General features: G+C 43.4%; 1 protein-coding gene across 1 annotated transcript; it reads left to right on the top strand.

Annotated features, from left to right (window-relative positions):
* Positions 1 to 138,344: 138,344 nt before the first annotated feature.
* On the top strand, positions 138,345 to 283,394 carry LOC124606080 (basic proline-rich protein-like). Its single transcript, XM_047138045.1, has 4 exons — positions 138,345 to 138,447; positions 190,427 to 190,593; positions 229,660 to 229,797; positions 283,197 to 283,394. Exons 1-4 carry the CDS (start codon positions 138,345 to 138,347, stop codon positions 283,392 to 283,394), a joined length of 606 nt encoding a protein of 201 aa, XP_046994001.1.
* Positions 283,395 to 288,358: the final 4,964 nt, after the last annotated feature.

Below are 288,358 nucleotides of genomic sequence, written 5' to 3'. Positions count from 1 at the left end.
ATTCTGCCGATCCATCTTCCGGGGAATGAGGTTCAAATGATGTGTCACTTGGCGACAAGAATGTGTAGGGATTTCGTCATGATGCGAGAACATACACATTATTGTAGCCAAAGGAACCTCTTTCAGTAGTACTGGAAGAAGAAAATTTAGGTAATGGGACTCCATACGACGATAAGGTATCACAACAAGTATAAGTAACTGATTGTATCTCATGCAACAAATTTGCAGATAAATGTTCCCTTTTTTTTAAATATTGGCTTTCGGAACGTTCCGATACAGCCATCTCAATAAGGAAATATTATATTGCAGTTTGTTTCGATAATTCACGTTAAATATTAGTTCAAGTCGTACCGTGTTACAGAGCTTTTAAGAGTTCTTGAAAATTTGTCTTAAAATGTCATATAGGGTTTCATTGGACTATCGATATGAGATACGAGTGTTATTAACGCCGTCACGGTTGATAGTGGCTTCATCAGTAAACGGTGTTAATAGTATTACTCGGCATTTCGTAATTACACTACATCAAAATTCAAATCGTCTACCTTCGTCTTCTTCTCGAAGGTGTTAATCGGCAGTAAATGTTACGGACAGAGGCCATGCTTACGTAATGTTCACCATATTCGTGTATATGGAACACCCATGTGGTTCTTGACGGACTACATTCAACGAAATGAATATTGTCTGTTATTCCATTTAAACTCTGTTTATTTAAAATATATGAAATACACTGATCGTCCAGAACATTATGACCACCGACCTACTATCGATATGAACCCGTCCAAGCGATAGCAGCGCCACCTGGCGAGGAATAACTTCTAGTGAGACACACGAACAATACATACACTATTAGTGAACGTGCTGTCCGTGTTTTGAATGGAAAAGAGGTGTCATCTATTTGAGGTTGATGGAGGGCAGATTCTGAAGGCCGGGGAACCTGGCACGAGCCATTCAAAAACTGCATGACTTGTCGGGTGTCCGAAAAATATTGTGGCGGGTGTCTTCAACAATGCCGAAATCAAGGTGAAACCACTCCCAGACGACGTGGGATTGGGTGGCCACCCCTCGTTACAGATGTCGGACGTCGTAGGCTGTGTGGACTGATAAAGCAGGACAGGTGGCGAACAGTGGCGCAACTATCATTAGACATAATGTTGGGCAGAGTATAGCTGTGGCTGAACACACAGTGCACCAAACACTGTTATCAGTGGACCTCCGCAGTCGACAACCCATGCATGTGCCAAAGTGAACTCCACGGTATTGACAACTGCGACTGATATGAACATGTGACCATCGGCACTGGACGTTGGCGTAGTGGCGGAGCGTTGCATGGTCCGATGAATCCCGAATCATGCTGACAGGCGGGCGCGAATCCATCATTTTCCGGGAGAACAGCTCCTTGATACGTGTGCTACAGGGGGGAGACAAACTGGCAGCGGCTCCATCCTGCTCTGGGGAACATTCACATGGGTCCAGCGGAGCTCATGATATGCATCATGACGGCAAAGGAGTATCGTAAGCTGCTTGCAGACCACGTACACTCCTTCATGACGATCATGTTTCCCGAAGGCAGTGGCCTTGTTGAAAAAGGCTCCCCCCATGTCAGAAGGTCAGGGATGTTATGACATGGTTCGACGAGCACACTGGCGAGTTCCAATTGATGTGCTGTCTCCCTCCCCCACCCCAACTCGCCAGATCTGAACCCAGTCGAACACGTCTGGGATATGACTAAATGTGGCGTCCGAGCTCATCGCCACGCTCCCCAGAATTTACAGGAATTAGGTTACCTGTATGTACAGATGTGGTGCCGTCTCCCTCCAGTGAACTAACAAGGTCTCGTTGCTTCCACGCTTAAACCTGTCGCTGCAGTTATCTATGCCAATGGTGGTCATACCAGATATTAGGTAGGTGGTCGTAATGTTCTGGCTGATCAGTGTATGACTGTGGTCTGTGCACCAGACTCATGCAGTATAGTGAAACAAAAAAGGAACACTCTTAGGTTTGGTACTTTGCGACTGGGAAATCGTCTGCTGTATTTTCTACAAGCATCAAAAATGGTTCAAAAGGCTCTGAGCACTATGGGACTTAACATCTGAGGTCATCAGTCCCCTACACTTAGAACTACTTAAACTTAACCAACCTAAGGAAATCACACACATCCATGCCCGAGGCAGGATTCGAACCTGCGACCGTAGCAGCAGCGCGGTTCCGGACTGAAGCGCCTAGAACCGCTCGGTTACACCGGCCGGCTTAAAAGCATCAGGATAGTTTCCAATACTAAACTCGTACACAAGTACCATATCAGCACACTCAGAGTTTGTAAACGCGTACAGAATGCTTCAACGATAAAGTATAATTGGGCAACAAATCATAATCACAGTTGCAAACATTAAATCACAACATCAACTTCGAAACAAAATTGACTATCGATAAACATATCCACAGCTACTAGAGAACCAACACACGAAATGAAAACGTGTCTGTTGCCAGTGGTATTTCTGCGACCCATAAGAATGGGACACTCATTATGTAGAATGTTTTATTGGAATTAGTCTTCACTGAAGCGAGATAAGTCATGGTATAGCGACATGCATATATACAGATCGCGTACATTAGGTGTAAAAGAGCAATGCGTTGGTGAAGCCGTCATTTGAACTCCGTGATTGATCTGCAAATGTTTTCGACATGATTATGACCTTACGACAGGAATTAACAGACTCTGAACACAGAATGGCAGTTGGAGCTAGGCGCATTCCGTTTCGGACGTAGTTAGGGAAGTCAATATTCTGGGATCCAGTATATGAAGAATATGCCGAGAATAACAAATTTTAGGTATTACCTCTCACCACGGACAACGCAGTGGTCGACGGCCTTCATTTAACGACCGAGGGCAGCGCCTTTGTGTAGAGTTGTCAGTGCTAGCAGACAAGCAACACTGCATGAAATAACAGCATACATCAGTGTGGGACGTACGACGACAGTATTTGTTAGGAAAGTGCGGCGAAATCTAGTATTATTTGGCTACGTCTGCAGACGACCGATGCGAGCGCCTTTGCTTACACCACTACATCGCCTGCAGCGCCGTACTCGTCTTGTAACCATATCGGTCGGACCTTAGACGACTGGAAAATCGTGGCTTGGTCGGATGAGTTCCGATTTCAGTTGGTAAGAGCTGGTGTTAACGTTGAAGTGTGACGCTGGCCCCACGAAGCCATGGATCGAAGTTGTCAACAAGGCACTGTGTAAGCTGGTGATTACTCCATAATGGTATGGGCTGTGTTTATTCAAGTGTGGAGCCGACCCCACGAAGCCATGACCGAAGTTGTCAACAAGGCATTATGTAAGCTGTTACTGGCCCCATAATGATGTGGGTTGTGTTTAATTGGAATGGACTGGGTCCTCCGGTCTAACTGAATCGATCACTGAATGGCTGCTTGGAGACAGTTTGGAGCCATTCATGGACTTCTTGTTCCCAAATAAAGATGGAAATTTTATGGGTGGCAATGCGCCATGTCACGGAACCAAACTCTCTCACGATTGGTTTGAAGAACATTCTGGGCAGTTGGAGCGTATAATTTGGTCACCCAGATCGCACGACAAGAATTCCATCGAACTTTTATGGGATATAATCGAGAGGTCAGTAAGTGCATAGAATCCTACACAGGCAATACTTTCGTAATTAAGAATGGATGGAGAGGCAGCGCGGCTCAATATGTCTGTAGGGGACTTCCACGTCACTTGGAGTTACTGCTCTATGCTGGCAGAAGGAGGTCCGACACGATATTAGAAGGTACTCCGGTATCCCATGTCTTTTGTCGCCTCAGTCTATAATATTACTCCTTGAAAAATGTGGTATTCCACCTTAGGCACCCTGCATAATGCAAGCACTGAATAGTACGGAAGTGTTAGATTTACTTGTTGACAATATAATTATCGTGTTGTTCATAAGAGCATCAACATTGCGTTTTCCTTCAATAGACTCTCAACGCAATATTTTCACGTACAATCTCTCTTGTTTTCTCCCAGATATAAAACCATTTCAACTTCCAGTTTCTAACGTCCAGCTCTAGCAAACAACAATACACAACGTTTCAACGCTCCAGTTTAATACATTCGTATATATACCACTAACAGAACCATACAGACGTAACATTTTGAGCTGCATGCACAATCTATTGTGCTGTAATTTCAGTTACGTACGAAAGTTTATTACGAAGTATGTTTCATTCACTTCTAAAAATGCAAACAAAAGTGAGGGAAGTACGTTCGTAATGTACAGTACTGCATTTGTATGATGACAAGTAATTTCGGATCATCAGTATTATATGGAGCTGTTCACAGGTGCACTACCATTCACAATGTTCAGTGGGTACAAACTTTCGGTGATCAGACATGTCGCCATCGTCAGGCGCGCGAGCCCCTACACGCCCACACAACCAACACAAAAGGTCTACTGCCATCTCTGTAAATTGGTTAGTTTTTACTAAGTGAGGTCTCGCAGGATGTTGGTACTGCAATATTTGCGTTTGAACATTAATACGCGCTCATCTGGAGATTGATTGGATCGAAAGTTGAACGAAGAGTAGTGGTTGAGGGGCAGAGGAAAAAAGTGCCTTGTCAAGAGCCAAAGGGTAAAAACACATTGGCTAACGAGGTATCACGAAAAGTTTTAACAGAATACCTGAGGGACATGAACTAAATAACAACTGAGACAACCAACACCGATTGCGTCCAGAGCCCTTTTTCCAATCCCGCCTGTGCGTGGACTGGCCGAATTTCCGTCATAGTTGGAATCCGCCACATGCAGGACTAGGGGGCTAGGGAGAGTGGGGGTCAATGTACCGATACGGACATGCACCGGATATGACGTAGGATAAGTTAGTTTGAAGGACTTAGTTTAGGAAAATTAAGTTAGGGAATTGAAGCGATTAAACATCTTGGCCTGCCCAGTGCCAGGGGCATGCTCTTCGGGTTTAGCTCGATGAGCAAGGCTATTAAAGTAGGTTTATATCTTACTGGCACAGATGTGACGCTGCAGGCGATAGCAACTAGTTATAAGAAATATATATAAGCCGTAGGTATTTGTCATTAAATGCCCATTGTTTGTAATTCCAACTGTAGCTCACATGAAAATTGTATTTAGCTGCAACATACGACGGCAGTTCAATAAGTAATGCAACACATTTTTTTTCTCGGCCAATTTTGGTTGAAAAAACCGGAAAGTTCTTGTGGAATATTTTCAAACATTCTCGCTTCGTCTCGTATAGTTTCATTGACTTCCGACCGGTGGCAGCGCTGTACGGAGCTGTAAAAATGGCGTCTGTAACGGCACACATGTGACGCTGCAGGCGATAGGAACTAGTTATAAGAAATAGATATAAGCCGTAGGTATTTGTCATTAAATGCCCATTGTTTGTCATTCCAACTGTAGCTCACGTGAAAATTGTATTTAGCTGCAACATACAAGTAATTATATCAGTTGTATAATTATTATGACCCACTGATCAGATAAGGAAGTGGGTTAATATTGTATAATTATTAAGGTTTGTAATAAAGAATTTTAAAAAAAGGGTAGAAAACCTCTGCGACAGTTGGGTCGGGTTGTAAGAGCAATAGCGGTTTTATTGCTGCCTGCGTCAGGTCTTGCAAGGGCAGCCTTTGTTAGCAGTGGGTATCATGCAGGCAGATCCCTTGACGTTGTGGTGCGGGGTTACTCTGCGGCTGCAGCCGTGTATCGGTGTTGGCTACACGGTCAGCATCAGCATATCTGTAACAGCTGGATTCATCATCATTTAGTGTCCGATAGACCATACATTGGATTCACGACGTAGGATAGTGTTGGCGGTTTTTTGTGCGTTAGTGTGCGAGCTTGTCGGCTTCCTTGCAGTAGCCTGGTGGTCGGCTTTGATAGCAGCTGGCATATCCAATGTTGCTGATTTGCAGGGGCTTGCCGATGTTGTCACTTGTGCGTGTATCTTAGCTCGCCATAGGTGGTTATGCCCTAGCTGGCAGTGTCTTCGGCCTCTTACGCTTCCACCTATGGTTGTGGTCGACCTCCTGGTGGCGCACGTCCAGCTTATATCCCCTTCACCTGCCGTCCGCTCAGTACACGGTCCACGCCCGATGATGCGCGATGGCGGCCAATGAGGCTGTTAATGTCGGTATCTGCGGTCGGCGATACCCAGCAGGGCTCCCCAGCTGCTGTAGCGCGGTTGTTGGTGGTAGGCACGCCGTCTGCTTGGCTTCCATCTCGTTGTATTCACTGACTTCTTAAATAGGCACAGTGCTGGTTCCCACGCTTACTGAGACTGTAGTTGCAGTCACAGTTAACGAGATAGTCCCTGGTGCGTTATTTCGTTTGCCTCTTAAATGACGCTGTCCCGTTATTTTCACGTCCGTTGTAAAAATTCTGGTGCTTTCGTGTTCTATTATATAAGTCTTGGATAAACAGTGCTCTCCAGGAGCCACTTGTCAGGATCAAGTTTTAGTGTGTGCCGCTACTGTTCTCGGCATTTTCGGTCGTGCTTAATATTTGTCCAACATACGGGGTTACTCAGATGCCATTACTGACTTCGCTTTATGCTACCCGCAATGTTATGTATGGTTTATAAAGACTACGCGCGAGATTTTCCTACTCTCTTGCTTGCTACGCTCAAGCTATTAGTCCTACAGAAAAAATGAACAGGACCTTTTTGTAGTAAATTTAACGTGGTTAAATTTTGTAGTGAAATGCATTTTCGGTGGACGGCATGGATTTTTGAGTTATTCAAGAAAAACCTACAAAAGTGGCTGCCAAACGCATCTCCACCTCCCCCCCCCCCCCCCCCCCCCACACACACACACTTATCGCTCAACAGTCAAGATTTCTTGTATGTTCTTCGTGGCACTTACTCCTAATACTATACAGTTTCTGATTGTACGAACGATTTCCGAAATTCGACGTTTTTGGTCTCTATGATTGAGTTATTACGCCACCAGAATAATGGGCAACGTTAACATTATCGATTTAAACGTGCCGCCGACGGTGATGATAGAGAAACGACTTTTGTAAACGTTATGCAAAAACAAGTTACGCTGAAAATTCCAACCAAGCTTAACCTTTACTAGCACAGAAATTCCGTAATCTGGACGCCTGACGAATAAAACGATGTCATTGTTTATTTTATGGTGTTAAAATACACAAAATTATGAGGTAAAATTCACAAAAACGTCAATTTTACAATTTGAAAGTGCTCGGCTAAGCCAGTGGCATAATAAGGCCTGTCAAGGAAAAAAATTGTTCAAATGGCTCTAAGCACTGTGGGACTTAACAGATGTGGTCATGTCCCCTAAACTTAGAACTACTTAAGCCTAACTAACCAAAGGACATCACACACATCCATGCCCGAGGCAGGAATCGAACCTGGGACCGTAGCAGATTAAAACGCCTAGAACCCCTCAACCACCAAGGCCGGCTCCTGTCAATGAAGATCTAAATAGGTCGAATATGGGAAGTAATGCGTGTAGTTACGAATTTTGGTACGGTGACAGTACGGAGTGCCATGAACAACGTCCTAGAAATCTTAGCCGGTTTGGGCTGAGTGTTAGAGCAGGTGTGCAGCTGAATGGCATAGACTGTGTCTTGAAGAAATGCTGTAAGACTGACATAAAGAAAAGTGAAAACGGCGTAATTATTCGATAAGTAGGGAAACAGATTATCATAACTGCCCTATGAACAAGTTCCAAATGATGACTTAACACGCACTACGTGTCGCTACAGCAAGTGGTATGTGGTGTATGTTAAAGTTTGTTTAGACTGTAAATAGGTTACGTAATGAGAATCTGAGAGTAAGAGGCTAGAAGAAGCTAACTAGCGATGGCGGAAGTAATAAAGATCATGGGCTTGTAGATGCAAAAAAGTCGGTTCTAAAAAAGGAAAGTATATTAACATCAAATATAAATGCACCTCTTAGAAAGTCGTTTCTGGAAGCACTGGTCCGTAGTATAGCCTTAACTGGAGTGAAAGGTGGGCAACCAACCGTACAGACAGAAAGGGAAACAGAAGCTCTAGAATAATGTTGAAAATTGGATGGATACGTGAGATACAAGGGCGATGCCCCCCCACCCCCCACCCCCCCACCCCCGCACCCCAAGAGTTGAAACTAAATTAAATTCAAATGGTAGCTTTTAAAATCTACGCCAAAGTTAAGCACATGAATTTAGAGTCTTACGCAATGGATTTAGTCATTTAACTTAGTGTTACCCAAGACGCCTTGCTTTGTGTGCCCTTACCTGTACCAGTGACTTGCGCTCCGCCTCCTGTTCGAATTGTGGGCGGCAAATTTTGGCAGGGCTTCCCAATCCGCTACAACAGCACGCCCTTCGCGTTTCCCTTTGGGCACTGTCTGCTTTGCTCTCATTGCTACTATTGCTCATAATTCAGGAGCAGATCCAAACAGTTTGTGCGTCTTCACGTGACGCCACCGAGAAGTGCTTCTCTGCAGCGCCCGAGTCTTCACACAGGGCGGCGCAGTGGAAGACGCAAACAAAACACTTCTGCCGGGCTATGCAGCTGAGTGTTTGCAGTTTTACACTCCAGAAATTTTTGCTACAGTTAGATCTCTGATGCTGATCGCTTCTTGTCTTTCTGCGTCAACTGCAACAGCAGAAAGACCTTTCTCGACCATCAAACTCATTAAGTATGGGTTGAGAAACCGTTGTGGGCAAAACAGCTTAACAGGGTTTGCTTTGTTGTATGTTCATTAAGAGACATCATTATTAACAATGAAAAAATCATAGAGAGTTATACTGAGAACGGCGGAAGTAATAGAAAATATATGTTTCCTTAATTACAGATAATATTTAATATAATGACAGATGTTCCTTTGTGATGTAAAGAGATTGAGTAATATCAGATGTTAATATGCATGAAGCATGCCAAATATACACTACGTCTAGAGAAGTAAAACTAAAAATATAAACACGTTTGCTTTTTTGCAGAAACAACTTCTTTGCCGGATTTTAACCACACGGTATATCAAAGAAACACAATACTACATTCAAAACTATAGTTTTATGTACCTGTAAGTAATCTTTGAGCTACTGTAACCGCGTAACATCGTTCTCACTGTTTACATTGTGCTTCTTTGGAGGTATTAGTCTCAAACACATTGTCATTGTAACAATTAATATGGATATTGCATTTTTATTCCACTACGTTTGTTTACAAACGAGTATCATTGTGAGCTGTATTGAAAATAAAAATCGGAAAAAGCTATTTGAGTATCTGTTCAAGACTTCACAATCATTATTTTCAATACACACACACACATATACCAAACTGGCAAAAATATAACTTTCAACAAATTAAGAACTACTGCTTTAAAAGTATTTTATTCTAATTTCAGTTTATTTGATTTTAATTTGCTTATCAACTCTGTGTTAACAAAAGGCTTATGAGCTTGTTGCTGTGTGTTAACAATTATATAAATGAAGTTACCGAGGAAAAGGTAGTAAATGCTACACATTTCAAGAAATTTAGAAATTTTTGTCTAAAATAAAACACATTTTTGCAATTGTTTGATACTTTTATGTATCAAAACAGCTTAAAATAGTAGTTTTTCCTTTATTTTCAGTGAAGGACGCCCCCTCTCCCCCCCCCCCCCCCCCCCCCCACACACACCAAAACTTCATTAATCCTCCCCAGGCGGGGTAACTAACGAAAAGATACTGAATCGAATTGTAGAGAAAAGAAATTTACGGCACAACTTCAAGTGGTTCAAATGGCTTTAAGCATTATGAGACATAACATCTGAGGTCGTCAGTGCCCTAGACTTATAACTACTTAAACCTAACTAATCTATGGGCACCACACACGTCCATGCCAAAGGCAGGATTCGAACCTGCGACCGAAGCAGCAGTACAGTTCCAGACTGAAGCGCCTACAACCGCTCGGCCACAGCTGCCGGCACACAACTTGAGTAGGTTAATATGGTATATCCTGAGGGTACCAAGGAATCGTCATGGAGATAACTGGGTAAGGGGGGAGGGAATTTAAAATGGAAATAATAAGGGATACCAATGTCTGAATAGAGTAGGCAGAATCAGACGGATGTAGGTTGCAGTAGTTATGCAATGATGAAGAGGCTTGCGTATAAAGGTTAGTATGGAAAGCCATAGGAAACCAGCCACTGGACTGAAGACCACAACAACAGTATAACCAGGAAATGTATTCGTAAAATCTGCGAATACGGAATTATCACAGCTACATAGTTTACAGGAAGCAAATGAAAATCTGTCCCGCACGCGGGACTCGAACCCGGATTTCGCGCTGTACACGAACTGTCACGTCAACCGCTTCAGCTACCCGTGCCCGCTTCACGGGCAGACCCATACTTCGATGTCCCAATGTCCGTGTAGCGTGTTCGGATAGACGAAGCAGTTAAGGTGAGCACTCGTGTAAAACGGGAAATCCTGGTTCGACTACCGGTCCGGCACAAATCTTCATTTTCTTTCGTAAATTGTATTACTTTGGTAGTCCAATGCTCGGAATTTTTCCTAATACATTTCCTGATTTAATACGGCTATAAATCGTCTGCAGTTTTTTCATTGCATCGAACTTTTCAGACACTACCAAATACAGACACTGAGCTAATGTACCATAGTATGGATAGTTTTCTAAATTCACTATTGTAATGCCTTTTTAAATGAGCGCTTCTTTCCTGTACGATCAAGAATAGCTTCAGTTAAGTTCCTAGCAGGTAGTTTTTCAAATTTATACCAACTCAGAACGCTTCCATTTATCATCATACAGAGTGTAATGGGGTTTATTGACGGAAGTTTGAGGTATCCGCACGGGGCGTTATGGATGCCGCTAAAACAATGGCTTTTGTTTCAGCCAGGTAGTTTGTTTAATGAAAGTGTATTCGATTTTAGCACACGGGCTTTAAAGCGGCCGTATACAGAAAACGGCATCAACTCGCTTTTACCCTGTTATTAGCCCATTGTGCTCCAATTTGCGATGGCGAGTGCATTGTCAACAGCTTCATTCGGTTCAGGTAACGCGCTAACTTCCATAAAATGGTTATTGACTGATGTCAGATGGATTCCCCGTGTCACAATTGCTGACGCCGTAAATAAATCGCTGAAATTTTTCTGACACTTCATGCACGACTGTTGTAATATAATTCTGCACCCGAAGGGAATGGGAATTGACTACGTATCGATTTCTGCTGAAATAACCTGTCGTATATTTTTTACAAAGTCTCCGTCACAGTGGACATTATAAATTTAATGTGTTGCAACAGTTTCGTGCTATTTCTACTATCCGGTCGCAGTGTTTGTTTTAATAACGTTGCTGTGCCTTTTTATTCTGCTTCTATAGCAATGGTAAGTACCCATACAATAACAGTAACAATAACAATAATAATAATAATAATATCTGTAGTAAAGTGAGGAAGCAAAATGGGACTCAAAATCTAAAGTAGCCCTAAAACCCGTACAACCCGATTAATATTATATAGATGACATGACACACTATGCAGGAAATCAGAAACCGTAGATAACGACACAAAACACATTCATTATAATACTAACCTCTGTGTTAAGGAACTGTGTCACTGCTTACGATGGTATAGGTGAAACACAACAATAAACTAGAAAATTAACAATATTTGATGATCAGAGTGCCAGATCTCACAATTGTCGGAGAACAACAATGTATCTCCTTTTGTACGTAACTTCCTTGTATCCCAAAAATTGAGAAAATATTCTGATACTACTACATTATGCTGCTCACCTCATCACTACAAAATCATTGAGATAAATTAAAAGGCAAGTAGTTCATTAAGAACGTTCGAAGTGTCATACAAGGAAACTGATTAATTCTAAGTGCCAATATGAAAGATTTAGTTTCAAGGGCCGTAAATATTGAGGCATTACGTTTTGTTTGTGATAATGCAACGATAGAAATACGGCAGTAAAGTCTTAACCAGGCGAACTGTGATCGAAAAAAATTTCTCATATATTAAAAATTTTTACAAGTTATTAACAAAATTAAATTCAAGAAAGAAATCTCTCAGTATTTACTCCTGTTTCTGACAACTCCATTCTCAGGAGCATATTTTGCAAAGTTCACAGTAAAACTTCGTATGATGTTGCAGAAAAAATGGCAACAGTGTCAGAACATCTGATAACACGATTGGTTTTTCGTATGAAGTACGACGTGGCATACATCAGCCGTGGTTGGTTATTTGAGTACATTGACTCTTTTCCTTTCTTCTGTTTCAAAGGAAGAATTTTTAAAAGATATTTGAGATGGACGAGTATGAGACACTTTAATCGTACTGTATTTGAGATCTTATCTACCTGCTGTGACAACAATGCTTCAGCAGTACCTTTAAAATCATATAAGTCAGTCGTAAGCACTGCAATTACATGGAATGGGTTCATAGCTTCATCTGATTTGGTGGGTATCCTAAGGAGTTAACGTGGAACTGTTTTTCTCTGGAAAAAATTTATTTTCAGTTTCGGCCACCAGGTGCAAATCTGGCACTGTGAATGGAAGAGATTTTTCCTGGTGTTATGAATTAGGGACGGGATGTATACAGAAAAGGTCAAACAAGTGAGAAAGTCATAATGTTGATTTTATTATTAACCGCTGCTTACAAATGGTTCAAATGGCTCTTAAGTACTATGGGACTTAACATCTGAGGTCATCAGTCTCCTAGACTTAGAGCTACGTAAACCTACCTAACCTAAGGACTTCACACACAACCATGACCGAGGGAAAATTCGAACCTGCGCCCCCACCAGCCTCATGTTTCCGGACTGAAGCGCCTAGAACCGCTCGGTCACAACGATCGGCCACTGCTTACGCAGTCTGTTCAAATATTCTGTTCAATATGAGCGCCGGAGACGTTGATGAGATGCTGCGTCCATAAAACAGTTGCGTGCGTGTGTGTGTGTGTGTGTGTGTGTGTGTGTGTGTGTGTGTGTGTGTTTAGGATAATTTAGGTTAAGTAGTGTGACTGACGACCTTAGCAGTTAAGTCCCATAAGATTTCACACACATTTGAACATTTTTGATTACTGTACACTGGCCTTCTAATAAGGACGAGACCGAATGTGTCCCTCGTAAACACGTTATTTTAGATATCGTGTGATCTTGGAGGCCACACATCTGGAAACCTCTGGAGATAACACGTTCGTGGAAGGCTGCATTAAGCATATCTTGCAATGGGCAACCTACACAAGATGCTGCTCAGATGTGTGTGAATTCCTAAGGGACCAAACTGCCGAGGTCACCGGTCCCTAGACTTACACGCTACTTAAACTAATTTATGCTAAGAACAACACACACATCCATTCCCGATGGAGGACTCGAACCTCCGGCGGGTGTGTGTGTGTGTTTGAGGTTTACGGGCGCTAAACAGCGAGGTTCTCCGGCGGGAGGGGCCGTGCAATCAGTGACATGGCGCCTCTAACCGCGCGGCCACTCCTCGTGGCAAATGCACTCGTTGCACTGTCAACCTCAGGAAATGGGGCTTCAACAGCCTTGATGGAATTTGCCAGTTTGGTGACCAACAGAACCAAGAGCATCGGGCAGTCTGCAGGAGCCCTCCAACTACTTGTACTACTAGTGACCGTACAGCACCTAACAAAACAGCAGTCAAAACCACCGAATACTGTGTTCTCCACAGAATATGAGGAGAGTTGTCCTTTCGTTTATTAGTTCATTTTTTTTTTTAATTTTCACTTTTTTTCTTGTCTGTATTTAATATGTTCTTGATGTACATGTAAATCCTTGTATTTTTGTTGTTATTACTTTCTGTCTTTACTTTAGGGAATTTTCTATGAAATATTACTTTGTATCTAATTAATCTCTGTATCTTATTAATACTCTGCCAGTATTGTAATAATTTCAGCTCCTCGACACGTAAAATAAAATACACTGTTCAAAAGAGTTAAGGGAATGCGTGTATCGACGTCCGGTATGTTAAATCTTTTTTGAAACGGGCTTTACCTGTGGTCTTATTGCGTGGCTTGAGATCTTTTCTTTGAGTGTATGCAACATTTAAAACCATTCGCCATCAGTTGGCTGCGTTATGCATTACAGTCTCAGATGACGCCTTAAATGAAAGTGAGTACCGGTGTCCTAGCGTTTCTTGTGAACGACGTAGATGTCAGTTGTCATTTGTGGACGTTGTATTCAACCAACCCTATCCAGTCCTATTTTTAATGCACAATAAGTTGCAAAGGTGGTTTGTTTTATTCAGAAAGGATGTGTTGATGCAGATGCCAGTGACATTCCATGTGCCATCCACAACTTTTGGTCACGCTAAAGTGAGACATGTCAGTATACAAGGCAAGTTGGGCAAGGTCGCCTACACATTATAAACCCCCGTAAAGGCCGATATCTGGCCGTGTCTGCGCTGCGGTGTCGTACGGATACCGCCAGAGCGCTATGAAACAATCTCAGAAGGGCCACTGTAACCTCTGTGTCCGATCAGACTATAATGAACACGTTTCGATAGAGGACCTTACGACCCAGACGTCCAATTGGAGTACACTGCTTGACGTTACAACATCTTGTAACTTGCCTTCATTTTTGCCACTCCCATTTCAACTTCGTCCTTGGCAAATCGTGTTATTGACAGACGAGTCCAGATATTCTCTGACACAAAGTGATGGCCGTGTTCGTGTGTGGAGACACGTGGCGAGAGGTACCTGCCAAATGTTGTCCAAGAAATTAACAGATTTCCAAGGTTCCGTGGTGATGTGGGAAGCCTTTAGTGTTAATAGCCGCCGGCCGCTGTGGCCGAGCGGTTCTAGGCGCTTCAGTCCGGAACCGCGCTGCTGCTACGTTCGCAGTTCGAACCCTGCCTCGGGCATGGATGTGTGTGATGTCCTTAGGTTAATTAGGTTTAAGTAGTTCTAAGTCTAGGGGATTGATGACCTCACAAGTTAAGTCCCACAATGCTTGGAGCCAATTGAACCATTTGTTAATAGCCATAGTGATTTTGTCATTGTACATGGTTGTCTTACCGCCAGATATTACAACGAACAGATCCTGTTGGACTATGTGGTGGCTGCTGCATTGCTGCATACTGTGGTGGCCCTGCACTGTTTCTTATGCCAGGGCCCATGTGGCGGGCGTCGGCAGGGACCCCCTTGCGAAGCCTGGACATTGAGGTAACGGAATGGCCAGCGGTGAGTCCCTAGCTAAACTCTATCGTTCGTACGTGGGACATGCCAGACGGACGTATTCGTGGTCGTCCTGTTCCACCACAGATTTGCTAAGAACTCTCGTTGGCTCTCATTGAAAATTGGGGGCTGATACCACAGGGTGACTTCCGCAGACTTCTCCGGAACTTGCCTCATACGTGGCAGGCAGTGATAAATTGTCACGGAGCTCTCATAGTCCAATGAAAAACATCCATGATGATGGGATGAATTGTTGTTTCCATCATATTTTCGACACTTGTCGAATATTTCAGTTCATTTTATATAAAGAATCGAGGATGCTTTGTCGTGTACTTAATTTGTGAAATATAAAGGTATAATTTGGTAACATACTCAATCCTCATTTATCATTGCTCAACGGACTATGTTCTTTTGAGCAGTGTAAATTATTCTGATCACATGTCTTGCAAATCCTGCAATTTTCATTCTAATTTCTTCTGATATTGTCCTATCGCGCCATTATACGCCGAAGAGCCAAAGAAACTGGTACGCCTGCCTAATATCATGTAGGGCCCCCGCTAGCACGCAGAAGTGACGGAACACGGCGTGGCGTGGACTCGACTAACGTCTAAAGTAGTGCTGGAGGGAACTGACCCTATGAATCCTGCAGGGCTGTTCATAAATCCGTAACAGTACATGGGGGTGGAGATGTCTTCTGAACAGCACGTTGCAAAGCTTCCTAGATACGCTCAGTAATGTTCATGTTTGGGGAGTTTGGTGGCCAGTGGAAGTGTTTAAACTCAGAAGAGTGTTCCCGGAGCCACTCTGCAACAATTCTGGATTTGTGTGGTGTTGCATTGTCCTGATGGACTTTCCCAAGTCCGTCAGAATGGACAAATGACATGAATGGATACAGGTGACCAGACAGGATGGTTACATACGTGTCACAAGTCAGAGTCGTATCTAGACATACCAGGGTCCAACATCACTCCAGATGTCACAAATTACAGAGCCTCCACCAGCTAGAACAGTCCGCTGCTCACTTGCAGGGTCCATAGATTCGTGAGGTTGTCTCCATACCCGTACACGTACATCCACTCAATACAATTTCAAACGTGAATTGTCCGACCAGGCAACATGTTTTCAGTCATCAACAGTCCAATGTCGGTGTTAAGGGGCCCAGGCGAGGCGTAAAGCATTGTGTCGTGGAGTCATCAAGTGTGCACGATTGGCCCTTCGGCTCCGAAACCCATATCGACGGTGTTTCGTTGAATTGTTTGTGCGCTGACACATGACGATTGCCCAGCAACGAAATCTGCAGCAATTTGCAAAAGGGATGCACTTCCGTCACGTTGAACGATTCTCTTCGCTCGTCGTTGGTCCCGTTGCGATGTCGAAAGATTTGATGTTTTACCGGATTCTTGATATTCACGATACACTCGTGAAGTGGTCATACGGGACCTCGGGGATGCTGTGTCCCATCGATGGCGCACCGACTACATCACCACATTCATACTCACTTAAATCTTGACAACTTGTCACTGTAGCAGCAGTAACCGATCTAACAATTGCGCCAGCCACTTGTTGTCTTGTATAGGTGATGCCGACCGCAGCGCCATATTCTGCCTGTTTACGTACAACTGTATTTTAATACGCATGCCTATACCAGTTTCTTTGGTGCTTCAGTGCCGGCCGCGGTGGTCTAGCGGTTCTAGGCGCTCAGTCCGGAACCGCGGGACTGCTACGGTCGCAGGTTCGAATCCTGCCTCGGCCATGGATGTGTGTGATGTCCTTAGGTTAGTTAGGTTTAAGTAGTTCTAAGTTCTAGGGGACTGATGACCACAGATGTTAAGTCCCATAGTGCTCAGAGCCATTTGAACCATTTGGTGCTTCAGTGTTGTTCTTTCCTGGGTCTTTACATCGTCATACCCTTACAAACACCACAGAACTACTAGTGGCAACAACATGGCGCATTACTTCTCTAAAGCATTTCCGTTGGCTTATCGAACCAAATCACGAGTGCTTTTGTTCTGTTTTTTCTGCAACAGGGAGTCCTCACTGGCACTGTTCGACGCCTTTGTGGTAGAGTGCGTAAGCCGAAAAGGTTTACATCGATTTCTTAGCATTTGTAAGCCAGTTAGTAAGGAGGAGGAAGAGAGATATCGACTGTCTTATATGACTCCCCCTCCGGAAACGTATTGACAAAAGCGAGGAAAATATAATCTCTAACTGTTTTGAGACACACGTGGTTGTACAGCCGTTTAGAACCGACACCGGCGGCCAATCTCGGCTTGTAGCTGCAGCGGCTATCGGGCTGCGCGTTTGTCGAGCGCGTGTTATCTGGCGGCGGGTTTCAAATTTCATCCGCGGCTCGTTTGGCGGTGGTAGCGGTCTCGAGATACCCGCCAGCCTGCCTTATGAATATGTATGGCGCGTCGCGCACGCGATAAACACCGGGGCCAGCGCCGGCTGATTACAGGTGCGAGGGGCAGAAACTGGGCGTGTGGTGCGGGTAGGGGGGGGGGGGGGGGGGGGGGGGGGAGGGACTGTACTTAACGACAGCCGCTTCTGGAGGGGGGGGGGGCGGGGGGGGGGGGACACTGCCAGGAAGAAAACTAGCCCTGACAGGTACACAACAACTTCTGCTCGCAGCGCGTGACGTGACGTCTAACGACAATCGTTTGCTCACGATCAGCCTGTCCTACATCCACTCTCGAGTTTTCTCGTCTGATGTTGAAGCACGTGAAATCTCGAATTCTGAGGCTACTTCAAAAGCCTCTGTATAGATCTTGTGATTGTTGGTGTTAACCTGGTGGTGGCGTGTAAGTGTGTGGTATAACCCTTATGATGAATTTCTATAGTTAATAGCGACATGACACTTCACATTGCTTTCTGCTTCCATGCGACTCCTACTTTGTTGAAACAAGTTTGAGCATGTTGTGGTTTGTGGAGCCCCAGCACATCACTCACGTCACATAAGAAGAAAAAGTCAAGGTAGCCATTTTATTGAATTTTTGTGCGAAATTTGCATAAGATAAGTGATCGTACAATTAATAGTGTCGTATATGAACTGTTATAGGTCAGAACGGGACAAGGAGAGAGTACTGATTGTCATGTACTTGATGAGCGGCCAACTGATTCCGAGAGTGGAGATGAAAAGAAACTGTTATTGTTAGTAATCGCGACACATCATCAGTACAGGGAGTAGATGAAAACGAGGAAGATGAAGCCAGTGATAGTTGATAGCTGGGAAAAGATGGAACATGTACATGGAGAAAAGAATTTCCAAGATGTAACGTTAGAACAAGGTCGCACAATATTATTACCCATCTTCCAGGCTTCGTTGATGATACTAACAATGTGTTACACCATTAGAGTGTTTCAGTCTCTTTATACTATTGAACAATTTGCATATAAGCGCACGGAGTATCAGAAAGAGGTATTCAAAAGTAAACGTCTAAAACCTATAAGCGAGAAAAGATGAAAGTGGGCGCCTGTCTTTAACATGAATCTAGAATGCAAGTAGATTCAATTTGTAAGACCTTTGGGATCTGATGCAACTGAGATTAAGATTTTTGGGGCTACTATGTCCCTCCAAAGATTCAGATTACTCTTGTGCTATCCTAGTTTTGACGATCACGATAATCGACTAACTAGGAAATAAGTAGAAACATTGGCTCCAGTTAGAGACGTTCTGGAATGTTTATACATGTTTATACATGTCGTGTGACGACGGCCTGCCGGCCGGAGTGGCCGTGCGGTTCTGGGCGCTACAGTCTAGAGCCGAGCGACCGCTACGGTCGCAGGTTCGAATCCTGCCTCGGGCATGGTTGTGTGTAATGTCCTTAGGTTAGTTAGGTTTAATTAGTTCAAAGTGCTAGGCGACTGATGACCTCAGAAGTTAAGTCGCATAGTGCTCAGAGCCATTTGAACCATTTGACGACGGCCTCCCGTCGGGTAGACCGTTCGCCTGGTGCAAGTCTTTCGAGTTGATGCCACTTCGGCGACTTGCTCGTCGATAGGGGTGAAGTGATAATGATTAGTACAACACAACACCAAGTCCCTGAGCGGAGAAAATCTCCGACCCAGCCAGGAATCGAACCCGGGCCCTTGGGACTGACAGTGTGTCGCGCTGACCACTCAGCTACCGCGTCCGGACACTCTTGTCTGTCAATGAATATTTTACATAAGATGACAAATTATAAGGGTATGACTTAGTATTTGTAACTGTTAAGTCACTAATAATAAATAACATTCCATTTTTATGTTACAATATTCAAAATATGTGTAAAAAAAAGAAACTGGATGGGATGTACTACATCCCACACACCTCTAGCGTTAAAATTCCAGGCCGCACCACTGATAGGTTAAAGGTGTCTTGGGTCGTCGGTCCTCTAATTTACAACCTACATCGTCAATTATTTTTTGAATGTATTCCGATCTGTCTTACACAGTTTTTATCATATGTACCTCTCTCTATTACAATGTCCCATCATCCTGGCTCTACGTCTTGCCAATATTTTCCATCTACACTGGTGTCCAAAATTAAAGCAACAAATCGCTATTTTCTTGTCCTGTGTCTAATTCACTTTATAATCATACAAACTGTCAACAGATGCCCATACGATCGTGTTCTGCAGGGAAGATGGCATTTCGGTCAACGGAAAACCACAACGATGACGTCAGGGTACGGAGTAGTATTTTCCCCGTAGCCTCACGTCCAGTATCGCCGTGTACCACAATCACAAACATTGCAGTATGGCACAGAGAAGACGCCTACCAGACTCTCTGCGGTGGATGGTCATATGAAGAATGGAAGCAGAACAGTCGTAAACTCATGTAGTCCCATGGCTTAACGTGAATCGTTCTGTTGTTTCTCGGATGTGGCGACAGTTTACAGAGACCGAAACTGTATGACGAAGACCAGGTCAGGCCCGACCACGTGTGACATTACAAAGAGAGGACTGCTATTTGGCTGTTAGGGCACGACGGTAGCGCCTTAGTACTGCGCAGCAACTGGTATCTCTACTCGCAGCGTCCACTTGACGTGTATCGAGGCGAACGGCGTAGAGAAGGCTTCTGCAGAGTGGCCTTTACTGTCGGAGACCTGCAGTATGTGTGCCTCTGTTGCGTCTTCAAAGAAGGAAACGTCTGGAGTAGAGTCGTCAACATGCCAGCTGGACAGTCTAACAGTGGACCAACGTTCTTTTCACTGATGCGTTCCAATTTGGTCTGGCGGGTGGTTCTAGAGGGATTCGCATCAGAAGGGAATGTGGAACACTATTTCGCGAGCCGAACATTGTGGAAAGAGACCGATGTCGAGGAGGATCGCTGATGGTGTGAAAAGGGATTATGTTGATCGCTCGAACATCTCTCCATGAAATTGTACGGATGAGTCAGAAAGGTTTAACTGCTGTCAGGTATCGTGATGAGGTCTTGGGACCTCATGTACGGTTGTTGCGAGACGCTGTGCCCGCAGAATTCCTACTGATGGATGATAATGCTCGACCTCATAGAGCACGAGTGGCTGGTGTTTTCTTGGAAAAATAAGATACCGCATTCATGGCGTGGCCTGCACGCTCTCCTGATTTGAATCCCATAGAGCATGTCTAGGATGCACTAGGGAGCGGGTTGTACCACATCAGCAACCACCAACCACTCTGTATGACTTTCGAGCAGCTCAGGAGGATGAATGGGCGTTGTTGCCTCAATGTGACATTGATGACGTTGTTCACAGCATGCTCCGTCGTTGACAGGCCTGTATTGCTACCAGAGGAGGTCAGACTCCATAGTGAGCACATTAATCAGTTATCGGAATGTGTGTGCAAATCTTTTAAGTTGGAAAAAACGAAGAACATTTTCGTGTACTGTTATGGACGTTGCAGTTGTTTATGTGGTGTATTATTTACGTTCTTTCGACTTTGCTATCGCTTCTTTATAGAGTTTTGTGGCAAAATAAACGCAGCCTTGCAAAATTTCCGTTTGTTGCTTCAATTGTGGACACAGTGTATTTATATACTTGCTGATTCTGTGGAGTAACTCCATATTTCTTATCTTATCAATCAATCTAATTTCAGCATCCCGCTATAGCACTCCGACCAAATGCTCCAATTCTCTTCCTTCCGCTCAGGCATCACTTTCGTGGTTTCGTCAATACTGTATCCATACACACCGTTTCGTTCTATGCAAATCGGAACCGTGTACCACTGTCTCTCGCAACAGCTCATAAACCATTCTAATTTAATGCGGTAAACAAGAAAAAGGGATGAATGTTTCACTACTGTGCATCATCCTTCGAATGATTTGTATTAATACCGTGTTAATCACTGGTTTCAGCTTGCAGTACTCATTCTAATCTCCTACAGGTGACACCATTCGAACTTTATGTTTTAACTGGTAAGTATGTGACGCCTCTCCATAGGGCGCTGTCGTTGGAGGTGAGTGGAAGAGCGTGGCACAATCCTGACCCAACAGTCTGATATCGTCGATGTTGTGCTTGCATTCGTGCCGAATATGTTTTTTCGGCAGATTGTCGCTCTCACAGTGCCTGCTACTGACCCAACCAATTCTCCTGGAAAACTCATTAATAAATCGCGCGGACGTTGATCACCGATTTTCGTTATGGAAAACACGCTGTTGGTGTGCTACGAGTAACTGCTTTGGAGCCATGTAGAGCCTAAGTATAACGAGACAGACTGTCGCCGGTGAGAAGGCTGTTAACTATGCATGGAATACGTTACGCACATCACATAAATATTTAACCGCAAACAGCTGCTGATCACCTGTCCAGCGTTGGTGCTATAATCGTTTCCTTCAGGCAGTTACGCAGGTGTCAGTTTTTTTTCCTTCGATTTTTTCTATGGTTTTGATGTGCAGGGTCAGTTGAACTTTCTCTCAACTAAGTGAAATTTGAAATAACACCCGTTCCTTCAGTATTTGCTTTAATCACGTTCCGAAATCCCTCTGCTGAGGGCGTATGACAACACGTCCATAGATGACATCTCAGTTGCAAGGAGAAAGATATCAGCTTACATAGATAGACATGACACAATGACAGTTACCTTAAGTTTTTACATTTTATACAGTTTTATGTTTTGTCTTGTATTGTATGAAGTTAGTATCGTCTTATTACAACCAAATTAATCAATCTGGTTTACGTTTTAGTGAAGATGAATGTCTTAGACAGTACTGATAACCAAACAACCGAGGAGTTAAACGGTACCGTCAAATTTTAAATTGCTATGTATTTAAACAATTTATTGACATTTTAGCCCGTGTAATAAATATCCCGGTAACCCAGTTGTACGTCATTTAGAACCACCATTCTATTGTCCGACCCTGGTAGCTGAGTGATGCCGGCACGGTAGCTCAGCGTGTTCAGTCAGAGAGCTGCGTGCTCTCTGTAATAAATATAACTGAGTCAAGGAATCAACGAAAACCTTGCATGGGTGTCTTGTGACGTCCGCCCAGACCAAACACAATGAACTATACAGAACAAAAAAAAGTGGTCAGCACGACGGAGTGTCATGCCTAGCGTCGCATTCGGGAGGACGACGGGTCAATCCCGCGTCCGGCCATCCTGATTTAGGTTTTCCGTGATTTCCCTACATCGCTCCAGGCAAATGCCGGGATGGTTCCTTTCAAAGGGCACGGCCGATTTCCTTCCCCGTCCTTCCCTAATCCGATGAGATCGATGACCCCGCTGTCTGGTCTCCTTCCTCGAAACAACCAACCAACCAACCAACCATGCCTAGCGGCCCGTGTTCGATTCCCGGCTGGGTCGGAGATTTTCTCCGCTCAGGGACTGGGAGTTATGTTGCCCATATTATCATCATTTCATCCCCATCGACACGCAAGTCGCCGAAGTGGCGTCAACTCGAAAGACTTGCACCAGGCGAACGGTCTATCCGACGGGAGGCCCCAGCCACACGACATTTTACCATTCTATTTAAATGGTATTGCCAAATTTTCGACGTAATTTCATTCAGATCTCTGAGATTAATATATTTGTCAATTTTAAAAACACGGGATATCGGATGCCGATGGTACCAACGGTCCTGCAGTTTTGGTAACATGGAACGAATACAGGGATCGAACAAAAATGGGGCAGCACCAGTAACACATCGTATTACCGTGCCTAATAGGGTGTAGGAAACCAGCTGCATTCAAAACAGCTCCCAAATATCTCGGAATGGATAAATACACTTCTATACGCTTTTCAAGGGCATTTTCTAACATTTTGGCTGCAAAATGGTGGCGAGTTCAGGTAAATAATGTTGATGTGGGTAACGACTGCGTACCGTTCTCTCCAAAGAAGACCACAAGCGCTCAATAATATTGAGGCCACATAGCCATTTTGAGTAACTTGAAGGTGGAGGGTTTAGAAAGGAAAGGAAACGATAGGAATTAATGATAGTTGCATCGTGACTTTATGCGGAATCAGCGACGACGGGTGAAATGCGTGCCGGGGCAGTTACATTAACCCCTGTTCTACCGAGACACATTTTTTATCGCAAATATGTGAACTATCTCGGCACCGTCTTCGGCTGCCCCACACTCACACCTAGCTCCACCTACCCTCAGTCCTTTTCCATGTCTTCCACACGCGCTAATTTTAGACCCGCTCTGGAGGTCGAACGTAAATGAGCATCATCTCTGAATGCTGTGGATTCATTGCTCATCGAATCGAATCAATTATATGAATGTTTGGTGTCTATTCCTTCTTCTTCATACATGTCACTACGCGCCACGGAATCATATAATACAGTGACTGGTCCCTCGCCAGATACACGAATGGAATACAGCAGAAAATAGCTAATACTGGTGATGAGTATTCTCTAGCATGCACTGTGCAGTGGTTGGGCGGAGTGTGATCGAGGCGCCTTTGCCGCCGCGCAGCAGCAGACCCAGAGCTCGGTCGCTGCCTCCTCCTTGCGGCTGTCCAGTCACCGTGCTGTGCAGACACTCTTCCCTTCGGCCAGCCGTCTGCGGCAGTCCGTGGCCGCATTAATTACCCAGCATAGTTTCTGGCGGCCGGTCTGGCAGCTGTCGACGGCGCCTCCTCTGGACTCAGCCTTTCAGCAGCCCAGAAGCTCCGACAGCAGCCTTAGACCTGTCAGCCGGGGCCTGCTCCACCACTGCCGTCAGTCCGTCCGAGGCCCCACTACTTGGCCAACATTAATTACAGCTGCGACGTCTCTCGCAACTAATCGTTCGTCTCCGTCTGCAGACCCGTCAAGCAGTGAGCTCTGCTCTTGACTTAGAGTTTCCATAAATGTTCCCTGTCTAGATAGCATAAATTGTCTTTATTAATTACATGTTTTGACATAACCATTTTCAGACACTAATAGAACACACCAAGTGGATCACGGTGTCAGAGCCTAGAATCTTCCATATATGAGGTGAACCAACAGAAAAATAGAATCTTGCACCAGAACTTTAATTATCAAGTTATAAGAAATGTGTAGTATTGGACATACACTGTGAAGTCACAGTAATGTGACCATTTCTCTAAAGCCTTAATAACGGGCTTTTCCAGTGCGGACTCTAGTACAGCGCGCTACGGAATTTGAATCACCGCCAGACGTCATGGACGTCGAAGACCCCTAGAGGTCTCTGCACCATCGTGCCATAAGCTGTGGCGGCGCGCGTCTCCTGGCCCGCATTTAGAGTGAGGGCGCCACAGTGGAACACGTGGCTGCAGCGGCCAATAGCGGCGTCCACGATAGAGTACTTAAGCGCCTGCCTGTCGCTTAGCCTGCTAGTCTAACCCTGTGTACGTCTCAGGACATATCGCCTCGCCTTAGACAGGGTATTTACTTTTGTGTTTTGTTTACGAGTGGACGTGGTTGTCTAGTTAAGTTTTCTTGGCTCTGTTGTTTTGTTCTTGTTGTTGTCGTAAGGTCCTTCATTGGTCATGTCCGTCCTCTCCCGTTGTGTTGTTCGCGGGCCGCTCCGTGGGTCCCGCCGCGTTTTCCGTCACTTCAACCCCGCGACTGTTTTAAATCCCTCATTCGCCCTATCCTTTGCTACGCCCACCCTGCCTGGATCTCCGCTCCCCCTATCTTTTGCAAATCCCTTCAGATCCTAGAACGCCATGCTCTTCGCCTCGCCTATCGCATCCATCTCCCCTCCCCCACGCGCATCCTGTATGACCTTATTCCGTTCCCCCACCTCCTCCTTTTCCTCGAACGGATACAGATCCTCTACACCTCCCGTAAACTCGATCCTTCTCACCCGCTGGTCTCTCCCATCCTCTCCCGCCCCCGTCCGCTGCCGCACCTGTATTTCCACGTCCCACCTGCTCTCCATCTCTCCACTCTCCACACCCTCTTCCAGGTGGCTTCCGCCAGCTCCCCCTCCCTGATGATGCCCTCCTCCCCTCCATCTACCCCTCCTACCAACTTTGATCCTCCCTCCCTCTTCTTGTGTTTGTTCCTTTGGGCACCCTCTCTCCCTCCTCTTCCCCTTCCCACCCTCTTCCCTTTCTCCTCACTCCTCCCCCGGGCTTCCCCCTACCCCTCCTCCTCCCATCTCCTCCGCCATTGACACCTTTACTCTCCCCTCTCACTCCCCCTCCCCCCCTCTTCCCCTCTTGGCAGGTCCCCGGACTCGCACACGCTACATGGACATTCTCGCGCCGGAGATCATCGCCATCGGTTTCTCGTGTGTGTGCCATCGTGTTTGTGTTTGTGTTTAGTGTTCGCCGTCACGCTCCTACCTTCACCATGCCGTCGAAGTCGTCAGTGTTTGTGCGCCCTGGCAACGTGTTTCAGTGTGTATTTCCTCGAGTGTGAACCGCTCCGTGTTTTTTGTATTCTGTGTCTACTGTTTTTTGCCCATCAATATGTTCAGTCTATTATGTGTCTTCTTTGTGTTTTCTCATTGTCCACTCTGAGGCTGAAGAGCAGCGTAGGATGCTGCTGCCAGCCTACCTGATGTACAGGTATTAAAATAACAATAAAGGGAAAAAAAACGCGACTGGTGACTGTGCCGGTCGCCGTTACAACACGGACCACTGCAAGACGCGCAGGAAAAGAGTACCGATAGGGTGGGAGAGCTACGTCGTCTCCAGTGCTGTGACTAGTGCTAGGTTTGTTAGTTGAGAATCCACAGTGTGCACAGCCTAATCGAGATGATTCCACGGATTTTCGATTAGGTTTAAATCTGGGGAGTTTTGTGACCAGGGGAGCACTGAGAAACATGCACGTAATCTGAGAGCCGTGTGACGCGTTGCATTGTTCTGCTGGTAGATACCATCGGGCATGTAGGTGTGGACATGGCCCTCAAGTATAGATACATATTTTTCTTCATCCATTGTGCCTTCCAGAATGACGAGATCACCCAGGGAATCACACGAAAACGCTACCGAGACCACAACACTCCCTCTTTCCGACCTGGACCCTTCCGACGATCGCAACATGGCGTTTCTTTCAGACGTTTCATGCCTTACACGGTAATGGTGATCTGTCCAGTAGAGCATATAACGTGCTTCATCAGGAAAGGCCACCAGTTACCATTCAGTGGGCGTCCGGTTGTGATACTGGAGTGCAAATTCCGGCGTTTGTCGCTGATGAACAGGAGTTAGTGTGGATCATCAATCATGCGCATGCTGCAGAGGCCCATATGCATCAACGTCCACCAGTTGTTGCGGAGACATAGATGGTAGCCCATTGCTTCAACTGGGTGGTTAGCTGCTCAACAGTTGCATGCCTATTCACTCGTACACATTTCTGCAGCCGTAGTTCACCCCTGTAGCACAATTGCCCCTGCACCAGGTTTTGATAACGCCATTTCGCCATGCACGTTGTATTTTCACCACGGCGGCACATGAACAGTTCACAGACTTAGACGTTGCATTAATACTTTCACCCTTGATCCGAAAGCCAACGATCATGAGCTTTTATAAATCAGATAAACCGCTCTGTTTCAAGCATTACGAGAATGACTGGACTGTTTTCCGCGTCCCCAAGACACACTTTTTATGCCTTTCACTATTAAAGCTGCGACCTGCCGCCTGTGAGTGAATATTGCTATTTGACGTCGAATGTAGTCGATGATCACATTAATGTGATTGGACAGTGTATTATTTGTTACCGCGTCCACGTCCTATGAGTTCTGTGGATCTCGGAGCCGGCTATTAATATCCAGGATGAGGGGGCTTAGTTCTGCATGGAAATGATGAGTCAGTCTTCCTGTAATTCTCTTAATTACTCTGTAATCGGCCGTACTTTTCTGACCTACGGTGAGCGTTTTTCCCTCAATAGCAGGTTGTTTCCAACACCTTTTCAAAAATCCTGGCACGACAGACTTCTTTTTGGAGAAGTTCTAGTAGAGGCTGCAGTGAATCTCTACTCTTCACGCGTCACAAGGTGAAGTGAAAAGCCTGGACGTAGGAGCATGGGCACTGAACATATAAAGCGTGAGAAGAGGCTGCAATGCACTATGCACGTGAAGTGTACACCTCTGGAGCAGCAGCTCCAAGCGTACGTGTTTGGAAATGCGGTCTGGAGCAAGTAGCCCAACTAAAGAGTACACACAGGATATTCATACTGCGAAGAATCGAAGGAGAGCGTAAAGTCGTCGTTTATTTATACGAAAAATTTCTGAGATGTCAATGCTCTTATTGATTACGTAACTGGCTGAGTACCTGGCGTTGCCAGGGCATGTATTTATTTCAGTTCTAATAATCCACCTCCTCCACACCCCTCCCTCTGTCCATTCCTCCTATTCCTCTCTGTCCAACTACTACTCCCTGCTCTTGATCTATCTCCTCCTCCCCCTTTCTCTGTGCACCTCCTCTTTCCTTTCTACATCCATCTTATCATCTTTCCTCTCCATATTCATGTTCTCCTCCACCCTCTCTCTGCCATCTCCTCCTCCCCTTTCTCTGAGTCGTAAAATGATATAATTTTCTAGCTATATTCAGCGGTATGTGTGGGTACTGTCTGCTGAATATGTAGCGAATTGAGTAAGAAGTAAAGAATTAATATATTTAAGCATTATGCTTCATGCTGCACTTTTACTGCATCAACAATGAAAATGTTGTAAGCTATGAAGGTTTTTTCCTCTCATAATTTTGTGGCGCTTGTAAGCGAGAAAATTTTCATAATGGTTTGAAATTATTTGTCAAGTGTGATGCAATTCGCTAAGTGCTCTCGTTCTCAAACACTGGATATCGCGCATAGTATTTATGCATTATGCAACGTGTGCATTATGCAACAAATAGAGTGGAGGCAGGAATTAAACACAATGAAACTGCATAAGCATTACATTCCTTTCTTTGAATCATATCACGTAGCACATATCAACTAATAAAACCATTTTGACAGATATCATAAGTTCAAAAGTTAAAGAGTAAACAGCTTTTTCAAATAGTAAATATTTGCCCCTAATTCCCGTAACGTTTCCCAATCGGTATGTATCTTCTGCTGCGTACTTTCTATTCCTTATGTTTCAACAACTCGTTACCAAATTTAGTCGTCAGTTCAGCGGGTTAGTAATAACAAATCTAAACGTCTTGCATTGTGATGGGTTTTGTTCTATTTGTTTAAAGTTGTTGTGGTGGTGTGTACGTGTTATTGCAAAACGTATGAAAATGTAGCAACAAGAATAACAGGATTATTTAAAAGAAATAAATACTGTCTGGTAATTCTTGTTTATGTACTGCTGAGACCGACTATAATGAATTATTTTGTCATACCTTCTCACTATAAATAAATATTGAAATGTTATTTCATTAATTCAGTAAGTTACATTAAAATGTATGCACCAAATAGTTAATATATCACCCCATACCCTCCTCCCATAACAACGCTGATGTCGTAAATATTTTTTTTGATCACTAATAAATTACTCTGAGAAAAATTAATATTACGCACCAGCCACAAAAATTATTTCATTCACGTGAAGTCTAAGGTTGTTCTACTGAATGTTATTTTCTCTTTTAGAACAGAAAAATAATAAATTCCTATGGGTTCTTGTCCTCGGAGTCCAAATATTTTAATATCGATCGAAAGAATTAACGTCTGATTATTTCTGCAGTTTGAAATTGCCGGTCCATACGCTGACGTTTTGGCGGCGGACAGTCTGAAATGGGTATTCTTACCAAGGCAATTTTTCGTAGAAAATCAATAACATCAACCTTTCCCTTTATGCTGGATTAAATGTCAAAATCCTACACCGTTCTGACTGTTCACAATATCAGTATTATTCACCAGTTGCCAATAATTCAGTATCGCCGCACCAGGCGCTAATGGCCGCTTTTGTGTTTGCTGCGGACACAAAACTTAAAACATTCATAGTAGGTTACCTCGTTATAAATAAAATTCCGTACACTAGAATTCCGTTTACAAAATTTCATGTTACATTTTAGATTTCTTGCAACACACACAACACGACTATTTTTTACAATATTTAAAAGAACAGACCTCGGCTTAATCTTTTATTTACACACAATACATATCCAACATATTCTTTTAGGGGTATTCTCAGTTGTTATATCATTATTCTTTGTAGAAAACTGTTTATAAAAATAATAATACATGTTGTTATTGAAATTATTTACATTTCACAATATTTCACACATTTTCTTTTATCATTTTTCACATATAGGCTTGAAAGTCATTCCTGGAAAAATGTTCATCACTTCATAAATCTACAGCACTGTCGCATACACTGTTGACACAAAATATTGGCGTTGACATTACAGCATGATGTGGCAATTTTTCACTCATTTCAGTGTTTATGATGTCTTGTACCGTGAGCTATGTGTCGTACAATCTTTTTCTTGGTACATTCAGCGGCAGAGGAAGATACTGTCTGCGAAATGTTGCGGATATAGTTAGAAGTGAAGCAGTAAGAAATTTAAACGTCATGCCTGATGCTAAAATGAACGGCGAAAATATTGTAAGCGACAAACCCTTTTCCTTTCATCATTTTGCTCGGTGAGTCAGCAAGAAAAAGTTTCGTAAAGGTTTGAAATTATGTGTAAAGTTTGTTGCAGTTTCCTAAATGCTCTCTTATTCAAATAATGGATGAATAAAATCTGTGCAGTCATGCGTCGTGGCTTACACTTTTTATACGTGGGGGGTTCTTACCGTCAAGGCTATTATTTCCAGAAAGCGATACATGTACCAACGTTGGTTGAAGTCGGTCCATTAATTTCGGAGGAGATGTGGAACGTACATAGGCGCATACAATCATCCACTTTTATAATATTTGTGGATATAGTCTTTTGGGATCGGATCTTGATGGAATAATGTTACATGGCATATCTCCCATGAAAATTCATCTACTATTTTTTAAGACTTTGTCAGGCACACAGACAAGAAAATTTTAGTAAAACTTTAAATTACGATATCTTTATCTTCCGTGATCCGAGGTGGATGAAATAAAGCATTTACTTTGCTCGAAGCTATACTGAAGTTACGAATGGAAATCCCATAGAAATTTACTTAGCAGTTTCGTAGATCAACTTTGCCAAAGACAAAGAGACATACAACTGTTTTACAGTTCTATTATTAGTATACATTGTTGTTTTCTCAAGTATCAATCACGGAATTGTGTTATTACTGTATCCACATGTAGGCTCAGTTCACAGTTTTGTGTTACGACCTCTCTTTCCACATATTCTTACATAAATTTGCGTTTATACGGCACTTTGAACATAAGGAAGCAGTTATTTTTGTAAATATTAGACAGTTAAGAGAAGGGCATGACGACGACGACGAAAAGCCAGAGGACTTGGATTCCATCCTGGTTGGGAAGAAGCAACGAGGGCAGAAACACATGAAGAGTAGAAATGGAAAAGTTTCTAAGTGGGAGATCTCACTTTTGCTAGTATAATCAAAATACTATGTTTCCCTTTTTATACAAAAGTTATTTTTATAAAAAATGGAGAAGATATTCTGATTCCACATAATTATGTTGCGCACCTCATCACTGCAAAAAGTAATGGGAGCAATTAGGAAATAATTAATTTATTAGGGACGTTCTAACTGTCATATCAGGAAACTGATTCTAGGCACCACTAAGCAAGCTGTTGTTTCAAATGCCATTAATACAGAGGCACTGCGTGTTATGACAAAAGAAGTACAGAAACACAGCAATAATATTTTAACTCATAGAACTATAGTCTTTAAATACCATTTCTCATTTGTTTTAAATTTTTCACGAGAGAATAACGATTAAAGTTAAGGAAAAATCTCACCCTTTTTTTCTTTCTTTTGATCTTGCGATCAAATGTTGCGACCTTTACCATGAAACACTCTGTGCTGTTGAGGAAAAAATGCTAACATCGTCGAAAAGTCTTTCTATTCTTGCAGCTAATAAACATGGCTCGCCTTTGAGTTTAAGTACAGCGCGGCATACATCTACTATGGTCGTTCCTCTATCAAATACATTGACATTTTTCAGTTCCTCTGTTTTAGAGCAAGAATTTTTGATAGCTATTTGAGATGAGTGTTTGATCATACAGCATTTGAAACTCCTTAAACTCAAATAATCAGTTGTCATGCACTGGAATTACATGGAATGGGTTTACGCTCAACAACTTGTGTACATCTTGCGGAACAAACCTCTGGTTGTCCTTTATACCTTCCTGTATAGATGCAAAATCTCTGTCACAGCTCAGAAAGCTGCGCCCACACACCAAAAACTTGGGCGTTGTGGCGTCAAACCATAGCGGCTAAATGGATGAGACCTCGTTACATGTCACTAGAAAATTCAAAGGAAAACAGTGCTTGGCACTACAAAGACTATGAATCGTCTAGTAATGAATATTTGAAACATTTTCTCCATTATCTGACACTTGAAACAAGACTAGGGACATTCAACGGAGTACCGAGAACACAGCAGCTCTGAAAAGGCATTTTGTGAAAAAATGGCACTTACAACGTTTACCATTACCATTACCATTCTTAATTTAATTCCTATTTGTGAAGGACCTAAGTACCAAAGATTGGCAAGAATTTCGGAATTTTGGGAATAGACGCGGCATATTTTGACAAGCTGCTGTAAACACGCAGGAAGGATTTGCGACAAGTGATACAGTAATGTGGGAGACAGTTTCACATAGTTGGAAGTAAGAATTGAATCACATGTTTATATATTAGATGACCGGACTATCGCCGACTATTGGTAGTTCCTCCTCCTTGGCATGCCGAAATAAAACAAAAGACACAATCAAATGTAACGTGAATTTTCGTGAATTAAGATGCTACGTATACAAATCGAGAATCACACACATAAAATTACAGTCAATTACTCAGAAACAAATGACCGGCGAGGTACGTCATTATGATACATCAGGCCATGAGGATTATGCAGTCGCCTTTTCTCGCTATACGCCTGGATTAGGGCGCCGAAGCCCTGTTTGTAGCATTTCAATTCCAAAAGCGAACAGTATAAAGGAAGATTGTCGCATCAGCAGTAAATAGAAAGGAAATTTTTCCAAAGTTACCGTAAAGGATGACTTTGCACTGAATGGAACAAGTTCTTTTTTCAATGACGAGTTATACAGAAACCTACTGTACAATCATTTGCAACAGGTCATTAACTTTCAGCAGCCTGTGAACATTGCACCACCCTATCAGTCTCGGATTTCACTAAAAAGTTTTTGAAGAACGCGGGCTTGAACGTGCCTGTGTGACCTCCAAGTCACCTGAAATCAGCTCTTTTGGAAAAATCTGTTGAAAGCCTGTCCTGTAATTAACTTTGAACTGGGAGTTCATATTAGATTAATATCCTTAATACCAAATCTGACCTACAAGTAAGTGAACACAATCTGACTGAGGTGATTAAAATTTAGGAGCGGCAAGGACTTTCGCATGGCGCAACTATATAAAAGCGGGGTTAACCAGAGTTTACCAAGCCAAAACTGAAATTTTACTCCTCATTGCAGATATGCATCTGCTAATTGCGTATGAAAATAAATAGTAACTTACGGAGACAATATGTATAAGTATTTTTTTTTTTTTTTTGCTGCCGTTGTCTTGAGATGTTTACTAACCTGGAAAACTCACAGATTGTGTAGTAGCGGAATTATCTCGATGAGTCTGTCTCTGCTGGCACACGTCTCGTGTTCCACAGTGACACAGACTTAATTTATAACTGAAACTGCATACAGGGTGCCTCTCCTGTGGGTCGTCAGGTGGATTTTCGGCAGATATGTGCAATTTCGTTGTTTTAACGCGCAGCTGGATTCAGCCCACATAAATCCGGCTTCTGACAACACCCAACGTCGACGAAAATCGTCAGTTTGATTCCCATTAGAAACAACAAAATTTGTAAATCAGAATTTGATCGTCCTTTCGATACAGTGGTTCCATTTCCGTCTAATGCATTATTCGTACTTACTACGAAAGGACCATATGGTTGAAATATTTTTTATTTTATTGATTAATACTAATTAAATTACTATTTTGACAGATTAATGTGTTGAATTTAGAATTCATTTATGTAGATTTTTTTCTACAAATAGTATTGATACTTTATGATTTATTTATGTTTATTTTGAATTTTCTTTTATTAGTTATTTGTGTTTTAATTAGTGTTGCTTTTTTAACTTTATTAGAGCGTAAGGTTTTAGGTTACATTCAAATTTGAAGGGTCCAAATAAAGTAGGTTTTGTCGGAATTCCTCAACCCTCTAGTGATGCTATCAAGTTAATTTGTAAGGAGCAGCCAATTCCTATTATATCTCATTATTTACTTTATTACTTTTCTCCTGTTTTTAATTTAATAATTCCGTTGGCTGTTTGAGTGATTTTCCCTTACTTAACATATACACTCCTGGAAATGGAAAAAAGAACACATTGACACCGGTGTGTCAGACCCACCATACTTGCTCCGGACACTGCGAGAGGGCTGTACAAGCAATGATCACACGCACGGCACAGCGGACACACCAGGAACCGCGGTGTTGGCCGTCGAATGGCGCTAGCTGCGCAGCATTTGTGCACCGCCGCCGTCAGTGTCAGCCAGTTTGCCGTGGCATACGGAGCTCCATCGCAGTCTTTAACACTGGTAGCATGCCGCGACAGCGTGGACGTGAACCGTATGTGCAGTTGACGGACTTTGAGCGAGGGCGTATAGTGGGCATGCGGGAGGCCGGGTGGACGTACCGCCGAATTGCTCAACACGTGGGGCGTGAGTTCTCCACAGTACATCGATGTTGTCGCCAGTGGTCGGCGGAAGGTGCACGTGCCCGTCGACCTGGGACCGGACCGCAGCGACGCACGGATCCACGCCAAGACCGTAGGATCCTACGCAGTGCCGTAGGGGACCGCACCGCCACTTCCCAGCAAATTAGGGACACTGTTGCTCCTGGGGTATCGGCGAGGACCATTCGCAACCGTCTCCATGAAGCTGGGCTACGGTCCCACACACCGTTAGGCCGTCTTCCGCTCACGCCGCAACATCGTGCAGCCCGCCTCCAGTGGTGTCGCGACAGGCGTGAATGGAGGGACGAATGGAGACGTGTCGTCTTCAGCGATGAGAGTTGCTTCTGCCTTGGTGCCAATGATGGTCGTATGCGTGTTTGGCGCCGTGCAGGTGAGCGCCACAATCAGGACTGCATACGACCGAGGCACACAGGGCCAACACCCGGCATCATGGTGTGGGGAGCGATCTCCTACACTGGCCGTACACCACTGGTGATCGTCGAGGGGACACTGAATAGTGCACGGTACATCCAAACCGTCATCGAACCCATCGTTGTACCATTCCTAGAGCGGCAAGGGAACTTGCTGTTCCAACAGGACAATCCACGTCCGCATGTATCCCGTGCCACCCAACGTGCTCTAGAAGGTGTAAGTCAACTACCCTGGCCAGCAAGATCTCCGGATCTGTCCCCCATTGAACATGTTTGGGACTGGATGAAGCGTCGTCTCACGCGGTCTGCACGTCCAGCACGAACGCTGGTCCAACTGAGGCGCCAGGTGGAAATGGCATGGCAAGCCGTTCCACAGGACTACATCCAGCATCTCTACGATCGTCTCCATGGGAGAATAGCAGCCTGCATTGCTGCGAAAGGTGGATATACACTGTACTAGTGCCGACATTGTGCATGCTCTGTTGCCTGTGTCTATGTGTCTGTGGTTCTGTCAGTGTGATCATGTGATGTATCTGACCCCAGGAATGTGTCAATAAAGTTTCCCCTGCCTGGGACAATGAATTCACGGTGTTCTTATTTCAATTTCCAGGAGTGTATGTGTTCTTTTTCTTATGGATTTTAGTTTTTTTTTATGCTGTACTAGATTAGGTGTTTATACTGTTATAATTGCTGGTTGGTCTTCTAATTCAAATTATTCTTTACTAGGTTCTCTTCGTTCTGTTGCTCAAACAATTTCATACGAAGTTAGTATGGCTTTAATTATTGTAATTGGTAGTTTTAACATGTTTGATTTTATAAATTACCAGCTTTATTGTTGATTTATTATTATTTCTTTTCCTTTAGCTTTAGCTTGTTTTGCTTCTCTATATATATTAAAAAGAGACACAAAAACTAGAATAACCAACCGTACACCAGCAGGAACAAAGCAGCGCCGCTGCATGGCGCTAGCAGTCACCGCGGGTCATGGCGGTTGCCGCTGGAGTACTGGCTATTTCTCGTCTTTTACTGCTGCTGTTAACACCCATCGATGTAACGAATATCGCACTACAATAATGTAGGACCGTTCTGTCGAACAGACACGGACAATTTCATCGTCATTGTTGTTGTTTGTTGTTGTGGTCTTCAGTCCTGAGACTGGTTTGATGGTGATTTCCCTAAATCGCTCCAGGCAAATGCCGGGATGGTTCCTTTCAAAGGGCACGGCCGACTTCCTTCCCCATCCGCCCCTAATCCGGTGAGACCGATGACCTCGCTGTCTGGTCTCCTCCCCCAAAAACCAACCAAACAACTGGTTTGATGCATCTCTCCATGCTACTCTACCCTATGCAAGCCTCTTCATCTCCCAGTACCTACTGCAACCTACATCCTTCTGAATCTGCTTAGTGTATTCATCTCTTGATCTCCCTCTACGATTTTAACCCTCCACGCTTCCCTCCAATACCAAATTGGTGATCCCCTGATGCCTCAGAACATGTCCTACCAACCGATCCCTTCTTGTGCCACAAACTGCTCCCCAATTCTATTCAATACCTCCTCATTAATTATGTGATCTACCCATTTAATCTTCAGCATTCTTCTGTAGCACCACATTTCGAAAGCTTCTATTCTCTTCTTGTCCAAACTATTTATCGTCCATGTTTCACTTCCATACATGGCTACACTCCATACAAATACTTTCAGAAACGTCTTCCTGAGACTTAAATCTATACTCGATGTTAACAAATTTCTCTTCTTCAGAAACGCTTTCCTTGCCATTGACAGTCTACATTTTATATCTTCTCTACTTCGACCATCGTCAGTTATTTTGCTCCCGAAGTAGCAAAACTCCTGTACTACTTTAAGTGTCTCATTTCCTAATCTAATTCCCTCAGCATCACTCGATTTTATTCGACTACATTCCATTATCCTCGTTTTGCTTTTGTTGATTTTTATCTTATATCCTCCTTTCAGGACACAGTCCATCCCGTTCAACTGCTCTTCCAAGTTCTTTGCTGTCTCTGACAGAATTACAATGTCATCGGCGAACCTCAAAGTTTTTATTTCTTCTCCATGGATTTTAATACCTACTCGGAATTTTTCTTTTGTTTCCTTTACTGCTCGCTCAGTATACAGATCGAATAACATCGGGGAGACGCTACAACCCTGTCTCACTCTCTTCCCAACCACTGCTTCACTTTCATACCCCTCGACTCTTATAACTGCCATCTGGTTCCTGTACAAATTGTAAATTGCCTTTCGCTTCCTGTATTTTACCCCTGCCACCTTTAGAATTTGAAAGAGAGTATTCCAGTCAACACTGTCAAAACCTTTCTCTAAGTCTACAAATGCTAGAAATGTAGGTTTGCCTTTCCTTAATCTTTCTTCTAAGATAAGTCGTAGGGTCAGTATTGCCTCACGTGTTGCAGTATTTCTACGGAATCCGAACTGATCTTCCCGAGGCCGGCTTCTACCAGTTTTTCCATTCGTCTGTAAAGAATTCGTGTTAGTATTTTGCAGCTATGATTTATTAAACTTACAGTTCGGTAATTTTCACATCTGTCAACACCTGCTTTCTTTGGGATTGGAATTAGTATATTCTTCTTGAAGTCTGAGGGTATTTCGCCTGTCTCATACATCTTGCCCACCAGATGGAAGAGTTTTGTCAGGACTGGCTCTCCCAAGGCTGTCAGTAGTTCTAATGGAATGTTGTCTAGTCCCGGGGCCTTGTTTAGACTCAGGTCTTTCAGTGCTCTGTCAAATTCTTCCCGCAGTATCATATCTCCCACTTCATCTTCATCTAGATCCTCCTCCATTTCCATAATATTATCCTCAAGTACATCGCCCTTGTATAGACCCTCTATATATCATCGTCATAATCGTTGTATTTGTAACGCGAGACAAACCGACGGTTCCCACCGACATTAGGCATGAAAGACATGATGAGCAGCATTTGTTGGGCTGACTAAGCTGCAAGCTGCAAAAACGAAATTGAAATTATCTGCCGAAATATCAGAGAAAATGCGCCTGACGACTCTTATGAGAGACGCACTCTATATAGTCTCTACTTAAGGCAGGAACCTCACACCAGCTTTGAAAACATCTAGCATACGTGAGATACATTTCGAAATTGTAGTTCTGAAGTGAACACATCTAGAAGTATGAAGCACGTGGGAAGATTCAGTAAACAAGAACCACGGAGGAGGATAAGAAATTCATAAGATTTGTATAGTGGGGGGCGTTACTGAATGGAACAGTATAAAAAATGGATCAAATGGGTCTGAGCACTATGGGACTTAACATCTATGGTCATCAGTCCCCTAGAACTTAGAACTACTTAAACCGAACTAACCTAAGGATATCACACAACACCCAGTCATCTCGAGACAGAGAAAATCCCTGACCCCGCCGGGAATCGAACCCGGGAACCCGGGCGCGGGAAGCGAGAACGCTACCGCACAACCACGAGCTGCGGACTGGAACAGTATAAAAATTTCATTTTATTTTTCACTTGACGTTCGTCATTGCCTTCTGCCTGGCGGCTAGCTGCAGCGTATCAGTCACGTAGCACAGAACCGGACAGAACCACTTAGAAACTCACGTGTTGCTGACGAGGTAACATTGCCGAACTGGGCGTCTGCAACTTGGCAGTCCAGTAGGGAGGGATGGAGGCGGTCACGTGGGGGTGGAACAGCGGCCAACCGCCGGGATTGGATAGGCCGTCCGCTCTCTTCTTCTGGCAGCTTCCGACCAGACCAGACACTCTCTTCTCTCCTGCTCTCTTGGACACTCGCCCCTTCAGTTTCGGCGGCTTCTCTAGGCCTGCCTTTCTTTCTTACTGTATTAAATAACCATGCTCTTACAACATGTTTGACTTCTTCAAGTCAACGGGTGTCCATTGTTTTCCTTTCCTCCCCAATCCTGACACTGTAACAGATTCAAGCTACACTCAGTATTCATGTACAGGATAATACACTTCATGTGTAAAAGTAGTTTAGCGGATCATTGGTTTTAAATTTCGACCAGATAAAATGGACAATAGATAATCTCAGCACATTATCATCAGTTCCTGAAACATTGCCTTACGAGTGGATGAGAATTGAGATAAGTCAGTTGGAGCCTTGGATGAAAAAATTAAAAATTGATACAGATCGTCACGTGCTCTAATGGCGTTGAAAAACAAAGATTTAACATTTTCCACGTCAAATACGACTCTGAAATGTGTCGCGGACAGAAAACTAATTCTGCGTTATCTAAAAGGTGACTTAATTTACACTACTGGCTATTAAAATTGCTACACCAAGAAGAAATGCAAATGATAAACAGGTATTCATTGGACAAATATATTAAACTAGAACTGACATGTGATTACATTTTCACGCAATTTGGGTGCATAGATCCTGAGAAATCAGTACTCAGCTTAACCACCTCTGGCCGTAATAACGGCCTTGATACGCCTGGGCATTGACTCAAACAGAGCTTGGATGGCGTGTACAGGTACAGCTGCCCATGCAGCTTCAACACGATACCACAGTTCATCAAGAGTAGTGACTGGCGTATTGTGACGAGCCAATTGCTCGGCTACCATTGACCAGACGTTTTCAGTTGGTGAGGCATCTGGAGAATGTGCTGGCCAGGGCAGCAGTCGAACATTTTCTGTATCCAGAAAGGCCCGCAAAGGACCCGCAACATGCGGTCGTGCATTATCCTGCTGAAATGTGGGGTTTCGCAGGGATCGAATGAAGGGTAGAGCCACGGGTCGTAACACATGTGAAATGTAACGTCCACTGTTCAAAGTGCCGTCAATACGAACGAGAGGTGACGGAGACGTGTAACCAGTGGCACCCCATGCCACCACACCGGGTGATAAGCCAGTTTGTCGATGACGAATACACGCTTCCAATGTGCGTTCACCGCGATTTCGCCAAACACGGATGCAACCATCATGATGTTGTAAACAGAACCTGGATTCATTCGAAAAAATCTCATTTTGCCATTCGTGCACCCAGGTTCGTCGTTGAGTACACCATCGCAGGCGCTCCTGTCAACAATGCAGCGTCAAGGGTAACCGCAGCCATGGTCTCTAAGCTGATAATCCATGCTGCTGCAAACGTTGTCGAACTGTTCGTGATGATGGTTGTTGTCTTGCAAACGTCCCCACCTGTTGACTCAGGGATCGAGACGTGGCTGCACGATCCGCTACAGCCATGCGTATAAGATGCCTGTCATCTCGACTGCTAGTGATACGAGGCCGTTGGGATGCAGCACGGCATTCCGTATTACCCTCCTGAACCCACCGATTCCATATTCTGTTAACAGTCATTGGATCCCGACCAACTCAATACGATAAACGGCAATCGCGATAGGCTACAATGCGACCTTTATCGAAGTCGGAAACGTGATGGTACGCATTTCCCCTCCCGACACGAGGCATCACAACAACGTTTCACCAGGCAACGCCGGTCAACTGCTGTTTGTGTATGAGAAATCGGTTGGAAAGTTTCCTCCTGTCAGCACGTTGTAGCTGTCGCCACCGGCGTCAACCTTGTGTGAATGCTCCGAAAAGCTAATCATTTGCATATCACAGCATCTTCTTCCTGTCGGTTAAATTTCGTGGTGTAGCAATTTTAATGTCCAGTAGTGTACAATCAGGTAAATACAGCGCAAGTGTGTAAAGGCAGCAACAATCTCACCGTAACCTAGAATGAAGTTGGTTTATTGTTCCCATTCCACAATTGCAAGACAAAGGGCCTATACAGCCAGGGAAATCGGTGCGTCCAGTTGCCACAGTAGCAGGAAAAGGAAGTACTTTTTCGGTTCTGGCCACGAGGCTATCCAAAACGAATTATGCCGCCTAGTGGTCCTACTGGTCCACTATAGACAAAGTTGGTTAGACCCGTCAAGACAGTCAAGATATGCCTTTCAGTTTCCACGCAGAGATGTATTGTGCTAGCAGACAGGTATGTGGCACAAATCTTCGAGGCTGACAAGTAACTGGCGCACGAATACGCGGCTATAAAGTGTTCGTGCCAAAGCAGACGCCTTTCATTATGTTCGCCTTGAACAAATTTCTGAACAATTTTTGCGACATGACAATGCCGTTGAAAGATAATGATGTTTCCGGAACGGTAGAGATCTATCGTATATTCTGTGACAAGACCCTGTCAAACCAGATAGGTGTTTGTAATGCAACTACTCACGTGGCGCTGTGAAGCGAAAGAAAACGTGATTGTAGTTGCTCAAAATTATACTTATCTTGAAAGACACGAAGCCTTTTCTTGTTAGTAAAGATGATTTCAAACGACGTCAAAAACAGTAAGGGAGAATACTCGGAAAATGCCATCAACTGTCAAGTGCCTTTGAAGCACATACTGGCGCTGAAAACAACCAAGATCGGTAAGAAAGCACAGCCCTCAATGGTTAGAGCCGAGACTACGTCTAAGTGGAGATTTTTATCTCGTGTACTACATACAACGTTGTTCCAGATACCGGCTCGAGCGTAATTTGCTTGGAGACTGCTCCTCTGAGCTTAATAACTTCATAAAATACTCGCAGACCCTATAATCGTCCGCGTGGTGGCAGTATTTATGGTGAAATATCTCCTTAGTCCTTTATTATCATATCTGACTACCGCTTACCACGGGAGCTTGCGTGACCCTCTTAAGAATTTCAAATCCTAAATTAGCATTTCTTAGACGGCGCGGTCTCGACGATCAAGAGTGCGCTGCAATTTTGACAGTTCCTGGCCCAGAAAAACGTGGCAGACAAACGACCGCAACATTTCATTCAGATCTTGCCGTGTAGCCCGATTATTTCAGTTTAATCGTTCGAAACGCATCGCTGCGGCGTTCCAGAACTGTTTATTCAACTGATTACCACTTACTTCAAGGGCCACAATTTACTATTTTGTCTAAATGGAGTTCTTTGCGATTTACGATTCTGGGCACCATTTCTATATTTGAGATGCGGTAAATGTCAAGTTTGTAATACTTCTGTGTAGTCTTTAGTTAAGATATTGTAGAAATATGTACAACGAAATGATTGAGCCTGTAGATTTTCTGAAGGCGACTTTGCTATTGAAATTGAAACCGATCACACAATTGAAAATATGCGATATGGGTTGAGAAATAAATAATTTTATGACTTCGAATCATTTTTCTTAGACGTTACAGAGAAATATGTGACACTACTAAACAGGTAGCGCGTGGCTCCGTAATTAAAACGTGGTAATATCGGTCCCTCCGTAAGACAGGAGAAATAAAATAAACATCTTCATCAACAGATGCTAGACAAGTTACCGGTGAAATTACTATTTATGCCAAGTGAGATCTTTACCAGTGAGTAATGCAAGTACCATTTTTCAGTGGAAAACTATCATTATGACCGAAAACTGTGGCTCTAGAGGATATTAATTAAGGTTCTCATATTGTCTCTGCAGTCACTTCTTCAGATTTTTTTACTTCAATTTTCACTTATCTCTACTATATTGATCCCATTCGTCTCTTCTCATACGCCCAGAACTAGGTTTTGGGTCACCACTCTCTTTTATTTTCCGGTTTTTCTTAAAAAACGTTAATCATATGTTCTTTACAGTCTATTAGTTTATTCTTTCTCCTTCCTACTTAATTGAGGTATAATGGTAATGGAGTGTACTCCAATTAAATCAGGTGATGCTGAGGGAATTAGATTAGGAAATGACAAAGTCAAAGGATGGAAATTTATACCTATTATGGATGATGAACATTGCGACTGTGATGAACAAGTATTTCAAAATTAACTGCAACTACCCTCTTTTTGTGATTTTTTTTTTTTTTTTGGTACCATGATCGATTTCAAGTCTCCTTAACTTAATAATCATTCGTGGCATTGTGGGTGTCGTGTAGCTCTGGCAACACAGGAAAAAAAAAAAACGAAACAAATAAGCACTAAATGTGGTGAAGTATTACAAATTATTTAAATTATAGGATCGACTTGAAGGCATTATTTACAGTTACTAGCAGCCATGGATCTAATCCTACTGCAGTTATTCCTCTGGAAATTTATATTTTTCAAGTACATTAAAATCTCAGCACTGCACAAACTCTTACACAGGCATCGACTCGCACGCGCCTCACAAGATATGAGCAAACAAAAGGGTTATAACTAAAGTTAATGTTTGACGATTAACTATACTCATTGTACTGATTGTTCACATCCTGTCATGTACGTGAGAGTTCGCCCACCCGGCTAGCCGCGCGTTCTCACACTTTGCTTCCCGAGCGGAAAGGCGTGCCGGTCCCCGGCACGAATCCGCCCGCCGGGTTAGTATGGAGGTCCGGTGTGCCGGCCAGCCTGTGGATGGTTGTTCCATCTGCCTCGACGAATCCGGGCTGGCTCCCCTTATTCCGCCTCAGCTACACTATGTGGACAATTGCTGCGCAAACACTGTCTCCGTGTACACGTACACCATAATTACCCTACCACGCAAACGAAGTGTGTCCGTCGTTCCTAGGTCCCCAGTACAATACACACAAGCGTGAGAGATAGTGGCTGCGGCAGAGTTTGTGTAATGCTGTAGCTTTAAGGTAAATGGAAAGTATAAGTTACAACGTTATTAGAACCAAGCCATGGGTGCTAATAACTGTAAGTAATAGCCTAAAGTCGGCCTTATAGTGTAAATAATGCCTCATACCTCGCTAGTGTCTGTACATGTTCCAGTATTTTTTCCTCTTTTTTCACAACTACACGACAGTCGCAATGCTACAAACAACCATTAAAAGTGTATACCATCTGATGATGAATTTCTAGGCGACTTGAAACCGATCATGGTTTGATAAAAGCAGAACTTTCTCAACATGTAACTGGTTGCATTTATTTCGGAAACCCTTTAGACAGTAAAAGTATTACATGCACAAATAGCAAAACTCTTCTACTACTATCTATTCCTTACCTAATTCTCTCAGAATAGTCTGATTTAAATCGACTACATTATTCTCGCTTCTTACTAGAAGTAGGAAGACGACCAGTAGAGCATAAAGAAATGCGCAATGACAACAGCAAGAAAAGATTTTCTCAAAATCTGAGATACATTAGCATCTATCATGATTTTGAGACTTAGGAAGTCTTTCGCGAAACTTCCTTTTCTGGGGCATAGCCATGGAAATTAGTGAAACACGAGTGGTAAACAGGGCAGACAAACTGGGAACAGAGGCGTTTATAATGTGGTGCGACAGAAGAAGTTGCTAATGATGCAGTCCTGAGTCGAACTGACGAGAAAAGTAATTTATGGTACAATGCGAGTGAAAGGTGGGCGCGGTCGATAGGACACGTTTAGATGCATCCACCTGTATTCAGTTTGGTAATGGAGGCAATTAAGTGTGGAGCGGTAAGGGGGAAGGGGTATATTAGATCGTAGAGGGAGATAAAGGCATGACTGCATTAAGCAGGTTCAAACGGATGCAACAGTTGCGCAGGAACCAGCTTTGAGAGTTGGGTCAAACCTGTCTTAGGAATGATGACAACGACAACAAGCTTTCTTGGAGCTATGTCGTGTCGATCTCACATGATAACTTATTTATTGTGACACGCTTTATAGCCAAATCCCCTGCTACAGAACAATTTACTCAGAATTTCCTTGCTAGCTTTGACGTCCAGTTCCGTGCAGGGGAAGTTTAGAAAGTTTTGCTAAGTATCCGTTGTTTATTTTACACTATTATAGCTTGCTTTTCCTCTGAGTGCAGTACGTTTTCATGAATTTCCTCTGCATTCGTCTTTAAGTCGCTTTCAGTAGCACTGTTTTTCAGACAAAAACATTTATTTCTGTGGTCTCTTCTCTTCCTTTGCAAAACTGCAGCTTTTCGATTCTGAGTGTCGCTTTTCGTTTTATACCATCATCGCCCTTTCTTTGAGTTATCATTTTCGTTTTATTAGTGTTTCTTTAAATAACACTATATGAGTTCGCTGCCAGTACTCCCATGTAGCTGTTTACATTCTTTTCTGAATCTGCAGCCAAAACGTGGTCATCATCAAATAGTCTGTAAGGTACTGTTTCTCCGTTTATTTCAGTTGTCATTGCCTTCTCTTTTCTTAATTCACATACTTCAGAACGTAAAGCTCTTAAAAAAATCAAGAGAATACTAATAATTTATAGAATAGTTATGCTATCCTTTTTCGGCTGGGTAAACGGCAACATTATTTTACCAGACGTCCGAGGTTTATTTTCCAAAACACGGCGTTCTTGTACTTTAAGAAAGAAAGTGTACTGTAGGGAAGACTCACTCATTTATAGCGTTTCTACTGTATACTTTAACTTGGTGAACGGTTGCCCTTCCTGACACCACCGTCATTTGTTAACTTGAGGGACATTTGCCTAAACGACTACAGAAAACCACCTAAAATTCACTCACAGTCTGGAAAAAGTACGAGATCTACGGTCGTTAAACCAACGCGGGGACTGTGTCCGGCTCGTGCACATGTCCCTGAAGTGAAAGCTGGCGCAGTGCGCATCAAGCTGTGAGGTCTTACACGGACGCCTACTTTATGAAATATCAGTTATTGTACTTGAGTGATTTGTTAGATAAGAGTGTACCACGAGAAATGAGTTCACTGTAAAGTATAAAGTTTGTTAGAAGACATTTATACAGCATAAACTACACTAGAAATGTTTATCTGCCGTAACCGGTTTTCGGATTTATAATCCATCACCAGGGGGATCTTACGCAGAGAATTGTATGTTCACCGATTTCTACAAAATGATAACTGTATATAATCCGATAGTACCGTAAGTCTACTTACATTAGTACCTCTACATCAGTGAAATGGGTGTCAGTTGATACGATAGGGTATTAAATCTGTCTTATCTCATATTCTACAGATTGTCATGTATGTTATTGCTGTCAGATCTTAGGCAGTGACAGTTCTTGATCACGTTTGACATAATTTTCATATAGTGTGAACATGGAAATAACAGGTCACAGAGTCCACATTACCCGTATTTTGTTATTTATAAAATCATATTTATATATTTGAGAGGTGTGCAGTCATGTATGTAAATTACAAATTTTCGACAATTCATACATGAAGATAGAATATATAAACGATATGAAATTTAAAAATAATCCAACGTATCATGTCAACTTGTACACTTTTACCTGGAGGATATTGGAGCAAAATTATTTGTTTAAAACCTTGTCACATTCTTTATATACATCTTATTCCGTAACTGTTTCTTCATTAAGAACGTTGTCTGGTTCTTTTGTCATATGGATGTTTATTTCAGTGTGGTTCTAGGCGCTGCAGTCTGGAACCGCAAGACCGCTACGGTCGCAGGTTCGAATCCTGCCTCGGGCATGGATGTGTGTGATGTCCTTAGGTTAGTTAGGTTTAACTAGTTGTAAGTTCTAGGGGACTAATGACCTCAGAAGTTGAGTCCCATAGTGCTCAGAGCCATTTTCTTTTTTGTTTATTTCAGTTTCTCCTAGAATATTTAATAATCTGCTCTTTTTCTGCAAATAGAAAATTGTAATTTTTTTCTTAATGTAGCACTCTAGTATAAAACTGAACAAGTGAAAAATGCATACGAATATATTAAGCTTCAAGGAACAACGTGAAACACTATATTAAACACAACTAAAATGGAGAAACACGAGTATAATGTCGCAAATCACAATATTCTCTTCATGTAGCTAAAAGAAGATACGTCTACAATCACTGTAATCGATCTCTAACTTAGGTCACGTGTTAGCAGAATCATTTATGTCTTTTATGAAGAAAACCATTGTTTGACTTTGAATTCGTCTCTAACAACTCTGAAGATTTAATATCCTGCTTTTGAAATTGCGTAGTCCTGCTTCATTCTGAAGCTACAGAACAGTGTAGCTACTGGCAGTGTACAAAACATGTGGTAATGGATTACATCATTTTTCATTTCAAAAAACTTAAATTTAAACTGTTTTCGAGGCATTGGAAGCATTGATTCATTAATAGAATGTAAAAATTGTTGTCGGTCGCAAAATAAAGAAATGTATCTAAAAATAAGTGCAAATTGGTGTAAATACAACTTTTACTGTGAGGGGGCAACAAGAGCCAAAATATGAAGTGATGGGTCTTAAAATTAAAAAAAAAAAAAAAAAAAAAAAAAAGAAAAGGATACTGACCAGTTGCGAATAGTACTGGCACACGGAGCGTCTGTACAAACTTATGTATGATAACAAATGACAAAATGAGTACTTTTTCGTGTGATATAGTCCCAAATACACAATTTTTCGAATGATTCTAGACCAACGGGGAATACACTATGGTTTCTGATGAATGAGTTTGGAAATATCAAAACCGTGACATAAATCATTGTATCTTTTGACTGCATTGTCTTAGAAGCTTCAGTTCCTTACAGCGCCTAGAAGACTTAGGCCTTAGTATGAGACTTAATTTAAACTAGGTACGTTGACATGTTCGTGAGATAAAAGGTTTTTAACAGTCGGACAGACAGACAAACAAAGTGATTCCTTAACGGTTTCGTTTTTACCGGCTGATATCCGGAACCCTAAAAAAGAAAGAGGTAAACATCAAACAAGAAGCGGGAATTGGTGTGAATGTACGTTTTACTCACAGGGGAAGTCAAGAAAAGTTAACCACAATGTGAGCTGATTGATTATGGAGTGTCACATGTTTTTCTTCCGTGCTGGCAAAAGCTATGTTTAGAAACTGCAATAGACAGCTGCAGTTATCAATAAAAATCCGTTGCAAGCTTCGTGGAATAAGCAAACTCATTAGTCCGAATGCCATCGAGTGGCGGTTTCATCCTGTTTTTCCTCATACAAAGCGGCACAGAGAGATGTTTCCTCTAAAAACAGCACCAGACTGCCGGTAATTTGCTGCAAATTCTATATCGGCATGGTGATGGAGTGCTCAGTCGCGTGTTTATAAAATTGTGTTCTTTGTTATTTGTACTCACTAGAGACGCATACCGCCGTTCGGTTCAAATTATTCGCAAATCTTCGTGGACCACTAATACTGACGAGACGTGTAAACCAGTTTAGTTGAAGTGTCCGCAAACCCTCGTGCACGAATGGATGTGGAAGGAATAGCAAATATGTGTACGAGAGCTTTTATTGACGTAAATATAGCTCCAAAAAAATTAAAGAACTGAGGTTTGAAATCATTTACACTGTAGCTTGAAGAAAATTGTGAACTTATCACCGAGTGGGGTGGTGCAGTTGAAAGACTCGTATTCAGAAGGACGATCGTTCAATTTCCCGCCCGTCCACACAGATTTAAATTTTCCGTCATTTCCCTAAATTGCTAAAGGGAGGTTTAGCCACCGATTTCCTGTTCCACTGTTACCCTATTCGAGCTTGTGCTCCATCTACCATAAAAACCTCGTGGTCGATGGGACGACGTTAAAATCTCGAACGATGGGGAATGTGGCAGTCTTAAAAGAAGCCAATGAGTTGATGTGCTGCAGCACTATGTACGATAAATTCCACTGGAGACGATGGTTTCTGTTCCATCTGCTAGGAATACGGTGATGATTCCTGTTGACAACCTGTCCACGCCGTGTTGTAGAGCGGCCTGAAGATGGATCATTGTGTCACCGAAATCGGCTGCAATAAAACTAATACACACAGTTGATGATCTTACTGCTGATACACTTAAATGTAATAGCTGCCGTCCCCTCATCCATTAGAAAATGGATGTATGGAGAAACCAGTGATGTTGAGAGACACACGGTATACTCGTACTGCAAGCTTTGCTTTTGCGATGTTATCCGAAGATAGGGATATAGCACGAAGTCCAAACCATCATCAGCCTCGACGTCATTAGAGAAGGAGCTTAAGAACGGGGAAGGAATTACCTGGGCAACTGTCTTTAAAGAAACCGCAGAAAACCTAAATCGGTTTTACCACACGTGTTCCTGTCGAAAGACGCACCAGTGACTAACAGACCATGTCACTTTACTTGATTTGCGGCTTTAAACAAGCCACAAACCTCTTAATTGCTTTGTACACTTTGATGGACACGGAAACGTAATTCGTAAGTTAAACCGTACAAACCTTTCTGTTGAGGGTTTTAATAGCCCGGGCTTGGTGGCAGCTGTAACGTAACACTTACCCCATACTTCGTGTCACAGTAGTACGCATAATATGTAAAACATAGGTGGCAGTCGAATGAAAACGTGACAGATGGAAAAAAGTGAGTTAGATGTTCATTATTTCAAAAGTGGTGGCGGTAAATATTAATACATTTATCCCACTGTGAGACAAGATGGTCAATTCCTTCACGGAAAAGTGTTTGTGCTTCTCTACGAAAACATGAATGTACCCACGCATACACCTCTTCGTTCGATGCAAACCGACGGCCACGAATTTCTCTCTTCGGGGCTCCAAAAACATGCAGATCGCATGGGGAAAGATCGGGACTGCATGGAGGACGTGTTTTTGCCACCTGTTTCGTTTTCATTTGACTGCACCTTATAATTCGCGTTTGCTACATGATCTCCTCAGAAAGAGAATCCTACATTCCATAATTCACGAAACGCCGAACTGTTCTCACGACGTGATACTTGTGGCACATACAAAGAGAAAAAAAAGAAGCTCCTATGTTCATCACGAAGATAGAATTGGTGTATGTAAAATTTATAATTTTTTTTCTGTGTGTTGCGCAATATCCGAACTGATATATGACATCGATTTCTCTTACAATTGTGTGCATAAAGCTTTCTGAAGTACACGGCTACTATGAAGTGGGATTTCGTGTTGTCACAAAATATTTTGTTTTGAACACTTTCTCCCAAAGTCCTTCAGCGTTGCATAATATTGATAAGCAGTCGGCACCACCACCTCAGGATTACACCTAGGTCATACATTATTTGTTGTATTTATTCTTTCTCTGTAGTGTGAGCGTCCTAAATCCCGTTCCATTACTAAGGAAGAAATCCCCTGGTTTTTCCTTGAAGTGCTATCAACCTTCTAGTATTCTCTGTATTCCTGGTCTTACTGAGTCTGCGTAGAACATCTTTTCCTTTAATTTCACATAATTTTCAGGATCCTTCTATAACACCATATTGCAGCCCTCCGAGCCTCATATTATCCGATTTCCCCACATCATGCGTTTTATTTCCATCATGTTGTGCTGGAGCCGTTCATTAGCAGAAATTTCTTTCTCAAGTTGTAGCGCAAATTCTATAAATTTAATTTAATAAAAATGCTCTCTTTTTTCCTATGAGGGTCTTCTTTTTGTGTTGTCCTGCTAACATCACGTGTTACATTGCTTTCAAGGTGATAGAATTGCTTCTTCGTTCTGTGCGTGATACCAAATGTGTGTAAATTTGGCACCGTACCTACGTCTTCCCCTTCTTAATACTCCGTTATTTTATGGTTTGTTCTCAATCTATGTTCTATCCTCTGTAGAAAGTTCATCCGTTCGACAAGTCCAGTTATTTTTCCCTCAATTTCACAGAAGTATCTTATCAGTGACATCTCTTTACCCTGGATTAAAATATCACTTCTGAAATTATCTTTTGTTTCCAACGTTACTTGTTCGTTATTTAGGTTGAACAGTGGAGGTGAAAGGCTACATTGGTACCATACGCCTTTTTTAATCCGAGCATTTCTGTCTCTTTTCGTATTGTTCTCCATTGGTTCATGAACATGTTGTTAACTACTCAACATCACTACGAACTTTTTTGCGACGTAGTCCGTGGACTCCCGAGTTTTCGATCAGTGCCTCCGTCAACGTAGATTATAGGGGATTTTCTCCGAATTCGACCCGGGAAGTAAACCGATAACATTTTATCCATCAACTCTATAATTCACATCCATGTGCTTGGCAGAATGTTCACAGAACCACTTTCAGACTTTCTCGGCCGTTCCAGTGGCTGGCTCTGAGCACTATGGGACTCAACTGCTGAGGTCATTAGTCCCCTAGAACTTAGAACTAGTTAAACCTAACTAACCTAAGGACATCACAAACATCCATGCCCGAGGCAGGATTCGAACCTGCGACCGTAGCGGTCCTGCGGTTCCAGACTGCAGCGCCTTTAACCGCACGGCCACTTCGGCCGGCGCCGTTCCAGTCTCGCCTAGCAAATGGGAAAATCTTTCCACGTGAATCATGATTTGTCTTATATTATCACGATGTTCATTTTTCCACACGTAGGTGGAGAAGAAAGGTGGTGACAAATTCTGTGAAAAGATCTTACCGAAACGAAAAACGCCTTCATTTTAACGACTGGCACGACAGTTGGCGTGCCATAGCGCTATTTTTCTGTAATGTAAAACAAGTTGCCCTTCTTTGAACTTTTTCGATATCCTCCGTCAATCCTATCTAGTAAGATACTGCGAAGCAATAGTCTAGCAGAGGAGGGCTAAGCCTAGCAAAAGCAGTCTCTTTAGTACATTAGTTGCATTTTCTAACTGTTCCGACAATGAAACGCAGTGTGTGTTTCTGTTTTCCAGTAATGGCACCAGTTTAACACGTTAGTGATTGTAATCCCTTGGTATTTACTTGAATCAACAGCCTTAGATTTGTGATTTTTGCTCCGAACGAAATTTAACGTATTCCTTCTCTTAGTCATGTGCTTGACCTCACACTTTTCATTATTTAGAGTGAATTGTCACTTTCCGCACTACACAGAATCTTGTATACATCATTTTTCAGTTCGTATAGAACTTCTAATTTTGCTGGGGTTTTAATGAAGGTGCTCGGACTGATCTTCTGTTCACGTGACCTACAGCAGCTGCCAAACGACCCATTGTCCAAGATGTGGGTTTGGTAACTTCTACGTCTAATTTTGATTTGACATTTACCTTGTGGTTTGCAAACTGCTTCAACCATTCATAGATGGTCATTGTTAGATGGTGTCGAAGTGTGTCTATTGTGCTATTGTCTACCGCTTTGTCCTGTGCCGAGAGTGCTAACAATGTAGTTTCGATAATCTTGATATGCTCACCACCTAGCGAATCGATAAATTTTAACCTGGGAAGAAAAGTGGAAGAAGATTAGCCCGACTGCCGCACTCACTGGCGTGCCAGTTTCCATCTGTGAAAAATGCGCCAAATAATTCTTTCATTCTTTAATGTTTGTGTCTTTCATATCTGTTCTTTCATTCTAGCAACCCATATATACGTTAACAATCCTGAACTGATGATATGTCCGTTTCTGGAATGGTTTCATTGTAGCGTGAGAATCTGAACTCAGCAAATGTATCAGTTCATTTTCCATTATTTTTGTGTAAAGCGGTTGGAAACTAAATACGTGTAAGAGAGAGCCTGACGTTCAAACATGGGAACTCTATAAGTATTTTTAATTTGTCTGTAGCACTCGGGCTCTACAAACCGTATATTTAGTTTCATAGTCAGTTGATTATATGGATAATGCCTAATTTATTGTTTAGTAATTGATAATAATAACAATAATAATAATAATAATAATAATGTTAATTTACAAGCCTACGAAGTCACAAGCAAAACTTTCGTCGGTACATTATAAGCAATATTGAGTGCAAAGACAGTGGCAGCTTTTCAAAATAATTCGTGTATTCAGTTTATTTCGTGCTACGTACCAGCAAAGAAACTTCGCTAAATATTCGTAAAAATACTCAAACTTTTGAAACTGTCTGGTGGCCGGTGACTGCGTTTCATTCGCGGTGAATTCTCTGTTAACTCAGTCCAACTGTTCACCCGTCCCTAATAGGTTACATACGTGAACTGTAAGGCATCCGTAACCAGTAGCTGCAAGCATGCTTATGGGAAATGACACTAGTGATGGCTCAGCGACACAAGGCTGGTTTTTGGGACTAGTTTCTAGATTGAAATGTGCAAGTGGCAGGCAGCGCTGGGAGCGAGCGAAGTTGGGACAGAGTTGGTCAGGCTCTGGACGGACTTGCCAGTTAGGCCTGCATTCAGCGGCTGGTCGGGCCGCCGTCTGCTGCTAATCTCCGCCTCGGGGAACATCAAAGGCCGGCACAGAAGCCGCCGTAAGAGTTGACCAGGTCAGAGGGCGGCGGATAATGCAGTCGCGTCGGGACCGCCTCACGGCAGAAGGAGCGTCCCGGTACTGGGGGGAGGAGGGGGGGGGGGTGGTGGACACCTACTTGCTGAAAGACCTGTATGGTGACAAAAAGCAGTGACTAATCCCATAATCAGTGTTAACTAAGCCCCGAAATCTTCAAGCTATGTGAAAGTAGAGTTCTTATGCCCTAGAAAATAACCGCTGTCTGACCCGAAAAGTTTAGTTTACACACACACACACACACACACACACACACACACACACATACACACACACAAACACGTATCAGTGGAGAACACCCTCACGAATTCCCGTGAACAACTCTCCAGATGCTACAACAGAAACCAATTTTTAACAAATCCCTCAGAGAAACATATATGTGCTCTTCATTTCAGAAACAGGGAGGCTAGTGCCAAATCGAAGATAATATGTTCAGGTGTCGAACTGGAACACTGAGAGACCCAAAAATATCAAGGAGTGAGACTTGATAGATCCCTTACTTTCCAGAAGCACTGCATGCGCTGCAAGTCAAAAGTTTCCACCAGGAGCAGTCTTCTACAGAAGCTTGTCGTATCAGAGTGGGGTAGTCAACCTGAAACTCTACGAACCTGTGCAATGGCACTATGCTGTTCTGAGATCTGGTATGTCTTTCCTGTTTGAAGCAAATGGACATAGCTTTCAATGATACTTTCTGAATTGTAACAGCTTGACTGAAAAGCACTCCAGTACAATGGCTTTACCACCTCGCAGGAATAGCACTAGCTCCTGTTCGGAGAGAAATATCTGCGAATTAGGAAAGAAAGAAAGTGAAGCAGGAGCGAATGCATTCTCTGTATGGGCACCAACTCCATCTGCATCGATTGAAGTCAAGGAGGAGTTTCCAGAGAACATCAACGGCACTTAGAACCACTGCTGAGAAAGCTGGGTTACTATCAAATATCTACCTTCCCCTGGCTGGAACAGAGTTTCAGGAACTCTACATCCCGGATGTGATGATAAGTGGACGACTTGAAAGTCCTTGAACAGAATGAGATCCGGAGTTTGCAGGTCAAATGCTAATTTGGCAAAATGGGTCTGCACTCATAAAATCGTTGTGACTGTGGAGAAGACTAGACTGTTCATCATATGCTTCAATGTCGACTATGTCCAGCCTCCTGCATAGAAGATGAACTTCAACAAGGTATAGGAAATTCGTTTGAAGTGTCCGCGTTTTAGACAAAATGATATAGTCATAACTGTTTATAACATATATGCTTCTAACACGAGAGTAAACAAAGAGGCAAACTGGTTCTACATAACTGATATATGAATACTGCGAATAATGATTCTGTAGTGATCCAAAATTGAATAAGTGTTAGCTTTCTGCTTGTAGCATACAGCTGTGCAATGAATATGTCTCCTCACTTTCGTAATTTTCGAGTTGGAGTACGAAACATCATTACACCATCAGATCCAAGATGTAGTGCATGAATATCATTTTTACGTAACATCACAGCAGCAAGTGAGTTACTCTGCACGATGCTTGTAGCATACAGCTGTGCAATGAATATATCTCCTCACTTTCGTAATTGTCGAGTTGGAGTACGAAACATCATTACACCATCAGATCCAAAATGTAATGCATGAATATCATTTTTACGTAACATCACAGCAGCAAGTGAGTTACTCTGCACGATATCTGATAAACAGCAGTCGGTGAAATAACACCGTCGACATACCTTACCAGCACCTGGAACCTAATAGAATGCGAAGAAGAACTACTTACCACTAATGTCTCGTGAGTGCTACTCAGTATGTGACTAGCGATGCATCAAAATGTTTATGTATCATGAGGTGAACCCACAACAATACCAAGATGACTGCCGAACAACATGGCACGTTCTTGTGTCTTAATAACGCAGTATGATAAGGTGCATATTGAAATAAATCCAAAACAAGCAGACTGATAAACCATTCTACTATTACTGGACACAAGGCATGACTTAACAAGCCCGCATGGGTGGATAAGTTCAAGTATCTTTAAACGTAGCTCTGAAGACTGGAGAACAGACATGGAGCTAATATGTCGCTTAGAGAACTCTCATAACGCGTTCATAAAATTTAAGAAAATTGTCACAAGCACGGACTCAGATCTAATCCTTAGAGTTTGACTTGTAAGATGTTACATCTCATCTGTACTTCTATATGAGTCTGAAGAATGAACACTAAATAAGTCAAGGCGATAGAGACCTTTGAAATGTGAATTTATCACGGAATGCTTCAAATACTGTTGAAAGCAAGAGTAACTAACAAAGAAGTTTTGGGAAGAATACAAAAATATCGAGAAATATTGACATTGATTAAAGGGACATTGTACATGACATTCGTTGAAATTTGGTATTTTCTTTTCTACTTCATAGTGTACTTTGTACTTTCTTGAACATTTTGATATATAATACATTAAAATCAGACAATTGTGAGACCTTCCAATAATATTTTGAATGTTGACGCGTGACTGTCATATTTTACGGCTACATATATACTGACACAGTTGAGCAGTCATATCTTGGAAACTACATAGTCTAGAAGGCTGGTTTGTTGCTGATACTAGTTTTCGTTGAAAGTAGTGTGATTATCGGCTACTTTTGTAGTAAGCTAACTTCTATTGCTTTTTTCACACTTTCTTTCATCGAATATCAACCGATGAAAAGCCATGTCATGCTATGTGTCCACACCCACCAAACAATTGGTGTAAATATAGGCAAGCTGAATTTTCTGGCACCCAGCATGAATTTACACATAAACATTTTCTTTTGGCAGTAATGGAGGCACTCATACCTATTTAGAGAGATTTGGCAAATCCTGAGCTACTGGAGAAGTGTTTACATGGGAAGACCCAGAATGTGAATGAGCCCTTCAACAATGTTGTGTGGTGCCGTGTGCCTAAAACTGTATTTGTTGGCCTTATGACTCTAAAGTTAGCAGTGTCTGATGCTGTAATAACTTTTAATGGTGGAAACTATGGAAGACGTAAGGTTCTGGAGGAGTTAGAGGTAAGATTTGGACAGAACACCGCTAAAGGACTGTGGGAACTGGATGAGCTTCGTGTACATGAAGCAGAGTTAGCTTCTCAGCAAATGAAAAAAGAAGCAAGAACGAAAAGGAGGAGGCAAGCACTGAGCTGTTGTGACAGTGAAGAAGACACAGACTATGGGCCAGGGCAATTCTAGTGCATAAAAGACGCAGGAATGTAAGTCTGTATGAGAATTTCTAATAAAAAAGTTTTAAATCTCATTATCTCTGAACTACATTGTTGCAATAAATGACCCGTTTCCTAAAAAAGTACTGATGGTAGAGACACGAAAATTTCACATGCGAAGTATGAGATTCAACACATATGGAACCAAAATAATTAAAATATTGAGTGTTCGAAAAAAGATAACATATACAATGTTAGTAATAATTGTAGTTCAGTGTATCTAGAAAGGTGCATTCAATAATTATGGAAAATTGTAAGTTGGTGTCTTACAAATTTTTCAAGATAATGGGTCACAAATTTCGATAATTTCAGTGGCGGCGTAGAGCATACAACGTCCCCTCAAAAAAAGAAAAACTGCATGTCTAGGACATATTATGCAGAATACCAAAAATATGCTTCCACAATTGATAATGGCATGGAAGGTTGATGGAAAAAAGAAGAAACGCTTGAAGAGGAATACCACATGACGCACTTTTGTTCTGTGAACCACAGTATTTAACAGTTAGTAATCCTGTCCGCAGGTTTATGTTACAAGGGCGTGCTGAAAAGTAATGCCTCAGAATTTTTTGTTGAAACCACTTAATGCTCTTGAAACGAAACAGATGTTATTAACGTTGTACATTCTTATTCTTCATGCTTACATATTTATTTCTCAACATAGTCAACGTGGCGACGAACACGTTTCTCCCGACAAGAGACCAGTTTGTTGATACCGTCACTGTAGATTGTTTGACTTTGTTGACGGAGCCAGAAGCTCACCTCTACTTGCTCCGCTTCATTTCTATCAAAATGAAGTCCACGAAGGTGTTCTTTAACTTTTGGAAACAGTTAAAAATCGGATGGGGCCGAGTGGGGATTATATGAAGAGCGGTCAATAAGAGTGAACCTAAGGCACTGAATTGTTGCAGGTTTTGTAGCGATCGTGAGTGGTCTGGCATTGTCATGGTGAATGAGAGTGTGCTCCATATGTGGACGAACTTTTCGAATTCTAAACTCGATTACATCGGGCTGTTGCTCGCGCACCGATGCAGTTACCTCACACACTACCGTGTTACACGCTACAGATCGGAGCCATCGAGTGGTAGTGGGCTGCAAATATGTAGATATGAAGAATATAGATGTACAATTTTAATAACGTGCGTTTTATTGAAACAACTTTAAGAGTTTTCACGTAAGGAATTCAGAAACACTACTTTTCAGCACGTCCTTGTAACATAAACCGGCGGACAGGAGTACGAACTATTAAATACTGCGGTTCACAGAATAAAAATGCGTCATGTGGTCGCCAAAATCCATTAATGGATAAGTAGATAAAGAAAAAAAACATGGTTAATAATAGGAGCTAAAAGTAAAAGATTCAGATTCACGACAAGGAATCTGAAAGTCGTGTTCTCATCTTACGGTTTCGAACAAACCAAAAACTATCTTATACTTAACAACTTTGAATTTACAGCGCGACGAAAGGAAAAGATAACGTACGGCGCTATAATTAGATTTCATACAGCCAAGTACGAGCAGACTATGAGTTTCCATGTTACTATGCGTAAACACACAGTTGCTTTCCTGCTCCGAAGTAATCGTGACCAAGCGATGCCAGTATAACCTCACCATTTCTGCTAAGCTGCACCACAGCTAGCAAATTGAAACGATCTCACATAGTTTTGTATTCGTTCTACGAACTTCACAACGACATGGAACGCCAGTAAAGAGAGGCTGTCCTCCTCCAACAGTAGAGATTTCGTGCAAACACAGCACCAAAACCTAGCATCCGACGGAACCCGGTACAGAACATGGAGTACAATGGAAAACACTTTTTGAGACAAGAACTACCACACGGCCTGCAACCCAATAAATACTCTAATTGGTCGGAAACAACTCCCCAAAGATGTAAAATTGCTTCATTTACCCTATAAAGAGGTTGCTAAAGTGATATATCGATCAATCGAAATTGGTTATAGCAGTCTCGCGTAAGGTGTGGCGAAGATAAATGTCACAATGTGCTAAAATCACTGAGCGAAATACTAAACTGGAGAGACTACTACATACAGCAAAATGACGCGTGACGTCAGAATCGCCATGTTAAAACGGGCAAGGTGTCAAATTTTTGTGCTACACAGAAAAAATACAATGACCATGTATGAACACTATACGACGTTGTATGTGTTTAGTTTATAGTTCATTGTTAGCTATTGACTTGTAGCTGGTAACCCTTCTCTTCAAGATCAATTTCGCAACTATTCTGCTACGTTTATGTTCGTAATCTCCGTACTGCAGCTCGCTAAAGATGCTCATAAGTTATGCTTCTCAAGATCTTATCCCTGTGCAAGAGAATTTTTGCTTTCACTTTTTGCATTTTATTTCCTTGATGACGAAACTATGTATTGAAACAAAATGACCAAAACACTGATATGAAAAATTTCTTATTAAAGTTATCAGATATGTGGCGAACTGTCATACTATAACACATGTTATAAAAACTGCTCCTCTCTCTCTACACTTGACGAGAAAAAATGTTCTGTACAAATTATTTGGCAACAATACCGCTGAATCATTACTTTGTTGCTCATTTCAGCTGCTAACGGAGGAAAAATCTTTAGCATTAATATGAAACACTTAACAGGGTGTTATGTTAACAATTTACACACATTAATTTAGGAAAAGGAAGGAGATGGTCAGATTAGTAATACAAACGTCTAATTTTAACTTCAATTTGTTCTTTTGTTTCATTCAATATACATTCACATATTATAAACTGACAAATGTAATTAGCTTGGCGAACCTTTGCCTAATGCCATAACAGTTACACTGTGCAGCAACTGACGCTTTTTGTGTATGCCTTCAATCTAATTTGAAGGTACACAGTTGCATAACGTCTTATTACGGGTGACTCGTCCATGTCTTCACAGTCAGTGATAGAGATTATTGTATGCACTTTGCCAAATACTTTGGCATGTTCACCAAAGAAACAACAAACAGAATTATTAAGCCTGTTTTGAAAATGGTTGGTGTTTATGATAAATGTCGTCAGAGCAGAACGAAAGCATTTTTCGGTATGCTGCACTATATTAAACACTACTGCATAAGAGTGAGGCAAACAACCTCTGTCAACCATCTTAGCGGAGGCAGCTGGATTTGACATAGGAGTCTTGCGTTGTGTGTGATCATCTGAGCCCATTAAGGGACAGTAATAAGTTCTTTGCTCTCAATAACGTTTTAATAACCTTTCTCATAATATACCCAGATATATATAATAAATAATATTCTCCTCCTATGCGTTGCGTAATATTGAACCAGGAGCCCCATAGTAACTGGTATCTTCACTATCATAAACGAACTTATCGCTTTGCATCTTATGGCACAAGAATTCATAACACTGAAAGAGCCCACTTTTTCAATATCATCTACGTTACTCTGGTCACTTGCAGTAACATTGCTCTTGAGCACACTAGAACCGTAGTGTGGTGGGATTATGGTTCGAACCATACATAAATCTGATGCAAGGAAAAATGAATTCCAGATGATCTTGTGAGAGTTTGTATGTTAAAAACAGTATCACGAAATAGAAACAGAAACTGCTGGGAGAGGCTTCTAATACCATGCATGCACATCAAAAATCCCAACACTAATATTTTTCGTGGATGTGCTAACACACACACCATCAATTCCTTAATGTTTGAAGAAAGTTTTCTGTGCGACAAGAAATTCAGTCCAAAAATTTACATTTTCAGCTCCCAATGGTTGTTTAAACCCCTTAACATGAACATGCCAAGTTTTTTACACATCGAACAGTTTATCAATAATTCTGATGAATTCTACAGTGGCAGAGGTGTCCTAAAATTCTGGGTGCTGTGCATTTTCTAGGCATTCAATGGCGTCAGCAACATTGGAGCCCATTGTCGGGGCTACTAAAGAGACATTTATTTTCTTACTATAGAAATTCTAATATGAACCAGAAAGAGAACTAACAAATTTTAAAGATTCATGCTCTTGCAGATAATATAGCTCCAAAGTCCCACTTCATATCCCCAGCTTCACAGCTAATAATTTTCTTTTGAGTTAAAATATTCAGAGTTAATTTCAGCATACAGCACGGATCAACTGTCATTGGCAGGATACTTGAAGTAAGGGGCAAAGTTTTTCAGATTCAGTGAGCATCCAAAATTCTTCAGTGTCTGAATGTTGACAGCAGCACCATCACATGTCACTGTTCTCAAAAGAACTCCAACAGAAAACAGTTTCATTTATTGCATCTGATGACAGTTTATTCACAAGCTGATTCCTGACATACTGTCAAAAATAAGAGAACACTCTTTAAGACGTCGTTTGTTAATTATATTATGTTTTGTGTAGTTGAAAATCTCTTGTAGATAGCCAGGTTCACAAGTTAATGCTGATACCCAACTACGAAGAATACTGAGATGGGGCAAAAGAAACATAGAGCGTACAAATCTATGAGCACTAGGGTAACAGAAAAGCAGAGTGAGTGAAAATACGGAGCCGCGCTGCTGCTACGGTCGCAGGTTCGAATCCTGCCTCGGGCATGGATGTGTGTGATGTCCTTAGGTTAGTTAGGTTTAAGTAGTTCAAAGTTCTAGGGGACTGATGACCACAGCAATTGAGTCCCATAGTGCTCAGAGCCATTTGAACTATTTTTTTTTTTTTTTTTTTTGAGGGAAAATATTTTGGTTAGTCACCTGGATTGCTTCTTTGCACCACTGTTTTTCAACTGAGTAACAATAAAATCTGAAGGAAAACCACTAAAATGATGTTCCTGAAGAATGCTTTCCCGATTGTCATTTATGCAGTTTCTTTTGTCCTGGACTTTAATCAATTCTCGTATTTTCCACCTTTTTTCTTTTCACACCGCTTAAGCTTCATCTGCACACGTCTCACTTTTTTCCTAAGGGTCGCAATATTGTGAGAGGCATCAGTCTGAACACTTCCATCACACTTCTCTTTTGCCATCGGATTCACATAACGTATTTGTCATTTGGGTCTCATTCATTTCCTGAAACAAAATTAAAAGAATCCATTAGCAAAATTGTGATCTACTATAAATACAGACAGATACATTAACGGCAATGGGTATCCTTGTTGCTAGTTAAATACATGGTTTTACTTTAGAAAATGGTGGTTTATTCCAAACAATCTGCCTTCTCCGGTTGATCTTCACTTACAAATGGCTCGGAAAACTGAGTAAACTTGGTACAGCGTCATCCTTCAGGAACTGTGTATCAGTTGTTTTTTGTAAAATGAGCGCTGCAAATGACACTACGTTTCGGTGGAGTTCAGTATTCCCTTCATACTGCGTTCACCCATTTCCTTAAAAGTTCTGAACGCAAGTGAGCAAAACTGAAAAGATTTTAGATATCTTTGTACAGTATTTGAATTTTTCGAACTGTTTTCTTTGCCGTATATTAAAGCATATGTAATTTGCAGATACAACTGAATACCACTACCTGTCGTCCATCGATTACTGCAAGCGTATGTAACACAACTCTTGACCATGTTTGTTAAAAAAGGGAGACGGAATCACTTTAAAGCCACAAAGAGGCAACTTACAATATGGCGAGTCTGCCGAAGACCGTCACGGTTTTCTAGGCAAAGGCATCTTACAGCTCACTGACTAAAACTGAAATATAGGTGGCGATGAAAGGGTTCACGTTCGAATGCTACAATGGCCTCTTGCCTACATGTCGGTGCTTATGAACCCGCATCGGACTGGCCTTGCGTTACATATACACTGCAGCAACGCTCTCAAACGAAACTTTTTGATCGGCCCATGTGTAATGGGAAGAAGTCAAAAGTGCCGAATGAACAGGTAACTTCCACAGCACCGTTGTGAATTTTGAGGACTTGGGCTGTTATCGTACGTATTCGTTACTGAGAAACGAGTACTCCACGAGGCGCGGATTGCAGTTTTGTTACTGCCTGAAACGTCTCGTTACTCGCCTGTCTAAGAAGACATACGTGCGTGCCGAATCCGTGGTTTCCGTCTTCCACCAACTTTTTTTTTCTCAACTGAACAAGTCGTTAGTTAAATGGAGTACAGAATACATATAGTCACTCGCCATTTTTTCCCGCGTGCACTTCGTGTCCGACTTGGACGGAGTTGTCAGTATTCGTAATCCTCCAGTTATTTCGTTTTATACGCTACGGTTTCCTCCGTAAAATAAATCACCTGCTTTGGTTAACAGGGATACGGCAAGCGGCCGTCCGGTGACCGTATGTGGGCGTGCCTTGCCTTTGCAGAAATGGCCGCCGTGTACCTGTGCGTCTGCCTGCAATGACCTACGAGGGGCTGCGCCGTGTCGATTTGGAATTTATTTTGATATGACAACGAGTTCCGTTCTTGCAACTTCAGTTGTTACCACGTAGCCGACATATTCGTCTTAATGAGCAACTGTACTGATATTTAAAATAATTCTCATTTCTTTTTCAGTCTCTGTTGCACATTTTTAAAATTAAATGACTTGTTTCGATCACTGTGGATCATCTTCAGATACAAAACAAAGTAAATCTAAATATGTACCATCTAATCAACACATATTCTAAAAGTAACTCAGAAACGAGTCCCGGTGCGATCAAGGGAGTTATATGGTGTAGTAGCTCTCTACCCCTCATCCATGAACAAGCCCCCCCCCCCCCCCATTTTTACCTGGAGATCGTGCTTTTGAAGCAGTAAGGGATAGGAAATTACGCCCTCTAGAGCTTTCTATAACAATCCAGAACATTCAAGAGTAATCGATAATATTACAGGACATTCGAGAGTATTCGAGAGAGTTCTTCAACATTCCAGAATGTTCTGGAATATTCCGCAAGAATCCGGGATGTTCTGAAATAGTTTGGAACGTTCAGGAAGATTCTAGAATGTTCGGCAACATCCCGGAACATCCCAAATCATTGTGAAACATTCCAGAACACTCTAGAATGTTGTGGAATGCTCTAGAACATTGCGGACCATTCGAAGCCTTTTTGGTATGCTATGGAATTCGCCACTGGTGACGCTATCCGTTGATATGGATATATAAAGCAAGCATCGTATTGGATTCGAACGTCGGTTTCTTATCAGTGACGAAGGGAGGAATCGAAAAAGTAGTGCAGTGAGTGAATAAAAACAGTCAAGTGTGAGTAGTCAAAGTGATACAGTAGCTGAATATAAATCGAAAATAATGTGTGAAAAGTATGTAACTGTACTTATGTATTTATAAGTAAAAAGTTGATTTGATTTATATTTTACAACAATGCCGAAACGTAAAACATGAGTAGTAGTAATCCATACATGTGTGTGTGTGTGTGTGTGTGTGTGTGTGTGTGTGTGTGTGTGTTTTTCTCACGTCTCTTCCCAAATCACTTGACCTATTTCAGCCAAACTTGATATACATATGACAAATGCTGTGGGGGTAAGAACCACCTACAGTACTTATGAAATGGGAGGAACGGGGCTGAAAAAGAAGCTTAGCCCGTGACACGTAAACCCTCACACTTGATCCATGGAATATCTGAGAGTGAGAGCGCTTATCGACTTACATAATTTCAAACCTTTACAAGAAATTTTCTCGCTGACAACTCCTGCAAAATAGTGAAAGGAAAAATGTTCATCACTAACTACTTTTTCGCTGTTCATGCAGTAAAAGTACCGCAAGAGATATGGCATTTTAATTTATTACGTCTTTACTACCAACTGTGTGCGCGACATAATTTATAGACAGTATGCACATATACCACTGAATGTAAGTGCAAAATTATATTATTTTCATGTATGTTATTCAGGAGATATGGCGTCATAGACAATGAGAGCCTTGAAAAACTGCCGCATCATGCGTGACGTTTAAATTTATTACTTCCCTGTTACTAACGTTTTCGCAATAAATTTTGCAGATAGTGTCCACATACGCTGCTGTATGTACCTACAATATTATATCGTTCTACGACACATAGTTGCGGAAATATAACGTCACAAACAGTGAGATGTATTAAAAACTGCCTCATTGTGTATGTCGTTTAAATTTATTACTTTTTTGCCACAATTCCATTCGCTGAAAATTTTGTAGACAATATCCACATATGCCGCTGAATGTTGCTATAAAATTATGTCACTGTACACCACATAGTTCACGAGATATGACATCATAAACATTAAGGAGAAAACCAGACGCTGCGTGGCAAAGGTGTGGATGCACAACTGTAAATAAATACCCGAGCAACGTCGGGTTTCTTCGCTGGTATTTTACAATAAGTAAAAAAAAGAATTGTACATAAATGTAGTATTTACCTAAGTAGTGGCTTCAGCAACCCGTCTTCTTTATTCGGAACTTCATATCATAGAACTGTATATTACAGTTTCGGCCAGTATTTTAAACAGGTACCTGGTAGAGGTCGTGTGGGGAGGATGGGAAAAGGGGAAAAGTAGAGGGGAGGGGGAGGGTGAAATTGCAGTGAGGGTGATCGGGAGAGGAGAAATGAAGCAGTGAGGAGGAGTACATCGCTGCCCTTGTATACTCCTATATGTTTGTCGTTTTATCTTCTCTCCCAAAAACATTTACAGATTTGAGAAACTGTATTTCTCTAGCTATTGGTACCTAAAATATTTTTCAAGGAGTCTGAAATTCTGCTACGTACATCAGGACGAGACCAGCCATAACTACATAAGATTTCATTTAGGCCTCTTTCCTCTCTTTAAGGAGAGAGGCTACAGAAACAACATCCACGACTGAATGAAAATCTGTTGAACAAATACTGTAAAAGATTAAATACGAAATGATGTCGATTAACATGGTGCAGAGAAGAAAACCTAATTACCAGCCTCATAAAAATCATGTTAGAAGTATAAAACCATGGTAACATAATCAACATCCACATTAAGAAGTGTTATCAGTGGAAGGAACTGCAGCAAATTCAACCAAATTTAAATGGTACAGATGGCGAGGTACAGGAAAGAAAGGCTACATCAACGAGCCGTTTCCGTGAGTGAGTGATGGTGTCGATATTTCTTAACAGGTTACGTCACAACTAAGATACTAGGAATGTGACACTTGCTCCTGTGTTTTATCATCAATGAAAACGCCTGATCCCACTGGTCCTTTTACCGAAAAATGCCACTATAATACGATGGACAGTCATAAGATTTTATCACTTCGAAAAAAATAAGTTTACACAACTTTTTTAAATTAGTGTGCGGTCCTGGTGAACACTGAAACGCTCGCAGCACAGTAACATAAAACGACGCTAGACGAGCGAAGACAAAGTGGCACAGACAGTCTAAATTTAATCGGAAGGACCGCATGCTATCAATACAATCAGTAAGAATTGGTAATGTCGTGCTGTTGTCATAAATGCTTCCTATGAATATGAAAATATTAAATTCACTTTATGTAAATTTTGACAAGGATCAAAGAGTTTCTTGTTAGGTGTCATGATCGAATTTGCTTCAATAATAAAGTAGAAATTATATCATTCGCGAAAATGCCACACACCATAAGGTGGCGTGTGGGCCAGGGACGTAAATATCTCTGTTTTGCTCGTAGGAGCCTTGTATTTGCTATGACACTCTACACATTATGACGCTGACAACGTTACGATCGAAGACGCCCAAGTTGCTTTATTTGTTGTGCGTGTATGACGTCATAACTGTTGACTATTTCAAATCGTCGGAACGTCGAAGGCTCCGTTTAAGGCTATGACAGGCGCGACGGCGTTTCAAATCCACTTTAAATGGCTGCAGGTCGCAATCGATAGTGCAATTGATAAATCGATTACCATACCTTATACTGTCACCTGGAGATAATGATGTCATTTCCGCTCGCTCTGTAAGTATATGGAGTGCAAAGGCTCATTCGTAACGACCAGGATGACGCCACATTCTTTGAATTCCGGAAGCATTCGACACAGTTACGCAATGTCGTTTAGTAACCAAAATACGAACTTACCGAGTCACGGACCAGATTTGAAACTAATTCAGGGCTTCCTAGCAAATAAAAGTAAACTCGTCTCTTAACGAAGCGAAATCGACAGAATTTAAAAAAAAATCGAAGATACACCAAGGGAATGTTCTAGAACTGTCACCGTTCCCGATACATATAAATGAAAATGTCGGAGGCTCTGTGAGACAGTTTGCAGAACATTCTGTTGTCTGTAAAAGTTTTCAAGCCCAGAAGAGTGTTGTTGTTGTTGTTGTTGTTGTTGTCTTCAGTCCTGAGACTGGTTTGATGCAGCTCTCCATGCTACTCTATCCTGTGCAAGCTTCTTCATCTCCCAGTACTTACTGCAACCTACATCCTTCTGAATCTGCTTAGTGTATTTATCTCTTGGTCTCCCTCTACGATTTTTACCCTCCATCAGGTTAGAGCTCATATCGACAGTTACACTTCCCTCGAACTTGCTTGGAACTGAATAGCAAAGGGGACGGATGGATAAAGGAATAATATAAGTACCCACTTCCATCCTCGTCAAGGTGGTTTGCGGAATACAAACGTAGATGTACGAGCGGTGTCTTAAAGCACTAAGTATCACCCTAAAAAAACTGATACAGAGTTCGTGTTGATTTGTTGTCGTTAATTCTTTTCTAAGTAGTCACCTTCGAGATTTATACATTTTTCACAGCATTTCGTGACGTCCGAAAGTCTTGACTATAGAATTCTACAGATTTTGCGTTAAACCGCTCTTACATTTCACTGACGATGTCATTTGAGTTGTCCAATCGGCGATCATGCAACGGATTCTTCATTTTCGGGAACAAGAAAAGACACTTGGTGGAAGATTGGAAAAGTAAGGGGGATGCTGCAAGATTTCAAAACGACATGCTCTCGTTTTGTCAATTGCAGTTCACCATAAGTTTATTTTAATCGAGGTTGACAATGAAATTATGAGATCTGAAATATGAAAACTGAGAATGTTTGAGAATATCTTCTTGGATAGCAAGGAAAGTAACCAACAAAACGTGCCAAACTAATGTTCCATGAAGTGAACAAACATAAAATAAACTTAAAAAAACACTTGTTCGAATCTAATGAATCTGCTGCAGTTTTTTTTGTTTGTGAAACTTAGCGTCTGATGAAATCAGTACATTTTTTGCATTACTTCCTTGCTTTCTATTTTTAATGTTCACCGGCATAACTAAAGTTGTGACAAATGTGCTTCGACAGTTGCATTTTTTGGATTGGTTGCAACAAACGTAACCCAGGAGCAGGATCCGACAATTTGAACTTGGGAAATCTGCCAAAACAACTCTAAAATTGGCTGGTAGAACCGAATTTTAACCGCATAGGACTGAACGAAGGCAGTCCTCTTCAGTTTGTCCCGACATTGTGCTCTCAGGCCAACTGGACTGCAAATTCGTAGTTCTATGACTGCGTTTGGCGCTGTGTTGCAGCCCACAAAGTGGAGAGGACGTCTAGGAATAGGCATAATTTCCCGTGAACAGCGTGACAACCAAAAACATCCAAGACATATAACGACTCCCACGGCCACAGTCTTTTCCGTGGAGCTCAACACTGCTCAATCTACAATTCCGTACAGTCGCCGATAATCATTGCTAGAAATGTGTAAGAAGATTGTAATGAATAAAAAGCATGAACCTAGATTATAGGAGGAGCAGATATCCCTACTTGCCCCCTTCCCCCCCCCCCCCCCCCCCCCACCCGCCTCACCATCCTCTATGACAGATTGCGCAGTTTATCTTTGAGTCGTGTGCTGTGGTACTGTGGCGCGCGGACTTACTGTACGTGCGTAACAGGACTGCAGTCATGAAACCCCATCCAATCCTAAATTAATGTGTCAACTCCTTGAGACTACATCTCGTAGATGCAGCCTGTTCTTTCCACTCTGGGTTGCAACCCCTGTTAACAATAGTCGGGATAGCGGTTGTCGATGCAAAAACCGATTTTTAGTTACACCGGTTCTTTTCGTCTCCAGTTTAATCTCAGGATTAAAATCGCTCAAATTAACCGGTTTTTTAATAATCCTTACCGGTTTTCTTATTGCTGATACTTACAGGAAAAAAATGGCTTTCGAACAAAGGCTGAAGAATTCTAATAAAGGTTAAGGTGTAGGAGATCACGAGCGATATGGGGTTGAGGCTGCGGAAGAAATCAGTCCCATTGTCTCCAGAAAAGATTGCGAAGATGAAGCTGACCGGCGCGGTGACAGCGAAAGCAAAAGGTCGCAAGTCGATGGCTTCCCTGCATCGTCACTTTTGGATGGTACAAATTTTTCACTCTGATGCAACAACAAAATTAAAGATTCTGTTATTATACCGGGTTTATAGCACGTCCATAAAATTATAGATATAACAGTAAAATTTACCTTCTCTTCCAAGGAAATTGTGGATTTTCTCTCTGTATATGATGTGCGTCTCCCCCTTTTTAATCTTTTAATGGAGCATAGTACGTCACTGCTACTGCACTTTATGAAATTCTTCCAATCTAGGGATGGTCCATTCTGCAATACAACTGATGTCCGAGAACGATGACGAGACACTGCCCCATGAAACAGGTGGGTGGTTGATTTGGGGGAGAGGACCAAACAGCGAGGTAATCGGTCGCATAGGGGTTAGGCAGGGATGGAGAAAGAAGTCGACTGTGCCCTTTCAGAGGAACCATCCCGGCATTTGCCTGAAGCGATTTAGGGAAATCACGGACAACCTAAATCAGCATGGCCGGACGCGGGTTTGAACCGTCGTCCTCCCGAATGCGTGTGCAGAGTACTAGCAACTGCGCGACGTCGCTCTGTATGGACCAGGAGGATTATGTCTCGCACAGCATACGTACATGTGTACTGTCTTAACAGGTCACACTACACAGCAGCAGGTACATTATTGTCTGTGCAATGCTGTACTTATTCTTATACCATGTGTGTATTACTAGTGTGCGCAGCTCGTGGTCTTGCCGTAGCGTTCTCGCTTCCCGCGCGCGGGGTCCCGGGTTCGATTCCCAGCGAGGTCAGGGATTTTCTCTGCCTCATGGTGATTGGGTGTTGTGTGTTCTTCATAATCATTTCATCATCATTGACTCGCAAGTCGCCGAAGTGGCGTCAACTAAAAAGGACTTGCAATACGGCGGCCGAACTTCCCCGCATGGGGCCTCCCGGCCAACAATGCCATACCATCGTTTCATTTCATTTATATTGCTAGTTTATAACTGAAGGCGTTGTTCTGAAAATAGTGCTGATCGCTTTTTTCCAATTTCCGTTTCAGAGCAATGGAAATTTTACGCAGGGACGTACCTTTTTTTTTTTAAAGAAATATTTCAAATCCAACAATTATAGCTCTGGTGATATGGCAAATTGATGCGCCGATTTTTTACCCGGTTATTAGTAAAAAATATGAAAAAGCAGTTTATACCCGATACCAAAGCAGTACCGAAAAATATCGGTTATTCTTAAGTAAAATACCCGTATCGCTATAAACCGGTTGGTTTTTCGCATCCCTGAACAATAGTCGGGAGCTACCGCCGGGACGCGCCGCCGCTGCTGAGGCGGCCGATTGATCGCGCCCAAGGTCGCGGCTCGCGGAACAATGCGTCCCCCAACAATGCGTGCTGCTCATCAACACCTCCCCTCCCCTAGTCGCCCCGCCCCAGCTTCTACGCGCTCTCTAATTTTACCGCGCGGGCCCGATATGCATTGCGGAACCGCTTGGGGCGACGCGCCTCCTGGTAACACCGCCAAAAAAAGCTGTGGACTCACAGCCGCGGTGCTACTGCTGCTGCCGCCTAATCGCTACGTAGGCCTCGTTCAAAAGTACGCCTATTTTCTTTTAAAGGGTACCAAGGACGTCCTTGCAGAAAGCGCCTCTTTCCTGTTCTCTGCTCTCTCCCTCAAGCGAAGGTTAAAAAAACAAAAGCATATAACTTGGCAGAACTTAGTGTAGACCTGCCCACGGTGCCAGCACCGTCGCTTTAAGCTTGAGCCGATTTACGTTCACACGCTTTTTGTGGTTGATCCACTGCAGGCCACGAAGCAATATGTAGGCCTACTCATTTCTTAATATTTTGTTTTAAAATGGCTCTCAGACTATGAGACTTAACATCTAAAGTCATCAGTCCCCTAGAGTTAGAACTACGTAAACCTAACTAACGTAAGGACATCACACACATTCATGCCCGAGGCAGGATTCGAACCTGCGACCGTAGCAGCCGCGTGGTTCCGGAATGAAGCGCCTAGAACCGCTCAGCCACAGCGGCCGGAAGTATTTTGTTTTACTTCCATATAAAATGTGAAGGTAACGTCCAATACAGTTTCATTTCCCTAATTTAAGCATTATCTTATCTCTTACGAACAGTAAATCACAAAATCTAATAAAGTTTTTTGATCATTACCTACTGTCGATTCTTGCTGATTAGTTCTTCGATAAATCGAATTTCTCCTTAAATAAAATCTTCAATAAATCGAGTTTGTCGATAAATCGTACATGTTGCCCCTTCAGAAAACCTGAGTAAATCGAAAAACTCCTTTGTATTTTGTTCCACTCGGTAAATCGAAGCCACTGTCACGACGGAGTGAGCTGTAGACACTTTACAGGTTGTTCGAAAATTCTCGTTACAAACTTGTCGGACCCGTAGAGGGGATTGAGTACATAGTATTCTGAACACCGAGCCAATGTCCATTCGTTTGGAAACACATTTACTGGGTAGGTTTCCAACAGAATGATCATAGTGGGAAGTGCTTAAGCCTGATTGGCTAATGACGTTTGACCTGGCTCTCTAACCTGATTCGGGCCACATTCAAATATCTGTCAATGTTAAAGCAACACGGCTGAGTACACGTTTTCGTGGTAGTAGAAGAGCTTCTCGCCGCCATTATCAAGATCGTTATGCACAACATCCGATTCCACCGTTTACCCTTTTCGTCACAATTACGCAACGGCTTCGAGAAAGGGGTACCTTCACCGTCAGCAGGAACGATCTTGATGCTGCAACGCATAGCCGAATTGGAAGAGGATGACTGCATCATGCTGAAGAGACCTGTCAATTTGTACAACTGTGCATGCAATGGATGTTGCTGAGCTACCCAAGCACGACTCACAGCTTCCCAGGCTGTGGCTAAGCCATGTCTCCGCAATATCCTTTCTTTCAGGAGTGCTAGTTCTGCTGTGGCTAAGCCATGTCTCCGCAATATCCTTTCTTTCAGGAGTGCTAGTTCTGAAAGTTTCGCAGAAAAGCTTCTGTAAAGTTTGGAAGGTTGGAGACGAGGTACTGGCGGAAGTAAACCTGTGAGGACGGGCGTGGGGTCGTGCTTGGGTAGCTCAGTTCGTAGAGCACTTGCCCGCGAAAGGCAAAGGTCCCGAGTTCGAGTCTCGGTTCGGCACACAGTTTCAATCTGCCAGGAAGTTTCATATCAGCGCACAATCCGCTGCAGAGTGAAAATCTCATTACTGTCTGGTGTGTTGTGGATGACCAACAACTACATCCGTACCATCTCCAGCACTCCGTACCACCTCTAACACTCACAGACCAAAGAATGAGGCTCGAACTGTGTGAGAAAGATATGATAGACGGCAAATGATGTCAGCCAATCCGACGTAAGCGCCTCTACCCTGTTGCAAACCTACCTGATGACAATGAGGTCCCATACTCCGAAGAGCGTGAGCGGACGATGCGGGAGACCAGCACCGCTGACTAGGTAAGGTCCTAGCGGAGGTGGTTTCCCATTGTCTTCCTCCGACACCCATTCATCTCAAGGCCGGTAAAATCCCTTACCCCGCCGGGAATCGAACCCGGGACCCCATGTGCGGGAACCGAGAATGCTACAGTAAGACCACGAGCTGCGGACAAACCTACCTAGAAAATATGTATTCAAACGGTTGCAGCACGGAAGGGGCACATTTCCGGACATGGGCTCCTTTTCAAAATAATGTATTCTTTCCCCTCTACAGGTCCTAGAAGTCTGTGACGGGAATTTTCAATATCCCGTGTAATTAGAAGTCAGTGGCTAGCTAACACTCGGTAATTCGAATTGCTTCTTTAGTTGTTCTGATAATTCTTTCGTCATTCAACGATTAACGACGCATCTTTGCTGTCTCAACAGTGCATAACTTACCACAGTACGTAAATGAGGTGCAAAATTATCTGGAAATAGATGTAAGCGTTCGACTTTCGTAGAAAAGAAGAGGATTATTGAGTTCATGGAAATTGGTTCCGAAAGAGTGTAAAGAAAGGTCTCGGAATTTCGTCATACATGTTGTCGACAATTCTTAAGCAGAAAAAACAAGATTTTTCATAAGCATCATAAGGAGGGAGCAACGGGACCCAATGTGATGAGTATTCGCCTCTTGAAAAATAATTACTGAAATGGCTTGGGCAGTGTGGGCGATGTTACAGCCTGTTAGTCGAGCGTAGTGCGTTCACCGAAAGTGAGGAATGGCTCGCTAACCACCAAAAAGACACAGCTTTGTTTTTACGAAGATTTATACCGAAAAACGTGAGCGTTGGTAACACAATTTGTTCAGCATAGAAAAATGAAAGAGAGTGAAGTTTTCTTTATGAGTTCCCGGAAATTTGAGTGTGCCGTTCGTTTGAATAATTAAACTAAAATAAAAATAATAAAATTGGTAACAAATAAACTTTGAGCTCTATATGTTACTTTCTGTTTCCCTTTGTAAAGGTACGCGTATGTTACTAAAACTGCAGTACCACTTTTCACATGTCCTCTTACTTGGACTTTTTCCTGATTCCACCTTGATCTCTCAAAGTCGCATTAAAACAAACTCTCGATTAATTCCACCATGATCATCAAAGTTGCGTGAAAACGAACTGTGGTTATTCTAATTTTTGTTAGCTTACTTGAAATTCGGACTATCGAAAGTAGACTGTAGTTAGGTCATGGGCAGGGCAACTCAAGTAAAATTCTATCCACTCTTATTTCGCGAAAGGTTCAAGTTAACGAAACAGGATTTTGGGCAAGGTACACGTAATTTTGTTGAATTGTTGATAGTCCTAATTCTTGTATCCACCGAGATACTGAAGCAAGTATGTTCTTTTGCAGTGGAACTATATAACATTTTTAGAAAAGTTTCGAATCTAATAGTTTCCCTGACATCGTTGTAGCTTTAGACATCGTTGTAGCTTTAGGGTTCATGTGCTTGCCGCTGGCGATCTTCTTGGTCTAGCTAAGTCGGTCGCTCGTTCATAGCCCAATGTAAGTAAAGCGAGGTGGCGATAACGCAACAACTAAAGGCATTACGCTTTCTCCGTGTTAACAGGTGCTCCACAGTTTCAAGTGTGCGTCGTGATTTTTTGTTGATGGTGCAACACCTCCTATACCAAACGCGCGTACGGTTTCCGCATTGCACCATTGGCCTCCAAGGTCATCACCCCGATGTTGTGGGATTTTACTCTTTTTTATTTTGTTTGTGTGGGTTTGTGAAAGACTGTGTCTATATATCTCCGTTATCAACAAATGTATTTCTAGTTTCATAATATTTCGTCTGCTCTTCTCTGTTCTTCCATAATTCTTCCGGCATACTCATTTTCGATTGAATGCTCTCTATCTAAGACTCTTCTTCAGAATCTGAATTGATCAGATCTTTAGAATTAATTTCGTGTCTATTTTTCACTTATCTAAAGAAATCTACCACCACGATTGAGGTTTAGATTACTAAAACCTCGTAAAATTTACGATTCCAGTAGGGTTAAAAGCAGGACAGCTTTTACTTAATTTCGTATGTAACATACCACTGCAACTCTAATAATAGTAATTAACTAATGCATTAACTATGCATTATGTCTTTCTTTGAATAAAACATGGAGTAGTAAACTTTACAATGGTTCAGTTTCAATGTAACATTTTCTCACATCTAGTATTCTTCGGTTAAAATATATACATGTTTCGAAAACAGTCCAGTGTGAGTCTATGGTCTCCTCATACAAGACCTTGTGGCTGGAGTTTCTGGAGCGGAAGATGCACGATCCGGACCATATTAACGAATTCAGTATGGGATTGTGGCAGCGAGTTTCCGTTAGTTGTGCAGGTATGAAGGATCAGTTTGGGCACTCCCCAAAACACGCCGCCTGTGACGTGGCAGCGAGCCGTGGAATTTGAATTAACCTTTTGCGGTGAGACAGATAAAGGTTTTGTGCCCTCGTGGCAGCGCATCGGTACACCGCAGTTATCCGCCCCTGTTATTTAGGCCGAGTGGCGTGCACAGCGCTCTGCCTGTGTTTATTACCTGTGCTGACGTCACAGCTCCGTTTGCCATCGCGGTTAACTCCAATTGTTTAATTACTCGTATTTACAACTTTTACGCATTGTAATTAACAAAGTTAAAGTTAGTTTTTCTGTGTTAAAACTGTATCGTGTTACAGTACCACGGTCCGCAGAGCGAATTGAGGCAGGATAGGGCTTCACGACCAATCGACATCGTGTCATTAGAGTTGAAAATCTAATTCTTCATGTACCTTTACATATACAAGTCAAATTGCGTTATATATGTGTGTGTGTGTGTATAGGGGGGGGGGGGGACGGAGGAGGTTGTAACCTCCCCCCTCACTTACCGACCTTAATGACAGTGAAAAATGAAACCGCGTGTACCTAATGGGAGTTTTGGAAAAGCAATCGTCACCGAAGTTAACCTGTCGGTAAAGAGGGAGGAAAGGGTTACATCTAAATGAAAGGAAATGTGCTAATGAAACTGGTGGAAATTAATTTTGAAAAGGGGTAAAGTTAATAAAGAAAGTAAATGTGCAGCCGTTACATTAACAATTAACTAGCGGTAATTAGGTATTTGAGATTTGGGGAAATCACGGTCGCCAGTCCTAAGGACAATTACTATAGTAACTGAAAAAGAAAAATTATTACACATATAATTAGCACTAGAAGCGTGGCAACTGAAGGTTGACACGTGTAGTGTGAAAACTGAAAGTTTGTCAGAAGTAATAAATTTCGCTACACCCTGACTTAATTTAGCAAAAGAATTAATAAAACCGGAAAATCGAAAGTTAATTTAGTGACTGAAGTTAATAGTGAGCTTTCTTTCTGAAGCACATCGAAATTCAGTAAAATACAGTTAGTCTTGGACTACCTCAACAATCGTTTCAAAAGCTACTTGAATCTACGCAATTTAGAAATAAGAGATTTAACTTTGAACTTGAATTAAATGATTCTGAACAATTAACAATAGTAAAATTTAGTACGTACCAAGCTGAGCTGCAGTCACAGGTAAGCTAAAATACGATAACAAAACTCGCACTCTTAATTTGTGCTTGTGTAATCTGAATATTGAAACCAGCTATGAATACCTTTGAGATTAAAGCAGTGAAATGATGTTACTTTAATGCTGGCGTCTGAATTTCAACGACACTCGGGTTCATTCCGGAAAAGGAAGGGACCCTGCTTGGTAATGCAATTGGGACAATGAGCAACAAAGGTTCATGCTAAGTTGCTGTAATTTTGCGAGGCAAATGGAACAAGATTAAAAGCTGAGGTCTGCCATACAGTTCTAAAACTTTACGTGCTTCCAGTCTTCCTTGTTGGTTGATTGAAGGTTCGAAGCCGTCGATCGAGGAGGTGGCGACAGTCACTCATTGCCGGCCGTCGCTGTTGCAGAAGCTGGATGTTGGCGCGCCTTCTTCTCGACACGGTCACCAGGCGAAACGGGCTCTTGATGTGCGCCAGCTAATGCTTCCCGTCCGCGACACCATGTCAGAAAGTATCATCGCGAGTCGAGCGCAATTACATGCTGCCAAACCCCGAAAGCGCGGCAACTCGCGGGAGCGTCACACAACACCTGCTCCACTCGCTACTCCCGCCAGACTCTCTCTTCCCCGCCCGCGCTCCACGCGGCAGAGTTAACACTACCAAAGATCCTACACACTTTGATTCTTCACACGACCCATCGATGTAATCGTTCGATAGCAGTTTTCCCTAGGCAAGACCCAGCGTAAAAATACAAATAATATTTACGAAACAAACCAATTATACATCGACATGAGTGCATAAATATATATATACAAACAGTAAAACAATTACAATATATAAAGAGACAGAAATGTCATATCTTGAGGTAACAAAACAAGGAAAAAATAATAGTACAATAGATGGAAATAGGAGGATATGCATTTCCGGCGTTACAAGGTTACTCATTGCATCACTGTCACTTCTTCTATTTTCTATAACAGTTGTGACTGGAAGAACGGTGGTTGGTAAGACTGCTTGTCAGCTCGAATCTCTGTAATTTTACCTTTGCAGTGTTTTAGCGTCATTGTAGACAAGAAATACACGACGCTCACGTCTACCACAGTAGTACAAGTATATATGACAACTAGCTCCGCAGTGATGAAGAGATTGAAGAAACGTATGACGCGAGAAGAGAAATTATTCAGATAGTTAAAGGAGACGAAAATTTAACAGTCATGGAGGATTGGAATTCAATAGTAGGGAAAGGAAGAGAAGGAAAAGTAGCAGGCGAATATGGACTGGGGGTAAGAAATGAAAGAGAAAGCCGCCTGGTAAAATTTTGTGCAGATCATAACTTAATCATAGCTAACACTTGGTTAAAGAAGCATGAAAGAAGGTTGTATACATGGAAGAGGCCTAGAGGTTCAAATGGCTCTGAGCACTATGGGACTTAACTTCTGAGGTCATCAGTCCCCTAGAAATTAGAACTACTTAAACCTAAGTAACCTAAGGACATCACACACATCCATGCCCGAGACAGGATTCGAATCTGCGACCGTAGCGGTGGCGCGGTTCCAGACTGTAGCGCCTAGAACCGCTCGGCCACCCCAGCCGGCAGGTCTAGAGGCATTGGAAGATTTTCATAATTAATATTCTCGTCATGTCCAATTAACGCTAAACAAGAAAATAATATACAGCAGATAAAATAAAACATAAATATTGACAGCAGAATCCTTTCACATCAGCTGTCCGGGAAGAAAAGCAACTCCACATTCCGTACTCGCGAGTACAAAGGATGCCGACAGCGGCACAAGAGCCAACAGCGGCACAAGAGCCGACAGCGGCTCGCCTCGCCAGTATTGTTGCGCCCGCGTGTGCGGCACGCTTGATCTCACTCGCCCTTATGACGGCGTTTCCAGAACGTCCGTTTCACTGAATTCTTTAGGAAAAACTCACTCCCGAGTAATCTCAAGGAGTCCCTTAATACTATCACAGTGGATAACTCAACACTGTCCATCATCACACGCATGTACTAGCCTGAAACTTAAAACAGCGTCTAAGTACATCGGCAATGACTAGTAAATCACATATTTATGAAATCTTACAGCTATTTACAAAATCATATTTACATTCCTTAATCTACTGTGACTCAGCTGAAAACTTAAACTAGCAGCTTGGATTTTTCAGTTGATTAGATCATGATTAAATTGATTAAAATTAAATTGATTAATCAAAATTAATTACTTATTAATTACAACTTCTTTAATGACCTTGGTCAGTCAAAAGCATGGCAATCTAGCAAATCGTTAAATCTTACACTCTATTTTACATACTGTATAAATTACCCATTGTGTGGTATTAATCGATCCTAGGTTGGTACAATTTCAAGTCTACAATATTCCGTAAGCATTTGTGTGAGGCATACCAATGACTTTATATGGTCCATTATAAACAAACTTAAATTTAGAGTTTTCATGGTCTATCTCGCTCGATTTCTCATGAGCTTTTACAAGTACTAAGTCTCCGATTGCAAACTTAGCAAAACGCGCTTTAGCGTCATGACGACGTATGCGAGCATCGGCTTTTAGCTTCATTACTTCTCGCAAACGATCTTTTTTCACACCAATACTAATGTTAATCCGTGGAGGGAATTTGATTATCTCTTCCAATTCACTTTCTACACTTTTGTCAATGCCGAAATTCCTCATGTTATGGCAGTTCAAACTCATTCCTACGTCAATGTCATCCGGCCAGTTAACAATGTGTATAGGCTGGTATTGCCTATGCACACCGTCTCCTGCCTCGTCAAAACCAACTACCATTGTTTTATCTAGTGACATACATGTCAAAGTTTTGCTTTCGCAGTTAATCACTGCACGGTACTTTAATAGCCAATCTAACCCGATAATTACTTCCGTAGTTAAGTCTGGCACGACGACAAACTCTTGTTCAAATCGTGCCCCACATATCTCGAAGTTGACAAAAATCTGTTTTGTGACCGGTTTACTGGCCTTCCCAGTAGCACCGATAATTTTCACTCCTGTTACTGGCATAACTACGATGCCAGGTCTGTCTTTCAGTAACTCAAATATTTTCCCAGATACAGCACTCAATTCTGCACCGGTGTCAATCAACACGTTTAGTTGTAGGTCGTGCATATTAACAGACACTACTATCTGTCTACACTTGTCCTCGACTGTTTCTTTATTTTCCCACAGTAAATCCTCGTCTATATCTAGGTCATTCCAGAAAAAACCATCCGGCTTTGATCCTAAATCCGGTTTATCTGGCGGCTTTTTCAGTCTCTGTTCACATACAGTTTTAATTTCAACACGTTTGTCCTGAGGCTTAGTCTCTAGCTTCGCCTCCAATACCGAAACCTTTTCCTGTAACTCGTCAACTAGTGAGTGTTGCTTTGCTATCAATTCACTAATTGTCACCTTCGTTGATTCCACTTTGGTCAGATTGATCTCATCTGCCAATCTACCTGGAGGAATGTGCCCAGTAGCATCTGAAATTACTTCCTCTGGATCTGCGCAACCCACACTGCTATCGTCTGACTGTATAATGTCAGCTCTAACCTCATACACACTGTAATCTATGTGCTTTTCTACCAATCGTGTCCGGCTATCACTAAAATTTTCGTAATCTTTCTCCTTAATACTCTCGCAATGTTTAAACTGGAGGTTTGCGTCGGATGGGTCGGCTACTTCTACCACTATAACTTTCGGTAAAGTCTGCCGGTTAGGGCCAGAACTTTCCGTTACTACTTCAACATCTAACTCCTGCGGGACGAAACACGACGAATATTGCTCGTGCTCCCCATTAACATCAACTATTTCTGGTAAAGTCTGCCGGTTAGGGCCAGAACTTTCCATCACTTCACAAATACTATCTTCCTGTGGGACGAGACGCGGCAAATCCTGCCCGCGCTCCCTATAAACACTCCTCCCGTACAGGCCCCTATAATCTCTTAGTTCGTCGTATAAGCGACCGAACTGCCTTAACCAGACCTCATCCCTCTCTGCATCCCCTCGCTCGATGACGGACGTTTTATCCGACATCTGATCTTCTCTCAACAATTGCGAATCATTCTTAAACTCAATCTCCAGTTCCGCTGTGGGTATTACAGCTGCCACTTTATGATCGATTTCCGGAACACTACTTAAATTGTTCTCACTGACAGCGAATGTATTTTCTACTGCCGTGTATACAGCTGATCTACTACTTGTGGGCGCACTCTTTTCTCTTAACACTGGCACACTCTCCCGCCGTTGATTATTCCATACGGAATTTTCATAATGACGATACCTGGGTTTTCTCCTGTTATTGGGCCGCCAAAATTTCTCCACGCCCGCTCGGCCCCTCACCGGCGCGGCTAATGGTTTCCCTGTCTCGTCCCAGCAGATACGCTCCCCGGATGCTGCTGAGGCGGCTGATCACACCCTCTGGCGTTATTACTATTCTGTGAAGCCCGTATCACGTTAGTATGATACTGGTTTCTGTCATTCCTGTTATCATTTGCATTGTACCGATTGTTATTACGGCCCGAACCATTATTGTTATTGCTGCGGTATGCATTATTCCCATGGTTATCGTTGTTATGGTTGGGGTGGTACCCGTTGTTGTTACCACGGCCTCTACCACTGTCGCGATTATTGCGCCAATTGTCCTCGTCCTCAACTCTTTCCAGGAAATCATTGATTGTCCTGTAATTGCTTCCTACGTAGCGTTTTGTATCATCTGGAAGCTTCTTGTAGAGTTCCCAGACTATTTCGGATTCCGTGCGGCGATCACGCAAATATTCCAACTTGCGGATCCAGCCCTCACAAAACTCCCTCATCGAACCGCGCGAATTCGCATCGAAAGGCCTCGATACGACAAATTCGCGCCAGACACTTTGCTGTTTTTGCTCTGACCAGTATTCAGCCAGAAACAAATTTTTAAACTCGTCAAAAGTCAGGTTCGTAATGTTGAGGTTTAAGCCCCAACGCTTGGCATCACCAGCCAGCACATCAATAACCGCATTAATTTTTCTCTCATTAGTCCATGATCTGGGTAAAACTCTTTCACAATTCTTAATGAAATCCGTCGCGTGTATACCGCCTTTTTTCAAGGGGTCGAACCGCTCCTCTTTCGTCAACAATTCCGAACTATGTGCACAGATTGGCACATAGCTCTGTTTTTCATCAAGTTTCTTTTGTAATTCCGACACTCTCGTAATTACTTGGCAAGTGGTTGTCGCAAGCGTTTCCACTTCCCTCTTTTTCTCTTCGCAGGTATTAGCCTGCTCCCTCACTTTAGTGTCTACTTCGGACACTAAAGCCTTTAAAGTTTCCACATTCTGTTGATCCTCTGTTTTCACTAATTGAATTTGTTCCGTCACCTTATTCTCGATGATCGGAGCAACTGCTTCTCCTACACTTTTCTCGATTCTGCTAATTTCGGAATCAAAACGAGTATTTATGCTCGCAATTTCCGCCTGAACGAATATCACTTCCTGTTTAAGATTACCGATTTCGGTATTAATTACAACAATATCTTCTTTGATTTTATCAACTTTTGTATTAACAACTCCAACATTGTTGTTAACAACATTAATAGCTTTGTTCTGATTGTCTAGCTTTCGTTCAATCTTTTCAGACTGAGCTTCTTGCTTGGCAGACAGAGCTATAATTTCTGCCGATTGACTCTTGATTTCATTAATCAAAACATTCAATAAATCAGTTAAATTCCCGGAGACTACCGGTTTTACTTCCGTAGCTGGTTCCTCTATACATGTTCCCCCGTATTCATCATCAAGGGGTACAGATTTGATTTTCGCTTCCGATTCCGAAACATTTTCTAATGTTTGGAATTCCATTTCTGCTCTTTGTTGCGTTTCGGCGGTCGCGTCTTTCATGCTACCCGCCTGCCCCTGAACAATGGGAACCGCCGTGCGCGTTTCCCACTGTTCGACCGATTGTTCCGTATCCAAGTCTACCAAATTTTGGTAATTGTTGCCTTCACTCATTTTAATAATTTTCAATATAAATGACAAATCTCAAATATAATTAGGATTACTCCCACTACTTATTCTCGCTGACGTAACGGCCTGTACGTAACCAGTACTTTGTTACGATATTTGCACAATGCAAACTTCGTGTCCAGAACAACCTCAAAATTGAAGATTGTCCTGTCACGGTCGCCACGTGTAACCTCCCCCCTCACTTACCGACCTTAATGACAGTGAAAAATGAAACCGCGTGTACCTAATGGGAGTTTTGGAAAAGCAATCGTCACCGAAGTTAACCTGTCGGTAAAGAGGGAGGAAAGGGTTACATCTAAATGAAAGGAAATGTGCTAATGAAACTGGTGGAAATTAATTTTGAAAAGGGGTAAAGTTAATAAAGAAAGTAAATGTGCAGCCGTTACATTAACAATTAACTAGCGGTAATTAGGTATTTGAGATTTGGGGAAATCACGGTCGCCAGTCCTAAGGACAATTACTATAGTAACTGAAAAAGAAAAATTATTACACATATAATTAGCACTAGAAGCGTGGCAACTGAAGGTTGACACGTGTAGTGTGAAAACTGAAAGTTTGTCAGAAGTAATAAATTTCGCTACACCCTGACTTAATTTAGCAAAAGAATTAATAAAACCGGAAAATCGAAAGTTAATTTAGTGACTGAAGTTAATAGTGAGCTTTCTTTCTGAAGCACATCGAAATTCAGTAAAATACAGTTAGTCTTGGACTACCTCAACAATCGTTTCAAAAGCTACTTGAATCTACGCAATTTAGAAATAAGAGATTTAACTTTGAACTTGAATTAAATGATTCTGAACAATTAACAATAGTAAAATTTAGTACGTACCAAGCTGAGCTGCAGTCACAGGTAAGCTAAAATACGATAACAAAACTCGCACTCTTAATTTGTGCTTGTGTAATCTGAATATTGAAACCAGCTATGAATACCTTTGAGATTAAAGCAGTGAAATGATGTTACTTTAATGCTGGCGTCTGAATTTCAACGACACTCGGGTTCATTCCGGAAAAGGAAGGGACCCTGCTTGGTAATGCAATTGGGACAATGAGCAACAAAGGTTCATGCTAAGTTGCTGTAATTTTGCGAGGCAAATGGAACAAGATTAAAAGCTGAGGTCTGCCATACAGTTCTAAAACTTTACGTGCTTCCAGTCTTCCTTGTTGGTTGATTGAAGGTTCGAAGCCGTCGATCGAGGAGGTGGCGACAGTCACTCATTGCCGGCCGTCGCTGTTGCAGAAGCTGGATGTTGGCGCGCCTTCTTCTCGACACGGTCACCAGGCGAAACGGGCTCTTGATGTGCGCCAGCTAATGCTTCCCGTCCGCGACACCATGTCAGAAAGTATCATCGCGAGTCGAGCGCAATTACATGCTGCCAAACCCCGAAAGCGCGGCAACTCGCGGGAGCGTCACACAACACCTGCTCCACTCGCTACTCCCGCCAGACTCTCTCTTCCCCGCCCGCGCTCCACGCGGCAGAGTTAACACTACCAAAGATCCTACACACTTTGATTCTTCACACGACCCATCGATGTAATCGTTCGATAGCAGTTTTCCCTAGGCAAGACCCAGCGTAAAAATACAAATAATATTTACGAAACAAACCAATTATACATCGACATGAGTGCATAAATATATATATACAAACAGTAAAACAATTACAATATATAAAGAGACAGAAATGTCATATCTTGAGGTAACAAAACAAGGAAAAAATAATAGTACAATAGATGGAAATAGGAGGATATGCATTTCCGGCGTTACAAGGTTACTCATTGCATCACTGTCACTTCTTCTATTTTCTATAACAGTTGTGACTGGAAGAACGGTGGTTGGTAAGACTGCTTGTCAGCTCGAATCTCTGTAATTTTACCTTTGCAGTGTTTTAGCGTCATTGTAGACAAGAAATACACGACGCTCACGTCTACCACAGTAGTACAAGTATATATGACAACTAGCTCCGCAGTGATGAAGAGATTTAAGAAACGTATGACGCGAGAAGAGAAATTATTCAGATAGTTAAAGGAGACGAAAATTTAACAGTCATGGAGGATTGGAATTCAATAGCAGGGAAAGGAAGAGAAGGAAAAGTAGCAGGCGAATATGGACTGGGGGTAAGAAATGAAAGAGAAAGCCGCCTGGTAAAATTTTGTGCAGATCATAACTTAATCATAGCTAACACTTGGTTAAAGAAGCATGAAAGAAGGTTGTATACATGGAAGAGGCCTAGAGGTTCAAATGGCTCTGAGCACTATGGGACTTAACTTCTGAGGTCATCAGTCCCCTAGAAATTAGAACTACTTAAACCTAAGTAACCTAAGGACATCACACACATCCATACCCGAGACAGGATTCGAATCTGCGACCGTAGCGGTGGCGCGGTTCCAGACTGTAGCGCCTAGAACCGCTCGGCCACCCCAGCCGGCAGGTCTAGAGGCATTGGAAGATTTCATATAAATAATAAAATTGTAAGATAGAGATTTAGGAACATAGTTTTAAATTGCAAGACATTACCAGGGGCATAGATAGCAAAGGACCTGGAAGAGCAGTTGAACGCAATGACAGTGTCTTGAAAGGAGGATATAAGATGAACATCAACAAAAGCAAATCGAGGATAATGGAATGTAGTCGAATTAAATCAGATGATGCTGAGGGAATTAAATTAGTAAATGAGACACTTAAGGTAGTAGATGAGTTTTGCTATCTGGGGAGCAAAATAACTGATGATGGTCGAAGTAGAGAGAATATAAAATGTAAACTGGCTCTTGCAAGGAAAGGGTTTCAAAATGGTTCAAATGGCTCTGAGCACTATGGGACTCAACTGCTGAGGTCATTAGTCCCCTAGAACTTAGAACTAGTTAAACCTAACTAACCTAAGGACATCACAAACATCCATGCCCGAGGCAGGATTCGAACCTGCGACCGTAGCGGTCTTGCGGTTCCAGACTGCAGCGCCTTTAACCGCACGGCCACTTCGGCCGGCGAAAGGGTTTCTGAAGAAGAAAAATTTGTTAACATGACCTATAGATTTAAGTGCCAGGAAGTCGTTTTCTGAAAGTATTTGTATGGAGTGTGGCCATGTATGGAAGCGAAACATGGATGATATATAGTTTAGACAAGCACAGAATAGAAGCTTTCGAAATGTGGTGCTACAGAAGAATGCTGAAGATTAGATGGGTAGATCACGTAACTAATGAGTTGGTGCTGAACAGAATAGGGGAGAAGAGGAATTTGTGGCACAACGTGACTAAAAGAAGGGATCGGTTGGTAGGGCATGTTCTGAGACATCAAGGGATGGCCAATTTAATATTGGAGGAAAGCGTGGAGGGCAAAAACCGTAGAGGGAGACCAAGATGAATACACTAAGCAGATTCAGAAGGATGTAGGTTGCAGTAGTTACTCGGAGATAAAGAAGCTCGCATAGAGTAGAGTAGCATGGAGAGCTGCATCAAACCAGTCTCCGGACTGAAGACCACAACAACAACAGTATTTTTGCACAACGTACGTAGAAGTAAGTAATATACATTGGTGTTTGTTTCATTTTAATTTATTCGCTTCCTTCCCTGATGGAACTGGCGGAATAATTTTCGAACTGCACTGTGGTTCGTTTGGGCCAAAAGTTATAGGTTCTGCTGTGGTGACACTCTTTATTTTATTTAAATTTGCGTTTGGGTATAATCTTCTGTTTTAAGTTTTTATTTTGTTTCTTGGTTTGATTTCCGTGGGAAGAACGTGGTGAACTCCGGCGTATGTCTTAAAACTGAGGGAAAATTTCCTAAAAATCTTAGTTGGGGTTGATTTCGACTAGTCATCTGGGTCTTTTAGGTTCTTCAGTATATCTTGTTCATCATTCCCTCGAAGGCACAAGATGCAGGATATGTCATTTTAAGGGGGGTTGGACGTCAAACGGGCCGACGTGGAGCAGGAAAGGCACCACAGGACATTTTATTTTCTTCTGACTATACTTTTACAAATAAATTCATAAAACTTTGTCGGCATGACCAGGAAGGATTCAGGATTCACACTCATAGCAGTGGAAGTGCAAAAACATAACAAAAAATTATTTTATTAGATATGAAATTTCATCATTTTTTCACTTACTGTTGGTTGCATTTGTTGCTATAGGTACATTTTTCTTTACAAGTAAGAGAGATTCTTTGATGAATTTTGCACAGCACACAAACCATACTTACAGGTGTATGAAACTCTAGAATTTTCCAAATCTATTAAAAACTGTGGTAAAAATTGAGATAAATAAGTACAAAATTTAATTTTTTTATAAACATAAAGTTTAAAACGTAACAACTCATTCATTTCTTCATAAATTAATTAGATTCTAGAGTTTCAGACACCTGTAAGTATGGTTTATATGCTGTGCAAAATTCATCGAATGGTTTTCTTTACTTATGAAGAAAAGTGTACCTATAGCAACAAATGCAGCCAATACTAAGTGAAAAAATGATGAAATTTCACATGTAAAGAAATTATTTTGTTATGTTTTTGAACTCCCGCTGCTACGGGTGCGAATCCTGAATCCTTCCTGGTCAAGCCGACAAAGTTTTATGAATCTACTTGTAAAGGTATAGACAGTGGAAATTAAAATGTCCTGTGGTGCCTCTCCTGCTCGAAGTCGGTCCGTTTGACGTCCTACCCCCCCCCCCCCCCTCCCCCCTTAATCGCTCTTGTTATGGCATGTGGCATGTGGTTAGTTATATTTTTATTTATTTATTGCCAAATTATAGACCTGTTACCTGATGTTTAAAACAGGTCGTACATCTTACAATTTTCGTTTTTCAACTTTTTACAGTTTTCTTTCCTTTTGTTTTATCTACAAAATTTACAAAGAATGATTCAAAATAACAATAATTTGAGGTTGAAATATAAATAAAATTTTGTTGTTTTTAAGAAGAATATAAAAAGAAGATAGGATAGATGAGAGATTTGTTAGTACCATCACCGAGTGTGACTGACGGTGAATACCTCGGAATGGTTTCATAGCCGTTGACCGCCAGTCACACACACACACACACACACACACACACACACACACACACACACACACAAAAGTGGTTATTAGTAGAGAAATGTTTCTTATCCTATTTGTTACTAATCCTATGTATTAACTACATTAGGTGCGCATCCATGTACAGCATTTGGTGTTTTCTTGGCTAGATTGCCAGCAGTTTGCTTATTTACTGTCACATCTCAGCTTCCTCCTCCTGTTCCTCCTCATTCTCACTATTTTCGCTGTCGCTGTGGGTATCGCTGTCCATCCTCTGGAGGTTTCTGTTACGCTGCACATAGGCATGTCTGTGATGTCGTGTCCGCATATACTCCTCATGAGTTGTTTGTGAAATACTGTTGGTCAGTGCGTTTAATTGTGGCCATTGTTCTTCGTCTCTTATTGCTGTGTATATATCTATGTCTGTATCTGTGTAATCTAAGTGTAGTGTATGTCTATTGTTCGCGTATTGCCCGCAGAAAAAGACAGTGTGTTCTGGGGAACCTTCTTCCCCGCATGTGCATGTAGGTGTCTGCCTCAGACTCACGCGGTTTAAGTGCGTGGGATAAGGTCCGTGCCCGGTTAAGAAATGTACCATACCGCGGCTGGGATCGATATGTCTCATTCTCAACCGCTCCCTTATGTCAGGGAGGAAGTTGTGCAGTCTACGTCCCTTATCACTTACATCCCACTCACCTTGCCATGTATCCAAACGCCAACTTTTAAGGTGACGTATCGTCTCTATGGGCACACCGGTCACTGTGTGTACCTTATCTAGTCTCCTCACCTTTAACCAGTACCTTGCAGCTCTGTATTTGATCGTGATATCTATGGGGCATATTCCGAGCACCACACACAGTGCATCTGCTGAGGTGGTACCGAAGGCTCCAGATAGCCTAAGTAGGACACTTCTCTGCCCTCGTCTGACGGATGCTTTGTTGGTGACCACGTTCAGTCTATGTGCCCACATGCTAGCTGCATAGCTGAGTACTGATTCGAAGAGCGCACAGTTGTATGTACGTATGACTGGTAGAGGTCGTCTGTACTGTTTTGAATTTTGCCTCACCAGTTTGTGGAGTATTTTTTCTGCTTTATCTGTTGTTAGCCTTATGTGTTCATGGAAATTCAATTTTTCATCTATGTGTACCCCAAGATAGCGCGTAATGCGTGCTCGTTTGATGTTTGTGTCCCCAATTTTAACCGAAGGATTCCTTTGGAGTGATCCTTTCAGTAAAGTGTATGTTGTTTTGTTTTCGGCTACCCTGAGTTTGTTGTTGTGACACCACTGAGTAATTGTTTGTAGTAATCCACTGGCTTTCTCTTCTAACTGGGCTCTGTTGTTTGCAGTGACTACAACTAATAGGTCATCTGCGTAGGCGACAATTCCGTCTGACCTGTCATCCCCATCCAGAAGTTGTAGGAGGGGTTCGACTGTTATGTCCCAGAAGATGGGGCCGCAGATCGACCCTTGAGGACAGCCTTTGGTAATTCTTTTAATTACTTTCCGGCTGTCCATCTGCCATTCGACTACTCGGTCTTTACAGTAGTCCAGAAAACTGTTGTACAGTGATTGCGGTACCTCCAGATGTCTTAGCCTCTGAAACAGTGCTGGCCACCAAAGATTATCAAATGCTCCGGCAATGTCAATCATTATTGCCATGGCGTATTTCTGTTTTATGGTGTTAACTATGTGCAGGGCCTGGTTGATGGCATCATCTATTGATCTGCCCGCTCTGAAGCCGAACTGGTGTTGGCTCATGCCCCTGAGAGCTCTGTGTGTTTGCAGGCGCTTACACAGTAGCTTCTCCTGAATCTTTGCTAGGGTGTTTATTAGGCATATTGGCCTGTAAGTCTTTGGATCTGAAGGATCCCTGTCCGCTGATTTCTTAATAATGGCTGCTTTGGAGGTTTTCCATACTGTAGGTACCCTGCCCAGCCGTAAGGCATCGTTCAGTAACGTTGTTAGGAACGGGGTGATCTGCGGTGCTAGTTTTTTCAGTGTTTCCGAGTGGATACCATCTGGTCCAGGTGCTTTTTTGTTTTTGAGCTCTGAGATTGCTAGCGCAACCTCTTCTTGCGCAAAAGGACAGGTGACAGTTGCAGTGTTGTATGGTGTGTGTAGGTTTCCTCTTAGTGTTGCATGATATTGTGTGTCTGTATCGATAACGTCGTCAGGGAGCAGTTTATACAGCAGAAACTCCGCTGTATTCCTCCATCCCCTCGTCATCGTGCCGTCATTCTGCCTTAGCGTTCCCAGAACTAGTGGGGTTTTTATCTTCTCTGTCAGTATTTTGTATGGTTCCCCCCATATACACTCCTGGAAATTGAAATAAGAACACCGTGAATTCATTGTCCCAGGAAGGGGAAACTTTATTGACACATTCCTGGGGTCAGATACATCACATGATCACACTGACAGAACCACAGGCACATAGACACAGGCAACAGAGCATGCACAATGTCGGCACTAGTACAGTGTATATCCACCTTTCGCAGCAATGCAGGCTGCTATTCTCCCATGGAGACGATCGTAGAGATGCTGGATGTAGTCCTGTGGAACGGCTTGCCATGCCATTTCCACCTGGCGCCTCAGTTGGACCAGCGTTCGTGCTGGACGTGCAGACCGCGTGAGACGACGCTTCATCCAGTCCCAAACATGCTCAATGGGGGACAGATCCGGAGATCTTGCTGGCCAGGGTAGTTGACTTACACCTTCTAGAGCACGTTGGGTGGCACGGGATACATGCGGACGTGCATTGTCCTGTTGGAACAGCAAGTTCCCTTGCCGGTCTAGGAATGGTAGAACGATGGGTTCGATGACGGTTTGGATGTACCGTGCACTATTCAGTGTCCCCTCGACGATCACCAGTGGTGTAGGGCCAGTGTAGGAGATCGCTCCCCACACCATGATGCCGGGTGTTGGTCCTGTGTGCCTCGGTCGTATGCAGTCCTGATTGTGGCGCTCACCTGCACGGCGCCAAACACGCATACGACCATCATCGGCACCAAGGCAGAAGCGACACTCATCGCTGAAGACGACACGTCTCCATTCGTCCCTCCATTCACGCCTGTCGCGACACCACTGGAGGCGGGCTGCACGATGTTGGGGCGTGAGCGGAAGACGGCCTAACGGTGTGCGGGACCGTAGCCCAGCTTCATGGAGACGGTTGCGAATGGTCCTCGTCGATACCCCAGGAGCAACAGTGTCCCTAATTTGCTGGGAAGTGGCGGTGCGGTCCCCTACGGCACTGCGTAGGATCCTACGGTCTTGGCGTGCATCCGTGCGTCGCTGCGGTCCGGTCCCAGGTCGACGGGCACGTGCACCTTCCGCCGACCACTGGCGACAACATCGATGTACTGTGGAGACCTCACGCTCCACGTGTTGAGCAATTCGGCGGTACGTCCACCCGGCCTCCCGCATGCCCACTATATGCCCTCGCTCAAAGTCCGTCAACTGCACATACGGTTCACGTCCACGCTGTCGCGGCATGCTACCAGTGTTAAAGACTGCGATGGAGCTCCGTATGCCACCAAACTGGCTGACACTGACGGCGGCGGTGCACAAATCCTGCGCAGCTAGCGCCATTCGACGGCCAACACCGCGGTTCCTGGTGTGTCCGCTGTGCCGTGCGTGTGATCATTGCTTGTACAGCCCTCTCGCAGTGTCCGGAGCAAGTATGGTGGGTCTGACACACCGGTGTCGATGTGTTCTTTTTTCCATTTCCAGGAGTGTATTTTGCTCTGTTTGTGTTGTTACAAATAGCTCCCATTGTTGTCTACGCGTGTTGTATAGGGTCTGTCTGTACAAGTCTTGTGCATGCCTATATGCTTCAAGTCTTATTCGTCGGTCCCTATCTGCTATCGCCCTTTGATATAATTTTCGTTTGCGTCTTGCGTCTTGTTTGAATCTCGTAAGTTCGTTGGTCCATGGTACTGGTGAGCAATTTGTGTTCTTTGCTGTCGGTATCGATGTGTTTTGTGCATGTTGTATCACCTGTGTTAACTTGTGTGCTCTATAATCGATACTTCCATTGATGTTTTGTAGATCGTGTCGTTGTATAATTTCCTTTAATTTGTTCCAGTCTGCTTTGTGCAACAGCAAGTGTCTGATGTGTGATTTGGTCATTGTGTTCTGAGTGTGAGTTAGTGTGTGTGTTATGACATTATGATCACTACTGGTTATGTTGTCGTGTACAGTCCAGTTTGTTACGTATGCCATTGCTGCATTATTTGCTAGCGTGAAATTGATATTACTGCTCGTACCATCGAACCCTGCATATGTTGGTATAGGTCCTTCCGTATTCATTACATGTAGTTGTGTTTCTTGTATTAGATCGGTGATTATGCGTCCTCTGTCATCTGTTCTGTCTGAGTTCCAGAGGGTCGATCTGGAATTAATGTCAGCACTTATCACTAATTTTTTGCCTCTGGCATACATTACTAGGTCTCTGATGTAGTCTGCATACGGCTGTATTTGATGGCTGTATTGGGCGTACATGGATGCAATAACCCATGTGCCGATCCCGTTAGTTATCTCTATGGTAACCAAGTGTTGATTGCATAACTGTGTTACCTTAACTATGTTATAAGTTCTATTTAGAATTACTATTGCAGCCTTACAGTCATTGCTGCCTGTTATTGTGGTAGCATGTTTTGGTAGACATATCAGTTGCCCGTTTCTGTTATAGGGTTCTTGTAAGCACATGATGTCTGCCTGCAGGTCTAGTGCTATTTTAGGGATTTCCGCGCTGACTGTCGTACTGTTTTTTGTATTATGTTGTAAGATATTCATTTTTTGGCTATGTGTTCTGGGTGTTTTACGTGTACAAAACATTTACTGCCAGTCTGTGAGTAATCAAAATATGTTCGTCCGTGTGCTCTTACATGATCTATATATATTTTGTCCAAGTCGAAAGATTCTGACCTGCGCAGGCAGACCTGGAGCATGAGATCGAGCAGCGGCTCTGCTGATGTAGGAAAATTTTCTGTCTTTAGGATGATTCTGTCTGTTTGCTCAGTTACTGGAAAACAGAGAGAATCTCCCTTTGGATGGCACAATCTAAGTAGCAGCCGCTGCGCTGTCTGCAGTATCTCTTTTTTCTCTAGCCTACTTAAAAGCAAGTTAAGTTCTAAATTATCATAATTAGGTGCAGCTGGCTTGCTGTTGGTGCTGGTTTCTGTTGCGGTCTCTGAGGTGGTACTGGACGGATTGTGGCTTGGTGTTGGCCGCTGATTGGGGGACATTTTAAGACCTCTTTGGGATGTCACGCGGTTACTTTTCGTTTTGTCACACGCCTCTTCAATGCTGTTTGCCTTCACACGTTTTTCACTGATGTTGGTGGTGCTTGCTGGCGTGGTGTCGGCGATGGTGGTGATTTGTATGGGACTGACTGTATATGTTATGTTGTCTTTGTTTGTGTTTGGAGTGGAGGTTGTTGCTAGACGCACGTTGACATCGTTGCAAATGTCACATGTCTCTCCCTCAGATTTGTCCTCATCTAATTGGTCTACTTTTATAAGTCTGGGTCCAATAGTTTTGAGTTTGGTATTGGTCTGTATCCTGAGTGTTTCGATGTGTTTTGATTCAGGGACTGCATGCCTGTCTGTTCCTTGTTCCTTTTTCCCGGGGTGAAGAGTGCCTCCCGAGACAAATTTGACTGGTTTGATGTACTGTTCACATTTAAGTGTGTCGTAGGGTTTTCTATGTGATGATGATTCTGGTTTGTGTTCATCCTGTGTATGTGTGGTGTGATGTACTTCGTCTGGGAGAAATTGTGAGGGAGTATGTCGGTTTTGTTTGTACATTTTCTTGTGCACAATATATGTAAGTTCATCTTCCAACTCATCCATCCTCTGCATCAATGTTATTTGGAAGTTTATCCAGTGGTGTAACTGTCTTTTAATTTGCTTTGCCACCTCGTAGTGGATGGAACCACAGATTGTCATGTCATCTATATATTCTATCGTATTAATGCAGCTATCCTGTAACGTCGTTGAGTGTGTTAGGGGCTGGATGGGTTCATTATCGACGTAATTCTCCGGCAGAAGATTCATTTGTCTTCTCCAGGAAATTGCTCTTTGGTAGTTTCTCTGTAATGTTGACGGTGATTTGTATTTATGTGTTTTGGGTGATTGGCTTTGGGCGTTCGTGTTTCTTGCGTGTGTGCTGATTTTAGCTGCCATAGTCTATACTGTCCAGGAGCCGGTCATGCAGCTGTTTATAGGTCTGACAATCACCTCCTTTTGTTTTATTGCAGACGCGGCCTCTGTATTTGCAGGGGATACAGACGCAAACCGCGGACCTGCACTCACTGCGCTTGTGTCCTTGGTTGCCGCACTTGGCACACGTGACGTCGGCTTTTCTGCAGGTTTTAGTCGTATGTCCTAGGTCGCAACACTTAAAACACTTGTTTACTACTGTATAGTCTTTCACAGAAAGTGCTTCGAAGTCTATGTAGACTCTCTGTCTTCTTGTAAGGACTCTGTACAGGTGTGGGCTGACCTCCAGTATCTGGTGACTGAAACCCCTTCCCCTAGGCCCTGTTTTGAATCTTATTTTGACCTCTGTCGAAGTCTTCTTTCGTGGTGTCACCGCTTAGATTCTGCTCATAAAGGCTTTCTAGAAACTCTTCGTCGGTAAGTGTATCTGGCACGTGATATACTGCCACGAGTGGCTTGCGTTTTCGCGGTCCTTCACAGACAATGGTGTGCAGGTCTTTCGTCTTTTCTATTATTTTTCGACAGTCCTCCTGTGTTTCCGTTTCTACTATAACTGCAGTCTGCGTGGTTCTGATTGATTTTATATGTATATTCTCTTTCCTGGGATTTATATTCTTGGTGATGGTCTGTCGGACAGCTTTGGCGTCTTGATTTTCTGTCGATTTGATATAGAGGGTTGTGGCCTGTTTTGTTTTAGCCTGTTCTATTCTTCGAGCCTCTTTGGTTTTGGGCTCTATAGTTAAGGCGGCAGCATATGTCAGTGTCTGTGCTTGTGTCTGTGCTTGTTGTGTGACTTTATTAGTTAGTTCGCTTATTTGTTGCTGCAAGTCTTGGTTCGCTACACTCAATTCCCTATTTTCGTTCTCTAATTTCTCAGCCTTCTCTTGCAAAGTTTGTATTTGTAGGTCTTTGACTGGATTCGAGGCTCTCTGTAGTTCTAGTCTTAGTCGCCTATTTTCATCGTTTAGGCAGGACAGATTAGCTTCAAGGCTAGTAATTTCGAAAGCCAAGGGAAACACTTTGTCTCTAATGACGGTTAACAGGGCAGATGAAACATGCTTAGCTTTTAACTCTGCTCCTATTTCACTCAATATTTTGTCTATGGCTGCTATCTTTTGACTGGGGGACATGGGCACAAGTTGTTCCTCCGTGTGTTCCATACCTGGAGTGACGTTGATGGCTCTAGCTAGCGTCTTACCCCATGCTTTCCTTCTTCTTCCGTCGGCCTCTGGTGTGGTGGTGTCGCTGCTTCGTCGGCTGGAATCCGGGGCCGAAGGTAGGCAGGCGGTTGTTTACCAACAGCAGGGAGCTCAGCTGGTGGCCACTACTGCTGAGGTCGACGGCGGGGTGCGGGGCAGCCGGTGGCCGCTGCCGACGCGTCGGATTCCGCTGCGGCTGGCGAGGTGTCGCAGCGCGCGGTGCGGAGTGCTGACACTCGAGAACCGACGCGGCTGACTGGCGAAACCCACACGCGCTCGGCCAGCGGGAGAGCGACGGCCTCTCCGTTGACGCGTTTGACACGACGAACGCACTAAAGCAGTTTAATCACTCTCTCTGTTTTATTTACAGTATTTAAAGAGTAAAAGAGAACGGACTGTGTAAGATAACACTCCCGGTACACGATAATTAAAAATCAGTGTTCACAATCAAATTTTTACCGAGAAAATCTGCATCTGAATGCGGAGCCACATCACACTGCAACCTACTCGGCCGCCATCTTGGTGAGATGGTTACTTATATCCTGGAAAATTTGATCTGATAGGCAGCTGTTTGAATAATTCCGTTGTTTTTGTTTCCAGTGATGGTTTTCATACCCTAAAGTTTGCTGACTATCTTATAGGTCTTCGTTTTAGTGGCTCTACATTGGCTAATTGATAGAAAACTCTCCTACTGGAAGTGGCTCTTGATCTGGCAGCTATTATTAGTATCCTTCTTTCAGTACTGAAGATCGCAAGTGTATGTGCCATTGATGTCATCCAAAAAGGTGCAGCGTATTGCACAACTGGTTTAATAAAACTACAACATTTGTAAATGAGAGTAAGTGTAGATTCATTTGCGGCGTCTAATTTTACTTTGACGGAGATTTAATTGTCTTTATCATTGTAGGAACGTACGATTTCGAAACTTTAACACTCAATCGTGGTGCAAAACGCCTCTCTTTTGGTATCTACCACTGGAGTTGAACAACTTCATGATGCCTTTGCGCTTACTAAACGATCCTGTGACGAAACTCACTGTTCTTCTTTCGATTCTAGTTTCCCTTTCTGTCCTATCTGGTATGGGTCCCAGAGCGACGAGCAACATTCAAGTATCGGACGAACTGCACTTTCTAAGGATTCTTCCAGTTAATGTCAGTGTGGCAGCTGAATGACCTTTCACTTGTCTTATGTAGATGATTCTTGAGTCCACAGCCTCGATATATTTTGCAAACGGATAAATTTTACCTTAAGGGCTGTGCGATTTTCAAACTGATTTTCTATTGGCCATTCTCGACTTTTTAGCCATTATCAAACAAAATTCAGATAACCTTTATGTAAAAACTTACACCCATTGTATTTCCTTTTCACACGCAGACTCGTGAGGAAATACCATGTGAAAAAATATGACGTTGTTGCATGAAATTATGTGGATTATCAATGCTCAAACTAGTGTTTCTAAGCGGTTGAACGAGTGGGATAGTGGATTCGTTTTCCGTTTCATCTGTTGCTACGTGCTACACAGAGGTTATCTCAATCTTACTTCATAATGACTGAAAGTCTAAATTCACCTAAAGGAAATAAACAGATCTTTCTGCTGTTTATGTGCAATATATTGCACTTGCTTATGCTGATTTTCTACTACCAGTACCTGCAAAAACGACCATCAACTGCCCGTCTTCTTGTATTTCGCATTAATTTTGTAGCTGTGCTACTTTTCTATAGACAACAGTATCACCGGTGAGAAGCCTCTAGATCTTTAATGTATAATGTGAATAGTAATTTGTCTGTAGCTGCCCCTAATGGAAGGAGACATGCACTGTAATATTTGCGGCTCCAGTTCAGCTGGACAAGAATATGGAGGAAACCGGCCGTAACCTTGGTGATATCAGCAGCCAAGATTGGTCTGATTAGCGTGATGTGATGTTGGGGAACAACGACAAAAAAGAAAATCTAAATCAGAACGTCCAGGTGGTAATTTGATCCTTTTCCAGCCAACTTTGTGTCCAATGTCTTAAATTCAGCACCATCTTGTTCAATGTTGAATTTGGATTTGATATCAGCTGACCGCTTTTCAGTATAACGAAAATTGCACGAAACTCCTATGAATGGGATGGGAAGACGAGCATAATCGGGCGGACACTAAAGGTATTTTGATTGCTGTGAAATATTTCGCGGTATGTATTTACAACTGGACGTAAAAAAAATGTTCTTTCCGAAACTATACAATTGAAAAAGAGAGGCAGTGGTCTAAGTATTTATTTCCCCAGGGGCCTGCCTCACCGCAGGCACTGACGAACCCAACAAAGCATATGAAATTTGATATAATTTTTGTATCACGGCCGTGAGGTGAAACCGTGACTTCATTACTGCACCGAGGGGAGGAAGAAGATCTTTACTTCGGAATGACGTCGCCAAGCCGGCGGCCGTGCGTCACAACTTTGGCATGAAAGACTAATTTTCTCGGGCGAGGTACTCGTGCGAGATGGTATTGAAGCTGCTTTAGAAATGTTTGCTTTTACACAAACTGAGCAATGCCGTCTAGGTTTGATTGCCGTTTTGAATTTGTTCACACACCGTTTCTGTCATCTTAAATGTCGCTACCGAACGCTACTGGCTCCTCATGTTTCAATATGTGTCAAAAGAAGTGAACAAGATAAAAACACAGCGACGACAGAAACGTGGTGTGTAATGCATAGGCTGTTTCACAGAGACTGCCCGCATACACGCCGATACCAGTTTTCGATGAGCGTCGAGTTAGACTTGTTTGACCATAACGCGCGTCATAAGAAACTGATTCTTCAGCATCCATTAACCGTATCGAGTAGCTTGGGCGTGGTATTAGAATGTTTTCCATCTTTGGCTGTCCGGATACACTTCTCCACTCTCGACTTGTTGTCATTTCACTTCCTTCCGGACCCTGTCTTCCTACGCTGAACTAGGGGTCTCATGTCTTCAAATTCCTTTTCCAAGTCATTTTCTGACTATTCTTGTTTGATTTGTGCCCTTCTTAGACCAAACCATTTCGACTTTGATGTTCTTATGCTTTCGCATAATATTTGCATCGTCTGTGTTTCTTAACTGATCTTTCAAACCCACAACTTATCTTTTCTAGTTTCTTGGAGCATTGACCTTAGGAACGTCATTTCTGGGGCCTGGTGTGTACCACTGCCTCTACTGTTGATAGTACACAAAAGGACGTAATAACTAGTTGCTGGCAAAAATATGCCTGATAAAGAGTTTTCTTGGCCTTTAAGGGGATTTTGTTGTCACGTAGGAAAATAAATTTTTTTGGAAAAGGGGGAGGACAGTGACCTCATTTTTTGAAAACTATTACTGATTCCCATGAAAACATGGTGTCTCAAGTTCCGATAATTCCATAACTCTAAAAAAATTCAAATGTCTTCCGCAGGCCGTTCAGAAGGTACATTGAGATGCGCATTGGATAAAATGGGCGCTCGTTTGAACACCCCTCTTACAGAACAACCTCCCACCAGAACAACTATCTGATCACAGGCGTTTATGTACAGTGTGTTGCATCCATCCCTAAACTTCAAACGTTTCTAGCTCCCTTTATATTTTTAATTTTCTTTTTTTATATATAGTCATAAGTATTCTGACTGGTTTGATGAGACCAGCCACGAATTCCTCTCCTGTGTCAGACTCATCTCAGAGTAGCCGTTCCAACCTACGTCCTCAACTGTTTACTAGATGTATTCCAATCTCTGTCTACAATTTTTCCCCTCTCTAGCCCCCTCTAGTACCACGGAGGCTATTTCCGGTTGCCTTGCCGGCCGGAGTGGCCGTGCGGTTCTAGGCGCTATAGTCTGGAGCCGAGCGACCGCTACGGTCGCAGGTTCGAATCCTGCTTCGGGCATGGATGTGTGTGATGTCCTTAGGTTAGTTAGGTTTAATTAGTTCTAAGCTCTAGGCGACTGATGACCTCAGAAGTTAAGTCGCATAGTGCTCAGAGCCATTTTGAACCGGATGCCTTAATAGATGTCTTACCATCCTGTCCCTTCATCTTCTTAGTGTTTTCCATATATTCCTTTCATAGCCAATTCTGCGGAGAACTTCCTCATTCCTTACTTTGTCAACCAGTTAGCTTTCAACATTCGTCTGTAGCACCACACCTCAAACGTTTCGATTCTCTTCTGTTCCGGTTTCCCTACAGTCCATGTTCCAGTACCATCCAATGCTGTGCTAAAATGTACATTCTCAGAAATTTCTTCCTCAAATTAAGACCTATGTCTGATACTAGTAGACTTTTCTTGGGCAAGAATGCCCTTCTTCCCAGAGGTAGTCTGCTTTTTTATGTCCTCCTTACTCCGCCCGTCATGGGTTACTTTACTGCCTAGGTAGTAGAATTCCTTGTCTCCATCTACTTCGTCCCCATCAATCCTGATGTCAAGTTTCTTACTGTTTTCACTTCTGCTACTTATCACTACTTCCGTCTTTTTTCGATTTACTCTCAATTCATAATCTGTACTAATTCTTCTAGCTCCCAAACTAAAACAAACATATTTGTTTTGAACTGATTTTCTCATGGCGTAAATATTTCAGCTAGATAGACAAAATAATGTTCAGTTTAAAATATTGTAGCTCTCTGCTGCCATTATCGAAAAAAAAATAAGTTTGTCCACAGCTCCGCTATAATCGTAACATTTCGAGCTAGTACCTACATAAATACCCACTACAGATAATGAAGCGGCGACACCTTTGTGTGAAGTCAGGATAGCTGTTGGGAGTCTGTCAAGCGTCAACAACGTTTGTAAAACATTATTAGAGCTCAAGTACTTATTCTCAGTGTTTACAAGTCATCGTTCTCCAACCAGCCTTGGTTGTTGCTCATTCAGCTGCGTGTCGCATTCTAACTGACGTCCGTTGAGTCGGCTCCTCGGTTGCGCACCCACGAGAGGATGTCAGCTATCCTGGCGCCACAGCAGACTGCCGACGAGCAGTCGCGGCCATTGCCCAGGACGAAGGGGTTTCGAGTTGGCTGCTGGAGTGTACTCGGTCTCACTCCGAATTCTACGTTGATCCTACATGAGCCATCCGCTATGTGCCTGGTGTCGGTAATCGTGTGGTCGGTTAATCTCCTCCCTACCCCTGGTACATTTTAGCACTCGCAATACCTGTGTGTATTCCAAGAATGTAGACGCGAAAAAGCCCCGTTCCTGGCACCCTTGATGAAGTTCAGTTGTGGCAGCACACCTGTGATGTGGTGTTGTCGGAAGACAGTCAATGCCTCCATCAGTAGATGTTAGCCATTATGAGGTGAAGGGTATCGTCTCAAGGACATCTTCAGATAGTTGAGAGACTGTGCTAGACATAATTCACTACAGTATTGTACTCGCAAAATCGAGTGGTATTACCGTGAATACCATCAGTCCAATTGATCTACTTATGACAAGAGTTGGAGAGCTGGGGTATTTAAAGTGAAGTAGTAGAGAGTTAGTGTGGTGCTATGATATGAGACTCTCTTTGTAATTACCACAAATTCCTTCCTTATTTTGCTATATTCACTTACAAGACTGTCAACTTCTGTGTCAGTTCCTTAGTATGTGCTCTTGTGAGGGAGATAGATGTTCTTGCAACACGTCTTACGAGCTAACCAATACGCTTGTATTGCTTCCTTTGTTTTTTCTGTCAAAGTATCCATTCTGCTGAATGCATATCCTCAGACAACAGAAAATGTCGTAATATGTCGACGACCTAACCCACTTGCTACATACTGGCTCACTGCCTGCTACTGTCTGACTTGTTTTTGCAGTGCCAGTGTGAATGAGTTTTAATAAATGTTTTGTAATTTCTGCGACTTGCTCTTCTCTGCTGTAACAGTATTCTTCTCAGCCGTTACTTTGTAAGTTACAGATAAAAACACGTTATCTAAAACATCATGTATTAACCTTGCCAGCTGACTGCCATAATGGCTGTTCTGTGTGGCTGATTTAAGGTCAGACTGGCCAACATCGCACAAAAATAAAACTACTGCAGTGAAATCTTATCGGATTATCAGCCGAGTGGCGTTGTCGTCTTGTCGAAACATTTCAATGGCTTCCGTATCTGTCATCTTCGCCTGAAGATGATGGATACGGAGTCCATTGAAACGTTGCGACAAGGCGGTGACGCCACTCTGGTGATAACCGGTAAGATTTCATAGCTGAAATACGCCGAGAAAGCCCGAAATCACACATAAAACTGCTACAGTTTATTAGTACTAAGTTACACAAATTATTGGCCCTAATGTAAGGTTTACCCGTGGTCTAAGGACAGTCTGCCTTCGGCAGGGCAACAGAGCGGACGCGTACGTGTTGACTTCGTGCGGCGCGCGAGCTCGCCTTGTTTACTTTGACGGCCGTTGCTTAAGTGCCGGCTTACCTTGTACGATCCATGGCGAACCGTTACCGTAAATCAACACTCCGATTTACTTTCTGCAACGATTATGCCCGACCCAAAGCACTTGAGGTGGAGCGTTTTCTGCGAGAAGAAGTGAAGATCCCGGCGACCGATATTATAGGCATACATTTGTCCATTGTGAGCAGCACGGTCTATGTGAAAATCATTAACGACGCGGCGTGCGAACGCATACTACGTGAGACCAAACAGGGGCTCCGCTTCTGTCACGCTGATGGCAATGTGGGAGAGGTAACCGTCGACCACGCAGGCTTAGGTATGCGAACGATACGCATTTTCGAATTGCCATTCGAACTTCCAGCTGAGGAAGTCGTCGCGGCACTACGCCCATACGGCGCAGTCCACGGCCACACTGCGGAGAAGTGGACACAGTTTCGGACGTATCCTGTCCTAAACGGGGTCCGACAGGTCACCATTGATCTCCGAAGCCACGTCCCGTCTTACTTACAGATCGGCGGATGCCGTGCCATAATTATATACGATGGCCAGCCTCGGACCTGTTCCGGGTGCGGCAAAGAAGGCCACCTTAGATCCGAATGCCTACAACGGCGTATTACGCAACTTCCAGCTGCCGAAAAACCACCCACGTCGCAACCTACAGTGCTACCGGTGACCTATGCCGCTGCTCTGGCTTCTCCTACCACTTTGCAACGTCGCCCGGTCACCACAAACGACGCCACCAACGAGCCCGACCAGACACTGACGGAGAGCGCCTCGGACGACCCGCCGCCTCGGCCGGCCATTGACGCCGCTCCGAAGATGTCGACGCAACCAGACGCTGACCCTGATCTCGGAAACACGATGGAGATCGACTCGCTCATCGTTCCTACAGCGGCCTTTCTGCCAGAACGACGTGACTCCCTTCCGTCGTCGGACACGGAGGGTCGCACAAGGAAACAACGTTCCCCGAAACGTCGCAAGCGAAGACGTCGCACCGTTTCCGGCCAAGAGGAGACGTTACAAGTCGAGGAGGACGTACCCGTCGACCAGCACGAAGCCTCAGAACCCGCTACTGCTGACGAAGACGTCATGAGCGCGGAGACATCTATCGGTGTGCCTGCGCCCCGTGCTGACGCTGAACTAAATCATGAACGTCTCACAGGCGACACGACACCACGCACAATTACAACATCTTCTGAAGACAAAATGGACGATACACCAGTTTCCACTTCCACGGCGTGGCACGAGGAGGAGGTCACGGAGCAGGAGCCGTTACGGGACCCTGCGCCGTCACGGCCGCACCACTAATCATACTCTCCCCAGACTCCCCTGCGGCCCAGCGGGATAACGTTCCGCTGCGACGCCCACACCCTTGCGCGGACGGCGGAGTGGACCAGCCACCAGCAATCCGACACCAGGCCTACCGGATAGCAACCATCAACACCAACAACATCCGTTCCAGGGTGAAAATCCGCCTTATGCAGGAGATGTTCTGGGCTTCGGATATTGATTTCGCCCTTCTGCAGGAAGTTCACTTGGCTAGTCTCCCGGATATTAATGGCTATACCGCCCACGCCTCTGCGAGTGATCCTATGGGCCGCGGGGTGGCCATCTACGTCCGCCACGGGATTTCTGTGACCGATGTCGCCTTCCTTCCATCAGCTAGGGGCATGGCACTCACTGCCATGGGGACACGCATCATTAATGTCTACGCTCCCTCAGGCACCGAACGACGGCGTGAAAGAGCCCAGTTTTATTCCGAGGAAATCGCTCCCCTGTTTTTAGGGCGTTATGACCATTGCCTACTAGGAGGTGACTTTAACAGCGTTCTGCATCCTAAAGATCAGATTCCCCACTATACTACATGCCAGGAGCTACGTATAGTGGTGCGAGACCTCCTGCTTCACGATACCTGGGAAGTACAACACGGCGACCTTTCTGGCCATACCTTTCTTACAAGTCATTCCGCAAGCCGACTAGACAGGATATATGTCTCACAAACTCTTAGATCTGCGATACGGGGCGCCGAACGCTGGCCGCTGGCCTTTTCCGACCATTGCGCTTACATCTGTACGGTCCTCCTTCCGCCGCAATCAGTATGGCGCAGCCGTGCGCCATGGAAACTCAATACCTCACACTTGCATGACCAGGCGTGTCGCCAACAAGTCACTGACACGTGGACAGCCTGCGAACGACGCCTTCCCCGCTACCGCTCGACATTGACATGGTGGTTGGACTGCGCCAAGCCGGCGATCCGGAGGACACTGATGAGATACGGGAAGGACATGGCCGACTGGCATCGCACCACTGTTGACTTCTATTACGCGATTCTCCGAGATCTGGATGCTCAACCGCCAACCCCGGACAACCAGTTGGAACGGCAAAGAACTAAGGCGAAGATAATTGCGCTGGCACGCCGGAAATTGCAAGGGGTCGTGATACGGACGCGGCGCCACAATCACGCGGATTTAGAAATTCCATCCATGCATGATATAGTGTCCGACAACCGAAGGCGTCGTCGGCAGATCATCAGCACGTTGACAACGCCTCATGGAACGCAGGTGACCACTCAGAATGACATCGTCCGCGCATTCGTCGAGCACTACCGTCGTACTTATAGTGATGACGACTCTGAAACTGCAGCAGACGACTCCATCTTGAATTACGTCACGCGCACCCTCCCCCACACGGAGGCGGATGCTTTGACAGTGGCGGTCACGCTAGACGAAGTCAACAACGCAATCGCCAAAGGTGCAGTCAACAGATCGCCCGGCATTGACGGCTTACCGATTGAGTTTTACCGTACCTTTCGGGACCTCATGGCCCCACGGTGGACGACTATGTATCAAGAACTGATAACATCTGACCAAGCAATCCCACCCGCCTTTGCTGAGGGCATCATTATACCAGTCCACAAACCAGCCCGTGGTTCGATGGTCACGAGTTACAGACCGCTCACCCTCCTCAATGCCGATTACAAGATTTTCGCGCGCTTACTGGCAATGCGGCTCCGAACTACACTCCCTCATATCCTCTCGCCAGAACAAACGACGCCTGGCGGACAGATTAACATACAGACTGCCACAGGGGAATGCCGCGACTTAATTGCGATAGCGGCGGCCTGCAGGCTCCGGGCAGCGGTCGTCGCTATAGACTTCGACAGCGCCTTCGATAAAGTGCGTCATCGTTTCCTGTTTTCGGTGGCAGCCCGAATGGGCATCCCCCCTCCGTTTCTCGACGTCATCCGGCGTCTTTACGACAGTGCCGTTTCACGTGTCCAAGTCAATGGACGTATAGCAGGGCCGGTACCTATCTGCCGTTCGATACGGCAGGGGTGCCCCCTCTCTACCCTCCTGTATGCTATTGCCCTTGAGCCCCTTATTGGGGGCTTGACGACCAAGCTTTCTGGCCTCACCCTACGCCAACACACTTTTCGCTGTCGGGCATATGCTGATGACCTCCTCCTCCTCATTCGCTCCGGCTCTGAGATTCGGGATGACCTCGACTTGATTACCCGTTATGGGGCTGCCGCTGGCAGTGCCATGAATGTCGCCAAATCTTCTACAATGCACATTGGACGAGGCCTCCAGGAGGGTGAAGTGGCACCACTGCCGCTTGTGCGGACTTTCCGGTACCTGGGCATTACCTTTACCCCCACGGTCACACGCACGGCGGCAACGAATTTCCGTCGCCTGTTACACGTCATCCGCAACGACGTCCGCCAGAACCTCTTGCGCCGCCAGGACACACTTCAAAGGGTTGCGTTTATTAAACTTTATGTGGCATCAAAATTGGTTCACATCGCGCAAGTTCTCCCTCTGCCAACTGCAATTGGGCGCAACCTTCAGGCGGCTTTTGGCTATTACCTCATGGCTGGTTCAATGTTTAAAGTCCGTTATGAGACACTTACCCTGCCCACACGGTATGGTGGCGTCGGGCTCGTCAATGTTCGTATGCGATCTGCAGCCTTGTACATGAGTACCATGAGAAAACAGTGGATGGGCCAGGGTACATCTCTAACACGCAGCTTGCTTGAGGTCCTCCTACCAGCTTCCACCTCACCACCAGTGTCTGTCGGCCATATCGTGCCTCATTTGTCCCATCTTTCGACCTTTTTCGTCGACTACAGTTATATACATACCAGTCTCCCAGATACACGCCCTCCTAGGACTAAGGATTTTTACAGCCTGTTGCTGCGCTGTGTTCCCCGGAATGTGATGGAGACCAAACACCCCTCCATCCAGTGGCCCATAGTACGGACTACCGTCCACCAGCCCTTCCTCCCTACGAACGTCCGGGCGCTGTGGTATCACATAGTCAACAGGAAATTTGCCACGAAGCAGCGCCTGCACAACATTGGCTTGTCAGAATCCCCTCTTTGTCTCCTTTGCCAGCAACTGGACATTGATGAACACCGTCTGACATGCGCCTCATCGCAAGATGTATGGCGCTTCGTGCAGCAAATCATTGCCTGCTATCTCCGGGTGCCACCAGACACAGTCGAGCCTCGAATGTTTCTATACCCGGAGGACCGACATTTTCCCGCCGCCAAATGTCATGCTATTACGTGGGTCAAAGGGTGGGCGGTCGCTTATCTCTTTAATGAGGGACCTAAATCCCGCCTCGACTTCTGGACCTATTTACGAACAGCCCATGCAGCTCTCGAAAACACGCCACGTTACCGAACATTATTTGCTAACTATCTTCGAGCGGTCCTTGTTAGACCTCCACTGAGTTGGGGGGTGCCTGGCACAGAGGGCACCCTCCCCTCCTCCCCCGGCGGTGTCTGAGTTTCAACTGCCTACGATCTATTCTACTTCTGACCTCCGCGGATGGGAGAGCGCGTCGCAGATTGCGCGGATTTTATTTCTTTTTGCTTTTCCTTTTTCCTTTCTTTTTCTTTACCTAGAATTTATATTTCTTTATCTTTCGCATATGTGTTCCCATAATTTCATGCTATTAGTGAATATTACAAAAACACATGCAAATAAATAAATAACAACGCCTTCCACTACTGTTGATTCCTGTTTCTCCCACTTCCCTAAGCACCACAGGCTCGGTGGTGGTGCGGGGGACACTGTGGCCAGGCCTCAGGTTTCGACCCCTGCCCACTTTGCCCCCCGAGCCCCCACCGGTCCACTAATCTTAAAAAAAAAAAAAAAAAAAAAAAAAGTGGTCAGCGTGATTCATTTAAAAAAAAAAAAAAAGGGGTAGCGTCTTTGATTCATAATCAAAACGTCTTCGGTCCCGGGTTCGATCCCCGCCACTGCCTCAATTTTGGTAAATGATCAGCATTGGCGGCCGAAGAGTTCCGGCATAAGAAGTCAGCCTCATTCTGCCAACAGCCTTGTCAAAGAGGGTGGAGGAGCGGATAGAGGTTCAGGGCACTCTCTTGTCCTAGGGTTGGGAAATTGCCCCTAAGGGCGGAAGAATCAGCAATGATCAACGACATGAGGATGCAGAAGGCAATGGAAACCACTGCATTAAAGACACGTAACGTGTATCCACAGGACATGTGGCCTGTAATTGAAGAAGTGTCATGATGATCTCTCCATTGAGAAAAGATTCTGGAATAGTCCCCCATTCGGATCTCCGGGAGGGGACTGCCAAGGGGGAGGTTACCATGAGAAAAAGAGTGAATAATCAACGAAAGGATAACGTTCTACGAGTCGGGGCGTGGAATGTAAGAAGCTTGAACGTGGTAGGGAAACTAGAAAATCTGAAAAGGGAAATGCAAAGGCTCAATCTAGACATAGTAGGGGTAAGTGAAGTGAAGTGGAAAGAAGACAAGGATTTCTGGTCAGATGAGTATCGGATAATATCAACAGCAGCAGAAAATGGTATAATAGGTGTAGGATTCGTTATGAATAGGAAGGTAGGGCACAGGGTGTGTTACTGTGAACAGTTCAGTGACTGGGTTATTCTAATCAGAATCGACAGCAGACCAACACCGACAACGATAGTTCAGGTATACATGACGACGTCGCAAGCTGAAGATGAACAGATAGAGAGTGTGTACGAGGATATTGAAAGGGTAATGCAGTATGTAAAGGGGGACGAAAATCTAATAGTCATGGGTGACTGGAATGCAGTTGTAGGGGAAGGAGTAGAAAAAAAGGTTACAGAAGAGTATGGGCTTGGGACAAGGAATGCAAGAGGAGAATGACTAATTGAGTTCTGTAACAAGTTTAAGCTAGTAATAGCGAATACCCTGTTCAAGAATCACAAGAGGAGGAGGTATACTTGGAAAAGCCCGGGAGATACGGGAAGATTTCAATTAGATTACATCATGGTTAGACAGAGATTCCGAAATCAGATACTGGATTGTAAGACGTACCCAGGAGCAGATATAGACTGAGATCACAATATAGTAGTGATGAAGAGTAGGCTGAAGTCCAAGACATTAGTCAGGAAGAAACAATACGCAAAGAAGTGGGATACGGAAGTACTAAGGAATGACGAAATACGTTTTAAGTTCTCTAACGCTATAGATACAGCAATAAGGAATAGCGCAGTAGGCAGTACAGTAGAAGAGGAATGGACATTTCTAAAAAGGGCCATCACAGAAGTTGGGAAGGAAAATATAGGTACAAAGAAGGTAGCTGCGAAGAAACCATGGGTAACAGAAGAAATACTTCAGTTGATTGATGAAAGGAGGAAGTACAAACATGTTCCGGGAAAATCAGGAATACAGAAATACAAGTCGCTGAGGAATGAAATAAATAGGAAGTGCAGGGAAGCTAAGACCAAATGGCTGCAGGAAAAATGTGAAGACATCGAAAAAGATATGATTGTCGGAAGGACAGACTCAGCATACAGGAAAGTGAAAACAACCTTTGGTGACATTAAAAGCAACGGTGGTAACATTAAGAGTGCAACGGGAATTCCACTGTTAAATGCAGAGGAGAGAGCAGATAGGTCGAAAGAATACATTGAAAGCCTCTATGTGGGTGAAGATTTGTCTGATGTGATAGAAGAAGAAACAGGAGTCGATTTAGAAGAGATAGGGGATCCAGTATTAGAATCAGAATTTAAAAGAGCTTTGGAGGGCTTACGGTCAAATAAGGCAGAAGGGATAGATAACATTCCATCACAATTTCTAAAATCGTTGGGGGAAGTGGCAACAAAACGACTATTCACGTTGGTGTGTAGAATATATGAGTCTGGCGATATACCATCTGACTTTCGGAAAAGCATCACCCACACAATTCCGAAGAGCTAACAAGTGCGAGAATTATCGAACAATCAGCTTAACAGCTCATGCATCGAAGCTGCTTACTAGAATAATATACAGAAGAATGGAAAAGAAAATTGAGAATGCGCTAGGTGACGATCAGTTTGGCTTTAGGAAAAGTAAAGGGACGAGAGAGGCAATTCTGACGTTACGGCTAATAATGGAAGCAAGAGTAAAGAAAAATCAAGACACTTTCATGGGATTTGTCGACCTGGAAAAAGCGTTCGACAATATAAAATGGTGCAAGCTGTTCGAGATTCTGAAAAAAGTAGGGGTAAGCTATAGGGAGAGACGGGTCATATACAATATGTACAACAACCAAGAGGGAATAATAAGAGTGGACGATCAAGAACGAAGTGCTCGTATTAAGAAGGGTGTAAGACAATACTGTAGCCTTTCGCCCCTACTCTTCAATCTGTACATCGAGGAAGCAATGATGGAAATAAAAGAAAGGTTCAGGAGTGGAATTAAAATACAAGGTGAAAGGATATCAATGATACGATTCGCTGATGACATTGCTATCCTGAGTGAAAGTGAAGAAGAATTAAATGATCTGCTGAACGGAATGAACAGTCTAATGAGTACACCGTATGGTTTGAGAGTAAATCGGAGAAACACGAAGGTAATGAGAAGTAGTAGAAATGAGAACAGCGAGAAACTTAACATCAGGATTGATGGTCACGAAGTCATTGAAGTTAAGGAATTCTGCTACCTAGGCAGTAAAATAACCAATGACGGACGGAGCAAGGAGGACATCAAAAGCAGACTCGCTATGGCAAAAAAGGCATTTCTGGCCAAGAGAAGTCTACTAATATCAAATACCGGCCTTAATTTGAGGAAGAAATTTCTGAGGATGTACGTCTGGAGTACAGCATTGTATGGTAGCGAAACATGGACTGTGGGAAAACCGGAACAGAAGAGAATCGAAGCATTTGAGATGTGGTGCTATAGACGAATGTTGAAAATTAGGTGGACTGATAAGGTAAGGAATGAGGAGGTTCTACGCAGAATCGGAGATGAAAGGAATAAGTGGAAAACACTGATATGGAGAAGGGACAGGATGATAGGACATCTGCTAAGACATGAGGGAATGACTTTCATGGTACTAGAGGGAGCTGTAGAGGGCAAAAACTGTAGAGGAAGACAGAGACTGGAATACGTCAAGCAAATAATTGAGGACGTAGGTTGCAAGTGCTACTCTGAAATGAAGAGGTTAGCACAGGAAAGGAATTCGTGGTGGGCCGCATCAAATCGGTCAGTAGACTGATGACCAAAAAAAAAAAAAAAAATGTAAATCTTATGTTTAAAAAATGCATGAACGACTGCAATAGACCTTTTAGCTCTCTTCACATTTCCTGTTAATGACTTCTTCTGATATTTCTTGGTGTAATGTTATTAGACCAGCACTCTACACTATGTGAATGACAAATCCGTCTGTCGCACTTACTCTTCTGTGTTAGACTTGGCTTTTGATTCTTTCGCAGAAACTAAAATCAAACACAATAAAGTCTGGCGACATTTCGGGGCGATCGTTGCGGCCGACCCCTCTGTAGGCCATGTTTGATACAGTTATGTTACCTGATGAATGCACGGTACGGCATTGGTAGAATACGGTCAGGTTCGTGGCCAGAGAATGCTCCTCCGATATCAGTGGTAACTAAATTGACATAAAAACTCCATATGCGAGTCTCTTAAAACTATTTGCTGATATGGTAAGATGTCAGGCCTAATGAACAGTCGGCTACCCACACCACACACTTACAGAGAAGCAAACCTGAAAGTGTGATCATACAGTGCTATGTGAATTTTCGTCGCACTAGCGATGTGAAACATCGATATTGTTTATGTAATAAATTCTATTACTTAACGGTAAACATACTGTTAACAGGTTCTTCCATTAGTAGAACAACAGCACAGTTTGAGACTTTAAAACGCCGCCTTCTGCAAAACACCATGATTTTTTCTTCTTTGTGGTTTCCTTACACGCGTTCGCACACACACACACACACACACACACACACCCACACACACACACACACACACACACACACACAGAGTTCCTCCGACGCAGAAACTCGCACCAAACACACAAAATTCGCACCACAGTGCGCAAAAAAAAAAAAAAAAAAAACGCGGAACAAGTAAGAAGCAACAGCAACACACCATGCGACATGCGTTTTTCAGAAATCTCTTTGTTTTGTCTTAAAACCAGGTTAGAGCCAAATGAAAAAGTGTGAAAAACAGTGTACATAATTACAACCCACGAAGAAACACGGTAAGTATGCACCCTACTGCGGAAAACCTAAGTTCAGAACATATAATATTGTTACTCTCGGGAAAAGAGTGCAATACATATTTTTTGAACAAAGCACACAGATTTTTACGACTACTTTGCAGCTGATGCTGTCAAGCCACAAAACGCATAACAACAAGCCAAAGCATAAAATCCAATATTTAAAATTAATACAGTTTCAAGCGAGCGATCGCCAAAACGAAAATGCTCATATTATAGTTTTTAGGCTCAGACAGAAAAATACCACAAATTTCGTATAATATTTTATATAAATAAAACGAGAGCTACTGCAGACGACACGGGTGTCAAAACATGTTTGGGGAGACAAGCATAAAAGAGAAGCAGTCTGTTTTCCGGAAGCTGAAGTTTTATAAATTAAATTTAATATACAAAACAATGAAACAATAACAGGACCTTCCCATCCCTGCTAGATTATTACCATTGCTTCATATTTAAGCGTGAAAACCAAAAAAATTGGTTCTTTTTCATCAGTATATTTAAAATCGATTTTCGTCGTGCTATCAACAGGTACTAATCATTCTGTAATATACAAGTACTGATATAACAAAACTCTTTTCACCCTCAAAAAACACTAAGAATGTAATTCATTGCCGACATGAAATTCATTCGCTGACATCACCTGCATGAAGCCTCTGCATTCATGCATACATCCCACGATGACATAAAGTGCATCAGACATCAGTTCGTAATTGCAACACATGTGGAAATAGTTGATATCTTTGTCGTAGGACTGTGTCCTACCTACCAAAGAACTGTTTGTACTTCACCCACAAATTCTTTAAAGGCACGCTATATGACACCTCTGAACTCAGGTCTGCAACAGTGTCAAAAATGGTTCAAATGGCTCTGAGCACTATGCGACTTAATTTCTGAGGTCATCAGTCACCTAGAACTTAGAACTAATGAAACCTAAGTAACCTAAGGACCCTACACACTTCCATGCCCGAGGCAGGATTCGAACCTGCGACCGTAGCGGTCGCTCGGTTCCAGACTGTAGCGCCTAGAACCGCACGGCCACTCCGGCCGGCGCAACAGTGTCATCGCAATTGTTGAAAAGATCTCTTTTTTTATTTTTTGAGTCATGGATCTTCTGACCGCTTTGATGCCGCCAGCCACGAATTCCTTTCCTGTACCAACCTCTTCATCTCATAGTAGGACTTGTAACTTACGTCTCCAATTATTTGCCAGATGTATTCCAGTCTCTGTCTTCCTCTGCATTTCTTAAACTCTAAAACTCCTTTTTATTCTATACAGCTCCCTTTAATATCACGGAGGTTATTCCTTGATGTTTTAACGGATGTCCTATCATACTATTCCTTCTTCTTGTCAGTGCTCTCCGTCTATTCCTTTCCTTGTAGATTCTACGGCGAACCTCCACATTCATGACGTTATCAGTCCACCAGGCTTTCAACATTCTTCTGCAGCATCACATTTCAAATGCTTCGATTCTCCACTCATCCGGTCTAGTAAATGATAACGAATAAAGTTCTCCCCTCATAGACACCTTAAAAAACAAACATCACAGGGCGGGATAGCATTATTATTAGAAACACATTCAGTTTTAAATATTCGTATTACCGCAAACAATGAGCTGAATCTGAAAACCCGTTTCACTGAGATTATTGTTTCTATTTTACTCACCTCTTACAAATTCAGGCCACCGGGACCGCAGCTGTACATATCTTCTACAAGCATCTGTGCCTTCACACCTTCTACAATTTGGACGAACATTTACATATGCTCCTTAACTCCATGTTTCGCAGATAACAGCTTCGTGAAAGTTTTATCATTACACCTGCTACCTGGTTGTATAAAACTAAGGCAGTAAATAAAACGCAACAACATCTTTTGTGAACACGGAAGTAAATCTCGAAGACAGCAGGAGAAATTGCCCTGCCCAACTTCTGACGGTCGACCACTTCCTTTCCTCCACAGTGCTGTTCCAGTGCCGAACTACGTTCTTCACTGCCTTGTTAGTGTCTCTCCACAGAACTTGAAGTCGTTGTCGAAATGACCACCAACTTCTTGTTGTTTTGAAACACTTGTGCTCACACTAACAACGTGCCACAATTTTATGTGATCAACAAGAGCACTAGTGCAAAAGACCCATGACAGCAGTCACGCAATGTCACGTACGTCGGTAAAGTGTAAAGAGCGCTACAGATAAAAAGTCACATGTTCAACACAGACAATTGTATACATTCATCGAACACAAGCCACATAAGCGAATTGTATTTGAGGACCACTATCGTCTCTGACGTACAGGAAAGCCTGTCTGCATTGCAACACATGTTTCCACAGACTCCCGACAGAATTGCAGTCATTCAGTGACAAACAGGATTTTCCAGTTTCAAGTTACAGTCTTTTCTCTTGGCGAAGTCCTATTGCCTTTAGGAATTCGTATGATCCGTTTGAGTTCGATTGATATTATCGCAGCTTATTAAAACGAATTAAAGAAGTGTTGGTAGTCTGATAGCAACTTTGAATTGTTACCTTATCCACCTTCCCGATTAGGATGTCGCATAGTTTTCGTTAAAGAAATTCAAGCGAAAATACAAAAATCTAAAAACAGGCTATATCCTTCTATTTTCCAATTACTGCTCATTGTCAGCAATCCTAAGTTATCTTATACAAGCACAGTAGGTTATTTGATGGAGTTGCAGCCATGCCACAGAAGAAAAATATTTTCTTCTCTGTTCTAACGACGATAACTGATTGACTGCTCTGCCATGTACGATTCTCTTCATACTTGATAGCATTTTAAGCTCAATCACATCTTTTTTTTTAAAGCAGCGTGGCACAATTTAAAAAAAACCGAGCGCTACTATCTACAAAGTATTATTGGCTTTCAAATATATTCGCCCGTAGGTAAATGTGTAGCGTAGTAGGCTTTTAATCGGAAAGTCGTTGGTCTGAAACTTGCTAAGAGCTTTTTTTTTTTTTACTTCTATTTCATTCGATACTTGTTAACATATGGACTAGTTAATTAAGAAATGTCGAACTATATTTTCTATAAAATTATTTTTCACACAGAAATGCGCAAGCCTTTTTGTTAAATAAAGAAAATTATTTCTATCAATAAGGGAAAGCTGGCCAAAGTGGCCACTCTAAGATTGTTTCTCTCTGACGTCATATCATAGATAAGCATATGAAATGTCAAAATATGCGTAAAATGCATACATTCTGTAACAATAAAACAGTTGTATTCAAATTCTAATTTGGTAGTAGAAAAGTGAACTTGAGTGAATGTCTGCAAAGTGGCCACTTTGCCCATTAGGCAGAGTAAAGTGACCAGACACAGAGAAAAGGAAAAACTAGACTCAGATGAAGTGGAGTCTGGTTTTCTAGGGCTTAATGTTTTGATGTCTATTCCTGAAGTTACAGCAAATCCTTGCCTTACATCTTTTTCTGGATGTGGTAGATTATTCCGCTCATCAAGCTGAAATGACATGGCTTACGTCAGTTACTGATATCTCCATTCCAAATCAAAAATATGGTTGACGAGTACTTTCTCTTGCTTTTGGTCGAATAAGCATATGAAGTTCCCAAAAACCCTCTTGCTTAGAGTGCATCAACGGTTTTTAAACTCGTATTCTGAGTGTATTTCTTGAGACGATGAATAATTTGGCTGCTGTAGCAAACGACGTCTTTTCTCCCGCACATCAACCAGCACCTGTTGCATAGCTTGGGAACGCGTTATTGTTGTAGTGATTTTTAAACAATTTTATGCCATCTTAATACACATCTGTAATAAGAGAATATTGAGTTTCACCAAGTTGTGAACACACTAACGCATTATTATACTTTTATTTTATGAATACTCTTGTCTTTTTTTTCAGTTCCGTTGTCTTGAAACGAAGTACAAACATTACAAAATATATGTCCACTGTGCCTGACTGCACGCCATTATTATGTAGTCTGACTATGGAATTAGATAACCTAGGCAATTCGTAAACACGTGATTTCGAACACCAGAATATAAAGTTTTACCATCATTATTGCAATTTAAAAGAAAACCTCTCTCTACGAACAGGCCTCGGACAGCCCAACGGTACTGACCGACCGCCATGTCATCCCCAGTCCATAGGCGCCACTGGATACAGATGTGGAGGGCCACGTGGTCAGCAGACTGCTCTACAGGCTGTAATCAGCTTTCGTCACCAGAGCTGCTACTTCTCAATCACGTAGCTCCTAAATTGGCCTCAAAAGGGCTGAGTGGATCCCGCTAACCAGCATCGCTCGGTAGGCCAAGCGCGTAACTTCGGTGATCCGACGGGAACCGGTGTTACCACTGTGCAAGGCCATTTGCATTGTTGCCGTTAACTAATGGTTCTAATGGCTCTGAGCACTATGGGACTTAACTTCTGACGTCATCAGTCCCCTAGAACTTAGAACTGCTTAAACCTAACTAACCTAAGGACAGCACGCACATCAGTGCCCGAGGCAGGATTCGAAACTGCGACCGTAGTGCTCGCGCGGTTCCAGACTGTAGCCCCCAGAAACGCTCGGCCACTCCGGCCGTGCCGTTAACTATCGTGATATATATGCTACTGTGCGTACTCAACGGAGTAATTTTTAATACATGCAGATGAATTTTGTAACTTACCTTACAATTAGGCGGAGAAAACACGAAACAGAGCGCGAAACAATCGCCACGAAACCCTCTCAAAAACCAAAGAAGTCTCTCTCAATATTTTAAGCGTTCTCCACTAGGCTGCAATAATATCCAAGAGAAAAAATCAAATTCGACACTCAATCTGCCCTTACCTTACTCTATTTGTCCTTACCCTGCACCTCCGCAAACTATATGAATTATTTTATTATATATTTAATGTTTCCCATTTTCGTACGGAATTTTAGCTTATTGTAAATAGTCGCATTTTCTTGCAAAAAATTTTTATTTTTAATATTTGTTAATTAACATTTTCGTTTGTTAACCAATATGTAATTTAAAATAAAGATAAAAAAGGTATTCGCGTGATTCGAAACAGTGAGTTTACGATTTCAAGCCAATTACGCTACACATTCAAGAAACAGCAAACATACTTACGAACAAATAAAGGATCTTCTCATTATCAAATTTGACTTTTTTAAATTTAGAATTACGTCGTATTGCTTTAGGAAACTGAGCCTAGGCACTGACCTTCGATCCTATAACTAAGAAGAAAATCGAAGGGGCCAGTCCACCATAAGACCCACTTGCAGTACAAATTATTTGACGTGACGGTAGATACGTTACACTTGGCCTAGAGAAAAATTCTTAGTCCATTGTGATTGGCTGTTTCTCACAGAGAGGAACTACAAGTCAACAAATGAAATCGCAGAACCCTTATTGGAGACATTGCTCTAACATTTTGAGGGTACTACAAAAAGGACTATGAGTAAGTACACACTTCGCAAGTCACAGTATACGTACTGTGATGGATATCGCAACCCACCACTATCAGTAAAAGTGAAAATGAATGTCAACGGCCGTTCAAACGCAGCTGTGCGTGCTTATCCGAGTATTGTTCTGTTTCTTATGATCTGAGTTTTAAAGGAAGCAGATGTCAAAAGTAGGTTTTAGCTGTTCATGTTAAATCATTTTCTTTGTAGTGAACGCTTCAATGACCAAAGTAAATGATATCATGTCATTTTTAACCTATACTATAGAAAAAACGAACTGTAAGAACATTGCCAATTAGTGCACTAATGTACGTAACATAACAGATTATTAAACAGTTTGAGATACTCCACAGCCTCGAGATGTAACATAGTACGCTTAGCCGATATTAGAAAAAGTCCGTATTCTGAGCCATTATCAAACACAGATCGTCAATCTATTAAAAGTGTACTTTAGCACACTTTTCACTACATTTAACACATAATATTTTGAAGTTATTATTTCTTTTGTGTCTTGTAAACGCTTGCAACTTAAGGGTATTAGGACGTCAGACGGGCCGACTTGGAGCAGGAGAGGCACGACAGGACATTTTATTTTCTACTGCCTATACATTTACAAACAAATTCATAAAACTTATTCAGCATGACCAGGAAGGATTCGGGATTCCCACTCATAGCAGTGGAAGTTCAAAAACATAATAAAATAATTTTTTTTTTGCATGTGAAATTTCATCATTTTTTCGCTTACTATTGGCTGCATTTGTTGCTATAGGTACATTTTTCTTCACAAGTAAGAGAGATTCTTTGATGAATTTTGCACAGCACACAAACCATACTTACAGGTGTATGAAACTCTAGGATTTTCCAAATCTATTAAAAACTGTGGTAAAAATTGAGATAATTAACTACAAAATCTGATTTTTTCTAAACATGAAGTTTAAAACGTAACAGCTCATTCATTTTTTCATAAATTAAATAGATTAAGGAGTTTCAGACACCTGTAAGTACGGTTTGCATGCTGCGCAAAATTCATCGAACAGTCTTTCTTACTTACGAAGAAAAGTGTACCTATAGCAACAAATGCAGCCAATAGTAAGTGAAAAAATAATGAAATTTCACATGTAAAAAAACTTATTTTGTTATGTTTTTGAACTTCCGCTGCTACGAGTGTGATCCTGAATCCTTCCTGGTCATGCTGACAAAATTTTATGAATTTACTGTAAAGGTATAGACAGTGGAAATTAAAATGTCCTGTGGTGCCTCTCCTGCTCCAAGTCGGCCCGTTTGAAGCCCTACTCCCCTTAACTTGGATCGTGCCCGTGTGCCACTGTGGGGATATGGGACTTCACTTCAGCAAGAAGAGGAATTATTACATCAGTCCTCCTCCGAATTCGAGAATATTTTGTTAAGTCTCACCTACATAGGGAAAAACCACCATCGCAACAATTTAGGACAAATAAGAGCTCGCACGAAAAAATTCAGTTGTTAATTGTTCCCACGAACTATACGAGAGTGGAACGGTTGCCAATCAAATTCGATTGCGGAGTTATCATGTAGATGTAGAATCCAAATTGGCCAGACAGAATGGACGACCTGTCTCCTCGCACAATGCAGTCTCGATAATCTTACGCTAGCGAGATCTCCTCAAACACCGCTAACTCGCCCTTGCTCTTTAGTTATTGCTCTATCGGAACACCAAATTACAATTACTGTAAGTTAATATACATGGGGAAACATGAGTTTGGCCTAAGCTCCGATAGCGTACTTTTCTTGTGCGCAGTTTTTATTAGTGTGCGATGTGGCTGTAGCACCGCACAGGTATCACCTAAACTGACAAGAAAAGGCACAAAACCGCACAAGAGTGTTCACTGTGACGAATCTTCTAATCTTCTCATTATAGCTCAAACTCTTTATTCGGTCGTAAGCGTATGTTAATATATTAAGTGACTAATCACAATTCAGGTTTCAAAAGGCTCGCTCTACTTAGATTGTTCTTTATACGTTCAGTGAGCACATAATTACCTTTTTCAACAACTGAATGTCACTTACTGCGTTCTCCTTAAGGGAAACCAAGGGTTATGATTCTGTCAGCATAGTATTCTATTTTTACGGAATACACCGTTCGACTTGTGTTTGCTTGATTTCCTACCAGCATGGGCATTCATTTTTCCAATTTTCCATTAGCAATGGAAAAAAAATTATATGTGTTTGTAATGTAATATCGAAAAAATTTCATTTCTATGTATCCATGAAAACACCTTTGAAATTATGAAATATACGTACAAAGAAATATACAAAATGTACAAATGTATACGTACAGATGAAGTACAAATTAACAAACATAGTGTGCAAAATACAAACTCTCCATAACTTTATTTTACTCACAACTCGATTATAAATAATATTTCTAGTTACATGTTCAGGAGCTACGATGAATAACTTCTTGGGTGATTCCACCATTGAGCAAGTGACATAAAGTTGTCCATGAGAAAAACGTGAGGTTAGATTGCTTTCCATGTATTGGTTCACTGACGATAAATTGGCTAGCTCCTCTCGTTAGCAAAAAATCCATTGCACAAAAGAAATGTATTTGAATTTTGTGGCCGATTCAGACATTTACATTTTACATATGTCCGTTAAGCGACTGGGAATACTAGCTGCAGCTTTGTAGCACTTTTATTCATTTATATAATTCATCGTCAACAATCGAGTTGTGCATAACAGACATATAACATTACAAGGAGGAAGATGGGTATCACCCTCTATTGCATCTATCTATAGCCGGGAATCACACTCTATCGGAGCTATCGTTAGCTCAGAAAGGAGCGAGATATGCAGCTATAAAACTCTTTTATAGCCCACAGTAGTAAAATTTATGGGAGGCAGCAACAGTGTTTTCAAATGCTGATTGAAGCTCTTCCCCCTCAACAATTCCTACAATGCCGTAGTGGAATTCGAAATGAGTAGTTTATCACAAAAATGTAATTAGCTAACACGTAGCCACATAAATAATCTTTTAATTGACCTGTTGGACACCACAACTTTTTTTGTTAATATGATCTACGAGTCATGCATCTGATTAAACACATACCTATCAACGTCATCTGGTGGCCGTGGTGGTATAGCGGATGGAGCACTGGACTCCAGTCCAAGAGGTTCCGGGTTCAGTATTCGATAGGGGCGGGGATTTTTCCTCCTCCCGGTCCCTCTAGGATGGTTCCAGCTGCAGTCAACGTGCTATCAAAATTACTCAGGACCTCGACCGGGAGTAAAAGGCGGCCAGGGGTAGACCCGTTATCCTCCCTCTCCCAGTGCAAAGGCGAAGAAACGCTGCTCCGTACCTGAAGTCAGCCAGTTACGACAGTCACGGGCTTGCGACACTAACTTTAACTGTGTCAACAAATAATGACAGCTAAACTGCAACACTTTCTTACTGTCTTGCATGTGTGAGGGAACCTATTGAAAACAGCAGCACTTCGGGTCTTTACAAAGCGTTCTTAATAATTGTGTGTGTTGTAGCCAAAGTTAACTATAGAATAACCTTTCTTTTAACCATTTTTATCTTTAAAGTACACTTTACGAACTGGCCCTCTTCGATTTTTTTCGTATTTATATATGTGATATGATGACACTGTAATTCTGGCAGAGACAGCAAAGGACTTGGAAGAGCAGTTGAACGGAATGGACAGTGTATTGAAAGGAGGATATAAGATGAACATCAACAAAAGCAAAACGAGGATAATGGAATGTAGTCGAATTAAATCGGGTGATGCTGAGGGAATTAGATTAGGAAATGAGACACTTACTGTAGTAAAGGAGTTTTGCTATTTGGGAAGCAAGGTAACTGATGGTAGTCGAAGTAGAGAAGATATAAAATGTAGACTGCCAATGGCAAGGAAAGCGTTTCTGAAGAAGAGAAATTTGTTAACATTGAGTATAGATTTAAGTGTCAGGAAGTCGTTTCTGAAAGTATTTGTATGGAGCGTAGCCATGTATGGAAGTGAAACATGGACGATAAATAGTTTAGACAAGAAAAGAATAGAAGCTTTCGAAATGTGGTGCTACAGAAGAATGCTGAAGATTAGATGGGTATATCACATAACTAATGAGGAGGTATTGAATAGAATTGGGGAGAAGAGGAGTTTGTGGCACAACTTGACTAGAAGAAGGGATCGGTTGGTAGGACATGTTCTGAGGCATCAAGGGATCACCAATTTAGTACTGGGAGATGAAGAAGCTTGCACAGGATAGGGTAGCATGGAAAGCTGCATCAAACCAGTCTCAGGACTGAAGACCACAACAACAACAACATGAAGTACAACGAGCGCAAAGTAAGTTGACACTCAACGCTGTGTAGGATGGCAGCGACTGTAAATGGGAAATGCCTTTACGGTGGCTCCCACCACCCAACGCGCCGATGGTGAACTTCGTTTGCGCATATAGTAGCTGCCCGTGAATCATTTTCCTGAAGTCCCACGACATAATTATAAAAACTAAAATACAATAAGTAAAAAAAAGCAACTCGAAAATATCGCTCTTGGACATTAAAGAATTTCTGGCCGCTTTTGCATACTAGTATTTCTAAAATATTAACATAACCGTCGGTAGCTGACTGCGTGGCATAAAAACCATGTATTCGTAAATAACTGGTTCGAACGTCCCTGAAAGGAACTTCTTTTTTACTGTTATATAAATGACGTATTTGTTAACAAATAGTTATGTTGAGCTCCTTGCCACGGTTCGTGCGGCTCCCCCCTGTCGGAGGTTCGAGCCCTCCCTCGGGCATGGGTGTATGTGTTGCCCTTAGCGTAAGTTGGTTTAAGTTAGATTAAGTAGTGTGTAAGCCTAGGGACCGAAGACCTCCGCAGCTTGGTCGAAAGGATTTCCTCAAATGTGAGACAAAATAAATTTTTATTTGCTTGTAGGGACTGAACAGCATTATTGATGAATACAATTTTTTTTGATTTAACACTGAAGAATTTGGGCATTCTTCACATATTTTTAATTTATTTCCACACGTCATACAATTAAAAATCAAGGTAAGTCATTATTACAAAAAATTATGGTAGAATATTTAGTAACTGAAATTCCCATTTGTTAATAAATATGGAATCGAAACAACAGTAAAGTTAGTATCAGCGAGATTCGAACCAATCATGATACGAATAAAAAAAATTTTACGTAATGCGTTCTACGATGCCGTTGACTACATTAAAGAAATATTAACTACCGAGCAACGCCAGGAGTTCTAATCTTGGCCGGATGGGGTGGCCGAGCGGTTCTAGGCGCTACAGTCTGGAACCGCGCGACCGCTATGGTCGCAGGTTCGAATCCTGCCTCGGGCATGGATGTGTGTGATGTCCTTAGGTCAGTTAGGTTTAAGTAGTTTTAAGTTCTAGGGGATTGCTGACCTCACAAGATAAGTCCCATTGTCCTCAGAGCCATCGAGCGAGGTGGCGCAGTGGTTACACACTGGACTCGCATTCGGAAGGACGACGGTTCAATCCCGCGTCCGGCCATCCTGATTTAGGTTTTCCGTGATTTCCCTAAATCACTCCAGGCAAATGCCGGGATGGTTCCTCTGAAAGGGCACGGCCGACTTCCTTCCCCATCCTTCCCTAATCCGATGAGACCGATGACTACGCTGTCTGGTCTCCTTCCCCAAACCAACCAACCAACCTCAGAGCCATTTAAACAATTTCTTATCTTTAAAGGCTACTGTTTCGAATATTTTTGATAATTGCATCGTGCTGCCTTGGAAAATTAACGTCCGGCCAAACTCAGAGTGCCATAAGTTTGTAGTAGATTGGAGAAGGCCAGTCCTTAAGAGGCACTTACTGGATTATCGCCTTTTATTAAAAAATCATTCTGGAAGGTATATCCTCATAATTAACCATACCTGTCTTTATTTCGAAACTTCGACCAAGTTGCTAACTTGTTTTATCTAGCATCGTCGGTCTTCCATTTCCTTTCAGAAAATCGAGTTGTCATTTAGAGTAAACAGTAAACAGCTTTAATTTTACGTCAGTATTTTCTGTGAATAATTATCCTGTCGAAAATATTTGACCAAAAAGGTTAGTTTCAATAAAAGCTCGGCTTACAAGTGACTGCGAAAGCAAAGGTGGATGCTTGACGCTTGTAGGGAGATGGAAGCGTCAGGTTCAAACGTTGCTCAAGCCTCTCGCGACATCTGACGCCACTCGATCCCATGACAGGACGAGTTTCTGTGAGATGTCCAATTCACCTTCCACGCATGTGTAACTTGGCGCTCTCTGGAAGGTTCCAGGCGCCACCATCAGACTAATAAAAGCGGAATACCGAGCTAGCCGGATGACGATGGCGGAGACAGCTAACTGAAATTTTATGCGAAATGGCGGCTTTACAAGATTTACCGAGATTTTACTGAAGCATGCCACAGCGAAAGACTCCGAGGACTCAAGAACATTATTTATAGCAAAATAGCTCTTCATAAACTTTCTCTCTTTGTAAAATCATTGTTTTTCGTACCGAATTACTTTAGCATCCTAAATATTACACTACTCTTAACTTCCTTCGTGTAACTGATAAAACCGTATTTCGAAATTTATTGGTTCAAATGGCTCTGAGCACTATGGGACTTAACATCTATGGTCATCAGTCCCCTAGAACTTAGAACTACTTAATCCTAACTAACGTAAGTACATCACACACCACCCAGTCATCACGAGGCAGAGAAAATCCCTGACCCCCCCGGGAATCGAACCCGGGAACCCGGGCGTGGGAAGCGAGAACGCTACCGCACGACCACGAGCTGCGGACTTCGAAATTTCTTATTTGACTTTAAGCACTGTATTTGTGTATGGTTTTGTCATTACTATAATGTCATAGGTGATCACTGTTTAAACCCCAGCCAAACTAATTACAGTCCAGACAGAAAATACATAGTGACACATGATAAAGGATAGTAGGCCTTTAATCGAGACATTAGACGTGACATGAAATCGGTAACACCACTGGACGAGATTCAGTCTTTCTTTCTGAAGGAGTTCTACAAGAGTTCAGTGGTGTAAAGTGGCACACGCGAGCCACTATTCTTAACGAGGAAAATGCACTTAAAAATCACGATAAAAAGATGTAAATAGAGTCCCTGATTACTTTGCTATCCTCTGTGAAGGACGGGAACAATATATGATGTATTGAATTGAATGGACAGTCTACTGAGCAGAGAAAACTGATTTTGAAAAAGCCACAAAAGACGGAAGTATTAAAACCAGTAGAAATGAGACTAGCGATGAAATTGGGGTCACGTAGGAGAAGAAGTAAAGGAATTCTGCTACCTTGGAAGCAAGACAGCACATAACAGACGAAGCAAAGAGGTCATAAGCTGCACACTAGCACAAGTAAGGAGAGTAATATTAGTTGGCATATTTGACGAAGATTGAACATGAAACTCTTTAACTTAGAAAGAAATTTCTCGGAATATACACCTGCATCACAACATTGTATGGAAGTGAATCGTGGCCCGTGGGAAAAGAGGAGAATGAGAGAGTCGACGTGTTTGAAACGTAATGACGCAGAGGGATGATGTAATTTAACTGGAATCTTTTTTTTTTTTTTTGGTCATCAGTCTACTGACTGGTTTGATGCCGCCCGCCACGAATTCCTTTCCTCTGCTAACCTCTTCATCTCAGATTAGCACTTGCAACCTACGTCCTCAATTATTTGCTTTACGTATTCCAATCTCTGTCTTCCTCTACAGTTTTTGCCCTCTACAGCTCCCTCTAGTACCATGGAAGTCATTCCCTCATGTCTTAGCATATGTCCTATCATCCTGTCTCTTCTCCTTATCAGTGTTTTCTCCTCTCCGATACTGCGTAGAACCTCCTCATTCCTTATTATCAGTCCACCTAATTTTCAACATTCGTCTATAGCACCACCTCTCAAATGCTTCGATTCTCTTCTGTTCCGGTTTTCCCACAGTCCATGTTTCACTGCCATTCAATGCTGTACTCCATTGTACATCCTCAGAAATTTCTTCCTCAAATTAAGGCCGGTATTTGATATTAGTAGACTTCTCTTGGCCAGAAATGCCTTTTTTGCCATAGCGAGTCTGCTTTTGATGTCCTCCTTGCTCCGTCCGACATTAGTTATTTTACTGCCTAGGTAGCAGACTTCCTTAACTTCATTGACTTCGTGACCATCAATCCTGATGTTAAGTTCGCTGTTCTCATTTCTGCTACTTCTCATTATTTCGTCTTTCTCCGATTTACTCTCAAACCATACTGTGTAATCATTAGACTGTTCATTCCGTTCAACAGACCATTTAATTCTTCTTCACTTTCACTCAGGATAGCAATGTCATCAGCGAATCGTATCATTGATATCCTTGTATTCACCTTGTATTTTAATTCCGCTCCTGAACCTTTCTTTTATTTCCATCATTGCTTCCTCGATGTACAGATTGAAGAGTAGGGGCGAAAGGCCCCAGCCTTGTCTTACAGCCTTCTTAATACGAGCACTTCGTTCTTGATCGTCCACTCTTATTACTCCTCCTTGGTTGTTGTACATATTGTGTATGTCCCGTCTCTCCCTATAGCTTACCCCTACTTTTTTCAGAATCTCGAACAGCTTGCACCATTTTATATTGTCGAACGCTTTTTCCAGGTCTACAAATCCTATGAAAGTGTCTTGATTTTTCTTTAGCCTTGCTTCCATTATTAGCCGTCACGTCAGATTTGCCTCTCTCGTCCCGTTACTTTTCCTGAGGCCAAACTGATCGTCACCTAGCGCATTCTCAATTTTCTTTTCCATTCTTCTGTATATTATTCTTGTAAGCAGCTTCGATGCATGAGCTGTTAAGCTGATTGTGCGATAATTCTCGCACTTGTCAGCTCTTGCCGTCTTCGGAACTGTGTGGATGATGCTTTTCCGAAATTCAGATGGTATATCGCCAGACTCATACATTCTACACACGAACGTGAATAGTCGTTTTGTTGCCACTTCCCCCAATGATTTTAGAAATTCTGATGGAATGTTATCTATCCCTTCTGCCTTATTTGACCGTAAGTCCTCCAAAGCTCTTTTAAATTCCGATTCTAATACTGGATCCCCTATCTCTTCTAAATCGACTCATGTTTCTTCTTCTATCACATCAGACAAATCTTCACCCTCATAGAGGCTTTCAATGTATTCTTTCCACCTATCTGCACTCTCCTCTGCATTTAACAGTGGAATTCCCGTTGCACTCTTAATGTTACCACCGTTGCTTTTAATGTCACCAAAGGCTGTTTTCACTTTCCTGTATGCTGAGTCTGTCCTTCCGACAGTCATATCGTTTTCGATGTCTTCACATTTTTCCTGCAGCCATTTCGTCTTAGCTTCCCTGCACTTCCTATTTATTTCATTCCTCAGAGACTTGTATTTCCGTATTCCTGATTTTCCCGGAACATGTTTGTACTTCCTCCTTTCATCAACCAACTGAAGTATTTCTTCTGTTACCCATGGTTTCTTCGCAGCTACCTCCATGGGACCTATGTTTTCCTTCCCAACTTCTGTGATGGCCCTTTTTAGAGACGTCCATTCCTCTTCAACTGTACTGCCTACTGCGCTAGTCCTTATTGCTGTATCTATACAATTAGAGAACTTAAAACGTATCTCGTCATTCCTTAGTACTTCCGTATCCCACTTCTTTGCGTATTGATTTTCCTGACTAATGTCTTCAGCCTACTCTTCATCACTACTATATTGTGATCTGAGTCTATATCTGCTCCTGGGTACGCCTTACAATCCAGTATCTGATTTCGGAATCTCTGTCTGACCATGATGTAATCTAATTAAAATCTTCCCGTATCTCGCTGCCTTTTCCAAGTATACCTCCTCCTCTTGTGATTCTTGAACAGGGTATTCGCTATTACTAGCTGAAACTTGTTACAGAACTCAATCAGTCTTTCTCCTCTTTCATTCCTTGTCCCAAGCCCATATTCTTTTGTAACCTTTTCTTCTACTCCTTCCCCTACAACTGCATTCCAGTCGCCTATGACAATTAGATTTTCGTCCCCCCTTTACATACTGCATTACCCTTTCAATATCCTCATACACTTTCTCTATCTGTTCATCTTCAGCTTGCGACGTCGGCATGTATACCTGAACTATCGTTGCCGGTGTTGGTCTGCTGTCGATTCTGATTAGAATAACCCGGTCACTGAACTGTTCACAGTAACACACCCTGTGCCCTACCTTCCTATTCATAACGAATCCTACACCTGTTATACCATTTTCTGCTGCTGTTGATATTACCCGATACTCATCTGACCAGAAATCCTTGTCTTCCTTCCAGTTGATTTGACTGACCCCTACTATATCTAGATTGAGCCTTTGCATTTCCCTTTTCAGATTGTCTAGTTTCCCTACCACGTTCAAGCTTCTGACGTTCCACGTTCCGACTCGTAGAACGTTATCCTTTCGCTGATTATTCAATCTTTTCCTCATCGTAACCTCCCCCTTGGCAGTCCCCTCCCGGGGATCCGAATGGGGGACTATTCCGGAATCTTTTGCCAATGGAGAGATCATCATGACACTTCTTCAAATACAGGCCACATGTCCTGTGGATACACGTTACGTGTCTTTAATGCAGTGGTTTCCATTGCCTTCTGCATCCTCATGTCGTTGATCATTTCTGATTCTTCCGCCCTTAGGGGTAATTTCCCACCCCTAGGACAAGAGAGTGCCCTGAACCTCTATCCGCTCCTCCACCCTCTTTGACAAGGCTGTTGGCAGAATGAGGCTGACTTCGTATGCCGGAAGTCTTCGGCCGCGAGTGCTGATCATTTATCAAAATTTAGGGAGTGGCGGGAATCGAACCCGGGACCGATGACGTTTTGATTATGAATCAAAGACGCTACCCCTAGACCACGGGACTTATAAGTTAGAATACAAGCAGTTTCTCGGAAGAATAGGCGAGAAAAACTAATAATAGGAAAAAACTAACAAGAAATAGGTACAGGGTAATAGAACATATTCGACAACATTGGAAAGTAAATTCTGTGATAGTAACGGTGACAGAAAGGAGGTACAAATTGTAAGGAAAGGAGATTCGAATGTGTACAACACATATTTGGACGTTGGGTACAGGTGCTAGTCTCAGATGAAGAGATAGTCGCAGATGAGGAAATCTGTTAGAAAACTGATCCGATTTGAGTTGTAGTACTCCATGACACAAGCCTAGCGTCTTAACTCAATCCACTGCGTTTCGCGACGTATGTTATACTTATCATGCGTGAGCTGTTATTGTCTAATAGAACTAGATGTACAGCGACAATACAGGAAATTTCAAAGATAATTATAACATTTCACAAGACTATAAAATCTTTCTTAAGTTCCTACATTCATTCATGTAGAAGGTAATCTCACCAAAGGATTAGATAGTTTTTATTTGCGATTGAACCATTCCATTTTACATACATGTACTTGCATCGTTGAGGTTACTTTTATATAATTATATAAGAGACACTCAAACGAAAACGAGATACACCACAAGCGGCTATTCAAAATGATCTAGACACTTTCAGCATATAGTAAAAAATGATTGCATTGAGGTAAATCATTATATGATTATATGTATGAAAGCAGCTGCACCATCATTTTCTTTTGTCTTAGCAATGCCCAGCAACGTGGCTGTCAGACCAGCGAAAAAGGCAGCTTGCCGTGTCGCAGTTGCAAGAAGACACTAATATAATTTCATTTTTCAACAGGATAATACTCCAATGGACTTCCACAACGATGTTCATGAGTTCTTTGCAACTGAGCAACTACAACGACGATTCGATCGTGCATCAACTGGCTATCTCCAGTTCCTGGCAGTGTCCTCACGTTCTCCGGACCTGGCACAGTGTTATTTTTACCCGCAGAGAGGTACTGTTTTCGTACCTCCACTTCCTCAAAACATCGATGACTTACAAGGAAGTATCAAAATAGCAGTGACTGACATCGATGTGGACACTACAGAGCTAGTGCGGGCCGTTGTGGCTAAAGAGTGTAGGAGTACCCTATGACTAGCGGTTGGCCGGCCGGAGTGGCCGAGCGGTTAAAGGCGATACTGTCTGGAACCGCACGACCCCCAACGTCGCAGGTTCGAATCCTGCCTCGGGCATAGATGTGTGTGGTGTCCTTAGGTTAGTTTGGTTTAAGTAGTTCTAAGTTCTAGGGGACTTATGACCACAGCAGTTGAGTCCCATAGTGCTCAGAGCCATTTGAACCATTTTGAACTAGCGGTTCGTACATTGAACATAGCACGAAAAACTTCTTGAGTTGCAGTGCCCATACATATTTTCATATAGTACCTAACCTCAATACAAAAAGTTTTGTACGATCACTTGAAAGTGTATAGATCATTTTGAATAACCTTGTATAACGAGCATGGTGCGGGCGTTGGTAACGCAGGGAAATGTGTGTATAGATATGCCCACTACTGGGAGCGTACGTTCACTGGTGTGCCGATTCATGTAAACTGAAGGTAGAGGAGAGAGAAAGGAAACGGAAGGAACTAATGAGATCAGTTGCATCGAGAATTTATGCGGAATCAGCAGCGATGAGTGATAATGCGTGCCAGATCGGGACTGGAACCCGGGGTTTCCTGCTTACTAGGCAGTTGCGCCATCCGGACATAGCGTTTAACGCAAATGCGCGGACTATCTCGGCATAGCTCCCAGTCGACTCACATTCCCACCTAGCGCCACATATACGCATTCCCAGCCCACGTCATATCATTAGTCCCTTCCTTTACCTTTCCTTTCTTCACCTTCGGCCTTCAGTTTACATGAGCGGTGTAACAGATGGGTTCATATAAGCTGTGCCATTTGTGTGTTACACCTTTCGACTTCAGGTCAGCGAGTCGTGTGTGCTTCACCATGCAGGCGGGGAAAGAGGAACAGCAAGGTGTAGTACGGTTTTTCACCGCAGGAGTGTCAGGAAGTGAAATTCATGCCCGACGGTCTGATGTGTAAGGCGAACACAGTACCTTACTGCTACATGTGTTTGCGCAGAATAATCGGTTTCGAGAATGTCGGTTGTAATAATTGGAAGACATCAGTCGGTAGAGACAGTCTCATCGCGTCATTACTGCTTGTTGATGCCACAGTGCCGGTTGGGCCGCCGTGCCGGCCGGGGTGGCCGAGCGGTTCTAGGCGCTACAGTCTGGAACCGCGTGACCACTACGGTCGCAGGTTCGAATCCTGCCTCGGGCATGGATGTATGTGATGTCCTTAGGTTAGTTAGGTGTAAGTAGTTCTAAGTTATAGGGGACTGATGACCTCAGAAGTTAAGTCCCATAGTGCTCAGAGCCATTTAAACCATTTTTGATGCCGCCGTCAGAAATGGCCGACAGCGGAAGGTGGAAAACATTCGGCTCATGTTGGGAATCAGTCACGGTACCGCTCGCGCCACCATGACAGAGAATCTGAAGATCCGGAAAAATCTGCATCCAGTGCGTTCCCCACAGCATGACGGGGGAGCAGAAGCTTATCAGATTCTCAACACCACTGCAGCACCTGGAACTGTACCACTATGAAGAATATCGTGTCCTGTCCCACCCTGTCGTGGGAGACGAAACATGGGATCATTCATCATTCTGAACCGGACAGCAAGCGCCAGAGGCGACAATGGAAGCATATGGTTCCACCCGCACCACAAAAATCCAAAGTCGTGCGCACCAGCTCCGGGAAAGGCATTATATCCATTTTCTTTGACTGAAAGGGCCTGTTGCTCACTGACTTTCTGGAACACGGCGCCACAATTAACGCATAGTGGTGCGTGGACACTTTGTAAAAATTGAAGTGCACCATCAAGTCCAAACGTTCAGAAATGTTGATGGACGGCATCAGTCTGTTGCAGGATAGTGACCGATCACATGTTGCCGAAGTTGTTTCGATTGCAATGCTGAAGTTTCGCTGGAAAGCCCATACTCAACCTGATCTCTCCCCATGCGATTGCCATCTTTGTGAAGCCCCAAGGAAAGGCAGTTGTAGCCGTCCATTCGCTTCGGACGTATCCCAAGTCATGGTTGAGCAGGCCTCCACATATTTCCGTGATGGCACTGGCCGTCTTCTCTCACAGTGGGATAGACACATTAATAGTTACGACGATTACTTACGAAATAATAACCTGTTTATTTTTTTCCATCTGTCTTCTTTTTCATTTGAGTGTCCCATCGATCCAGAATCAACGTTTTCATTTACGTTTCACCAGCGTGCCCTCCACGGAACGTGAGACATGACAAACATTCATAAGTTAGTCAAACTCGTCCCTCAGTTTTGCTTCGCATGTCACCCAAAATTGTCAGAAGAGAGGCACCAGCACTCACAAAGAAAATTATACACCGTTAGATCAACCGAAACTGGAGACCAGTGGTGAAATACGGGAAGTGTGAAGAAGGCCATGGTGGTACAGCGTGCAACGCCACACTCTCGACGAAAATCACGTCGCACAACTGTGACTGAATAGCTCTTGTTGAAAACTGAGAACGCAAGGCACATTTTGTTGCTGTGTTATCGCCATCTCAACTCGACGCATACTGGATGATAAACTAGTGAGTTAGCTATCTGCGACAAGCGTGGCCTCTTATGGCAATCACGTGAACCGACAACTTACAATCAACCCCAAAACGTAAGCGTCCGGATGGGGGACAAGAAAAAAAAATGGTTCAAATGGCTCTGAGCACTATGGGACTTAACATCTGAGGTCATCAGTTCCCAAGAACTTAGAACTACTTAAACCAAACTAACCTAAGGACATCACACGCATCCATGCCCGAGGCAGGATTCGAACCTGCGACCGTAGCGGTCTCGCGGTTGCAGACTGAAGCGCCTAGAACCGCTCGGCCACACCGGCCAGTTGGGGGACAAGAGGGGCGTTTTATTCATAGACGAATTCATACCAATTCCAAGCAATGATTGCGACTCCAGTAAACTATAGATTTAACACTGCCGAGCGCTATGGAAATATTGTGACTTCAGCAATCGTGTATACCTTAAGATTTTTGGTTGATAGATATTCACGGAAAATTAAATGGATTACTTGATACGGTAGCGGTTTCGTGGCGTTGTACTGTCCACAATCTAACAACTCCTTGTCAAACTCTATGGTGTGCGACACTGTGCTACATGCAGTCACAGAGCTATGGATTCGGTACTTCACAGTAATGTGACGAACTGAAGAGAGAAGTACAGGACAATTTGAAGGTGTTAGTGGGACACTTTTTTGTTTTGAGTCATCAGTCTTCTGATTGGTTTGACGCGGCTCGAAACAAATTCCTCACTTGTGCCAAACGCTTCAACTCAGAATAGCATTTGCAACCTATTTCCTCAATTATCATATTTGCTGGATGTATTCCAACTCTGCCTTCCTCTACTGTTTTTGCCTTCTGCAGCTCGCTCTAGTGCTATGGAAGTCATTCCCTAATGTCTTAACAGATGTCCTATCATCCTGTCCCTTCTCCTTGTCTGTGTTTACCACATATTCCTTTCCTCTCCGATTCTGCGTAGAACCTCCTCATTTCTTACTTTATCAGTACCACCGTATCTCAAGTGCTTAGATTCTTTTCTGTTCCGGCTTCCCCACGGTCGATTTTTCACTGTCACATAATGTTGTGCCCCAAATGCATATTCTCAGAAATTTCTTCCTCAGATTAAGGCCTATGTTTGATACTTTGATACTAGTAGATACATCTTAGCCAGGGATGCCCATTTTGCCAGTTCTAGTCTACTTTGGATGTCCTCCTTCCTCCGTCCGTCATTGGTTATTTTTCTGCCTAAGTAGTATCCTTTCGCCGGCTGGGTGGCCGAGCGGTTCTAGGCGCTACAGTCTGGAACCGCGCGACCACTATGGTCGCAGGTTCGAATCCTGCCTCGGGCATGGATGTGTGTGACGTCCTTAGGTTAGTTAGGTTTAAGTAGTTCTAAGTTCTAGGGGACTGATGACGTCAGAATTTAAGTCCCATAGTGCTCAGAGCCATTTGAACCATTTAGTATTTTTTCAATTTGATTTTTAATTCCACTCCTCTACCTTTCTTTCATTTCCACCATTGCATCTTCGATGTAAAGATTGAAAAATAGGGACGAAAAAATTCATCTCTGTCATACACCCTTTTGAATCCTAGCATTTCGTTCTTGGTCGTCCACTCGTGTTATTCGTTCTTTGCTCTTGTAGTTATTGTATATTACCCGTCTCCTTATAGCTTACCCCTATCTTTCTCAGAATTTCTAACATCTTGCATCATTTGATATTGTCGAACACTTTTTCCAGGTCGACAAATCCTATGAACGTGTCCTAATTTTTCTTCAGTCTTGCTTCCATTGTCAACCTCAACGTCAGAATTGCTTCTCTGGTGCCTTTACCTTTCCTAAAGCCAAACTGATCGTCATCACATCCTCAATTTTCTTTTCCAATTTTATGTATGTTATTCTTGTCCGCAACTGTAATGCGTAAGCTGTTAATGTGATTGTGCGATAATTCTCGCACTTGGCGGTACCACATACACAAGGTATAAAAGGTCACTGCATTGGCGGAGCTATCTTTTTTTGTGTTTATTCCCTTTTTTCCCACTTCGAGGAACGTTAATGCGGAATTATTTGTTGGTTACTTTTCTTGATATTTAACAGGATTTTCTAATTTTTTTTGTTTTCTTTGAATTTCATTTTTTATGTTTCCATTGGCAATCTAACACTACTGAAAAATGAACATCTTTGTGAATATTTCCTAGCTATATTTTAACTCGTTGGATATCATGAATTTAATCGTATAAGAATTTAACTTCAAGATAGCTGAATCGATATATAGCAACGATATTCATCCTGACAAAATGCGTTTTGCATACGCTACTGAAATATGCACACTGATTAGGTATTAAACTGTCCTACCTGATAAGATCTAAGTGAATAACTATCAATCGTTAGACATAGAACAAGTTTTTTATACATCCTGTCAATGTTATTTCTTGGTGCAAGACACGTTTTCCAACGTATCCGAATCTGCTATATAGGGTACTGTACAGTTTTACCATCTGCCCCTCCTGGAAAAAATTCTGGTTCAAATGGCTCTGAGTACTATGGGACTTCTGAGATCATCAGTCCCCTAGACTTAGAACTACTTAAACCTAAATAACCTAAGGACATCATGCACATTCATGCCCGAGGCAGGAACGTAGCGTTCGCTCGGTTCCAGACTGTTGCGCCTAGAACCGCTCGGCCACTCCGGCTGGATGGAAAAATTTCTGCGGATGCCCACGGCCCCAAGGTAAACTTTTAGTTTCTGTGCGTAAGTCACCCCAAGTCTCTATCTTCACTCATGAATAAGATATTGTCTTGTGAAATCGGATGAAACCTTTGGAACACCCTGTACGGTGGTAGGCCGATAAAGGTCATGAAAGATGACAAGGTGAGTACAATTCAGTATTTATGAGGAGGACATTTAGTATTCTGAACTCGAAGCAATAAACTATGATTGCCCTTAGTTTAAAATTATCTGCAAACTGTAGCTTACAGCGCAGTGCTCTCAAATTTGAGAACACAATCTTCTTGACGCAGCGGCATGAAGTCGGAAAAATTCTTAACAGATATTCTAGGAATTATTAATAGATACGCCACTCCACGAAGCTCCTTGAAGCTTGAAAGCAAATGCATAGTTCTCAGTATCTGTAGGTAGGAATGGAGGCTTGATCGCACTCCCAGCAGCAGTCTACTCGATCATGGGAACAAGTCTTGCGGTTACCGGCGCGGTCTGTCGTGTCAAAAAGTTCGCCACTGAAAGTCAATATTTGGAGACGGCAGCAATATGAAAACGAGAATGACCTGCCGTAATAAAGTATTCGCGTGGCTCTGCTCGAACGGCACAGTACGCTATCGACCAGTCAGACTACATGTCATGAAAAATAATTGTTATCGGCATCAGATGGAATCGTGACCCACACAATTCCATACGTGTGACAAAAGACTATCTCGGAGCCGCAAATATTGCTTTCAACACGAACACGTCGGTCATCGCCACCGAGATAAAAGCGAGAGACATCAATAAAGAATACCCAGTTTGTAGTGCGCATGGCTAAACAACCATCGCACTCGACTCGGTTGTACACAGCAGCGGTCCCGTTACTGCAGTCGCACAGTGAACCATAACGTCCCTATTGGCACAAACAAAACAGTGAGCAGAGTGCAGTATTGTGTGCTCATTGGTAGCCTGGGCCCTCTAGACAGACCTTTTCTGCCCAAAGAGGCAGGTTGTACACAAACTGTAGTCAAGTGTGACACAGCTGGAAGTAGTGTGCAAAGCTGGAACTACCGAAAAGCAGTCGACAACCAGCGAGCAGACAAATCAAACCGAAGGTGGTTCCGCCATACTATCGACATATACATCTATGTGGAATTATCTACTCCAGAAGTCACCATAAGATGCATAACGGAGGATACCTGTACCACTGTTAGCCATACAATTGCAAATGTAGCCGCACTGGGTAGCCGCGTGGTCTCAAGCGCCTTGCCACGGTTTGAGCGGCTCCCTCCGTCGGAGGTTCGAGTCCTTCCTCGGGCATGAGTGTGTGTCCAAAATGGTTCAAATGGCTCTGAGCACTATGGGACTTAACATCTGAGGTCATCAGTCCTCTAGAACTTTGAACTACTTAAACCTAACTAACTTAAGGACACCACTCACATCCATGCCCGTGGGAGAATTCGAACCTGTGACCATAGCGGTCGCGTGGCTCCAGACTGAAGCGCCTAGAACCACTCGGCCACATTGGCCGGCATGAGTGTGTGTGTGTTGTCCTTAGCGTAAGTTAGTTTAAGTTAGATTAACTAGTGTGTAAGCCTACGGACCAATGCCCTCAACATTTTAGTCCCATAGTAACTTACAACCACCATCTGCAAATGGAGGGGCGGCGAAACGACTATCTATGAGCTTCCTTGCGAGTCCTGTTTTTTCTCATCTTGTCTTCGCAGTCAGTATGTTGCATCTACGTCAGTGGCAGCAGGATTATTCTGCACTATGCCTCAGATGCCGGTTACTATTCTACAGTGTTTCGCCAAAAGAACGTGGTCTTCCGTTCAAAGAATCCCATTTGATTTCACGCATCAGTTCCTTAAAAGTCGCTACTGACAACAAAGCTAGCAACACCCGTCTGAAATGCTTCGGTATCTACCTTTAATCCCGCCTGATAGGGATCCAAAAAGCTCCCGTAGTATTCAAGAAAAGGTCGCACATATATTCTGTACGTGGTCTCCTTAATAAGTAAACTAAATCTTTTCTAGAACTCTCTCAATAAATCTGAGTCGACTACTCTCCTTCTCTACAACCTACGTGAAGGGCTCGTTCCAGTTCGTGTTGCTTTGTATTTTAGCAGTCAGTTTGTACTTGTGGTACGAGCAGGTTAGAACCACGCAGAGTCGAGTCTCAGTTTCCCCAGGTTCTCAGCCAGTCTCCATGAAACGCAGAACACTCATATTAAGGTGTTCAGATTGACCAAATTACGTCCCCAGCTTACGCATTACCTATAGTATATATTCATTACAGTGTACAACCGTTAATTCACAAGGGGTTGAGTAGGTCAAGCCCAGGGTGTGTTTTGCTCCAAATGAAACTTGGCTAGTTGCAAACACTGGCGTCTCAAACCACTGTCGGTAAGAGTGCACCAAGGGGTGCAATATTGACGGACGCTACACAACACAAATACCGCGACGCGCAAGTCAGCAACTCCGTTAGAAGGGCGCTGCCCGCGCGCGGAGCCAGTCCGCAGGCGGCCAAGGCCGAAAGCCGACTTATCACTAACAAGGGAACCTCCCCATCGCACCCCCCTCAGATTTAGTTATAAGTTGGCACAGTGGATAGGTCTTGAAAAACTGAACACATATCAATCGAGAAAACAGGAAGAAGTTGTGTGGAACTATGAAAAAAATGAACAAAATATACAAACTGTGTAGTCCATGTGCAAGATAGGCAACATCAAGGATAATGTGAGCTCAGGAGCGCCGTGGTCCCCTGGTTAGCGTGAGCAGCTGCGGAACGAGAGGTCCTTGGTTCAAGTCTTCCCGCGAGTGAAAAGTTTACTTTCTGTATTTTCGCAAAGTTATGATCTGTCGGTTCGTTCATTGACGTCTCTGTTCACTGTAATAAGTTTAGTGTCTGTGTTTTGCGACCGCACCGCAAAACCGTGCGATTAGTGGACGAAAGGACGTGCCTCTCCAATGGGAACCGAAAACATTTGATCGCAACCGATTCCTCCACAGGAAAACATGTCTGATATATTCTATACGACACGGGTGACGGCATGTGCGTCACATGACAGGAATATGTTGTAGACCCACCTAAATTGTACACGTTGCGAATGGGTGAAAATATTCTTCTACCTTGCCCGATTTAGGTTTTCTTGTGGATGTGATAATGACTCCCAAAAAAGTGATGAAAACATAAGAGTTTGTCAAATAAACTGAAAATAAAAATTTAAACTTTTCACTCGAGGGAAGGCTTAAACCAAGGATCTCTCGTTCCCCGGCTGCTCACACTAACCATGGGACCACGGCGCTCCTGAGCTCACGTTAACCTTGATGTTACCTATCTTGCGCATGGACTACTCAGTTTGTATATTTTGCTTATTTTTTTCATAGTTCCACACGACTTCTTCCTGTTTTCTCGAGTGATGTGTGTTCAGTTTTTCAAGGCCTATTTACTGTGCCAACTTATATCTAAATCTGAGGGGGGTGCGATGGGGAGGTTCCCTTGTAAGCCATCCGGACACTGTGGTCACCGTAACTGCACAGACTGCTCTAGCACGACTCCCTCAGACCCCAATTCTCAACTTATCCATGCACTACTGACGTAGTACCTCTTCCCATTATTCGCTTTACTCGCAGCGTTTCACCGATTCTCGTAGGAGTTCAAGCGTGTTGTGCATCTGCACTGAAGGGATCCTTGCCCATCCTCGTCTTAATTATATACGTGGCTAATTTAATTTCAACTGTTTCCTTAATACCACAATCCCACTGTGTGGGATGAACGGTACCAAGGGCACGTTCAGCGATAACAGATTTACTCGACTGTTGCAAGCGTGTCAGACCCAATATACTCTGTGCACCGGTCCTCAACGTTTCTAATGGTCTGATCAATGTGTGTCACAGCTACATGGGGTACACAAGCCTTGCACAAACCTAGAACATCGTTATTGTATGTAAGGCTATTCGAACAATACTAGACGTCTGTGGAGGTTGCCATTAAACCTAGTTATATTTTTATCGGAACAGTAGGTAGCTTTATCAATGATGATTATGAGAAAGAGGACGAAAATGACTTATTTACTTATTTATTTATTGAGTTTATGGTACCCTACGAGTTAAAGCTACACTACTGGCCATTAAAATTGCTACACCAAGAAGAAATGCAGATGATAAACGGGTATTCATTGGACAAATATATTATACTAGAACTGACATGTGATTGCATTTTCACGCAATTTGGGTACATAGATCGTGGGAACAAGTCTTGCGGTTACCGGGAAATCAGTACCCAGAACAACCACCTCTGGCTGTAATAACGGCCTTGATACGCCTGGGCATTGAATCAAACAGAGCTTGGATGGTGTCTGCAGGTACAGCTGCCCATGCAGCTTCAACACGATACCACAGTTCATCTGGAGTAGTGACTGGCGTATTGTGACGAGCCAGTTGCTCGGCCACCATTGACCAGACGTTTTCAATTGGTGAAAGATCTGTAGAATGTGCTGGCCAGGGCAGCAGTCGAACATTTTCTGTATCCAGAAAGGCCCGTACAGGACCCGCGACATGCAGTCGTGCATTATCCTGCTGAAATGTACTGTTTCGCATGGATCGAAGGGTAGAGCCACGGGTCGCAACGCATCTGAAATGTAACGTCCACTGTTCAAAGTGCCGTCAATGACAACAAGAGGTGACCGAGACGTGTAACGAATGACACCCCGTACCATCACGCCGGGTGATACGCCAGTATGGCGATGACGAATGCACACTTCCAATGTGCGTTAACCGTGATGTCGCTAAACATGGATGCGACTATCATGATGCTGTAAACAGAACCCGGATTCATTCGAAGAAGTGACGTTTTGCCATTCGTGTAGCCAGGTTCGTCATTGAGTACACCATCGCAGGCGCTCCTGTCTGTGATGCAGCGTCAAGGGTAACCGCAGCCATATTCTCCTAGCTGATAGTTCATGCTGCTGCAAACGTCGTCGAACTGTTCGTGCAGATGGTCGTTGTCTTGCAAACGTCCCCATCTGTTGACTCAGGAATCGAGACGTGGCTGCACGATCCGTTACAGCCATGCGGATAAGATGCCTGTCATCTCGACTGCTAGTGATCCGAGGCCCTTGGGATCCAGCACGGCGTTCCGTATTACCCTCCTGAACCCACCGATTCCATATTCTGCTAACAGTCATTGGATCTCGAGCAACGCGAGCAGCAATGTCGCGATACGATAAACCGCAATCGCGATAGGCTACAATCCGACCTTTATCAAAGTCGGAGACGTGATGGTACGCATTTCCCCTCCTTACACGAGGCATCACAAGAAAGTTTCACCAGGCAACGCCGGTCAACTGCTGTTTGTGTATGAGAAATCGGTTGGAAACTTTCCTCATGTCAGCTCGTTGTAGGTGTCGCCACCGGCGCCAACCTTGTGTGAAAGCTCTGAAAAGCTAATCATTTGCACATCACAGCAGTTTCCTGTCTGTTAAATTTCGCGTCTGTAGCGCGTCATCCTCGTGGCGTAGCAGTTTTAATGGCCAGTAGTGTACTTAGTCGTGAAACCAGTCAGTACATAGTTCATTGAATTCTGATTAGAAAATTTATAGACAAAATAAATTAACGAATTAATAGAAATTGGAAACGTTTTAGAAGGTGCGTGAATAAATAATACATCACAAATAAAAGTTCTCAACTATTTGAGAACTTCTGTACGCAACAGGAATAGTATACCACAGGAAACCGTTTCATCTTGGCTTTTGAAACTTGGAATTCATCAATCAGTCTTTCTCTTCCGCCTATTCAAAATGAAACCTGCTGATGTGTGCACAACCTTTCTGTACAGTGCAGCGTAGCTCAAGTATAGGACACCACACGACCGATTTGCCTGACCCTGACACACCTCATCAATCTTACCTACGAAATGAGGAATACAGTTTAACCAGGATTCCAAACGTCGTATCGTTGCTGGTGAATCTTCGCATCATTGGGAGCTAAAAACAGACTGTAATGTTTCGTCGTCCGACCGGGATTCGATCTCGAGAACTTTCGGATTCTAGGCACATGCTTTACTATTGGCCAACCAGGCCGGACGAGGAAGTGGGGGGTAGCTATTCGATATTTGTTGTGGGTAAATCAGTAGTCTCACGATGGAAAGAGATGCGATTGCTGGACCTTTCACGATACTCGGTCGTTCATTTGAACGACGCGCCGTAGAAATTAATCTCACGGTGGCTGTCTGTCTGTCCACAGCAGAGCTCTTCGCATCCCTCGCCGACTGCTGTCGCCTGTGCCACGAAAATATGGCCGCCCCCACCGCCCCCACTCCGCTGGCCACCGTCCCCGCAGACAAAATAACCTGCCGCCTCTTTGTGGCACCTGTCCCACCGCAGACTCCAGTACCCCGTAGGCCAGAGAGAGTGTTCCCACCTGTTACTCCAGTTGATAGCCAACGGACAGTAGCTAAGTACTTATTATCATCTCCCACAATATCTGCCTTTCTGGCTCTTCTTGCCATGTTTCTTTATATTTCGCCAATATTTTGCTCTCTTTCTCAAGCGACATATCTAAATAATATAACGAATGTAACCCAGACATTTTAATGCCACATAGCTCGATGTTAGAAGTTATTTTTTTATGATTACTGTGAGGCCAACATAAGCCATCGTGACACGGAAAAACAGCAAATGGTCAGAGTGAGTAATGTTGTACACAATCTCACTTGCATTATTCAACGACAAGTTAAGGTTCAAGTGTCAAGTAACACGCAACGAAAAAATTTCCAATATTATTAACATTTTCAAAACCGTAAATGTTAGGTAACAGGCTACGGAGCGCTCTGAAAAGAAGAAATGACGACCCTTTTCAATAACCAGGTGTCTACATCAACAAATAGGTGAGTACACTGTGAAACGTCCCCTTTGAACAATTTATACAAGACTGTGCTTAAACTGACACACAATATTTTGTTAGCGCAATGCAATCTGACTTTCAAAATTCCCTACAAAAGAATGGCCCTGACTAACATTAAACTATACCTTTCACAAATCACTTACCTCACAAAAATCTTCGCTGCTCAAGCTACTGCAATACAGCGAGCGCCACTACTGCCAGCTAAATAAAAGATTCAAACTATGGAAGGCACTAACTACTGATAGGGATAGTTAGCAAATGAAAGATATTAATAGATAACAAACAATGTATTTACCTTGATATCATCGAACTCCGCCATCTCTCTCCCCACATCCACCACTGCTGGCGGCTCACCTCCAACTGCGCAACGCTACGCGCTGTTCACAGCCAGCTGCCTAACACGACAATGGCGAGTATTACAACAATGCAAAGCAGCCACAGACTGCACACAGCACAGCCAGTGATTTTCATACAGAGGTGGCGTTACCATAAAAAACCCTAAACAGCCTACTTACATAGAGAAAACATAAACAGCCTACTTACATAGCCCCCATGCTCCCCACAAAAAATTTTACAAATTGGATTGGGCAGTGGCCAATACAGATTTGCAAAAATTTTTCATAATTACAATAACAAAGAAATCAAATGCACACACTTATTGATACAATGTTGGTCAAAAGCTCAAATTTTCTCACAGTCCATAAAGACAGTCCTGATCGTTCATTACGGTAAAATAGTGGTGTTTTTCTCAAAGTCTGAGCAGTAGAAGAAAATGCACACGGAAGTAGTGGATTTCCATGCAGTCTTGAAGAAGTAGTGTTGTCCTTCCAATGAAAAGACAGTGCTGACTCTCGACATGCAGACAGGTAATGGGCCACAACAGAGCAAACCCACAGTGGAGTCAGTCGAAATTTTGAAGAGTATTGGTAGGTAGGTCATCACAGAGCAGACCCACTGTAGTCCTGGTAGAGATTACGGTATTGGTGGGCCACCAGAGGTGCAGACCCACTGCAGTCCTTGTAGAAATAATGGCATGGTGGGTCATCATAGATGCAGACCCACAGTAGTCCTTGTAGAGATAATGGTACTGGTGGGTCATCAAAGATGCAGACCCACTGTAGTCCTAGGAGAGATAGCCAGCAGCCATCTGTTGTGACTGTGCAGGTGCACAATCACCGTTGAAGAGTCTTGCGGATAAAATAGCAAGTCCATAAACCACCACTTGTGCACTGACAAAAAAAAAATTTTGAAATGTCCTTAGAACCAGCAATGCTGTTATCCAGTCCCTTGCTGAATTAGTAACACACGTGCAAACACTAACAGTCCCTACTTCTCACATATTGTCCATATACTATGACCAACAGAAACGTGTGCCGTGAAATGTAACTAACAAGTTAATAATAAGATGAACTGGTGTCAATTACAATTTTATAACATGAGAATACAATTACAAAGGTACAAAATACATCCTTAAAGAACATAACAATACAGATAACATTTGTAGTAACAAACTTTACAAAAGAATCGAACTAACATATACATCAGTGGAATTATGACATGAGTACATACATAAAAGATCACAATAACTTTTGAAACATCAACTTCACACATGAGCATTAGACAGAAAAGAATTAATAATGTCTAACTTCTTTACAAAGTAAATAACATATTATTAATGCCAATTATATTCGAGGATAACAGTATTCCTCATCATAGTGAATGCAGCTTAATATTAAAAGAAGAAAAAATTCTATGAAACTACACAGAGACAGGAAGAAAACAAATACACAAGGGTACACAAACACATAGTGGGATAACACCAATAGGGAAAGGACAGGGTTTGTTTACTGCAGTATTTTGCATGGAGATCTCCCTTTGTTCATCATTATTCCCAAAAAGTCCTATCTAAGCCTGCTTTCTGTATTCTGTTCATATTTCTTTCAAAATAATTATTTCTGATTGTACAATACTCATTTGGGCCCAAATCTGTTACATATAACTTCGCAACACATTCTTTACCTACTCTCCATAGTCAGTTTCTCATATAGTCTACCCCTCTTAAGCTAACTTAAATCTACTGAGCTCAGATGCTAAACTAAGGGACGAGGCAATGCAGCAGCACATAAAACAATTAATATAAACAGCAATGAAAAAAATGGAAAATCGCAAAGCAAGCTACAGTAAATCTAAATTACAAGCAATTCAACATTACAACTAATATGAGGCAATGCACAGCAAAAAAAATAAATCTGGCTTAGCAGAGTAACACAAATTAAAGTTCAGTAGCACTATACCTGGCAAACAGCAGCTTATATCTACACATGCCATAGCTCAAGCAGAAAAAATAGTACACTAAAGATAACAATGCAGATAAGGGAAATGTATATTCACATCTTAATGTCTAAGTAATTAAAGTGGTGCACCACAACAACTGATTGTAAAAAGAAATATTACCATGTACTTGAAAATTATGTGTTACTGTTACTAGTTCCTTCTTATTGTTCTTTCCTTTCAAAGTGCTCCTTTTTTAAAGAATGTGGATCATAAAATAATTATTTAATAGATCTGTTGACAGAAAGTGTTCACATTAGCAAATGCATTTCATTTTATAAAAGCAATGCTGCAACACAGCGGGAAACCAGATGTCAAATGAAATAAGCAATTACGCAAACCAAAGCATAAAAACATCATTCAATAGTCATGTGGCATTTCGTAAGTCAGTAGCTCTCAACTCTCATAGAAAGACACTTGTCATAATCAGGTGTGCAGATGTACGAATATTTCCCATCAATTCATAAGCATTGCAGTAATTAGCACAAAGTACGAGTAATCATATGTTTTCAGGTAATGAGCGTGTAATATTTGCGATGCTTTCTACAAAGGAATGTCAATAGCAAGGTTAATGGAAGTAATGAGGGTGTCGCATTTGCAATATTTTCTCTAAAGGAATGTCAATGGCGAGGATAAAGGCCTGCCTTTTTTCCTTCTTTTTTTTTTTTTTTCTACCTGTGCTTCCGGAAAGGCACACCCTAATGGCTTGTTCTCCAGGTGTTTGACACAGCTGCGTGCCCACAACGCATTACGTGCAGGTGGTCACTTAACTTTCTTACGGAAATATTTATGACACCAGTTTCCGCTACAGTGACAGTCTCACATAAAAATATTTCACAGGTCAAGAATTAGCGTTGCAAATCTGTAGAAAGAAAATCCTAAAAATATGTGTCCAAATAAAATATTCGTCAGTATTGTGATACAGTCACGCATATACACACACATTTCATTACTCTTAAAGTACGTTTCTTGGTTTCCAACATCCTTTTCATAAATCAGAGTCCCTAAACACTACTCATTATTCCTTACCTCATTATACATATACATATTCGTCGACACTTCTTCAATATTTCATCATGAGAAATACGTAGCATAATAAACATTCCTCAACAACATAATACACATCGTCGTCGTAATAATAACATCATAACACTTCAGTCAAATCTCAAAATCGTCGTAACTTCCTCCAATAATTTCTAAGCCTAAAAAAATTCTCTGCTCATGTCAAAAGTGTCAGCTGCCTCAAACGTACTTTAAAAATCATGAATCCATACCAAATATATCATTCAAAGCTCTCATAGTATCACAATGATTCCAAAAAAATATGAACAGTTTACAAAGTACAGACAAAATACAGTTTCATAAGTGTGAAGTTATCCAACTGTGTAATTACGTAAACATCTGTCACTGATATAGTAAAATAAATGTTTGTCTCTCTCAGTTAAATGATCAGATAGCTGTGTAATTTGTGTGTTAGAGAAATATGGTACCGATGTGTAAAGTTGTATAAGCAAATACCATATTAGCTAGGGTTCCTTGTGCTTGCCAAACACATGGTACACAAAGTAGGCGTGTACCCCCCTGAGGATTAATGTAATTATACCCTCAGATGTTACAGATTACACCAATGGAATGAAATATATCACGGAAAACTTTCTTTGTAATTCAAAAATCTTTAAAAATAAATGTTTTAAGTATAAAATTGATCACTCAAATACGTGTACTGTAGCGCTAAATGTGCGTCTTGCTGTAAGATAATTCTGTGGAAGTGTCGTAGTTATCGTCCTCCGAAAGCTAAGTTCTGCTGAAGTCAATGTACTTACCTCATGATAAACAAAAGTGAAATGCGTTGCGTATAGATATCGTAGTTATTATGCTTATTGGCGTGATGAAGAAAGTACTGTACAGTAACGTATTGTTGTGCCACGAAAAAGGCTGTCTCATTGTTGCTATACCACAAAAGTTACTACTAAAACATGTTTTTCTTTCCAGAATAAAACAGAAAACTGTGCAGCTATAAAACAGATACACCGCAAAAACCACATTGTAAATTGTCACTCATTAGTAGCGTCGTGATAAAACCGTGTAGTTGTCACATAAACTAACCACTGTGCCGTCTGGTATCTCACTGAAAGTACTTTAAACCCAGAATGTATTTTCAAGTAAACCAAAATGTTGCATTAAAATCTCATTAGCAGTACCAGTATAGGTTCCAAGTAAGTAAGCCTTATAGTCGTTACGTAATCGTGCAACAAACAAGCAAGAATGTACACACACAATAACACTGTGACGTCTGTTCACTATAACAATGCATTCGTCATTTCTGTTTAAATAAGTTCTCTTGGTTCTTGATTGGATATTTCACTTCAAACATTGTTACATGTTAACAGATTCTAAATCTGACAAAGCATACTAGAAATGTGAAGTGAAAAGTTTTATGGCAAAGACAAAGTTAAAAAGCAGATTATCTTTCAATAATCGGTTTTACATGTGAAATGTGGTACAATCTTTTACTCTTCAAAGTACTCAGAATTTCAGCTTGAACGCAATTATCATGCAGTATACGTCCTAAAGAATACTGGAATTTTTCACAAGGTTAGCGTCTATGTTATTTTTCTCTGAGCCAGCCAGCGCACGTGGGTGCCTACGGAGCGAGTCATTGTCTGTCTCTTTGTTGGCGCGCGTTGTTATTGGGATTAGGAGACCTAACTTCTACAAATTCGCCTTGCCGAGAGGGCCCAGCTCTGTTAGAATCCCGCCAGTTCTGATGAAATTCACGTCTGTCGTTTTGTCGGTAGTTTACATAGTTTCTTGTTTATCGGTCATGTGGTGGAGAATTTCGCCCTGAGTCGTAACTGCGCGCTGGACCGTTGCGTCTAAAGTTATTCTGTCTCCCCTGATAATATTTATTTTGGTTCCCATATTGTCTGTTTCTCTGATTGTCTCTGTGATAGTCATTACCACGGAGAGGTGATCTTTCCCTGTAGTTATTACTACTCTGCCAATGGTTGTCATACGGGTGGTGTCTGTTTTGGTCACGATTTGTGTTGTGAGAATAGCCTTGTCGTGTCCAGTTATTACTTCTTTCATCGCGGATTTGCGACGGATGTGACCTGTAATTGTTGTGTTCCTGGTTTCGTGTTCCGCGATTGTCAGTGTCAATTTCTAATTCTTGTAAGAGTCCCTGAAATGCTTCAATGTCGTCTTTGCAACGTCCTGCCAAAATAATATGTCGTAAATGTTCAGGCAGTTTGATTAAGCAAATGCGGATGAGTTCTGAGGGGCTGTATGGGTTTGAAAGATACTGATTCTTATGTAACATGTCTTCAAAATATTTGACAAGACTGGAAAATTCACATTGTTCGAAATGTTTCATCATTATGATGCTATGTTTTACTCGGTCTTGTGTGGCTTGAGACCAATATGCTGAGAGGAAGGCATGATAAAATTCTCCTTCACTGCGACAATCGTGAATGACCGATCGCATTCTTACAGCTGGTTCATTCTCTAAGTAGCCACACATAAATTCTAATCTGTGTTCTAACGACCAGTTGGGAGGAAAACAATGAGAGAATTGATGGAGCCATGCTTGTGGATGAATGTCGTTGCCTGAATTCTTAAATGTTTTGAATTTACGTGTAGTAATGAACAGCTTATAGTCAAAATCATCATGTCGGCGAGTCGCATATCGGTCATTGTTAGGTCGTGTCGGCCGTTCCATCTCGAAATTCGGTGCACATTGCCAGTTTCTTTCATAACTTCCGAAATGCCCTGTGTTATTATTTTGCATCTTTTCCGTATTTCTAAGTCCCTCTTCCCATATTGGGGCGCGAGTATCCTCTGAAATACGTAATTCTTGTATTACCTGTGTCAGCTGATCTTGTACTTCCCTGATTTCTCTTTTGTACTGTGTATTGATTTGATTTTGATTCTGTTTGAATTTTCTAATTTGTTCATACTCTTCTGTGTCAGTGAAGGCTACAGGTCTTGTGTCATTCAGATCATCATCTACCTTTGTAGATAAGTTAGTAACCTGATCCGAAAGTTCGGCTACTTTCTCCGATAGTGAACACATTTCCTCAGTGTGTTTTTCTGAACCAAGTTTCAGAGTGTCCATTTGTGTTGAAATCGAATCAACTGTGTCCTTTAAGTTTTCCTGAGTTTTTGCAAGTTGCTTAACTGAATCGGTAGATGCAACTGAGTCAATTTTAGCCCACAAGGTCTCATGATTTTCATGAACAATGGTTTGCAGTTCTTTTATGGCTGCTTCGTGATTCTGTAATGCATTTTCATGCCGCGAAAAAATAGGTTGAAAATGCTCACAAATTTGTGTTTTTACGTCATTACAGACTTTTTGACATTTCGATTCAATGTTATGTAACTCAGTAGTTAAATCTTCACGTGTTTGTTCAAGTGTGGTGTCTAACATTTGAAGATTTTGTTCCATTGTGTCTAACTGTTGCTGTGTTTGTCTCTGGTGGTGTTCCATTGTGTCTAACTGTTGCTGTGTTTGTCTCTGGTGTTGTTCCATTGTGTCTAACTTTTTAAGATTTTGTTCCACTGTGTCTAACTTTTGAAGCTTTTGCTGTGTTTGTCCCATTTGTTGTATTAATTGTAATAACAATGCATTGGTGTCTGAAACATGCTCCTCAGTGCTTTTCGGCAGTGAATTTACACCGGAAACATTCACATTTTGACAAGCAGAAAATGTTTCTTGACTTATTTGAGAAAACGGTGAGGATCCAAAACCTGAATCTACAGTATTTGCGAGATCGTGTCGTGTCATTTCGGCTTCCTGAGGCGAGCTATTGCCGACCGATCGATCGATAATGCTTCCCTGTTCTCCAATTGTTTCACTGTCCACGCCATTGTTTGCCGCCCGCTCCATTTCCCTATGCACAATTACCAAATTACTACTTTGAACATCAGTTAATTCATTACTCGGTGGCGCTAACACACTGCTTTCATTTTCACTGTCATTTCTCAGTTTACTTTGGAGCCTAGTATTACGTTTTTCACACGCCATTATTGTCACAGTATTTCACACGACAACACAGAAAAACACAATCTGAAGAGCAAAAATAAGAGAACACATTAACATAACACCGAAAATAATATCTAGTTAATTGCAGCTGCGAAATACTTGGTGCAAATCTACATGCATGCCACAACTGCTTTACTGTACAACAATGAAAGACTGCAACTACAAAGGAGATTTTCTCTACAATTACGCACTAGCAATAAACAAAATCTACACTAATTAAACAAACTACAACAAAAGATCAGAAGATTCCAGTGAGGTGTCCTCGGCTAAGGGTCGACATATGAAACGTCCCCTTTGAACAATTTATACAAGACTGTGCTTAAACTGACACACAATATTTTGTTAGCGCAATGCAATCTGACTTTCAAAATTCCCTACAAAAGAATGGCCCTGACTAACATTAAACTATACCTTTCACAAATCACTTACCTCACAAAAATCTTCGCTGCTCAAGCTACTGCAATACAGCGAGCGCCACTACTGCCAGCTAAATAAAAGATTCAAACTATGGAAGGCACTAACTACTGATAGGGATAGTTAGCAAATGAAAGATATTAATAGAGAACAAACAATGTATTTACCTTGATATCATCGTATATAAATATAGCAGTTCATGACAAATTTCAAAACTCCGCCATCTCTCTCCCCACATCCACCACTGCTGGCGGCTCACCTCCAACTGCGCAACGCTACGCGCTGTTCACAGCCAGCTGCCTAACACTACAATGGCGAGTATTACAACAATGCAAAGCAGCCACAGACTGCACACAGCACAGCCAGTGATTTTCATACAGAGGTGGCGTTACCATAAAAAACCCTAAACAGCCTCCTTACATAGAGAAAACATAAACAGCCTGCTTACAACTGTTACTAAATTTACTGAGCAACGCTATAAGAAATCTACTCATATAATTGACCTGGTAGGAAGCTCACAGTGAGCAGTGACTGCATCACTATGTTCTCCCTAATAGGGCCTACCAGTACCAAATATTATCGAACTCTCTCTCTCTCTCTCTCTCTCTCTCTCTCTGCATATATACAGTACAGAGAGAGAGAGTTCGATAATATTTGGTACACTTGTCCACTTATCAGTCTGTGAGTCTGATGTAGCACCCCCTCTGAACCTCGATGTACGCACTGGTGTGGGTAGGAAGAGTTGTATAAAAACGATGTTCTCTCCTGAGGCAATCTGGCCCCCAGCCACTGTACCTGGTCCTCAAAATCTTAGCTGTTGGCAATGGGACTGGTACGGCGTCTGAGCTGGTCCCACAAGTGTTCTATCAGGTACAGATCAGGCAAAGTTGTCAGCCAAGGGAATACTTCGACATCACGCAGCCAGTTCATTGATAGTCGTGCCATGTGACGACCACCGTCCTGTTGAAAACTACACCACGCTATTGTTGTATGAGAGGTGACAAATGAGAATGTAGGATGAGATTTTCGCTGTGCAGCGGAATGTGTGCTGATATGAAACTTACTGTCAGATTAAAACTGTGCGAAGGACCGAGACTCGAACTCGGGACCTTTGCCTTTCGCGAGCAAGTGCTCTACCATCTGAGCTACCCAAGCACGACTCACACCCCGTCCTCACAGCTTTACTTAAGTTGTCACTTAATTGACCTGACTTAGCACGAATTGCAATGATACTTCAGGATGTTGCATGTTGCTATTTACCATGGTTTTGTTCTTCTTAAATGAGCTGTTCCATTTGTTGTCCTCATTTTTGGATGTACGAGGGGCGTCGAATAAGTAATACAACACTTTTCTTTCTGGAACCACGTTGCTTTTGTACAGGATTCCGTTACACCATAATATTCCCCACTCTTTTGGCTACAAAAACCCTACTTTTCAACATAATCTCCGTTCAATGCGTCGACCTTACCCCACCTTACTCGGACGGCCTGTATATCCGCTTGGTACCACTGTACCAGTCGATGTCCGAGCCATCTTGCTGCATCAATAATCTCTTCATCATCCATGTACTGGTTCCCCCGGAGTTCATTCTTCTTTGGAACAAACAGGTGAAAGTCGAAAGGTGTGAGATCATGGCTGTAGGGTGGATGCTCAAGAACAGTCGAATGAAGCATTTTTGTGGCTAAGAACTCGTTGAAGTCTTTTCTACAATTTCCTGAGAGTAGCACAATACACTCCCATGAGGGAGGACATCGAACAGAATAACCCCTTAAGAGTATCAGAAGACCGTAACCATATCTTCACCGGCTGAGGGTGCGGCTTTAACTTTTTCTTCGGAGAAGAGGTGCTGTGGTGCCACTCAATGGTTCGTCGTTTTTTTTTCTAAGCCCTATTTCATCGCCTGTGACGATGTCCAACAAAATATTGTCACCATCGGCCTCATCACGCGCAAGCATTTCCTCACGGATGTTACTTCGTTGCTCTTCGTGGTCTTCTGACAGGCGGCGAAGAGCTCAGCAGTTACACAGCTTGAAGTAACACAACTGGAGGACGAGTGTGTCATAACTGCCAACAGAGCTGATCAGTTAGCATCGAAGTGTTTGACTTTGTTACATCGACCACCTCGAATGAGAGTGTCCGCACGTTCCAGCAATGCAGGAGTCACAACTGTGTGTGGCCGTCACACGGGGGATAGGAGAGGTTTGCGAGATATTGTTACGATGATGACAGACGCCTCGTCCAACGATCAACGTTCTTTTGTTTACTTCCAGCTCTTCTTAGACATTCATCTGCCACCTATGAATATCTGCGATGCGCTAATGCCCCGCCAAAAGAAACTCAATTACTGCTATCTGCTTGGAATGTACCTCCTTTACAGAAATTTTGAAGCTACGTATTGCGCCGCCATTTATCTGAAGTTCATGAAACTATAGGGGCTGAAACAGGAATATTCGACGATGTCGCGCAACAAATTCTGCAAATTTTCAACAGAAACTGGGCGAGAAAAAGTATTGCGTTACGTACTGAACGCCTCTCTTAATACAGCTCTCTTCTCTCCACAGAGTTACGAATTCCTCCGAAAACTCCCCTATGATCTATCAAATGTTGACAGACTGACCAGCTTGCAGCTCAAGTTCTCAGGCCGGCAGGAGTGGCCCATCGTTTCTAGGCGCTACAGTCTGGAACCGCGCGACCGCTGCGGTCGCAGGTTCGAATCCTGCCTCGGGCATGGATGTGTGTGGTGTCCTTAGGTTAGTTAGGTTGAACCATTTGAACTAGTCCTCAGCCGTTTCAATTGAGAGTGCTGCACTCTTGACTTTTCAGATAAACCGAGACAGAAAAAATTCAGAGGTTTGACATCAGGTGATCTTGGCAGGCAAGGTACATGCTCTGCTCGACCATCCAGCTCGGCCCGTACTGGGGCGTAGGACGACGTCATGCATCATCCGCCCGATTCATACACCACATTTCGCGTTCACTGACCATGAATGAAATTTGACCCCAATTAAATGGGGACATTATCGAAAAGTTTACATTTTAAAAACAAATGTATTTAATAATGACACAACAAATACACATGTATTTAATAACATCAGTGGATGGTTGTAACCACTGATCTTACAAATACCCGTTTGCCGGCCCGTGTTTATTGCAACAGGTTTGCTTCCATAGTCACATACCTACACCGGTGTCAGTCTTTCTGTTATGATACCTCTACATATTGCTGCTGAAACGAATAAAATAATAGAATTAAAACACAACCGAAGATTTTCTGCAATATTTCTCTAAAAGACACAAATTTCTAAATTGGTGGTTTATAAGCAATATGAGTTTTTTTCAAAAATGGTTCAAATGGCTCTGAGCACTAAGGGACTTAACATCTGTGGTCATCAGTCCCCTAGAACTTAGAACTACTTAAACGTAACTAATCTAAAGACATCACACACATCCATGCCCGAGGCAGGATTCGAACCTGCGACCGTAGCAGTCGCGCGGTTCCGGACTGAGCGCCTGAACCGCTAGACCACCGCGGCCGGCGAGTTTTTTTCTTTTTAGGCTCAGTGAATGGTTTTTAAAATCCTATTTACTTTACGAAAACTACTCCAAGGCATTCTTACTATTAACTTTCTTCCTTTCGTTTCTAATGATTGTTGGATTAAATAAATGCAGGCGTTCTGAACCACATTAAGCTACGTTATATTTTTTGTTAAAAAAAAAGGATTAAAGAAAATGAAACCCTCGTTAGAAATCATTTTAATCTCGCTCTTACTGTTAACATGAAGCCTTCCAATCGACTACTGCAGCAGATACGTGGAACCAAACTAGACTTGTTGCATGGAGTTATGCAATAGGCAATAGTGATTTCCGTTACTGCGTGGTGTGTACAGATACAGCACTACTTGGAAATAATTTAATGTTAAGAACGTCAGTAGTTGCGTAACATAGAAATTTAAAGAGAAAGGCAGTATGCTGCTAGAGTTTCAGCACTATCACGTGTTCTACAGAGTTGTTGTTTCCATTTCTGCACGGTATTTCGACAACCGACCGAGTCAACTACTTTAGGTGTTGCGAGCTTTGCTGTTATGTCTGGACTCTATAATCAGACAACTACTGTTGTTCTCACGCCGCTATTTGTAGCGGAGTCCGATTCCGGACGCGTACTACGTTCTTTAATGCCCATTTGTTTTACAGAGGTCACGTTTTTTACACTGTCGAAGAGAGATGCGATGAACATCAGCGATACTAAAAGGACCAACCAGATCAGCTGTCGTCGAGCACTGCTTCAAATATACTCACGAAATACGGTGAGAGCAGTATCGTGTTGCAAACGCCTAGTTTCTGTGAGAGCGTAATTAAGGAGTTTATCGAAATAAAGACCTCAGAAATACTAATAAACCGGGACGATGGTTGCGATTTAAATAACGCTTGGGGCCCGGCGCTCAATTTATTAAAATTTGGTCAACCATCACATCCGCCAAAATCGGAAAGCGCTGAGAAAATTTGCGTCTGACAAGGTATGATTGCGAGCTCCGAAAAACAAAAGATCAACAAAGGGCGTAGTCGGCGTCGGGAAATGAACTCGGATATAAATAGCGGTGTGAGACCAACAATAGTTTACATCAGTGTTGGAATCCAGACATCGAGTACACATAGCGGCAAAACTCGCAACACCCGAAAACGACAGCTATATCGATCTTCGAAATATTGTGGCGAAAGTGAAGAAAAAACAAAAACCCTCGGGAGAACACCCGGAAGCTCACTATTAATCAGTCACGCCAAGAAAACCTGAGGTATCACATGAGCTTTTATTAACTGCAGTATGCTTAATTTCCTATGAGAAGAGAACACTAGGATTCAAAACAGAATATGAACCGAGGAGCAGGGCTCCACTAATTGAGTGACAACGTGGACGCACTAGGAACTGATACTAAGCAGCAGCTCCTCGTTATTCCTTCAAAACTACTCGGTCAACACTAAAAGAATTCCTTTCATCGCTCCCTGGCAATAACAGCGACAGAACTCAAAAATGCAGCACTTCACAAAAATCAACTTACAAATTCTATAAGATTTGTATTGAAACAGTATATGTGTCCTTTATATTTCAATTAAGTAATGTTGACAGTGAGTTCTGTTGTAGTCTATACAATATAATATGAACATGTAGTTCTGTACTCGCCGAATGTGAGGTGTTAGGAGGTAACTGTTAACTAATTCTTTGAGTTGTCACTTTTCTTGATTCGCTAAAAGCTGTTCTGTTTTCGTTATGACTCATCGTAGAAAACATTTGCCACATTTCCACACCATTCATATATATGTTACTTACTGTGAAATAATGCGACATTCGAAGCTCTACCGCAAAAAAATTGTACTTAAGTTAAAATAAAAAATGGAAAACAAGTAAAACTGTTAGAAAACTACAAAATGCAAAATTGTAATTTATGAAAATTAATCTAGTTTAATGACCAACATCAAGCAGGTACAATTTAAGGAACACATTTTACGGAAACGTAGAATCATAAATGGGTTTATATAATGTGAGGATACTTTTCCATGAGAAAACATATTCAGTATGAACTTTCTTTGTAGCAGAAATTTCCATTTCTTCCCACGGTCGCTGGAACGCACGAATTTTTGAAGTATTTACAACAGCTTCAGTGGACAAAACAATGTATGTTCCTTCAGAAAAGTATGCATTGTAATGTAAGATACTGCACATATACTGTATGAACATAGACGTTGTAATAGTCAGTAATGTTAAAAATTACGTTTAAATTACCATATATACGAAAAAGTTTCACAGCTCAAAATGTGCCGCTCTTCTTGAATGAGCCATGCAGACCTGCCAGTAGCAACGCTAAAGTGATACTGTTCTTGCCGTGGCGAACCATGAAAACAAAACTGACACAGCTGACTTGAAGCTGACAAATTGCAAAACAGAGGTGTGACGATCTACGTGCACTTTGGGGCACTCCACAGGTGTTTTTCAGAACAAAAAACTAAAAATTGCTGTTTTTGACTAGTGTTACTTTTCTTGCCCGGGTGAAATATATTGCTTCAATCACCAACGTGGATTAGCTGCAATTCCAGCGAAATTTAGAAAAGGTAGGGCATTTAATGTGTGCATAGAGACTGGCAGACAGAAATGTTGACAGGGACCGAGTAGGGAGACGGATAAGAGGAGATAGCTCTGCATATCAGTTTTTCCTTTTCAACGGAGAGCTTAATTTTTCAGGAGGTACTGCTAATGGCTGCGAAGTCGCCAGAGCATGGGTTTCGGCCGTTTTCCTATTTCACGCGGCTGATGGGCTGATGCGCCGAAACACCTAGCGATGCGCCAATATGGACAGAAACACGGCGCTCCAGCTTTGTAAGCTTCTGCTGTGGGGATTACTCTCGATTATTGCTCACAATGAAGCGGCAGATAATGTGAAGCGGGCCGTCACGGGCTTCGTCAATAGCCGCGCCGCCACTGTGGGCGGGTGCGAAAATTTGTGGGCTCTGCATTACGAACTGCTGTAAAGCACCTGACGGCCAACCATAACGTATTAACTACCTGTTCACTCTACCTTTTCGGCTGTGTTCTTTGGTTTGTCTACTACGTAAATGATTACCCGTCCTGGAGCGTAATGGTGATGGGCATAGGAAAGAGAAGAATGGTACACAAAGTATCCACCGACACACACCATACTACTGTGATGTAGTTCAGTATGGCACAAATAGGGAAAACTGCTGACGATTCGAACTAGAAACGAACGCTTGCGTAAGACTGTGCAACATTCGGTTGTTTATCGTATCAGTTCGTCCTACACTGAGTTTGCTGCTCTTCAACCCGATAGGCCACGTGATTTTCACACGCTCTATTTACTTACACTACTGTAAATGGTTCAGACGGCTCTGAGCACTATGGGACTGAAGCGCCTAGAACCGCACGGCCACACAGGCCGGCACATTACTTTACTTTCTTGGTCACTGGGGTACTCAATACCTCTGCTCACGAAACACATACCTATCAACATTCCGTAACTGCGCTACCACATCGGATACGTCCGGCATTTTGGCTGTCTCTTTGCGTAACATTAAATCTTTCTCCATCTCATTCTCCATTGGAAACATAGGACTGTGGAACAAATTCCCCTGCAACCTGTGTCGCATATAAAACTACTTTACATTCAACAGGATATTGAAGCTTTATCTGTTGTCACTGACGTTGCTTCCCGCTCAGCATATCGCATGGTTCCTTTCTGCGCATCGGACAACCAGTGTCTCTGTCACACTGTAAACTATCCGTGTTTGTCACACTCCCTTCTATTTGTTTTCTTCCATCTCATCTAGAAATCTTACCCTATTATTTCTCACTCTTTCTCTGAGCACTCAATTTATTCTCCATATTTATTCCTTGTGCAGTACTGTCACACCTTTCTGCTAGACGTCATTACTCGCATTCAACACACACATAATGAGGAAATTGCTTAACGGTACGAGACCGATATTTCCTACATTCTACGTATTCATTACTATAGATACTACTGTTATTATTATTATTATACTCGCCATATCACTTTACTGTTTCCACCGTCTAAGTTTCACATCAATGCGCTATAATCCCTAGCAGTCGGCGGGTGGCAAACTAGCAATGCAGGGCATATAAAGCGTGTCGGAGGACCGGTAAACAGTGCAGTCGTTGCCGTAATGTGGATACGTAACGACTTGTCTGACATCCAAAAGGGTGCGACCATTGGCTTTCGGGTCATGGGTGGAAGCACTTCTGAAACAGCTAAGTTTGTAACCTGCTTGTGTGCTGCCGTAGTTAAAGTATACTGTGCGTGGCAAAATGACACCTCCCAAAACCGGCGCCGAGGTAACTGTGATACATCACGGGCCATAGATGACAGTGCTCAACCACGGCTGTGGGCATGTGTACGGGCGAGTAGACAAGCAACTGGAATGAAATTTTCACTCTGCAGCAGAGTGTGCGCTGAATCTGAAACTTTCTGGCAGGTTAAAACTGTGTGCCGGGAAGTTTAAAAATCAGCGCACACTCATCTGCAGAGTGAAAATTTCACTCTGGAAACATCCTCCATTCTGTGGCTAAGCCATGCCCCGCAATATCCTTTCTTCCAGTAGTGCTAGTCCTGCAGGAGAACTTCTGTGTAGTTTGGAAGGTAGGAGACGAGGTACTGGCGGAAGTAAAATTGTGAGGACGGGTCGTGAGTCGTGCTTGGGTAGCTCAGTTGGTTTGCCGGCACGGTAACTCAGCGTGTTCGGTCAGTAATAAAAATAAAAAAAAAACTGAGTTACTGGATCAACCACGAACTGAATCGGGTGTCTTCCGACGTCCGCCCCGAGCAGATACAACGAACAAAATGAGATCACTTGCCCGCAAAGGCAAAGGTCCCGAGTTCCAGTCTCGGTCCGGCACACAGTTTTAATCTGCCAGGAAGTTTCAGACAAGCAACAGTTAAGCAACTGTGTCTCCTTAACCACCGTTGCTAAGTATGGGCCTCCGCAGCTGGCGCATGGTTCATCCAACCACGCTATCTGCTGTTGATCGGCAAGGAAGGCTGGAACTTGCACATCAGTATTGCGTTTGGACGTCCACTGAATGGCAAAAGGTGGCTTTTTCAGATAAATCACGTTTCATGCTCTGTCGTTGCGTAATGATGTTTTCGTGTGTTGGGTGTGTATGTGTGTGTGTATACTTGTGCTGTTAATAAAACGTCGTAAATTACATAGAGCTGTACACAACATAGTTACTACGACTCCTTATCATGGGTGAGTATTATTTTTTATGTCGTTAAGGCTTTCTATGTTCAAGTATCCTATAAATAAATCACTTTGAATATCTGTGTCCACGTAAAATAAATTAGGAACAGCTCTGTGTGAAGCACCTTAATCGTTTACATTTAGAAACATCTCAGGGTTGTAACTGAATGACTTTTCACATGAATAATAATTTCTACTTTTGTGTATTCGCTTGAAGAAACACATTTTGCATAGTACACTTACTATTAATTCACAGCTCGAGAACTTTCACAACTGAAAATCTCGTCACGTGAACAGATGATAGCCGTGAAGCGGCAACCACCAAAATGTTTTAGTATCGATACGACTCTTTGCAAAATGACTGAAGTTAACTTGACTATAGTACGTTAACTGACGAAATTAATTGTAAACCCTCTCCATTTGGTTTACGTCATTTACGATAGGAGTAATCTGAACAAAGAATCTGCCGTGTTGCAAATGACGCTGTCCCACACATGCAGAGATGCTACCGTTACTGAAATTCGTGATTTGGTTATACCAGCATATATTTAAAAGAAGTACATTACAGGATATGTACGTCACCATCCACGAACCAGAGTAAAATAACTATGAAAATCTATTTGTATTGTTTTCCTTGTTCTCCAATCATAGATTATACTGCAATATTGATACTGCTTTTCATATATTTCACAGAGAGATAATTAATATTTCTGTGTACTCTATTGCATACAAAATAACAGTTCGTTTAAACATTTCATGCCAACCATAACTAAATGTTTCTCGTTCCCAGAAGACCAGTACAGTTGGCGTGTGCGACCTGCAACAATCGTCGTTAGTGTCCAGGCCGGAGGACGTAGTGTTATGGTCTGACGAATGATTTTGTGGCATTTCCCAGGTGATCTCGTCATTCTGGAAGGCCCAATGGATCAAGACAAGTATGCATCTATCCTTGGGGAGCATCCTCACACCCAGTTTGTTTTTTCTCTACACGGTGGCATCTACTAGCCAACGTGTTACACAGCTCGCAGTGTTAGTGCGTGGTTTGAAGACCACTAGGGTGAGTTTACCGTACTGCACTGGTCTCTAGACTCCTCGGATTTGAGCACAATTGAGCATCTGTGGGACCACCTCGATCGGGCTGTTCTCACCATGGATTCTCAGGATCCTCAAAGGCGAGACCTGGTGCAACTGGCCACAGCACTGGAATCGCCAAGGCTCCAGATCCATGTCGGTTCCTTCCCGAACCTCTCGTCGCGCAGTGGTCCGCGTTGCAAAAGTAAGGTTTTCCCGGATTCTATTAGGTGGTCACATTAATGTGGTTGGAGAGACTGCATTTCTCATTTATTACAGAAAATGTATCGTTGATTCTCTTGGGATGTCTCGTTAGATGTAATAGAGGGAGTGAAGACACTAGTCTGGACAGGTGAAATAGAGCGTAAATAAACCAGAAGGTCTTACGTAAGTTGTACCTTCCTCCAAGTGTTGTGAAGAAGCTTTACAAAAGAAGAAACAGCTATAAAACCCAGCTGTTACGAGAAAAAAATTGAATAGCGTCGTACAGCGTGAGACTCACGCTCCTAATCCACGGGCGAACTGTCGAAGCAGGCTAAGACTAAAGACAGTCGAAGACTGAGACTGAGATGGGGCGGTGATCCTATACTATATGATCAAAAGTATCCGGACACCTGGCTAAAATGACTTACAAGTTCGTGGTGCCCTCAATCGGTAATGCTGTAATTCTATGTAGTCTTGATGACAGCTTCCACTCTGTCAGGCATACGTTCAATCAGGTGCTGGAGGCTTTCTTGGGGAATGGCAGCCCATGCTTCTCGGAGTGCTGCACTGAGGCGAGGTATCGATGTCGGTCGGTGAGGCCTGGCACAAAGTTGGCGTTCCAAAACATCCCAAAGGTGTTCTATAGGATTCAGGTCAGGACTCTGTGCAGGCCAGTCCATTACAGGGATGTTATTGTCGTGTAACCACTCCGCCACTGACCGTGCATTACGAACAGGTGCTCGGTCATGTTGAAAGATGCAGTCACCATACCCGAATCGCTCTTAAACAGTGGGAAGCAAGAAGGTGCCTAAAACATCAATGTAGGCCTGCGCTGTGATAATGCCACGCATACCAATAAGGGGTGCAAGCCAACTCCATGAAAAACAGGACCACACCATAAAACACAGCATCCGAATTTTACTGTTGGCACTACACACGCTGGAAGATGACATTCACCGGGCATTCGCCATACCCACACTCTGCAATCAGAGCGCCACATTGTGTACCGTGATTCGTCACTCCACACAATGCTTTTCCACTGTTATATAGTCCAATGTTTACGCTCCTTACACCAAGCGAGGCGTTGTTTGGCATTTACCGGCGTGATGTGTGGCTTATGAGCACCCGCTGTACCATGAAATCTAAGTTTTCTCACCTCCAGCCTAACTGTCATAGTACTTGCAGTGGGTCCTGATGCAGTTTGGAATTCCTGTGTAATAGTCTGGATAGATGTCTGCCTATCACACATTACGACCCTCTTCAACTGTTGGCGGTCTCTGTCAGTCAACAGACAAGATCGGCCTGTACGCGTTTGTGCTGTACGTGTCTCTCTACGTTTCCACTTCACTATCACATCGGAAACAGGGACCTAGAGATGTTTAGAAATGTAGAAACCTCGCGTACAGACGTATGACCCCGGTAACACCCAATCACCTGTCCACGTTCGAAGTCTGTGAGTACCGCGGAGCACCCCATTCTGCTGTCTCACGATATCTAACGACTATTGAGGTCGCTAGTATGGAGTAACTGGCAGTAGGTGGCAGCACAATGCACCTAATATGAAAAACGTTTGTTTTTGGGGGTGTCCGGATAATTTGATCAGACAGTTTATATCGCGCCGACAGGGTGTGTTAGCAGTTGGAACCATTGAAGGCATGGCTCAGGGGCCTGCATCATGGGATTCACGGGGTACCCTTGCGACCGCAGTCAGCGTCTGTCGGAAACTTAACAATTGCGACGCGCCAGTGGGCGTGTTATCGTTCTATGATACCACACCTTCCATAATTTAGTTTCATGAGGAATATTGAACCACTTGTTCTGCGTCCTTGCACTAGTACAGTAAAAGAAATAAAGGCTTAGTAGAAAGAGGAAAAGAGCTTAGGTGTGTGCCAAAATGACATATATATATATATATATATATATATATATATATATATATATATATATATATATATGTTGTTGTTGTGGTCTTCAGTCCTGAGACTGGTTTGATGCAACTCTCCATGCTAGTCTATCCTGTGCAAGCTTCTTCATCTCCCAGTACCTACTGCAACCTACATCCTTCTGAATCTGCTTGGTGTATTCATCTCTTGGTCTCCCTCTACGATTTTTACCCTCCACGCTGCCCTCCAATACTAAATTGGTGATCCCTTGATGCCTCAGAACATGTCCTACCAACCGATCCCTTCTTCTAGTCAAGTTGTGCCACAAGCTTCTCTTCTCCCCAATCCTCTTCAACACCTCCTCATTAGTTACGTGATCTACCCATCTAATCTTCAGCATTCTCCTATAGCACCACATTTCGAAAGCTTCTATTCTCTTCTTGTCTCAACTATTTATCGTCCATGTTTCACTTCCGTACTCCATACAAATACTTTCAGAAACTACTTCCTGACCCTTAAACCTATACTCGATGTTAACAAATTTCTCTTCTTCGGAAACGCTTTCCTTGCCATTCCCAGTCTACATTTTATATCCTCTCTACTTCGACCATCGTCAGTTATTTCGCTCCCCAAATAGCAAAACTCCTTTACTACTTTAAGTGTCTCATTTCCTAATCTAATTCCTTCAGCATCACCCACTTAATTCGACTACATTCCATTATCCTCGTTTTGCTTTTGTTGATGTTCATCTTATATCCTCCTATCAAGACACTATCCATTCCATTCAACTGCTCTTCCAAGTCCTTTGCTGTCTCTGACAGAATTACAATGTCACCGGCGAACCTCAAAGTTTTTATTTCTTCTCCACGGACTTTAATACCTACTCCGAATTTTTCGTTTCCTTCACTGCTTGCTCAATATACAGATTGAATAACATCGGGGAGAAGCTACAACTCTGTCTCACTCCCTTCCCAATCACTGCTTCCCTTTCATGCCCCCTCAACCCTTATAACTGCCATTTGGTTTCTGTATAAATTGTAAATAGCCTTTCGCTCCCTGTATTTTACCCCTGTCACCTTCAGAATTTGAAAGAAAGTATTCCAGTCAACATTGTCAAAAGCTTTCTCTAAGTCTACAAATGCTAGAAGCGTGGGTTTGCCTTTCCTTAATCTAGCTTCTAAGATAAGTCGTAGGCTCAGTATTGCCTCACGTGTTCCAATATTTCTACGGAATCCAAACTGATCTTCCCCTAGGTCGGCTTCTACTAGTTTTTCCATTCGTCTGTAAAGAATTCGCGTTAGTATTTTGCAGCCGTGACTTATTAAACTGATATTTCGGTAATTTTCACATCTGTCAACACCTGCTTTCGTTGGGATTGGAATTATTATATTCCTCTTGAAGTCTGAGGGTATTTCACCTGTCTCGTACATCTTGCTCACCAGATGGTAGAGTTTTGTCAGGACTAGTTCTCCCAAGGCCGTCAGTAGTTCTATTGGAATGTTGTCCAATCCCGGGGCCTTGTTTCGACTCAGGTCTTTCAGTGCTCTGCCAAACTCTTCACACAGTATCATATCTCCCATTTCATCTTCATCTACATCCTCTTCCATTTCCATAATACTGTCCTCAATTACATCGCCCTTGTATAGACCCTCTATCTACTCCTTCCATCTTTCTGCTTTCCCTTCTTTGCTTAGAACTGGGTTGCCATCTGAGTTCTTAATATTCATACAAGTGGTTCTGTTTTCTCCAAAGGTCTCTTTAATTTTCCTGTAGGCAGTATCTAGCTTACCCCTAGTGAGATAAGCCTCTACATCCTTACATTTATCCTCTAGCCATCCCTACTTAGCCATTTTGCACTTCCTGTCGATCTCATTTTTGAGACTTTTGTATTCCTTTTTGCCTGCTGCATTTACTGCATTTTTATATTTTCTCCTTTCATCAATTAAATTCGATATTTCTTCTGTTACCCAAGGATTTCTACTAGCCCTCGTCTTTTTACCTACTTGATCCTCTGCTGCCTTCACTACTTCATCCCTCAAAGCTACCCATTCTTCTTCTACTGTATTTCTTTCCCCCATTCCTGCCATTTGTTCCCTTACGCTCTCCCTGAAAATCTGTACAACCTCTGGTTTAGTCAGTTTATCCAGATCCCATCTCCTTAAATTCCCACCTTTTTGCAGTTTCTTCAGTTTTAATCTACAGTTCATAACCAATAGATTGTGGTCAGAGTCCACATCTGCCCCTGGAAATGTCTTACAATTTAAAACCTGGTTCCTAAATCTCTGTCATACCATTATATAATCTATCTGAAATATGTCAGTATCTCCAGGATTCTTCCATGTATACAACCTTCTTTTATGATTCTTGAACCAAGTGTTAGCTATGATTAAGTTGTGCTCTGTGCAAAATTCTACAAGGCGGCTTCCTCTTTCATTTCTTACCCTCAATCCGTATTCACCTACTACGTTTCCTTCTCTCCCTTTTCCTACTACCGAATTCCAGTCACCCATGACTATTAAATTTTCGTCTCCCTTCACTATCTGAATAATTTCTTTTACTTCATCATACATTTCTTCAATATCTTCGTCATCTGCAGAGCTAGTTGGCATATAAACTTGTACTACTGTGGTAGGCGTGGGCTTCGTGTCTATCTTGGCCACAATAATGCGTTCACTATGCTGTTTGTAGTAGCTTACTCGCATTCCTATTTTTTTTATTCCTTTTTAAATCTACTCCTGCATTACCCCTATCTGACTTTGTATTTATAACCTTGTATTCACCTGACCAAAAGTCTTGTTCCTCCTGCCATTGAACTTCACTAATTCCCACTATACCTAACTTTAACCTATCTATTTACCTTTTTAAATTTTCTAACCTACCTGCCCGATTAAGGGATCTGACATTCCACGCTCCGATCCGTAGAACGCCAGTTTTCTTTCTGCTGATGACGACGTCCTCTTGAGTAGTCCCCTCCCGGAGATCCGAATGGGGGACTATTTTACCTCCGGAATATTTTACTCAACAGGACGCCATCATCATTAACCATACAGTAAAGCTGTATGCCCTCGGGAAAAATTACGACTGTAGTTTCCCCTTGCTTTCAACCGTTCGCAGTACCAGCACAGCAAGGCTGTTTTGGTTAGTGTTACAAGGCCAGATCAGTCAATCATCCAGACTGCTGCCCCTGCAACTACTGAAAAGGCTGCTGCCCCTCTTCAGGAACCACACGTTTGTCTGGCCTCTCAACAAATACCCCTCCGTTGTGGTTGCACCTACGGTACGGCTATCTGTATCGCTGAGGCACGCAAACCTCCCCACCAACGGCAAGGTCTATGGTTCATTGGGGGATATATATATATAGGAATGAATCTGAAGCATTTCAGGTTGCACCCAATAGTTTCATTTTTTTATACTGGTAATGTCAGAGTATACTCATTATATACCTAACTTATTATTGACGATGTTATTACAAACTCTTGTTATAATCGGTATTGATGTGCCAAAGATTATTCATGACGTTTTCGTTTCAAGCTACTTATCACGAAATAAAAGCTGCATGTGGCACTCTCGCTCTACATTTTTGTGGTGTAATAAGTGTTTTGATATGACTGCCTACATCACTCCTTCAAAAACAAGCATGTTACCTTACTTTCCGTTTTGGAAGAACATAGTTCTTACTGTAAACTGACTACCATGATTTTTGATTAACTTATGTTACCAAATTATTGCTAAAACACTAATCACTAACCAAATTACTGCCCACTGCTTTTAGCCATGTGGAGTATTTGCATGTGGCACTCTACAACAGTGTATATGGTTTCCCTTTTAACTCACATATGTGGGATAGGAAAAGCGGCCATCTGTAAATTTCTGTGGGTATCAGAGTTCCACTGACAGCTATAATGCTTGCACTATTAATATACAAAGTCGTTCAGCTGCCCCTACCTGAGGGGTTTATGCAACCTGCATAACCTTCAAAAACCACCTACTGGATTTTCATACTCTCTCGGTACAATGCGAAATCTTAGTCCTACAGGAAGAAAAAAAAAAAAACAGTTTTTGTAGGCAATTTAATCTCGTTAAATTTTGTGCTGGGATATGTTTTCGCTGGTGACCATGGTTTTCCACTTATTCAATAAATCACGCTTGAACTTTTGTGCGATTCTATTGAATAATTCGAAAACTACAGCCTCTAGTGGAAATGTTTCTTAGTACTACATTTAACTGCATTAAATTGCCTTCAAAAAGTTCCCGTTCACTTTTTTCTGCAGGACTAATAGTTTGCGTGTAATGAGCGATAGAACATGGAAATTTGCGCGTGATATTTAAAGGCGTTGCGGGTTGCATAAAACGCATAGGCAGACGAATCACGCTGTATATTGATCGATGTGTCACTAGAATCCTCTCTCAACAACGGTTCTCAGAAGTAGGAAGTTATAGTATGCTCTAGGAAGGCCTAATCACCAACTCTGCCACCGGACATCAGTACACCATTCTCTTGCACAGGCCCGCTACACTTAATTACACTAAATACACAAATCGAGCGTAGTACACAGGTTGACACACGCATGTGTAAGCTCGACAGTGTACACAGCTGAAGGTGGCGTATGTACTCCATACAATACTGCTGGGCTACTAACTTGCTAAGAGAGGATGCTGGATGACTCAAGGGCAGACAACGTAAGAAAAGAAAATGATTATTCAGCCATATTTTCTGTAATAAAGCTAAATTATGATAGAAAAACTACATGAATAGCCTTCAAGCTCATTTTCATTGTTTCTTTCTCAGGAATCAATATGTTTAGCTGACGTTATATGGTCCTCCCACCATAATTAATATTTTTAATGTAGTTAAGATCAGGTTACTTTCACTCAAGGAGGGAGACTTAAAAGATATCCTACAAGACACTATGGAGAAAACGATACTGTCTCTCAGTACGACAGCAGGGTCAATAGAGAACGAGCCGATACAGGACACTGATTCGATATTCTTTCTAAATCATGCCCATTTCTTTATTTTTTAAAAAATGGTTCAAATGGCTCCAAGCACTGTGGGACTTAACATCGCAGGTCATCAATCTCGCCGGCCGCAGTGGCCGAGCAGTTCTGGGCGCTTCAGTCTGTAAGCGCGCGACCGCTACGGTCTCAGATTCGAATCCTGTCTCGTGCATGGATGTGTGTGAGTTCCTTAGGTTAGATAGGTTTAAGTAGTTCTAAGTTCTAGGGGACTGATGACCTCAGATGTTAAGTCCCATAGTGCTGAGAGCCGTTTGAACCATTTTTCATAAGTCCCCTAGACTTAGAACAACTTAAACCTAACTAACCTAAGGACATCACACACATCCATGCTCGAGGCAGGATTCGAACCTGCGACCGTAGCAGCAGCGCGGATCCAGACTGAAGCGCCTAGAACCGCTCGGCCACAGCGGCCGGCTTTATTTTACAGTTATTTATAAGTTTTTGGTAAACATTTTTGGAATTCAGTGACCAATTAATTGTTATATTTAGATTAAAGTTCAGTCTTGATCACGTTATGTCTGTTTTAATGAGTAACCGGTTTCGGTTTTTTCTATAAAACCATCATCAGACCCATTGGCTCCTTTGGGTTGGTAGGTGGAGCTCTCCTTGCTGCTGTGCAGTCAACTGATCAGGGGGGAGGAAGAAGGATATTAGTGAATTACGGTTCCAGTGCAAAGATGGCCTATTGCGACAGAACCGGACCACTTGCAGCCTCGAACAAACACTCACAAAGTCGCAGGGACAAAGGTCTAATTGTGCGTATATGTAAACCTGAAGCACAAAAGTCCGAAGTTGTTAAAATAATGCTCCACTTTGTATAAATATTGATTTATACTATAGTTCTCTTTGACAAAACAACCACTTTCGTGTTTCTGTTCACGAGATATTACACCTCAGCGTTTAAATAAATTTAATTCTCTAACGAATCCCGTAGTGGCCGACGTACAACAATACATTTAATTCCGCTCTGACAGCACTCTTTCTGTGCCAGTATCTCAAGCCATAATATAAAGTATTATTAATCCAGTATCAAGCATCCTATGTCAGCAATGAATGGCATCGCTTACAGGCAGTTTATTCTCGGAGTCACTTTTTTTCGCTGCCGCAAATACGTTAATTCTCAAGCATGCGTAGCGTGGAGTTCGTTACAGTACAGCTGTAAAACACTGTCAACACAGCTGAAATAGACAATCCATCTCAGAATTAGAAATTTTTCATCTCTTAATTCTATTTGTGTCATTACACTGGTTTTCGTAGACACGTGATCAGATTTCAAGTGTCTGGCAGTTTGTGGCGTGTCAGTCTCGCATTAACTCATGACCACATGTCAAGCGTCTAGCGAGTTGTGGTGTGCCAGTCTCTCGTTGACTTGTGACCAGGTGTCTTCAGTGGGTGAGATATTTGGACAATGTGCCGGCTAGGGCAACACCTGAACGCCCTCTGTATTGTGGAACATCAGGATAGTGTGGGCAACATGACGTTTTGAATCTTCCTGAAATATAAAACTACGCAGACATCGAAGATTCGACACAGCCACCGTCCTTAACACTTCAAAAATATAACATCTCCTGTCCAGATTACCACCTACGCGAACGATAGATGATCGTGCGGTGTACCCAGTGGCACCCCATACCGTCACTTCAGGTGCTGGACCCATATGGCGATTACAAATGTAATATGGCAATGTTCATTCTCCCAAAAGCGTGTAAATCTGTTGTCATACCTGGTGATCAAGAAGTCAGTATAAATTTGAAAACTGAATAAATCACGGAATAATGTAGATAGAGAGGTACAAATTGACACACATGCTTGGAATGACATTGGATTTTATTAGAACCAAAAAAACACAAAAGTTCAAAAAATGTCCGACAGATGGTGCTTCATCTGATCAGGATAGCAATAATTAGCATAACAAAGTAAGACAAAGCAAAGATGATGTTCCTTACAGGAAATGCTCAATATGTCCTCCATCAATAGCAGTAGCCGAGGAATAATGTTGTGAACAGCACTGTAAAGCATGTCCGGAGTTATGGTGAGGCATTGGCGTTGGATGTTGTCTTTCAGCATCCCTAGAGATGTCGGTTGATCACGATACACTTGCGACTTCAGGTAACCCCAAAGCCAATAATCGCACGGACTGAGGTCTAGGGACCTGGGAGGCGAAGCATGACGAAAGTGGCGGCTGAGCACACGATCATCACCAAACGACGCACGCAAGAGATCTTTCACGTGTCTAGCAGTATGGGGTGGAGCGCCATCCTGCATAAGCATCGTACGTTCCAGCAGGTGTTTATCAGCCAGACTGGGGATGATCCGATTCTGTAACATATTGACGTACCTCTCACCCGTCACGGTAGCAGTTACAAAACCAGAATCACGCATTTCCTCGAAGAAAAAAGGCCCGATAACGGTAGATGTGGTAAATCCAACCCATACCGTGACTTTCTCGTAGTGCAGTGGAGTTTCCACGACAGTTATAGGATTTTCGGTAGCCCAAATTCTGCAGTTGTGGGCGTTGACAGACCCTCGGAGCGTGAAATGAGCTTCATTGGTTCACAACACGTTACTCAACCAATCGTCATCTTCCGCCATCTTTTGAAACGCCCGCACCGCAAATGCCCTCCGCTTCACTAAATCGCCAAGTAACAGTTCATGATGCCGATGGATTTTGTACGGATAGCATCGGAGGATCGCCTAAGTGCCAACCAAACAGTAGTGTATGGAATGCCGGTGCGACGTGCGACTGCTCGAGCGCTGACTTCCCCGTGCATAGATGAACCCGCTACAGTCTCCATTTCTTCCTGAACTGTCTCAGCAGCATTACGCCTTGTGCTCGGTCGGCCACTACGGGGTCTATCGTATAAACAACCCGTGGCTTCGAACTTCGAAATCATTCTTGCCACAGCTGCATTTGTCAACGGACCTTTACCTGTTCGAATCCCCTTCCTACGCGATAGGATCGTAACGTTGAACTAGCACATTCCCCATTCTGATAATACAGCTTCACTAAAAGCGCCTTTTCAGGTAACGTCAACATGCTGCGACTGCTGGCGCATCTGATTCTCTCTCTCATTACAGCCCCTTTTATACACGACTGTCATGCGCAGTCACTGACGTTTTGCTGTCCAGCGCCATCTGTCGGACATTTTGTGATCATTGTTCTTTTTTTTTTTTTTTTTTTTTGTTCTTATAAAACCCCACGTCGTCCAAGCATGTGTGTCAATTTTTACCTCTCTGTCTACATTATTCCGCGGTTTATTAAGTTTTCAAATTTATACTGACCTTTTCATCACCCGGTACTTTATGCAGAACCAGTTCTCGTCCCAAAAGGCAACTTTTTTCCACTACAGGGGCCAGTATTGTTGGGAGCAGTGTCAGTGTGGGCTTATCTCTCTCTGCTGTTAGGTTAAAGTAAACCGCAAAATGGTCACCATGTTGACAGTCCATAGTGCTCCAACGAAGTCGCACTGTCCGTGTTTCTGTGTAAATAATTGCCTTTCCACAAACTAAATTAAACTGTCCAGTCACAACAATGTGGCTACCTGCCAAAGGCCTGAATGACCTGCTTTCACTTTCACAGCTCGGACTGCTGCAAGACATGCAGGAAGAGAGTCAGTGTGCTTCCAGAAGGTACAAACAGGGATGTGGAGCCGTGCTAACTACAGTGCCACTTCCAGCTTCGCTACGTTATCGGTTGAGGATCCATGGCGCGAACAGCCCGATCGAGATAGTCCCACAGATTCTCTGTTGGGTTTAAATACTGGGAGTTTTGGGCAAAGAGAGTACGGTTAGCTCATGCTCGTGCTCTTCAAACCACGCCCGTACTTTGCAAGTTGTGTGTCACGTTGCATTGTCCTTCTGGCAGATGCTATCGTGCCGAGGAAAAATAAACTGCATGTAGTGGTTGACGTGGTCCCCAAGGATAGCTGCATACTTGTGATGATCCATTGTGCCTTTCAGAATGACGAGATCACCCAAAAAATGCTCCCTATCCTGGACCTTCCGACAGTGTTGCTGGGTGTTTGTTTTTAGACGTTTCACGCCTTGTACGCCAATGGCCATGTACTCGGTGGTGCACAAAAGGTGATTCATCTGAAAAGGCCACCTGCCGCCATTCAGTGGACATCTAGTTGCGGTATTGGTATGCAAGCTTCAGACATCGTCGCCAATGAACAGCATAGGTCCACGAACAAGATGCCTGCTGCGGAGGCCCATACGTCGTAGCGTTCGCTGAACGGTCGTTTGTCGGTAGCCCCTTGGTACATCTGGGTGATCAGTTTTGCAACAGTTGGACGTCTGCTCGTCCGTACACATCTCCGCAGCCGCCGTTCTTCATGTCATATGGCCCCTAGTGAATTATCTTTGCTTCGGCGCCAGTTCCCATCCACGGTATACTTTAACGCCGGCACGCGCACAGTTTACAAACTTAGCCGTTTCGGAAATGTTTAGACCCTTGGCCCGAAAGCCAATTATCATGCCCTTGTGGACGTCGATAGCTCGCTCTGTTTCCACATTATGACAACGCGACTCCGCTGTTTTCCGCATCCCACCGACACCCTTTATATACCCTTTACTACTAGCGATTATCGCACACTGACATCGAACATAGGCGGTAAAAAAATGGAAATGAACGTTCGGCGTCATTGGTCGGGAGGCCCATTACGGGGCAGGTCCGGCCGCCTTGGTGCAGGTCTTATTACATTAGACGCCACATTGGGCGAGATGCGAGCCGGATGGGGATGAAATGATGATAAAGACAACACAACACCCAGACCCTGAGCGGAGAAAATACCCGGGAATCGAACCCGGGCCCGTAGGACGGCAATCCGTCACGCAGACCACTTTTTTTGTTCGTTGCATCTGCTTTTGGTGGACGTCGTAAGACGTCCATTTAAGTGCTTCATTGATCGATTAACTCAGTTTTTTTATTACAGAGGGCAGCTAACCCTCTGACCGAACACGCTGAACTACCGTCCCACCACTACTCAGCATTGGGGCGGACAACATAGGTGGCGGTCACATTAATCTGACGACCGTGTATTTCCTCACTCAAAATACCTGACATGGCTGTCCGATCATGCACGACCTATCCAGCAGTAGATCTTTCCACTCGAGCTCTAGTTGCCCGGTCCCTTAATACAGTAGAATGAGTATGGCCCTCCTGAACTCCACGATTCGAAATTCGTGCGAGAGTCGTGAGGTCCCGATGAGCAACAACAGTATTATCAAATAATGACAAATTGTAGTTTTGACGGACCATGGTACTGCCACTGTCTTAAGACAAGGAACAAAGATTTAATATGGTTCCTGAACAAAAAAACCCAGAGCGTAATGTTTTCTTATACAGGATCTATGGCCAAACTTTAGGAAACACTCCTCACACATTGAGGAAGAAAATATGTTTTATGAACATGGGTTCTACTTCTCAACATAATCACATTATTAGTGGGATAACACACAAGAACACAATGTATCAGTACAGTACGAATACCCATTCCTAAATGAAATGTTCAAAACGCCCTTCGTTAGGGAGGATATATGTGTCAGCCCACCATCGCCATGAATCCATGATGCGCTGATGTATCCCTGAAGAATTCTGTATTATTTCATACCCATCCACAATATGGGCATGAATACTTTGTACATCTTGTACCGCATGCAAGAGCTTTCAAAATCCCGACAAATAAAAATCTAGTCAGTTTTGATCCGGAGGGCGTGGAGGCAAAGCTATTGTGTTGGTAGAGCAATGGAGTTTGGCATGTCAACACAAGCAGTGAAGTTAGTCGCATGTTAACACAAGCAATGAAGTGAGTCACATTTCAACAATACTCTCCTTCAGCTGGAATAACAAAACTGGCGTTCAGCCTAAGAAGTACAGCTTTGTATATAATTTAACCAAACACAGCCAAGAGAGTATTTTGAACATTTCAGGTAAGAAAACGTTCGATGTAGTTCTGGTACGTTCTGTTTCGATGTGTTTTCCATGATAAATGTCATTATGAATGGAAGTAGGAAATGTACTCGAACATGGAAATCAAGCGTTTCTGGACCCATGTCCTCCTTTTATATTTCCTCCGTCTATATGTGAGAAACGTTTCCTAAAATTTTGGCCGCATCGTTAAATTACACTCTATATGCAGAATACTGATGATGTCACTCCTGTCTACTCTGTGCAGCTGCAATGGAATTTTAATTAATTCGTTAGTTAGTTAGTTAGTTAGTTTCATGTTACACAGCTGATTAGCATGACAAATTTTACTGATGTGGAATGATTCATTTTACATTCAAAACGTAAATTAATTTGTAGATATGGCTATATGCTGGTGATTTATATCTATTTGATTTAACTTTGTTAGTATTATTAAATGTAGAGATGTTAGTAATTCCTGGCCACAATGTTTTGTGTCTTACAATGATAGAAATTCTTCTACGGAATAGAAGAGTTTGTCAAGGAGAACCTTCTGCAGTTGATTTCCGAATTTTACTTTGCTTTCTACCAGGCACCACTGGGTAAGTCAGCAAACTTTCAGCTGCGTCGTTGTGCAACCCTTTTTGTGCTAAAGACAACCTTAATGTGAAGTAATGAATGTCATTTTTCGTCCTCGTATTGTAATTATGTACAACAAACTCCATGAGTGAATAAATACACTGCGAAGCACTTGTCGGAATGCCCAAGTTCTTAAATAGATGTCTACAACATAGTCGGGGGTAAGCACCAAGTTTTTTTCTTACGGCATGTGTTTGAGCAATGAACAATTTTCTCTTAAACATAAATTACCCCAAGACATTATTCCATGTAACATTATTGAATGAAAGTATGCAGAATATGTCAACTTACAGTTTTTTCCCCCAAAACTTGCAAATATTCACCGAATGAGGTGGCGCTGTGGTTAGCACACTGGACTCGCATTCGGGAGGATGACGTTTCAAAACCTCGTCTGGCCCTCCTGAGTTAGGTTTCCCGTGATTTCCCTAAATCTCTTCAGGCAAAAGCCTGGATGGTTCCTTTGAAAGAGCACGACCGACTTCCTTCCCCATCCTTCCCTAATACGATGGGACTGATGACCTCGCTGTTTGGTCCCCTCCCTCGCATCGGTCAGTCATCCTTGCAATAATTCCAAGGGCAGGCGTGGCTGAATTAAGTTGTTTTAGAAGTTACAAAACGTGTTTTTACCAGTTTAAATTCTCATGAATATGGACAATAATAATTTTGAAGTTTCTACCCTATTTATTATTATCTCACCATGTCTTATACAAATCATTAGTATAGTACCCCTTCATGTGTAAAACAGAAAACGTGGTGTGTTTTTGAAATTGATGATGAGACTATTCGCAGAAAACAATGATACTTTTAAGACCCTTGTTTACCATTTTATCTGTTGCCTTATGTATGTGTGGATTGATTATAGTAGTAGTGTCATTTACAAAAGAGCTAATTCTGATTGTGGGATATTAGGTGTGAGATCATTTACATACACAATGAACAGTAGTGGGCCAAAGACTGATCCTAGGGGAACCCCATATGTTATTTCTCCACAGTCAGAGTAATATCCCCAGTCTTCATTGTTTGAGTTACTAAGTACAGCTTCCTACATTCTTCTGATTATATACGACATTATCCATTGGCTGGCTGCATGATCAGTTTACCTACGAAAATATTGTGCTTCACATACTGAAATACTTTACATAGGTTGCATAAAATACCAACTGAAGAAATTTTTTTGTTTAATGCTTGTAAAATTTGGTGAGTGAACATGTAAATGGTATTGTCATTGGTGTAACTCTTCTGAAATCAAGACTGTGAATTGCCCAAGGATATTATTGTGGTCTGATCAGATACTATTCTAGAATACATCATTTTGGAAAATGACGTTAGTAACGAAACAGGTCGGACATCTGTTCTACCACCTTTCCTAAAGATACATTTAACAACAACATACTTCAATCTCTCTGGAAAGTGCTTCGAATTAGTGATGCATTACATATTTTAGAGCTTATCATATGTGAACACATCTTTAATTCCCTAATGGAAACAACATCAAAACCAGACGAGATTTTATTTTCGAGAGAATACATTATTTTCTTAAATTCAGAAGGAGAAAGTGGTGATACATTAATATGATTGAATTCTATAAGAGTTACTTTTTAAACATATTGCTGTGAATTTTCTATTGAACTCTTTGTCCCTATACTTTTTACTATATTTAAGAAATGATTGTTAAATATATTTCCTTCCCAATTTTAAACATTTTCTGCTATGTGCGACTACTGCAGGATCTATGCTTGTTCTTGCCAACAGATACATTTCCCTTTTCCTCTCAGAAGATACTTTATTCCCTCTATTGATCCATGGTTTTTTACATGGCTTTTTAGTGTCCTTTATGGTTAGCTTATGCAGAAAGCTATTTTCAAAAAATGACATAAATCTGTCGTGGAATATGTTAAATTTTACGTTAGCATTTGGCTATTGTAAATTTTATCAGAAGTCATCCCTTGTAAACGGTTCTTATAAACAATTGTTCTTGAGTCATTAATCATTCTAAGTAATTCCTACTGAGGAGCATCTTGACTGTGCATCATAATCAGAGAGAGCATTTGTTGCTGTGTAAACAGTTATTTTGTTGCTCTGAGTTTCACAAAAAAAGTTATCTGTTCGGTTCTTAATCTCTTTATCAACCTGTGTTGGAAAGTTAATTAATGATGTCAAGTTTGTAGGCTGCAAATAAAGTTTACAGATCGTACTTGCTGTCAAAATCCTTTTGGAAATCTACAATGAAGTCACTGCAGACTATTAACGACTTGCTGCTCTCTGACAAATAGCGTAGTAAGGAATCCAGATGCCTCACAAACAGTTCAAAATATCTCAGTGGGGATCTTCGTAGTTACAGTTAAGAGTGAACTATTTTTCGGTATTAATTCACAAGCACACACTTCTATGTGCTGATCACTACAAAATCTTCTTATCTCAATGGCTTTGAGCTTGTGTCTTGCCGTAATATACTGCATGATTCAGGTGCCCCAACCTATGGGTCTATGCAATTCCCAAAGCCTTTGTAAACCACGTGCAAGATTTTCATATTCTTTCACTGACTATGCACAACCCATTAGTTCCACACGAAACATGAGCAGAAACATTTTGTTGTAAATTTAATGTGGTGGGATACATTTTCACAAGGGGCCGCAGATTCGAATTACTCGAGAAAAACATATGAAAGTCATATTCAAACGCGCTTTGTTTTTAAGACCCCTAAAACCGTCTGCTCCAGCGAAAATACATTCCCCTACAAAATTCAGCTACATTAAAACTCCTATAAAAAGTTCCCGTTCATTTCTTTCTGTGGGTCCGATTGCTTGCATGTAACGAGCGAGAGAATATGAAAATCTCATGTGTGGTTTCTGAAGGTGTTAGGGGTCGGAGGGTCAGCTGAATAAGCTTGTACTTAAGAGCTCCTTTTTCCCTACGCTCATCAAAGCATGCACTAGACTTCATGGAAAATTGGCATTTCTTTCATGACACCTGTACAGTGTGCCGTTTTACTGTTGCAGTCGTCGCCAGTTAGACAAACTGTGCTTTGCAATACTAGTTTTATATCTGAGAATGTGAGACACACAGAAAACTGTTATCTGAATGAAATTTGAAAAAAGCGTAATGAGTGACCAGGATGACGTTTCTCCACCAAACAGATGTAGTTCTACACACACAAAATATAGCAGTGATGGTGTTAATTTTGTTTCTACTTGTGTATGCTATTTTTGTCGAGTTTTTCCATTTTACGTAGAGTCCACAATGCAATTATTCGCTGTGTCGTGCTAAAACGCTTGTTTAATTTCTCATGAAAATACTACATTTATATTTGAAGATAAGTAATATTCTACCCTTAAGTCTCGTCAACATCGAGACGTTAGAGCACTGGCTAGGACTGGACAAAGGCAGAGGAAGTAATTTACAGCACTGTCGTTGAATAAACCAGCAACTGCACTAGTGGATTCAGAAAATCTAAGGACAATGCAAATCAGGATGGAACGATAGCGTTTTGAATAACCTTCCTTCAAGCTCGTATTCAACGCCCAAAACATTGTACCATTTCATCTGCCAACATAGCTGCACAGCTACAAGCAACTGTGGTTTGCTTCGCTAGCATTGCCTCCTTTCCAGTTCAACTTATTGTATATAAGATCCACCTGTTTTTTTCATATGACTTTAGACGATGCCACAGAGGCGCTGAAACATGTTTGCGTTGTACGAAAAAAATATGACTTGTGTAACAGTTAGATCGTACACGACTGGACATAAAAATTGCTACACCAAGAAGAAATTCAGATGATAAACGGGTAGTCATTGGACAAATATATAATATACTAGCCGGCCGAAGTGGCCGTGCGGTTAAAGGCGCTGCAGTCTGGAACCGCAAGACCGCTACGGTCGCAGGTTCGAATCCTGCCTCAGGCATGGATGTTTGTGATGTCCTTAGGTTAGTTAGGTTTAACTAGTTCTAAGTTCTAGGGGACTAATGACCTCAGTAGTTGAGTCCCATAGTGCTCAGAGCCATTTTTTTATAATATACTAGAACTGACATGTGATTACATTTTGACGCTGTTTGGGTGCATGGATCCTGAGAAATCAGTACCCAGGACAACCACCTCTGGCCGTAATAACGGCCTTGATACGCCTGGGCATTGAGTCAAACAGCTTGGATGGCGTGTACAGGTACAGCTGCCCATTCAGCTTCAACACGATACCACAGTTCATCAAGAGTAGTGACTGGTGTACTGTGACGAGCCAGTTGCTCGGCCACCATTGACCAAACGTTTTCAATTGGTGAGAGATATTTCTGTATCCAGAAAGACCCGTACAGGACCTGCAACATGCCGTTGTGCATTATCCTGCTGAAATGTAGGGTTTCGCAGGGGTCGAATGAAGGGTAGAGTCACGGGTCGTATCACATCTGAAATGGAACGTCCGCTGTTCAAAGTGACGTCAATGCGAACAAGAGGTGACCGAGACGTGTAACCAATGGCACCCCAAACCATCACGCCGGGTGATACGCCAGTATGGCGATGACGTATACACACTTCCAATGTGCGTTCACCGCGATGTCCCCAAACACGGATCCGACCATCACTATGCTGTAAACAGAATCTGGATTCACCCGAAAAAATGACGTTTTGCCATTCGTGCACCCAGGTTCGTCGTTGAGTATACCATCGCAGGCGCTCCTGTCTGTGATGCAGCGTCAAGGGTAACCGCAGCCATGGTCTCCGAGCTGATAGTCCATGCTGCTGCAAACGTCGTCGAACTGTTCGTGCAGATGGTTGTTGTATTTCAAACGTCCCCATCTGTTGACTCAGGGATCGAGACGTGGCTGCACGATCCGTTACAGCCTGAAACGTCCCCTTTTGAAAAATTATACGTGATTATGCTTAAACTGACATACAATATTTTTTTAGCGCAACGCAATCTGACTTTCAGAAATCCCTACAAAAGAATGGCCCTGACTAACATTAACCTATACCTTTCACAAATCACTTACCTCACAAAAATCTTCGTTACTCAAGCTACTGCAATACAGCGAGCGCCACTACTGCCAGCTAAATAAAAGATTCAAACTACGGAAGGCCCTAACTACTGATAGGCATAGTTAGCAAATGAAAGATTTTAATAGAGAACAAACAATGTATTTTCCTTAACAGTGTTGAAAAATCATAATATACATAGCAGTTCATGACATCCATTCTTACAAATTTCAAAACTCCGCCATTTCTCTCCCCACATCCACCACTGCTAGCGGCTCACCTCCAACTGTGCAACGCTACGCGCTGTTAACATCCAGCTGCCCAACACTACAATAGCCAACAACAATGCAAACCAGCCACAGACTGCACACAGCACAGCCAGTGATTTTCATACAGAGCGCTACGTGGCGTTACCAATATAAAAACCTGAACAGCCTACTTACAAGCCATGCTGATAGGATGCCTGTCATGACGACTGCTAGTGATACGAGGCCGTTGGGATCCAGCACGCACGGTGTTCCATATTACCCTCCTGAATCCACCGATTCCATATTCTGCTAACAGTCATTGGATCTCGACCAACGGGAGCAGCAGTGTCGCGATACGATAAAGCGCAGTCGCGATAGGCTACAATCCGACCTTTATCAAAGTCGGAAACGTGATGGTACACATTTCTCCTCCTTACACGAGGCATCACAACAACGTTTCACCAGGCAACGCCGGTCAACTGCTGTTCGTGTATGAGAAATCGACTGGAAACTTTCCTCATGTCAGCACGTTATAGGTGTCACCACCGGCGCCAAACTTGTGTGAATGCTCTGAAAAGCTAGTCATTTGCATTTCACAGCATCTTCTTCCTGTCGGTTACAATTCGTGTTTGTAGCACGTCATCTTCGTGGTGTAGCAATTTTAATGGCCAGTAGTGTATATCCAACAGCTGTGACATTCATATCACGCACCCTTAATGCATCACTAATCGGGATGTGATTACCCTGGAACCTTGAGCCTTACGTAATAAAAGGCGACAAACTTCCGTGTTGTAGTTCCGCGAAAGTAGCACAAAGGAGTGCGCTTACACCCGTTGGAGTCCGACTCATTTGTCGGCTCTGTGTCAAGGACGGCGCAACCGCAGTCGCAGCCGGTGGCGGCTTTGGTGGAGGTGGTGGTGGTGGCACCGGCGCCTTGCGCGGTGTGTTGGTGCCAGGCACGCCAAGGACACGCCTGCCGCAGTCGCCTCACCATGCATCCCCCCCCCCCCCCCCGCCCCCCACCTCTCTCTCACTCGCACTCGCACTCCTCTGTAGTCAGTTCCGGTGCTGCTTTTCGACTTCCGCTACTCACAATTCTTAACGCTATTGTTCTCAGAGCTTACACACTGTGGGCGGTAATTAAGCTGTTGTCTGTCTTCACTCCGAACACTGATCTGACGCAATTCTCCACGCTGGTCTGTCATATACGAGGGTTATTCGGAAAGTAAAGGACGATCGGTCGCCGAATGGAAAATACAGTGGAAACCTGACGAAGCTTTGCACAGATGCGTTGGGCACTGTGTCTAGTACGCCCATCGATCGCATGTCGCTCTTTTCAGTTCTGAGCTCACAGTGAGAACTTAAAGATGGCTGGAAATTAGTGAAATTACAATGAAAGCACTACGCTTAGCTGCATTTACGCGTTGGTATACGTCAACGGGGACAGTGTAAAACGTGTGCTCCGACCGGGACTCGAAGCCGGGACCTCCTGCTTACATGGCAGACGCTCTATCCATCTGAGCCACCGAGGACACAGCGGATAGTGTGACTGCAGGGACTTATCTCTGGCATGCCTCCCGTGAGACCCACATTCCCAACCTATTGTCCCGCACTATATTCATAGCGCCCCTGCCCATTATACTCATTATTCGCGGCTTTTTGCCGATTCCCGTAAGAGTTCGGGCATTGTTTGTGCATCCGCACAGAAGAAGATGGTCAAATGGCAAATGAGCCTTAACTATATATATATATATATATATATATATATATATATATAAAGATGGTATCTGTTCTTTCGGACATGTCTTCTGTGTGAATGCACAAACAGTGCCCGAAGGCTTACGGGAATCGACAAAAAGCCGCGAGTAATGAGTATAATGGGCAGGATCACTACGAATATAGTGCGGGACAATAAGTTGGGAATGTGGGTCTCACGGGAGGCGAGCCAGAGATAAGTCCTTGTAAGCACATTATACTCTGTGTCGTCGGTGGCTCAGATGTATAGAGCATCTGCCGTGTAAGTAGGAGATCCTGGGTTCGAGTCCCAGTTGGGGCACACATTTTCGACTGTTCCTGTTGACGTGTATCAGCGCCTGTATGCAACTAAGCGTAGTGATTTCATTGTAAGTTCATTTTAAAAACGGGCTGCATGATCATCGAGGGTGAAGTGGCCGTGCGGTTAAAGGCGCTGCAGTCTGTAACCGCAAGACCGCTACGGTCGCAGGGTCGAATCCTGCCTCGGGCATGGATGTTTGTGATGTCCTTAGGTTAGTTAGGTTTAACTAGTTCTAAGTTCTAGGTGACTAATGACCTCAGCAGTTGAGTCCCATAGTGCTCAGAGCCATTTGAACCATTTGATCATCGAGGGTATCTAGTGTCTCCCGCCAAGTATGAGGCCCTGGTGAAAGATTTCGCCTGAAGCTATGCAATCCACATAACATAACTGTCATGGGGTTCATCTACAGTTCTCGGCCGCACTCTGCAGGGGCAATGAAGATGCTCCTGCAGCGTTTTCGATGGGAAGTGTTTGATCACCCGCAATACAGCCCATAAATGGCTACCCCTGAGGTTCATCTCTGCTGCAACGAACCGCTGGCTATGAAGACAATATTTTGACACAGACAACGAGCTGCAGTTCAGGGTAGAAAATTGTCGAAAAGCACTGTCAGCTGTCTTCTATAACGAGGAAATTGAAAAGTTGGTACAACGCTACGACAGATGTCTAAGTCTGAGCGCCGACTGTGTAGAGAAGTAGCTGAAAGGTGTAGCTAACTGTTGCAAATAAAACAGTTTTCATTTTCACTGTGGTCTCCTTTCGCGACCTATCGTTTCTTACTTTCCGAATAGCCCTCGTATCTTCTGGAATTCATATTCGTTTGAAGCTAGTCACTGTGTTCACATGTTGGTCTCCCTCTAAAATTATTTTATTCCACACACTTCCCTTCATTACAAAAATAAAAAAAAATAACTAGTAGCTGATGACTCACGAAGTGTCCTTTTAACCTATCCATATTTAAGATAAAAACAAGAAAGGATGTGAGAATCTGAAATTTCGTGTGCAATGGTTACTTTTGCATCGGTATCAATAACAGTAATCCGAAGCGTGAACCGAAAGTATCGGCCATGTGAAGTCTTGCGAGTGGAGAATGCTGCCGCCGAGAGAATGAGCCGCCACCAGACACATAACGTAGGCGACTCGGTGCCGTTAGGGAAACATTGCTTGAGATAACGTTGGCAGCTCTGTTCCTCCACGAGAGCCTGAGCATCGTGGGCAATTATGGATAGGTTGACGCAGTATTATTAGATTCCAGAAGGTATTCGACGCAGTTCCACACTGACGCTTAGCGAACAAAGAAAGAGCTTACAGAGTGATCAGATTTATGAACTGATTGAGCTCTTGACAAAAACGAACGAGGCTAAAATGACAAATGTAAAGGTAAGTTTGGGAATACGCCAATGGAATGTTCTATAGAGATACGTAAATCGTAAATTATCAAATGCGTAACGTTGGAAGCTCCATGAAGCTCGTCGCAGGTGACGATATTGTCTAAAGGTAGGGTACGATCCCACAAGAGTGGATGGTAAATTATTGCTGTTGGGACTGGTAGCTGACACTGAACGTAAGCAAGTGTAACGCATAAATATGCGAAGAGGTCCGCTACTGTTCGATTACGCAAACAGCAAAAGCTCTGGAAACAACAACAACCGTAAAATACCTAATGAAAACCATCCAAATGAATCTAAGGCGGAATTTCTAAATGTGTTGCATACGGCACTTGCGGTGCTTAAAACGGTGGTCTCTCCAAATTGGGGAAAAATCACAAAACAGCGCTAGTTCTGCGAAACACGAAGCAGTTCACAAGTTGCAGTACCGCAGTGCTGCTAACCAGTAACAAATGCGTTGACAGTGATGGTAGCTGACACGACGTCACAGTTACAAATACAAATTATCTTACAATATTGAACGGCCGTGGTCCCCCTGACCCCCAGATAAAATTATGGACATACTAAAAGTGACAAAGAAATTCGCTTGCATAATTTGTACATAGAAGGCAGCTGAATGACAATAGAACAAAAATCGTTACTTTAAACGTTAGAGGAGGCAAGTGTAGTCAAGACAGCGTCTATCCGACGCCACGTAATGGGGGAATCGTTGTTAGAGACGGCTATTGCATATTGACGGAGTGCACTCAGCCTCGTGATGCCAATTGAGGAGCTACTCGACCGAATAGTAGTAGCGGCTTCGGTCAAGAATACCATCTAACGGCCAGGACAGCGGTGTGCTGACCCCACGCCCCTCCTACTCACATCCTCCACTGAGGATGACACGGCGGTCGGATGGTTCCGATAGGCCACTCGTGGCCTGAAGACGGAGTGCTTTATTGCATATTAGCGCGTCTCTGCTAGGAACCCTCAATAAACAGACACTTTCTGCATCAAAATTCAGTTAAGTGACCCAAGGAATACAACTCATGAAGATGAAATAAGCCCACTGTGGCTTGCCAATTACGTACTCAATGTAAAGCAGCCTCGAGAAATGTGTTGACAATTGTATTCCCCCAGTTATCATTAGGACAGTGCGTCCTCTCAAGCCTGGATGCATGCACTGGGTAGGTTGCAAGAGTGTTACAAAACGGATGAATCCTCTTCTGAGGCAAGCTGTCCCACAACCGTTGTAACAGACCCTTGATATCCATGATACTGGCCAGTGGGACAGAGTAGACGCCCATACCGGTCCCACCCGTGTTCTCTCGGAGACAGATCTGGAGGCCTTGCTGGGCACGGGAGTAGCTCAGCATTACGCAGACAGTTTATAGAGACACGTGCTATGCGTGGACGTGTATTGCCCTCTTGACAAATTCCATCACGATACTGTCCCATGAGCGATAACACACGACGATGCAGGATGCGAGTGACGTACCGTTGTGCCGTCGCCTCAGTCACTACCGAAGACACACCCGACGGCTCCCCACACCATGACAGGAAGAGTAACATCGCTGTTCCTGTCAAAATCATTGGAAGAACGGGCCTCTGCTCACCACGGGGCAGTAGCTCCCTGGTCTGGCTACTGCTAGTCTCCAATATTGTGGGATGACTCAGATTATAGCAGGGAGTCCAATACTTGTTCTCAGATGGCAAGAGAAGGATTACAACGTGCTTGGTGCACGGTAAGGGGGTCCTCCCTTGTGTTTGTCAAACCGTTCTCGACTGCAACCCTGACGATGAGTGTGCCTAACGTCACGTTCCGTTACAGTCCAACATCGGACTGCTTTCATATCCCAATGGCCCAAAAGTTTGGATGCTGCTCAATTCGACCAGCCGCTCAAACTGAGGCCAATAATGAGGCACTTTTTAAAGTCTATCAAATGCTGATAATGCTGTCTCCTACGAGTACGCGTCGTCTCCCTGTCGTTCACAAGCATCACTCAACATCTGACACTGTTCCAGCCCCTTAAATAAGCTTCGTAACAACAGTAAACACGAACAACACTAATTCACTCTATTCTACCTGTCACAGATAATTTCAACTCTAATTATTTACGTACCCACGGATGGTTTGTACGTGTATGAAGTTACATTGACATCAGACCTTGTCTTCGCGATGACTGACTTTTTCGCTAGGCAGTGTATAATAAAGAACTGCTTGCTATGATTGTGAATGAAAAGCACGAAAGTGTGGTTGTTGTAGAGTATTGTGTAACGTCCACAATTTTTTTCTTTTCATTTACAATTACGAAATTGCTCTACCAAGAAGCGAAAAACATAGTTAACATAATAAATGCAAGGTACTGGAAGGAACATCGTTATGTGAGCACATTCGATGTCTTTTGTATATAGCATTAACGATCTGATGCAGATTTTATTCACAGGAAGGAATATCCGTGAAATATTACCAAATGGGACTAACGTAAAAGCAGTTGTAGGAAGCGAAAACGAACTACGTCGTTTATATGTCATATTCTTGGTTAGTTCAATCAAGTTAGAATGATGACCTATTTTTAGAAATTCTCAAGTGATTTTAATTGTCAGTGAACCCCATGAGAGGAGGATGTGAAAGTATTTAAAGACTTCAGAGTTATTGGTAACTAGTAGAGAATTTTTATATTTATTGCAGTACAAACCATAGTATTTCACACTAGCTAATTAATTTTGGTCTATGATCACCATCTTTAAGATATGAATACAGGCGATGTATCAGTCACAGCGTGCCTACATATGTGACTGAAATATTTTTTGTATTCAGGTGTTGAAGATGGTCGTCATAGAATTAAATGGTCTGTAGCTGGACTAAATGTAAAAATTCTCGTGTGCATCACTCAGAATTTTGCTGTGATCATTTCACTACTCATACCATGAGAGTACTGTAGAACTCCTCATGAATCTAACACGAAAATATTTGAAAATTAGACGTGTCTTTCGGGGATGTTGAATGTTAAAAATGGTTCAAATGGCTCTGAGCACTATGGGACTTAACATCTGAGGTCATCAGTCCCCTAGAACTTAGAACTACTTAAACCTAACTAACCTAAGGACATTACACACATCCATGCCCGAGGCAGGATTCGAACCTGCGACCGTAGCGGTCGCGCGGTTCCAGGCTGTAGCACCTAGAACCGCTCGGTCACACCGGCCCGCCTCGAATGTTACAATTTAGAGAACTTTTATCAGAATCTGCTTAAACAATTTCACTCTTCCGTTGTAGATAATACCGAGCGACTCTAAAAAGAAATTAGAACAAATTCGGCAATTTACACAGGCACACGCTCAGTCACTTGCAACACATTCCGCGTGGTAGACGGTGCTTTGTGCATTATTTGTGTAGATGCAAATGTGAGATTGTTATTATTACACTTTATTTTTCCAAAATATGGTACTCCTATATTGACTGTTGTGTTACATGAAAGACATTCAGCTATGGTGTAATTGAAATTACGTGAAAGTTTATGTTGGGTTTTCCTGCGTATTTTAACAATCCAAAGAGGACTCCATTTCTTCCTCTAAGGGGACAATAAAACACCCCACGAAGGATGTCGTTTATTAGCTTCCGGGATAATGAGGACACAGTACACTTCAAAGCAGTGACAAAATTCTGCTTAATTATTTATTAGGAACTGTCTCAAGTGAACTTAAGAGAATTATCAAGTTCTCCCTGTGGTCGTTTATGACGCATTCGTAAATAAAGTTCGTCATCTCAAAGCGTCCAATATGGCTCCACACAGCAAATTACCTATTATAAGGGAAATCATTAGTGAGGCTGTTTACAGTACTGGTATCAATCCTCGTTATCTGGAAAACACTTGTTTATAGTCACTCAAATGTAGGGGAACTACGTTATGTGTATTATTGTTCCATTCTAAATGTCACCAAATTACTGACAGGTAAATGGAAGTATCAGAGAGACTACTTGTGGATCCTGAGGTCACTACAGATTTAAAAGGAACAAATATGTCGCCATTCTTTGGTAATTTCTAACCAAAAGGATGTATGTCCAAAATCACGACCCTCGAACAAAAGTTTGAAGTTCGCTTTTTAGGGGTTGTTTGAGGGAGGGGGGGGCCGACAGCGAGGTTATCGGTCTCATCGGATTAGGCAAGGACGGGGAAGGAAGTCGGTCGTGCCCTTTCAAAGGAACCACCGCGGCATTTGCCTGGAGCGATTTAGGTTCAAATGGTTCAAATGGCTCTGAGCACTATGGGTCTTAACCTTTGAGGTCATCAGTCCCCTAGAACTTAGAAACTACTTAAACCTAACTAACCTAAGGATATCACACACATCCATGCCCGAGGCAAGATTGGAACCTGCGACCGTAGCGGTCGCGCAGTTCCAGACTGTAGCGCCTAGAGCCGCTCGGCCACTCCGGCCGACCAGCGATTTAGGAAAATCACGGAAAACCTAAATCAGGATGGCCGGACGCGGAATTGAACCGTCGTCCTCCCGAATGCTCTTCTAGAATACGTACCAACGCCACGCGCAGCTCGTGTAGTGCAATATAGTCTCCATTATATTAATATACACGGTGTAAGTGTCCCGCAAGACACAATATTTGCCTCCACTTCAAAGATCAGTCTGGTGCTTTTAGAACACTGTAGCTGAAGCTCAACTGATACAGTGCTGTAATGTGACCCTCCTTCGTTGACAGGAGTCACGGCAGTTTAGTGTCAGTCAGTTGAACGGAATTAGCCCAGTATTAGACTCGTAACGGAATGAGAGAAAGGAGGTACTGTATTTAGATGTACTGTATTTAGATGTACTCGTGAGCTCTCGGTGTATGGGCACTATGTGCGTGTCTCTAGATAACAGTGAATCACTCGATGCGATGTAACACGGCGTAAGAACGATGGTGGTGACAAGATCGTAATCGACAAGAACAGGAAAATAATGGTTCACAATGACCGTGACCATCGGTTTCAAACCCTACACTACGACAGTTCAAATGTGTGCGAATTCCTAATGGACCAAACTGCCGAGGTCATCGGTCCCTAGACTTACAAACTACTTAAATTTAGTTTAACTAACTTAAGCTAAGAACAACACACACGCACACCCATGTCCGAGGGAGGACTCGAACCTCCGGCGAAGACCGCGCAGTCCGTGACATGGCGCCTCTAACTGCGCGACCATTCCGCGCAGCTCACTACAACAGTAGCGCAGAAAGTAATGCATCACATTTTTTCCCCTTATTGAACACAATGAAATGTACACACAAGAAAGAACGATGTTTCTTCCTATTTCTCAACAGTCTCCTTTCCTTTCTCTGGCCCTCCTCCAGCAAAACACAGGCGATTGTATGCCCTTTCATTACCACTCTGTGCTTCGTCACGAAGCCATTTTCACTGTGCGAATCACCTCTTCGTCATCCTTAAAATGTCTTGATTCAAACAAGTCTAAGGGAATTGTGTCAGGGCTGTACGATGAATGGAGTAACACTGTCCAACCCCGTTCAGTGATGTGTTCCGAATTCCTCAAGCTGTTGTGAGGCTGATCGTTATCATGTTTAATCTAACAATCACCTGTGTCGTTAGGGAGTCGAAGCGCTTCTTGACTTTGAGTAATGTGTTTACATATGTTTCAGAATTAATGGCGCTGCCTCTTGGCATCACGAATTAGCACACTAGCAAGCTGTATCTTGTCAGGCGTGACAGCTTTGGATGGCCTTCCCGAACGCTGAAAATCTTGTAGCTCTACCGAACCGCCTTCTCCAATGGCCTCACCCTCTTCGCCCAGCGAATAGTCGTACTTCTGTAGACTCAGATGCCCCATAAACTGCACACAAAAGTTTGTGAATATTCCCAACCATTTCTTTTGCCGCAGAGGAAAATTCAGTGATGACACGTCGCTTGCAACATATGAAGGGCTTATTTTAATAGCGATACAAGCCCATTACCTCCACTTTTCTGCCTATAATGCTTCTGAAATCAATGATCCACACAAACAGAAAGAAGGGATCATCTCTAGCAAGAAGCCGCATGTTTGAATGTTTCTGGTATCTCAACTGCAGATTTTTCATTTAACTTTAGGACTCTGTATCTCAAAATGAACACAAATGGACTTGTACCACTATTGAAATAAGCTTTCCATATATCGCTTACCGGTGCCTGTTTGAAACAATGCTGCACCTACGCTATTTTTCGGTAGAAAGAGAAAAATTTGCGCGCCCACTACAGAAACTTACAAGTAATGTTTATCTTTCTGGGCGACCCTCGAAATTGCTGCTGTATTCAATAGTCCATTTCAAACAACTTCCAAGCAACCATAGTGAAAGGAAGAGCATGCAATGGACATTTGTAGTCGGGTACATCGCAAAAGACTATAGCTCACACCAGCACTTAATGCTACATATCTTCAGTGGTTTAAACAATTTACAAACTGGACAGATGCTGCCCGGAGGCATGCAGTTCGGTCCGCCTTATCACCATTTTACCTATTTTCAAATGTTGCAAGACGTCAAATGTGGCGACAAACCAATCAGAAGTTGATCCTGTACTGTGCGGAGGGTGTACATGGGGTAGTTCTGTGACGTTTCGCCGGTGTTTTGCGTACAGTGACTGCGGCCCTCTCATTCAAGGTACTGTATACATGAACTGAGCTGTTTGTTTCAACATTCTCGGTGACCAGGTATGGCCTCTTCTTCTACATCTGTATGATTTGCTCGAAATTTAGAGCGGACTTCAGTGCGAGATGCTTATAATAGTTTCCACAGCGAAACTTTGTCTTGAAACCTGGTAGAAAATGCAAAGAGATTCTGGTCGTATGTAAAGTATGCTAGTAGCAAGACATAATCAGTTCCTTCTCTGTGCGATAGAAATGGAAATACTTTCGACGACAGAGCTGCTAAGACAGAGCTGCTAAACACAGCCTTCCGAAATTCGTTCACCAACGAGGACGAAGTAAATATGCCAGAATTCCAATCTAGAACAACTGCCACCATAAATAACTTAGAAGTAGATAGCTTCTGAGTAGTGAAGCAACTTGACTCACTTAATAAAAGCAATTCCTACTAGTTAGGTTCCTTTCAGAGTATGCTGATGCAGTAGTTCCATACTTAACAATTATATAAGAACGCTCGCTAGACGAAATATCCGTACCTAAAGACTGGAAAGTGGCACAGGTCACACCAATATTCCAGAGAGGTAGTAGGAGTAATTCACTAAATCACAAGCCCATATCATTAATGTCGATATGCAGCAGGATTTTTCAACATATATTGTTTTCGAACAGTATGAGTTACCTCGAAGAGAGAGGTCTATTGACACGCAGTCTACACAGATGTAGGAAACATTGTTCTCGTGAGACACAAGTAGCTCTTTACTACACGAAATGTTGAATGCTGTTGACAAGTGATTTCAAATTGACTCTGTATTTCCTGATTTCCCGAAGGCTTTTGACACAGTACCACACAAGCGGCTTGTAGTGAAACTGCGTGCTTATGGAACATCGTCTCAGTTATTTGACTGATTTTGTGATTTCCTGTCTGAGAGGTTACAGGGAAGTGATCGAGTAAAAGAGAAGTGATTGCTGGCGTTCCCCAAGTTAGCGTACTAGGCTTCCCCTGGTCCTTATTTACATAAACAATTTTGAAGACAATCTGAGCAGCCATCTGAGGTTGTCTAGTAAAGTCATCAGAAAATGAAAACGAATTGCAAAACGATTTAGAAAATATATCCGTATGGTGCTAAAATTGAGAAATGACCCTAAACAACAAAAAGTGTTACGTCATCCACACGAGTGTTTAACGGAATCCGTTAAACTTCGTTATAAGATAAATCAGTCAAAGCAGAAGGCCGTAAATTCGACTAAATACCTAGGAATTACAATTACGAACTACTTAAATTGGAAATAACAAATAGAAAATGTTGTAGGGAAGGCAAAACAAAGACGACGTCTTATTGGCAGAGCACTTAGAAAATGTAACAGACCTACTAAGGAGACTGCTTGCACTACGCTTGTCCGTCCTCTTTAGGAGTACTGCTGCGCGGTATAGAATCTTTAACAGGTAGGATTAACGGAGTACATCGAGAAAGTTGAGAGAAGAGCAGCACGTTTTGTACTATCCCGAAATAGGGGAGAGAGTGTCACGGATATGATACAGGATGTGAGGTGGAAATCATTAAAACAAAGGTGTTTTTCGTTGCGGAGGAATCTTTTCAAATATCAATCACCAACTTCCTTCTTCGAATGCGGAAATCTTTTGTTGACGCCGACCTACATAGGGAGAAACGATCGTCATAACAAAATAAAGGAAATCAGAGCTCTCGCGGAAAGATTTAGGTGTTAGTTTTTTTTTCCACGTGCTGTTCGATATCGCCATAACAGAAAATTATTGTGAAGGTAGTTCGATGATCCTTCTGCCCAGATCAGCCGACACGAATCCCATCGAACATTTACGGCACATAATCGAGAGCTCATTTCACCCACAACATCCTGCACCGGAAACACTTTCGCTGTTTTGGACGGTACAGAGTCAGCATGGCTCAAAATTTCCGTAGGGGAATTCCAACGACGTATTGAGTGCATGTCACGTGGAGTTGCTGCACTATGCCGGCAAAAAGAGGTCCTACATGATATCAGGAGGTCTCCAGTGACCTTTGTCACAGTGTATATACTACTTCCACCTTTCAGCTTTCAATTCTTTGCTTAGGACTGATTTCGTATCTGGGTTATTGATATTCATGGATCTGCTTCTCTTTTGTCCAAAGGTGTGTTTAATTTTCTTGTAGGTGGTATGAATCTAATATTGACATATCCGAAATAACATACCAAGCACTTGAGGACCTCGACAAAGCCCAAGAAGAAGAAGGAAAAGATTCATGTATAGTTTCATAGCTGAAACCGCTTGGAATTGTATGATAAAATAAGTTTAACATTACAGTACTTAATTATATATCTGTGAAAATTTGCTGGTGTTTGATAGTTATTTCCTTTTTTCTTTTCAGGTGAGTATCTGTGCTGTCTCGCTTGGTCGAACCACATCGATACGTAAGTTGGTCGCTCTCTGCAGCTTGCGTAAGTACAACTAGCATTTGCTTGACGAGGAGAACGCAAGTGACAAAATCTGATTTCCCAGAAACTTCGCTCAATTGCAGAGGGGTCAGAATAAGCGTAAAAATGTCTCGGCTTATATGTACATACTCTAATGTTTGTGAGAAAACAACGGTCAAAATTTTCAAGGTACTTACGTGCCTTTTAGCGATAGCACAGTGGCTAGCATCCCAAATTGATGCCCTTGCGTCCCACGTTCGAAACACGAGGTTCGTATGGAGATATGTTACTGCGATACTTGCGGTTTCTGAAATACTTTGTTTCGAGTTTTCTACAATCGCTATCATCGAAGGGAATGCACCAAATCTTACAAAAGAATGAACATAAGAATAGATTATAAGAATTGATATTACAAGAATATGAGATTTTAAAAAGATTGTAATTCCTGATAATACCATACATACAAAAATACACTATTGGCCATTAAAATTGCTACACCAAGAAGAAATGCAGATGATAAACGGTTATTAATTGGACACATATTTTATACTAGTACTGACATGAGATTACATTTTCACGCAATTTTGATGCATAGATCCTGAGAAATCAGTACCCAGAACAACCAACTCTGGCCGTAATAACGGCCTTGATACGCCTGGGCATTGAGTCAAACAGAGCTTGGATGGCATGTACAGGTACAGCTGCCCATGCAGCTTCAACACGATACCACAGTTCATCAAGAGTAGTGACTGGCGTTTTGCGACGAGCCCGTTGCTCGGCCACCATTGACCAGAAGTTTTCAGTTGGTGAGAGACCTGAAGAATGTGCCAGCCAGGGCAGCAGTCGAACATTTTCTGTATCCAGAAAAGCCCGTACAGGGCCTGCAACATGCGGTCGTGCATTATCCTGCTGAAATGTAGGGTTTCGCAGGGATCGAATGAAGGGTAGAGTCACGGGTCGTAACATATCTGAAATGTAACGTCCGCTGTTCAGAGTGCCGCCGATGCGAACGAGAAGTGACCGGGACCTGTAACCAATTGCACACCACACGATCACACCGAGTGATACGCCAGTATGGCGATGACGAATACACGCTTCCAATGTGCGTTCACCGCGATGTCGCCAAACACGGATGCGACCATCATGATGCTGTAAACAGAACCTGGATTCATCCGAAAAAATGACGTTTTGCCATTCGTGCACTCAGGTTCGTCGTTGAGTACACCGTCGCAGGCGCTCCTGTCTGTGGTGCAACGTCAAAGGTAACCGCAGCCATGGCTTCCGAGCTGATAGTCCATGCTGCTGCAAACGTCGTCGAACTGTTCGTGCAGATGATTGTTGTCTCGCAAACTTCCCCATCTGTTGACTCAGGGATCGAGACGCGGCTGCACGATCCGTTACAGCCATGCGGATAAGATTCCTGTCATCTCGACTGCTAGTGATACGAGGCCATTGGGATCCAGCAAGGCGTTCCGTATTACCGTCCTGAACCCACCGATTCCATATTCTGCTAACAGTCATTGGATCGCGACCAACGTGAGCAGCAATGTCACGATACGATAAACCATAATCGTGATCGGTACAATCCGACGTTTATCAAAGTCGGAAACGTGATGGTACGCATTTCGTCTCCTCACTCGAGGCATCACAACAACGTTTCACCAGGCAACGCCGGTCAATTGCTGTTTGTGTATGAGAAATCGGCTGGAAACTTTCCTCATGTCAGCACGTTTTAGGTGTCGCCACCGGCGCCAACCTTGTGTGAATGCTCTTAAAAGCTAATCACTTGCATATCACAGCATCTTCTTCCTGTCGGTTAAATTTTGCGTTTTTAGCACGTCATCTTCGTGGTGTAACAATTTTAATGGCCAGTAGTGTAGATACCCTTGCTCCCCATGTTCGCAACCCGAAGTTCTTGCGAAGAAGTGTTACTGCGATTCTTGCGGTGTTCTGAAATACTTTGTTTTGAATTTGTACAATCTGTACCATTGACAGGAATGCGCCAAATTTTACTGAAGAATAAACATAAGAATTCAACATAATAATTAATATGACAGGAATATGAGATTTTGAAAAGTTTTTAATTCCTGAAAATACCATACATACATAATTATAAAATAAATTTATGATACTTACCTTGAAACTCAGTTGTAATTTTACAATTAATACAACTCCCTTGTATCCCGTAATTATAAGAAACATTCATGCGCGGTAACCTTCCCACGGACATGGATAGATAAATGAAAATAAATAAATAATCATGTTTGAACACGGGGCGTAAAAGTGAGACGCCGCAACGATGACCACTGTGCCATCATTTCTGCCGGCATCGCGCTAAAGGTGTGTACATTACATCGAAAAATTAGGCCGACGTTTTCTCAGCAACAGTCGAGTATCTACTTATGTGCCGAAACCCGTGTTTGCTTTTTTTGACCCCTCTGCCACTGAGCGAAGTTTCTGGGAAATCTTGTTATGGCACTTGTCGTGTTCACCTCTTGTAGCTGGGCGTGTTGGTGCGCGCCGCACCTGTGCTCGCATCGCCAGCGGCTGCCGCCATCCAGCCAGCGGTCCGGCGCTGCTGTGGGAGGCGTCTGTCGCACGCAACAAGTCGCCCGTAACTCACAATTTGCAGAGGGGGCAGGCGAGCGCGCGCTCTGTTTCCAGCGGGGCCCGTGCATAAATCTCTGGCCTCTCCCCCACCCCGGCCGGCGGCGTAACGGTGACTGATGGCCGCTGTCCAGCCCCCACACCTACCCTCAACCCCGCTGCTCTACCTGTGTCGTTTCCACAGCACCGCAGGTGGGATCTACCCCAGCAAACAGCTCTAGGACAATGCAACTGATTGCGGATCTACTAGTTTCTGTTTTATTACGCTCACAATACTGTATCATTTTGGAAAATGACATTTTCAGCGTGGGTTCTTAAACTACACTCCTGGAAATTGAAATAAGAACACCGTGAATTCATTGTCCCAGGAAGGGGAAACTTTATTGACACATTCCTGGGGTCAGATACATCACATGATCACACTGACAGAACCACAGGCACATAGACACAGGCAACAGAGCATGCACAATGTCGGCACTAGTACAGTGTATATCCACCTTTCGCAGCAATGCAGGCTGCTATTCTCCCATGGAGACGATCGTAGAGATGATGGATGTAGTCCTGTGGAACGGCTTGCCATGCCATTTCCGCCTGGCGCCTCAGTTGGACCAGCGTTCGTGCTGGACGTGCAGACCGCGTGAGACGACGCTTCATCCAGTCCCAAACATGCTCAATGGGGGACAGATCCGGAGATCTTGCTGGCCAGGGTAGTTGACTTACACCTTCTAGAGCACGTTGGGTGGCACGGGATACATGCGGACGTGCATTGTCCTGTTGGAACAGCAAGTTCCCTTGCCGGTCTAGGAATGGTAGAATGATGGGTTCGATGACGGTTTGGATGTACCGTGCACTATTCAGTGTCCCCTCGACGATCACCAGTGGTGTACGGCCAGTGTAGGAGATCGCTCCCCACACCATGATGCCGGGTGTTGGCCCTGTGTGCCTCGGTCGTATGCAGTCCTGATTGTGGCGCTCACCTGCACGGCGCCAAACACGCATACGATCATCATTGACACCAAGGCAGAAGCGACTCACATCGCTGAAGACGACACATCTCCATTCGTCCCTCCATTCACGCCTGTCGCGACACCACTGGAGGCGGGCTGCACGATGTTGGGGCGTGAGCGGAAGACGGCCTAACGGTGTGCGGGACCGTAGCCCAGCTTCATGGAGACGGTTGCGAATGGTCCTCGCCGATACCCCAGGAGCAACAGTGTCCCTAATTTGCTGGGAAGTGGCGGTGCGGTCCCCTAAGGCACTGCGTAGGATCCTACGGTCTTGGCGTGCATCCGTGCGTCGCTGCGGTCCGGTCCCAGGTCGACGGGCACGTGCACCTTCCGCCGACCACTGGCGACAACATCGATGTACTGTGGAGACCTCACGCCCCACGTGTTGAGCAATTCGGCGGTACGTCCACCCGGCCTCCCGCATGCCCACTATACGCCCTCGCTCAAAGTCCGTCAACTGCACATATGGTTCACGTCCACGCTGTCGCGGCATGCTACCAGTGTTAAAGACTGCGATGGAGCTCCGTATGCCACGGCAAACTGGCTGACACTGACGGCGGCGGTGCACAAATGCTGCGCAGCTAGCGCCATTCGACGGCCAACACCGCGGTTCCTGGTGTGTCCGCTGTGCCGTGCGTGTGATCATTGCTTGTACAGCCCTCTCGCAGTGTCCGGAGCAAGTATGGTGGGTCTGACACACCGGTGTCAATGTGTTCTTTTTTCCATTTCCAGGAGTGTACTAAGTATATTTACAATGGATGATCGATAAATAATGCAACGCATTTTTCCCTTCTCCAATTTCGGTTGAAAAAATGCGGAATCTGTTGCGGGACATCGTGGAATATTCCCTCTTCAGCACCTACAGTTTCATGAAGTCCCGGAAGGTAAGGGTACTCCAGAATTCCCCATACAAACTTCTAGTACTTGTAGACGGAACTGAGTATATAATATTTTGAAATGGAACCCATGTCCAGAAATATACCCTATCCGTTCCTCAGTCATTGGAAAAAATGTTGGTAACGCGACCACTTTTACAAGTTCAGAAATGGTTCAAATGGCTCTGAGCACTATGGGACGCAACTGCTGTGGTCATCAGTCGCCTAGAACTTAGAACTACTTAAACCTAACTAACCTAAGGACATCACACACACCCACGCCGGAGGCAGGATTCGAACCTGCGACCGTAGCAGCAGCGCGGCTCCGGACTGGAGCTTTTACAAGTAATTCTTCGGATTGTTATAATTAAACTTTCCCTATTTAACACGCTCTAAAACGGAAACTAATTACCGTATAAGTACCAAAGTTGGTAGCATTAATGTCCAGAATATGGGGTTACTGATTTTCATGCTTCACAGCACAACCGTCCAGTTCCAACTATGGCCACCAGGTTGCGTGATCAGTCACCGTCATTCATAGTCTCACACACCTGACCCATCATAGTGCGCTTGTTGACGTCTCAACATGATCTTGGACAAAAGGAGCTGGGCATTATTGGTGAAGCTCTATTATCAAAACAACAGTAACGCTGCAGCTGAACTTCGAGAATATCGTAAATAGTCTTCACGGGCGTGCCGCCGGATGACGTTGTGCAAATCCCACAATATTTCCTCGGAGCAACTGTCCGACATCATCAGGTGGTGGAACCTCGCTGATGGCTAGGTACGACTGACAAGATCTGCATGTCGACGCCGCTATATATAGAGCATGCGCATGAAGATTGCGCAGGCACGGGAACCACGCATGCGCAAATTTGCAGATAAATGGCGCCAAACTCAAACGCCCTCTGCCGGGAAACGCAGAGCGGCCGTTCTGCGCGTGCGCTGACACTGTGTTTCTAACATGCTGCCAAAGTTATGACGGGTCTATTATCGAAAGCTCTTTGCTTTCTCGTCGTGATTTAACAGCAGCCAATGCAGGGCTCCAGGCTGTACTTAATTGAAATCCCGCACCCCTGTTGATAAGGTTATCAGCTGTACGGATATGTATTACTTCCTTAATAACGCAATCCCAGGAAGAGGAGACTCACTTCGAGAATATCGCCTCTTGAAAAGATTATGGAAGAGTCCTCTTTCTCCACCTGCTGCTCAGTGCATGATGAAGAAGTTAGAATCAACTGGAGAACTGGGCGTCACTCTGGGAAGAGGCCGACCACCGGTTATACCTCAGGTGGTTGATGAAAACGCTGTTGATATGGCAGAAAACGCCGCGTGCGGTTCCCAATACTCGAACAGTGCGCTTGCTGTGTCACGACAGTTGAATTTCTCGTGGTCGTCTGTACGGAAGGTGCTTCCAACCAATCTCAAATGGTATCCGTACAAGATCCATATCATACAGCAGCTTGCACCACAGGACGCACAATGACGTGTTGACTTCGCTCTCCACTTTCTCACATGGACTGAAGTTGACGAGAGCTGGCCCTGGACCATCCTATGGACAGATGAAGCTCATTTTTGTCTGATGGGTAATCTGAACACACACAATTGGTGAGTGTGTGGATCTTCACCTCCAGTCATTGTGCATGAAGTTCCTCTGTTTGGTGAGCTTGTCACCGTACGGCTACTTTCATCATTTGTCTATTCGTTTTTGAACATGTTGGCGCTGAAGAACCAAAGACGTGCATTGTGAGTGGTCAGTGTTACCGCGATACGTTTCGCCAGCATGTCATACCCAACCTACACGAGAGAGAGACACATAAAACTCAATAGTTTTCATGCAAGATGGGGCCCCACCACACATCACTCGTTAAGTTCACCTGATTCTCCGGAAATGATCGAATTATCAGCCGATCGTTGCCAAATGTTTGGCCGGCATGATCACCTGATTTCACTCCCTGTGATTTCTGTTTGTGGGGCTACCTGAAGGACAGGGTTAAGCAGGGGAACATTCACACGTGTGCTGATCTGAAGCGCAGCATATCAAGAGAGATAGACAGCATACCTACGGACATGCTTCGTTAGATGGCGCCAGACTCAAACGCCCTCTGCCGGGAGACGCAGAGCGGCCGTTCTGCGCGTGCGCTGAGGCTGTGTTTACTAACATGCTTGCAAAGTTATGACGGGTCTATTACCGAAAGCTTTTTGCTTTCTCGTCATGATTTAACAGGCAGCCAATGCAGGGCTCCAGGCTGTACTTAATTGAAATCCCGCACCCCTGTTGATAAGGTTATCAGCTGTACGGATATGTATTGCTTCCTTAATAACGCAATCCCAGGAAGAGGAGACTCACTTCGAGAATACCGCCTCTTGAAAAGATTGTGGAAGAGTCCTCTTTCTCCACCTGCTGCTCAGTGCATGATGAAGAAGTTCGAATCAACTGGAGAACTGGGCGTCACTCTGGGAAGAGGCCGACCGCCGGTTATACCTCAGGTGGTTGATGAAAACGCTGTTGATATGGCAGACAACGCCGCGCGCAGTTCCCAATACTCGAACAGTGCGCTTGCTGTGTCACGACAGTTGAATATCCCATGACTCACTGTAAGGAAGGTGCCTCGAACCTTTCTCCGAAGGTATCCGTACAAGATCCATATCATACAGCAGCTTGCACCACAGGACGCACAATGACGTGTTGACTTCGCTCTCCACTTTCTCGCAAGGACTGAAGTTGACGAGAGCTGGCCCTGGACCATACTATGGACAGACGAAGCTCATTTTTGTCTGATGGGTAATCTGAACACACAGAATTGGTGAGTGTGTGGATCTTCACCTCCAGTCATTGTGCATGAAGTTCCTCTGTTTGGTGAACGTGTCACCGTACGGCTACTTTCATCATTTGTCTATTCGTTTTTGAACGTGTTGGCGCTGAAGAACCAAAGACGTGCATTGTGAGTGGCCAGTGTTACCGCGATACGTTTCGCCAGCATGTCATACCCAACCTACACGAGAGAGAGACACAAAAAACTCAATAGTTTTCATGCAAGTTGGGGCCCCACCACACATCGCTCGTTAAGTTCACCTGATTCTCCGGAAATGATCGAATTATCAGCCGATCGTTGCCAAATGTTTGGCCGGCATGATCACCTGATTTCACTCCCTGTGATTTCTGTTTGTGGGGCTACCTGAGGGACAGGGTTAAGCAGGGGAACATTCACACGTGTGCTGATCTGAAGCGCAGCATATCAAGAGAGATAGACAGCATACCTACGGACATGCTTCGTTTTGCTGTGCAGAAAGCAATTATGCGCCTGCAAACTGTTCTGGACACCGATGGGCGCCAAATCGAGCCCCTTTTGTAGCAGTAATAGTACCATGTCCATTATAATTATCCAGGCTGTTATGCAGTGGTCGGTTGATGAATTCTGTGGTGATTCCCAACGTTTCGTCTCCGACTGCGGGAGACATCTTCAAGGGGGTCCGTAGCTTGATGGAAGGTCTAACACACACCTGGCTCGCTACTGACTGCCGCTAAATTCCGTGTCCGCGCGCCCCCGCGCCGCGGCGTGACGTCACGTGTTTTGAAAACGTCAGTGCAATTGGCCGCTGTCCGTCGCCGTCGATCGCCGTTGCCATCACCCAGTAGTGGACGGGTGGTACACATCTTCTTTAACACCGGCATCCATATACCGTTTAATTTGACGCCCTCCTCCTTTCGGTTGAAATTATTTGGGTGTTTAGCGATTTCGATTGCCTCCCTGAAGAGCCTTTCGTAGTATCCGCTCGTGGCTGCTAGTACTTGCGTCTCCTCGAAACGAATATTGTGGTTCCCTGGCTGGAAACCATGCTCCGCAACAGCTAATCGTTCCGTTTCTCCTCTTCTACAATTTCCCTTGTGCTCTTCCAAACGTTTAGAAACAGTTCTTTTGGTGGTACCCACATAACATCACCACAGCTGCATGGGATCCTATACACTCCAGATTTTTCCAATGGTTTGCGAGCGTCCTTGGCAGGCCTAAGGTATTCCTGTATCTTCCTGGTGGGCTTGTAAATTACGGTAATATTCCGCTTCGTCAAGATCCTCCCTATTCTTTCCGTTACATTTTTAACAAACGGCAGGAAAACCTTAGATTTTGCAGTAGCCTGTACGTCAGTATGATTTCTGCGTGGCTGTCTCAACGCACGTTTTATTTCGGCGGACGAATATCCGTTCTTCGTTAGTGTATTGTGGAGATGTTCCATCTCAGCGTCGAGCAACTCAGGTTCACAAATATTTCTAGCTCTGTTCGCTAACGTCTTGATAACACCCCGTTAAAAATGTAACGGAAAGAATAGGGAGGATCTTGACGAAGCGGAATATTACCGTAATTTACAAGCCCACCAGGAAGTACAGGAATACATTAGGCCTGCCAAGGACGCTCGCAAACCATTGGAAAAATCTGGAGTGTATAGGATGCCATGCAGCTGTGGTGATGTTATGTGGGTACCACCAAAAGAACTGTTCCTAAACGTTTGGAAGAGCACAAGGGAAATTGTAGAAGAGGAGAAACGGAACGATCAGCTGTTGCGGAGCATGGTTTCCAGCCAGGGAGCCACAATATTCGTTTCGAGGAGACGCAAGTACTAGCGGCCACGAGCGGATACTACGAAAGGCTCTTCAGGGAGGCAATCGAAATCGCTAAACACCCAAATAATTTCAACCGAAACGAGGAGGGCGTCAAATTAAACGGTATATGGATGCCGGTGTTAAAGAAGATGTGTACCACCCGTCCACTACTGGGTGATGGCAACGGCGATCGACGGCGACGGACAGCGGCCAATTGCACTGACGTTTTCAAAACACGTGACGTCACGCCGCGGCGCGGGGGCGCGCGGACACGGAATTTAGCGGCAGTCAGTAGCGAGCCAGTGTGTGTGTTGGACCTTCCATCAAGCTACGGACCCCCTTGAAGATGTCTCCCGCAGTCGGAGACGAAACGTTGGGAATCACCACAGAATTCATCAACCGACCACGGCATAACAGCCCGGATAATTATAATGGACATGATATTTCCGGCCGTGAAAGTTTACATTTTAGTATCAGTAATAGTACCGGTATATAGTGGTATGATGTGCCGTAGCAGCAGATTAAAAGTGTTTCAGTAGAATTGACTTTGCTTATTTCTCTTCCCAGCGGCCTTGACATTAATGCTACCACGTTTTGTAATTGTACGATAATTATTTTCCTTGTTATGACGCGTTAAGTAGAGAAAGTTTAATTATAGCTTCCTGGTATTCGACGTGACCCATTACATCACTTGTTTTACAATTTTACTCATTAATAATCTAGGAAACAGAAAGGAAATAAGTTTTCACAAACACTGTTGTGTACAGTTAAACTTTTCTCTATTTTCCAGAGGAGGGTTTGCATTCTGATACATTACAAGTAAGGTTCTAGGTGGCGTTCACCAAGCTCGGTGCACACATTGTACCTACGAATAATGCTATGGTACTCGCGCCCTATCACATCTGGTTTCTCTGCAATCACAACTCGTGCCACCAGATCTTTTTCTGACTCAACAGGAGTCTTATAAACCAGACTCTTCATTCGACTTCAGAGGAAAAAGTCCACTGGAGTCAAATCCGGTGATCGTGGAGGCCATGTGACTAGACCATCTCGGCCTATTCGTATCCGAATTGTTATTCCAGACATTGCCGAACATGATGTGAAAAGTGAGGGGATGTACTGTTATGCTAAAGCCAGATGTCTTGACGGTCGTCCTGTGGCACAGCTTCCATCAACACTCCCAATACTTGTAGTAAGATGAAGTACAGTATGTGGGACCCATGAACTTGGGTGGAGGCATGTACGGTCCAATCACATGATCATCCAGAATACCTGTCCACACATAAAATCTGCCCAGACATGGTTGTTTCGTGAAATAAGAACACAATCCCTAGTAAATTTACATTCATCTGTGAAAAGAATGCGGCATGGAAATACTGGGGGCGCTTTGATGCAACGGCGCAGGAACTCCATGCAGAACTCAGTACGTGATGAAAATTCGGCTGCCATTAGTGATTATATTTTTTTGAAGAGGTATGGGTGTAGTTGTTGGTCATGCAGAACGTATCAGTCGGTGCTGGAAGCAACATCCATTCCATGCGCTATTGCTTGTGTACTTGTTGATGGGTTCTCGTGATGCAGTAAGGCCTCTACAAATTCGGGTGTGCAGCATCTCCTTGGAGCATCATGGCCATGCTTGCTGGCGCTGAAGGTACGCCTTTATCGAAGACATTGCGTAACGGTGGCGAAAAGAGTATGCGATGGAGTCGGACGTCGTGGATAACGATCTTGATAAAGGCGATGAGAAGCTCTACCATTACCGTTAGCTTGGCCATGCATGTCGGCGTATTCTGCAAACGTGTACACAATCATATTGCTCTAACACTCACGGACACATGAATGAGGCTCTATCCGGGTCAGAGAGGTAACATGGATGTCAAACGACATCAGCCGTAACGACATAAGCGTCTCCACCAATGAACACCCAGTTGCACCTACCTTAAAACACATGTTTACACACGTACGTTTCTGGACGTGGCTTCCAATTCGAAATATTGTCTACTCAGTCCTCTCTACAAATACTAGAAGTCTGTAAGGGGAATTTTAGAGCACCCTATAGTTCCATGAAATTCTGATAGATGGTACACCATACATAGCCTTCAAAATTGCGTCTATGGTGGAAATACTTTCCAAGTAGAGAGCTGTCATTGAGTTTCTTATGGTGGAAAACCAGAGCATCGCACATATTCATAGGCGCTTGCAGTATGCCTACGGAGAACTGGCAATGAACAAAAGCACGGTTATCGAAGGCTGAGGCGTCTGTCATCATCGCAACAAGGTCGCGCAAAACCTGTATGATCTCTCACGTGCTGGCTGGCTGCCCCTGGCTGTGACTACAGCAGCGTTGTAACGTACGGACACGCTCATTCGACGTGATCGACGAAGTCACCTCTGTATGCAGTGCTGACACACTCATCCACCAGGGGAAATACTCTGAGGAGTGCGCCCGCTGGGTACCTTGCCGCCTGACAGAAGACCTTAAAGGAACTGCTGGTCGATATCTGACCCAATGTCTTGTTGCATCAATAACCTCCCTCGTAACGTGAAAGCAAATCCGCACAGATGGTCCTTCGTTGCACTTTATGCTCCTCCGTTAGGTGGCAAGGAACCCAACGAGCTCACACCTCTGACTATCCCAGCTGTTGGAGAAATGTGTCGGCTGTACCAATAGATACGTCCAGTTGAGCAGCAAGCTCTTTTATTGTTACCCGTCGATCACCTGCGTATGTTCCAGCATTGCAGAAGCGACAGCTGTGTGCGACCGGCAGACACGAGGGAGATCGGACAGGTTTGCGCGACGTTTTTGCGATGATGACAGACGCCTCTCCCAACGACTCATGGTGCTTTTGTTCACTTCCAGGTGTCTGTAGACACTATTCTGCAAGCGCCTTTGAATATCTGCGATCCGCCAAAAGAAACACAGTGACAGCTCTCCACTTTGAACGGACTTCTGTTACAGACGCCGTTATGAAGGCTACGTATAGTACCGCCACCTATCAGAACGTCACGTCCTCGATTTTCCATATTAAATTTTACATTTTTTCCTATCTGAAATTGGCCGAGAAAAAACATGTGTTGCATAACTAATTGAACGCCCCTCGTATTTGGTTGACATCTACGTCCATTGGGAAGAGAAGTTAGAGGTTTTTTTTCTTTATTGTGGTTTCACTCGCCAAAATGGGGCGGGCTGGCAGCGGCACAATCCGCCACTCTTCAGCCAAGGGAGTTACATAAAAACGTAGTCAAATGAGGAAAGAACATGTAACATAGAATGGTATAAATTGGTGTAAAACAAGAACAAAAATAGATGAGTATAAATGGTAGATTTAAAAACAACATAGAAGAGAGCCGCATACACATGCAGAGAATGAGCACTGTGAGTCGACACGAAAACAAAGAAACACTGCAGTGGGAACACGAATGATGCTGGCGACACTGTTGGTGCTGGTGGAATGTAGCACTGCACACGGCACTGGAGAAACACTGACACCACAACGAAAATGTTAAAAATGAGCACCGAAGGGGACCTACCACCGAGTGAAGGGTAGGAGTGGGGGAAGAAAAGTGAGGGGGGAAAGATGGTGGGGGGGAACCAGGAGGGGGCGAGGAGATGTTAGAGCCCGCAAAGAAGTATTTAGGTATTCATTTCGGCCACGTACTGTGCGAGAGTGGAACAGTCGAGAAATAGTCTGAAACTATTTGTGTGAACACTTCGTCAAACACGTGGGTATTCGAGTGTAGTCATACAGATTTCGTATAGTGCTTGTGACTATGATGTTGGAACGATCCATACTATCTTATTTCATGGCAAATCTCTTTATGGATCTTGCACTGCATTGAAATGCGAGGGCAGAAAATAAAGATGTTCAGTGGATTTATGCCTGGGAAGGCAGCCGCACAGACAGGGAGTTATTTCGCACGCATTACGCAGCGTCAGGGAATAAGGAGATAATTCACGGGAGTAGAATAGCCCGGCGCTTGCGGGGGGGGGGGGGGGGGGGGGGGGCAATTAAAGCCGCGCCGGTGAAAATACGAATGAAACCCGAGCGGAGGGGAGCTGGTGAAACTTGAAGCAGGCCAGTAGTAGCCGGCCGGTTGCGCTTCATTAGCCGGCGACCAAGACACTCGGCGTGGCGTGGGCCCGTAACGGTGCGGCGGTTGGCGCCGGGCGAGCCCTGCCAGCCTAATGAGGGCAGTGGTCGGTAATGAGGGGGGCCTCGCGCTGCGCTTGCCGCTGCCAGCACACCTCAGCCCTCCGGAGTGCGCGCGGCTTTAGCTGGAGGGCGCTGCGTGCCACAGCGATTCACATGGGGCGCCCTTGTGCTGTTAGTGAAGAATGGTTTGATGCAGCCCTCCACGCTAATCGTGTGCCATTCAGTTCACATACTCTTCCTGATCGTAAGTATTAGTAGACATTACACTGAGTGAGTAACTAAGAAGGGAAGTGCATTAACAGCAAAGGTGAAAGCTGTAGAAAGCGATCTAGAGGCACAAGGGCTAATTTGTAAGAACTATGAAACATAAACCCATAAAATGTAAAACTGGAAATATATCTAAATGCAATAGTGAATAAGAGAGAACTCTGAGAAGATATAAAAAGCAATAGGTAACAGAGAAAGGAAGACGAACAAGTTAAAGGGACCAAAAAATAACGTTGCCGTTGGACAAGTTGCTGTACTAGAATGTTAACCCATAGGACATGGGCTATGTAAAGAATATTTTTAACGGGGGAAAATAGATCTCATACTATTAATTTTTTGGTAGCATGCAGGGACAGTTTCATTTTATGCATGAGTGAAGCTGCAAAGACAAATTTTGTTAACAGGAAGTTCAGACTGGGGCTTCTCATAGCAAGGTAAGTAGTTTACATAATTTTAAGGGTTTTGAAACTATGTTTTTACGTAAGGAGAGGCAAAACAAACTGATTTACAGAATTAGTTTTTGAATTGACCAAGTTATAATATTTCAAAAGGAGAGGTTGAAGGAGTTCTGGCAGAACGAATTGAGTAAGCTAGTTTCTTTGAACTGGACAGACCATAGGAAATGCTTGGGGAAATTTCTGCGTGTAGCACTGGCACAAGTAAGAGAAAATTATTTTAAATTATGCACTTGGTATTTGGTGCGACTTAATATTGCAAACAGCAAGTTAAGTTCAATGTGAATTGAGAGTACTGTAGGTGGACCATCTCCTGTCTCCTGCTAGTACGAGGGCGAGAGATGAGCAGACAGTTGCTACCAGATAATGCCATGCGAGTGGCCTCAGCAGCTGGAGTTTCTCAAGTTTCCCACACAGTGGACAATTAAGAAACACAGAGAGAGGAAATGACCATAATAACAGACATTGTGCGCAGATCAGAATGCGGTTGGAATAATATCCTAGAAATTTTGTTCCACAGAGGGTGATTGTCATATGAAGCCACCAGAACCAATCATCAATGGAACAAACTAATTCAAATTTATTTAAGACTAGCTGTTCCCACAGCCGCACTTGTGTATCAGCAAAATGAAATGTAATGTGCTTATGACTTTGTTGACCAGGAGACTCCGTCCAGGAACAGTCCCGAATGGGGAAAATCCAACCCGGCTGGGAAAAGAACCCATGACTCCACGATCAAGGGTCAGAAACTCCAGCCAAAAGACCACTGGGATAGCGATATGCAGAGGGCGCTAATATCGGGTACATGTGGTATAAAAGGGCAGGGGTGCCTGATCTGCTCTCAGGTGATTTACGTGGAAAGATTTCCGACGTGATAATGGCCGCACGACCGGAGTTAACAAACGTTGAACGCGGAAGGCTAGCTGCAGCTAGACACATGGGACATTCCATTTCGGAAATCCTCAGGGAATTCAATAATCCGAGATCCACAGTGTCAAGAGGGTGCCGAGAATACCAAATATCAGGCATTACCTCACATCACGGACAATTCAATGGCCGACAGCCTTCATTTAACGACCGAGAGCAGTGGCGTTGAAATTTGGTTCAAAATGGTTCAAATGGCTCTCAGCACCTGAGGTCATCAGTCCCCTAGAACTTAGAACTACTTAAACCTAACTAACCTAAGGACATCACACACATCCATGCCCGAGGATTCGAACCTGCGACCGTAGCAGTCGCTCGGTTTCGGACTGAAGCGCCTAGAACCGCTCGGTCACAGCAGCCGGCTTGAAATTTGCCTTTGATGAGCTATGGCAGCAGACGATTGACGTGAATGCCTTTGCTAACAGCACGATATCGCCTGAAGTGCCTCTCCTGGGCTCGCCACCATATCGGTTTACCTTAAACGACTGGAGAGTCGTGGCCTTGTCGCATAGCTACCGGTTCCGCGGTGAGAGCTGATGATAGGTTTCGAGTGTAGCGCCGACCCCACGAAGTCATTGACCCAAGATGACAATAAGGCATTGTGGAAGCTGGTGGTGGCTCCATAATGGTGAGCCGGATTTACATGGAATGAACAGGTCCTCTGGTCCAACTGAGCCTATCGTTGACTATGGTTATGTTTGGCTACTTGGATACGATTTTCAGTCATTCATGGACTCCACGTTCCCAAACGAAGATGGAATTTTTATGGATGGTAACGCAGCATGTCACCAGGCCGCAGTTGTTCGTGACTGGTTTGAAGAACATTCTGGATATATCGAGAGAATTTTCTGGCCACCCAGATTGCCCGACATGAATCCCATCCATCATTTATGGGACATAGTCGACGGAATTTTCGTGCACAAAATCCTGCACTAGCAACGCTTTCCTAGTTATGGGCTGCTACAGATGCAGCACGGCTCAGTATTTTTGCAGGGCCTCCAACGACTTGTTCAGTCCATGCCACGTCGACTTGCTACCCTAAGTCGAGCAAAACGAGGTCCGACGCGATATTAGGACGTAACCCATTTTTCCACCTCCATGTAATGTAGGGTACGTCCCCTTGAACTTAGTCTGAATGTATGTGGAGGAATGGTAGTCCACTCTTCCTCAAGAGCCAAAACCAAGGTAGGTAGTGATATCAGGCTCTGGGGTTTGGAGTGAAGTCGACGTTCTTACTCAAAGCTGTCCCGTTCTGTTCAAGCCGGGACACTAGAAAGGACAGTCCATTTCAGAAATGTTATTGTCCAGAAACTATTGCCTCACAGATGCTGCTTTATGGCAGCGTGCATTGTCATACTGATGCAAATAACCACCCTCTGCTAACTGTTTCTCTATTGCATTCAGCGCAGTAAAATGTGTTTATATTCTTCCAAATGGCTCTGAGCACTATGAGACTCAACTGCTGAGCTCCCCTAGAACTTAGAACTACTTAAACCTAACTAACCTAAGGACATCACACACATCCATGCTCGAGGCAGGATTCGAACCTGCGACCGTAGTGGTCGCGCGGTTCCAGACTGTAGCGCCGAGAACCGCTCGGCCACTCTGTCCGGCTCTGACAGATCTATTTTGCTGGCGGGGACGAAGCGGAGTGAGATGGAAGCGGACGATAGGTGGGACCCCGTGCCGTCTGGTTTCGTGAGTACTAACATAATATGAAATACAGGTACTCGTGAAGTAATGAATAAGCAAAATTGCGGATAACAGACAGAACAAAGCAGACGTAACTTACCTGCGTCAGCTTCTCAGTTATATGGGATCTTATTATTGGTAAAGTCACGTGCCAAGGCACCTACCGCGAAAGAATAGAGAACATTTCAAGTTAGTGTGAGAGATAAGTGGGAGTAAAAATTAAAAGCAGACGCTGTCGATGGGTGTATTACATTAAAAAGCGAATAAGGGGCTGATGGCGAAGGATGGAGGGTGGTGGGGAGGGGGAGGAGCGGGGGCGGGGAAGGTGGTAATCAAAGGAAGCTTTAAAAACTGGTGAAACAGATTCTAAAAATGTTCATAACTTTCCTCGCCGTCACTAGCCCTTAAATCCGCAGAGGACATGATTTTTCTTCTATTTTCAAATGAATCTAAGCACTATAGGACTTAACATCTGATGTCATCAGTCCCCTAGACGTAGAACTACTTAAACCTAACTAACCTAAGGACATCACGCCAATCCATGCCCGAGGCAGGATTCGAACCTGCGACCGTAGCAGCAGCGTGGTTCCGGACTGAAGCGCCTAGAGCCGCTCGGCCACAGCGGCTGGCTCTTCTATTTTCTTCAGTCTTAAGTTGGAGGAGTATGCCAGACAATCGGGCGGTGTGGCAAGTAGAACAACAAATAAGAATTTATGAAGAGTCAGCCGGCGCACACCGCGACTACAATAAACGACCTCAGCATTATGTCGAGAATGTTCTCTACTATCGACAAAGACAATTTTTTTACTATTCCATCCTCACCCATTTCGACAAATGGCATTTTGCTGCATTAGACATAGATCGTCAGTGATTTTGGTACAGCAAAACTGACCTGGGAGTAAGATGGTTCGAGTCCTGGTATTGGAAAAAATTTTCGCTGCCAGTATTTGACAGGAATGGGGAGAAGAGGTGATGGTGTAAGGTATCTGACCACGTGACCCTGCACCAGTGTCCTTGTTTGTATACCAAACCTCTCCGATGTGTCTCATGAAGGGTGGGCATAAGGCACGGTTGATGGTAATCCGTCCATGGCAAGGAACCGTGAAGATTGGCGGCCCCCATAGTGCTATTCGCAAAGAGTAAGCTATGTGTCGACACCGAGTTTCACCCTCCACTTCTCTCATCACCACTACCATCATCATCATCATCATCATCATCATCATCACAATACACCAAACTCTGCACTACACTATACACACACATACAATACATACCAGTAGTATTACAAAAATTGCAATGGAGCATGTTGTAAATAAGTAAACAAAAGAATAGTAAAACTAATCTACCACTTTCAGTGTCTGATTTCCTAACGTGATTACCTCGTCGTCACCTAGTTCGACTACAATCCGTTAACATTACTTTACTTTCTTCGTGTCCACATTACGACCAAAAATTTTGAAAGAAAAATAAGGTAGATTTCTAAGAATGAACTGGAGTGGCCCGTAATTCTTTTTGACAAAATATCGCAAAGCGCAATCGCCAACTTCCGCTAGCCTGCAGCAGTCGTTGAGGCAGAGCACGGCGCGACACGACATGGACAGCACATTAGGCCAAGGACGTCCGAGGATCGATTGTGTCTCCAATTCATATCCGCGGCCGGCTGGGGGCTTTGGTTTATTCATGACAGGGTCGCCAGCCGCACGCACCCCAGGCGGCGGAGCCGCGCTGTGCGTTCTGCGCAAAAGCCTCTCCTCTCGGCTTCCGGTTCGCTCGAGGACCTCGTTCAGTAACTGTTTCTCTCAGCAGCAGACTTTTCGGTTATTTTGACCATCAACTGAAAGAACTCATCATTTCAGTGACAAGTAGCGTCAGGGGTACCTCAGGGAAATGTGACTAGAAAGGTACAGTTCACGATGTGCAAAGAGTCCACAGAGTGATTAAACACTGAAAAGCCAAAGAAACTGGTACCCCCCCCCCCCCCCCTCCTGTCCCTCATATCGTGTAGGGCCCCTTGAGCACGCAGAAGTGCCGCAACACGACGTGGCATGGATCGACTTATGTCTGAAGTAGTGCTAGAGGGAACTTGCTCACTGGTCATACAGGACTCGAGAGTCCATTATCGCAGCAACGTATTTTCGCCATCTGTCCCTGTCTTGGGCTATTTCCTTCCACTCACCTTCAATACCTAGGCTCCTCAAATCAGCCTTCACATTGTCCTCCCATCTACGCCTCGGTCTCCCCGCAGGACGTTTTCCCTCTAGGTGCCCTACCAGTACTCTGCGCGCTGTCCTGCCCTCATCCATTCGAGCTACGTGACCCGCCCATCGCAGCCTACGTGAGCGCTAGAGGGAACTGGCACCATAAATCCTGCAGGGCTGTCCATAAAACCGTAAGAGTACGAGGGAGTGGAGATTTCTTCTGAACACCACGTTGCCGAGAATCCCAGATATGCACAATAAGTTCATGTCTGGGGAGTTTGGTGGCCAGCGGAAGTGTTTAAACTCAGTATAGTGTTCCTCGAGACACTCCGAAGTAATTCTTGACGTTTGCACGTTGCATTCTCCTGCTGGATTTGCCAAAGTCCGTCGGAAGGTACAATTGGCATAAAAGGACGTAAGTGATCAGACATGATGCTTATGTGCGTGTCACCTGCCAGAGCTGTATCTAGACGTGTCAGGGGTCCCGTATCACTCCAACACCATTACACAGCCTCCAACAGCTTGAACAGTCCCCTTCTCACATGCAGGGTCCATGGATTCATAAGGTTGTCTCCACACCCGTACACGTCCATCCGCTTGACACAATTTGAAACGAGACTCGCCCGACCAGGCAACATGCTTCCAATAATCGACAGTCCAGTGTCGGTGTTGACGGGCCAAGTCGAGACCTAAAGCTTCGTGTCGTGCAGTCAAGGATACATGAGTGGGTCTTTGGCTCCGAAAGCCCATATCGATGATGTTTCGTTGAATGGTTCGCACTCTGACACCTGTTGATGGCCTAGCATTGAAATATGCGGAAATATGCGGAAGGGTTACACTTCTACATCTACATCTACATCTACATTTATACTCCGCAAGCCACCAACGGTGTGTGGCGGAGGCCACTTTACGTGCCACGGTCATTACTTCCCTTTTCTGTTCCAGTCGCGTATGGTTCGCGGGAAGAACGACTGTCTGAAAGCCTCCGTACGCGCTCGAATCTCTCTAATTTTACATTCGTGATCTCCTCTGGAGGTATAAGTAGGGGGAAGCAATATATTCGATACCTCATCTAGAAACGCACCCTCTCGAAACCTGGACAGCAAGCTACACCGCGATGCAAAGCAACTCTCTTCCAGAGTCTGCCACTTGAGTTTGCTAAACATCTCCGTAACGCCACACGCTAACCAAATAACCCTGTGACGAAATGCGCCGCTCTTCTTCGGATCTTCTCTATCTCCTCTGTCAACCCGACCTGGTACGGATCCTACACTGACGAGCAATACCCAAGTATAGGTCGAACGAGTGTTTTGTAAGCCACCTCCTTTGTTGATGGAATATATTTTATAAGGACTCTCCCAATGAATCTCAATCTGGTACCCGCCATACCAACAATTAATTTTATATGATCATTCCACTTCAAATCGTTCCGCACGCATACTCCCAGATATTTTACAGAAGTAACTGCTACCAGTGTTTGTTCCGCTATCGTATAATCATACAATAAAGGATCCTTCTTTCTATGTATTCACAATACATTACATTTGTCTATGTTAAGGGTCAGTTGCCACTCCCTGCAACAAGTGCCTATCCGCTGCAGATTTTCCTGCATTTCGCTACAATTTTCTAATGCTGCAACTTCTCTGTATACTACAGCATCATCCGCGAAAAGCCGCATGGAACTTCCGACACTATCTACTAGGTCATTTATATACATTGTGAAAAGCAATGGTCCCATAACACTGTCACGTTGAACGATTCTCTTCCGTCTTTGTTCGTCCCGTTCCTTTCCGTTCGCAGCGATGTCGGAGATTTGCTGTTCTATCGGATTCTTGATATTCACTGTACACTCGTGAAATGGTCGTACAGGAAAATCCGCACTTCATCGCTTCCTCGGAGATGCTGTGTCTCACTTCAGTCTTGATAACCTGCCATTGTAGCAGCAGTAACCGATCTAACAACTGCGCCAGACACTTGTTATCTTATACAGATGTTGCGTACCGCAGCGCCGTATTCTGCCTCTTTACATATCTCTGTATTTGATTACGCATGCCGACACCAGTTTTTTTGGCGCTTCAGTTTATCTCTAACTGTTTATGAATATAAAATTGATGAAGTTTTGGAAGCCACTTGTCGGCGTGTTGCCTTTTGTGGCTCGGCTCAGGTTCTTCGGCCGACGGTCTTTTTTTCGGTCTCTCGGACGTTTCGCCAGAGAGAGTTGTCAGAGGTTCACGCTTCATTGCTGACTGGAATCGAGGCCGCGGCTGGAGAATATATGTATTTCTCTTCCCGACGTCTGAAGCCCTTTCTTTCATTACCACCGTAGTTTTCCCCTTCTTATTTGCAACGGTCGTTCGCTGCAGCGAGGAAATCCAGACTGAGAATGCAAGCTACATCTGATTGTACTATCACTCATTGTTACACCACAGATTTTTAAATTCACAGTTCTACACTATAGTACATGTCACTGTGCAGTAGACTCTAGTGTTCTGGAAGTTATCTGAAATTCTTTTGTCATTTTCCTCGTTATTTAACAACTGGTAGACTGGGAATAATTCAGGAACTCGAATATCTCCATAAAGAGATCACCCACCTAAAAATTTGGGTTGAAGGAAAATTGGTAATACACTAGACAAATTCGCATACGAGTATCAACCAAAAACTAGAATTTGCCACTGGACAAAGAAGATAGTCCGCCGGCGATCCATAGCTTTTTTGTACATATTGCTAATATTTCGTCCAAAGCAACCACAATTCTCCGGACATTTCAAGATAAATAAATTTATCGTTCGCTACAATTTTCTGTTGTGGCGGCTAAAGGTTACAAAATACCGTGCCACTGTGGTGGGGCTCGTATAGATCAGATAACACCCATGAGCTTGCAGCCTACAATCTATTTCCATTAGTAATTCAATGAAGTATGGGAAAATAATAATTTTGGCCACAGCAACATCGTTTAGGGAAAGAACAGTAAAAGGGAGCTTGAAGATATTCATGCTGGAAAATGTTATTCGTTACGATTACCACTGTTAAGCGTAAAGACACGTAATTTCTCCCATGGTTCCACTGTTAGCCCACAGCAAATACCACGGAGCATGCCTGAAGCAACAGTATTAGGCAACCCACCACACAGCGCAGTTTCACACTCGATGGCGCAGGCAGTTTTATCAGGAAACATTAAATGTCTGTCTGTCGTAATCCTGAAGTATGTAAGAATTTTAGACAGCTCGAAAATAAATACTTCATTGTGATAATCCTATTTTAGTCTTCGAGGTTCAGCTGGGAATGACAGGTATCTAGTCGAAACTACGTGATGAAAAATTAACTCCTACTGGCCGCTGTCTCGAAATGACGTTGAGTATTTATGCGATAAGGAAGCACGTTGCGGGGATATTACTGCGGGAAGAGCTGCTAGAACTGCTCAGTCATTCTTTTTAGATTCTTCTGAAGGTCATGGATGGGGTACATCCCAGATTACGAACATCAGCTAAAATAAAGCTACATTTAGTATCGCGATACTCATCATTAAATAACCGTAGGGTGCAATAAGTCACAATTGAATAAATCTGTGTTTCCTTTCCTTTTTTAGTGCACTCTTTCTCCTCTTGTTTTGCCTCTGTATGTGAGGATTTGGAACTGCGTCAGGTCTGTGTCTTTTAGCTGTTCCCCTCGTTCGCTGTTCGTCTTAGTCCCTTCACTGCATGTGTTCCTGTATTTATGCGTTTGGGCGCTGATGAACCCGCTGTTTAGCGCCCGTAAACCTCAAACACACACACACACAATTGAATAAATCGTCGTGAAGAGAGCTGTATACGCAGTTCAACTGAATGACTGATGTATTTAATCATCTGCACTACAGAACTATTAATTTGATCAGTATCTCTATTAAACAGATCTTTGTGCAAACCCATCAGCTTTGATTACCAAAACAAGCAAGTCAGGGGCTATGCTTTACGCTTAAGCACGACCTTCTACATTGAAAGCACTTAGCCATGCCGTGTCTTTCGAAACTGTATTTATTTGCCTCCTAAGAAATTCGGTACAAATTGTCTAATCAGCTATCTTTCTAGCCTCTCTTCGTTAATTACTAGGCTACTTGCGATTAAATAAAGGTACTTACTGTAACTTCTAGTTCGACCCGCGAGAACTACACTGCATGTTTTCTTTGTCGTCTTTTCTCCGTTTAATTATCCACTTTACTTTTCTTCGTTGTGTCTTCCCGAAAGACATACCACTCAGGTTATTTGCATTTCCCGTTTCCCACGTCTGAGTGATACCGCTTACATTTACATATACATTTACACACATACTCCGCAAGCCACGTTACAGCTCGTGGACGAAGGGTACCTTGTACCACTAATAGTCATTTCCCCTTTACTCGCAAGTAAAGCTAGTAAAAAACGACTTTCCATGTACCTGGATTTCCGTTACCTTATCTTAGTGGTCTTTAAGTGAAATGTACGTTGGTGGCAATAGAATTGTTCTATAGTCAATTGCGAATGACGGTACTCTAGATTTCCGCGAAAAGAACGTCGTCTACCTTCCAGGAACTCCCACTTGAGTTCACGAAATATTTCCATAATATCGTTGATCGAAACTACCAGTAACAAATCTAGCTGCATGGCTGAATTGCTTCTGTAGCTTCTCCACCATTTTGTTTCTGTATGAAATGGAGCCCAACTTTACATCTCACTCTATGAAAGTCTACATATTACCGAAATTCGTGTCCTAACGTTTGACTAAACGAAACCTAATTTGAATTGAATTATATGTAACTGGTCTGACTACAACTTTTCTTTGTATTAAATGCGCAAGTTAGATTTGTATTTTTATATAAAATATCCAAACTATATTCAAACTGTTGCATACCACATGGTCAAATGTCATTATGCGTAATGATAAACAGTGGGATGGGTAGAGTAACAATTCCTATGAAACGACATTCCAAGACAACGGTTTGAGAATGAAGTATGTATTCAAAAAGACAGAGTATAACTTCGAGTGAACTTCATAGATAACAATGGTCTGAACAATTCTATGCTTAACAAAGTGAACAGCTGAATCAGTTAATATGTTAATGCATGACTCCAGGAAGATAAAGGAGAGAACGAGAGAGAGGAAGTGGGGTGGCCTTTCTCTCGGCTTTGAGCAAGAGAACAAAATTGACTAGCTGCCAATAATCATTTCTACAAACTAGGTGGACAGTGCTGCAGTCTTACCTCAAACATCATCACTTCAAAATGTGTATCTATATAAGTCAAAACAGCATTACTGAATTCGCTTATCACTTACAACACATCAACTTAGAATATACCATACTGCGAAGAGGCGAAGACTGTGCCACGAAAAGACCAGACATTGTTTATCAGTATCGTAACTTGCTCACTCTATGACATGCACATCGATAACGTACAGAAATCGAAATGACCTGACCACCTTACACTTCCATGTCTTCCATTAAAACGGCCTGTTGTGGGTCCTGAACACTCGAGCACTAAACATATTCAAGAATACGTCGCACTGATGTTCTATAAGCGTTCTCCTTTGCAGATGAACCACACTACTGCTGTTCATATATGCTCGTTCCATTTAAAATCGTTTTACAACTTACACCTAGATATACTCTGAAGCACCAAAGAAACTGCTATAGACATGCGTACTCAAATACAGAGATATGTAAACAGGCAGAGTACGGCATTGCGGTAGGCTACGCCTATAGACAAGTGTCTGGGACAGTTGTTAGATCGTTTACTCTGCTAGTATCATAGTCGGTGCACGAGCGATCGTGGGGATTTTCCAGTAAAACCATTTCACAAGTGTACTGTGAATGTCAGGAATCCGGTATAACAACAAATCTCCCGATATCGCTGCGGCTACAAAAAGATCCTGCAAGAATAGGACCAGCGACGACTGAAGAGAATCGTGGGAAAAAGGAACACCTAAATCTTTCCGTTCGAGCTCTGATTTCTCTTATTTTATTATGATGATCATTTCTCCCTACGTAGGTGGGTGTCAACAAAATATTTTCGCATTCGGGAAAGAAAGTTGGTGATCGAAATTTCGTAAATAGATCTCGCCGCAAAGAAGACCGGCTTTGTTTCAGTGGGTGCCACCCCAAATCGCGTGTTATATCAGTGACCCTATCACCCTTACTCCGCGATAACACGAAACGAGCTGCCCTTCTTTGCACTTTTTCAATGTCCTCCGTCAATCCTACCTGGTAAGGATCCCACACCGCGTAGCAATATTCGAGCAGAGGACGGACAAGTGTAATGTAGGCCGTGTCTTTAGTGGGTTTGTCGCATCTTCTAAGTGTTCTGCCAACAAAGCTCAGTCTTTGTTTCGCCTTCGCCACAGCATTATCTATGTGGTCTTTCCAATTTAAGTTGCTCGTTATTGTAATTCCTAGGTATTTAATCGAATTGACAGCCCTTAGATTTGTGCGATTTATAGTACACCCGACATTTATCGGATTTCTTTTATTACCCATGTGATGACCTCTCACTTTTCATTCTTTAGTGCCAATTTCCACTTTTCGCACCTAATAGGAATTCTCTCTAGATCACGTTGTAATTGGAATTGATAATCTGACGATTTTACTAGACGGTAAATTACAGCGTCATCTGCAAACAATCTAAGGGGGCTGCTCAGATTATCACCTAGATCATTTATGTAAATCAGGAACAGCAGAGGGCCTATGACACTACCTTACGGAACGCCAGATATCACTTGTGTTCAACTCGATGATTTACCGTCTATCACTACGAACTGTGACCTTTCTGAGAGGAAATCACGAATCCAGCCACACAACTGAGATGATGAAACTTCCTGGCAGATTAAAACTGTGTGCCGGACCGAGACTCGAAATCGGGACCTTTGCCTTTCGCGGGCAAGTGCAAGGTTCGCAGGAGAGCTTCTGTAAAGTTTGGAAGGTGGGAGACGAGGTACTGGCAGAAGTAAAGCTGTGAGGACGGGGAGTGAGTCGTGCTTGGGTAGCTCAGTTGGTAGAGCACTTGCCCGCGAAAGGCAAAGGTCCCGAGTCGAGTCTCGGTCCGGCACACAGTTTTAATCTGCCAGGAAGTTTCATATCAGCGCACACTCCGCTGTAGAGTGAAAATTTCATTCTAGTAACTGAGATGATACTCCATATGTACGAAATTTGATTAATAGTCGCTTGTGAGGAACGGTATCAAAAGCCTACTGGAAATCTAGGAATATGGACTTGATCTGAGATCCCTTGTCGACTGCACTAATTACTTCATGGGAATAAAGAGCTAGCTGTGTTGCACAAGAACGATATTTTCTGAATCCGTGTTGGTTATGTATCAATAAGTCTTTTATTTTATTTTTCAAGATGATTCATAACGTTCGAGTACAGTATATGCTCCAAAATCCTACTACAAATTGAGTTCAGTGATATGGGTCTGTAATTCAATGGGTTACTCCTATTTCCTTTCTTGAATGTTGGTGTGACCTGTGCTACTTTCCAGTCTTTAGGAACAGACCTTTCGTCACGTGAGTGGTTTTTATATGATTGCTAAGAAAGGCACTATTGTGTCTGCATACTCTGAAAGGAACCTGTTTGGTATACCATCTGGACCGGAAGACTTGCCTTTCTTAAGTGATTTGAGTTGTTTCGCAACACCTAAGATCTCTACTTTTATGTCACTCATGCTAATAACTGTTCTCGTTTCAAATTCTGTAATATTTATTTCGCCTTCTTTCGTGAAGGAATTACCGAAAATTGTATTTAGTAACTCCGCTTTAGTGGCACCATCATCGGTAACGTTTCCATCGCTATCGTGCAGTGACGTTATTGACTTTTTTTTGTCACTGGTGTACTTCACATACGACCAGAATCTCTTTGGGTTTTATACCGTATTTTGAGACAATGTGTAGCGTCCCCACAGAAAATACCCTCTACCACGCACCAATTAATCATTGTCAATCAAACCATCCACATTCATTCACTTTGGAAAAGTATCTGATGTGATTTTCTCGTAACATATGCGGCGACAGCTAGACGACGCCAAAGTATTTTCTAGCGCGTTTATTCTTTGAAATAACAGAGATGCATATATGCATTCTCCATGGTTGTTAGAGTGGTAACTAGGACAGCTTCTGGAGTAGGGATTGAGGGATTGACGTATTTCTGAGAGATACATATTCTGATTTTCTTCTCGCTAAATCGAGCGAATTAACTTGTGTGCCACTAGCGGTTTGTTTGAATAGAAAGAGAGTGTAAACGGAAAATAATTAAGACGTGGAATCACCGGAGATCTGGACGTGTAATGGAGATGGATTTAATACACAGTTTCCTTCATAAATAAGGTTTGTGACTTTTTGTTCCGGAGTGAATGAACGAATGAGTTTTTTTCTGAACCATTTGATGATCACGTTGGCCCTGTAATTAGTGGGGAAGTTTCAGCTGTGTCGAAGAGAGCCTGCAATCACTGAGTCTGTGTTAAATCGTCCAAAAAGGCTTCGTACACATCTGGAATTCGCAATCTTTCGTAAAAGGAACAAATTGTCCACACGATTGATTCTCCCGACTGAATAAAGTGTTTAACAGTAATAATAAATGTAAAGATCTTTTACAGCAAGCCAGCCGCTGATTACCAAGACGAAGGACTCCACCAGAGATCCTATTTGGCTGATTTCACGTAATGAAATATTGTAATAAAAACTGTACATAGATAAAGGAGAGAACGAGAGAGAGCGAATGAAAATAGAGATAATATTAATAATCCTCCATTAGTATAACTTTTCGCCTGTCGTATCACGGATCATCCAAGACACGGGAGGCCCTTACATTACTGTATAGATTTATGTGTGAAGGTGAAAGGGTCTTAAAGACAACAGATACACGTCTATACAGACAAGACATTACACAAAGTTAGCTTCTAGCTGCATTCATCATCTATTCATAGAGGAAGAGACAACTCAACATACGACCAGAATCTCTCTGGGTTTTATACCGTACCTTGAGAGAATGTTTCATTGTGTAAACTATTAAAAGCATCTCGCATTGACGTCCGCACTAAATTTCGAGCTTCCGTGAAACTTAGCCAGGCTTGGGGATTTTGCGTTCTTCTGAATTTGGCATGCTTTTTTCGTTGCTTCTGCAACAGTGTTCTGACGTGTTTTGCGTACCATGGTGGATCAGCCACGTCTCTTATTAACTTATGCGATATGAATCTATCTATTGCTATCGATACTGTATCTCTGAATTTGAGCCATATCTGGTGTACACTTACATAATTAGCTTGGAAGGAATGGAGACTCTCTCTTAGTAAGGCATCAAGCCAATTTTTATCTGCTGTTTTAAATACATGTATTTTCCGTTTATTTTTAGTGGTTTTGGTTAAAATGGTTTTGAGCCTCGCTACAATGACCTTGTGTTCACTAATCCCTGTATCCGTCATAATGCTCTCTACTAGATCAGGATTATTTGTGGCTAAGTAGTCAAGTGCGCTTTCGCAACCATTTACAATTCGTGTGGTCTCATGAACTAATTGTTCAAAGTAATTCTCAGAGAAAGCATTTAGTAGAATTTCGGAAGATGTTTTCTGTCCACCACCGGCTTTGAGCTTGTATTTTCGCCAACAAATCGAGGGTAGATTGAAGTCTCCACTAATTATAGCTGTATGAGTGGGGTACGTATTTGTAATGAGATTCAAGTTTCCTTTGAACCGTTCAGCTATTATATCATATGAGTCGGGGAGCCGGTAGAAGGAGCCAATTATTATTTTGGTACGGCTGTTGAGTATAACCTCTACCCATAGTAATTCGCAGGAAATATCTATTTCAACCACACTACAAGATAAACTGCTACCACAGACACAAACACACCACCACCTACTTTATTTAATCTATCCTTTCAGAACACGGTTTGCGCCTCTGTAAAAATTTCGGCAGAGTTTATCTCCGGCTTTAGCCAGCTTTCTGTTCCGATAACGATGTCAGCTTCAGTGCTTTCTATCAGCGCTTGAAGCTCTGGTACTTTTCCAACACAGCTACAATACCGACTGTTGCTTGGTCGATTCTTGTACTGGAATCCTGAATAAAACCAACCTGCTTTCAGGAGGAAACGTGTTGCATTATTCACTGAACACCCCGCATACATGAAACTAGAACATAAGATAGAAACCTCTACCGAAAATAGCTAAGAGTTAATCCTGAGTGGTTCAGTTAAGCTCTGAAAAGCGTTACAATCGGCATCGTATGATTTTAGGTATGAAAACTGAACATTGTCTAGGATCGATGTGAAGTCTCTTGTTAAATGTTCAAAACTTACCGTTGAAGTAGAGTCTGATCTTCGAAGAACAGATGGTACAGACAGGCTTCCATTCACAGAATCGTTCTCAATTGACGGACGAAAGTGATTTAGAACTGCAGTTTCAATTTGGCTCTGCTGACTTGCTCCCGCAAGCACGTACTTTTTTATGTATTTGGTGTTGTAAACTGTCTGTAGCTTCCAATGCTCAAGCAACGTGTGGAATTTTTGTGGAACACGGCTTTATGACAGCCTGGAAATGTATGACAGTTATTCTACCAATACTTTTCCATTTGATTAATAAATTCTTAGAAACTTTGAAAGTGACTATAAAAACCACAGAAGAGCACCTAACATGATCGACTCTGCAATTTTCATTCCACAACCACTATATCAAAATCAAGCTGATATTCGTACGTACAACACTTGTGGCAGATGCTGATTTCACTTTCTCCTTTTGTTTTTTAAAAAGATAATTCATGTAGCTCTTCTTTACGTCGAAAGCAACGTAATGCACTGTCTGAACGTGTACGAAAATTGCTTCTAGTTTGCATTGGCAGCCATCCGCTGTTTCCTGCTCAGTGACTAATCAAACTGCTAAAATTGCTTAGAGCAACGTCGGTTACGCAATTAAGATTATATCGAGGCGACACAAATTATCACTAAAATTACAAGAATAATTAGAGAAAACGATTTCCTAGAAAAAAAATTGTCCGCCCCCGTTAGCTGAATGGTCGCCGGCACGGTAGCTCAGCGTGTTCGGTCAGAGGGTTACATGCCCTCTGTAGTATAAAAACTGAGTTAATCGATCAATAACGAACTTAAACGGTTGTCTTACGACGTCCGCCCCGAGCAGATGCAACGAACAAAACCGAACAAATTGAGAAGAAAAAAAATGGTCAGCGTCACGGATTGTCAATCCTCTGGGCCCGGGTTCGATTCCCGGCAGAGTCGGAGAAATTTTCTCCGCCCAGGAACTGGGTATTGTGCTGTACTCATCATGATCCTATCATCCTCATCGACTGCAGGCCGCCGAAGTGGCGTCAGATTGAAAGACGGCACCCGGCGAACGGTCTGCCCGACGGGGGCCCCTTCCATACGAATAAATAAATAAACAGAAAAAATAATTAATTCATGTATATCGTCGACAAAATATCATGCGTTTTATGGGTGTCAGCCCGATTTCTTGGAGCGTTTCAAGGCGTAAATGTATTTAACAAGATTTTGCAGCGGCCGGCCGAAGTGGCCATGCGGTTAAAGGCGCTGCAGTCTGGAACCGCAAGACCGCTACGGTCGCAGGTTCGAATCCTGCCTCGGATATGGATGTTTGTGATGTCCTTAGGTTAGTTAGGTTTAACTAGTTCTAAGTTCTAGGGGACTAATGACCTCAGCAGTTGAGTCCCATAGTGCTCAGAGCCATTTGAACCATTTTTTGCAGCGTTTACTTAAAGGAAAAAAGCTATAAGGAGCAAAGAAAGCCGAAAGCCGGTTCACAAAAATAGATAAGTCAATTATTGTTGTGGAACATTAATACCCAGTTTTCTTGTTTTTAATATACCTGTGTTCTTCCAAGTATTGACAGAAGACGCAATACATTTGTGATGAATGCTTTTTTTAATTATAAATGGCACTATTTGCTTTAGAAATGTTCTTATTACTTTTACTGTGGCATAAAACAATAATTTACTTGTCCGTCTTCTATGACAGCGAGGAAAAATTATCTGTAATTTTGGCTTTTCAGCTGGCAGAAAACTCGAAGTAGTTACAAATAATAAGCGTGTCACATGCAACAACGAATAAACTAAACCAGAATAACTGGCAGAACACAAAATTCATAAATAACGGCTGCCAACACCTCCACCACTTAGGTCAGTATTGTTAACAGCAATGCAACACATATTGACCAAATCGAATCCTTTATTTTGCCAAATTTGGAAAATTTGCTTCATGCCTCTTTGACTTCATGTAATTGAATAAATCTCGAAATGTTTTAAAGTACGCAAATTTTCCATTATTTTTGACGTCACTATCGTGTATTTCACATCTAACACTACTGCCAAGTAGGTCAGACTGTATAATCTGTTTAACTGTTGCGACATGATCAGACATTAAACAGAGACTTGTAAGAAACACACCACCATCATGCTCAAGAAGTTCTCGTTATGTCCCTAAAAATACGCAATACAATCGACAATCTTAATAACATTTACATCGGAAAGGTCAGCAGTCGCCACCTGCGTCTACCACGTTGTGTGATGACATACGAGTGTGTCTGTTATATTATCCAAAAATAATAAAACATTGTCAACTGAAGATCTATGACTGTAGTCGCTACTTAATGAGGTTCCTTCGTAATGAAGACACCGTTTAAAGAAATGTGTGTGAACTCTGTGCTGGAAGTGAAACAGAGGGACAGTGATCAATTAGTGACTTGATGGTGTTCCCCATTACTTATTCATTCTGCTTCGTCGGAACATCTGATACAGCTTTTATTTCTGGATTCACCTCGCGGGAGCGGCTCGCTACGAGCTACCTCTTCAAGTCTAAAAACGGCTTCGCTTATAGTGATTACAATCTGTTGTGACGTGATGTGTACTCTCTTGGCCAGGCATGCGCACTTGACTGTTATTGGTCGAATTCAGGGCACTAGGCCAACCATCGATCGTTTTCATTACTAACAACAAACCTGACACAGCAGTTGTTCGCTACATGACAAGGCAGCAATATCGCCATTTTTATTTTGTTACCGTGTCACGTCGCCAATATAGACACCTCAAAGATTGTGCACTGAGTTTCTCCGCAGGTGATGGCCCAGCAAGCCAATACTACGCCTCTAGACCATGTAAACTGCGTAGCAGCTGCTGAAGTTGAATAGTACCACTTTCAAAGAAATACATTTGAATGCACCTGTACATCAGTTCGGATATAATCTCTTCTTAAGAGAGTTAACATATTGTGAATTTCAATGAAATTTCACTTTTCGGCGAAGCGTTTCCGATAGCTAGACAGTATGACAGCTCGAAACGACTAATTGCAGACCATCAGGAAGTATGGTAGTGCAGAGCAAACTTTTCACGAATGATAGTGCAGCAGCGTTCAGTCACTTCTCTACAGCGAAGTGTCTCTACATACGGTGGTCTCCAAATCAACTATCCATTCACACATTCTTTTATTCATTAAATACATTATATTTCACTGTCTCATGGCGAAGAACAATGCTTAGTCATGTGGCGCAAGAGAAGTTATTCTTTAATAGGAATTTTTTCTGGAATCTGTATTGTCATATACTTTGCACCGTTTTGCATGTAATTAGAAAAATTATAAGCGAACATATACAAACAGCAAAAGAGGCACTATGCGACAAAAGCAGTTACTTTCTCAGGTGAACTGTGTAGCACCTGCTCATCTGTTGCTAATGGTTTAATATGTAAATAACTTTAAATATGAACGTCGCAGAAAACAAGACACGTTAACAATGAGAATTTTTGCATATCTCTCTGTTAACAGGATTTTCAGGACCTTAACATAGGCTTTAATGTAGGTAATTCAATAAATTGTGCAAGCAGTGGCTCCTAAAGTATCGTCTGAATTTTCTTATGAAATTCTTAATTTTTTTCCCCAGAAGACAAATATCAATTACGTAATTTGTTTAGAGAGAACATTGTTACAGTGATATTATTATCGTTTCAAGACATTTTGTGCATAGATGATACCTGTTGTATTGTCACCAATGTAGACATTATGTCCGACTTGAAAACGTTTTTCTGTGTGCTACGTTTGATCACTGGATGTTACCGTTGCCTTTATGTGATCCTTACCCACTTGGTGATAGATGTACTCAGGGAATAGTATAGAGAATACCAAATGGTTGCCGGCCGGTGTGTCCGAGCGGTCTGGAACCGCACGACCACTACGGTCGCAGGTTGGAATCCTGCCTCGGGCATGGATGTGTGTGATGTCCTTAGGTTAGTTAGGTTTATGTAGTTCTAAGTTCTAGGGGACTTATGACCACAGCAGTTGAGTCCCATAGTGCTCAGAGCCATTTTTGAACCAAATGGTTCCTTGTACTGTCAAGTTGAAAATACGTTGTCGTTTTTCGGTGTGTTTTGATCTGCTATGTGACTAGAGTGAATGTTCGCTGTCCACGCCTCATAGAATTAAAAAAAAAAAACAGCATTGTAAATCATTCATTGTATTGTTAACTTCTCATGAATAACTCTAGTTACCCTGTTTATGCCGCCTGAGTACGAAGTGAAAGGATCTCGGTTTCTCTGACATCTTAGGGTACTCACCGCCGATTCTGAAACCGTCGAAAGCCGCATGCAGTGCATATTGAGATTACATTTTGGTAATTTACTCTTATTACCAGTAGGCTTGGTACTTTCCTGGTTTTCTGCAATTGTTTATAAGCTCAGTTCCTTTAAATTCATACTCGTTCGAAATGGTGCACCGGTTATCACTGCGTACATCACTAAAAATGGTTCAAATGGCTCTGAGCACTATGGGACTCAACTGCTGAGGTCATCAGTCCCCTAGAACTTAGAACTACTTAAACCTAACTAACCTAAGGACATCAGACACATCCATGCCCGAGTCAGGATTCGAACCTGCGACCGTAGCGGTCGTGCGGTTCCAGACTGTAGCGCCTTTAACCGCTCGGTCACTTCGGCCGGCCGTACATCACTCCTTACGGTGATGGCTACTACATCATCCTGTACATTCATCTCTAGCTTGCTAAAAGCCCACTAGCTGTTTCTTCTTAAGCAATTTCCTGCTATATAGGTCTCTATCTTTTTGGAGAATGATGACAAAATTAAGAATGTGGAGAAAAAACAATGCACCTCAAGGCTCTTTCGAGGCTTTGTCTGGGGTTGTGAGCACCGTTTCTAAAGCGTACTCACGCAATCTGTACTTGGAGTAATTTCCATTTCTCGGCGAATACATTTCGCTTATTTCTACTCTTACCTTAGGTTAAACAGAGAGGGAGAGTACTCTGATATGACTTTCTGACACAGACTCGACGAACTGCTGACGCAACTATATAGCTATGAATATGACTCAGAGAGATCTGAACATGTCATGTATTTAAAAATGTGCATCTGAGACTGAAGAATAAATGAGAACTGTTTTAAAATATAGCTTTACCACCTGTTTGTCGATGATTAAGGGTAAGTGATCAAATGTGTGAATTCCTCAGGGACCAAACTGCTGAGGTCATCGGTCCGTAGACTTACTCACTACTTAAGCTAACTTAAACTAACTTATGCTAAGAACAACACACACATCCATGCCCGAGGGAGGACTCGAACCTCCGGCGGGAGGGGCCGCACAATCCGTGACATGACGCCTCAAACCGCTAGGCCACTCAGTTTCATATCCTCGTTACTTATAACACTGAGGTATTTGTATGAGTTGCATAACTACGAGGGGCGTTCAGAAAGTAAGCTCCGATCGGTCGCGAAATGGAAACGACTATGAAAATCCGATAAAGCTTTGCACAGATGTGTTGGGTAGTGTCTCTAGCATAACCCCAGTTAGCATCACGTCGCTCTTCTTATTTCTGAGCTCGCAGTGAGTGCGTAAAGATGTCTAGAAAATAGTGTCTGCCGCCAAGTACGAGGGCCTGGTGAGAAATTTCGCCTGAAGCTATGCAGCTAACATTACATAACTGTCGTGCTGTTTCTTCTTCAAGACAATTCTCAGCCGCATTCTGCAGGGGCAATGAAGATGCTCCTGCATCGTTTTCAAATGGAAATGTGAGATTACCCACAATACAGTCCGCAATTGTCTCCCCCTGAGTTTCACCTCTGGTCACATGAACCGCTGTCTTTGAAGACAACATTTTGACACAGACAACGAGGTGTAGGCCAGCGTGGAGAATTTGCGGAAAGCACTGGCGGCTGCCTTCTATGATGAGGCTATTGAAAAGTTGGTACAACGCTATGACAAAAGTCTAAGTCAGAACGGCGACTACGTAGAGAAGTAGCTGAAAGGTGTAGCTAATTGTTACAAGTAAAACATTTCTGATGTTCACTGTGGTTTCAATTTGGCAATCAATCGGAGCTTACTTTCTGAACAGGCCTCGTATTACATTGATACTATTGTCATACGCCACTACTTTCCCGTGCTTTGTAAAGTGCACCACTTTGCATTATTGTGCATTTAAGGCAAGCTGCCACTGTTTGCACCGCATTAAAATCTTACCAGTATCTGGTTGGATAATTGTGTAGATTTTTGCATAGATAACTACATGTCTGCAAAAAGCCTGAGATTCCCATTACAATTATTGTGCCAGATGATAAATACACTACATGAACACCAAGGACCACATGGGTATTCCTGAGATTACTTACATTTCTGTCGATGACTCTGCTTCAAAAGTAACATGCTGTTTCCTCCTTACAAAAAAAATCCACAATCCAGTCACTAATTTTGTTTGATATCTCATTTGATCGAAAATTGATTACAAGTTAAGGGGAAAAACTGTCTCCATATTATACTTTGGTCCTATGGCACGTAGGTATATGATCAACAGGAACATAGAAAGCATATTCTGTTCCTGTACTGTTCTTTGACACAATGCAGATTTTGTAATTTATTATTCTACACTACACTACACTATTCAAGGCTACACTACACTGCACTATATTACATTATTGTACTATAATAGATTTAAGAAGATAAACTAGTTTTGAGCCGGCCGAAGTGGCCGTGCGGTTAAAGGCGCTGCAGTCTGGAACCGCAAGACCGCTACGGTCGCAGGTTCGAATCCTGCCTCGGGCAAGGATGTTTGTGATGTCCTTAGGTTAGTTAGGTTTAACTAGTTCTAAGTTCTAGAGGACCAATGACCTCAGCAGTTGAGTCCCATAGTGCTCAGAGCCATTTGAACCATAAACTAGCTTTTCCTCTTCTGTCTGATTTGTTAGCCGCTGGTGCGCTTAGACATATCTGTGGTGTGGAGATTGGGACAGAGATCGCTATGAGAGTCTCAGGATGTCCTTCCTGGTCCTCCATGAGGCTCATCCCCTCACTGTGTCCAGAAGGACGTTGTAGTTGGGTATTCTACTTGATGCATCTCTTTGTCATGATGTACATCTCCTTCTAGGCTCTTTCTCGGTCACGCACTCTTGCATTTCATAAGCTGATACTTAGGTTGGCACCAAGTTCAGCTTGCGCCACAGGTCCTCGTTCCTGATCGTGCTATAGGGTACCTTGTCTGTTAGCACGCTCTCGGGCACTGTGATCCAGGGGTGCTGTCTGCTCTGCATTCACGGGTGTTTGTGGCCCGTTTGCGCATTTTTAGTAAATAGCTAGGGTATGGACCATGCCCCGACAGGTACTGTATAGCTACTACATTCTTCGACGAGATGTTCGACATATCATGAACTTTCTTTTGTGTTGTGTTGGAAATGTGCTCCCGTTCTTTTCGTCTGAAGAAGAATGCTAGATGCAAGTTCAGTGCACACAGACTTCAGGCTAGCTACAGTTACGTAAAGAATGAACAATGTGAATTACAGCAGGACTGTGAATTTAGCTTTAGTTGTCCTGTGCCACTATGAGTAGTCATAATGTGCGTCCTATTCCTTTCTGGCAGGGTGAACGATGTAAAATGTATGTACTTTCGTGTCGCTGTTTATGCCCAATAGAATTTACTTTTCTGCATCTACTACTGAATCTGAATGCGCTTACTAACTGAATACGACAGTGAGGGAAGTTATTTAAAGCACGTGCGGAACGGAAACCACTGACAACCGTAGGTCTTCTTCTTCATCCGAAGAATAGATTTGCCCTCATGCAACAAAATTCAGTTGCACTGGATTGCTTCGATCCTTCCTTGAGATAATTTTGCAGACAAATGATTTACTGAAATAAGAGAGAGATACAATTGTTCCTTTTGTATTATTGATTATTATTTCCAGCGTTATATTACGACACCAACAGCTATGTTACAGTGTTATGATCTATTATTGCACCATTTGTACTCACATACGTTGCAGTGTGTCGAAATTAAATTTTTTCGAGTACGTTTATGTGAACACTACGCACTTATTTCCATCCTTTGTATTCTGCCTCAACACAGTTAACCATCTCACTATTTCTACACGTAATTCGTTGCTATCCCTCTCATCTCTTTTCTGCCTGCTCCTCTGCTCTGTCTGTCTCTGCTGCCATCTACACTCGCTGGCTGACCTTGCTTGGCGTCACCTCCAGAGGTATATCTCCCCAGCTGTCGCCCTGGACTAGCGCCCCTACAGTCTTTGTAACCTGTGTCTCATATTCTTCCATATGTCCTCACATGTCCTCACATGTATTAACTATAACTGAAATAATCTTTCAGTTATTTTGTTTTCCATATGGTGTTTTTTTATTTTTTCAAAACCGTGGTTGTTGTTGTTGTGGTCTTCAGTCCTAGGACTGGTTTGATGCAGCTCTCCAGATTACTCTATCCTGTGCAAGCCACTTCATCTCCCAGTACCAACTGCAGCCTACATCTTTCTGAATCTGCTTAGTGTATTCATCTCTTGGTCTCCCTGTGCGATTTTTACCCTCCATGCTGCCCTCCAGTACTAAATTTGTGATCCCTTGATGCCTCAGAACATGTCCTACCAACCGATCCCTTCTTCTAGTCAAGTTATGCCTCAAACTCCTCTTCTCCCCAATTCAATGCCTGCTCATTATTTATGTGATCTACCCATCTAATCTTCAGCATTCTTCTGTAGCACCACATTTCGGAAGCTTCTATTCTCTTCTTGTCTCAACTATTTATCGTCCATGTTTCACTTCGACACATGGCTACACTCCATACAAATACTTTCCGAAACAACTTCCTGACACTTAAATCAATACTCGATGTTAACAAATTTCTCTTCATCAGAAACGCTTTCCTTACCATTGGCAGTCTACATTTTACATCCTCTCTTCTTCGACCATCATCAGTTTTTTGCTCCCCAAATAGCAAAACTCCTTTACTACTTTAAGTGTCTCATTTCCTAATCTAATTCCCGCAGCATCACCCGACTTAAGTCGACTACATTCCATTATCCTCGTTTTGCTTTTGTTGATGTTTATCTTATATCCTCCTTTCAAGACTCTGTTCATTCCGTTCAACTGCTCTTCCAAGTCCTTTGCTGTCTCTGACAGAACTACAATGTCATCGGCGAACCTCAAGATTTTTATTTCTTCTCCATGGATTTTAATACCTACTCCGAACTTTTCTTTCGTTTCCTTTACTGCTTGCTCAATATACAGATTGAATAGCATCGGGGAGAGGCTACAACCCCGTCTCACTCCCTTCCCAACCACTGCTTCCCTTTCATGTCCCCCGACTCTTATAACTGCCATCTGGTTTCTGTACAAATTGTAAATGGCAGGTGTAAAAGAAATAGCCTGTCGCTCCCTGTATTTTACCCCTGCCACCTTTAGAATTTGAAATAGAGTATTCGAGTCAACATTGTCAAAAGCTTTCTCTAAGTGTACAGATGCTAGAAACGTAGGTTTGCCTTTCCTTAATCTTTCTTCTAAGATAAGTCGTAGGGACACTATTGCCTCACGTGTTCCAACATTTCTACGGAATCCATACTGATCATCCCCGAGATCGGCTTCTACCAGTTTTTCCATCGTCTAAATACCATGGTGCCACACCAAAGTCGGCAACGCGCGTCGACACCACAGGCACTAGCAGTGTGTCGCTGAAATCCGCGATGCCGAAGGCGAGGGTCCCTTAAGTCGGCCCTCTCACTCATCACCGCAGCACCTGCGGTCGGAGATTGATATAGAGAGTCGAGCACAGACGCTATCTGCGCCAGTTCGACCTGCTGCGAAGCACTCAAAATCATTTAGTTAGGAGAAAAGTACTATTCAAGTCTCAGATGGAACTGTACTTCTGTAAACGTTGAAGTCGTATTTCAAGAGAAGAGTTTGTAATTCTGTGCGTCAAGCGACGCTTTACTCTTCAAAGACAGTTGCAAATATTCGACGCACTCCCTTGGCAAATAACAGTTAAGTAAATCTATTTAAGATTATTGTAATTAACTGAATTATTGTTTCTTATTTAGTAGTTCTGATCAGACATCTCTCAGAATAACCAAAGTACCCACACTTATGACTGAACGATTGCAGCTGTTTCAAGCCATGACAAAAACCCTACTGCTACATTCCCTGGATTTTGTGTGCATGGTTACTTTATACTTTTAGCTAACTTCTACAAATTTTAATTGCTTGCACGATGACATTCGCGAGTTACCATAGATATCGACAATATAGCACCCGAGGTGAGTGCGGCCACTGTGGTGTAGAGGAGAGTTGTGGAGGCGGTAGTCTTGGATAGGGGTGACTAGGAAAATTCCACTGCGACAAGAGATACTTTATTCACTATAGTGGAGCGACGCCCCTCGATTCACCCTCTCCAGGCGCATGGTCCACCAGTGTTGCGGATGACGTTGGGAAGTACCGCCCTGTATGTGAATACACTACTGGCCATTAATATTGCTACACGGCGAACATGACGTGCTACAGACGCGAACTTTCACCGGCAGGAAGAAGATGCTGTGATGTGCAAATGATTAGCTTTTCACAGCATTCACAAACGGTTGGCGCCAGTGGTGACACCTACAACGTGCTGACATGAGGAAAGTTTCTAACCGATTTCTCATACACAAACAGCAGTTGACCGGCGTTGCCTGGTGAAACGTTGTTGTGGTGCCTCGTGTAAGGAGGAGAAATGCGTACCATCACGTTTCCAACTTTGATAAAGGTCGGATTGTAGCCTATCGCGATTGCGGTTTATCGTATCGCGACACTGCTGCTCGCGTTGTACGAGATCCAATGACTGTTAGCAGAATATGGAATCAGTGGGTTCAGGAGGGTAATACGGAACGCCGTGCTGGATCCCAACGGCCTCGAATCACTAGCAGTCGAGATGACAGGCATCTTATCCGCAAGGCTGTAACGGATCGTGCAGCCACGTCTCGATCCCTGAGTCAACAAATGGGGACGTTTGCGAGACAACAACCATCTGCACGAACAGTTCGACGACGTTAGCAGCAACATGGACTATCAGCTCGGAGACCATGGCTGCGGTTACCCTTGACGCTGCATCACAGACAGGAGCACCTGCGATGGTGTACTCAACGACAAACCTGGTTGCACTAATCGCAAAACGTCATTTTTTTCGGATGAATCCAGGATCTGTTTACAGCATCATGATGGTCGCATCCGTGTTTGGCGACATCGCTGTGAACGAACATTGGAAGCGCATCACCCAGCGTGATGGTATGGGGAGCCATTGGTTCCACGTCATGATCACTTCTTGTTCGCATTGACGGCACTTAGAACAGTGGACGTCACATTTCAAATGTGTTAGGACCCGTGGCTCTACTCTTCATTCGATCACTGCGAAACCCTACATTTCAGCAGGATAATGCACGACCGCATGTTGCAGGTCCTGTACGGGCCTTTCTGGATACAGAAAATGTTCGACCGCTGCCCTGGGCAGCACATTCACCAGATATCTCACCGGTTGAAAAGTATGATCAATGGTGGCCGAGCAACTGGCTCGTCACAATACGCCAGTCACTACTCTTGATGAACCGTGGTATCGTGTTGAAGCTGCATGGGCAGCTGTACCTGTACACGCCTACCAAGCTCCGTTTGACTCAATGCCCAGGCGTATCAAGGGCGTTATTACGGCCAGAGTTGGTTGTTCTGGGTACTGATTTCTCAGGATCCATGCACTCAAACTGCGTGAAAATGTAATCACATGTCAGTTCTAATATAATATATTTGTCCAGTGAATACCCGTGTATCATCTGCATTTCTTCTTGGTGTACATGTTTTAATGGCCAGTAGTGTAGTAGCCCCACCGAGGCAGAAGTTAAGTGATGCGTTGGCGCCATGAGATGGCTCCCTTCTGTGTCGTTTAAGTGCGTGGGGCTAGAAAGAGAGGGTATTTATAGAAATTAATAGCACCCTTGTAGTGCCGTTACACTGCTCCCAGGCATGTACAGATAACTCCTCTGTGTCCGAAAGGTGTGGAAATATGCCGCAGGCCAGCCCGTCGTTGCATTACCTTTCTGCAATGTCATCCTGATTGCGCGGCTTAATCCGGTCGCCCTGCAGTACAAACAGGCTCGCTTTTGAAATTACATGTCAACGCCTTTGTGGCTGCACTTACGGCTACAATTTAGCTGCTTTAATTCAGTAACGCCCAAACTTTACCGACGGCGTTACAACACATAGTTCAAGCTTGCATCACAGGTCGTCAGAGGTGAGCAGTCGGCGTGTATATTGTAAGTGTATAGACGCCGTACGCCACTCGCTGGTCGTTGATGTGCGGCCAGCTTTATCCTGCTCCTGAGACAGAATCACGCCCCATGATGTGCCGTGCCGGAGGAGGGTGTGTCTGTGGTCTGTTGCGGTGTTCTCTCTCTCTCTCTCTCTCTCTCTCTCTCTCTCTCTACCTACCTACCTCTACCTCTCCCTTTCCCTCTTCCTCGTCCTCTCCCTTTCCCTCTCCCTCTCACTCTCCCTCTCCTTCGAGTCGCTGACAGCAGTTAGTAGACGAACTGTTAGGTTCTCATCTCTGTTTCTGCCCTGTCTTCGACTTCTTGCCCTTTTCTACGAATGCATGGCTTTACTTGCTTCTTCGTAGCTCTTGCATCCGGCACTTCCTCCTCCTTAGCTCTCCCCAGTGGAGGCGACGGCGGCCGCGGCCTTTGTGTCGGCGCCGCTGCACGCAGGCAGGTGGAGGGTGCGTCCGGACGCGCCGCCGCCGGCGATGCCGCCGCCCCCAGGCGTCCCGGAGATGAGAGAGGCGCCGGTAAGCCGCGCTGTGGTCGGTGGGGCGACTACGCCCCCGGCTGCTACCCCCGCCCAAGCCGCCTCCTGCACCACGTAACGTCGCGTGACGCAGACAGCGCTGCATTCTCCAACTGTCCAGAAACACTTCCATGCTGCTTCTGAGAAAGCTCTAAACCAACATTTCAGCCTTCGGAACTGGCGTAGAGATGTCTGATCGCATGCATCTGTACCTACACACGTACATGCCCATAAACCCCGTGGTACCTAAAGTCACGCAACATGCACATATGAAGGTGGCGTTAGTATTGCGTACCCAAGGACCGAAAGGACAGTGCCTTCGTGAAGCTGTCATTTGTTTCCGACTGATTTTGGCCGCACGACGGGAATCAACAGACTTCGAACGCTGGTTGGTAGTTGGAACTAGACGCATGCGACATTCCACTTCGGAAAATGTTAGGTAATACAGTATTCCTATATTCACAATGTCAAGAGCGATCCCAGAATATCAAATTTCAGACATTGTCCTATCATGGACATGGTAGTGGTCGACAGCCTTGACTTAACGGCCGCGAGCAGCGGCGTCAGTGCTTACAGACAAGCAAACATGCCTGAAACAACCGAAGAAATAAATGAGGGACGTGCGACGAACGTATTCGTTCCGTCAATGGGGTGAAATTTGGCGTTATTGGACTATGACAGTACACGACCGACGCAGGTGCCTTTCTCAACAGCACGAGATTTTGGTTCAAATGGTTGTGAGCACTATGGGACTTAACTTATGAGGTCATCAGTCCCATAGAACATAGAACTTCAAAATGGCTCTTAGCACTATGCGACTTAACTTCTGAGGTCATCAGTCGCCTAGAACTTAGAACTAATTAAACCTAACTAACCTAAGGACATCACACACATACATGCCCGAGGCAGGATTCGAACCTGCGACCGGAGCGGTCGCTCGCCTCCAGACTGTAGCGCCTAGAACCGCACGGCCACTCCGGCCGGCTAACATAGAACTACTTAAACCTAACTAACCTAAGGACATCACACACATCCATGCCCGAGACAGGATTCGAACCTGCGACCGTAGCGGTCGCGTGGTTCCAGGCCGTAGCAAGAGATTACCTGCGGCGCCTGTCCTGGGCTCGTGACCATATCGGTTGGATCCTAGACAACTGGAAAATCCTGTCCTGGTCAGAGGAGTCACGATTTCAGCTGGTAAGAGCTCATGTTATGTTTCGAGTGTGTCGCAGACCACCGGCCGGGGTGGCCGTGCGGTTCTGGGCGCTACAGTCTGGAGCCGAGCGACCGCTACGGTCACAGGTTCGAATCCTGCCTCGGGCATGGATGTGTGTGATGTCCTTAGGTTAGTTAGGTTTAATTAGTTCTAAGTTCTCAGCAGCATAGTGGTCAGAGCCATTTGAACCATTTTGTCGCAGACCTCAGGAAGCCACTGACCGAATTTGTCAACTAGGAACTGTGCAAGCTGGTGGTGGCTCCAACTGAATCCATCATAGACTGGAATTGGTTATGTTCGCCTAGTTGGAGGCCATTTTCAGCCATTTGTGGACTTCATGTTCCCAAACAACGATGGAATTTTTATGAAAGTGAGCCAAGTCACCCGACCGGAATTGTTGGCGATTCGTTTGAAGAACATTCTGGACAGTTCGAAAGAATGAGTTAGCCGCCCATGAGTGACATAAATCCCATCAACCATCTGTGGAACATAATCGAGATGTCAGTTCGTGCACAAAATCTGGCACCGGCAACACTTCCGCAATTATGGAAGGTTATAGATGCAGTGTGGCTCAGTATTTCTCCTGGGGACTTCCAACGACTTACTGAGTCCATGCCCTGTCCAGTTGCTGCACTTCTTTTTCTTTGGGAGGTGGGGTGGGGAGGGGAGGGTCGTAAGTCTTCATAGTGGTTTGATATGGCCCTTCACGAATTCTTCTCTGTGCCAACCTCTTCATCTCAGAGTAGCACTTGCAACCTATATCCTTAATTACTTACTGGATGTATTCCCATCTCTGTCTTCCTCTACTGTTTCTGCCCTCTACAGCTGCCTCTAGTGCCATAGAAGTCATTCCCAGTTGTCTAAACAGATGTCCTATTATCCTGTCTCTTCTCCTTCACAGTGTTTTCCACATATTCCTTTCCTCTCCGATTCTGCACAGAACCTCCTCATTCCTCATCTTATCAGTCCACCCAATTTTCAACATTCGCCTGTAGCACCATATCTCAAATGCTTCGATTCTCTATTCTTCCGGTTTTCCCACAGTCCATGTTCACTGCCATACAACACTGTGCTCCAGACGTACATTCTCAGAAAATTTTTCCTCAAATTAAGCCCTATACTTCTCTTCGTCAGGAATGACCTATTTGCCAAGGCTAGCCTGTATTTGATGTCCTATTTGCTCCATCCGTCATTGGTTATTTTGTTGCCTACATGGCAGAATTCCTTAACTTCATCTACTTCATGACCATCAATTCTGATGTTAAATTTCTCGCTATTCTCATTTCTGCTACTTCTCATCACTCTCGGCTTTCTTCGATTTACTGAGTCCATATTCTGTAGTTAGTAGATCGTTCATTCCATTCAGCATATCATGTAATTCTTCTTCAGTTTCTCCCAGGATAGCAATGTAATCAGAGAATCGTATCATTGATACCCTTACAGCTTGAATTTTAAGTCCACTCCTGATCCTTGCATTAATTTCCCTCATTGCTTCTTCGCTGTACAGATTGAACAGTAGGACGGAAACACTACATGCATCTCTTACACACGCATATCTTACACCATTTTTAATCCGAGCGCTCCCGGCGGAGGTTCGAGTCCTACCTCGGGCATGGGTGTGCGTCTTTGTCCTTAGGATAATTTAGGTTAAGTAGTGTGTAAGCTTAGGGACTGATGACCTTAGCAGTTAAGTCCCATAAGATTTCACACACATTTGAACATTTTTTGAATCCGAGCGCTTCGTTCTAGGTCGTCCACTCTTATTATTCCCTCTTGGCTCTTGTACATATTGTATATTACCCGTTTCTCCCTATACCTTACACCTATTTTTCTCAGAATTTCTAACATGTTGCACCATTTTACATTGTCGAACGCTTTGTCCAGATCGACAAATCCTATGAACATGTCTTGATATTTTTAGTCTTGCTTCCATTATCAACCACTACATCAGAATTGCCTTCCTGAAGCCAAACTGGTCGTCTTCTAGCATATTCTCCATTTTCTTTTCCATTCTTCTGTATATTATTCTTGTCAGCAACTTGGATGCACGAGCAGTTAAGGTGATTGTGCGATAAGTTTCGCATTTGTCCGCCCTTGTAGTCTTCGGAAGTGTGTGGATGATATTTTTCCTAAAGTCAGATGGTATGCCACCAGACTCATACATTCTACGCACCAAAGCGAATAGTCGTTTTGTTGCTACTTCCCCAAATGATTTAAGAAATTCTGGTGTAATGTTATCTATCTCTTCCGCATTATTTGATCTTTAGTCCTCCAAAGCTCTTTTAAATGATGATTCCATTTCTGGATCCCCTATCTCTTCTAAATGGACTGCTGTTTCTTCTTTTATCACACCAGACAAATCTTCTTCCTCATAGAGGCCTTCAATGTACTCTTTCCATCTATCCGCTCTCTCCTCTACATTTGACAGTGGAATTCCCGTTGCATTCTTGTTACCACCTTTGCTTTCAGTTTCACCGAATGTCATGTTCACTTTCCTACATGCTGATTCAGTTCTTCCAGCTGTCGTTTCTTCTTCAATTTCTTCTCATTTTTCATGCAGTCATTTCGTCTTAGCTTCCCTGCACTTCCTATTTATTTCACTCTTCAAAAATGGTTCAAATGGCTCTGAGCACCATGGGACTTAACATCAGTCTCCCAGAACTTAGAACTACTTAAACCTAACTAACTAAAGGACATCATACACATCCATGCCCGAGGCAGGATTCGAACGTGCGACCGTAGCGGTCGCGCGGTTCCAGACTGAAGCGCATATGACCGCTCGACCAGAGTGGCCGGCTTTCATTCTTTATTGGCTTGTATTTCTGTATTCCTAAATTACCCTGAACATTTTTATAATTTCTTCCTTCATCGAGCAACTGAAATATTTCTTCTATTACCTATGGTTTCTTAGCGGTTACCTCCTTTGAACTTACGTTATTCTTTCCATCTTCTGAGATTACCCATTTTAGAGATGTCCATTCCTCTTGAACTGTACTGCCTACAGAGCTATTCCTTATTGCTGTACCTATAGCTTTAGAGAACTTCAAGCGCATCTCTTCATTACTTCGTACTTCCGTATCAAATTTATTCGCGGAAACATTCTTAGTAGCTAGTCTCTTGAACGTCAGCCTAGACTTCAACGCTACGAAATTGCGATCTGAGTCTTTGTCTGCTCCTGGGTACGCCTTATATCCAGTATCTGGTTTCAGGATATCTGCCTGACCATGCCTAACTAACAAACAGTAGTTGATCGGCGTTGCCTGGTGAAACGTTGTTGTGATGCCTCGTGTAAGGAGGAGAAATGCGTACCATCACGTTTCCGACTTTGATAAAGGTCGGATTGTAGCCTATCGCGATTGCGGTTTATTGTATCGCGACATTGCTGCTCGCGTTTGTAGAGATCCAATGACTGTTAGCAGAATATGGAATCGGTGGGTTCAGGAGGGTAATACCGAACGCCGTGCTAGATCCCATCGGCCTCGTATCACTAGCAGTCGAGATGACAGGCATCTTATCCTTATGGCTGTCACGGATCGTGCAGCCACGTCTCGATCCCTGAGTCACCAGATGAGGACGTTTGCAAGACAACAACCATCTGCACGAACAGTTCGACGACGTTTGCAGTAGCATGGACTATCAGCTCGGAGACCATGGCTGCGGTTACCCCTGACGCTGCATCACAGTCAGGAGCGCCTGCGATGGTGTACTCAACGAAGAACCTGGGTGCACGAATGGGAAAACGTCATTTTTTGGATGAACCCAGGTTCTGTTTCCAGCATCATGATGGTCGCATCCGTCTTTTGCGACATCGTGGTGAACGCACATTGGAAGCGTGTATTCATCATCGCCATACTGGCGTATCACGCGGCGTGATGATATGGGGTGCCATTCGTTACACGTCTCGGTCACCTCTTGCTCGCATTGACGGCACTTTGAACAGTGGACGTGACATTTCAGATGTGTTACGACCCGTGGCTCTACCCTTTATTCGATCCCTGCGAAACCCTACATTTCAGCAGGATAAAGCGCGACTGCATGTTGCAGATCCTGTACGGGCCTTTCCGGATACAGAAAATGTTCGACTGCTGCCCTGGCCAGCACATTCTCCAGCTCTCTCACCAATTGAAAACGTCTGGTCAATGGTGGCCGAGCAACGGGCGCGTCACAATACGCCAGTCATTACTCTTGATGAACTGTGGTATCGTGTTGAAGCTGCATGCGCAGCTGTACCTGTAGACGCCTTCCAAGCTCAGTTTGACTCAATGTCCAGGCGAATCAAGGCCGTTACTACGGCCAGAGGTGGTTGTTCTCTGTACTGATTTCAAAAGATCTATGCACTCTAATTGCCTGAAAATGTAATCACATATCAGTTCTAGTATAATATATTTGTCCAATGAATATCCGTTTATCATCTGCATTTATTATTGGTGTAGCGATTTTAATAGCCAGTAGTGAAGTAACTGCAGCCTACGTCCTCTCTTATTTTCTGAATGCATTCCAATCTGTGTATCCCTGTATAGCATTTGCCCTCTGGAAGCTCCTTCTATTACTATGTAATTCAAACACTGATTTCTTAACAGATGTTCTATCATTGCCCTTCTTCTTGTCATTGTTTTCCATATACTGGTTCTGCGGGGAACTTGTTTATTTCTTAAATAACCAGTCAATCTTATTTTCAACATTTTTCTGCAGCACCACATCTCACGATCCTCTTCTGTTCCGGTTTCGTGACAGTTCACTTTTCACTACCATACTTAGCAGTGCTACAAAGGTACATTATCAGAAATTTCTTCCTCAAAGTAAACCTGTATTTTATTCTAGTAGACTTGTCTTGGCCAGAAACATCCTTCTTTCCAGTGCCAGTAAGCTTATTAAGTTATCCTTGTTCCGTCCATCATGGGTTATTTTGCTGCAGAGGTATCACAAACCCATAATTTGGTCTGCTTCTTGATCTCCAATATCGACGACGTTAACTTTCTTGCCGTCCTCATTTATACTACTTCTCATTACTTTCACCTTTCTTCGATTTACTCTCAATCCATATTCGTTCTTGGTCTTCTTGGTCTTCCACTCTCATGGTTCCCCCTTGGTACTTGTACATATTGTAACATGTAGGCGCAGGGTGTTAACAACTCATATTAATGTCCACTAGTATTTGTCTGGACACTTTTCATTAGATAGCATGTATTAATGAGCTGGCTCATACTAATAACAGAAACGTCGGACTTTTGTAGACGATGCCACTATATTTAAGAGGAATCTCGCACGAGAACTGTGGTATACATTTTTTGTGTTACAAACAGCTCCAGTTCCAGTTAGCTTTATTATTCGCTGATGCGATTATTTAACTTGCAGATCGTTGTTCTGAGTTATAAGCATGAATGTTTTCTTGAAAAAATAATAAAAAAGAAATAAGCGAACTACATATACGACTGCACGGCTACTCTATGATACACACCCGTTTTGCACAGAGTTCGTGGACTATTTCTCCACCGCTCTACTCTCGAATAACAAGTGGGAATAAAGTACGCCTAAATCTTTCCGTGCGAGCTCTGGTTTCTCCCAGTGCATTGCGACGGCCATTTCTCCGTATGTATGTGGGAGTCAACAAATATTTTCACATTCAGAGGAGGTAGTTGGTGATAGAAGTATCGTGAAAAGATCTCGCCGCAACATAAACCGCCTGTGTTTTAATGAGTCGCAACCCAGCTCGTGTGTTACATCCGTGACATTCTCTCCCGCATTTTTCGACAGTAAGAAACGGGCTGTTCGTTTTCTTAGCTTTTTCAGTGTCCTCTGTTATCTAGCAAGGATCCCAGAAGAGGACTGACAAGTGCAGTGTTGGAGTCTCATTACCAGACTTGTTGCATCTTCGAAGTGTTCTGCCAATGAAACGAAGTCTTTGGTTCGCCTTCCCCACAACACTTTCTTTGCGATAACTCCACTTTAAGTAGTTCGTAAATGTAATCCTTGCTTGTTTAGATGAATCGACAACTTTCGAATCAAAGTGATTCGGTACTCTGTGGGGGGGCGTCACACTTTTTACTGTTTAGGAGGTGTTACCGAACAGATATCTTGACTGAATTATCTTGCTGTTCGTTTTGTTTTCCTCTGTTGATGATTTTACAAGACACTAAACCATTGAATCATCTGAAAACAGTCTAAGAGGGTTACTCAGATTGTCTCCTGAAATTGTTATACAGATTAAGAACAGAGTGCCTATAAAACTTGCTTGGGTAACCCTATATATCATTTAGGTTTCACTAGACAACTTCCTTTCAGTTAGGCTGATCTGCGACCTTTCCGACAAGAAACCACGAATCCAGTCGCACAACTGAGATGCTCCGTAATAATACAATTATAACAGAAGCTGCTTGTGAGAAAGTGTCAAACGTCTTCTGGAAACGTAGAAATATAGACTCAACCCGAGCCCCCTGTAGATAGCAGTCCTTAACCCGAAGGCGTGTCAATAAAGAGCCAATTGCGTTTCACAAGAACGGAATTTCCTGAATTGCTGCTGTTTATAATACTTGAGAACTAAAATTTCTCTTTATTCTTCACGTGGTATTTGTTCATTTCCCAATTTATTCAAAGTAGATTTGTATAATCCGTTTCTTAATTACAGCGCCATTAGAATTTTTCACTATGCAGGTAAGAGCTTCAGACTTTTTATTATTCTGCGTTTGAATGAAGAAGTTTCCGGTATCGAATGTTTTGATCCTGTAGACCTCAAAGTAGCCGCGTGCGCATGCTTGTTTACATCAAAAAATTTCAACTGTATCCACGAAGTTGGCAATGACGCATCAAAATCGCGGTCTGGGTTTGCAAATTATGTAGAATGTTATAACGTGTGCAGTTCAGCACTAACTGTAACATGTGTCGTACATGTTATTTTCCAATTACGTAGGCCATAGAGCCCACCTTTAACGAGGCGACTACAAGCTTCCTTAATGAAAGTGTGCACGGAGGGCTAGTATGGAACGTTCCCTGTCGTGCATATATTATGGACGTGTTATAAGACGATATTTTCACAAAGCTCTTAACCGAAATTGCTTTAATCTCTTTAACTCATTATCGAACAACGCAGCACAGATCGAAGTGAAGTAGCAGTTCTTTGCTTAAAATCATCCCATAAAAATGGTTCACTAGTATTTTAGTTCAGTTAAAGGGAGAAAATAACCAGTACTCAATAGAAATGCCTAGGTGTGTTGATGTATTAGAGACTCTTACGAAATAAATTAAAAAGATTGGTACTCCGTGTCTTTTTTAAGAAAAAGGTAAAATATGCTCTTGTCGTTTCCCACAGTGACTCGTATTAGTTTTTCTGCCCGTTCCAATCACATAAGGAGCGTATGAAGAATGACAGCCTGAATGCCTATGTGCTTCGTAATCGTGGAGAGACTGCCGCGAGCTGTAAGTTGAGGGGAACAGCGCTATAGCAGCCAACAAAAGTTAACTTTTAACTAGCGTGATTTATCAGATCTGAAGATTATCTTCAAGTGGTCGAAACTAGTTATCTATTGTGACACTTTGCAACTGATACTGTAGAAATAAATTGTATAATGCAGAACCTCCCCTAATACCTGATTTGTATGACACTATTTAATTTTTTTGATGTGAGTGATTCCAATTCTGACTCATCAATATATTACCTTTTTACATTTTGTGAAGAACAGAATACAAGGTTTTTTAACATTCAAAACAAGTTGCCAGTGTTAAAATCACTTAGCACCGAAGAAACTGGTATAGGCATGCGTATCCAAACACAGAGATACGTAAATGCCTGTGTAAGACAACAAGTATCTGGCGCAGTTGTCAGACCGGTTACTGCTGCAATACTGACAGGTTATCAAGATTTAAGTGAGTTTGAACGTCGGTGCACAAGCGATGGGACACTGCATCTGCGTGGTAGGATGAAGTTGTGATTTTCCCGTATGACCATTTCACGCGTGTACCGTGAATATCAGGAATCCGATAAAACATCAAATCTCCCACATCGCTGCAGCCGGAAAAAGGTCCTGCAGGAACGGGACCAACGACGAATAAAGAGAATCGTTCAACGTGACAGAAGTGCAACCCTTCCTCAAGTTGTTGCAGATTTCAATGCTGGGCTATCAACAAGTGTCAACGTTCAAAACGTTGAACGAAACATCATCGACATGGGCTTTCGGAGCCGAAGGCCTACTCGTATACCCTTGATGACGGCACGACACAAAGATTTACGCCTCTCCTGGGCCTGTCAGTACTGACATTGGACTGTTGGGATGACTGGAAACATGTGGTCTGGTCGGACGAGCCTCGTTTCAAATTGTTTCGAGTGGATGGACGTGTACAGTTACGGAGACAACCTCATGAATCCATGGACCCTGCGTGTCAGCACGGGACTGTTCAAGCTGGTAGACGTCTGTAATAGTTTGGGGCGTATGTAGGTGGAGCGATATGGAATCCCTGATACGTCTTGATACGACTCTGACAGGTGACATGTATGTAAGCATCCTGTCTGATCACCTGCATCCATTCATGTCCATTGTGCATTCCGACGGGCTTGGGAAATTCCAGCAGGACAATATGACACCGAACACATCCAGAATTGCTACACAGTGACTCTAGGACCACTCTTATGACTTTAAACAGTGGCCACCAAACCCCCAAGCCACGAACATTTTTGAGCGTATCTGGGATGCCTTGCAACGTGCTGTTCAGATGAGACCTCCACCCCTTCGTACTCTTACGGATTTATGGAAAGCCCTGCAGTATTCATGATGTCACTTTCCCCTCCAGCACTACTTAGACATTAGTCGAGTCCATGCCACGTGGTGTTGCGTCACTTCTGAGTGCTCGCGGGGGTCCTACACAATATTAGACAGGTGTACCTATTGCTATGTGTGTGTGTGTGTGTGTGTGTGTGTGTGTGTGTGTGTGGGCGCTTGCTTGCTTGCGTGTGCGTGAGTACTTGTTTTACATCTGCTCCTGAACCAATGGATCGCTTTCAGTTGAACTTGGTACACGTATCATTTATTATCTGGGAAGAAGCACTGTATCTGGAGTAATTTCAACAAACTTTCGTATATCCACGACTCATTATTTGTATTATTTGTATAAAAATACTCTCCTACCTACGACCCCTTGGGTGGGTGTGGCGATGAGAAGCTGTGACATGCACAAATATTCGCTAACTCCGGAAATTAGTATAGAGTCCATAGTTCTTTGGGGTCACTAGGCTCAGTGGTGACGTTTCGGTCCAAGGTGTGTGTGAGGGGGGGGGGGGGAGAGGGGGGGTCGGAATGGGGCGGGTATGGGAGGCTGGGTTATTTGGCTGCAAAGATACCCGTATATCAGCCAATCTCTGTAACGCCTGCAGCATTATCTACTAAACTGGGAAGACGTATCACTTGCAACCTGGAAAAAAAGCTACTTCGATATTAACACCCCCTTAGCAGCTCTCCATCTGAGGATGGGGGTGAACAGAAGTGAATAAAACTGTAGTTCAGAGACTCCTAAGGCAATTTCAATCAAATGTGGTTCACACACAACTCATATTTTGTATAAAAATACTAAGGGATCAAAATACCGTTACTATCTCTTAGGATGGCTTTGGGGATGAGAACGGATTGATGCATAACGACATTCTGGTATATCTTTCCTGTATTTAGCTGACTTGGAATACTTTAAAAGTAAGAAGTACAGTTTGTCTCTTATTTGTGCTGTTCACTGTATCTTCAAAGTTGAGACAATGAGCTATGCTGTGAGGCAATAATTTTGCCAATGTGCTTTGGAACCTAAGATAATGCCACACAGCTGAATACCACAGACAAGTGTACCAGCCTCTCTGGAATTGTACAGTATATAACAGCAAAAAGTCATACCTATATGTGTAACAGGTATAAGTGCAGATTCTTTTATATGTGATACCTTAATACGTACACTGTTTGTTTCTTCTCTGTGCCAAACAGTCTTCCCACAAACAAGTCGTGACCTTTACGACCTGATGCTTTTTGTATGGCCGTACCTGGGCGTGTCTGGGCCTCGAAGTAGCGACGCTTGGCAGTACAGACTAGCTGTCTTCCATCCATTTGTTCACGCTTCAGCACCTGACCTGCTGCCAAGGGAAAACAAGCATTGTTCTTGTCACATGGAGATACTACCCAAACTAAAAACATACAACCTCTAATAGCTATAATTATTAGACTTCAACTGACGTAACTAATGATGCAATTTTCTTCAGTGCACCTTCCTCAGTCGCCAATAAAACTATCTACTCTTACACCCGATACAGCCTGTATATGACATACGTGTACAAAGATGAAGCTTCAGGTAATGTGTTTCAATAAAAAACTAAACCCAAGACGTTCCCGTTGGTATCCTGACTTTCGCGACGCTGGACCTCGTTTCGTGAGGAGGGAGACCATACCAACTTTGTTAATGTGAGGATGTGCGCTCCGCTGAGTTACAGATGGGACAGCTGCCCACCGCCCCCATTACGAGCCCATCCCGCCGTCGGAGGAGGCGGTGCTAAAGCGTCGTGGCACCCGCAGCACCAGCCGGTGTAACTCAGCCGTGAGCGAGAGCTTTCATTTGCTTAATTGGCCCACCTGAGCGCTCTCGGCCCTTCATTACTCGCAGCTTCCACGACACTACTCCTCCGCAGGCACGTGACGAATTCGCGTGCTGCGTGGATGCTGTGAGTCATTACTCACGAGTCCTGCGACATTCCGCAGACTCTCCAAGAATCCTCAGTTCACACTTTTATCACTTAGGGGATGCGTAATTCTGTAAGCGAGATCACTGTACCGTAGTTGTAGCAGAATACTGTAAGTTAATCAGCCATCATGGCAGGATTAACGCGAGTTCATTGATATATTTGATTAGTGAATAAAAAATTTCGCTTGAACACGGCAACATTTCCCATATGAAAACTTGATTATGCTTGCCAGGTGCAGGAGGTGACCATTCACATGTATCGAAGCTAGTTTTGATTGTTATGTTGACGATCGGTCGTATAGAATGAGCAACAATTTGACGCTTTTCTGTTTGGGAAAAATGTAGTAGTATATCGATATAAATTGGATTCAGTATGACAGAGGCACAATTTCTATTTCGTGCGATAAATGGCCGCTTGCTTAGACTGTGGCTAGCAAAACGTTATCTGGATGGATAGGAGGAATATCCTCGTAATATTCGAGTACATAAGTGCCAATTAAACAAGTAGATGTTACATTGGGAAAAGACATTAAAAACAAATGAGGTCAGTTGCAGGATAGACAAATAACTTACTGCAGTTTATTAGCAGATTTCTGGCAGAGTGTAGTGGACAAAAACTGTCTAGTCTAAACATTATGACCATTCCAGAATGAGATTTTCACTCTGCAGCGGAGTGTGCGCTGATATGAAACTTCCTGGCAGATTCAAACTGTGTGCCGGACCGAAACTCGAACTCGGGATCTTTGCCTTTCGCGGGCAAGTGCTTTACCAAGGAGACGAGGTACTGGCAGAAGTAAAGCTGTGAGGATGGGGCGTGAGTCGTGCTTGGGTAGCTCAGTTGATAGAGCACTTGCCCGCGAAATGCAAAGGTCCCGAGTTCGAGTTTCGGTCCGGCACACAGTTTTAATCTGCCAGGAAGTTTCATTACGAGCGTTGTCCATCGCAAGACTGAATGCTGCCTGATAGCGTTGCAGGCACGTGACGCGTTAAGAAAGTATGAGAGGCGTTCAATAAGTAGCGCAACACATTCTTTATCTCGGCCAGTTTCGGCTGAAAAAATTCGAAATTTGTTGTGAGACATCGTGGAGTGTTCCCGCATCAGCCCCTGTACGTTCATGTAGCCTTCGAAATGGCTTATGTAACGGAGGTGCATTTCAAGCAGAGGCCTGTCATTGAGTTCCTTTTGGCGAAAACGCGGAGCATCGCAGATATTCAGAGGCACTTGCAGAATGTCTGCGGAGACCTGGAAGTGGACAAAAGCATGTTGAGTCGTTGGGTGAGGCGGCTGTCACCATCATAACAAGGTCGCACAAACCTGTCCTATGTCCCGCGTGCTGCCTGGCCGCAAATAGCTGTGACTCCAGCATTGTTGGAACTTACGCAGTTGATCGACGGATCACACTCAAACAACTCGCTGCTCAACTGGACGTCTCTGTCTATAGCGGTGACACATGCGTTCACCAGTCGGGGTACTCAGTACTCAGACATGTGCGCACAGGGTTCGTTGCAGCGCAACAGAACACCATAAAGAGCAACGAAGGACCATCCGTGAGAAATTAATTGAGCGATACGACGCTGATCATGGATGTTATTGATGCAGCAAGACATTGGCTCCGATGTCGAACAGCTGAGTGACACCACGGAGGGATACAGGCCGTCCCAATAAGGTGACGTAAGGTCTTCGCATTGAACGGAGATTACGCTGAAAAATAGAGTTTTGTAGCCAAATGCCGCCCCTGCGGCCGAGCGGTTCCAGTCGCTTCAGTCCGGAACCGCGCTGCTGCTACTGTCGTAGGTTCGAATGCTGCCTGTGGCATGACTGTGTGTGATGTCCTTAGGTCAGTCAGGTTTAAGTAGTTCTAAGTCTAGGGGACTGATGACCTCAGATGTTAAGCCCCATACTGCTTTGAGCCATTTGAGTTTCGTAGCCAAATGACTGGGCAGTAACATGATGCAATGAAATCCTAAATAAAACCAATCTGACCATAGAATGAAGGCTTTCACGGCAGGTGTTGTCATTACTTAACACTTCCAGGCTGAGATGTCGTGCTCCATACATAGAACTCTCAGCTGACGTTTCGCCTTCGACTGCAGAAAACATCCTCCGAGGACAAGCGGCGAACTACAAATGAGAGCGCGAGTGAGCACCGTATTTATAAGCCATCCAGAGGGCGTCGCTGTCAATCATGCGACGTCAGCTGTGCTATAATCTCTGATATTGCCAACTATCTCAATTGAAATTAATCGATTGTCACGCTGTTGCTGCAATGTTGACATCCATATCTTATCCAGCTTAATGCCTTCATCTTTTCTGTTATAATTATACCTCTTTGCACATTCGCGCTTAATAATGCGACGTCTTTGCTATGCCGGTCGTCTCACTAAACTTTATTTCATGATCACCTTCCTGAAACACATGATCCGCTACAGCCGATTTATCAATATGTCCGAGGCGGCAGTTCCTTTTATGATCACCCAGACGCGTGTTACACTTATTTTTGTTGGACGTATATAGACCTTTCCACAACTGCACGGTATTTTATAGACACCTGGTGTAGCTAGAGGATGTCGTTTATGTTTTGCGGATCTTAAACCTTCTTTTATTTTCGCGGTGGGACTGAAAACATTTTCTGCAATGACAACCAACCTGCTTTCAGTAAAAAAATTGTTGCATTGCTTGTTGAACGCCCCTCGTATATTAACGAAGCAGAGGTGAAAAAGGAATGTTTCTAGTAACGATACGCTTCGAAAATTGGGAAATCCACTGACATAAGCGACTGTGATAAAGGGCAGGTTGTTACGGCCTGGCGCCCGGGAATGTGAGCGTCTCCGAAATTGCAAAGCTGGTCGGCTGTTCGAGCTCTGCTGTCGTGAGAATATGTGGAAAGTTGTTCAAGACTGATGAACGAGTAGGCACTCCATCACAGAACGTGAAGGTCGTTGGATTGCCTGCTCTGTGAAGTGGGAGAGGCGGCGATCTATGGTAGGTCTGACGATAGAGTACAGTGCTGGCGCACATCGTTCAGCGCACTTTAGTGAACATTAGCCTCCGCAGCAGACGACAACTCCGTATTTGATGTTGACCCAACTGCATCGTCAGTAACGGTTCTCTTGGGCAAGGCACAGCCGAGACTGGACAGTCGTGAGTAGACCGTCTCACCTAGTCGGATACATCTTTCAGCAGGCAGATTTTCTCGTCTGGATACACAATTATCCACGCTAACAGCTATTCGAAATAAACATCACACCATTGACAGTAACCAGTGGAAAATATTATGCTATAGGGACATTCACCTGGGTTTCCGTGTGGTAGTAATCGAAGGCACCATGACAGCTGCGGACCCTAAGTGAAGATCATCTGCAAGCCTTCATGCTTTCTGTCTTCCCCGGTGGCGCTGGCATCTTCCAGTAGGATAACAATCCGTGTAGTATGGTCAGAAGCGTGCTACAGTAGTCTGAGGAGCATGATGTCTTGGCCTCCACGTTACACTCATCTGTACCAGATAGAAGACTGCTCGAGTGTTTGTAATAACCATCAACTCGTATTAAAGGAAGACATCGAAGCTGTTAACAGTCGAGCTGCTAGATTCTTTATCTATCGGTTAGATCTGTATTTTCCGGAACTGCTCATTGAGCTTAGTTGGGTATCCAGTGATAGAGAAATTTTGTACATTTGTAACAGAATGCAGAAAGATGACTCTATTGCCTCAAACTTTTATTTCGCATAAGGACCTTAAGAAGAAAACAAGGGACATTAGGGAAGGTAAAGAGGCTTACTGGAAATCATTCTTCGTTCTCCATTTTCGGGTGGTTAAAAAAAAAATGGTTCAAATGGCTCTGAGCACTATGGGACTTAACAGCTATGGGCATCAGTCCCCTAGAACGTAGAACTACTTAAACCTAACTAACCTAAGGACATCACACAACACCCAGTCATCACGAGGCAGAGAAAATCCCTGACCCTGCCGGGAATCGAACCCGGGAACCTGGGCGCGGGAAGCGAGATCGCTACCGCACTACCACGAGCTGCGGAGCATTTTCGGATGCAACACAAATTATTTGATTAGCGTGCTGGTGTAAAGTTACTTTACTTTAAAGTAGATGCAGTTGTCTATTCGGATTATTTAATGAATTTCAGCTGTAATTATCTCAGTTGCCAGAACTAACAAATGAAATGGAACAGCACTCAAAGATACATTACTGGCTATTAAAATTGCTACACCACGAAGATGATGTGCTACAGACTCGAAATTTAACCAACAGGAAGAACATGCTCTGATATGCAAATGATTAGCTTTTCAGAGCATTCACACGTGGCTGGCGCCGGTGGCGATACCTGCAACGTGCTGACATGAGGAAAGTTTCCAAACGATTTCTCATACACAAACAGCAATTGACCGGCGTTGCCTGGTCAATCGTTGTTGTGATGCCTCGTGTAAGGAGGAGAAATGCGTACCATCACGTCTCCGACTTTGATAAAGGTCGCATTGTAGCCTATCGCGATTGCGGTTTATCGTATCGCGACATTGCTGCTCGCGTTGGTCGAGATCCAATGAGTGTTAGCAGAATACGGAATCGGTGGGTTCAGGAGGGTAATACGGAAGGCCGTGCTGGATCCCAACGGCCTCGTATCACTAGCAGTCGAGATGACAGGCATCTTATCCGCATGGCTGTAACAGATCGTGCAGCCACGTCTCGATCCCTGAGTCAACAGATGGGGACGTTTGCAAGACAACAACCATCTGCACGAACAGTTCGACGACATTCGCAGCAGCATGGACTATCAGCACGGAGACCGTGGCTGCGGTTACCCTTGGCGCTGCACCACAGACAGGAGCAACTGCGATGGCGTACTCAACGACGGCCCTGGGTGCACGAATGGCATAACGTCATTTTTTCTGATGAGTCCAGGTTCTGTTTACAGCATCATGATGGTCGCATCCGTGTTTGGCGACATCGCGGTCAACGCACATTGGAAGCGTGTATTAGTCATCGCCATACTGGCGTATCACCCGGCATGATGGTATGGTTGGTTACACGTCTCGGTCACCTCTCGTTAGCATTGACGGAACTTTTAACAGTGGACGTTACGTTTCAGATGTGTTACGAACCAGTACCTCTACCCTTTATTCGATCCCTGCGAAACCCGACATTTCAGCAGGATAATGCACGACCGCATGTTACAGGTCCTGTAGGGGCCTCTGTGGATACAGAATATGTTCGACTGCTGCCCTGGCCAGCACAGTCTCCAGATCTTTCACCAACTGAAAACGTCTGGTCAATGGTGGGCGAGCAACTAGCTCGTCACAGTACGCCAGTCACTACTCTTGATGAACAGTGGTATCGTGTTGAAGCTGCATGGGAAGCCTTACCTGTACAAGCCACCAAGCTCTGTTTGACTCAATGCCTAGGAGTATCAATGTGGTTATTACGGTCAGAGGTGGTTGTTCTGGATACTGATTTCTCAGGATCTATGCACCCAAATTGCGTAAAAATGTAATCACAAGTCAGTTCTAGTATAATATATTTGTCCAATGAATACCCATTTATCATCTGCATTTCTTCTTGGTGTAGCAATTTTAATGGCCAGTACTGTAAAATTTAGTCCTCTTTAAAAGAGATTAATACTGCTTGAAAATCTCAGCTTCAAATTTCATAGGTTCGTTAATGCCATTGAGTTTCAATAGAAGCGTCCGTAAGATGCCCAGCTTTATTATGCACCTGTGCACTGACAGTAGTAGTGGTCAGATAGCTGCACTCACGTATCACCCCGCTTGTCAATGTTAACTTTTCCAGTCAGAATTATCAGCGCAAGACATTCTCCTGTACTACACTTTCACCGAGCAAGGTGGGGCAGTGGTCAGCACATTGGTCTCGCATTCGAAATGACGACGGTACAAATCTGCGTCCAGCCATCTACATTTAGGTTTCCGAGATTTCCGTAAATCCCTTAAGGCAAATTCTGGGATGGTTCCTTTGAAAGGGTACGCCCAGTTTCCTTCGCCATCATTCCTTAATCTGACTTTATGCTTTGTTTCTAATGACCTCGTAGTCGACGGTACATTAAACACTAATTTTGCTTTCCTTTGTGCATCAAATTCAACTAAATATTTCACCAGTCTCGATGATGGCTTGAACGACACCAAGCTTCACTGTGCTTGATTCTGTTGACAACGCCGTAACTTGCTGACTGGTGTACAGTTCGAAGAAACCAAGTCGTAGGTTGGTGGAAATTTCATGTCAAACTTCAGATCTCGTCAATCCTCCTCAATGACTATGCCTTGTAAAGCGTTGTGTTATTTTAGGAGAGCCATTGGGATAGCAGCAGCCTTCGTTCTACGATTAGCCGCCAGGCACATAGTTTCAAAGGTTGACTTCCTTCAGCCACTATTCACAACGAAGGTTCCAGTCACTTTGGTATCCGGCACGACAAGATCTCACTCCGTCCTTTTTAATAACTCATGTATCTTATCCTAGAGAAACAGTTGTTCCAGCAATGTAAGCTCCTGCGATATTTTTTACATATTTGATTACCCTTTACTGACGAGCGTTAATGAGAGCTCTTTGTGGTATTATATTTTTCAACTGTGAACTTAACAAGGATAAAATACAGCGAGTGTAAGGTTATCTACAACTTGTGCAGAAACAACACTCCAACTCTGAGTCGAAGGACATGCAAGGGAGGCAGTAATTGAGAAAAAATTGTAATCTGTCCTTTATCTTTATCAACCTGCACATCAATCAAACAATAAAAGGTGAGAAAAAATTCTAGGAAGGAACTGAGGTGCAAAGAGGAGAATTAAAAATTTTACGGTTTTTTGATGCTGTTATTCTGTTACTACGGACAAGAAGGTGCAAAAAGTTATGCATCAGATGGATGCTGTCCTGAGAAGAGATCATAATATACACAGCAACAAAAATAAGACAACGATAATGGAGTGTCGTCGAACTGGATCAGGTGATGCTGACCTGAATTAGGAAATTAATAAATTAGAGAATGAGACGGTAAAACCAGCACACAACTTTGCTATCAGGACAGAAGTAAAGCGTATACAAAACTGTGACTGGTCGTATCAAGAAAACACAGAAGAATCAGAAGAACTGCATTATGCAATACACGAACGTAACGGTATATTTTATTAGAGAGCACCGATTTCGGTCGAGGAGCAGACCACCATGTGTTTCAAAGCCCATCCCAGCTACGAATTTGCGTAGTTGGCGTAAGAGTTATCAGATATTTGTCGACTGAGCAAATGCGTAGCTGAGGTGGTTTTTGGACCCGGTTGTGGTCTGAACCTAGACCGAAATCTATAATCTCTAATAAAGTATACCGTTATAGCTGTATATTGCATAATATGGTTCTTAACGTTCATTAAATGTGTACATCCGCCACATCAAATTCCTTCAAAATAATTTGTTAATATCGATAATGAATCCAGACGTTACGAAGTCTTCTCTGAAAGTATTTGTCTATATTGTAGCCTCATATGGGGGTGAAATGTCCCGATGAACAGTACCGACAAGAAGAAAACAGAAACCTTTGAAATGTGATGCTATATAAAAGTACAGCATGTTGCATACGTCTTTCAGATAAATGATGAAAAAGTAGTCAGTCAGACCGTGAAAGAAAACTGTTTTATAGTGCCACCTGTTAGAATAAAGGGATGGACTGACAGGAGGCATCTGAAGCACCAAGGCATAGTTTTACTTCTGCCAGTGCTCGTCCCCAGGTCCCGAGTTCGAGTCTCGGTCCGACACACAGTTTTAATCTGCCAGGAAGTTTCATATCAGCGCACACTCAGCTGCAGAGTGAAAATCTCATTCAGGAAGGCATAGTTAATTTGATAATGAAAAGAAAGTTTTGCGACGAGAGGGTAGGGCAAATATTGCGAAAGAGGATTTAAGCGCTTTGGCTGTAGGTTTTTAGTATTCACAGAAAGATGATGAGATTTGAGCAGCACGGACTAGCGTGGACATCAGCAGTCTTTGCACTAAGGAACGAAATAGCAACATTTTTTTTCAGACTCTTTCGAGTAGGAAAAATTCTCTGTATTATGTGTAGACTACATATGTGTCTTTAAAATGCTGTGAGAAATTCCGGGGCTGCACATGAAATGTCCACACTTCTTATTGATTAAACAAAAGCTACTCTTTTGAATGTATGCTACTCTGAATCGCAGTAGTCGCTATCAGAACCAAGCAGACACCACAGAAATGTTATGTCACCTTCTGAATCATTAAGTAGAAATCGCCTGAATAAGAAGAAACTGGACCATTTACAGTGGCATTCGCAAAACTTTCAGTGTGTTTTCTGGCCGTGGGAGCCTCGCCGAGGCGCTTCGGATACGACCGCCCTGTTCGCGTGCGCGTTGGTCGTGCTATATATTTTTCCGATGCTGCTACACAAACCCGGAACACGGAACAACAGACCACCGGCCGCCTCTACACGAACGAGCGCTGTGCAGATCACAAGCTTTAATCATTGATGGGCCGCCGTCACGCAAAACATTGCATTAAAGCAATTAGAGCGGTGCGGCGACATGCACCTGCCCACGGAAGAGAGATTATTATTATATTTTGTGGTTTATTTTTGGACAGCGTGAACCGGTCATCGCACGCTATTTCGCAACATTGGAATCAAAAGTACGTACACGTCCTGTGTGGGATTTTCGAGAGCTGGCTTACACGCATACCACTGCCTATCATAAACATTCGTCTGTATTTCGATATCGCGGAGACATCACACTGTACTGACACAAGGAACAGTCTCAGTGGCAGATGCAGGGCGTGTGAAGATTGCATCACTACGGTGATGAGAATGACCTGAGAACTGAGAAGAATCAAGATAAATATGCAATAATGTTTCAGATTAAATCGTATTATGTAGATGAAAAGGTACGAATATGTTTGGTCGCCAACGTAAAAGCGTTGTGTGTACTGTTTGTGCGTACGAACTTGGTGTTAAATACTTTCAGCTGTGTGACGTGTTTAAATAACAACTGGTATGTATTCCAAAACAGAATTCCCATATAAAGTAACTAGGTTTCACCTGTTTACGCAAAACAGGAATGTTTTTATATTACTTTCCGTCCACAAACAGGTTTCAGCACACCTTTGGCTTTGTCAGTAGGGTGGCAGTTGACCTCAAATAACGAAAAGTGTGAGGTCATCCACATGAGTGCTGAAAAGAACGCGTTAAACTTCGGTTACACGATAAATCAGTTTAATCTAAAAGCCGTAAATTCAATTAAATACCTAAGAATTACAATTACGAACAATTTAAATAGGAAGGAACACATAGAAAATGTTGTGGGGGAAGGCTAACCAAAGACTGCGTTTCATTGCCAGGACACTTAGAAAATGCAATAGACCTACTAAGGAGGCTGCCTACACTACGCTTGTCCGTCCTCTTTTAGAATACTGTTGCGGGGTGTGGGATCCTTACCAGTTAGGACTGACTGAGAACATCGAAAAAGTTCAACAAAAGGCAGCACGTTTTGTACTATCGCGAAATATGGGAGATAGTGTCACAGAAATGATACAGGATTTGGAATGGATATCATTAAAAGAAAGGTGTTTTTCGTTGGGGCGGAATCTTCTCACGAAATTCCAATCAGCAACTTTCTCCTCCGAATGCGAAAATATTTTGTTGACACCGACTTACATCACAAAGATAAAATAAGGGAAATCAGAGCTCGTACGGAAAGATACAGGTGTTCATCCTTCCCGTGCGCTATGCGAGATTGGAATAATAGAGAATTGTGAAGGTGGTTCGATTAACCCTCTGCCAGGCACTTAAATGTGATTTGCAGAGTATCCATGTAGATGTACATGTCTTATTTTATGAAAGTCTTAAAATACAAGGAACGTGTCATTAAATTTATTAGTGGAAATTTGACTGACGACTTTTTCCCGCTGTTTAAACTTGTGAGTTTTGTTATTAAAAACAATATGTGAAGTGTTTCTTCGCTTTCATCTGCAAGAGAAGATAACGAAACAAACTGTAGGTGCTCCTAAACCAAAGACACCAACAATTTTCGAGTAATGAAACTACAGTGAAAATAAAAAGTGATTTTTGTTACGTCTCCTGGTATATTTACCTAAAAACCCTTTATTACAAATGACAAGCTGTCTGAACAGTTACTGAAGGTAATTGTAAACCTAACCATCAAAATACTGAACTTGGCAGCAGTCAGCAACTGTAGAATCATGCATACAATGGGAATCATACAGGTACGTCAGACCTTCACTTAGGTTTCGAAGATTATAAATCTGTCTTCATCAGAAGAAGTAATAACACAAACGAAGTCATAGGATAGGGCTTAGTCAACATAAAAATGCAATGACAAAGCCGTATGGCTTAGTCAACAATAAAAATGATTTGTGTGAACTCTAAGGTAGACTTTCATCGTACACATCAAGCTAACAACTCATTTGAGTCCATGCCTCGATCTGTTGCTACGGATTTCAGTGTTCGTGGAAGAGCGACTCGCCTAAGCTGCCTGTCCTAGAACGAGATTCAGAAGTATCTTTGAATTGACAAACGTGGGTGTCAGAATATTATGTTTCTCTTACCACCTGATCGGTTATTGAATCACTGTTGAAGTAGGCTTTGGTTTCGAGCTCTATCTGTACTTGGACTCTGACTCCTCAATTCAGCACTCATGTAATGGACACTTGTACACACACGCAGATCAAGTATGTACAGAGCAAGAAATGTAAAAAATTTTAAACATCACTTTCCATGGGTCCACGTTGAGACTGAAAACCGGGTTGTTCGAAATACTTACTAAACAAGAGAGCATCCATCCAGTAGCTACTGGTCGCGTGGCAAATTAGCAGATGGTCGCACTCAGTCGGGCGCGAACTCAATGATCGGTTCTAGAAGATGAATTGTATTTTGCAGAGATACATTAAGCCACAGCTTTATGTACGATAATGAATACAGGCCGAAGTAGTGAATTAAAATTTATATCACGGATGGGATTCGAAACTGGATCTATGCGCTAACCACTGCACCATCCTAGCACTGCAGCTGTCATAGTACATCTCCAGTTCGTGCTTCCGCCCATATTGACGTTCCCCTTCTTAATATGTTTCAGTATTGCAGAGGATCAGTATTGCAGAGGATCTCCAACAACGGAATAGCATCTTAGCATTGGAAGAAATGGGGATAACATGATAGGAAGTGTTATTCCCAATTCATTGAATGTTAAGATGCTATTCCAAAATTGGAGAGCCTCTGAAATACTAATACGAGTTAAGAAGGGGAACAACAGGTTGTGCTGAATGGTGAACTTGGAGTTTGAGTTAGAGTGGAAGATGTACTAGGATAGCCGCAGTGCCAGGGTGGTGCAGTCGAAGTTTATATTAGGGAGGGAGAGGTGGTAGGGTAATATGTGGAACAGTCTTAGTGGTAGTGCCACGGTGGTGTAGTGGTTAGTGCATCTGCCTAGTGAACGTAACACCCAAGTTCGAACTCCACACTTGGTAAAAATTTTAATTAATTGCTTCAGCCTGTATTCATTATCATAGGTTCTAGAAGGATTCGTAATTGGTTACAGTCCGCCTCTCCGATGCCCCCAGTCAAGACCCAAATAGAATTTTCCGTCGCTCCAGTTATTAACAACAATAAAATATAAAAATATTTAATACATTAATAAACTGTTTACAGCAGTGCTTAGTAAATCGCTTTAGTACATCTTCCAAGAAATTGCAGTTCATAGCCATACAGCATTTGATAGCAGTTGTTCAAAAATTTATTTAATACGTTGTAGATCGCATCAAATGGTTCAAATGGCTCTGAGCACTATGGGACTCAACTGCTGAGGTCATTAGTCCCCTAGAACTTAGAACTAGTTAAACCTAACTAACCTAAGGACATCACAAACATCCATGCCCGAGGCAGGATTCGAACCTGCGACCGTAGCGGTCTTGCGGTTCCAGACTGCAGCGCCTTTAACCGCACGGCCACTTCGGCCGGCTAGATCGCATCGCCACGCCAAAGTAATCAACGCACATTGATATCACAGACGCTAGTGACGTCTCGCTGCAATCCAAAACGACGAATGGAAGAGCCTGAAGAAGACACGCCCTCTCTCTCTCTCTCTCTCTCTCTCTCTCTCTCTCTCTCTCTCTCTCACAGCACAGCAGCGTCCTCGCACAGAGGTCAATATAGAGCTGAGCATGGAAACGCTCTGCCCCAGTTCGTCACCTCAGCTGAACCAGTCAACATCACTGAGTAGGACTAAAGAGTTATTTATGTCTCAGATGGAAACGTAGTTTTGTAAATGTTGAACACTGTACTTCAAGAAGACCATTTGTTAATTATTGCATGAAGTACTGCTTTAATAGTCGACGACAGTTGTAAATTATCAAGAACTCTGTCGGAAAGGATTTAATCAAGTTAAATAAATATTTTTATCATTCCTGCAATAAAGTGTACTAATGTTTCATTTTGTTATGTTTCCTGTGAGCCATCCCTCAAAGCAATCAAAGAACCTATAGTTACTGTCAGGCGATTGTAGTTTCTCCTGGTCATAAAAATAAATTTGTTTTAATGTCGTAACTTTGACAAAATCAAAATTCACACGATGTGGAATCGAAGCGTGGATTCACCCTTATCAGTATTTCACCAAGCAGTGCGAGTGTGAACATAAGCCTGGAGACTACAGTTATGTGAGATTATAAATGAAGGGAATATTCGAACCGTATCCGGTTTGTTGTCAGCAGTAGGTGCGATCAGGCTGTGAATGGGAGCCTTTACCTGGCTGGAACGACTTTTACAGATGGTCGGATCTCTAACTTACCCATGCTACCAAGGAAGTGAAAAGCATTCCATATGAAGGGGGGTAGGGCGTCAAACGGGACGTCGTGTCGGACCTCCTTTTGCCCGGCATAGTGCAGCACCCTGACATGGCATGGGCTCAAAATGTCGTTGTACCTCCCTTGCAGAAATATTGAGTCAAGCTCTCTCTGTAGCCCTCCATAATTGCGAAAGTACTGCTGATGTAGCATTTCGTGCACAAACTTTCCATTCGATTATGTCCCATAAATTTTCGATGATATTCATGTCCGAGAATCTGGGTAGCCAAATCATTCACTCGAATTGTCCAGAATGTTCTTTAAAGAAATCGCGACCAATTGTAGCCCGGTGACGTGGCGCATAGTCATTCATAAGAAATCCATCGTTGTTTGGCTGCAAATGGTCTATAAGTAGTCGAACATTTACAGTCAACGATCGGCTCAGTTAGGTCAGAGGAACAAGTCCATTCCATGTAAACACAGCCAACACCATTATGGGGCCACCACCACCTTGCACAGTGCATTGTTAGCAACTTGGGTATATGGCTTCGTGGGGGCTGCGCCACACTCGAGCCCTACCATCAGCTCTTACCAACTGAAATTTTGAATTCATCTGACCAGGCCACTGTTTTCAAGTCTTCTATTGTCCCGCCGATATGGTTACGAGCCCAGGAGAGGCGCTGCAGGCGATGTCGTGCTGTTAGCAAACGCACTCGCGTCAGCCGTCTGCTGCCACAGCCCATTAACGCCAAATTTCGCCGCACGCTTCTAAGGGATACATTCGTCGTACGTCCCACGTTGATTTCTGCTGTTATGTCACGCAGTGCTGCTTGCCTGTTAGCCCTGAAAACCCTACGCAAACACCACTGCTCTCCGTCGTTAAGTGATGGCCGTCGTCCACTGTGTTGCCCTGATGAGAGGTAATACGGAACTTTGGTATTCTATGTACAATCTTGCCAAAGGGGATCTCGGAATATTGAATTATTTAACGATTTACGAAATTTAATATACCTTTCGTCTAGCTCCAACTACCATCCCGTGTTCAAAGTCTGTGCGGCCATATAAAAGTCGGAGACCTTTTTACATGCATTACCTGAATACAATTGACAGTTCCGCCAGTGAACTACTCTTTTATACCTTGCTTACGCGATGCTACCGCCATCTTCATACGTGCATATCGCTATTCCAGGAATTTTGGCTCTTTATCAAGGTATTTACAATTTATGTTAATTACCTAGTGGACAACGTGAGGCGTTCGGTTAGGCTATTTGAAAGCCGTACTGCTGTCTATAGAAAAGCTGCAACGCCAGAAAACTGTAGCGAAATACATGGAGACCTACAGGAATCGATGAATGGTGCGGAGCCTGGCAGCAGGTATTTCGCGTAAATAGACGAAGAGATCCAATATGACTCGATTACACAGTTGGCGACTAATACCTTGAAACAGTTACTACCGTAAAGCACATAAAAGTAACCATCAAGTAACCAACCGACTTAAAATGGATTGACAACATAAAACTAATGTAGGTTTAAAATGGTTCAAGTGGCTCTGAGCACCATGGGATTTAACTTCTGAGGTCATCAGTCCCCTAGAACTTAGAACTACTTAAACCTAACTAACCTAAGGACACCACATACATCCATGCCCGAGGCAGGATTCAAACCTGCGACCGTAGCAATCGCGTGGTTCCAGATTGTAGCGCCTAGAACCGCTCGGCCACCCCGGCCGGCAAACTAATGTAGGAAAAGCACATGGTGACCCAAAAACCCATTACCTTTTGAAACGCATTTATTCACGGAATAATGTAGGTAGAGATGTGAAACGTGCCTGAAATGACATGGGGTTTTATTGAAATCTATAACGAGTGTCAAACCTGGCCAAATGATGGCGATGGACAGCAATACTTCAGCGACACCGCATGAGATTCGTGTATAAAATCAGCTGTAGTGAGTGGAAGAGTCAGATCATCCCTATCCCGGCTGGAAAACACCTGCTGGAAGGTACGACTTCTATGCAGAACAGCGCTCTACCCCATATTGCTACACGGTGAAAAATCTCTTGCACACGTCGTTTGGTGAGGATCGCGTGCTGAGCCGCCACATTTGTCACCTCTGACCACCCACGTTCTCAGACGTCCTCAGACTTCGATAAGTGTGATTATTGGTTGTGAGGTTACTTGAAGTCGTAAGTCTCCCGCGATCGTTCTACATATTTTTTTGAGTCACCAGTCTTCTGACTGGTTCGTTGCAGCCTGCCACGAATCTCTCTCCTGAGCAAAATACTTGCAAACTTCACCATCAGTTATTAGCCGGATGCATTTCAGTTTCTGCTTTCCTTTACAGTTTTTAGTCTTTACAGCTGTCTCTAGTGGCATGATGTCTTAACAGATGTCTTTTATCCTGTCCCTCTTTCTCGCCAATGTTTTTCATATACTCCACTCGGCGCCATCCTCCGGAGAACCTCCTTATTCCTTACCGTATCAGTCCACCTAATTTTCAACTTCTTCAGTAGCACCACATCTCAAATGTTTCGCATCACTTCTTCTCTGGTTTTCCCACAGTCCATGTTTCACTATCTCATAATGCTGTGGTTCAAACGTACAATCGCAGAAACTTCTTCCCCCAATTAAGGCCTGTGTTTGATACTAGTATACTTCTCTTGGCCAGGACTGCCCTTCCTGCCGTTGCTGGTCTGATTTTAATATTCTCTTCGCTCCGTTCCTCGTGGGTTTTTTACTGTTCAGGTAGCAGAATTCCTTGACTTCATCTACTTCGTGACCATGAGTCCTAATGTTAAGCTTCTCACTGTTCCCATTTCTGCTACTTCTCATTACTTTCGTCTTTCTTCAATTTACTGTCAATACACATTCTCTTCTCACTGGACTGTTCATTTCAGTCAGCAGATCCTGTAATTCCTCTTCACTTTCACGGAGGATAACAATGTCATCAATGAATCCTATCATTGATATCCTTTCACACTGAATTCAATTCCGCTCTTGAATCTTTCTTTTATTTCCGTCATTGCTTCTTCGATGCACGGATTGAACATTTTGGGCGAAAGACTACAGCCATGTCTTGTACCCTTTTTAATCCGAACACGTCGTACTTGACCTTCCACTCCAATTATTCTCTCTTAGTTCTTGTACACATTGTATATTACCCGTCTTTCCCTACAGCTTACACCTATTTTTTTCAGAATTTAGAACATTTTGCACCATTTTACTTGTCGAAAGCTCTTTATAGATCGAGAAAACCTATGAACGTGTCTTGATCTTTCTTCAGGTTGTTTCCATTTTCAACCGCAACGTCAGAACTGACTCTCTTGTGCCTATACCTTTCCTAAAGGGTGATGGTCATCTAACACATCCTCATTACAGATGCTAAAAGACAACATCTTACGGCAATTTCTCGCCATACCTAATGATATTTCCATATGTTGTACCTCGCCTATGGGTATTGCTTATGAATGACCGCGAAAATGCTGACCATTTGTTACAAGGAACATCGTCTTTGCTTAAAATCAGTTGGTGTATTAATTATTGCTTTTGCATAAAACGAAGCGCCATTTGTTGCTTATTTTATGCACTTTTTTTTGGTTTCATGAAACCTCATGACATTTCATCATGTATGTGAATTATTACCTCTCTAGCTACATTATTCCTTGAAGAGCCGAATTTCAATGTTAACGGACTATTTGATCACGCTGTAGACGCCAGATTGAAATTCATTGGGAGAATCTTAAAGAAATCTATTTCATCTACAAAAGCCGTGAGTTACAAAACACTGATTAGACAAGTTCTTGAATGTAGTGCATTAGTCTAGTACCCTTACTAAGTAGTATTATTAGAAGAGATATAGAACATCCGACGAAGACCGGCACGTTTCGTCACGGCATCCTTTCGCTGTCGCGAGAGCGTTACGTTGCTGAACTAAAAGCAGTGGCAGGCGTTGCAAAACAGACGTTGTATATCAAGGAGAGAAGTACTGTCGAAATTTTCAAAGAGTGTCTGACAATAAAACCACTTTCTCCCACGTAGGCCTGCGTCCAGCAAAATGATCACGACGAGAAAATCAGAGGAATTAGATGCCATACGTAGCTTTATCGACATTTTTCGCGCGCGATATTAATGAATGGAACAGGAAAAGGGGGAAAAGTTACCGATACCAGAAACACTGACCGTCACAAACCGCAAGGTGACTTGCGGAGTGTAGATGTAGTGAAGTGAGTTAGTACGTATGTTCGTAGCATTTTTCCAAACTTTTCGATCCTACGACTGCAGAAACCACGTGGTTTTGAGGCGACAAATTCATCGGAGGGGAATTATCATCCGGAAAAGAAGTTCCTTGAACGTTTTCGATAGAGAGCGGGAAAGATGAAAATCTGAGGACAGAAGATCAGGTGAATAAGGTGGGTGTGGAATGACTTCCCAAACCATTTTATGTATAGTGCTTCTTGTTAGTCCAGCAAGATGCGGGCTGGTGTTATCATGCAGTAACATCAGTTCACGCAGTCTTTCTGGTGGTTGTTCTTCGATTACCTCTGCAAGACGTCTCAGTTGTTGACAATAAATATCGGCAGTGATGGTTACACCTCGGGAAAGCTCTTCGTAATACACCACATCGTTGCTGTTCCACGAGATGCATAACATTATGTAGGCCTTTGTACGGTGAGTTGCTGCTTTGTTTGGGCTCAACCATTTCTTTCTTCTCGTTATGTTGGCGTAAAGACACTATTTACATTCCTAGTAAGGATATAAGATAGGAATGGCCGGTGTTGCTCACGAGCCGGTTGATGATGAGCAAGCAGAGATGCACTTATAGCAACCCGCTGATTTGTGTGATTTTGGCGCCCATATGCCCGATTTTTGAACCTTACACGATCCTCTTCAAACCCCGAAGGTCTTCCTAAACGTGAAGTGTCACTAATGCCAAAACGACCCTCCTTAAAATATGAGAAAACAATTTTTTTTAATTTTTTCCCCTTCTGCGTCCAATTACATTATCGCCATACAGAACATAAATGTTTCTGGCTGTCTTTGCTGCTATCACCACTTCACTGAACTCAAATAGCAACTGTGAATTACAAATAAAAAATGACAAGCAATAAATAAATCCATAGCAACCGAAATATCAACATTCAAAACGAAAAGGCTACGATATTACGCACCAAACAAATAGCTTTGGTAGTAATGTTTCAATCAACCCAAAGGTTAGTTTGAACACCACGGTATTTTACTAGGCATTGTTCTATTACAAATTGGTATGCTGTTGCCCTTATGCAACATTTGAACTGTCGTATCGACTATAGAGGGATCTCCTGTCTGTCGTGGATTCCGAACCTTGGTGCAGTTCAGCATTTTTTACGTTCTATAACGGATCTTTTACGTGGGGATAAATTTATTTTATTTTTTGTGAGATGTTTTCGTTAAATAGCTGAATAAATTGTAATTAGGAATAACTTAATTAAGCAGAGTAGAGAAGATAAACTCTAAGAAATGTTCATTGGGTGGACATTGTCGTAATGTAACGTCATTACGTTGTTCGATTGTTAAAAAAAATCGTTTGTGTTCCGTTCTGCTGTTCGGTCGTGCGCGTATCTGAAAGGAATTAAATCAGGGACTAGAATAAACTTTCATATAAGAGTTACGATTCGATGTTCCTACAGAAGGAGTTAACGTCAGTGTTAATTTGAATTGTGGGCGACAGGATTAGTTTTGACAGATACGTGAAAACGGACGTAACGAAAGTTGTTCGCATATCATCGTTGAACGTGACTTTTTATTTAATTAACGATTGCGGGCTCATTAAAAGCTATTGTCTCATGATTAGGATCAATCACTCTTTCCTCCTAGATAGTGATCATTCGTTAACATTTACATCATAAGAAAAAGCATTATTAATAAAAGTGATGTTAAATGACAATTACGTGTTATTCCGTAAGTGTAGAACCGACGTAATATCTCTGAAATGACAGTGATACGTAATTTGTGTTAAATACTGAACTGAGACAGGAAGTAAATTGAAATTAGTGAACATTTGATAAGGAGACTACAGAAGCAGAAACGCTTAAGGTTTCTCTTCTCTAAAATGGCAAAATAGGTACGAACTTTAACTCAATAGTCGACATTATGTATTGCAAAGACATTACCATTTCATACTTAATTTGACAACGCGCTGTTAAACAAAGGAACGTTGACTCTCTGTACGAGTAATAAAATTAAATCTGAAAAACATAATTAATAACGGCGAACTCCGCTTTAACAAACTGTATTGCGTGTCGTCATCGGGCAATAACTGCTCAACCCTGGAGACTTGTGTGGTGAAATTAGAAGTCGGGCATATAAAACAAACTTAGAAATCCATTCAAGCTGCAGTGGAGTCGGCACAACACGACGTGAGCAGTTATAGTTCACAAACACTATCACAGATAAAACAAGGAAAAAATGACGGAGAAAAGTTCTAAGACTTAACGGGCTTTGAACCCGACGTCTTTGTCACTACACCACTGAACCATCGTGCCACACTTATAACGTTAATATACTTCGTGGAGGAGGGGAGGGAGTGAGGGGTCGTCATGTCTCTCGTGACTCCTCCCCCATTTGTCTGCGCCCACTCTCAGGTTAGCGACACCAGAAGCGGACGGAGGCAGCTGCGTCTCGACTTCAGCGCCGGCGCCGCGCCGCACTCGGAGTAACGACTGGTGACGGGCGCGGCGGCCATAAACCGGCCGCATAAAATACGAGCGCGTGGTGTGGGCCGGGCCGGCGAGCCGCCTGCGCCTGGATTTGTGGCAGCGGCGATATTGAAACGCGAACCGCACAGGGGCATGCCAGGCCAGCCCGGCCCAGGCTGTCCTGTCTCCGCGCCATAAAGCAAACATAGCGAGCACCGCGATAAACGCCTCTGCCTACACTCGCCCCGTCCCGCACCGGGCACGTAAACGTTATTTGTGGATCTGGCGACCCTTCCAGGAATCCCTCTGACCACCCCGCCCGCCTCCGGCTTTATCAGGGACGTTTCTATTGTTGCTGAACGGAGCTCTTACATGGCGAGGTGTAGGGTGTACGCTTCTCGGGAGCAAATTCCTCATCAGCAGGAGACCTACCGCAATTTCCAGTACACCATTAATGCAATATACACTGAAGAGTCAAAGGAGCTGGGACACCTGCCTAATATCGTGTAGGGCCTCCGCGAGCATGCAGAAGTGCTGCAACACGACCTCGACTAATTTCTGAAGTTGTTCAAAAAATTGTTCAAATGGCTCTGAGCACTATGCGACTTAATTTCTGAGGTCATTAGTCCCCTAGAACGTAGAACTACTTAAACCTAACTAACCTAAGGACATCACACACATCCATGCCCGAGGCTGGATTCGAACCTACGACCGTAGCGGTTGCGCGGTTCCAGACAGTAGCGCCTAGAACCACTCGGCCACTCAGGCCGGCTCTGAAGTTGTGCTGGATGAACTTCACACCATGAATCCTGCAGGGCTGTCCTTAATTCGTAAGAGTACAAGGGGTTGGAGATCCCTTCTGAAAGGTACGTTGCAAGGCATCCCAAATACACTCATTAATGTTCATGTCTGGGGAGTTTGCTGAACATCGGAATTGTTTAAACTCAGAAGAGTGTTCCTGGAGCCACGCTGTAGCAATTCTGGAAGTATAGGGTGTCACATCCACCTGCTGGAACTGCCGAAGTCCGTAGAAATGCAAAATGCAAATGAATGGATGCAGGTGATCAGACAGGATGTTTACGTACCTGTCACTTGTCAGAGTCGTATCTAGAAGTATCAGGAGTCCGATATCACTTCAACTGCACACGCCCCATACCATTACAGAGTCTCCACCAGCTTGAACAGTCAATGGATTCATGAGTTTGCCTACATACCCATACTCATCCATCAGCTCAATACCATTTGAAATGAGACTAGTCCGACAAGGCAACCTGTTTCCAGTCATCAACAGTCCAATGTCGGCGTTGACGGGCCCAGGCGGGACTTAAAGCTTTGTGTAGTGCACTCATCAAGGGTACACGAAAATGCAGCCGGCTCCGAAAGCCCAAGGCGATGATGTTTCGTTTAATGATTCGGACGCTGACACTTGTTGATGGCCCAGCATTGAAATCTGCAGGAATTTGCGGAAGGGTTGCACTTCTGTCACATTGAACGATTCTCTGCAGTCGTCGTTGCTCCCGTTCATGCAGGAGCTTCTTCTGGCAGCAGTGATGTCAGAGGTTTGACGTTTTACCGAATTCACGGTACACTCGTAAAATGGTCGTACCAGAAAATCTCCACTTCATCGCTACCTCGGAGATGCATTGTCCCATCGCTCGTGCACCGACGATAATGCCACGTTCAGTCTTGATAACCTCCCACTGTAGCAGCAGTAACTGGTCTACCAACTGCGCCAGACACTTATTGCGATATATAGGCAACGCCGACCGCAGCGTCGTATTGTGTCTGTTTAAAGCCTACGTAATCACATAAATATTTCTGTAGTTGAGTATGGATGCCTATACCAGGTTCTTTGGAGCTTCAGTGTACGATACCAAACATCTCGAGGAAGAAAGTGAAGTCAGTAGTAGTGCAAACAGTTCATTAGGAATCACAGACGAGCAGGTTATGACTACTGCTGCCGATGGAGAAGCATCACTAGGAGTTAATATCAAGATCAAAATAAATACGTAGTCTTTCCAGCAGTACGAGTGGTCAATAGTCGAAGGGAGATTGGTAGCCGAAGAAATACTAACAGAAAGCAGTTTTTGTAACTGTAACTCAATGATTGTAGTCGGGCATCCAGTGCTATGACTCCTCATGGGTCAGCTGGTACTGCACCAGTCTGGGTGTACAGCCACCAACAGGACAACTTTTCTGATGAGAACGTGGTCATCTCAAGCTCAGACGATTATTTCATGTCATCAGGCTTCCAGTGGATTTGATAATGCAACTAGACAGAATAAAGAAAAGTCTGGCACCCAACATAAAGGGTACTGGATAGTGAACACCCTAGCCTACTACAGAAAAATAGTTCCTGCACAGAAGCGGCATTCTTCCATGCTTGAAAACAGACTTGTCTCGGCACTGTAGTAACTAAAATACAAATAAAGTTTGTAAGATCCTAAAAACAAATAACAGTAATTTATTAAAATAATAAGTGGATCTCTAGAAATGACATGAACACTGGTCTCAGTGATATGCAAGTAACTTAATAGTTTAGTCTGTACTGTTGTAGACAGCATGTAGTTCAAGCACGAATAGTAACCATCTGACACTCGACGTTAACTGTCCGATAACCACTCAGTAGCTCGTTAGTACCTGCCCAAACGAGGATGTTCTGCTGCTAGTGAAATGGTCATCTGCACTCTAATTGGCGGATGTAGGAAATATTCCCTTACGCCACTATCCTACGTAGACTATTGGTGCATGGACAGGACTACTTAAATGGATTGCGGTGGAAGCATTTTAAGGTTCCTGTTACATGTAACATCTGTGTGGGGACTGATCGTAAGTCGCGGTGCCACAGCTGGATGTTAGCTCTGGTGGTGCCCTATGTGGTAGCAGACGTGCACCATGTGTACCAGAGTACACAGCAGCTAAGTATTAGAGCACCTTGGCTCCAGAATTATAGGTCATAATTCAGTCCTGACGCTGCGGTTGATAATGGAAGCAAGACTAAAGAAAAATCAAAACACGTTCATAGGATTTGTCGACCTAGAAAAAGCGTTAGACAATGTCAAATGGTGCAAGATGTTCTAAATTCTGAGAAAAACAGGGGTAAGCTGTAGGGAGAGATGGGTAATATACAGCACGTGCAAGAGCAAGAGGGAATAATAAGAGCAGAAGATCAAGAACGAAGGATGTAAGACGGAAAGACGAAAAGACGGGAGTACGCTGATGCATTGGCTCCATACTTAACAATCATATACAACCGTTCGCTCGACGAAAGATCTGTACCCAAAAACTGGAAAGTTGCACTTAACTTCTGAGGTCATCAGTCGCCTAGAACTTAGAAATAATTAAACCTAACTAACCTAAGGACATCACACGCACCCATGCCCGAGGCAGGATTCGAACCTGCGACCGTAGAGGTCGCTCGGCTCCAGACTGTAGCGCCTAGGACCGCACGGCCACTCCGGCCGGCGACCAATATTCAAGAAAGGAAGTAGGAGTAATCCACTAAATTACAGGCTCATATCGTTAACGTCGATATGCAGCAGGATTTTAGAACGTATATTGTGTTCAAACATTATGAATTACGTCGAAGGAAACGGTCTATTGACACACAGTCAACATGGGTTTAGAAAACATCGTTCCTGTGAAACACAACTAGCTCTTTATTCACGTGAAGTGCTGAGTGCTATTGACAAGGGATTACAGATCGATTCCGTATTCCTGGATTTCCGAAAGGCTTTTGACACTGTACCACACAAGCGGCTCGTAGTAAAATTGCGTGCTTATGGAATATCGTCTCAGTTATGTGACTGGATTTGCGATTTCCTGTCACAGAGGTCACAGTTCGTAGTAATTGACGGAAAGTCATCGAGTAAAATAGAAGTGATTTATGGCGTTCCCCAAGGTAGTGTTATAGGCCCTTTGCTGTTCCTTATCTATATAAACGAGTTAGGAGACAATCTGAGCAGCCGTCTTCGGTTGTTTGCAGTCATCAGAAGATCAAAACTAACTGCAGAACGATTTAGAAAAAATATCTGAATGGTGCGAAAAGTGGCAGTTGACCCTAAATAACGAAAAGTGTGAGGTCTTCCACATGAGTACCAAAAGGAACTCGTTAAACTTCGGTTACACGATAAACCAGTCTAATCTAAAAGCCGTAAATTCAACTAAATACCTAGGTATTACAATTACGAACAACTTAAATTGGAAAGAACACATAGAAAATGTTGTTGGAAAGGCTAACCAAAGACTGCGTTTTATTGGCAGGACACTTAGAAAATGTAACAGGCCTACTAAGGAGACTGCGTACACTACTCTTTTCCGTCCTCTTTTAGAATACTGCTGCGCGGTGTGGGATGCTTACCAGGTAGGACTGACGGAGTACATCGAAAAACTTCAATGAAAGGCAGCACATTTTGTATTATCGCGAAACATGGGACAGAGTGTCACAGAAATGATACAGGATTTGGGCTGGAAATCATTAAAAGAAAGGTGTTTTTCGTTGCAACGGAATCTTCTCACGAAATTCCAATCACCAACTTTCTCCTTCGAATGCAAAAATATTTTGTTGACACCGACCTACATAGGGCGGAACGATCACCACTATAAAATAAGGGAAATCAGAGTTCGCACGGAAAGGTATAGGAGTTCATTCTTTCGGCGCACTACACTAGATTGGAATAATAGAGAATTGTGAAGGTGGTTCGATGAACCCTCTGCCAGGCACTTAAATGTGATTTGCAGAGTATCCATGTAGATGTAGATGAAATATAGTCTATAAATCGAAGAAGCAGTGATGGATAGAAAAGAAAGGTTCAAGAGTGGTTTTAAAATTCAAGGTGAAAGAATATCAATGATAAGATTCGCTGACAACATTGCTGTCCTCAGTTAAAGTGAAGAAGAATTACAGGATCTACTGAACAGTCTACTGATTACGGAATACGAATGGAGAGTAAATCGAAGAAAGACAAAAGTAATGAGAAGTAGCAGAAATAAGAACAGCGTGAAGCTTGATGGTCACGGAGGACAGGAAGTTAAGCAATTCTGCTACCTCGGCAGTAAAATAACCAGGGACGGATCGGGAAAGGAGGACATTAAAAGCAGACTAGCCTTGGCAAAAAGGGCCTTTCTGGCCACGAGAAGTCTAGTAGTATCAAACATACACATTAATTTTAGTAAGAAATTTCTGAGAATGTACGAGTACGCCTGGAGCGCAGCATTCTACGAGTATGGTAGTGAAGCATGGACTGTGGGAATACCGGAACAGAAGAGAATCGAAGCATTTGCTATGTGGTGCTACAGCCGAATGTTGAAGTGGACTGATAAGATAATGAATGAGGAGGTTCTGCACGGAATCGGAGAGGAAAGAAATATATGGAAAACACTGACAAAAAGAAAGGACAGAATCGTAGGACAGCTGTTAAAACATAAGGGAATAACTTCGGTGGTACTAGAGGGAGCTGTAAATGTTAAAAAATTTAGATGAAGAAAAAGATTGGATTACACCCAGCAAATAATTCAAATAATTGACCACTTTATTTGTAAGTGCCACATTGAGGTACTGAGATAAAGAGGTTGGCAGAGGAGAGGAATTCATAGAGGATCGAATCAAACCAGTCGGAAGACTGACGACAAAAAAAAAACTCCTATATGAAGTGGTGTCTGTACTCAAAGTAACATGATCAGTTATGTATTGACATTATGAATTAATTCCAAAAATCTGCTTCTATTTTGAGATGTTTATTTAATCACTACAGGCCTGTTTCAGCACTATTGCCATTATCAGGCGATCTATAACATCGCTGGTTAGTCACTTGAGCGTTTTCCTTACGTATATTAAAGTTATTTTATGATGTAGCTTTCATAGGCTGTATTTGTTGGAAGTTATAGCCTGAATTTTATTCGTTGTGTGTCACACACAAAAAAAAAATGACTGGCAGTAAACTTCTTTAAGAGCTCTAATTTTCTCTGGTTCTCTCGTAGTGGTCATCTCAAGAGACGCATGTGCGATGAAGTAATATGTTGCCTGAATCTTCATCCGGAACGTACTCTCTCTCGAAATTTCAATGGTAGGCCTCTGAATGATGCCCTTTGTGAATCTTAAGTGAGCTTTAAGTAACTTAAAAGAAGATATCCTCGGTGTAATGAAGCGACTGGAATCAATAAAGGTAAGTTTTCCGACCCAGACTGCATACCAGTTTGGTTCTTTTCAGAGTATTCTGATGCAATGGCTTCATATTTATCAATAATATACAACCGTTCGCTCGATGAAAAATCCGTGCCTAAAGACCGATAATTGCACGGGTCTCACCAACACTCATGAAAGAATTTAGAAGTAATCCGATTCATTAAAAATGCACATCGCTGGCGTTGATCTGCATTAGGATTGTGGGACATATACTGAGTTAAAACATTGTGTATCACGTTGTAGAAAATTGTCTACTGACACATCGTCAACACGGATTCAGAAAATGTTGTTATTCTGCAACACAACTATCTCTTTATTCTCGTGAAGTAATGAGTGCTATGGACAGAGACTCTCAAACTGATTCTGTATTTTTAAATTTCCAGAAGGCTTTTGACATCATTCTTCACTAGAGACTCACCTTTGAATTCACAGTTGCCGGGTATGTATAGCATAGTTTATCTGAAACAATCACAGAATGCCCAAGTCCAACTTGTGTAACGATTTCGGGAGTACTGATCGATATGAGTTGTTAGTGGACATATTGTGCCTGTTTCAAATTAACTGTGAAAAGCAAATCATGGTGGCTGTTGATTCACAGAGGTGTTCTATTTCTGAATGATCGGAAATTGAAACCCGCAGTAATATAACGCCAACTGTAAGCATTTGCAATACGTGATTTCTAGCCGAAGCCGTGGTCTCTTTCTCATGACTACTGTGGACTGCAGAGCCATTTTCGTTAAACAGGATCTCTTCTCCAGCCTGGAGGTGATTTTGCGATCTTCCCGTTATCCTTCTAAACGAAACATTGTCACTTCAGTCCTGAATTCAGCAGTGAATAGTGTAAAATTTTGAATATGTGTTATAGCGTGTGCACTGTGTGCAGTAACTGGGACTAAGAAGAGAATGGACAATCTAGCGCTAGCCTTTCACATTGTTAAATAACTTCTCTGTAAAGGGAATGGTACAATAGGGACAAACAGGAAGAAGTAGCACTGTTTTAAACAGACTAGCCCTGTATAGGGTAGGGCGGAGGCTCCAATCTTCATCCGGCTATCCTAACATAGGTATTTTGTCGTTTCTGTAAATTATTCTAAGCGCTACAGTCTGGAACCGCACGACCGCTACGATCGCAGGTTCGAATCCTGCCTGGGGCATGGATGTGTGTGATGTCCTTTGGTTAGTTAGATTTAAGTAGTTCTACGTTCTAGGGGACTGATGATCTCAGAAGTCCCACAGTGCTCAGAGTCATTTGAACCATTTATAAATTATTTCACGAAAATACTGGAATGGTTCCCACAAGGCCGCGGCTGACCACTTATTGCACCCTTGTCGAACTACACCTGTAAGTATGTAAATGTCTATAAATGTCTACGTAGGTTACATAAATTGTTTTTGTTGTTTTTAAAGTCTAATACTAAGACATGTCCAACATCCTTGCCAAAGTGATCTACGTATAAATAAAACTCCTACTACTACGATCACTACCACTACTACTACTAATTAGTCTAATCTTTTCTTCTCGGTCCCCAGACGTACTATGTTCCGAGATTCCTACCGTATAAATGGTTCTTTAAAATTTGTAAGTAGATTTAGTATGGCAATTATCGACACTGAGAGCGAATAAGAGACAAACCTGCTCTCGCGCAGATATAACACTCTTCCGGTCCAAAACAGTAAGGCAAATACGTGATTCCGTAGCGATCGTTACAGAGCTGTATTAATCCCGCGGCCGCATGGCAACAAACCAGTTGCTGTTAACTTGTGAACTCGACTTTACTTTACCACAGACTTTTCTGGAACAGTGATGTGATCACCACTCTCGACAACTTTGGCTATCCAAACGGCTTTTCATTTCGCAACGGAATTTGCTTCGTGAATCACATCGCTTGTGAACCGAGTGCTACGTAACACTTGCAAATTAAAACTGTCCACTGAACCGGGATTCGAACCCAAAACCACTCCTTTCTCGATCAATTGTCTTCCCAACGATCCTCGACTCTCGTCCGTCTCTCAAACCTTCCGCCACTGCCATTATCGTACCTTCCAATGTTCATAGCATCTCCAGACTGAAACTTTCACTCCGTAGCGGATTGTACGCTGATATGAAATTACCGGGCGGCTTAAAACTGTGTGCCGGATCGAGGTTCGAATTCGAGACCTTTGCCTTTCGCTCTAAGACTGAGCTACCTAAACACGACTCACGAACCGTCTTCACAGCTTTACTTCCACCAATATTTCATCTCCTTCCTCCCAAACTTCTCATTTACTCTGACATACGCTGAGTCTAATCTGGCTGCTGTCTTAAGCCATGGCATTTGATGTTTTTATATCAGTTTTATATATGACAAGAGACGCTCGGCTTCACCTAATGTAATCTACCACCATGTGATGTAACAAGTGAGTACGTTTACTTCAGAGATATTTTTTTGTTGTCAATATTTTGTTGTGTATGTAAAAATAGTTTGCAACCATCTATATACATTTTAGGGCCCATTTCTTCTGAAGAAGATATTTTTATAAATATCCAAACCCAGGTCAAGAAATAAATAAACTTTTAGTTTTCAACCGGGTGGCTGACTTTTTCAGCCTCTTTACAGAAGCCCTTCTGCTTTCTGAAGTTTGGAAGGTGGGAAACGAGGTACTGACAAGGGAAACTTCCCATCGCACCCTCCTCAGACTTAGTGGTAAGAGGGCCCAATGGACAGCCGTTAAAAACTAAACACATATCATTCATGAAAACAGGAAGAAGGTGTGACTGAGCTGTGAAAAAAAGCAAAATGGGAACAGTGAACGCCCTAAGGAAGAGAAGTGCAATATGGAGCTCCCTGAAACAGCAATGTCGACGCGGTGAAGTGGTCACGGTCTAGGAATGACAGAAGGGCGAGCCGTGTTCAAACCTCCCTCGTGCCATTTTTTTTTTTCGCTGTTCGGTGTATTAAAATTTGTGTCTGTGTCGAGGTGTAACGTCCGTTTGCCACAGTGACGTTTAAGGAAGGAACCTATAATGACAGTTGACTTGTACTGCATTAGCAGCCGAAAGCAAGTGGCTTTGGAATGGGAACAGCAAACGTTTGAGGAGAAAGCGATAAGTCAACCAAATCTTTCACCGAAAAACACGTCTTACGTGTCATTCACGGCATTGGTGTCAGAATGTGTGGTATGATAGGAATCTCTTACCGACGTACGTGATTTGTACGCCTGGTAAGTGAATAAGATATGCCTCCTTGCACGATTTCGTACGAATGTGAAAACAATCACTCCCAGGGAAATGATGAAAACATAATAGTTTGTCACATAAGCTGCAACAAAATGTACGCAACAGTTTCACAATCACACAGTTTCTCTGTGCTCTGTCAAAACATAAGTTTTTAATGTTTCTGAAGTTGAGGAAATTTCGACTCTTGAATTCCTTTCTCGTAACATAGATCACACCCGTTTATTTTTTGTTTTCATTTGTGTGAGACGTCTATGTGGTATCGTGCGTGCTCTCACTATTCACCATGTTTACTTGCGACGGTAAAGTACTCTTAGCACATGACTCATATTCAACTGCCAAGACTACAGAAAGAGAACAAATATTTCAATGACGGGACGGACAGTTGATAAGGTTGTGAAAAAAAAAATTGCCCGAGAGGGTTTTGAACACGGCTCGTCCGGTTTGTATGCCAACACTGTGAGCACTTAACTGCGATGTTGTCTCTGTATTGCACTTGTTGTCCCTGGACCCATTCACTGTTTCTATTTTGCTTAGTTCATTATACCTTCTTCCTGTTTTCATGCTTGATCTGTGTGCAGCTTTGATGAGCTATCCACTGGTCCATCTTACCACTAAACCTGAAGGGTGTGCGATGGGGAGTTTCCCTATGTCAGGAGATAAAGCAGTGAGGACGGAACATGAGACGCATTTGGTAGCTCACTCGGCAGAGCTAGCACAAAGTTTTAATCTGCCAGAAACTTTCTTCACAGCAACTCTGCTGCATACCTCGCTATACTCCACCCGCTTCGATAGCCACAGGTGATAGCTAAACGCCTCCGGGATGCGGGGAGTTGCGCCGACCCGGCTCGAATCTGCCCAGCTGATTAGCGACGGTCCAGTGTGCCTTCCAGCCTAGACATGTTTTTAGTTTCCGATATTGGGCTTGTACCTATGTCCCGCCGGCCGGTGTGGCCGTGCGGTTAAAGGCGCTTCAGTCTGGAACCGCGTGACCGCTACGGTCGCAGGTTCGAATCTTGCCTCGGGCATGGATGCGTGTGATGTCCTTAGGTTAGTTAGGTTTAATTAGATCTAAGTTCTAGGCGACTGATGACCTCAGAAGTTAAGTCGCATAGTGCTCAGAGCCATTTGAACCATTTGAACCTATGTCCCGCCTCATTTACAAGATTTGCAAACATTCCGTTTTCTCACACTTAGTATAATACTAGACGCAAACAGATAGGGTTCCCTCTCGGAGGGGTAGGAGTTAAAGGCAAGGGCGGTGACTGGTACGGCATTCGTCCATTCTCTGCCCATTTACATTGCCAAATCCAGAACGATATGCCGTCCCTGTGCATACAGGAAAAAGAAGAAGATTCCTTGCTGTACTAGCACTTAGGAAGCAGGGATATTGCGGACAAATGGCTCAGCCACATCTTACGAGCATCTGTGAAGTTTGGAAATTACGATGGAAACAGAGCTGCGAGGTATTGTGGTGAGGTGGTCTTCAATAGCTCGATCTCGAGGAGCGCTTACGGTGGCTCTGAGCACTATGGGACTTAGCTACTGTGGTCATCAGTCCCCTAGAACTTAGAACTACTTAAACCAAACTAACCTAAGGACATCACACACATCCATGCCCGAGGCAGGTATCGAACCTGCGACCGTAGCAGTCACGCGGTTCCGGACTGCGCGCCTAGAACCGCTAGACCACCGCGGCCGGCGCACTTACGGTGAAACGCGAGGTACCGGGTTCGAGTTGTGATCCGGCACACAGTTTTAATCTTCCGTGAGGTTTCATGTATTAGGTACAATTGACTGTAACGCTTTTTTTTTGTTTTTTTTTTTTTTTGTACAAGGTGGTAACGAAATCACGGCTAACAGCTTTGCTTTCGTCAATGGCCGCGTTCACGCTGCTGCTCTGAAGTTTCGGGGACCAGTCTGCTCTGCTGCACGTGTGGCCAGCGTGCGAGCCGCACAGGGCGCTACACACAGCCGCTGATCCGGCAGTTAGAGCAGCAGCCGCCCACACCCAGGGAGGGCCACGGCGGCAGCGGAGTGTCTGGCTGCGCGTCCCGTCAAAGCGGCTTAATTGCGTGCCTGGGCTTTGTGGCGGCTCGCGCCGCTGTTTTGTGACCTGTCAGGGTCTGTGTGTGAGGGTGTGTGTGGGTGGGTGGTGTGGGGGAAGGACGGCAATGAGAGAGAGAGAGAAGGCCACTGAGGGCGAGAGTGAGTGCGGCTGCGGATGAACACGGCTTCTTGTCAGAGTCAGACGCCGAGCGCCGCTCTCAAAGACCGCCACCCGCACAGCAGGGCACGCAAACAGCTCCTGTGACCCCAGCCCCTGCTCAGGACTCCTGACGTAGCCGCACACGCGGCTTTATCCGCCCTCTGCTTGCCTGTATGCGAGGCGAGATTACAGCTCTCATCCACAAAGTGCTCGGGCGCTCTGACTTTCAGACGGTCGCGAGCTTGCCAGCATATAGAAACGCCTTGTGTCATCTTCCAGGTGACTCAATGAAAAGGTCTTCCGTAAGTTGTTATTGTTGTTGTTGTTGTGGTCTTCAATCGGAGGCCTAGTTTCACCCAGCTCTCCACATTACTGCATCCTCTGATGCCCTCTTCGTCTCAGAGTAACTACAGCAACGTAAGTCCACTTGAAACAGCTTACTGTACTCAACCGTTGGCCTACTTCTATAATTTTTATGCCTCACACTTCATTTCCTAACTGACGATTCTTTAACGCCACAGCAATTGCCTCCACAAACAGAATTCTTCTTTTAGTCAAGATGTGCCTTAAATTTCCATTCTGCCCAGTTTGATTCATTACCTTCTCAATAAGACAGGCGTTCAATAAGTAACGCAACACCTGGCCTATTTTGATTGCAAAAATGCGGAATTTGTTGTGTGACATTCTCGAATATTCCCACTTCAGCGGTTACTGTTTCATGAGCCGCCAGGTTAGCCGAGAGCGCTAATGCGCTGCTTCCTAGACTCGGGTGAGCGCGCCGGCCCCGGATCGAATCCGCCCGGCGCATTACCGTCGTCGGTCGGTGTGCCGGCCAGCCTGGATGTGGTTTTCAGGCGGTTTTCCACATCCCGCTAGGTGAATATCGGGCTGGTCGCCACGTTACGCCTCAGTTACACGACTCGCAGACATCTGAACACGCTCGCAGTATTCCATGAATTACACACGACGCAGACAGTTGGGGTACACTAATTCCGTCCGGGGGGTGGGGGGGGTGGGGGGGGGGGGTGTACAGGGTGGCGGCAGGAAGGGCATCCGGCCACCCCTTTCCACTAACCTTGCCAAATCTGTTCCTAACAATGCCGACCCTGCGTCAGCGCGGGAAATGGCACCAGTGAAAGAAAAAAAGAAAGAAAGAAAGCGGTTATAGTTTCATGAAGTTCCGATAGATGGCGGCGCTATACGCAGCCTTCAAAAAGACATCTGTAACTGAGGTACGTTCCAACCAGAGATCTGCAACTGAGTTTCTTTTGGCGGAAAACCAGAGCACTGCAGATGTTCATAGGCATTTGCAGTACGTCTACTGAGACCTGGTAGTGAATAAAAGCACGTTTAGTCATTGGGCGAGGCGTCTGTCAGCATCGCAGCAAGGACGCGCAAACCTGTCCGATGTCCCGCGTGTTGGTTGGCCACGCACACCCTCAAGAAACAGAAGAAACGACTTCAGCGTGTTCATATCTACAAAAAAAGTTATCGAACTCCTACTTCTCCATGAAAACGCAAGGCTTTGCGCACTCGAGAGGTTCAAATGGCTCTAAGCTTTGGACTAAACATCTGAAGCCATCAGTCCCCTACACTTAGAACTACACTACTGGCCATTAAAATTGATACACCACGAAGATGACGTGCTACAGACGCGAAATGTAACCAACAGGAAGACGATGCTGTGATACGCAAATGATTAGCTTTTCAGAGCATTCACACAAGGTTGGTGGCGTTGGCGACACCTACAACGTGCTGACATGAGGAAAGTTTCCAAACGATTTCTCATACACAAACAGCAGTTGACCGGCGTTGCCTGGTGGAACATTGTTGTGATGCCTCGTATAAGGAGGAAAAATACGTACCATCACGTTTCCGACTTTGACAAAGGTCGGATTGTAGGCTATCGCGATTGCGGTTTATCCCATCGCGACATTGCTGCTCGCGTTGGTCGAGATCCAATGACTGTTAGCAGAATACGGAATCGGTGGGTTCAGGAGGGTGATACGGGACGCCGTGCTGGATCCCAACGGCCTCGTATCACTAGCAGTCGAGATGACAGGCATATTATCCACATGGCTGTAACGTATCGTGCAGCGACGTCTCGATCCCTGAGTCAACAGATGGGGACGTTTGCAAGACAACAACCATCTGCACGAACACTCTGACGACGTTTGCAGCAGCATGGACTATCAGCTCGGAGACCATGGCTGCGGTTACCCTTGACGCTCCATCACAGGCAGGAGCACCTGCGATGGTGTACTCAACGACGAACCTGGGTGCATGAATGGCAAAATGTCATTTTATCGGATGAATCCAGGTTCTGTTTACAGCATCATGATGGTCACGTTCGTGTTTGGCGACATCGTGGTGAATGCACATTGGAAGTGTGTATTCGTCATCGCCATACTGGCATATCACCCGGCGTGATGGTGTGGGGTGCCACTGGTTACACGTCTCGGTGACCTCTTATTCGCATTGACGGCACTTTGAACAGTGACGTTACATTTCAGATGTTTTAAGACCCGTGGCTCTACCCTTCATTCGATCCCTGCGAAACCCTACATTTCAGCAGGATAATGCACGACCACATGTTGCAGGTCCTGTACGGGCCTTTCTGGATGCAGGAAATGTTGGACTGCTGCCCTGGCCAGCACATTCTCCAGATCTCTCACCAATTGAAAACATCTGGTCAATGGTGGCCGAGCAACTAGCTCGTTACAATACGCCAGTCACTACTCTTGATGAACTGTGGTATCATGTTGAAGCTGCATGTGCAACTGTACCTGTACACGCCATCCAAGCTCTGTTTGATTCAATGCCCAGGCGTATCAATGCCGTTATTACGGCCAGAGTTGGTTGTTCTCGGTACTGATTTCTCAGGATCTATGCACCCAATTTGCGTGAAAATGTAATCACATGTCAGTTCTAGTGTAATATATTTATCCAATGAATACCCGTTTATCATCTGCATTCCTTCTTGGTGTAGCAATTTTAATGGCCAGTAGTGTACTTAAACCTAACTACCCTAACGACATCACACACACCCATCCCCGAGTCAGGATTCACCTGTGACTGTAGCAGCAGTGCGGTTCCGGACGGAAGGACCAAGAAGCGCACCCGAGATGAGCTCACAAAACTTCACTGATCTGCTCTTCCTCATCCGCCCTACGGCTCGGATCTCGTAGCTTCTGATTTCCACCTCCTTTGCCCATTGACGGATGCATTACTCTGGAAGCAGTGCGTGGGTGCAGAAAGACGATGGCTACGACGTCGACCAGTGGAATGGTACCATGCAGACGCACAGGCCCTCCCAGTAAGGTGGCGTGAGGCTGCCGCATTGAACGGAGATTGTGTTGAATAACAGAGTTTTATAACCAAAAGCGTGGGTAATAATATGGTATACTGGAATTCTGAATGTGGCAACGGCTTTGCCGCAATGGATACATTGGTTCCCGTGAGATCACCGAAGTTAAGCGCTGACGGGAGTGGTCGGCGCTTGGACGGGTGACCATCCAGGCCGCCATGCGCTGTTGCCATTTTTCGGGGTGCACTCAGCCTCGTGATGGCAATTGAGGAGCTATTCGACCGAATAGTAGCGGCTTCGGTCAAGAATACCATCTTACGACCGGGAGAGCGGTGTGCTGACCCCCTGCCCCTCCTACCCGCATCCCCCACTGGGGATGACACGGCGGTCCCGGTAGGCCACTCTTGGCCTGAAGACGGAGTGGAATTCTGAATAAAACTAACCTTCTTTTAGAAAAAATGCGTTGAACGCTTCTCGTACCTATATGATGCACCTATCTAACCTTCAGCATTCTCTCGTAGCACCACACTTCAAAATCTTCTAATCTCCTACTGTCTGAACTGCTTATAGCCTACGTCTAATTGCTGTTCAAGGCTACACTCCAAACAAATATCTTCAAAAAAATACTTGCTAACATTTAAATTTACACTGTGATGTTAACAAATTTCCGTTTTCTGAAATGCTGTTTTTGCTGCTAGCAGTTCGCATTTTGTGTCCCCCCGTACTTTGTTTATCGTCACTTAGTTTGGTGCCCAAATGCCAAAACCAGTTTACTACTTTTTGTGTGTCATTTCCTAATCTGTTTTCGTTAGCGTAGGATGATTTTTTATTTCTGTTGCTGTTGTTCTTATAACCTTTTTTCTTCTTAATCCATTGATCCATTGCAGTACGTAACAAAATTGCAGTGTCATAGGCAAACTTTAAATTTTTTCTTTCTTCTACCTGAAATAAGCCTATCTCACTCCCTTCTCAAGTACTGCTTCCTCTTCGTCCCCTTCTACTCAAAACTCCACTTTGGTTTCTGATCAAGTTCTAAATAGCCTTTCACTTCCTGTACATTATCCCTTCAGTCTTCAGAATTTCTAGTTAACATTCTCAAAAGCTTTCTCGAATGCTCGTAAACATGGATTTGCTTTGGTTCAGTCTATCCAATAAGATGTTTTATGGCCAGTGTGTAATAGAAATTGTGCTCTGGTGTTCCGTCAGATTCGGTCGTTGGTTTTGTGTGTATTTTTGGAATCGACAGCAACTCCATTTCCAGATCACATGTTATAAATGGCAACCTAGCCATTCTATACACGTGTTGACCAACTTATGCATTTTTTGCTAAAAATTTCAATGTTGACTTCCTTTATTTGAATCTGAATAGTGTTCTAAGCTCCACATCTATCATTTATTTCTAATAACCAGCCTTGACATGCCATTCAGTACCGACCAGCCATAGTTTTATCCTCTGCCAATGGCTTCATTCAGGTACTTTGTTGAGGACTATGGGATAAGCATAGGGGGACCAAATTCTAATAGTTTTCAATTAAAAATAGAGGCGCTATAAGTCTGCATTATATGCATGTTTGTCATATACTTCTACGTACGAAATGAAGCTGACTATTGCATTTTTCTTTAAACTTGGGACGAGATCTATGTGTATCTGTAGTCTCGAGAAAATTGATTGTATGTAGCGCGTTCACTTCCGATTGCATTCGCAAAAAATTGAGTGACAGTAAAATTTTCATAACACCCCTCGTATCTCGTAAACGGTTAGAGACACAGCAACGCGGTCTGGCAAATGATAGCGTGAAGAGCGGAGAACGTTTTGCCACATAGTGAACATGTGAAACTTTCTTATCTTTTGCTATATATGGCTGACTACAAATATTTTCAGCGAAATACTATAATTATTGGTCATTGATTGCTCGTGAACTGAGAATTAAGCACGCGTTTGTAACAACAGAAGTGAAGAAATCACACACTTACTAATACACGGAGCATGGGCGTCCCTAAGCTGTCAGCCTCACTAGACCTCAACAGTTTGTTTAATAGCAGACTGTTTCATGATTCTGTCAAAACTAAGTGGAAAGGATGGAAGGAAACAGAACTGCAATCACCCCCCCCCCCCTTCGCCATTCATTTACAGTTACCCATACTCATATTGTGCAGACTTATATTGACAGCAGTAGCGCTGAGTCACTACGTTGATGTGCAACACATCTTCCTAGAGACGTTGTTATGTTGTTTTCTATTAATGATTGTATTACAATTCATTTTGGTAGAAATCCAAGAAATTTCAGTAACCGTATTTCACTATCGGGTGTACAGGTTAAAGTCTGAGGTGGATTTGCTAGCCCAGTTAAATATGGCGTCTGAAAAAGCGTTGTTATAGTTTCTGACTTAATCAGCACAGTCGCTATTTCTCTTCAGTCAGACGAGGTGTAAACAGCTTCAGTCTAATATTTCAAATTGTCTTTCACTGTACAGAAACGCTCTCCGTCCATATTAGCCATTTCTAAGAAAAACAAGACAAAACCAAACAGCCTAAGCACGTTTCAAAACTCGCGCGTCTACATGGGAACGAAAACCGATTGCGCCGTTTGAAAGGGTCCTGTAGCCACCTTTCATTGCCAACTCTCGTAGTGGTCAAGTCGGCAAAGAGGTTTCCGCTACTTGGGAGAAATCCACCTGCGTTAGGTTGGTGGCGGAAATGGCATCCTGGGGTTTTCCTGTCCACGCGGAGCGTGGAAGAGGCTGGAGAAGCGGGAGGCAGTCTGCCGCCGGTACGGGAAGCGTACACAGCTGTGCTCCAGTTGAAGAAGGGTGAGTTGGACTGACCGCGTGGCGCGTTCTCACATAGAGAGGGGAGCTTTTAGCTTTTGGTCTCGAATTTCGTCTTATAAAGATCTACTTGCTGGGTTGCAGCAGGGAATGCAAGGCTTTTGTAGACTTTCAGTTTGATTCCCAATGCAGTCTTGACTTTGATCCGTGAGAGGAACGCAGCACAAGGGAGTTGCATATGTTGAAGTGCCCTCGGTTCAGTGTGAGTGTTTATGTGCCTACAACTGTGTGTGTATGCTTCTAATCTTTTCTGGATCTTGGTAATTTTTGTGTATTTGTGAATTTTCTTTGTCTCATGTGATTAAAATTTGGCCACGGTCCATAGAAATTGTCTCCGCGGACCGAGTGGGCACGCGAGTCTGTTATGAAACGTATAGTATTTCACAAGCAATTGTACATAGTTAGCATGCAACAGCAGTCTATACATGAACTACATCAATGTTTTAAGGAATAAATAATTTTGATTCAATCTTATCTTGTGTACCGATGTTACGTCACCGTTACCTTCGCCATTTACCTTGTAGTTTTCCTTGTTGGCCCACCTATAGCGTTTCCATGTGCACAGGTGTAGTGATTAGTGTCCCTTTTTTTATCTGAAACAAATGCTCTGGAATAGATCGTGTTTTCACGAATCTTGCTGCAGGCTGCACTTACGCATGGTGTTCACGATCTATTTACTGTACTCAATATTTGATTCACGGGAAGAATGCCTGGATCATATTAATAACTACATCCCATTCTTTATCAATGACTTTACAGTGAATGTTCTTTTGTGAGTTTTTCTTATTAATAAATTAAGTAATTTTCCGACTCAGTGCTACTTCTTCTTTGTCGTGTGGCTAGAGTTGGTGGCGACCCTATCTTTTATATTGATTTCAGTGTCAAGTAGCATTTTCTTATTCAAAGTGCGCGTGGCTCTTTTAGCTATCAGGATACATTCAAAGGGCGCTTCATGCTTCTTGCACATAGCGTCCTTTTATTCACGCTACTTACACTTTGAAAAACCGGAACCTATAAACGGATTCCCAGAATAGATTTTGAAGTATTTACATGATCATCCTGAAGTGACATTGGGGAATCGGTTCACGAAATCCGGTTTTGGGAGCCCCAAGTAAACGGGATGAATGAAAGACTGCTAATGGTAAGTGCATACATTGATTTTGTATTGTGGACACTGCGCCGTTGTGAAATTTGTCAGAGTTTCCTACTATCACAATAACGTTAAACATGTTCCATGTACTCCAATGAATTTCGCACAAATAATTTTCAGATGATGTACACACATCAAAAAGTATTGCGTCACCTCGGTTCCCAGAGTTCCGGAACCCGTACAGAAAATTGGAATAGAGATCAACATAAACATCATTTCCACCCTTTTTATTGCTCATTAAAACCACACTTGCATCTTGTACCACCATACAGTTAATCAAGGCACTGTCGATTCAGACTGCCCCACTCCTCAACGGCGATTCGGCGTAGATACTTCAGATTGGTTGGTGGGTCACGTTGTCAATAAACAGCCCTTTTCAATCTATCCCAGGCTTGTTGGATAAGATTCATACCTGGAGAACATGCTGGCCACTCTAGTCGAGCGATGTCGTTATCCTGAAGGAAGTAATTTACGAGATGTGCACGATGGAGGCGCGAATTGTCGTCCATGAAGACGAATGCCTCGACAATAAACTCCCGGCATGGTTGCACTATCGGTCGGAGGATGGCATTCAAGTATCGTACAGCCGTTACGGTGCCTTCCATGACCATCAGCGGCGTATGTCGGCCCCACATAATGCCACCTCAAAACAGCAGGGGACCTACCTTGCTGCACTCACTGGACAGTGTGTCTGAGGCTGAACAGCCTGACGGGACTGTCTCCTAACACGTCTCCGATGATTGTCTGGTTGAAGGCATATGCGACGCTCATCGGTGAAGATAACGTGATTCCAATCCTGAGCGGTCCATTCCGCATACTGTTGGACCAATCTGTACCGCGCTGCATGGTATCGTGGTTGCAAAGGTAGACCTCGCCATGGAGATCGAGAGTGAAGCTGGGCATCATGCAGCCTATTGCGCACAGTTTGAGTCGCAACAAGCCGTCCTGCGGCTGCACGAAAAGCATTATTCAACATGGTGGCGTTACTGTCAGGGTTGCTCCGAGCCATAAACCGTAGGTGTAGCGGTCATCCACTGCAGTAGGAGCCCTTGGGCGGCCTGAGCGAGGCATATCATCGACAGTTCCTTTCTCTCTGTATCTCCTCCACGTCCAAACAACATCTCTTTGGTTCACTCCGAGACGACTGGACACTTTACTTGTCGAGAACCCTTCCTAGCACAAAGTAGCAGTGCGGATGCGAAGGAATCGGGGTATTGACCGTCTAGGCATGGTTGAACTACAGACAACACGAGCCGTGTACCTCATTCCTGGTGGAATGACTGGAGGTGATCGGCTTTCGGACCCCCTCTGTCTAATAGGCGCTGCTCATGCTTGGTTGTTTACATCTTTGGGCGGGTTAAGTGACATCCCTGAACAGTCAAAGGAATTGTGTCTGTGATCGTACCTCCTTTTCCTCATCACGCTCCACAGTTATTCTCTGTTAGCTTTTTCAAAATAAACAAGTTCTAAGAGGTCTCTCGATTAAATTCTGCATATTTCTCAGTGATCTGTTGCATCATAAATAATGCATTTGTTGTCGGTCTTATTCTACCGAAACTCACTTGTTCTTCACTTGATAAACACTCTGATATTACTTTTCATCTGCAGTTCAGGATCATAGCTTAAGCCTTGTGTGTTGCGCCCAGTAAACTCAGTCCTCTATAATTCTGACGGTTACTTCTATGTTCTTTTTCAAACGGCGATGAAACTTTAACTTGTTAGCATGATATTGGTATATTTTCTTATTACTGAAGTTCTGCTCATGTGGGGAACCTTAAGAGTAAGTTTGACATCAAGATATATATATATATATATATATATATATATATATATATATATATATCTGAGGGTCAGGCTAGGAGACAGAAGATGTGATCTCACCAGCTGAGACATAGTCGCGATTGCGAACAGTGATCCAATACTATCAAATGTTTTTCATTCTACTCTTTGAGCGCAATATCACTTCCTTTGACGATGAGCGGTTTGTCAGCAATGACCATCTTCAGATCTGTTCTATACCATGTCTTAATGTGATAAGGCCGTAATGGCATCGTCAACACATATAAATATACTCAGCACAGCATCGTCACATAAATCTAAACCTTATTTTATGGCTCAAATGGCTCTGAGCACTATGGGACTTAACAACTAAGGTCATCAATCCCCTAGAACCTAGAACTACTGAAACCTAACTAACCTAAGGACATCACACACATTCATGCCCGAGGCAGGATTCGAACCTGCGACCGTAGCGGTCGCGTGGTTCCAGACTGAAGCGCCTAGAACCGCAAGGCCACACCGGCCGGCAAACCTTATTTTAGATCTATGTGACGACGCTGTGCTGAGTATATTTATATGTTTTGACGATGCCATTACGGCCTTATCACATTAGGACATGGTGTAGAACAGATCTGAAGATGGTTATTAATGACTGAAATGTCCGCCCCCGGCAGCTAAGTGTTCAGCGCGGCAAAATGTCAATCCTAAGAACCGGGTCCGATTCCCGGCTGGGTCGGAGATTTTCTCCGCTCAGGGACTGGGTGTTGTATTTCTTAATCATCATCATTTCATCCCCATCGACACGCAAGTCGCCGAAGTCTCGTCAAATCGAAAGACTTGCACCCGGCGAACGGTTTACCCGACGGGAGACCCTAGTCACACGACATTATTATTACTAACTGAAATCGGTCATCGTCAAAGGAAGTGATACTGTGATCAAAGACTGGAATAAAACACATAAGATGCGGTCTATCTCCCACTGCCCCCTAGAATCGATTTCTGGATCCGCAAATTCCTGACGGTAGGGGTTCAAAGCTTATGGTCGGGAGAGTAAGCTAGCTGGCAGATTCGCATTTTAGCAGGTCCTGTCAAAACAGAAATGGGAACGCCGGTACATTGCGACCACAGCGAGCCTATTTTTTAATTCGCCTGAGCATGGCTGCGAAAGGCGACCCGCTTCCCGGTGGCGAGGTTACGCGAGGCAGCTGCAGAGTGCGCGTGCGCCGGCTCGGCGGCGATTAACCCTCACCCTGGACGTAGCGGCGCGGCTTGTTGCAGCCGGGGCGACTGGGGCCAGCGCTGGCGCCGTTTCCGCCAATTTGTCGCGTTTGCAGGCCGAGCGCGCCCCACCACCGTCACCGCCGCCGCCCACCGTCCCCGGTCGCGGGCCCGGCTACGGCGCGCTCGATATATCGACACCTGCTGCGTCGGCCGTGTTTTGTTTGCCGCTGCCCATGGAAATGACTTCCAGAAACAATGTCAAGAGCCAGTCGACGGCGGCGGCGGCGGCAGACTTGCCTCATTGTGCGTAAGGGACCTACTTTCGACCCGGAATAGGCTATCGGCAAATGTCCTCTGCACTTCGTTGCAAAGAAACTGAAGGCTACAGACCCAAGTCATGACCCGTCTCATAGCAGGATGTGAACTGTTGCCTCGTTTTCTGAATAATATCGGCAAAAGAAATGTGTTCAAATGTGCGTGAAATCTTATGGGACTTAACTGCTAAGGTCATCAGTCCCTAAGCTTACACACTACTTAACCTAAATTTTCCTAAGGACAACCACACACACCCATGCCCGAGGGAGGACTCGAACCTCCTCCGGGATCAGCCGCACAGTCCATGACTGCAGCGCCTAAGACCGCTCGGCTAATCCCACGCGGCTCGGCAAAAGATATACAGATGCAGCTCAGTAGAGGTCTGTGCGATATATCTGGTGGCAGGTCCAAGGAAGCGGAGGTGTTTGCAGATTCAGCACCACCACCAAAAAAAGTCGAGTAATCTTGTTCCTAAAGTTACACTACTGGCCATTAACATTGCTACACAACGAAGATGACGTGCTACAGACGAGAAATTTAACCGACAGGAAGACGATGCTGTGATTTTCAAATGATTAGCTTTTCAGAGCATTCACACAAGGTTGGTGCCGGTGGCGACACCTAAAACGTGCTGACATGAGGAAAGTTTCCAGCCGATTTCTCATACACAAACAGCAATTGACCGGCGTTGCCTCGAGAAACGTTGTTGTGATGCCTCGTGTGAGGAGACGAAATGCGTGCCATCACGTTTCCGACTTTGATAAAGGTCGGATTGTACCGATCACGATTATGGTTTATGTTATCGTGAAATTGCTGTTCGCGTTGGTCGAGATCCAATGACTGTTAGCAGAATATGGAATCGGTGGTTTCAAGAGGGTAATACGGAATGCCGTGCTGGATATCAACGGCCTCGTATCACTCGTACTCGAGATGACAGGCATCTTATCCGCATGGCTGTAGCGGATCGTGCAACCACGCCTCGATCCCTGAGTCCACAGATGGGGAAGTTTGCAAGACGATAACCATCTGCACGAACAGTTCGACGACGTTTGCAGGAGCATGGACCATCAGCTCCGAGACCATGGCTGCGGATACCCTTGACGCAGCATCACAGACAGAAGCGCCTGCGAGGTGTACTCAACGACGAACCTGGGTGCACGAATGACAAAACGTCATTATTTCGGATGAATCCAGGTTCTGTTTACAGCAACATGATGTCGCATCCGTGTTTGGCGACATCGTGGTGAACGCACATTGGAACCGTGTATTCATCATCGCCATACTGGCGTATCACCCGGCGTGATGGTATAGGGTGCCATTGGTTACACGCCTCGGTCATCTCTTGTTCGCATTGACGGCACTTTCAACAGTGGACGTTACCTTTCAGATGTGATACGACCCGTGGCTCTACCATTCATTCGATTCCTGCGAAACCCTACATTTCAGCAGGATAATGCACGACCGCGAGTTGCAAGTCCTGTACGGGTCTTTCTGGACACAGAAAATGTTCGACTGCTGCCCTGGCCAGCACATTCTCCAGGTCTCTCACCAATTGAAAACGTCTGGTCAGTGATGTCCGATCAACTGGTTCGTCACAATACACCCGTCACTACCCTTGATGAACTGTGGTATTGTGTTGAAGCTGCATGGGCAACTGTACCTGTACAGGCCATCCACGCTCTGTTTGACTAAATGTCCAGGCGTATGAAGGCCGCTATTACGGCCAGAGCTGGTTTTTCTGGGTATTGATTTCTCAAGATCTAAGCACCCAAATTGCGTGAATGTAATCACATTTCAGTTCTAGTATAATATATTTGTCCAATGAATAGCCGGTTATCATCTGCATTTCTTCTTGGTGTAGCAATTTTAATGGCCAGTAGTGTATGTTAATATTGACACAGCAGTTTGTTCGCACAGTTGGTGTAGGGGTAGCGTCTTCGAGTAGCCGGCAAGGTAGCTCAGCGTGTTCGGTCAGAGGGGTAGCTGTCTTCTATAATAAAAGAAAAGCTGAGTGAATGGATCTACAAAGAACTTCCACCGGGCGGGGGGCGGACGAAAAAAAAGTAGTAATAAAAACGACTTCCGCCTTCGCTTAAATTTTGAATCAACGCCATCAGCAATGCCGGTATAAGAAATCACCCTTTCTCCACCAACAGCGTTTTCAGAGAGGGCAGATGGACGGACAGAGATACAGGGCACTCTCTCGCCCATGTGGTGGGAAATTTCCCCTTAAAAGACGGAAGAATCAGCAATGTTCAACAGCATGAGGCTCCAGCAAGCAACGGAAAGCATTGAATTAAAGCTACGTAACATGTGTCCACAGCACATGTGGCTTTTAATGGAAAAAGTGTCATTATGATCCCCTAATTGGCAACAGATTCCGAACTAGTCCTCCATTCGGCTCTCCTGGAAGAGATTGCCAAGGTGTGTGTGACCATAAGAAAAAGAATAACCAACGAATGGATAATGCTCACTAGTCGGGAAGTGGAACATCAGGAGTTTAAATGTAATAGGCAAGCCAGAAAATCTGAGTAGGGAAATGCAAATGCTCATCCTAGATATAGTGGGTGTCAGAGAACTGAATGATTAAAACATTGAATAAACTACGAAAAATAACCCTCTACTACTCGGGGAGTGGAGTATGAGGAGTTTGAACGTCGTAGGGAAGCTAGAAAATATGAAAAGGGAAATTCAAATGATCAATCTAGATATAGTGGCCATCAGTGAAGTGAAGTGGAAAGAAGACAAGGATTTCTTGTCAGAAGATTGTACAAACGGGTGTAGGATTAGTCAGGAATAGAGACGTAGGGCAGAGAGTGAGTTACTCAGAACAGTTGAGTGTTAGGATTCTTCTCATCAGAATCGACAGCAAACCAACACCGACAATGATAGTTTAGGAATACTTACCGACGTCGCAAGCTGAAGAAGAAATAAAGAAAGTACATGGTGATTTTGAACGGGTAATTCAGTACACAAAGGGAGATGAAAATCTAATAGTAAAGAGGGATTGCAGTGCGGTTTCAGGGGAAGGAGTAGCAGAAAGGGTTACGACAGGTGATGCGACTGAGAGAGGAGAAAAACTTATTGAGGTCTGCAGTAAATGTCAGCTAGCAATAGCGAATACTCCGTCAAGAATCACAAGAGGAGGAGATATACTTGGAAAAGTTGGGAGATACGGGAAAATTTCAGTTGGATTAAATCATGGTCAGGCAGAAATCCTGAAACCAGATATTGGTTTGTAAGGCCTACGCAGGAGTAGATATAGACTCGGGTCACAATTTAGTCATGATGATGAGTTGGTTGACGTTTAAGAGACTAATCAGGAAGAATGTTTGCACAAAGAAATCTGACACGGAAGTACTAAGGAATGAAGAGATACAGACACTGCGATAATGAGTTGTTCAGTAGGCAGTTTACTTGAAGAGGAAAGGATATCTCCAAAAAGGACATTGACATAAGTAGAAGAGAAAAGTGTAGGTACAAGGAAGGCAGCTGCGAAGAAACAATGGGTAACTGAAGAAATACTTGGGTTGATTGACGAAAAAGGAAGTACAAAAACGTTCAGGGAAATACGGGAATACAGAAATACAAGTCACTTTGGAATGAAATAAATAAAGAAACAGGGAGTACAGAGAAGTTAAGGTTAAATGGCTGTATGAAAAATATGAAGCAATGGAAAAATAAATTAACATCGGAAGGACTGACTCATCATGTAGAAAAGTCAAAGCAAGTTGTGGTGAAATCAAATGCAAGGGTGGTAACATTAAAAGTGCAAAGGGAATTCGTCTGTTAAATGCAGAGGAGAGAGGGGATTGGTAGAAAGAGTACATTGAAAGCTTCTTTGAGGGGGAGGACTTGTCTGACGACGCGACACAAGGAGAAATAGGAGTCGATAGAGAAGAGATTGGGGATGTAGCATTAGAACAATAATTTAAAAATGTTTTTAGGACTTAAAATCATATAAGACAGGAAGGACAGATGACATTTCATCAGAATATGTAAAATCATTGGAGGAACTGGCAACAAAATGACTAAGCACGTTGGTATGTAGAATGTATGACACTTGTGATATACCATCAGACTTTCGGAAAAACTTCATCCACACAATTCCGATGATTGTAAGAGCCGACATGTGCGAGAATTTTCGCACAATTAGCTTAAAAGTTCATGCATCGAGGTTACTGACAAGAATAATTTACAGATGAATGGAAAACAAAATTGAGGATCTGTATGCTGACGATAAGTCTGGCTTTAGGAAACGTGAAGGGTCTAGGGAGGCAGTTCTGACATTGCGGTTGCTAACGGCAGCAAGACTAACGAGAAACGAAGTCACGTTCATAGGTTTCGTCGACCTGAAGAAAGCATTCCACAATGTCAAATAGTGCAAGTTGTACGAAATTCTAAGAATAATAGGGGTAAGCTATAGGGAATGACAGCTAATATACAAGGTACACACGAACTGAGAGGGAATAATAGGAGTGGAAGACCAAGAACGAACCAAGTGCACCTATTAGAAAGTATGTAAGACATTTTTTTAAAAAAAACACACCCTAGACACGACGGACAATGCAAAGAAATAAAAGGAGACTAGCATAGTCGAAGACGGCATTCCTTTCCGAGAAAAGTCTCGTGTCTAACTTCGGCCTCAATTGAAGATAGAAATTGGAGCACAGCACTCTGTGGTAGGGAATCATAGATTGTGCGAAAACCTAAAACAGAGGGGATCGAATAGTTTGAGACAAGGTGCTGTACAAGGATGTTGAAAAAAAGATGGACTGATGCCATAGAGGTTGAGAAGGTTCCCGCAGAATGGGTATGGTAGGGAACATCTACTTATATGTAAGTACTCGGAAAGTCACTAAAGGTGGCGTCAGGGAGGAAACGTTGCACCACTATGCGTTATTTCCTTTCCTGAGGCACTCGCAAATGAAGCGAGGGAAAATGGGAGCCCACATGCCTC

The sequence above is a fragment of the Schistocerca americana genome, chromosome 3, assembly GCF_021461395.2.
Source record: "Schistocerca americana isolate TAMUIC-IGC-003095 chromosome 3, iqSchAmer2.1, whole genome shotgun sequence".
Classification (NCBI taxonomy): Eukaryota; Metazoa; Arthropoda; class Insecta; order Orthoptera; family Acrididae; genus Schistocerca; species Schistocerca americana.
This window is presented reverse-complemented; position numbering and strand designations above follow the sequence as displayed.

What these genes read in the sequence shown, in the direction of transcription:
- LOC124606080 (XM_047138045.1), top strand. Translation starts at nt 138,345, where the DNA reads ATGGCCGCCCCCACCGCCCCCACTCCGCTGGCCACCGTCCCCGCAGAC. An exon ending in ACCGCAGACTCCAGTACCCC is followed by an intron (nt 138,448 to 190,426) that starts GTAGGCCAGAGA and finishes CACCTCTTGTAG; the next exon opens with CTGGGCGTGTTGGTGCGCGC. An exon ending in CGCGCTCTGTTTCCAGCGGG is followed by an intron (nt 190,594 to 229,659) that starts GCCCGTGCATAA and finishes CCTCCTCCTTAG; the next exon opens with CTCTCCCCAGTGGAGGCGAC.